The 288,358-nt window shown below is 32.6% G+C and overlaps 11 protein-coding genes across 15 annotated transcripts; 4 read left to right on the top strand and 7 right to left on the bottom strand.

Moving 5' to 3' along the window:
• Positions 1-4,960: 4,960 nt before the first annotated feature.
• On the bottom strand, positions 4,961-18,879 carry LOC137926766 (agrin-like). The gene is made up of 15 exons (XM_068770464.1): positions 18,648-18,879; positions 17,955-18,191; positions 16,978-17,193; positions 16,548-16,760; positions 16,070-16,282; positions 15,258-15,358; positions 14,520-14,634; positions 13,348-13,581; positions 12,046-12,365; positions 10,187-10,328; positions 7,943-8,203; positions 7,269-7,415; positions 6,905-7,168; positions 5,995-6,571; positions 4,961-5,559 (listed from the first exon to the last, which is right to left on the bottom strand). Exons 1-15 carry the CDS (start codon positions 18,718-18,720, stop codon positions 5,403-5,405), a joined length of 3,270 nt encoding a protein of 1,089 aa, XP_068626565.1. The 5' UTR covers positions 18,721-18,879; the 3' UTR covers positions 4,961-5,402.
• Positions 18,880-21,010: 2,131 nt separating this feature from the next.
• Chd1 (chromodomain-helicase-DNA-binding protein 1) lies at positions 21,011-32,279 on the bottom strand. Of its 4 annotated transcripts, none has more exons than XM_068770941.1 (24): positions 31,870-32,279; positions 30,853-30,941; positions 30,425-30,787; positions 30,133-30,312; positions 29,849-30,030; positions 29,173-29,502; positions 28,852-29,102; positions 28,640-28,753; positions 27,872-28,036; positions 27,496-27,776; positions 26,969-27,326; positions 26,514-26,888; positions 26,013-26,264; positions 25,620-25,787; positions 25,417-25,537; positions 25,123-25,292; positions 24,635-24,806; positions 24,384-24,546; positions 23,924-24,296; positions 23,619-23,837; positions 23,021-23,329; positions 22,727-22,950; positions 22,234-22,593; positions 21,011-21,964 (listed from the first exon to the last, which is right to left on the bottom strand). In XM_068770941.1, exons 1-24 carry the CDS (start codon positions 31,876-31,878, stop codon positions 21,757-21,759), a joined length of 5,436 nt encoding a protein of 1,811 aa, XP_068627042.1. In that variant the 5' UTR covers positions 31,879-32,279; the 3' UTR covers positions 21,011-21,756. The 4 variants fall into 4 exon arrangements, with proteins under 4 accessions (XP_068627042.1, XP_068627043.1, XP_068627044.1 ...); XM_068770942.1 differs by having other exon boundaries at positions 21,011-21,961; XM_068770943.1 differs by having other exon boundaries at positions 22,234-22,530.
• Positions 32,280-33,915: 1,636 nt separating this feature from the next.
• On the bottom strand, positions 33,916-40,577 carry LOC137927000 (major facilitator superfamily domain-containing protein 12-like). The gene is made up of 10 exons (XM_068770769.1): positions 40,398-40,577; positions 39,662-39,831; positions 38,441-38,524; positions 37,729-37,951; positions 37,052-37,163; positions 36,761-36,981; positions 36,215-36,401; positions 35,995-36,106; positions 34,620-34,770; positions 33,916-34,051 (listed from the first exon to the last, which is right to left on the bottom strand). The coding sequence occupies exons 1-10, from the start codon at positions 40,484-40,486 to the stop codon at positions 33,916-33,918; spliced, it is 1,485 nt and encodes a 494-aa protein (XP_068626870.1). The 5' UTR covers positions 40,487-40,577.
• Positions 40,578-102,911: 62,334 nt separating this feature from the next.
• LOC137926799 (semaphorin-1A-like) lies at positions 102,912-220,379 on the top strand. 2 transcript variants are annotated; one of them, XM_068770501.1, is made up of 11 exons: positions 102,912-103,283; positions 203,286-203,425; positions 206,734-206,830; positions 208,406-208,457; positions 212,205-212,463; positions 215,566-215,759; positions 215,894-216,035; positions 216,112-216,793; positions 217,297-217,619; positions 218,004-218,193; positions 218,808-220,379. In XM_068770501.1, exons 2-11 carry the CDS (start codon positions 203,335-203,337, stop codon positions 219,028-219,030), a joined length of 2,253 nt encoding a protein of 750 aa, XP_068626602.1. In that variant the 5' UTR covers positions 102,912-103,283; positions 203,286-203,334; the 3' UTR covers positions 219,031-220,379. The 2 variants fall into 2 exon arrangements, with proteins under 2 accessions (XP_068626602.1, XP_068626601.1); XM_068770500.1 differs by lacking the exon at positions 102,912-103,283 and adding an exon at positions 191,497-191,806.
• A 2,207-nt stretch (positions 220,380-222,586) lies between these two features.
• Positions 222,587-225,069, bottom strand: LOC137926944 (uncharacterized). The gene is made up of 2 exons (XM_068770691.1): positions 224,701-225,069; positions 222,587-223,956 (listed from the first exon to the last, which is right to left on the bottom strand). Exons 1-2 carry the CDS (start codon positions 224,995-224,997, stop codon positions 223,084-223,086), a joined length of 1,170 nt encoding a protein of 389 aa, XP_068626792.1. The 5' UTR covers positions 224,998-225,069; the 3' UTR covers positions 222,587-223,083.
• A 550-nt stretch (positions 225,070-225,619) lies between these two features.
• On the bottom strand, positions 225,620-227,172 carry LOC137926986 (methyltransferase-like 26). The gene is made up of 2 exons (XM_068770750.1): positions 226,940-227,172; positions 225,620-226,502 (listed from the first exon to the last, which is right to left on the bottom strand). Exons 1-2 carry the CDS (start codon positions 226,984-226,986, stop codon positions 225,863-225,865), a joined length of 687 nt encoding a protein of 228 aa, XP_068626851.1. The 5' UTR covers positions 226,987-227,172; the 3' UTR covers positions 225,620-225,862.
• An 884-nt stretch (positions 227,173-228,056) lies between these two features.
• On the top strand, positions 228,057-230,952 carry holn1 (CD2 antigen cytoplasmic tail-binding protein 2 homolog holn1). The gene is made up of 3 exons (XM_068770478.1): positions 228,057-228,400; positions 229,319-229,628; positions 230,321-230,952. Exons 1-3 carry the CDS (start codon positions 228,215-228,217, stop codon positions 230,809-230,811), a joined length of 987 nt encoding a protein of 328 aa, XP_068626579.1. The 5' UTR covers positions 228,057-228,214; the 3' UTR covers positions 230,812-230,952.
• A 1,360-nt stretch (positions 230,953-232,312) lies between these two features.
• On the bottom strand, positions 232,313-243,326 carry PIG-N (Phosphatidylinositol glycan anchor biosynthesis class N). Its single transcript, XM_068770212.1, has 12 exons — positions 243,051-243,326; positions 242,518-242,973; positions 241,954-242,084; positions 241,676-241,875; positions 241,017-241,518; positions 240,417-240,592; positions 240,158-240,345; positions 239,087-239,289; positions 238,554-238,747; positions 237,922-238,026; positions 236,102-236,293; positions 232,313-233,309 (listed from the first exon to the last, which is right to left on the bottom strand). Exons 1-12 carry the CDS (start codon positions 243,266-243,268, stop codon positions 233,064-233,066), a joined length of 2,811 nt encoding a protein of 936 aa, XP_068626313.1. The 5' UTR covers positions 243,269-243,326; the 3' UTR covers positions 232,313-233,063.
• Positions 243,327-246,500: 3,174 nt separating this feature from the next.
• On the top strand, positions 246,501-257,659 carry LOC137926957 (ras GTPase-activating-like protein IQGAP1). The gene is made up of 14 exons (XM_068770707.1): positions 246,501-246,703; positions 246,991-247,241; positions 247,657-247,734; positions 247,833-247,977; positions 248,697-249,773; positions 249,861-250,693; positions 252,116-252,975; positions 253,496-253,721; positions 254,393-254,557; positions 254,671-254,850; positions 255,020-255,160; positions 255,230-255,380; positions 255,510-255,903; positions 256,770-257,659. Exons 1-14 carry the CDS (start codon positions 246,658-246,660, stop codon positions 257,128-257,130), a joined length of 4,908 nt encoding a protein of 1,635 aa, XP_068626808.1. The 5' UTR covers positions 246,501-246,657; the 3' UTR covers positions 257,131-257,659.
• Positions 257,660-257,756: 97 nt separating this feature from the next.
• Positions 257,757-260,978, top strand: LOC137926848 (metallophosphoesterase 1-like). Its single transcript, XM_068770569.1, has 7 exons — positions 257,757-257,943; positions 258,019-258,205; positions 258,494-258,635; positions 258,849-259,015; positions 259,167-259,249; positions 259,459-259,737; positions 259,806-260,978. Exons 1-7 carry the CDS (start codon positions 257,845-257,847, stop codon positions 259,938-259,940), a joined length of 1,092 nt encoding a protein of 363 aa, XP_068626670.1. The 5' UTR covers positions 257,757-257,844; the 3' UTR covers positions 259,941-260,978.
• nkd (naked cuticle) lies at positions 259,984-274,784 on the bottom strand. Its single transcript, XM_068770568.1, has 5 exons — positions 274,438-274,784; positions 265,416-265,639; positions 263,383-263,493; positions 262,447-262,889; positions 259,984-261,923 (listed from the first exon to the last, which is right to left on the bottom strand). The coding sequence occupies exons 1-5, from the start codon at positions 274,550-274,552 to the stop codon at positions 261,551-261,553; spliced, it is 1,266 nt and encodes a 421-aa protein (XP_068626669.1). The 5' UTR covers positions 274,553-274,784; the 3' UTR covers positions 259,984-261,550.
• Positions 274,785-288,358: the final 13,574 nt, after the last annotated feature.

Genomic DNA, 288,358 nt, shown 5'->3' with positions numbered 1-288,358 from the left:
TTTTTGAATGCCTTTCTGGCTGTCCTGTATCATAATAAACAAACTATTTTACGAGTGGGAAATTGCTCTACAAGAGTCACAACAATTACGAAAATCTCTGGACTATGTTAACGACACTAACAGAAGCGAAATTATAGTTCAGTTTAATTATTTACTGACGGCCCGTATTTTACACGTCGAGGGGATTACGTGCGAAACATAAACGTGGACTACGTTATACAGTTTTAATGTGCGCTGTTTGGCACTCGATCATTTCTGAAATGTTTTCATAAACCACGCATTCCGGGTTACGATCGTACTTTACAAAATTTTGTGTTACGGCTAACGACGAATGTTTACATTAAAAGCTGTCGTCAAAAAATAGAAAGGTAAATTAGAGCGCAACCTCCGAAATAAATTAAAAATACATAACGCATTCCGTGTGTGCATTCGAAACGAGTTCATCCGACCCTTTAAGCCCATCCTCGGGATAATTTCCGCGACGTTTGCAGCGATTACTTTCCCAACTGGTAGCGTCTGCGGCTGCGTGATATATGAGCGCACCTACGGTTACGTTTTCGTATAATCCCCTCCGCTCGCGAATAATAACCCGTGAATAAACATAAAAGGCAGCAGTAGTGCAGCGCACTGTAATTCCGCGCTGGAAACGTCGTAAATAATTGTCGCGGCTTTCGCGCTAATTCCTCGCCAAGAGCGGAATCTATGAGATCGCTTGCATTGCGGTGCTATGAATGATTGCCGACGATACTGCTACTTGTTGCGCGCTATTAATTTAAAGAATGCTATTTATCAACTAAAAGAAATACACGCCATTTTATTATAACATTGTGAATGATAATCTGTCTACCAATACGACGTTTTATGGCAGTAATTATAATGTATGTATACATCACGTATAAATTTTATTAATACACGTGATATACTATTACTCAGAGGCGTCTGCAATTATGTGCCTGCTTGAGTGTATTTAAAAATAAAGAAACTATTTAACGTATCCGGTTTCCAAAAATACGTAATTAAAATTTAGAAATAATTAATTTTTCAATATTAAATTGGACTGCTTGAAAAATGTTAGCTATATTTACAACAACAAGTGTTATAGCGACATCTAAACATGCTATTTGTTTTCGCAATGTGGTTTAAAAGCGCGTATCAGGTAGCTTAACGAAAATTTGTAACGGAAAACATTATGTACGTATAACGAGAGACTGGCATGCGTGATGCCAGAGCGAGAGCAGCCCATGCTGGCGTCAACTGTTTGCCCGAGGATGTCACGGCGGTAATTAAACATTCCTCAGCCCCTCTTGATATTAACCCGTTTGAAAATTCTAACAATGTCGCGTACTAGACGCTCTATGAAACTGTTATGCAGTAAACAACGCATTTATGTTGTAGGGAGCTATTTTAGAGCTGTTATAGTTAGTTCGAGATTAAATTATTACTCGATATTTGAATGATTAGAAATAGGTGCGTATTCAAAGTGAAGATTCGAATGCTGTTGCTTGACTAGCTTATATATTTGTATAAATTCTATATTTTCATTTAAGTATATTACACACATACATATATTTGTATATTCACATATTTATATCTATTATAATATATTTATATACCATTATCTTGAATAATAGTCGTCTTATTATTATCTGATTCTTTTTTATCTATCTTATATTTATTTAGAAAAAATCTAAATACAAAGATTTAGATTTTTTCTCTTATATCATATTAACTTTTTTCACCTACGAAACCATGGCTTCGGCATTAAGTTCGACCTTATTAGTAGTTGATATTACGTGGCAGGTTGCCATTCCTTAAACGTTATACTAATATAAATTGTTTATTTTCGCCCCTTACACTTTAGTTATTCGTACTTAGTAGACATCCAACGCTCTATGAATACTTAAACTGAAAGTTGCGCCTCATTTTTCATCGTGACAGAACTGTCTTATTAATAGAACTTAAAAACTCCTACTTTCGAGCGACGCTTATTCTATCCGCGTTTTTTGGTATCCTTCAACCGACTGCCATTTTTCATCAATATTACCGTCATGCCATAAAAAACAAAAGCATAATAATAAACTTAAATCTCAAGAAAGGTTATTTATCATCGAAACTTCTATAAAGATATTTAACAACCTAATTATAATGATTTAAAAGTGAAAATATTTTTTCCGTAATCTGAAACGACTTACAATGTTTAATTAAAAAATAACACAGTGTCAAAACAAAAATAATTCACATTCATAATTTAATACTAGTTCACTTTCTGTTCAAGTAAGATTTTAAAATATGTATGTTAATGTACGTAAGAGTTATAAGCGTAAACAATACCGAATTCGAAGGAAAAAGAAATAAACAGATCCTTTCGTTTCTTCAAATTTTTTATAATCGATATTTGATTTGGCGCATTGGATTAAAAAGTAAGATATGAGGCAAAGTCCTCTAGGTTCGGTTTTTTAGAGCAGTGGCTTCATCACACAGTGCTTTTTATAGATTGATATGTATATACAGTTGTTAGACCTGATTGCCTTTATAAAATATTATTATTTCCGACGAAAGATTCATATCTTCAATGTTTTCAATTAAGCGTCCGGTACTATTATGTATATTGGCGTTAAGAACATTGTGTCTCATCCTTATTTCACAGCTTAGCCACGCCTATTGACCAATAAAATTATAGTAAATTAGAAAGTTTTATTCACATCGACCAACGAAAACTTTCTCAAAAATATGTCCGATCTTTCTTTAATGTTTTTAACCTTACTTCATTACTTATACCTATATTTCAAAAAGTGCAGATGCGTGTTTCGAGCAAGAGGCGTGGCTAAGTGCTTAGTGACAACGATGACTTCCTATATTCTTAACGCGTATATACTCCACTACACGCAAGAAAAAGAGTCAATTTAGAAACTACCATAGTACCTTTTTCTTCGGCCAGTGCAAGCACAATTATATGCTTCATATAGAGTTCCGCAGCTTCTGGTATGAATTCACTAATACAATGTACCATTTTCTCTTAACGTATTAAGTAAAAGGAAAGGAACTATGCTTGTTTCATCTTATTGCATAAAAAAGGAACTTCCTCGGAAGTAAAACGCATTTGCAACTCGTTCGACAAGATTAACGTAATAATGTAAAATTCTAATTCTCATAAATTATTTATAGTGATAATGTTCAAGTAATTCTTTCTTATTATGATGACCTACGGCAGTGCAACGTGGCCTCTCACTTCGGGCCTCATTGGCAAGCTCACTTTTGCTTGACAAGCCATGGAGAGGATTATGCTCCAGCTTTCGCTACGAAATCGAATCGGGAATGAGGAGATCAGTAGTTAATGAAAATAACCTACATAACTCAACGGATCACCATGAGCAATACACGTCAACCTTCAAGGTGGACAGATGACTTTGCAAAGGTCGTATGTAATAATAAATATACTTTGTAGACATTAGATCCAAAAATACCAACCGAGTTCGCATTCTTAATCATCGTTATTCAATTTCGTTCACAATTCACGGTAGGACTAATAACATTCCGAGGTAACATGAGAAGTGAATAGAGGCTTTTAGCTATATTAGTATGACGCAGGCGGTTGAGCAAGCAATTGTCATGATGAAATTAATGTTTCCTCTCTAAAAGATTATTAACTCTATACTTATATTACTTCGTATTACATTACTTTTACTCGTAACATGATTAAAAATCTTTAAACTTTAATAAATAAATGACACACTTCTTAAAAATTTTAAGTAATGTTGTTTTATTCTTATGAAATTGTTTAAAATTTCTGGAACCATTGACTTTGTGGTGTACCATATATATACCATATATTAATAGCAAATAAGTATGAGTATACCCTTTAAAGCTTTTACACTACACATCAAACTATAACTGATTATATAACAATAGCTCATGTCTACTCCTTCAAGCATATTTAATAGTTAAGAAAGCAATTGGCGATAACAAATTTCAAACTTTCCTTAACAGTTATTCCCTATTTTCATTAACATAATATATTATAATTCAGTTTAAAACCGACAAACACCAAGATTCGTGCTGAAATACCAACTTTAATAGACAGTAGGTAAAGAGAAAGGCACTAATTCATATTAAATTTCCAGCTAGTCTTATTGTGGATAAATAATTAATAAATATAAAGTAGAATTGAATGTGAAATAGATTATCGCCTTTAAAGCACATTAAAAAGTAAATTTAATATGTCGTGTTAACAACATGAAATTAAATCGTTTTACTGCAGCAGTAAAAGTCTACATTGCGATCGTAATAACATTTCTCATCATTGCACAATATCAATGTGGTTTATTGGGATCGTACTGGTAATATTGACATTTACGGGATTCCAACTATAAATCCAATGCTCAAATTTATGACCTTCAATTTATACTATCAAAATTTTCACCTACCGGTATCATAAAAATAAACCGTCAACATATTTAGATTAAAAAAAATATTATGAATTCGTATTTGATACTTGTTACGAAAACTAAAAAATAGTCATTATTAAACCAAGTATCAATTTCTCTTAGTCCTTTATTTATATGGTACTTGAAAAACTTTTTTACGACCTGCTTTCGCCGTTCGCCTAACAGAATAATTTCGTGGCTTTTATAAAGTAGACAGCGATAAGAAGGATTATAAAGGGAAGAGGGAAGAGAAATGTAGATAAGAATATAATAGAGCGGCCATGAAAACTGACAAGAACGAGTAGAAATTTATCTTGTCCATCATTACATTGCTCAAGGTAATGAAAAAGGGCATTACAAATGAAACAGGGGATTTTACTTCGCTATCGTATATTATGCTTAAAAGCTCACAAAGAATTGTTGACATTAGACATACTTGAACACGAAAAACCTTTAACGTAAATGTCAAAGATTTTATTTGATTACAGGAAGATATGTAATTTTCAATCGTTTCTTTTAATTTACTATAGGTTCATCTAAAATATAACTTCAATTGGAATACACTATAGTTTGCGTATTAAAAATATTTTAACGGCCATATACAATCGAAGTATAGATAGAATACAATTGTTATTCAAATATGATCATAAAATTTTTAGTTTTTTGTAATATCAACTTTTCCAGTAAACATCAAAATTATCAAATTACTTATATAATTTTAAGATTAGAGAACATAAAAGAAAACTTCGTAAAGAATCAAATATTATACAAACTGTACGCAATAATTTGACCATTAATATTAAGATAAAATCTCGTTGAAGGTACTTTGAAAGTCTTGTAGAGTATATAATTTAACAAATTTAGTAATTAATTACTTCGTAACAGGGTTTTACTACTAACAACACATTTTTGTAATTGATTCTCATTTTAATTACTTAACCAAATTTTTGATTTGATTATATGTTTGGCACACTATTTTTAAGGGCAAACAAGTTGTGCGAGGTTATGTGGAGTGCATGGGCGAACTCCGTGGGTGGTGACGGACATTCCTCGGGCGGGCGGGATAATATCGCGACCGCTGATCCGTAGACGATGCACGCAACCCACGAAACCAGGCATATACATCCCCGACAATCTTAAAAATTAATAACAACCTTTATGGCTAGTTTAATACTAAACTACAACTTTACATTACAAATGCAGAAATATTTCAATAAAATGATAAAACGGGAAATATATTTGAACATCCAGTGGATCAGTAAGACATTTTGTTACTCTCATGCGAAAATTCCGTTAATCAAATTTTACTATTTTAAAATAGATATACACATATTTTTACACTTCATCTCAAGTTTTTAACCAAAATTGCATTATTTTTGTTTATACTCCAAAAGTGATTAAAACCTCAATTCATGAAAGATTACATAAAGTTAAATAATAACAAGAAATATCACAACACCCAGCTACATTTTTAATTATAAATTATATCTGTAAGCCGAATCGGAATGTAAATAATAGGCAATAGTATGCATTTAGTGGTTAATGCAATAACAATGGACGTTGGACTTACAAAGTTACGTTATCAGGTGTACGGCCAATGAAAATGTACGGATCGATGTCCAACGAGCTCATCGGACCGTGCGTTGAACCTCTCGCTGCAGCCGGCCCCACTTTTAATAGAGCATCTTTTTTGTATCTTCTCGCCGATATTTTAGACCGTCCGTCAAATCTGACCTTCCCCGAACGCAATTCCAGAGGGCCGCTGCCTGCGTCCCACCGTAAAACCGCTTTGTCTTCCATGAAACCGAGCCATAAATAATCTCTCACACCTGAGGCGCTCATTAACGCTCCCTTGCCGCAAACAGCTGAGACCTCGGCCCATATATCGAAACTTTTGGCTGGCAACCTCGTGCGCGCAGTCATATGAGCCCGCCCGTCGAATAATGGGGCGACGTACGCATCTTTTTCTCGTTCGTCGTAATATTCTTCATATAATGGATAATAATCTACAACTTCGTTTGTTACATATTGCTCCTCTTCGAAATTATCGTAAAAAGTCGCAAAGTGATGCTTTGTTGTCTTTTTTAAGCACCTGTCTTCGTAATCATCGTAGTCTGAACCGGGCTTATATGAATGATATATCTTATCTGCGAATGAACCAATACATACAATAAAAAACCGTAAATAGTGAAAACCGTAAGTAGTATATCGCTATAACTACAAATCGTGCAACGGCTACCTTCAACTAGCGTTCCATTACTAACGATATCCAACTGGCGGCAGAACATCGATACATGACAGCTCGGGCTCGGGACTATCAGGCTTACCGCTATCGCTAGTATCTACGGAGGCATCGGTGTGCTGTAATGAGGTCGAACTCGGATATTTCATACGTTCAATGCGATTATTGGCACTGGGTGATGGTGTGTGAGTGATATCTTTACGCGTGGAGTCCGAGCGGCTACCGGCTGAGCGACTACCTCGCCGGACGTGGGGTGTTCCCTCCCCACACGCGCCGAACGCCTGAACCACGATGTCAGACTGTGTCCTACAAGCGTGAGAACGTAGGTGGCACGTGGATAAGTAGCTGCGGCCGTCGCTACCGCAGACTGTCGGTCCGGTCGAAGCCGGGCACTCTGGAGCCCGACACTCGCATGTCCCCAACCCGCTCCTCACCACGCAATACGCTCCGAAGTAACACGTCAATTGTTCACACGTCGTCGCCGGCAGCTGCGTCGATTCCGCTAAAGTATACGAGTCAGAATCAGTATAAAATAATGGACTTTGCCAAATGGGAACGTCTAGCACGGTGAATATAAATCGAATGATTATGTTAATACTCACGATCAAAACAGCCATTAGGGCCCAGAGTGTGTTCGTGGTTAGAGCAAACGGTGCACTTCTGTCCCTGTATACCGGCCTTGCACACGCATCGACCTGTCATCTGTTCGCAGTCTTCGCGGACCGAGCCGAAGGCTGAGCACCCGCATGCTACACATTAAAAATAAAACATTAAAACACTATACTATATACACAATAATCTATAGATGGAATAAACATATTAAATGACAATTAACATGAAACATTGAATAATATTTGGGACAATCCAGTACATATCTTTTTTTTTATTTAACTTTAATAACAGAAAACTAATTATTTTATAACATGTCTTATTATATTTTGTTTATATAAACAAAAATTATAATGAACGGCTTGATCAATTCGGGTACTTTTGTTACATGTTCATTAAGACACGAGGAAGATTAAAAATACAATTATTTAATTACTTTCTTTTTCTCATGCTAATCACGCATTACAATGAAAATTGCTTAAAAATATTTAAGTCTACATTCGAAGAATGTATACGAATACTTTAATTTTTTTTCCGGAATCTGACAGGCCATAACTTTCGTAGAACGAAATCTATCGGGGCGGGTAATTCATATAAAATTTACGAGAATATGCCTCGACCAAAAGTAGCTGTTTATTAAAATTAACTTCTAAAGAATACTACTAACGTATACAGCCTGAATGCCCGTTTCCAATTCTTGGTAATCCCCAATATCCAGGTTCACAGCGATCGCACTTCTGACCACCGACGCCTGGTCGGCACAAACATTGTCCGCTCTCGTCACATTGTTCTGAAACCGAGCCTAGACGATGACAGCCACATTGCGAGGGACAGCCGGCCCCTCCCGGGCCCTTGGCCGCTGTCACGCCGTCGGCACAGCAGCCATGCCACGACTCCTGGCAATCTTTTTTCTCAGGAACCGTTTTATCTGAAATAACGTCGAAAAATTCCACGAAAAGCAACTAACGAAATTTTTTTTTACTTGAATTAAATATTATTGTGATATACTTGGCGTAATTCATAGTTGTATTAGTATTATTTTCATTGATACGAATGCAGCCATTAGATCATTTTGCAAATTTATTAAAACATTTATTACATCTGGATTGGTTCTTACTAAAAATACATAATACTTGAATTAAAATAAACAATATGTTATCCATTTAGGTTTAAACTGTAGTTGAAATTTAGTAGGTGTGAATTTAAATGTTAAGGAAATGAGTTATACTCTTAAATGTGTCAAGTTGAGTGCGGGAATTGTCCAGCAAAATGCAAGGCTGGGAGCGCTGACATGTAATTTATTGTTGCGTAATATATTTGGTGTAGCACTCTTCCATCCAGCATTTTTACAATGAAAATGCATCATGCTATATTTTTACTGTGAACGCCTCGGGGCAAAATCGTGATTACACGTTAAGCTTTTAATGGCCGCTTGTTGCATATTTTAAATGCTTTTTGCAGACAGTAATGTCATCCAATAGAGATAAAATTAATTGAAAGTGAAAATTCTGATTTCACTTTTATCAAATTCTTTCGAAATACAAAGAAAATACGATTCGCATAAATTACATTTATTATTTACTCGCATCCTTTAGTTTCGTGATGTGTTCAAATAATAATTTTTAAAATTAATCCATTATAGATTAGCCAATGACAATAATTATTAACTTGGTGAAATTTTATATATCTCGACAAGCTTGTAAATTCTTTATAAGAACTTCATTCACAATACAATATTCACGCAATCGCTGTTCGAAATTGTACTTAGCACGTTTTCAAATCAGAGTTAGGTAAATTTTCGCTAATATCCTTTACAATCTTCTTCAGTCCTTCGAAAATTATACGAAATCGTTGTTTTTAACTTGCAACCTTTGATTGTGGTTTTGTAGCGCATTCTCCAGATCGCAGGACATGCTATGCTGCTAGGACGTTTTTTCGTGAAGCCTTTTTCAAAATTCTGGACAATCCAGTTAGTACAAAATTTTGGAAAAAGTACACGAACATATTAACGTATAAATATGACTTATCTTTTTTCCTTTCTTTTTTAAAAAGTAGAATCTGAAATCAAGTCTGTGATAATCCATTGTAGAAAACTGCCACCGTCAATCTTGTACAGGTCGTTTCTTCCTCTGATAATATCAATCTAAATATATAATAATCTAAATACAAAATTCGACACAAGGATACAAATAACATAATTCCACTTACCATCCTAAAACATGTTGAAAATAAATATAAAAATATTTAGAATTAATTTTTTTTTTACATCATTCATTATATAAATATTTTACATGTATTATTATTTTTGATCACCATTGATTTAAACTCATTAAAAAGATTACAATAAATGTAACTTGAACATAAAAAGATTAAAGTAAAAGTTCACTATATGTCTACACTTTGGTAATTTAACGCTTCTCAGGATAACTGAGTGGACTGAAAAAAATATAAAAACTTTTACACTACTTTACATTATGTTCAAAAACATTTCTAACCAATAAATAATACAAAAATAGTCGATGTTTATAAATCAACAATTGAATTTAATTATTTTATGCAGTATACGTGAAATTACAATTTTTATTAGAAAAAAAATAGTTTTATCACGTAAGTTATAGTGTAGTAACCGGCATTTGATTAGGCACATTGTAGAGAACAGCGTCTGCTGGAATCAAGATTTACTAGGTTCAAATTTATAGAGCATTGTATTTATCGCGCAGTTCTCCGACAGTTTGATATTTAACCGATATTTAAACAGATTTTGTCAATAAAACTAATATTTTTGACATGCCGAATCAATTGCCGGATATTGTGTATGTGTAAATATATAAGTAGGTACTTACACTAAAATAAGTTAAAAATCATTGTCTTAAGCTACAGTGGGGTTCAAAATTTACTTCATATCTCTTACCTTTTCTACAGCATCTTGCAGCCTTGGCTGTGTGATGACAATAGCTACCCGCGGGGCAATCCTTGCGATGGGGTCCGCCGCCACAATCCATTGTCCTTCCTTCAGAGTCCGTGAGAGGCTCATCGTCGCCGCAAGGACGAAACTGTTGAAGAAACATTGCGGCGTGTGTATGGTTACGCCGATACTTGTCCACGGGCTAAACAGAACTCGGCCTATTGTGCATTACAAAATCCCTCTAGTCTTTTTAATCTTGCTTTATATGTTTTCATAAAATACACCTTAATTTATATATCCTATTTAGTTGACTTTAAATCGCTTACACAATTTTCAATCGAAAAAAAATTGCACACCCACAGTAACGTTTGGATTTTTTAAATGAACTATTTATTTAAGAATATTTCGTCATGTACAAAATACAAAATAGGTTTGTTATACAATGTTATATAATAGTGTTAATTATTAGGAGGTTAAGACGATTATATGGACGTTGATTGACGCCTTTGTAAAGGTCGTCGGAAGTCGCTGGATGCAGGTCGATCCCAGCTGGTCTTATTAAAGAACTATGAGAGAAATCTATGTAAGTCAGCAGAGGTTGTCCGGCGGCTGAAATGATGACACAGTCTTTTCAAATCATCTAGGCAATTGTAATAATTATTGTATTACTATTTCAGATACATAATAAATGGCACAAAATAAAAAATCCATAAAAATAATACAAGGTTGCATATTTCCGGATACGCATTATCGGCATATATGACAGTTTGCGAACAGACACGTAACCGATGTGACATTTTGACGAAATTTTATGATTAATTATTTTATTTCTCTAACATTAATTATTTTTTCTTTCCATTTATCTTCAGTATTTCTCTACTTAAAAATTTAATGTAAGCCTCTTTTACTTCACTTCGCTTTGCTTTTTTGGGCAGTGAAAGTCCAGTTGCTGCTAGTCACCTTCATGATGATTAAACCTTTTACCTTCGAGTAATCAACGATGAACATTAAAACAACTTACAATTTTCTTTTTGATTAAAAAAAAGGTTAAAATTTTTCGACAAGATATGAATGTTTGCGGGAAATTCTAGCTATTAGCCTCGTTATTTGTCACCATGTTAATTAGATCACACGTCTGTTAATAAAATGTTTTGGCGGTCATTTTCTACTCTGATATCTGGACATTGTATAAACTAATGGCAGTTCCGTGGATGTTCCTGTTTTTTTACATTTTGGAGTTACTTAGTGATTATGTATGTGTTAATGCGGTAATGCGGTAATTTTGCAATAAATGAAAATAAAAAATGTGCAATTATTATTTTATAACTACGATTCTTATAATTAATCTTCCGTTTTGGTACAGCTGCGTCGTAGACTTTTTACTGTCAAAACTTAACAATTCAATAATAAAATTACGCAGTAATATAATCACTTTTTTATCGATTGTCTTGATAATAAATGGTTAGTATTTAAAATAAGTTTCATATTTAACACACTGTAAGATTTTAATAAAAACGTTATAATATTTACCCTGTAATGTTTTATAGTACTCGATATTTTTGCTATATTACATCCTAACACGACTTTTTTGATTTCAACTTGGTGTCAAATTTTTTATAGCAATGGCCTGTCTCTTGCCATATATAATATAGACAGGTCATTAATTACATTGAGTATTTTACTTTGTAGTTTGTATGAATAAAAGTGTTTTTTCCTAGCTATTTTTTTCAATTTTTTTCTTCATCGTTCCTTAACGAAAATATGAAGAAATATTAGTTGAATTGGTAGAAACGACCTAGAGTTTTGCGATTAGCTGCACATTTGGCGGATGATATAGATAACTACATTATTTTAAAATGGCAAACCTCCATGCCTCTACAGAGAGCCAATGGTCGGAGTCGTAAGTCCTCTTGCCTGCGGCAGGCTTCCAGCTTCATGTGACAAAGTGTAGGGTATAATCTGAGGTCGGAGGCGCAGACGGGCGTGGAAGAAACCGCAGCGGCCGCAGCGCAGTCAAAAAGGCAAGCGCATCGCGGTTGCCCACCACCGTCCACCGTGCATGTGGCTTCAAAGGCGCACTGCACACGCGCGCACATTGCCGTGGTCGCCGCCTCACTCGAGTTCTCAATATCGTCACCGCTTCGAATCTCATTACCCAAGTCACTATGACTTGTTCTATTCGTATCTGTAATACTTGTACATTTGAACATTTATACTGTCGTAATAAAACATATAACAAACGGCAGAATGAAAACTGGGCTCGTTTGGAACCATAATAACTACACATTTTAATTTTAATTATACCATTATAATTAAGGCTCTTCTGGTATTATTTTTATGACTTGCAAAAGTAATCACTACAAATAATAATCATCATCATCATTTCAGCCGGGCTCCATTTTTCGACACACGATATTTCCAATAGGACCTCAAGCTATATCCATTTTGGGCACTTTGTGACTTGTTCACTGCTACTTCAACTTGCCCATTCAGTGGGCTTTATCAATTACTTTCATTTACGGATCCCTTCATACCAGATTCGATCATCTAGATAAATCCCGAGCATTACTCATGAATCCCGGTTATGACTCGTTACGCGACCGTGAGCTTGCCAATGAGGGCCGTAGTTATTAATTTATGGCTTATATAAAGCCTCGAAGTTAATTGAAAAAGTTATAAAAACACCTAAGCCCGTGCACGTCAATATTAATTAAACCACATTAGTCGGTGACAAAAAAATAGCTAAAGTAGCCGTCGAGATAAAAATTCATCTTTAAATGATCACTGTGAATCAATTTTTCTAATTCGGAACAATTTGATTGGTTATGAGGCGTGATAAGCAGACAATGATGATCACTGCGTTCGGACTTTTATTGCTGCCCAAGTGGCGGATGGAACTCTAGCATCGCTTCTATCTCGTATGATCAGGAGGTAACGATTTAGCTTCATTTCTATCGCGGCCTGTAATTTACCTGGTATGATGGTATTGTAGGTGACGGCGTATATAATCATTTAGTGTGTGTTAAGCGCAGAGTCAAAGTAATGAATCGATGCTCATTTTAGGAACTGAGCGATGCAGGTATTTATAAAGAACGTAGCACGATGCGCCGACGTCGCCCTATGCATGAAACTGTTCTGTACGACCTGTAGTTTGTATGATGAAGTACCTGCGGTATTGTTGTCTTGTTCGTTACATTCGCCATGGTGCGAGAGACGAGGAGAGGTGTCGCCTCGTGCACGAGCTTCGCACGCGGCGTTATGCAATGCGCATTCGTGTGCATACGTGCGCCCGTTGTCGGCACACACAGGCGCACGAAGCATGCCGGCGCATGGCCGGCTACATGCGCACGCGCCTCGAGCGCAGTACGTACTGCTTGGACATTTGACTTCCGCACACGACTCTGTTAAACAAACAATAGTAATATAGAGGCCACGGATTGGCAAGCCCGATGTAAGACTAACGACAAGGTGGACGTACGACCTAATTTAGGTCATCGGAAGACGCTGGATGCAAGCTATTTCCCACCACTGCCCAGCAGTAGACGCCCTATCGCTAGAATTATAATAAATATGATGAATATACTGTTTACCGGATTGCATTTACAACTTTACCAGGTGTGAGTTAGCATAGAACTAAAATCACTGAACCAAAATTCTTCACAGTAAATATACTCAAGTGTTCTCTTCGGAGATCCTCAGGCACCGAGGGCTCCGGAGATCCAACGAAAAAGGGGCGCAATCTAGAGCTGTCACTCAAGCTGGACGCAGGCTGTTAGACTCTTTAAGCAGATGAAAATAAGAAACGTACATATTTAAAAAATGTATTAACAACAATTTACACAAATTCCAATTTAATACATCATTATAGAAGGATAGAGCACAAATAGATGTATAAATGTGACACAAGGTCAATATTGCTTAACAACGCTAAAAGTCTTTTTATGAAATGTAACTTGGAATTCGACAGGACATATATAATATGAAGTAATGTTAAGTAGAGTGTTATTAAGTAAGTGTTGTTAAGTAGTGTTTAAGTAGTGTCATAAGTAATATTGCGTACTACATAAATTTCTCAAAGAATTTTTTTTATAAATATAAATACGTCATTTTTCTTATATTCATAACAACCAGAGTCAAGACTCCCGGGGCTAGTCTAGCCTAAGCTAGATCTTAAACTTAGTAACAGTAAGGAGGTCGTACCTAAGCAACTTCAGTACTCACATCAACCCGATGAAACTATAAATGCCGTTGAGTAAACGGTTATTGCTAATGACAATTTTTTTACAGTGCAAATTTTTGTCCCTGTTTTCACAGTTTAATAAAGAACTTTTATACTTACCACAAGATCCCATGTGTTTTACATGAATGTGCCTTTTCTCCCGACAAGCGACATCACGTAGAGCGCATACGCTGCTGTAAGTTTGGTTGTCGCTGCCACAAACCTCCTCTGTTTCCTTTAAATGTGAAATATCTTATTACTTGAATTTCTTTATTATAATTCTCTGATGTTAAATGAAGAAACCTTTATTAATTCATAATCATCGTCATTTATGCCACAGGACGTCACCTGCTGGATATAGGCCGCCATCATGGTTTTTCAAAAGGCTGGTTGGAAACGGCCTTCATCCATGGTCTTCCGACTATTTTAATAAGACCTGTCCGTCTGTTCATCTTTTGGGTGGATGTCCTATGCTGCGCTTGCCAGTCCGAGGTCCAACACCTTGAGGCCCCAGCGACCATCTGCTCTGCGTACTAAGTGGTCACCTTATCTTGCCATTTTGTTAGGTCATCTGTTAATTTCGTTCGTTAGATACGTCATTGCGATGGTATGAATAAGAACCTTCTTATTCCTAATTCGACCTCGTAGAAGAAGCCTTCGAAGGCAAAGCATAAATAGCGCTTTAGCTTACGCGTGGTAGCCTTTGCTTGCTTGGGTAGGGGCTCCACATAAGGCATATGTTCTGATAGAAAGCCTCGCCTAAAAAAGACATCGGAAAATGATTGTTGTATATAAGCCGCTTCTAACAGCAGTGGACACCCTGCGGCTGAAATGACGATGGTTAATAAATTCACTTACTGTTCCCTCTTCGCAATGCTTTGGGCAAACACAACTGGCTTCAGATACCCCGTCACTTTCGCAAACGGCGTAATATTCACATTTCTTATTTTCGCAACCGTCTAAAACAATTACAAACTTAGTTAAAATGTAACTGGACATTTACGAAAGATCTACAATGATCTATTTATATTTTATGAAAACAAGATAGGTAAGTGTTATTAAAACTTACCAAACACTTAAATATTTAGAAAATCCATTTTTTCTCATTGTTATTTTTAAGTAAACAACCAACGAAAATTTAAAACAACAATGACTTTATTTTGAAATAAAAAGCACTTTTTGTCTAAATATATATTCAAGGTTGCTTACACTGAATGTGCTATGCAGTCGTGAACTTTAGCGACTTTATACATATGCTTCATGAGTCGATTTCGATTGACGTTAATTTATAGGAAACCATATCATATCATAGTATGTAAAATATATACAAACTTCGCATATAATTAAATCTTTTAAATAGGTTTCCGCATAGTCTCTTATAGACTTTTACTTCTATAATTACGTCTAATTTAGGTTAATTAACTGACATCGATAACAGTTATCATGCAGTTTTAATGAGTCTTCGCTTACTTTTTACTGTTCTGTGAAATGTACGCCACGAAAGAAAACATTATATTTGAATGCTACCACTTAATAAACGAATTTCTAAAGTGCGCAACTTTGATCTTTCAGTCAATCCAATAAATACAAAAAGCTGTATTTCACTGTAAAAATAAAATGCAACATATTCATCGAGAGACATAACTCATTTAAGTTAGGTTTCTACATACTGCAAGGTCCATCGTAAAGAACTTTGACGTCGCGGCGGTGGCGACAGGCCTCCAGCTGCAGCGTACAGCGATTGCCGTAGGAGATACCGTCGGAGCCGCAGACCGGCGCGAACTCGCTGGAGCAGCGAGGGCAGCGGCATACGGCACGACCGCTCGCAGCCACGCATTCGCCGCCATGCGGGCACACGCGCCCCGCGCACACGCCGTTTGAGCCTGCCAGCGTAGGGGATTATAACAAATTCGTTCTACATGCATGTATTATAGCTCCCACTTATCGTGGCAGCGCTACATTTTGCGGATAATTTTAAAAAATTCTTTGTCATTTTCAACATGCCAAAAAAAATTCTTGGCGAGATTTATATCTTGAACAGGTATTTAGAATTTGAATATATAGTCTTGGATTAATTAAGTAAAAGTGACAAATAGTTTGTTACACTTGCAGCATTCAGAAACATATTAGTCTATACAGTAGTCATACCACAAGCTCCAGCGTGTACGAGTTTAATTTCTCGGCCCAGTAGACAGGCAGCACGTCGAAGCTCGCAATCACTGTGGTGTGTCCGCGCATCTGAGCCACACACGGGCCGAAGCACTGGCTCGCACGCCGGTGCGCATGCGCAAACCGCACCTCCTTCCTCCACACGGCACTCTGCTCCGTGACGACACTCCACTTCCGAACACGGGTTCACTCCTAAAATGTAAATAACAAAAGCTAAAACAAATTTTAATATATCTTCTTTCAAGACATTCGTATGTCAATTAATTACGTTAAGCTACAAGAATAAGCTAAGAATGTTAGGAATAGAAACTATGATCTCCGGCAAATTGTATTAGGATTTTTTGCAAAACACACGCTGCGTAAGGAAAAAATAGCCAACTTTAATATAAATTGATAAACATTAATATACCTGAACTGCATTGCCCTTTAAAAATAATTCTCAATTGTTTTCTAGCGCGACACGACTCGCGTTGCATTTGGCACTCGTTAGAGTAAGTTTTCCCGTCGGAAGCGCACACCGGGGAGAACTCCAAAGGACAGGGCTCCGCGCAGCGACACGAAGGTAAACGACGTTCGTCCAGTTGACACACCTCTGGATCCGGACAAGTCACTCCTGCGCAAGGATCTGAAAAATATAACAACAATTTCTTTTTCACATGATCGCGATATGTATTACAACTAAAATAGTTTTTACGGGAAAAAATTCGCATACCATGATTTAGTTACTAATAGTTTCATCAACATTCCGGTGACTTTGTTAAGGTCTTCGGAACTTAATAGGATTATCGGAAAACACAGAATATAGGCCACTTCCAATCAGCCTAATTGGAAAATTATGGCTGACACCTTTATCCAGTAATGGTTAAAATGATGACTATAATTCGAGGCGTAGATACGTAGACGAGAAAAGAAAGGGAACCTAAACACATCGATGCTTTGCTGGAGAAGAATAATGCAGATATCATGAACGTAGAAAATTTTATTACATTAGTGCTGCACTAATGTATTAATGTTCAAAGTTTGAAACATATTGGCTACGTTATACATAACACATACGAAGCAATAGAAAGATCTGGATAAAAACCTGGTAGAAAGACCTCCAGGGTATGGTGAATGGGTCATCAACGGTCGACCAGCTTTCATATAATTTATTTGCAATTATAAAAATTTTTAAACATAGCTAACATATCGACTAATTAAAATTATTTACTAACATTATAATGCTAAAATCAACTTTTAGCTTTTATTCAAACGAAATACATGCGTAATTGTTATAACCTCGATTATTGAAAGGGATCCTACATGAAGATGCCATCTATTGTTTAAAGTTTCTGTGATAAATGTTATGAATTTAACTAAAAATTAAATCGAATTAGGAACACTTACCACATTTACCATAGTACATGAACGTGATGTTTGTTTTTGTTTCGCAGGCTGCTCGCCGCATCTCACATTCGCCGGGGTAATCCCGAGCATCGCTAGCACACAGAGGCCGCGAGCCTTCGTGGTCGCCGTAACTGGGACAGGTGGTAGGACACTCGCAGTGGTAAGATCGGCCATCAGACGTGGGACGACATAACTCGCCGGGGCCGCACGTCACCCCACGACACGGATCCGGAACGTCTGGCGTTACATTTAAGCAATTGTATACTATAACTTGATATGATGTTACAAACTAAGATCAAATAATATAAATTAATCCTAATAAAAGTTCGTTCAATTTCTTTTAAGTATCTGAAAGATTGTAATTGTATGCAAATTTTAAACTTTGTCACGAAGTAATTCTAGAAATGTTCGTCGAAGACACATTTTTTTTATTATTTCAACATAATTTTAGCCACAAGACATCAGATAATAGAACAGGTTAGAAGAGGCCGGCAGACTAGGCCAAGGTCTTCAGACTATCTTAACAAAATCGTCTGTCCATCATTAATTTATAAAAAGCTATTTTTAATCACATTTGGTACTTTTGGTACAAAAGACACAAAAACCTTCACAAGGACAACGAAATTAGACTTTAGCTTGTTGATTTATTGAAGTAAAAAAAAGATATGAATAAAAATAGACTCGTTTTCTTACCACTGGGGAATAAATAGCAACCAATAGCTGTTGCCACCAATACAAATAGCAACGTTGCTCGAGGGATTAGCATGATCCGGCTAATACCGGCAACACATGATACCGTGAAACCCTCCGTCTAATCACGATCACTGTCCCTGCTCAATATTATAAAACATATTACAACACTAATAAGGAAGTCAACACTTCACGTTACATCTAAAGAACTAAGGTATGTACTCAAAAGGAATTCCACAATTATACAAATAAATCTAGTATTTTCATAAAATTCTCAATAATAATACTTTCTAACAAGATTTTAAATAGGTAAAACAATAAAAATGTTCCTAAAAAGTAACAATGATAGAGTCATTAAATTTCAAAACAAAGACAATCAACACAAAGACCTTACAATATTTATAGTACTAATCAATATCACTTCTGACGCACTTACATTTAATTTAATTAGACACAGTTTTAGTGTAATGAGCAAAGAGAAATTAAAACTACTTACCAGACTTGTTAAGTAAATAAACTAAACATCAGCACTTTTTATCACAGCAATACCATTTATCAAGCAGTTAGGAATGATCAAGTCGTCGTTTTCTCCACCCGCAATGTTCAGCCAAACAAAGAGCTGACCTCTATTAAGAGAAGCTGTGTACCTTTTGCTGAAGTGACATTAGTGTGAACATGCGCACAAGGTATCAAGAACTTAACTTAAAACAAAAAATCCTTCACTTAATGAAGACTAATCTCAAAAAAACCTCCCTCGTTTTCACAATGGAATTAAAATGTACTTGAAAAAATAATCGGTTTTCAGATATAGCAATTCGCTTTAATTTGATAGTATATTTGAAGTTATTCATGTAACTTTCATGAATTTCCTTGTAAACATAGATACTGAATCTCTTAAAACAATTAGCAAATAAAAGAGAACATGAAAATACGGATATTTAATACTTTAAAAATCAATGTCAACAAAATTCGTATTGAAGTACTTTTTTATTTCGTTATAATATTAAGTAACCCTCGCTAATTATAACATGAGTTTGAATACAACAGAGATTCCCAACTGAGAGAGAGAGAGAGAGAAAGAGAGGGTGAGATGTATGACATGGTTTCATCGTTTTTTCATTGCTATGATAATCCACTACATCATAAACGAAGCCTAAACCATTTGATTTAGTCAGTTAAGGACATCAAATCATTAAACGTAATAGAGTGTACACATTATATTCTTTGCGGTAAACAAAGGCCAGAAACTAATCGTTTTATATTCACATTTTAACATATTTAAAACCTAAAGGTGCGTATCTCAAGTTTTCCTTGTCGATAATATATTTTTATTATTTGATCTTTGACTACCGATAATGAATGTTTATTATTTTAAGTGGCTTAGCGTTAATATGAGTATAGCGTTTTCTCATCACATTAACAGATTTTTCTAATTGTAATAACATGACTAGACACGGCGTCCTTTGCTTATTGAAAAGGATTTATTTGCTCACTTGCACAAGGCGTCTTACCAGTTTACCAATGCAAGGTTATTTTCCATCTATGCGGGCAACTCTACGATGTAAAATAACCAAATTATAAAATGTTAGATAAAAGATAAGATAAAATAAGAATAACGTGATAACCAAAAGCTATGATACGAGGCAAAGGAAGCGAGGTGATGAATGAACGGTAGAAAGGAAAAGAAAGATAGAAATTGTAGAATGTAAGTAGAAGAATGCTATCATACTATCATCATGTGAAGTATGACTGAAGAGCATGGAAATAAAAAAGAAAAGAAAGTGAATCATTAAAAGATAAAAACGTCCCTGTCTCATAAATAAGATAGGGGAACAAGAGGCCCCCAATAGCGGAGCCAAAAAGAAAAGAAATTAATCGTAAATCCTGTTTAAGAGTACCGCTGGTAATAGACATTGATAGCATTAAGAGAAAGGTAAGAGGTAAAGGTATAGGATCTATAACAGAAAAGACATTGCCACTGTAGAAACACTTGCCTTCATGAAACAACCACCAGAAAAACATTTATTTACACCAGGATTTTCAAAGATCCTCTGCATGGTTATTTGCTCTTCTATTCTTTGTTACTAATTCATGAAAGGAAGAAAAGGAAAATCTTTCCTGCTAATATTTTAGCTTAGGCGAATAGAATATAGAATTTACTAATTAACTTTTTAAAAACGTATTGGTAATATGTAGAATTTTATTTACATAATTTTTTATGACTAGTATTAAAATCCAGGCTTTGACTAAGACTTATCTGGTACATCGCAGCACTCGCGCGGCTAATTGTTTTTCTAAACATTAAAAAAAATTCATAAAATTTACTAACAATTCAAATCTCAAGGATTGGCAGAAAAAGACTTGAATCAACTTTAATAATGTTTATTTTATCATGGTTCCCACCAAGACACTTCCACTCTTATTACAGTTGTTTGCATGTAATAAAGAATAAGACTTTACATAATGTATAAAAATAGGACTGTGTGAGCCCTATCAGGACTCAGAAATGCACATATTGAGAAATTAACAATACAAAACAAACACTATCCTGTTCACTGCGAAAATGCAATGACAATTTCTATGTGCCCATTTCCATCAAGCTATACACAATGTTCTCTCAATTGCACATGATTTATAAGATATATGCAAGTCTACTAACAATTACTAATTTTGTACATTATTTATGACCTACATATCACTTGCGTTCCTGTCAAATTAAATATCTTACATTAACATTGAGGCAAAAAATAAATACGATTAAAATTACACCAAATTAAAAAAATAATATTTAAAACCGGTAAAACTTGGCAACGGAATCGGAACAAATACAATAATTAATGGTAATTGTCTACATTCTGTACATTAACAATTAAACGACAGACTCGGTAAATAAATAAATTTACTATACAGTCTTACTTAAACAACACAGTCAGATAGGAGTTAAAGTCCATAGTCGTATTCACGCGCTTTGCTTATCACATAGACAAAAACCACAGCACATTATGTCACTTACACTTTACAGTAGTTACGGTTTAACCAGCGTCCACGGAAACAAATCACACTAAATATGTACAATGCAGTTCATAGTATATTTACAAAGAGAAGTCAAGAGCTAGGTGGGAGGTGCGCGTCGATCATAGTCCCTTCTATAGACTTCCCGCTCATAGTCCCGCTCGTCATAAGCGTATTCGGGCTGGGGATAACTTCGCCATTCGTCGGGATAGGGCCGCACGGGGGGGAATCCCATTCCACTGGGCATTGCACTACCCTCGTAATAACCACTGTATGGACCACCCATCGCAGCATATCCACCAAACCTGCTAATAAAAGTGACAAGCAATAAATACTTTTGTACTTGTTATTACAAATTTACTATAAAATAATTACATTTGTAGGTGTAATTAAAAACAGCTATATAAATAATTTTTACTATTGACGCCAACAAGCACTAGGAAAATTACAATGGTCAAATTGTAACTTCATAATTGTTTCAAATTTGTAGCTTAAACATTATTTTTTTTTTAGTAAACATTTCAAGGGACCAAACAGGAGAGGATTGAACAACTAATAACAATCAAGAGGAGCTAACCTTCGCTTGTCGTGCGGTCGAGCGTTGCGATCGCCGCGATACTGTCGCGGACCGGGGTAAGCTGGGGGAGTCCAGGCAGGGTGCAGCTGATGCTCAGGATGCGCATGTGACAATCCATAGGGTGGTCGAACGCGCGCTGGACCTAATCCCCCGCTATCACGACGAGTTCGGGAACGCTCTCGGTCGCGATCTCGATCTCGTTCACGGTCCCGCTCCCGATCCCGGTCTCGGTCCCGCTCACGGTCTCGGTCCCGCTCACGGTCGCGATCTCTCTCGCGCTCCGATCTGCCGCGATCTCTGCACATTAAATCGTCCTCTTTCAGGCTGCTATTTCTACGCTTGCGATCCTTGTTTTTATGTCTGGTATGGGAGATGCAATATGGTAAATGAGTGGAAAAATGTTAGTGAATGTTAGAACCATATGGTAATGATGACGCACATTACATTAATAAAGTGATATGCATAGTGTCAAATGTAATTTTCCTATAATTACCTTTCATGTCGTTTGTTTTCATTAGGCTCTGGATCACATTCGCCATCTTCTAATTTTCTCTTTACTCCAGATGAGTGAGGAGTTTTATCGTTTGTTTTATCAGACGACTTTTCTCTATCGATTTTTATCCTTTTTTCTTTGTTATCATTTGTATTCTCATGCTTTGCTCCTTTTTTAAATGACTTGTTAATATGATTATTGGAGTTAACATTATTCTTACCAGCCTAAAAAACCAACAAACATTATAAAAACGAACGAAATAATGTGTAAAAATTATATGTCATTCATACATACTTTTAAGTTTTCTTTATGTTTTCCATCTTTGTGTTTGGACCCATCTGTTTTCTTCAAACCATATTTATATAACTTATATAACTGTTTTGCATCAAAATTAGTGAATTTTGATACAAAATACCAGAGATTGCTTCTCCACTCCACTTTTTTTTCTGGATCTGGATATTCTTCTAAACATATATCTATTTGGGTTCCTATTTGTGATAGGCAAGACCTTGTTCTTGATACTTGTTCCGTTTCTGTTAGAGTCTGATCAGGATTATCAAGTGCTCGTAAAGCCTTTTTAACTGGTCTCATTTTTTCTTTACACTACAAAATAATCTTTAGTTAATAAACAACGGAATACCCAAATAAAAACAATGAGTACAACAACCTTTACAGACATCTTCATTCTTTGTGTCTTTAAAGCTTGGGTACAGAAAACTGTCAACTTAACACTATTAAATATATACTGAGTCATGAGACAAGGTTGAATGTATATGGCACGCTCGCCAAATATACTATAAATACTAAGCTGTAATGTAATTAAAAGCAAATAAAGTATATTGCATTTTTATAATTAGCTCTTAACATGAATAACAAAAAATTGAAAGCTTACCTCTTCGAAAACCGATGGATCCAGATCTCCTAAAACTTCTAAAGCCCTTGGTTCATTATTAGCTGTAAAATGCATTGGTCCAACAGGTTTTTTGCGACTTTTTACTTTGTCGCCCTTTGTCCGATCTTTGCCTTCTTTCTTTGTGCGTTTTTTATCTTTTTCTTTCCTATCATTTGAAGTTTCATCATGAGTTGAAATTTCTTCTAACTTTGATTTAGTCTGTAAATAAAAACAATTGGATGCATTATATTATATACAATATTATTGTGAATACAAAATATATCATGCAAAATAAAAATATGTACCTTTTCAGATTTGTCATTTTTAACATTTTTGTTGTTCTTCTTGTTCTCATCGCCAGATGTACCATCTTCTTCAACAACATCTTTTGTAAGAGGTTCTTTATTCCCTTTCTTTACTCTCGGTTTTCTTTGCTTCTGTTTTCCATTTTTCTGATCTAATAATTTTTTTATCAATTTAAGTAAATATTCTGCCCTAGACTGCAAATGTTTTGCTTGTGGCTTTTTATCTTCGTTAGTTAAAATTTTGTCTCCAATTTCAAAAGAAGAATCCATTTTAATTGCTTCCCATGAACCCATTCCATATTGGTAAATTCCAGCTAAAAGTTTAGAATCATCACTAACTCCCCACTCCACGTCGAAATTAGCAGGCCGCGTCCTGAAAGTGTTTTAGAACGAACATTAATAATTATTACCATAATACAGCTAAGAGATATTTATGAAAAACAATGTTTAGATAACCTACCTGAAATCCAATTGCCATTTTAGCCTCTCTTCCTTCGTTTCAGGTAAAAATTCATCTAAAGGCGCTAATTCATCTTGGCATGCAGCCATGGTTTTAGCATTAACAGGAACACCTCCAAGCTTAAATGTTTTTCTAGCATTTTTCCGGCCGTTACTTTGTTCATCTACAAATGCACAATTTTAGTATGTGGATATTTTTAAAAACATACATAACTGATATGAGTACTTCAAAACTAATCACTGTAAACATACTAGTGTTTTCGGTAGTATCATTGAGTACAGCTTTACAGCGCTCCTGTAGGATTTCACCAAGCTTTTTAAGTTCCGCTAATGGTTTCTCTTGCAACTCGGCATCACAAGCTATACTATCGAGATGTTTCAATGGAGCAGAAAACTTCTTGTAGCTCTTAACAAACCGCCGTATCTGCACAAAAAAGGTTTCATTTATTAAAAATTTAAATATGCTTAAATAAAATATGCTCCAGTAATTATAATTTTAATATAATTTCCTGTAATATTCACTAAATACTTAAAACAATATTGAACATACATAAACATAACATATTGGACATAATGGTATGTCCAATATGAATGTGAAAATTTTCTTTATAAAGGAAAATATTTATTTTGATGCATAATTTCTGATTTCAAAATAGGAACTGAGTAATTTAAGCCTAAATACTTATATTAAGCCCAGTGGATAAAATAAAGATAAAAATCCTTAATAGCATTTGTTTTACCTCTTGGTCAGTGAATCCTTTAATTTTTTCTCTGTGTGATGCAGGAGGGCGGCCCCTTTTGCGCGGTCGATCATCGTCCGCACTGGCTTCTGCTTCCGAAGCATCGCTTTCCAAATCACCTTCACCATCTGCTCCTTCAGAACCTCTACCACGTCGCTTACGACCATCTCCTTCAATATGAAAACATCAAAAAAATTACTATTGTTTTAAAAAAAAAGGCGTTGATAATATCACTGGTTTGCTATAATCCTTCTCTAATATGATTACAAACACTACAAATCAATTTATACTTACTATTGTCAGCATTATTTGCTTGCATATTTTTTCTTCTTGGAGGTAAATATAAGTCTTCCATTTCTTTGTTCTTTTCTTGTTCAGCAATATTCTTTCGAACATTTTCTGGAATAATATCATCCTGAAGAAAAAAGGGATCATACAACAATTGAAATATGCTTAAATAACATACATAAAAGTATAATAGCAGTTAAAATATTTACCCAATCTTTACTCTCTTCCTCCGCATTTTCCTTTTTCACTTCCATCACAGCTTTTTCTTCATCAAAAGCAAAGCTAGCTACTTTAAATGCAGAAAGCAATTCATCTCCAGCCATAGTCGGACCTTCGTCACGAGTTTCAGCACGTTGTAAGATTTCATCAATATCACACTGTAATAATTAATTTTAATCAATGTTATTTTCCGTTGTCTCAAACATAGCAACAAAAGAGGGATGACAACAAATAAAAAAAAACTTAAGTAGCAAGTATCTCACTATACCAAAGCACTAGCATTAAAAGATTAATAATTATCATAAAGTTAGTGGAAACTACAAATAATGAGACTCTAAATAACATTTGGTGCAGGGTAAATAAAATAAGTATTATGTACTTACAACAGGATCTTCATCATTTTCATCATCATCTTTAAATAACTCTTCTGCACCAAATTTCAATATAGCATTCAAATCTTCTTTATTAAATGGGTTATTTGCTGTTGTTCCAGATGCATCACGTTTGTTAAGTACTGTCCTTCCAGTGGTATCCATCCTCTGAATTACAAGATGGTCCAGAACCATTTTCCGTTTAGCCCTTTCGACTATGTCTTCTTCTACAGATTGAGCGGTTACCAAACGATAGATATTCACCTATATAAGCAAATTAACATATTAATTCCCGTAGTAAGTAGTATCAGAAATGTAACAACATTCAATGAAAATTAATATTTGAACAAAACATATTTTTGTAGATCTATTTTATAGTATGGATAAAGATGGACTTTTAAGGGGTGTATAGATATTTTTTTTAATTACATGACCTTTATTAGAAGGCAAGTTTATGTAATGTTGCAAACTTGAAATTTAAAAACCCTGCTATTTAGGTGTATTAAAATTTACCTGATTTTTCTGTCCAATTCGATGAGCTCGCGCTTGGGCTTGCAAGTCATTTTGTGGATTCCAATCAGAATCAAAAATAATGACTGTGTCAGCAGTGGCTAAATTTATACCTAGACCCCCAGCTCTTGTTGACAACAAAAAACAAAAATCTTGGGAACCTTCTGCATTAAAGTGATCAAGTGCTTGTTTTCTTATTTCACCTTTTATACTGCCATCAAGACGTTGGAATGGAAAATGTCTACGTTGTAAGTACTCTGCTAAAATGTCTAACATTCTGACCATTTGAGAGAAAATCAGCACTCTATGGCCAGTCTCTTTTAGCCTACATAACAGTTTGTCCAATAATAGTAGCTTCCCAGACCCTCTTAACAATTTCTGCAAGAAAAATCAGAATGTAAAATCAGATGTCTATAACAGAAAAGTATCAAAAAGGAGAAAAATTATATCCAAAATACCTCTACTGCATCTGTGGTTGCAAGTGACGCTCGTGATTCAAAATCTTCAGGTTTAGTCAAAAGAGCATGATTACAACACTTCTTTAATTCTATCACAATATTAATGAAGGTATTAATGGATCCTTTCACGCCTTTGCGCAAAGCACTGTAATTCTTGGTGAGAATCCATTTATAATATTGTTTCTGAATTGAAGTCATTTCTACCCTTAATATTTGTTCAACTTTTGCTGGTAAAGACTTCTCTACATCTTTTTTTTGTCGCCTTAATATAAATGGTTCCAATTGCTTGTGCAACTTTTCATAACCCTTTGTAGCAGCATCCTCATGATCTTTCTCAAATTCTTCCCACGATTCAAACCTGAAATCAACAATAATATTTTAGTATGAAATAACTCAAAACTTGGTTCTCAACAATACATTGTCTATTTTTAAAGAAATTTGTTTTAATGTTTTTAAATGTCAACTTTCAGTTTAGCCAATTAAAAAATAAGCTGAATAGTATTAAAATCTCTATATTTTTAACTTACTTGTAAGGCATAATAAAATGTAAAAGTGCCCATAATTCTTTCAATGAATTTTGTAGAGGCGTACCAGTAACCAATAGCCTGTGATTGGTCTCAAATTCTTTTAAAGCTTTATACAATAAGGAATCATCATTTTTCAATCTATGTGCTTCATCTACTAGCAAACAAGCCCAACTGAATGATCTAAGAAACTGCCTATCTTTGAGTAAAATTTCATAGGTAGTTAAAATTGCATTGAACTTTAGTCTTTTCGAACTTGCGAAACTCCATTCAAACTGTCTGATCTGTAAAATTAATGAATTATTTTATTGAAGGCCTATTTCTTTAAATCAATTTATTATAACGCAATATAGAAACAGATCTGAAGATGGACACTTACAATATCCCTGCTAATAACATCACCTATGTATGTGACGACATTAATATCAGGTGCCCATTGTTGGAATTCTCTCTGCCAAGCAGTCATTGTACTCAATGGTACTACACACAGGAATGGTCCATATAGTTGTTGTGTTTTAAATAAGTAATACAAGAAGCATATAGTCTAAAATAAAACAAATTTAGTTTAATTGTCAATAACAAATTGCATAATAACAAATTAAAACAAATTCACTAAGACTAAACATGTGAAGTAATACCTTAAGATTCAAAACAATTACATTCCTGCCCAATTTCTTTCCAAAAATTAGTAACAGATTCTCTACTGTTAACTTAGACACATTACACACTACTTTTTACAGTTGCTTTTCACATGCAATGAAAATTAGCAGAATCCTCAAAACAGCAGAAATAACAGTTCTTTGAAGTTTGCTAACCTTTGATACCCACAAATTGTCATGAGAAATTGAACATATTTCATAAAAGCTATATGAATTGCGCAGTAGTGCAATTTAGAATTGGCAAGTGAACATAACAAAATTCCTTAAAAATAGATATTCTTTTAACTTTCCCTGATATTTATTGTTGATAATACATCTATTGTATGTAATATTTATTTTTGATACAACATATATTTCAATTTTCTTCTTCTTTCTCTTCTATCTTCTATCTTCTTTTTACATGTTCTATAAGCTACTTAATAGTATAATACTCAACAAGCAACAATTAATAAGCATTTAATTTAAAGGAGCATTTTAATTATATTTACCTGTATAGTTTTACCTAACCCCATCTCATCAGCTAGTATAACAGAATTATCTTTACACCAGGAATGTATTAACCAATTCAATCCATCCATTTGATAATCTCGCAGTATATAAGTCTGAAACATAAAATACATGTACATTCCTTACTTTTCAATTACTAAAATTTGATGGCCATGTAATACAAATTGAATTATATAATAAAATTAATACATACCTGATCCTTACCCATATACTCAGGTTGTTCTTTGATCTGATGAAATTTTGGTCTCCTACGTAAAACAGGACAATGCCTAGAAGGTGTAGTCTTAGCAGCTTCTCTATGTTTAAAATGTTCTACTTCTACAGGCCACCGTTTTTCTATTAAAGCTGAATCTTCCCAGGTGGCATCTGCATATGGGAGTGATTCCCACTTGCAAAAATATTCACGTGCACTACCACCACCTTCTAATTCTCGTGTTTGCTCTGCTGTAATTTAATTTTAATTAATTAATATTTGTTTCGATCCAAATTAAAATTCAAAATATGTAATGCTTACCAATTATTCTCTCTACATTATTATAAGTCTTAATTAATTCTTGTTGTAATTCACTTTGACATTCAAAGTAATCAATATCTTCTGGTCCAGCTCGTTGTCTCCACCATGACAACTCTGCTTCCTTTTTTATATAATTTTCAAGTTTCTTAAGCCCCTTAACTTTTTGTTCATTGAGTGATTTTTCAGATTCCCAGGTATTGTGGATATGAGACCACCCCTTCCATTTAATTAGGTACTGGGGTTCAGTTGACTCTTCATCTTCAGGATTACACTCTTCATTGGGATCCCCATGTTCTTCAATATAATAAACTGTTGTCACATTCCCAGTGACTGCATAATGAGAAGAAGACATTAGCTAAAATTTAACAATCCATTTGCACCAAAATGGAAGTAATTATATTTAAATCAACTTGAATACAAACAGATAATCATTCAAGAAATATTTACATATACTAATGATGTTAGTTAAATAATGTTTTTAATTCACTAATACAGATTAACAATAACCTCGGTCAAGACTTGATGACTTTATTTTGATAAATTAAAAAGAAAAGAGAAAGCTGTGGATATTCTATTAAATTTCTCAAAAGCTTTATCAATCAATCGAAAAATTTATATAATTAAACATAAAATTAAAAATTGGAATTTTTTTTTTAATTTTAGATTGTTAATATACCTCCTTTTTTCCCACGTCTTTGTCCAAGAACTCTTTCAATGGTTTCACTGTGATCTTCTGGTTCAGGCTCTGCTTCACCCTCACCCTCCCCACCCTCAACTTCTAAAAGATCAGAAGAGTCTGTTTGTTCATCACTAGCCTCCTTATAACTAACCGCAGCCCCTGTTCTCCTTACTGTTGTTCTAATAAATAAAATATTTAATCAGATACAATATAATGTAATAACAAAAATTATGTAAATTACATAAGGATATGAAAACTTCATTCAAACCTCAATGCATTACCTCCTAGTCTCTTCATCAGAAGCTTCTGAACTTTCATCTTCTTCACTAGTAAATCTTCTTCTCCGTGTTGGCTTTTTTTTTCGTAGAGGTACACTTCTTTGGCCTGGTCGTTTAGAGGGTGGTGGCGGTGATCCTTTCATATCACTATCACTGTCTGATGAATCTGAATTCCATGAGTCACTAAAGAAAAAATAGGAAAATACATCTATCACTAAAACATCAAGAATTTAGTTGAAGATTCAACATCATGTACAAATCATTTCAAATAAATATTAAGAAAAAAATCTGTTACCTTTTCTTTCTACTTTTTCGATTATGACTCCTTCCTTTTTCACTTGAATCACTATCAGCCACTTTCAGTCTATCAGGTTCTTTTCTTGATCTTCCAGATCTTCTAATGCCATAAATATCAGGATTGTCTTCCCAGAGGTCTGATTTAACTTTTCCATGATTGCCCCTAGATTTACGCTTTATGATATCTTCACTTGATGAATCTTTGTCAGTGTGATGATCAGATTTGGAAGAATTTGGATTGCTATGTTTTGGTGATGACTTGGAATCATCACTATGATGTGATTGATCTGCATTAGAAGATTTTTCAGAACCAGATCTTCCTCCAGAAGCTGATCCAGACCCAGAACTGGATCCACTATCACTGTTAAAAATAGCTACATTAATTGAAGTTTATAAAGAAGGCACAAATAAAAGATAAAAACTTACCTTTCACTTCCTGAACCAGATGCACTTGAATCACTTCTTTCTCCTTTATCACTCATAGAATCACTCCCCGATTCATTCATGGAACCAGTCTGTAAAATGAAAAAAAAGGGTTTTAACTGATGATTGAAATAAACATACATGCAAGAAACATTTTTCATATAATTGTCATACTAGATACTAATAAATTTGCATTATGCAAAACCCTTTTTAAGTTATATTCTAATTAATTAAATTGACATATCAGTGTAGTATGTTTACAAAATGCAGAATTATTTATACAAAATCAAAGCATGATTGCTGTAAAATAAATATAGAATTTACTCTGTATTATCAATATGTCCTACAACTTCTTGAAATTTTAAAATTAATATATATTTAAATAATACATTATTATTAACAATACATTTAGCATCATTATTAAACACATCATTTATTTCAGAATGCTTTAAAATATATTCCAAAACAATTCAAAGGCCCAAGTAGAATTTATCATACACCAACAATGACAAAAACAATCTTTGTTTGAACAAAAGGGTTCAAAATTGTTAGTAATTTTTTGAAAAAGAATTCACACATTTTTATTCAAAACTATGGAAAGTAATTTGAAATACAGGGTATAATCTTTTACAAATATAAAGCAACAAACCAAAACATAACCTCAAAGACATAAATATCAACAGGCATCCTTTAGAGACCTATTTTCAAAGTTAAAATGCAAAAAAGAGCCCTGTCCCAAAATAAGTTTCACTGGTCATTATGTGAAGATTACGTAACAAAAAATTATCGGAAACGTTTTATTATAGAAAACAAAGACTTTTTAATACATAAAAACACAAAAATATATGGTAAACAATCATAGAAAACGTTTTATTTAGAATTACGTCTCAAAAATTTTGCTAAATTTAGGACCACACCCACCCCTTCTAGAACAATCTACGATTATTAATAAGTAAAAAGCATGAAAATATTAAATAAATACACCAAAACAATACTGAATAAAGCTTTAAAAACACTTACCAAGAGCATTTTGCAGAAAAATCAAAGAATACGCAGCTTTAGAAATATTTGGGGGTTAAAACGAATGAAAACTGAATAATTCATTTGCAAAAACCGATTATAAAACACTAATTATTTAGATTTTAACATATTTTTATGAAAAGACAATAAAATTGAAAAAAATGTTTTGCAGTAAAATCTTGTCAAGCGACGCCATTTTGTCGTCGCGTGAATTCTGGTGACGACGAAAATGAAAATTCAGATTTTTTTCTTAAAAACTTAGGCTTAAACACTGCGAACGGAAACGACAAGCGCTAAAAAATTAAAAATGAAACTTTAGAGGCGTCGGAAATACTCTGCTCTGCACTGGAAACGACGCGAGCACCGCGCACTACCAACGAAACTCGAAAGCTACGGCCATATTGCCACTGTTCGCCTCTCTGACATCGAATGGAAAAAAGACGACCGATGTGGCCAGATATCAAAACTTAAACAAGTGCGCAATATCCGTTTACATAAATACTCAGTTAATAGATAAATTGATTCTACGTCTATTTGTAAAACTTGAAGCTATGATACATTAATTTAATATAGTGTTCATAATTTATCTATTCGCATATTGATTTAAGAAGCAACATTAACTCGTGATACCTTAAACTTGAGTAAAACTGAGCTAATGACTGATTTAGATTTTTCATTTTATATTTATACGTGCAAAATTACGGTTACAAATACATCATTTACGGTTTTTTTTTTGTATAAATATTTAATTATAATAATATAGTAACCTCACATTGCAAAAGATAAAGAAGGATTAAATTAAACAGAGTAAATCATTTAAAAACGTTGTGTGTATTGTAAGAAATTTGTGTAATTACCTCATTCACTAACGAATTTACACAGAAAAATCTTTTGTGGTTACAAAAACACTTTCGCCTGACATAAACAAAATAAATGAACAAATATGTTTGTTATAGAGTATATTTAACAATGCTTAATACTACGTAAATAATTTTAAAATTCATTTTATATGTTTTGATAAGGGCCAATTACTCACTTAAGTATATAAAAATATTTTTAAAAGATTACCCTACTCAAGAAAATACAATGAACAAAATTTAAAATTTTAACTTAATAGTTATTAATTAAGTAAAATGTAAAGTTATGAAAATATTAAATTGATGGTGAATTAAATAAGTACGGATATAAATATCTTGACACAAAGAAATCTGTAATCGTATTAAATTCAATAATGCGATAATTGTTTTTTTTTTTATACAAAAGGCTACCATATAATATCCGTATATTCTCCTTGAATAAAAATGTGTCCGTCTTTCTATTTTTATTTATCTTTTATACTCAATTTATTGTAAGTTATAATTTTTTATTATTATCCATCTAAAATGAATGTCATTACTGGCAATAAAAGAATTCTGTTAAATAGTAAATTAAATTTTTTATTATAGATGCATAATGAAGTTGGACGCAGTCTTTCACCCATCAAAGATACAAATACGGGCAGAATTATTGTCTATGACTCTCTATACTCAATGTTTCGACAGTGAGCCATAGACGGCATTTTGTCTTTAAATTGGTATAGGTAGAAGCTATGGCGTGGAGATATTTTTTACAAAAATCTGCAGCACCGTATGAATATTAAATTTATCTGTAGTAAATAACTACCGTAAATAAATGTACTTTTAGTCCAAGTAAATTAATCCTAAGTTTTATCTGCACATTATTATATTTCAATAACTTGATTTTGTGTATTTTTTTCTTTTGTTATCACCAATGTCGTGTAACCATAGATTCAATATATTATTTTGTGGTTGTCGAAAATTTGTGGCTGTGTAATCATAGAAGGATATTCGTCTGAATAGTTTAATTTGCTATTGTTATGTATGATGGAAGTTAATTTTTGCCATAATATTGTTTAACTTCATTCTTCTCTTCATGATAAGTAATTTTATTTTTTATCGTCAAGAATTGGAAACAATAAAAAACAATATTCTTATTGACTTTTATTGTGTACATTAACAAGAATTATATTAGCAATAATAAATAAAACTATGAAAATACTTTACTTTTTGACACGAATATTGTGACCGACAAAGATAACATTCCAAGGATTGCACTGCCTCCACACGCGTACGTTAGCACTCCTCTATAATATTGGGGGCAGGCAAGAGCGTCATTGCATTTGCTACAATAAAAAAATCCTAGGTTATTACACGTTTAAATCTATAAAATAATTCTTAAGCGTTACAAAATATTGATTCTAAAAACATTTATTTTTAAAATTGTGTTATAAAAGTTTTATATTTACAACACGATTGTTTTACATTACCAGTAGTTACCGTATTTACAAAGTAATTATATTAAATAAAGAATGTTAAACGGCGTGTTTAACAAAATAAAAACAAATATTTTAAATGAAAAACTTAATCAAATGAAACAAAAACATATTATTACGTGATAGACCCTAATCGCCACGCTTGGCAGGCGGATTATTGATCGCAGTATTGTATTATGGTATATTGAGGACGCTGCTGCCGATCCTTTGGGAACTTCTTTGTGAACAGTGTCAATCCTATGTAACTAACGCAAAAAGTGTGAAAATTACATAAGATTGTGTCCCGAGAATCGAATCCGCGACCTACGATCGCAAGTCTCGATCCTCTACTGCTAAACTATCACTGCTCGTAAGAAAATCGCCAGTAAGTGATCAATTACTCAGAATTAGCTAACAAGGTAATGACGTTAACACTTACTAATTTTCTATAGCAACGACTGCGATTCCGGTAACCAATTTGTCAGCGAATGTAACAATGGAGTATACAGAAGCGCCTTGGTGTGAATGAGGTCCAATGAGATCTGCCGTAACGCATAGACTCGATACAAGCGTAATTGAACTCCCTGCACCTTTGGGAATAAAAACCAATATTTCATAACATCAATAAAACCTCAAACTTTTTTCTGGTTCTACCTCATCGTCATAACGCCTAAATTTCATCTTTAAAAGTTAACAAATCCTTCGCGCGTCTGAGTGTCTTCTTACTCTGACTTAAATCTTCTTTCTTCTCTTAAGTTATAAACCTAAAATTTGGAACTAGGAACAAGGAACTTGGTTTGTTGGCTCATTTAAATGGTCAATATTAAATTAATATAACATTTAAAATATAAATTTCAGTTAAAAAGAGCAATTGTTGACCTGGTCTTCTGAGCAGATCAGCATTCCGAGACAATGGTAGCTTACTTCATATAATTTTAAAATAATCGTGTGTGTACATGCCTACTGGAATATTTTGAATTTAGATCATCATTTCAGCTTTTGGACATCGGCCTTCCTTAAAGTTTTCCATTAGGAATAGGTAAGGATTAGGTCAGGGTATTTACGTCCTAAATGTATTTATGAGGATATCATTTAATTTAAAATAATGTGTTTATATGTATTTATAACACCTTGCGCAGCGACGGATAAAGGAACGGGCAAGCCGGGTGACCGTCGGAGCACCAATTATTTAGGGGCGCTGATCGGGGGCGGCTTAACCTATAGTGCAGGGTGTGCAATGCACACGGGCGAGTTCTATGGGCAGCGAAACAGAAATTCGATACATTTCGCTTCTATTTCGCTGTCCATAAAACATAAAACACAGGACGAAACATGAACTAGCGCGGTTCGCCGCTTAGTAAAACAATGAGTGTTATTCTGCCATCATAAGAAGAAAAGCCGTAACTAATACTATACTGTAAGCTATACCTCCTTATAAAATGGTTTATTGAAATATGAAAAAACTTTCTTGTTACGACGGCAAAGTTAATAGTTATAGCCGGAGGGGGGGGGGGGTCAGGCCCAGAGGGCGCCAGGGTTGCATTTGTTTGCAATTTTTTTTGCACACGGGCGCTACACGAGCTGTAGCCGTACCTGGCGCTGATGTAATTTTTTTCATAAGACATTGATTTTTTAGCTAGCAATAAATTAGTTTTTGTTCAATAATATCGAAATAGTTCATAACGCTAATTATTTTAAAGATAGACTGCTAAAATACTCAAGAGAGTGTTAGTATTAAAAGAACGTTATTTACTTTTTTTTTAAATTGTGAAATGGTAATTAAATATGATTCTATGTTACAGTCAAATATTTACCTATCAATGCAGCAACTAAATATATTTGCACAACGCTCGCCTGGGGATTTATCGCCAATGCTATCCAGAGACAGCTGATCAAGCTGAGTAAGCTGCCTATGAAATACGCCACCTTTAAAAAGTTTTTTTTTTTTTATAAAATTTTCATTGTATTTTAAATGACAGCTAATATAGTATACAAAAGTAATATATAGTATGTAAAAGTTAGTTTCTTACGTACTTTATTTCCAAAGTTGTTAATTTTGCTTTTGAGCAAAAAGGAAAAAAGGAGAGAAGATATGTAAAGAACAAGAGGAACACTTGCTACCAATTCCGATCCTTCATTAGGATTCACAGATAAACGCTCTTCTAGAAACAGCGGAACGTACACCAGACTCAAAGCCCAGTACAGTCTTGAAAAGACGTATCTGAAAATAATCACATAATTATAAATAATTAAAGAAAATTAAAAAACAATTCCGACTATTTTGTGATTTACTCTAATCTCACAACACGTAACATTTATTTCGTCATATTTATATAAGTTGATTTGTTTTAGTGACGATTAAACTTTAGTTTTTGTTACAAAATTTCATAAATCTTATTTTTATTTAAACATGTTATTTTATGATAATTTAGTCTTACTTATAATTTATGTACATATATACAAAGACGTACAATAGTCTTTTATGTATATAAAATATTAGAAATATGTGTTCCACTAAGATACCAGATGCTTCATTACATTTGCACATATATTTTTAACTTAATATTCTAGAATACTTACAGAAGACTGGTTTGATATAGCAGTGGCATTTGTAAAAAGTGGAAGATTTGTGATGCACCTGGCAAATGGGTTGACTCTCCATCTTCAATATTTTGATTTTTACCGTTGCTTGAAATTTCGGGTATAATATCTCTTTTAGTTATTGTTGATCGATTTTTGAAAAATACATGAAACGCTGTGAAAGTTGTTATTCCAATGCACGTAATAATAATTGACACATCCTGAAAGATAATATTTTATTACACTTTTATTTCTGTCAACGTATCTTATAAGTTTGTTATTACTTGTTACCCTAAATTTATAATCGTCCGTAGGTCCTATAAATTTACTATAATTTGTTGCCCTCAGAACGATCCACGTTATAAAATAAACTGTCAAGCTGGATAAAACGGATGCCATATACCTGAAAACATGATAAAAAAAGTTATCGTATCATTTATGTCATTCCATGATATCTAATACCGCATACGGCATTCGTATATATTTATACGTAAAAATTCATAAGAGAATTGCTTCTGTCATTTAGCTTTTAATCTGTTAATTATCCGGATGTACAGGTTGTCCGTTAAATTTGATTTTTGTTACCTTCATGGACTTTTTTTTGTGTAAGTATCTTAAGGGTAAAGTCTACGAAACAAACTCAAGGCTCGTCTCAGCGCTTAAAAAAATATCTTTCGAAAGATTAGTGCTATCTCACTCATACTTCTGCAGTGATTTGCACGAAATAACGATGCTGGATACCAAGAATGCGCCCGACTTGATAGTCAGCATTTAGACATCATTTTTAAGTAATAAAATATGTGCTATTATTTTTTAATCTGTTATTGAAATATATGTTACTTTTAAAACTTTTTTTATTTGAATTTAAAATCCGAATTTTGCCACCGGGCACCTTCAATCATTCACGTATATGTAAAAATAAGTTTAAAACTATTAGCTTATTCAAGTAAATGTTTACTTCAACTTACCTAATAGACGTCAACTCTGAACGAACTTGTAAGGAATCCGAAATCGATGGTATAATAGCTAAATGAGAAATTTGAACTATCGCCCATCCTACTTGAAAGACAACTATAAGAGATGCATAGTAAAGAGGCATCCACCAAGAGAGGTAACTAAGGTTTTCACTCATGTTGCAGCCCCAACATCTTACAAACAGCAACGGAAATGTACTAGCAACTAATATACACCCTGAAATGTGTTTTTTTTTAACATTATTTACAATAAATAATATGCAGAGTATAAATTAAATAGTCATAGTACTTAGTAAGTCATCTTTTTAATGTGTTTTAGATCTTTTTAATGAGTTAATGCTTAAAATTGTTTTAGTTAGTAAACTGTAATAGTTTTGTATTTTATTAGACCTATGATGAAGATCTTGAGATATTACTTCTTCGTCTTTTCCTCAGGAGATCCGGAGTAACAACACATATTCGAAAGTAATGTACACAGCCCAGCGGATTGGCAAGTTGAAATGGCAGTTGGCATGCCACAAAGTGCGCAGAACTATTGGCCGCTTGCGCCTTAAGATTCTAAAGTGGAGATCGTTGACGTCTACTACCAAGGTTGACAGACAACTTGTTGGGATCGGCGGGAAACGCATCAGTTTCTATTTGAAATTTTGAAAATAGATAAGAATTAAGTAATTAAAATTTATTACGAGTTTAATTTTATACTTACCTATTAAATGCCATATCTTTTTGGTGCTGTACTTATCAGCTAATATACCTACAATAGGAGTTGCGAGTGCATCAATAACTTGACCTGAAAATAAGCAAATAATTAGTGTTGTCTTATGTAAATACCGTTAAGACATTTACGGTTAAGTTTAATTTGCTAGGTGCTATCTAGGCAGGTAGAATAGCGTTGAATACCTGTAAATATAGTAAAAAGTTAGCAATATAGTATTCCTGTTTAATGAGCCATAGTTGATATAATTATTGTACTATCTCAAATTTCAAAGAGACAAATGGAAGGTGTGGTGTTATGCAAAATTTTCATTTAAATATCATTGAATTAATTAGTGTTATGCATACGGTGAAACCCGCATGTGTGGTTTTAATTATTATACCAATACACATTAACCGATTTAAAACTTTTTATGATAGCTTGATATTTTTAAAATGAAAACTTCTAACGTCTTTATGAGTGTTTTAAAAATATCTGCAAGTGTTTTCTGGATTATCGTTAAACTATGGTCATGGTTACCATGGCGCTATTCTTACAATAAAGCAGCGTAGTATGTGTAGTATGTAAGTAAATCTTAAGTAAAATTTTAAATTTTTTTTATTTTTGTCCTGCTGGATTATTATTTTATTTAACAACCTAATAACACTATATAATTATTAAAAGCAATAAGAACTACTACTTTGAACTACTTATTTGTCTATTAATCTCTAAAATATGTCGGAATAGATACAGATGTATTATGAGTACATAGTGTCTGAAATTTGAACGCAGCACTAACTTCTTATTTTCAAAAACTGTTGTATTTTGATAAAGGATTTATTGACCAATTTATTGACTCATTATGATATACCTGGAATCATAAGACTTAATAGCGCGAAATTAGGTAGAAATATTTCTTTTGCCAAGTAGAAATCAACCAAGAACGGATTTTACGATACTCTACCCATTAGACGAATTATTTATTAAAATTGGGAGCGTTCATTAAAAAAATCATTTTCAGGCTGTAAACTCTTCCAGGTACAAAACTTGATCAGAATACATTCATAATAAATGATTAGGCAGCTACCTATATTTTTTATTTCTCTCTATACTTTACGTAAAGCGAAGCGGGCAGGAAACATCTAGTATTAGACAAATATACGTAAAAAGTAGTAATTTAAGATATAACAGAATATAATACAAAAGTTAAAATGTCCTTACAACTTAGCTTACCTAGTAGGAGCATAGCGCCGGCAACGCCAGCCTTCATTTCCAGCACTGCTTGAAAGTACAACATCATGTAGGAAAACCACATGGCTGCACATAGGTCATTGTACACATGACCCAAGCCGTACAATAATTTTTGATTGATTTGCCACCAACGACGCCGCTTAAATGGTATACTGTTGATAAAATAATTTGGTCAATATACTAAAAATTCTACAGTAAAGTATACCCTATTTGAAAGTGACAACTATCAATTTCATTCTTGTATATTTTAACATTACTATAACAGAACGTGAATATATTACTTTTAGGAATGTTGTATTAAATCTATAAAACTTTTCTTGGTGTAAGGAACAGTCTGACAATTATATCATCATGATCCTCGACGTCCTTGGTTTGTCAATTGTCCCTCTACTCTATTTACTCTTAAGTATTTTCCTTTCACCATTAAGTTAACAATCGAGCCTATGTAATTTATAATTTTTTTTAATAGCGTCGTCTTGCTTTATTTGCCTTTTTAAAACATAATTTAGTATTAATAGAGGCAGCTAAAAGTGAAGACAATAATGCAACGATTTCGTTATAAGCGTCAAGAGGAAACATTAATTTCCTTTAACAAGAATAGTAATCTACTATTTAAGTCCTAATTTATCGCTTGCTATGAATTGGATAAACTGCGCGTCACAAACCCTACCAATTCTGAATGAATAAGGGACAAATACGTATTAAATAATTCAAATACCTTAATTCAATTTCGCCGTCGTTAAAAACTAGATTATCTGTTTGCGTGGTTATTTCGTTTACTGTGGTAGCTCCATATTTGGTGATCATGTTTAAAGTTAGAAATTTACAATGCTTATAATTAATAAAATATTAACACTGAAATTTAGATTTTCTTCTATTTCACTTGCCGACACTAATATTGTCCAACCGTCGGAGCACGACTAGCGGGGAAGCAATACCAAGTACATGTGACTTAGTGAGTATAATGTTAGCCTAATTTCAGTGGCAGCGAAGGCAGAGGAAAAACGATTGTTACTCGTATAAGACACTGGCTAGATGTAATTCTATCCATAATCGCCTAAGACAATCCTCTGAACCCGTGAAACTTACACATAGTAGTTCAAACATTACTTTGATATTTTCATATTTTAATGTCATAGAAATTTTCTTAAAATTAAAAACAAACAAAATAACTAATTTTGTGCTTACATTATCGCACTTTAATAATATTATTTTTATTAAACATACTTTTAAAAAGTTTTTTTACTTCAGTAACTTGAGGAAAAAGTAAAGTTAGGACTACATCATTAAAAACAGACTTTACTATGGTTTAGGATTATTTGTCCAAAATGTAAACCTAATTTAAGATAGTTTTATTGGAGCGTAAACTGGGGTCACAGTAATTTAATACTTACGGAAGCCACTTCTTAGTTTACTCACCACTAGAAATGGTTTGAATTCTAAATACGTGTGATGAATGAAGTATTCAAAGAATGTTAAAACATTGTTATTACAAAATATAACATGACGCATTCTAACTTAACGATGATTATAGGATTTAATTAATCTTTTCACATTTGTTAATTCAAAACAGATGTTATTTAAATTTTGTGTAAAACGCCATCTATTGACATACCAAGAAAGCTCTTAAACGTATAAGATGAATGTCAATTGCATGTACTAATCAATAGATGGCAGCACACATCGTTTAACTGTTAAATAATTGGTCCAGATAATAGATGGCTCTGTTTTTAATTTTAAAAGCAAACACACAACATGTACTTATATTTTGGTAATACTTTATGAAATGGGCATCGTTACTTAAATGGAATTTCTCAGCGTATATAAGATGGTGTGACCAAGAATTCTACATACAAAGTTTTTTGACTTCACGTTTAAACTGTGTACCTAAAAATGTAACTTAATAAAAATATAAAAGAAATATCACACCCTGCGGCTCCTATTAATAAGAGATACATGAATAACCTACCTATTTTTTATTAGTCTAACCTTAAATATAATCGCCTATCGCTTATCTATAAGTTCGCTAATCTAATTTGATTTCAATCAATTTCTACAAAAATTGAAAAATAGCAGTGTTTTATCATAATATGATAGTAGCTAGGAAGCGGGCCGAGATTCGGTTCTCGGGTGCACGAGAGTCGGAAAGTTTGGAGTCCTCTTTTCGGGAGTTTTGCGCCTTTTGCCTCTTTGCAATATAGCCTAGCCTGCACATGTAACGTATTGGAGAAGCCTTCGAGCTTAGTTAATTTAAAGAAATCAGTGCTAAGCGCCATCATATTTTTGCCACAACACAATATTATAAAATTTAACTAAATAAACAGCTATAGTGGTGTTACCGATGATAAATTTGTTTTACAAAGGGCTGTCTAAGTGACGATCATGAAATATGTAATATTCTAATAAATATTCTAGCTATCCCGTAAGTATTGTCTGAATTTATTAAAAAGTGATCGCTTTGTTTATTACATAAAACAAAAGAAGAAACTTTGTTATCGATAAAAACTGGTAGATGGCAGCGATCGACTTAAATTTGCAACGCTTAAACTGCCAAGCGAAGTTCCATGTGAACTGTCAAATGCGGGGTTTCAACAACCATTATGGCTGCGCATTTTCTAAAACTTTTGAAGATTCTGCTTGGTTTTCAATAATTAATTTGTTTATTTAAGTATTCTTTAACAAGTTAATTTATAGTATACTGTTTTAATTAGTTTGCTATTAGAACCTTCTACAAAGCATTACAAACCATGTCAAAAAAATTAAATCAATAACGTTGTTCTCGATTTATGGTGTGGCTAAGAAAAAAAGGAGTTCATTTTTATAAATAATTAAAAATATATGCAATATGCGAACAAAATAAAAGTTAAGTTTTTTTTGGTTCGAAAACATTTGTATTGTCCATGGCACACTTCATACATAGAATTTTTTATCTGTTTGTAAAGAAGACAAGAAATATTACATAAAATAAGATAAAGGTAATGACAGCAAACATCGCTTATTAAGGAAAAGGCAGAAATGGAATCGTGGACATAGGAATGATAAACTGGAAAGTCGTTTAATTAACGTCAGTTTACATTATAATTAACTTCAAGATAACAACGCATCTGAATGTATTAAATACTTAGGTCGATCTTAGAAACAGTAATAATCTTTTATAAACTATATCCATGCACACATGATCTTGTAGTCATTAATTGACCATGTACTGCGTTATTGAAGACATTTTAAATATAGAAACCAATAATTTTATTTTTTGATACATGTCAGCGAAACGTAAAATGCACGTGAGGGGTATTTGTGAATGATCATTCATCATCAAAAAAAGTTTAATTCGAATGTAAAAAATCACGTTGAATTTTAGACATATTGCGAGCTAGCATGTTGTCAACGGCAGCCTACGTTGGATAGATAAATGGAATAAAAATAGGGTGATCACAGGCGGTCGTAACAAAGCGCCCCACACCGAAATATGCCGGTGATTTATATGCACTGGCGTTCCCGAGACAGCGACGATGCAGGCCGCGGTCCTCTGCAGCGTTAATTAAATTCGTCATTAATTAATATAGCGGCACTAATAGCAATTAATGTTAATCAGGAGACATTTAATTGTATATTTTGATATAATTACGAGTACTAAGGATCAACTGTTGAATTATTGCGGAAAATTTCTAATGCAATTATACTATTATATTATACTGATCAGCCTCAATTTTTGTAACTGAATCATGATCCAAACACCTGCTAAAATATATATTTTTTTAAATTATAGTGTTTGCTTCATCATATTCTCCTTTAATGTAGGTTTCTTGTTTTTTTTTTGTAAGTTTCATCTTTTTGTAATTGTTTTGAATGCATAATTGTGTGTGTAAAATAAATGTTATCTCATTTTATTATGGCCCTGTTAACCCCATCACTTAAAGTATAGTCCTGACCACTAGACGATTAGGGCCAGTTAAGCAGTGGTAGCCCAGCGACGGAGGACTGAGACCTCCAACAAACGATCGTTCTTTTCCTGAAATATAATTTTGTGTAATCCACACTTTGTGCATTAAAAATATAGGATTGCCACTGATCACAAACACCTAAACTTTGGAAAACCTGCGAACGTCAACGCGTCAACTTAGCGATTATGGTTTATACCTCCATAGATATCTATGGGGGTGACGTATATCTTGCAGTGGGCTCAAAATTTGGGTAATCACAATTGACATAATCTTATGTCGTCTATAGTTGTGAACATATATTTAACATCACTTTCATGGGATAAGTAATTAAATTAATTAAAGATATTTCGTACATAAATTATTGTAATAACTTTATTTATCGAACTTTCTGTTTGTAGCGACGGAAACGCAATCGGTCGGAAAACAGAAGTATGTAAACAACAATGTTTCCGATTTAGACGCTATTTCTGTTTCTAAATTTAATTGATACCGGAATTTGGGAAGTAACCGCTGTTTTGATATTATGTAATGAAGGGCACATCACTATTGGGAGTTGTATCATTGTTACTTAGTCTTTGTATTTTTATCATCGTCGTTTCAGTCGTAAGACGTTCCCTACAGAATAATACAAATGAAGAAGCATGCATTTGTAGATATAACACAATTTAATTACAAAAGTTAGATATGATACTTGTTTATCCGAAAATTCAGGTCAATTTAGATCGAGATCCTCGCGAGGTAAAGTACGTACGGTTTGCAATATTCAGCAGGCTAAATGAAGCCTTGTCTATCACGTGTCCAATTTTTGGCGAAACTAGGTAATGTAATATTAACTAACATTTCAATTACATGAATTCATTGCAATTGCACATGCAATAACTTAAGAGATTAACTTTCAACAATTCAAAATATTAAATGCATTAACATTACTTGGTTCGCCATGATTGAGTTTTGGAAGTTATACATGAAGCGATTAGTCTGTCAGTCGCAAGAATAAAGAAAACAGCGAAAAAAAATGATCCATCAATTTTGTGAAAGAAGGCTCGAAAATGAAAATTCAACAGATACCCTATTTTATTCTGGAACTAGTTACTGACTGGACACTTATGATGGATACGCATGAGAAACAATATAGAATTATAAATACAATCAAATATTTACTTTATATAAGTTACACATTAAAATGGTTATAAATATTTCATATAATAGGCTGTGTATATATAGTGGTTACTTCATAAGTTTGTGAACTTAATTAAAATTAGACCTTCGTGAAAAATTACATAGTGTAATAGAATACGTTATATCACGTGTGATTCATAAATAACAAAATTAAACAGGTATATTCTTTTACTGTTCCTTTAATACATATATTTATAAGGATGATGCACTTAAAAATGTAAATAGTTCTGGTACATTTGCAGTGTCCATGTTTATTTTATTGTCGCTTCAGTTATTTACAATTAATCGTTATTTAAATATCAACCCTTGGTATTTATTCTAATAATAAATTGCATGCTAGTGAAATGTTACATTACGAAAATTAAACTAATTTCGAGTTCTATATATTTTTGTGGTTTTGCTATGTTTCCCCGAAATCATGTATTAAACATTTTTTACAGGCTGACTACAAGGGTTTCACTTCACTTCACCGTGGGTGACCAGGCTATGGTTAACAAGCCTCCACAAGGCAAGGCGAAATCCTGTTCGATGGAGTATAAGAGAGTAGGTATAAGGAAATCAAGTTCAACCACGATTCGTTAAGACACAAATATTATTCCGTCGCATTTGCATATTGTCTTTCGTTATAGGGAATTAAGCGGGTATGTCGTAAATAGGATTAAGATCAGTGAACTGGCAAATTACAATTAAGTTTCAGTACGTAGCAAACAAGTTTACTACAATTTTTGAAGGATAATATAGTTACCTCTTATTCATTTTATATCTTACTAAATTTTTAAATTCATAAATCTTTATATGTAATCAAGTACTTTCTAACCTAGCAGGAATATACCCTATAAATAGAAATAATTTCTACTACGTGATATTATCTATCATACTGCTGGTAATGGCCGTGAATCTTATTATTTCTAACAAGATCAATTTTTATTCAACATTGGACAGTTTAAATTTCATTTTGATTTTAATCAGAGTCTACCACTTGTTCGGATAATTAATGCCTCAGATCTGACGAGAACATCATTGTTCTAAATACATATATATACTTTGTTATTTATTCCACCTTGAACACATCATTGCCAAGGTGTGCTATCATGTATAAGTCATTTACAGTGTTATAACTCTTGGCTCACAGATGTATTTTGATATTTTTTAAAATCGAGCAGTAGGTCCTTTTTGCACATTATCTAATGTAAAAGTTTTAATAACCCGATGAAGTTTAGCCTTAAGTATAAAAAACTGATTTTGCTTCTGATATTTACATTGTGTTTGTCACACTTAGAAAAGTCGGGATAGTTTTTGTGGAAATACAATACATTTTCATTATACACTTTCAAACATACTTCCCGCACAAGAAAATTGGTAACTATATTGTCGTCAAAAGTGTCATTTAATCTTCTCTGGAAGTTCTTAAAAACATGCCTCTACTTTACATATTTCTTAAAGTTGTAATGAACGACTATTCGAATTAAATTTAAGTTATCTACAAGTTAAAAGTTTTGTAAGTTAAAGTTTCCCTATTAAACTATAGAAAGACGATTCAGCCAACAAGTTACGAAAGTCGGACCTTGGCGAGATTGACGCGTGTTACTACTTTAATGCGTAGCCATCTGCCATCAATGACGTTTCGGCACACGCATCTCGAATTTTAATTAAAGTAATTCTAAATTATTAAAGACTCTCTAGAAATGGATAAATAGTTACTTCCGTCTGCTTTAATATTATTAGATAATAAAACTATACAAATAGATTATAGTCATATTTGATATAAAAAAGCGTAAAAAAATATTTAAAACATGAATAGCTAAATATTACTAAGTTCAAAACTCGAGAAAGCTCGATTAATCCGCTCAATATTTTTTTCATGTTATCGCTAAGGTACGATAAAGTTTTTCACATAGAGAAAAAATTGTAAAAACAAATGTTAATTAATTATTTCCAATATTAACGGTAGAGTAAGTTGAAATATCTGTCCTGCCATCAAACGTTTGATATTAATCAAAACTATACAAAAGGCCTTAATTAGTCAAAAAAATCGTGTACTGTAAGGCACTATAATGAAAATATAATCTCATTAATGTTATAGAAGAGAGAACGAATATGGAAAAATACATTTACGTTATAATCGCTCTTTGTTTAAATTATTGAATAAAGTGACTTAAATACGGGTTATTTAAATTTTTGGCAGCTAAATATTTATCGCAGCAACTCCTTAAATAATAAATTAGAGTGTGTATAACAAAAGAAATCTTGTTTAAAGTGTGTGTTTTAAATTGTTGAAATGTATGCGACCTACATGAACCATTGGGTGTTCTATTAAATATTTTATCATAAAGTGTTCATACTTGGTTAAATAATGCGTACATAACAAATGGGAACACAATTAATGTATTGCTATTGTATAAACATTTGTTTATTTAGATACAACCCATCAATAAAGGCAGTAACAAAAGCAAGATATGTCTCAAAGCCTTGAGTTGAGGCATAATTCATTCAGAAACAAGTTTCGCAATATGAATGTCTTGGCTCTTGAGAAGTTTGTTTGGGTCGGTCGGAAATGTTTTGAGTCCCTACAAGATTTACTTATGCCAGCCTACGAAAATTAAACTCGAAACTGAATTTTAGCACTTAATTATTAATACCATATTAAACATCCAAATGCTTTGATTCAATTGAATTCGGCGTTTCATCTAATGTAATTAATATGAATATAAATATATCACAGTCAAAGCAACTAATAAATATTTAAATTGATATTGATGGTGAAATTTAATATTCATTAAAATACAATAACGCTATTGGAATTGTATTTATCCACAATAGCAACCGACATCATGCCATCGGATAAATTTGATTCAATTTGTCGTACGGATTTAATTACGTAATTTATTGAAAATATATGTATTAATTACTAACATAAAATTTAAATAGCTTAGCGTTATAATATTATTAATAAATGAAGAGTAAAAGTAACACGAAACTTAACGTGGAGAATTAGATCTCGTCTATCAATCTATCTCGACTTTCAATTGGATCCTTTCCGTTGACACTACGAGATTTAGCATAATTGTACTGATTAACAATTTAATTTATATATAACTATCGCTTGTTGAAGCAATTCAACAGCAAACAATAAATGTTTTATAAATGTCAAACTCTACACCGTTTAAAAGAAATTACTATTCGCGACGAGGGAGTAACATTGTGCCTCGGTCTTAATTTAAAAGTCTTATATTATAGTAATTATACTTGAACAATGCGCCATTTGTTTTGATACGTTATTTGCATAGAAATTGAATCGGTATTGTAATTGGACGCCTTATATACGAGTGCTATGTGGGTCTAAGATTTGCGCAGCACACACACGTTTGTTATTACATTTGCAAAATCTAAAATTAATCTCTAATTTGTACAGAGAATTGTAGCAATTCAAAGACGACGACAATAATGAATTAGGTTTATGATGATCGCCATTACGTCGTTGATAGATGTCCACTGCAGAGTAAAGGCCTTCACCGATGATCGCCACGATGACCAGTTCAGCGCTGCTCACATCCTGCAACTTTCCACGTCCTTGACTTCGTCATCGGTGCACCTAACGGAGGGTCCACTAGCGCCGAGTCTACTAGTTCGTGGTCGCCACTCGTGAACATTTCAATTCATTTCAATAGTATATTTTTTTATTATTTTATATTTCATTTGTATTTCAACGGTAATGCGATTATTTTTTGGTGACAATTGATATATTTAACAAGGTAAACTGCCGGACGTTGAAATATTTAAAACGTTTTTCAATTAATTCATAACGTACGCATCAAAAATGATACATAAATACATTTTAACCCATTAATCTAGATATTGATTGAACCTATTGCATTAAAAAGCTTATGAGAAACGCGTTAGCGGTTTACGTATTTTTTTCGTATTATTACTTTTACAAGAAAATAGGCCAACAACACATGATTTTTATTCAGAAAGCGATCAACAATATCCCGCGCCGCATCCGTCGACATCTCGCCAAGTTTCATCTTTATGATATTGACGTTACACACGTTGTTAACAAGGTTTTAGTGAAACTAGTTTCGGAAAGAAATGACGTACGAAATATATACGATATTGTTTCGATGTTGGATCGTAATATTTTTTATGAATTATTTGTTAATTTTTCTTTTTGAACGGTTAAATTTTAAATCAACCTGGTATTGGTTCTAAAAATTTATTTGTATTTTGACAGCAACATGTGTCCTTTATTATTTGTTAAAATATTTTAATGAGAAAATACGATTTTCAAAGTTGTAAAATTGAATAGATTTTACACAGTAATATAATATTAATTTTTACTTTATAAAACCTGTTACCCGCGACGGTCCAAAGTTATGTCTGTCGCAGTACAATAAAAAAATTAACAAATACGACCTATTGCAGAATGAACACCATGTTGTTATTTAATGTCGTAATATTAAACAAACTTCATCTTTAAAAATAATTTTCATTTTTCATATACTGGTTAGACTTTAGTAATAATGTGATTAACAAAAGAATTCACGCTTTTTTGTTTTTATTGACGACAAATGTTTCACAGATATTTAAATCTGTCAAACATTTGTCGCCATTTTATTTCTTTCATTTACTCGGTCTTGTACATAAAAACAAGAGTATTGTTTTTAATAATTTCCTAGCAATTTTTCATTCCAATTCTTTCTAAAAGAGTTTTTCTCGAGCCTTATCGAAAATGTAAAAATAAATTAGCTGACTTGGTTTAGCCATTTTCGAATTTTGCGCATAGTAATACATTCGGCGTTTCATTTTTATTTCTATAGACGTAGCACCTTTTTAGAAATAAATCGAAGAAAACTTCACCATAAAGCATAAATATCGACACATTTATCTTAAGCCTTGGCAAACGGCATGTAATTTAACTTGGCCTACGCGTTAGTACATCAATGAAATATGTGAAGCTTAGAATATCGTTTTCCTGAAGTATACAAAAAAGCCAGTACCCGGTCTACGCCGCAAGTCAGTAATGCCTACTAAGGTACATGTTTTACTATTAATTATGGCCGTTTTAGGGCAGTGGCCGTGATGTAGCAGGTGCATTAGACTGCATTCCACAGCGATAGAAAAATGGATTTTGACCTGCTTTATAACAACGCTACCGACTGCTGAGATTTATTATATTATCTAACAAATGATTGAATAGTGAAAGATAACTTCAGCGAGTTGTAATTTCAATTGTGCTTTTGACAATTTTTTAAATTTGTTTGGATAATTTTTCCCTTGTTTAATTGAGGTTCTTTGCTAAACAATCTTGTTTTACAATGTTTAAGACATGATCTATGATATAACACGATCTAGTACAGCATAATAACCGTCCGGAATATAAGCGTTGATTTGATTTAAGGATGTCACATTACATCTTCATTTTGAGAAGGCTATGCTTGGGATTTACGAGGTCGAACTAGGAGGGAGGAGCTCCGGAGAAAAACCACAGTTACCGAGATAGACCAAAGGATAGGCAAGTTGAATAAGTAGTGGGTTGGCCACATAGCGCGCAGAACACGTGGCCGCTGGGACTTTAAGATTCTGGAGAGAAGACCACGTACCGACACACGCAGCAGAGGATATCCACCCATAGTGTTAACAGACGAACTTGTTAAGGTCGTCAGAAGGTGCTTAATTCAGGCTTCTTCTTACCGGTAAATAATGACGACAGTGATAATTTTTACTTAAAATATTGTGGTAACTGTAGAGTTTTTTTATTTTTATTTAGTTTTTTATTGTAGAACAAAATATGAGAAAGAATAAAATATTTTCTTCTGATTTAGATTATGGAAATTCTAAACTAAGAATTTTCTTATATTTCATGTTAAGCACAAGACTGAATAGTCACTTATAGTAGGTTAGTACGCTTTTCTGTTATACACTTAAACGCTTTTAAAATGTCTTAGCATGTGAGATATTTTCCTTGTTTTATTTAAATTTAGCACACAGTATAAACAAAGCTAGTAGATTGAAGATACGTTCTACTTGTTAGCTAACATAGCCCGGGTAGATACACTGAAGTGGCTGTAGGTAGTTCCTAGCTTAAAGTTCAAGAATGAAGATCATGGACGTGCAAGTGCAGCGTCGGAGGTCCGCCCAGAAGAATAACCTTTTTAAGGTTGTCAGAAGACGCTAGATGTAAGCCGGTACCAGTTGGAGTTTTTGGAGTGGCCTATGTTAAGCAGTTAACGTTCTACAGCTAAAACACTGATGACAACCTGATCATTTGAAGCATTGACTAATAAAAATTCTTAAATTTTGACAAAGGCCTACAGAGCGCTACAAGAGCTAAAGGTAAAATTATACGATCATACAGGAAAAGAAACCGTTAATGACAGATTAGTAGTTCTTGAATATAGGGTCCGTTAAGGTCGCGAGAATATTTAGAACAATAAATCACGAGATAATTCCTAAGCTTTACAATGTAGTCAGCAAATGGCATTAGTCATAAAAACGATGTCATATGACTTGAACAATGCTTGGGAGGCATTAAAACATTAGAAAGGTACATAACTATAAGCATAAATTATTTCCCGTGGGCTGTGTACATTCATTAGCGAAATTATTTGCTAATTTGTACTGAACACGATTGTCGGCATCCAGAAGCGAGTAACGCTGGGCTTAATCTACTTCATTACATGGGCTTTAGTGATAATTAACGCGGCCTGTTACAATTCCACGCAATTTCGAGGTTAAGTCACGTACTTTTATGTAAATGTTTGGCCCTGTGATGTTCATATTAATGTACTTTGTTAATTTCTGCGAAGCGTTTGGACGCTTCAGTTTAATTTTTTTTCGAGCCTTCCTTTCAAGAAATTAGTAATTTCAAGAATATTGTTATTTTAATATTTATAATCGCATAAATTCCAGGTGGTTATTAATATCTTATGATATTGTTTTTAATGTTTATAATAATTATAGTTAAAAACATTAGATACATTGATAAAGTTTTCAACTAATTTATTTATTTCTATGTGGTATCGTAAATATTTAAGTCATCAACAGTATATAAGCTTTTAGGACTTGTTAGTATTGATCTGGTTCAAGAATCTCCCCACGATCTTAACAAGATTGTCAATCTACCTTGTAGGTACATATCTCACGTTGCCCTTGCGGTCCATGGTCATGACTCAAAACAGACCCCATTGGCCTCTAGATCTATCTGTTCTGAGATTTATGTGGCCTAGCTACTGCTACTTTAACTTGCCAATTTTTTAGGCTACGTCGTATTTTCGTCAGTGTAAGGATTTTCTCATTCCTGATTTGAACTCGTAGATAAATCAAGTATAGCCCTCACCATGGTTCGTTGAGCGCTTTGAAGCGATTTTCGTCAACGATCACAAAATACTACATTGAAGTACGCTTGACAACACGTCGGAGCTCTCCCGACTTACCCGACGTAAAGACGTCACGTTTACAATCTATTAGTAATTACGTTTTGAGTACCGTTAATCATACAAGTCCCTAGCAAGTTATTGAAATGAGGTTTTAAAAAGTATTGATTTTTCTTATTGTATGTACGTCGATAATCGGCGTGTCTCGTTACCCGACTGGTCGTTTGAATCCCGAACATACTTCACATCAGAACGCTAACTATAGAGTACACAGTGGTGCGACTACTTTTTCAACCGTAACTAACACTAAACAATGCAAACCCTCTTTATAGTGAACAAATGCCTTCGAACCGTTTTCTTTCTTAAAAGGTCTTTTATTTATTCGTATGCATATTCATCACTAGATCACTATGGCGTTCAATGATTTCATTTAATGATTTTATTGTTTTTTGTCCTAGCATAAATGACTTTCTGCTATTTTTATTACACATTTAATCACAGACCTTACTTATTCAAGACGTTATTTTTCTTTTTACTTTCATTTATACGGAAGAACAACAAATAAAGTAATATGAAAAAAAACAAATAAAAAGAAAATGTTGAGATTTAATATTGATATTATTAATTATAATACAAGGTCGCAAACTAGAAAATAATAGCAAATATTCACAATTAAACGGATGATTTGTGGGCGGTTGTAACACTTAATTTTTTTGAGTAATTTACTACCTGTAGATGATTGGGTGTCATTAATTTAGTGGTTATAGAGCATGATTTATGAATTTGCCATAAAAGGTGACGCGGGTACAATTCTCGGTATGCGTAAAGAAGCGTAAACTACACTACTACTACTACTACCTCTCACAAACGGAGAAGGAAAAAACCTATCCTGTATCCTGCATGTCATTGGACCCAGAGTTCGATATATAAGCGACTTTTACTAATGTACACTGACCGCGTCGCAAATTACAATTTCTTCGAGAAGTCTGTATCCCTACTGAGCGAACATTACCAGACTAAAGTTTATATATATATATATATATATATATATATATATATATATATATATATATATATATATATATATAAAGATATTAAGAGATATTTAAAGGAATATGAAACACTATTTAAATTAACTTAAAAGAAGATTCGTTACGAGCTGCCCAGATTTTGTGACAAAGATTATTGGCCTGTTGCAGCCCGATATAAAAAAAAAATATTATTATAAACAAATAAAATACTTAACAATTCAATGTGTTAATATTAAGCAATGCTTATTTACAAAAATAAGTCTTCTATGAAACCGCAAGAACTTAATAACAATACGATTATATTTCTATTATAATATAATAATTAATGGTTCTCTACAAACTTTGTGACGTTATATATTATCATATTCTTTTTTCGTTTCATTGAATGTAAAATGTTTGACAGCAGGTGTTTTAACAAGGTAAAATTTCAATTATATTGTTTGTATGAGAAAAGAATGTAATGGGTTTCTTAAATTTGTTCTCTCTATAAGACAAGGGTCTTATAGAGAGAACCTCATCTCTTAACGAAATTTGAAAAAAAATAATATGTAATTTGCCGAGCCGTTTTCGAGTGAGTAGTTATATTTATATTTCTACAAACTCAATTATTTAAAATAGGTGGAAAGTAATTATAAATTTGTTAATTAATAGATTTGTTTAATCATTTCCAATTAGTTTAATTTTAAAATTGAGAAGCATTGTAGCAAAGTAAGGAAATGTATTGTTTTCACAATTTTCATCAGTTTTACAATTTCTTTCTCCATACACACTACTTCGTGCTTAAAGAAATTAAAAAAAGACTTAGCGTTTAGATAAATAATTAGGCTACGCTTTTGAATATATCTTGATTGATCGATTGATTAACGCAATTTGATATATAGTAACCATTATTTCTCTTTAATTAGATAATACAATCTGACATCATCGACCATATATCCTTGCATCAGTTTACAAAAGGCACAGCTGCGGTTGGCAGTTTTATTGAGTTTGATATTTAAATCTTCGGTTTCGTATTTCACCAATACAGTCCGGTCTTTCAAGTTTGAAATAATTGTCATATGTTCATGCTAACCTTTGAGTTAATTATCATAGTAAGAATATGATTTGATTTTATTTTATAAATTTTTTTATCACTTTAAAATCTTCTTACTTTTTTTTTCGAAATAGTAATTTTCCGTGGAGTTACACAAATATTATGTTTAAATGGGGAAAACACGGGTAACTAAAAGTGTGTCACTGTATTCTTGCAGGTCTTCTGTTAGCATTATATTTATAAGTTACAATAGCACACTTTATTTTAAATTATACAATGATATAGTGACAATAAAATCAATTAAGTTTTTTTTTCTATTGGAGACTATTTCCTGCAGATAAACAAACTTCTGGTTTGGTTAAGTAACAGTAGTTAAGATTTTAATATATAATATATAAATGAAACTTTATTTTGGCGTTACATGAAGTTTAGATGTCCTGGAGCCTAGTCTGAATGTTTTTTGATGGCATAATCTTTCCATGTTGTAATTAATATTACAATTACTTCAATAATCTGAAATAGCCATACGTTTGTGTAGAACAAATCCGGGTGTAATTATACTAAATTGAGAAGCCCTTTAAATGTGAACAATTGGCACAATACCACCTCCCTCCTGACATTTATCGTTTTGCATAACTTGACATTATGCTTGATTGAAGTACCGCGCCAGCCATCTCCGAAACAGCATGGCTTTTATCGTTTTTATTGTGTTCATACCAGTATCGATTTTATACTTCGTGATATGACCTGTTGTTTATCAAGTTATCGCAATCAGTTTAAAGTGTACGCTTCTATTTATTATTTAATCTATAATGTAACACTTTCGCTATGTTTCCACTGGCTGTTTTAATTACTTGAACTATTATAGATAATAATTACTTTAACTAAGTTACTTACTCTTATTTAAACTTAAAACAAACATCCATTAGATAATGACTTATCACAGATAATCAAATGACACACTCTCGCTTAATTTGCAAATGATATCGTCAGAAGTTCTTTAAATGAAAAAAATAAAAGAAATTACTTTGTTTTGTAATACTTCATGTCCTCAAAAACATGACGTATTTTCCTAGGAAGTTGACATTTATAATAAATATACAATAAGCAAAAACAAATTATGTGTCTAACTCTCTACTTTATCGAGTTAGCACATCTTTCTATTGGCAACGTATGCGCTTTTACAATAGGAACCCATACAATGTTCAGAAATAATAAATAGCGAGATTAAAAAAAATCAAATAACGTTTGTGTGTTACTATACTATATATGACTTTACATAGATACGCACCTTAGAAATAATGTCTTCGACTTGAGGCTGTTACATTTTTTTATTAAACATATAAAGTATTATTATTGTTAAAAGTAAGTAATCGCTGAAGTTCTGTCGCTTAATTTTGAGTCTTAGGCTTTTATCACCCGAACAGATGGTAGACACAATGTGACGTCAAAAAGAGATGTAAACCATTGTAAGTCGAATAAAAAAAATTGGAATTTGAATTTGAAAGAAATTATTTTCAGCAAACATTGTCGCAAAATAAAATGCGAATATAAAATACGTGAAAATTGTAAGCTCTTTGCTCAAGAGAAGAGAATGTATAATAAATTTTTAAATAAAACAAGAAAAGCTTTGTATTTAAGTTACAAGTTTATTTTTTTATCTTAGATACAAAGAACCCTTGTGGAATACGAAATGTCTGTTAAAATCATTTTTTTAATTGAAATTCATTAATACAAAAAAGATTGCTATGTTTTTTTAATGTGAATTAATTATATTTCTTCTAAAATTTACAACATAAATTGTATATACAGGGCTACCTGTATACCTGTATACATCAGAAAACATTTATTTTATTAATAGAAAGTTTAAGCACTGAAATAACTTGACTGCTTTATGTCTTATTTGTATATGTCGCATCATAATTAATGGCATATTTCTGCGGATAAGAACTTTTTGATGTGTCTTGTATTTATTAAATTATTAGGTAAGAAATTCTCTTACGATAAAAAGCAAAATTCTTTTTTTATTAGTCGAACTGAAAGTAATGTAATAACGCATAAAGAAAACATGAAGAATAAAACTGAAATGAAGTAGGTTTTCAAATAAAGATCAGGTGAGGCGATGAATTTAATATAACTGTTATAAAACGTAAACTGTACAAGTACCTGTCCGATACATCAGAGAGCTCTCAGTTTTGTGTGCGTTGGAACTTAACGAGCGGCCGTTTTAAGCCGGGCGGTTGTATGCTTTTTACGATATTCGGGTGAAAGGTCCTCACCGGTTCTAGTATCGGTAAAATAATACGTGTCGACGTAACTCGAGATATCGTTAAGCAATGGCCACGTGTACAGACCTTCTGTTCGACCTTTAGTCTTGTTTTTATTATTATATGAGTGACACACTTTACTCAGTTTTAAGATACACAGTAAACATATAAAATGAGTAAATCATTTGTATTTTAATCAAGAAGAAGAAAATATGCGGACCCTGATTAACAACGGCTCAAATAATTAAGGGGTCCGAAAAGTAATGTCGTTTCTGTCGAAATATTTTACAGAAAAACCGATTGGTTTTTATCGCTCTGGCATTAAAAAATTATATAGTAGATGGCAAATGGTTTTTGATAACGAAGGTGAATATATTGTTTATTAGAAATAAAAGTTTGTTAAGAATGTAGCCGTATGAATTTTACTTAAGAAAGCAACATTACTTTCCGGTTCCCCTAATAGTTGCAGTCTAATAAACGTTACAGGTTGAAAATATTGATTTTTATCTTTTTCACATATTTATTCTATTTATTACAGAAGAGGAGGTTGAATTCATTATTCAAACATTTATTTACGTCTAAAATTTTACACGTACGATGAATTTAAAACGTTTAACTTAACAAATAAATGACATTGTAACGCCAAATTCAATCAATATTAATTGTAATATGTGTATTTTTCTCGAAGCAAAAATAATAAAAGCATTATATTAAAAATAAATAGCAATATTCGTGATATTTCTTGTATTCTATTATATATTAAAAGAGAATGTTAAAACTAACAGTGAAGTGCCCGCTTAGAGGTGGTTGCATAGTAGGTTAACCAAAACTTTGATTTTAACACAGAACTAGGTAAAACTACCTAATAAACATATAACAAAATATGTTTATTAGGTAGTAGTGTACGTTTAAAATTCCATTCACATTTCAAAACCGATACGTTAATGATCCGTGAAAACTATGAATGCATAACGACTCAATCAATACGTTTTGTTTTGGTATGCATTGACATAGAAACCTATTTCGATACCTAAACTACGAACTTCCTATTATTTTGGCTCCACCTAAACGGTATGAATCGCACATGTGATAAATACATAAATAGTACGTGCGTTATGTGTTCTACTTCTTACCGGTTTTTGTATGTACATCACGTTCATATGTATATTTGATACAATGTTGAATTTATTTAGCTCTTGCAGTGTTGTTCGATAAAGTTTCTAGTAAAAATAGTCTTGTCTGCTTGGACTTAAGAATTATATCATAATAATCATATCATTTGATAGACGCCCATTGCAAAGCATAAGCCTTCTCCAAAAATAGACTTTGGTGACACGCGCTGCCCGCATCCAACGACTCCTCGCGACCTTTATTATGGCGTCGATCCACTTAGATGAGATCCTATGAGGAGATACGTAGAAGAACCAAGGCTACCTACGTAGCTCGAAGGATTATCGTAAGAGTAACCGAAGGATATTGCGGCCGAAAGGATCTCCGAAAGCGATCACTAGCCGGTAAACTCGATGCGGGCAGGCCCCCCATTAGATGAGATGACATACATAACCAAAATTTTTACACACACGTTATAAAATAGTAGAGGGAATTATTACAAGGTAGGCTAAATATCATCTATTTCGCAGTTACATATGTTTTATCAGACGAGCCAATATTGTGTAACACATACCCAAAATATTAGTGCATCGGTTTATATTCTAAAAAATGGTTTATGAATTTATAGATTTTTTAATACTGGATTTATCTTACAAAGTTAGGACTACGGGAAAAATTCTTCAACAAAATATTTCATAATTTATACCCAAAAATACTTTTTATATGACAGTTTGTTATTGTTTCAAAAGTACAAAATAAGTTAGGTCTAAGTTACATAGAATTTTCAATAACCATTAATAATAAAGCACTATCTAAAAATGCGTCATATGTTCAAATTGCATTTACATAGTTTATTACAACGTATTCAAACAATTTGATTTATTTCGGTGAAAAGGTAATTACGGAACTAGATATTTTTATTAAATATTCATATCAGAGGAACATAAATCTATGATCTTAGCTTTATTAGTAAAAACGAAAAAAAATCAAATTTAAACAAACAATTGAAAAGTCAATATTCGTGTAACTAGTTTTTTAAGTCGACTTACTTTACTGTGTCAGTCTTAATAGATAACTTATTCGTAAGCCTTATTTCATAATAAATGATGTAAGGTAAAAATATATTACTTTTTTCAATTAATTAAATTTTTCGTTGCACCTTCCTTAAATAAAAGATAACATATAAACTCACTACACATCATCTAACTTTTCTGCAAACGTACACCATCGCTCCAACTAGGGCTTAAAGCTAAGTTTATTTTGCATGCGGAAATAGAAAATCTCACACAAGAATTTTCCCGTAATTCTTGCTTTATAAAACAACGATAAATCCAGGATTAAAAATTCTAGAAGTTAGTAAATCGATTTCTGAAGAATATATACTGATGCTATAATGTTAATGCTAATTTATACTAAATATTGACTCGTACGATGTACCATATATTCAAAATAGAGGATATTTAGACTCACTTGTCATAAATGCCTTTCTTGTTATATTTAAAGTCTCTGTAAAAATTTTTGTCTCGCGCATTATCCCGTTTAATGGGGGCCTATCCACGCCGACCCTACCGGCTCGTGGTCGCCATACGAGATTTTTTCGACCCAAAAGGCGGTTGGTAGCACGAGCGATATCCCCTACTACTGTCACTCTTAGACAAGCAATTCCTTAAGCTATAACACGGTTCTTCTGCGGATCTCCTCAAAGGATTTCATCTCGGTGGATCGACGAGATAGTTAAGGTCGCGAAAAGTCGCTTGATGCGGGGATCTGTCGTCTTTCTACTGATATGGCGATGATAATTAAATGTGTTTATTAAAAATTCAATGTGGTTTTTTTAACTCCTCGTTTTAGGCTAATTTTGTTGTAATTGCATAACAATAGATGTCATTTATTTGATTAAACGGTGTGTGACTGCAATTGACATAGACTAATTGAAGCCACCATGGGCGAATAATTTGCAATAATAACAGCGCCGCGTTTTGGTGGCTAAAATGCTATACACATTCGCGACGCTTCCCTGCGGTCGGCATTTGATTGCGCGACACATCACTACAATTCACTGTATTTGGACAAGCAAGTAAAGTATAGCTATTTACGCAATACGTAAAGGTACAGCTTATTCTGTGAGTTTCATGGAAAATAAAAACCATTTATTTCACAAACTCTTGCAGGTGAATATGACCCCATTGCTCCTGGTAAATATATCTATAGTCTGAAGATATTATTATATAATGTAAATTAAGACGTCGTAACAATCAATTTAATAATAATCTGGCGTTGATTGTAAGAGTGTATTATCTGTGTACTCAGAAAGATTACATTTCCTCTGTGTCCCGGCCGTTAGGGATTTGTCATAAAACTGTCTGGCTAAGCAGTTGACATGTGATTATTGTAATAAACTTTCTTATTAATAATATTAAAATATATATATATTACAAGGAGTACCTACTCTAGTCTATAGTACAGTACTCGTCGATACATAAAAAATTAAATGACTTAAAACATTTCGAATTTTATTGTTTAAGAGTTTGAACATGTAAAGAACAAAAAATATTATTTTTAGTCAAAAAAGCTTTTAATATTAACATCTATTTTCAATCATCTTGTACAAAGTAATCATTCTGAAATAAGTCACATGAATTTATTTTCTTATTAGAATACGACAGATTTCTGGTACTAGACTTTGTAGTACCAGAACTTCTGGTACTACAAAGTCTGCAGAGACAGATAGTAAACAATAAACAATTACAGTAAATTAATTGACAGTAAATAAGCTATACATTCATTCACTCTCCTGAAGCTTTTACTCCTATAAGCAATCTACCTGTGTACATAATATTGTTAATAATCAAATTGTGAATTGTGGCTTGCTATGATCGTCCAACTGAAAGGTGAACAGTAGAGACGCAGAATGCCTAACGAGCGTTGAAAGTGTATTTCAAATGGAGAAGCCAGTTAAAGGTGATTGCGTGCTCAGTTGATATGTTCCGGCAACGGTACAGTAGCTGATTTAAGAGCACAACTGGCATTTTAATGCTAACTTTCAGGGATTTCTATCAATAAATCTACTAATGAAGTTGTAAGTATTTTACTCATGTCTATCGAATTTATTTACGAACGCCTTTTCGAAGCGTTCAAGTGAACTATTGTGTACTACATATTGTGTGATTACTTATTTAGGTCACATATCTATAATTTAGTCCACAAAATATGTTCACTTTTCTAAGATAAAAAATTATCCTTTATAAAACATCGACAAAAATTTCATTGACTGTACTGATGTTGCGGCATTGTTGTACACAATAAGTATTATAAAAAAACACCCATGAACGCCAACTATCAGGCATAGGCCTCCCTCAAAGGTATCTATGGGGGAATAAATCATAATCGCCACGCTTTGTAGTCGCTTTGTTGTCGATCGCAGTATGTTATTATGCTACGGGACGCTGCTGCCCATCTTTTGGAAATTTGTTTGTTAGCAGTGTGTAGTAATCCTATATAATAAATGCGCAAAGTGTGAATTATATAAGAGTATATCCCGGAAATCGAACCCGCGACTTACGATCGCAAATCCCAGTCCTCTAACAATGCGCTACCACTGCTGAAAAATGTTTTTTCTGTGTAGACAATTATTTTTTATACTTCTTACAGTGTTTATATTTTTTATTATTCACATACTGTACATTTGTGTTATTTTCTACAATACCTAATACTTTTTATTTTTATCTATTCTTTGAATAAATAAGGTATGGTACTACTTCTTTATTTTATAACTGCTACATTTTCTTTTTAAAAACTTTTTTTAAAATGTTTTGTTATTTGGTATTTCAATGAATGAAAAATCCTAAATGGAATAAATAAAAGAAATAATTACAACTAGTATTACGTTGTACACAACTAGGAGATAATGAAAGTGTTATTTATCGAATGCAAATAGGCTATCGGACGTCACAGAAGTACGTCAAAGCGTAAATAAATTGGTAGTTAGGTTAAATGCTGCGTTAAGGCAGGATTACCTAGCGCATGAGGCCAGAAGTAAATTCGAATCGACCCTCATTGCAGAGAACCGTCCCGGCGTATAAATACATGTGTGTACGTGCTTTATTTGCACGGCACTTAGCATTAAGCACTTGTACTAAGCGCAATTAAACCCATCTATTATTCATGTCCTCTTTGTCGCTGTAAATTATATCTGCAATACAAAGCTTCACTGATAGGATTGTTATCACAAACAATAACAAATATAGTGTTACACTCATGTTATTTTTTTTAGTATAATATCAAATTATTTTAGGATTAAACGGTATGTATAACGGTATATACATTTTTATGGCTGAGCAAACATTATTTGAAACGTTATAAAATCTGAAAGATTGTTACCACATAATAGATACGTACAATTTAATGACACGGTGCTATGTATTCTTATTTATTCCGTACAGTGTGAATTCATATTCAACTATTAAAATACTGGATGCGGAAAGAAAGAATGTTTAGAATTATTGCGGAAGAATAGAATATCTAATGATAAAGTTTTCGTAGAAGTCAATACTAGAAAAAGTAACGAGTAACGAAAAGTAGCATTTTCCCTAAGGTACCTAAAATCCCTGGATTCTTTCAAGATCAGCAACAAAGAGTAGTTTTATTGTACAAAGTAAGTAAAGTATTATGATGGCTATTAATTGCTTGGTCGTTAATTTATTTGAAAGATGAAAATGTGTGATTTACAAATTGATTTGTACGAGGATATTGTATAAAATTATTATTAATTTTCAACAAACACGAGAATGCATATCCGATAATTTACCATAGGTCACGTACAGAACAATACCAGAAAATAATCCCTCATGCACTGATTATCGCTGCGAACGATTTGATTGTGCTATTACAACATTAACTAACAACGGCGGAATAGCCGTGCGTGAGAGTTTCACCGTAAATTGTACAAATTTAGATGTACGTCCCCGCTTTATCAATGCGAGGGGTCAACGTATTGGACTAGGCAATTAATGTCTGGATATAATGGAGAAGCGTAATAAGGATAAGGGCTGAAATAATCAGCAGTGTTTTCATTGTGTCCAACACAGCGCCCATAATGATTTCGTTTAGATATAGGTTGACTTATGGGAAAGATAAAAATGGTATCATAGTAAAGTGTATCTTGTAATGTATGACTGTTTTGTACTATGCATCGTTTATTTTTTATTTATTTTTAAGACTTTTATAGCTGACATTTCATACATGTGTACATAAATGAATACATTATGCCAATTACGAGGTAAATGTTATTATCAATTCAAATAAAATGACCATAGCACACTTAAAGAAACAAAACTGTGGATAGGACAGAGTGTACGTTATGTGGATGTCGAGTGTGTGCGGAGTATGTTTTTGATTTTATTTTAGTTATATATTGTATAAAGTATACAACAAGTATACGGCATTTGTCGTATATAAGTTAAAGGTTATAAATAAGCAAGTAATTTTTTAGTAACGTTTCATTTACTTCATGTTTTCTATTGTTTTTTGCAGTAGCCGTAGTCGGAGCGTGTTACTCTTGCAGCTGATGGCCATTGAGACCGAAAGATTCTCGAGTGGCGACCATAAGTTGATAGACTTTCCTACTTGATGGACCAACGTAATAGTCAACATTGTGGGCAGCTGCTGGATGCGAGCTGCGCAAGATCAGTCATCGTGGCGATCTCTAGTTAAGGCCTAAGTGTTAGTCTTTCGGCTGATATATAGATGATGAACAGTTTGAAGAGGAACTGTATGGAAAGATTTGAATAAACGAATTTTTTCAGGGTCTCATAAAGACTATTTAATCTAGTGTCACTGATTGTTTATTTTGAAAATAACCGTTAAGATTCATGAATAACTCTCCTGAGTGAATTCGTTGATATTTATAAACATTGCAGTTTCTTTTCAGGCAGCCCTATTCCTATCCGTCGCATGAGTAACGTGGGCATAAATTTACGAGTGCGCTGACGCTAACAGAGCGGATGTCAGGGGGATGAAAAATGTAGTCGCGACACCGGCGGGCGGGCCGCGCCGCGCTACTCATTGCGAGCGCCCCAATCGATACAACGTCATCTGCATGCACGGCCCTTAGCACAAACGTTTTTTTAAATCTCAATTAATATCAGTTATATCCTTACTTATCGCATACTTGAACTCCTATGCGAACTTTAAAAAATAGTAACCATTATCTGTATCATGAATGCAGTTGATTCGGCAAAATTATAATGCTAATAAGTTACTTCTTTATTCAAAGGCCTTAACTTGGTTTAAATAGTTTAGACTCACAAGTTTCACTTGCTACCAGTGGTTTTGGACTACAAAATCCACTAAATTTATCTTGTAATTATGTGACATAAAATTACGTTTCTTCAGCCCAGAACATTTAAAGCCATAACTATGCTCTTCGAACAATACTTTCATAAGGCCCAAAATATTTTTTCGAATTGGTATTGATAACATAACTGAAAATTTATACGATAAAAGCAATGTGTTAATGACTATGATTCTAAATCACAATAATGAATAAGTACAAATTACCATACATGTCTTTTGTTAAACATAATTTTTTATCCTTTTTAAGATGTACAAAACACTCGTGGGATACCTACGTAAAAATCTCTAGTTATCTCATCGAACAAAAAAATATGTATTTATTTTTAAAGCTTCCAGAGTCTTCTTTGTGTAGAATTTATCGGGTCGACTATTAGTCCTAAAAAACAAGTGGTGCAGTAATCTGTGTGTGTAGCAATTCAAAACTTTCATTTTTGGAACCACAGTTTTTCGTTAGTTTGTTTAGTTTTTTCGTGTGCACTTGTGTTGTTTTTAAGTTTATGTGAGTTACATTAGAATGTGATTTTATTATTTTATACGAAAGCTTTTAATGAGTAGACAAGTTCTTCATATAGTACAAATATAATAAAGCATGCCAGCTTTAGTAAGTGCTGTTGTGTAATTTAAAAAATAAATAAAAAAGATAGCTATTACACCTCTAAAATATATTCTTCATTAACCATCCTTTGAAGTAATAGACGTCTAACTATTCCCTAACCCTAACAAATAACCCGAGGCACAATTGTTAAACCTTGATCAAAGCTCTGAATTAGCTCCGGAACACTGTAAATTGCATCTGTTGTTGCATTCTGCCGGCTTGAACTTCCGGTCCCATACTTTATCGTCATAATGTGTTCAGTAAGCGTAGTTCAATGAGAGGGTGTACGTTGGTAATGGTTCTCTCCCATTGAGTGTTCCGTAATCACGCGGCTGCGCCGCAGTCCGCCGGTACAAATGATCAGTCGCCGAATGCCGCCGGTTGTGGGCAATGAATTACCGACCCGTTGCTTGCTTGCAGAATCTAGTCGGCGCGTTGTGTCCATAAGTAACGAGGTTACTTCTCTCCGGAACCGAACAATGTTTCGGAGCCATCGGAGCGCTCATGGCCGACTTATCCTGCAAAATGAACGACATAAATTATCTCGGATGGGTTTTATTGCCTCGAGTAACTGCTAAAGTCTTTCGCGTCTAATTCAATTTGTGTTTGAGAACTTTCTTACGAAGCGTTTAATTTTTTACTCACGTTAACTATACTGCGATCGCAGCAAATCAGAGGGAGGACTCATAAAGTCGGTTGTTGAAGTATGGACGCGAGAGAGCGGTTTTATGGCACATTTTATGATCCTATTCGCACTATCCCTACTATAAACGCCGAATTAGATGAAGTGAAAAACCGCGGATGGCGCAGCGATAACTAAATCGGTTCATTTCATATAAATCATCTTGAATGTAGGTTATTTTGTATTGCATTTCTGGAAAGGTTACTGTTTAAAGTATTTTTTATCCAGTTGAAGCTTATTTCATGTTCGTCATTATTATCAACACGCTAGAGTCGCTCACTGCAAGGTATAGGTACTGGAACTGCCACAATGACCGGCCTTGGCTTGCTTACCCTCATCGACTTCACGCGAAATGGACTATGACGTCGGTCCGTCTGTAGACGCTAGATCACGCTGCGTTTACCGGCTCATGGTTGCCACTCGAGAACTTTTCGGCTCTGATTGCCGTCGAAACCATTGCCACTTCAAACCAGCCGTTTTTCGAACTACGTCGGTGACTTTGGTTCTTCTGCGGATCTCCACATTTCTGTTTCGATCTCGCAATGATGCTCTGAGCATAGTTCTCTCCATTACTCCCAGGTCTTCCACCTTGAGGATTTTTATCAGATGCGTTGTAAACGACTGCATGTTAATTATACAACTTCAACTTATTAATTAAATATTAAAAAAGGTTCTGTTTTATTATTTAACATTTATTACATTAGTGCGGTAATTAAAAAGATTCAAACCTATTAAATTTGACATAGGAAAGTTGCATTTTCATTAAATATCCGTGAAGATAAATAAGTGATGAAAAGTATAAAGAAGACTTTCTTCTTAGTAGAGAACCTTTGCACTTTGATCGAACCCGTAAAGTGTGGAATTTACGGAGCTTTCCACTGCAGATTCTTGAGCCCAACGATAGCGATTCCGGAATACATGTGCTTTAGCTCGAGGGTCGCAGTGAATTATTTGTAGATTCTTTAATAGAGTCTGCACCAGACAGCGCTGGGAAATAGAATAAAAACTTTATTATTGCTTCATGAATGAACATTGCTTTTATGCGATATATTTTTCACATCATACCTTAGTAAAATATATAGATCAAAACTAAATAGTTTTTTTTAATTCTAGTAATGCTAACATTACTAGGTTATCGTATGAAAATATGCATTTCTTGATCGCGTCTTCATCTCCCCTCTTGTTATCCTATCTATTGTCTCGAATGAAGTTAATGCTGTAAGCCCGGGGGCCTTCGCAGGTTCTGAACTATTAACTGACCTCTACCCAGCAAAAGGAATTTTTCTACCAAATTTTAGTGTCTAAGCTTTATGATTCCCTATACATCGTGATTTAGGTGAACGTTTATAAATATAGGATATTAGGATACTCTTTCTTTCTCACTCGTTTCTTCTTTTCTAAAAATAGTATTCGTCATGAAATGGTTTGACGAAATCGATGACTAGCTCTACCCATGCCATGAATCAGCACGGCGACGGGTGGTCATCGAATTGTACGTTTTCATAATGAATTTCTTGGAAAGGTTAGTGCAGTTATTTCCCCTTGTATTTTGCACCGCGATGTTGATGTAAAAGTGATCCGAACGCATTGGTGCCGACGCCAAACACCCAAATTGAGTAACTTTGTGAGTGAATATCGAACTATACCTGTAAGGGGGTTCCATTTCAATATGACCATGACGACTTAAAGGCAAAATATTTAAATGGCGGAAGCTTAGAGCAGCTCTCTGCTACGACCGGTTTACTGCGCATCATTGGACTCCCCTCCTGTAAGGGTGCGGCAATCTCAGTTATTGAGGTTACTTAACAAGATGGGGTTTACCATAGGTTGGCTGAAAATGAAGTTAGTGGAGAGAGACCGAGTAACTCTGCTTAATAGAGAGAATACATTGGACATCATACACCCGTGAACCTAAATTTTCGTATTACCTATTCTAATTGTTTCGAAAATTTCCTGTTGTTTCGAATAAATCAAGAACCGATACTAAATTGTCTTTTCGAATTTTGCGATTGAATTTCTAACTCAGTGATTACGGCTAACTCTCAGGAGTTTGAATAATGTTAAACTTTTCGTAAACATGCCTTTTCTTAAAGAAAGTTAAATATATATTTAAGTTACTGCGAAATTTATAAATGAAAAGTTCCCGGCGTAAAATTTATATTTTGGTTTTAACCTCACTTTTACTTTTAACCTATGAATAATTTTATTTTATTTTAAAAGTGATGAGTAAATTTTATCATATTTTTTTATTTAACTTTCTATGTAAATGAAAATTTTATCTATTATTGTATTCAATCGGCGTGATCGCGTTGTAAAATGTCTAACATGTAAAAAAATTAACATACTAAAATTTAATATTATATTCATTAGTTATATTAAAATATGAGCTATAGGAAGGCTATAGGTAGGAATATTTAATAACGTTGTTTTGTAAGTAGATTTTAAATAAATGTATTTCATCCTTTAACATTCCCAAACGATATCTATTAAAAATAAGAAGAGTTAGTTATATATGTTATTATATTTATGAATAATAAACAATATTTTTTTAAGAAATACCCGAAGTCGAAGATCTTACAGTTTCCCTGCAGCTACGCCACTGAAAGGCTATGGTGATTGACAACAGGACTGTCAAAAACATAACCCGGGTACCGAATTATAAAATAAACTCTTTTTTGGATTTACGAATCATCTTTATGAAGATTTTATTAATATCGCTTTTAACTTGATTTAGTGACGACACTATCAGTATTGACATACATCGCGTTTAACTATTAGTAGAGATAGGCACGCTCTGGTACACTCGCTAATAAACTGTTGAGAACTGCGTAAATTAAATACATATAAGAAACGAAAATTACCTACAATATTTCGAAAATTAATAATATTCCCACTAATAGGCAAGTAAGTACATATTTTTTCACTACTTCGTACAGGCCATTAGACTATTAACATTTTGCTTTCTTGTTCACCTGACGTGGATAATCAGGAACATTGTTGCATACAGAAACAATTATTTAACTATATTTGGTTGCAGAACTAGGTTACACAACCCATTTCGGTTGTTATATCTTTTGTTTTAAAAATTAAACTCTCTTTTAATTCTAAGCAGCATATATATATGATAATTGGATAAAGATATAAAAGTTTTAAATGGGTTAATATATAGCTCTTTAGGTGTCGAATAATATATGGTAAATCCTATCCAAAAATCACCGGTTTCTGAAGAAGATATACTTATATGGAAAAACCTTTCCTAAAATTCAGATCACTACATATTAAAATTAATAATTGTTTACTATCTCTCTCTGCAGACTTTGCTCTGCCAGAAATAATTGGACTCTGAATTGGACTATATTATAATTATATAATAAACATTATATAATTAAATAAATAAATTATATAATTGGACTATAATATAATATATTATATAATTGGACTATAAATAATTGGACTTGGAATCGCAATCCAGCGGAAAAAATAAATTAATGGAGCTTATTTCAGAGTGATCACTATATACAAAATAAATAAATAGGTGTCAAGGTTTACATTTTTTGCTGACAAATGAGCTATTCATTTAATCCTTCGAATTTTAAACTTATAACATAACAAACTGCGGCTTACATTAAATAATTTATTTGTCTTACTGGATTAGTTTACTTGTTACGTACTTAGAATATCTTATTAATCTATTTACACTCCCTAGACATTCCTCTATGAATGTTATAGAGAAATATTTTATACATTCACAGAGAAATGTCAATACAGGATAATGATATGATATAAATGTAGGAGCAGCATAACAAAGGAATTATATTAATACTAGAAGTGGAAAGAAGCAGAGCTTTACTTGATTGTAGGAGATAGAGTTCATGTATAACAAATTGTTACCCGTGAATTTGAAATACAAAATCTTGCTATGCAAAATTTGCTCTCATGGCAGGAGCATGAGAAACTTATTAATATTTATGTTAATATTAAGTTTTTCTAGGTATTACAGACTCTTACGTAATTTATATTGGCAATTGCAGTCACTAGTTCAAATGACTGTTATTCTACTTTCACTTGCTACAGTACATTAAATCTCTATCTACGCTGTGATAAGTGTAACCGCGTGCGGTAACTTTATGTCGTAGTTATGTTAAAAGCCCCACTTTCGGGTGTGTAAGAGTTACATAATAACTCGGTTATTTTATTACTAATTTATCAATGTTATTATCGGATTCAATACAGTGATCACTTGTGTATGCTCATATAAAAGGTAAAAATTAGATTCCTATTGAGATTTCTACAATGACATCCTGTACGTAAAGTTACAATAGTTTCAAACGCTTTCAGATCTGAGAAAAACTAGACAATTTTGAATTATTAGATATGATTTGCATGAAACAGTTAAGGTTTCTTTAAACCTATTACTTTCCATATCGTAAAGCGTAAGCAAAACTGTATTTATACATGAAGAGATTTATAATTAGTTAGATTATTGGACTAATGTGATGTTGCTTCGTACGTATCACAAAGACGCAGTAAAGTAAAGAATTAAGCTAATTGTACTGGATTGGTTGGGATATAATAAACACAATTATACAAGTAATGAAACACCTTTATATTATTGTTTTTTCCTTCTAATCGATAGTTATGTTTAATAACTAGTTGACAACTTAGTTGGTACAAATACAGTTACAACTTTTTGACTAAACAATTTTCTGTTGAATAAATTGAAATGTTCTCGGAAGACATATACGTATAACAGGAATATAAGAATTTCACCTACTTGTGAAAGTAGCATTTCTATACAATTGTTCTCGCGACACGTATTCAGCAGATGTATAAGTTAGATATCGGCTAAGTCGAGAACTTTTCACATTCAAAGACATTTGCCTAAGTCAGACAGTTGTTTGAAATTGATTTTAACCAAGGAAGTAAATTGTACAAAGCAGCATCCTCCTTTATGTATTATAACGATTCAGTTTTTTTACAAGCTAAGTGGTGCTTAATAATAATCTGAACAAAATTCTTTACATCGTGGAATGTGTTCACGGGACATAACTTTGCAGATAATGTCGTAATGGTCGTTGCTATTATTTACGTTAAATAGTATTGTTTAGCATAATAACGTTTGGGTGAGGGTAACGATGGTCGCAATGCGGCGGCACGGTCACTGGCTTATGTCCGCCGCGGCCCGTTACCTCTGAATTTCCGAACTTGACCACGCCAGTGCACTCCTCGCTCGGACCGGGGCGCCCGCTTTAACCTCTTTATTTCACAAGCTTAAACACTAATTGCATTCTAAAATCACACGTAAAACTCTAAAGCATGTGCAAAGCCTAAAATTGAATAGCTGTATTTTTATTCATAGTTATATTTACTATTAATATATATACAAAAGTGTTTGTCTTTTTTAGAACGTTGTATGGTTTTATTAGGCCACATCCTGTAGGTCTTCTGATAAATCTGTGCGGGAGGCCTGTATCCGGCGGAGGACGTCCTATAGCTACAATAATGATGATGATGATGATGTTTTTAAATATTCTAAACTAGGTATGGCCAACCCTCGGCTCGCGAGCCCCATGCGGCTCTTTGAAGGATAGATTGTGGCTATCGATAAATGTACCATAATTACTTTTTTCTATTTTATATTAAAAAAAATTATTGTTTCGTATGTGTTTTAAAATTTACAAATTCAGAAATTATGTAATATTAGTTAAGAGATGTATTTTCTAAAAATATACGTATTAAACTACGGATCACAGACAATAATAAAATTTTTAAAAAAGTCACAGACTATAAAGGAGGTTGGCCACCCCTGTTCCAAACTATCTCGTACAGTGATATTCTTCTTCTGTTTATATACTATATAGCTGACCGTTAATTAATTGCTACGAGAGGTAAGCCTGCCAATCGCACTTTTTTTATGTTATTATAACGTTATCTTTTTCTGTCTGATGTAAACACCGAGTTATTTTATTGTTATCCGAATAATTTACCGTGAATCGTGAGACATTGTTTAGGACTATTGAGATAAAAATTGATTAACATACATAAAGTTGTTTAATCTTATCTACATTTTTAAATATAAATTAGAGTACCATACCTAACTCACTTGACAGATAATTTAAGACTGTTAAAACGTCTTTAATATGTAAAACATTTGTTTAACATTAATTTCGCGAATGTTTCTACCATCTACAATGTTTCATTAATGAAAATATGATAACATATTATGATTGAATTACATTTCGAATTGAGTTAAAAGGAATTCATAAGAATTTCACCGCTTCAAACTTGAAAGAAATATGATGGAATAATCAATGTTTGCACAAACTTTTAAATGATATTGCAGGTATGTCTTGTATATATACAGATAAACAAATTTTGTTACCGACATGTGCTAAATTAGATTTATGCTTTACATATGTGGTTACTATTAACACATAAGTAAGACCCACGTCGGCGTAGTTGGTATGTCAATTAAGTTATTAGGTTATCACGCATTTAGATATGAATATAAATAGATATTATGTTGTAATGTAAAAAAATTACCAGAAATTCTATGTTGAAAACCGATCAATACTCAGTATATCGAATATTATAAATGACATGTAATAAATTAGAAAGACTAAATACTGTACAATAATATTATTCGAATTACTCGTGATTGTTATTATTATCTACAGAGTGATTGATAAGTGTAAAAATTTTGAATAGGTGAATGTATAACTCTTTTGATGACAAATAATATATGCCCTTATCCAAAAATTAATGCTTTCAAAAATAATGAATACGAAACGTAATGACATTACAGTAACTTTTAAAAATGCGGAATATTCCATATTAATATGTAGTAATCTGTAATAAATTTTTGTTTAATATCTGTTTCTGCAGGTTTTGTGCTGCCAGAAGTTATCGACCTGCCCCTTTCTAATATAAAAAAATATATCTTTGTAATATATGTCAGAGTGAGCAATTTATACAGAGTGATTGGAAATAGATCTAAAAGCTTTTTGCTGACAAATTAACACACATTTTCCTTTGAAAGCTTTTATGCATATAACCATTCAACCTGTACAGTTTTTAAATCAACTATTGTGAAGAAAACAAAGCTTATCTCCATCTAGGCTAAGCCGCAATCATGTTTGTAGAACTAGACAATCTATCATCCTTTTTGTTTACCCAAATTAAATTCGGAAAATTTGTAAACATAACAAACCCGATCTTCTTAATCTTTATAGATTATTCCTCGTAAAATTTGTCAGAGTGTGCAATTTACTTCCCAGAATATCGGTACAAAAGAAAATAAAAATGGCTAAAAACCATGCCCGGAAGCCGTAATTTAATACTGAAATCTTACGCCTCTCCATTTTTTTGCTCTTGAAGAAAATATTAGCATCGATCTATTTTTTCACATTTTTTTGTTTTATTTAGCAAAAAATATCTGTACAATATAAAGAGAAGTTTTTTTATTTAGACAGTTATATAAAAACCTCTGCCATTGCATGTCACAGTAGGACATTCAATATTGATAATAAAAAATAAACGTTTAAAGTAAGTATTTTAGCGTCAAACATATTGTAAATCTATGATTGAAATTAAGCAAATAAGTTAAAATGTATTTAATAGTAATAAACCTTGTTGCACATCAAAAAGCCATGGCAAAAAGATAAAATAGAAACATCATATAGGAATGTGATACGAAAAAAGTATTACATAATATATAAAGAATAAAGATGTAATCTAAAATAAACTATAAGTGTAAAATATTTTTCATAATAAAGTACATACAAGATATACAATTATTTAATTTAAATAAAACATAATAATACATTAAAGGCAATCATTGAAATAATACGAAAGTGTCCTAAAGTATAATATAGTACAATCGTAAGATACATATAAAAAATTTTAGAGATCAAAAGAGATTTGACTGTTCTAATCGACACAGGTAACTTTATATGGACGAACCATTACGTACAGTAAATGAATGATGTTTTGGAATTTATAACCCAAGACACTCAAACGATCTTAACTGTTATAACTATATATAACGCTGTCTTAATGTGGTATAGGTCTTAGTGTAATAGGATTTTTTATTTTTATAACAAATTATTCACATACATTTTATAATTCATGTATTTCTTCAGTGTGCTGTAGTAAAATTTTAAAAAATAGTTTTCGTTAAGTTAGTGCCTTTTATATCTATAAAAGTATTAACTAGTCTCAAGTGGTCAATTACACCCTGTACCTTCTCTTGAAGCTGAGTTGTTCCATTGGAATATAGCAATTTAACAAAATAGAAATTCAAGTAATTTAAAATTTATGTCATTGTATATAAGGATAATTATTGTTACTTAACAAAATAAGGTCAAATCTCGCTCTCTCGTGGGAGGAACGCTTCTGAAAGCCTGTCTCGTTGAAAGATGGATCGTTGTTAAATCACTCAACCGGAGACAGTTACAAATATACGAGAGTATCAAAAACATTGCAGTTATTTTTTCTTCATTGTAATTTATTACAAAATACTGTTATTATAATTCTTCAATATATAAAAGAATAAAGTCTATCTTTTATCTGTAGTCAATATTTAAATCGAAATACTTAATACAGACAAATAATATTTATTGAAAATATTTTCAAATGAAATTTTATTACTCATGATGTTAACTCAAAAAACACAATCAAAAGAATGATGACGAATTTTTAAATTAAATTGATATAAATACTACAATACTGTACACAAATTAAAAACAGTAGTTTTGGGTCTCATAACATGTCTATTTCATTTGCTAATAAACCCACTGCTGTAGGAGTATAGTTTTGTGAATACAGTTAGAATATACTATAAACAAATGCCATGTTACATATGACTAGGAGTCTATCAATGTAGAGTCAAACTTGTGAAAATAATTGTACACGTGGGGAAGTGAATAATTTCTAGGAAAACATCTAAGTCAGTAGAGTAAGACGCTATTATAATAAAAGTGTAATAAAAAAGTCAAAGTTATCCTTAGAAACTTTTCCCTACTGTTAATTTTTATCAGTCATGATTATCACGCTCATAGATGATCGTTTCTTATTTTTTAATACTTTATACAAGGCTTGTAAGTCTATAAAGTAGGCATACTCTATTCACTTTCGAAGGGCACCGAGGTTAATGTAAATATTATATATTAATAAAAAGTACCATCTTAGATCATGAGAAGCAAATATGAAGTATCGAGCGAGATTTTATATTTCAAAATATGATAAAACGAAAAATTATTGAACTAATTAGGTATAAATAAGTTAAGTATAGATCATTTTATTATACTTTATTGCGGTTAAAAACAAAACACTGATGTTCCAGGCATCTCATGTAGAGTCAGTTCACGCGAGTTCATTCCGCTTCCCAAAGGGCTTCATCACTAAAACTTTCTATAAGTTTCAGTTTCAACTAAGTTTTATGCGTTACATACGTTCACATTTTATTCATAATCCAATACTTTAATAAGTCTATTTTCCCCGACTAATTCTACATACGTAAAATTACATTTTACTACTATATTATGATATTCTATTTTTCTATTATTAGCTTAAATTAATTAGATAGGATATATCTTGATGTCTATAGTATCTACTAACAGGTAATAGATAAAAAATGCCAACTGTTTTAGCGACGAGACTTGTACCAGTTTTATTTAGATGTTTGAATTTTTTACTGTTCGATTTTTAAAAAAATTGTACACATTTTTTGTGTATATTTGCAGTAAGTGTGTTGTTTCCCAATAAAATAAAAATTATTGTCTTTTAGATTTCTATATAAACTTAAAAATTTTCGGCAATACATACACATTTATGACATCGTTTTAATAACAATGTAATTCATTTATTGCAGATTGTAATAAATTTTTGTTAGTTTTATTTGGTTACATTTAAATTTCGAAGCACTTAAAGCAAAGGCGTCGATATATAGATAACGAATGTACAATGCGTAGTCGTGCAACCATATTGTTATTAATTAATATTCATATAGTTAACGCTTACAATCTATATTCGACGAATTGCATATGAATTCTCTATGGATTTGTGGCAGCTCATGCATTTTATAGTATGTTGTTTGGAAAACTGCTCATTGTTAAGGTATGTCGACATCCATACATAATACGCCTCCGTTGCGGGTGTGCATTTTACATTATGCTTATTGTAGATTGAAATATATAAAGCACCTCCATAAGACTTTTAGCATAACGAATGAACAGGGGTGATATTTAAGAGGAACTACTATCAACATTTTAGTTGTCGATCGGGAAAGTTCTCATAAATGAAATTAATACAAGCAATGGTTAATAGCATAACATGAAATCATTAAACGAGTAGATTTTCATGACAACTACCTGTGCTACGGGATTTTGAATTGGAAAATCAATTAGGTCACGGATAGAGATATGCTCGAGATTTCTCTATGAGGTCGAATTGACAAGTCCAGCGGATGGACCAATTGAAACGGCAGTGGGTAGGGCGCATAGTGCGCAGAAGGCATGGCCGCTGGAGACTTAAGGTTCTGGAGTGGAGACCACGGACTGGTACAGCAGCGTACGTCTATTCACGAGGTTGATAAACGACCCTGTTAAGTTCATCGGAAGAGGCTGGATCCAGGTTTTTTTCAACCGGTCCTTGTGAATAACTGTGGAGGAGAATGTTCAGCAGTATATGTAGTATATAGCAGTATAAGTAGTGAATGATGATGAAATCTATCGAAAAATAACAATCTTTCTGATTTGTAAAGGCTTGATCATCAAGAAAATCTCTTAAGTTTATTTAAGGTAATAAAGAACCTTAATTATTAACAACAGTTGATAACTAATTGCAACATATGCTTGTAAAAATATCTTGTTACTATTGTGGTTTCAGTTGACCCCAATAGGTCCTCGATTAGCGACCAGCGGCGTGAGTAGACCCTCCACTAGCTAGACCAATGAAATATTCAAGGTCTAGAGAAGTCACTGGAAACAAGCATCGCATGAGCCGTCGTTGTGGTTATCTTTCGAGGAAGTATATACCTTGCAGTAGGCGTCTATAACCAAAGAGGATATATAAAAGGAGCCCATTAATGTTTGTACTGTACATATTTCATAAGTTAATGTTGATATTACCTGTCGTTAAACTATCATGTAATTCCTCAGAAACACCCTCAGGTGGTGTATTATTTAATCTCGGTAAAAGATAGGAAACGGTTTGCTAGTCTTACATGGTCACACGCGGGACTTTGTTTATATTTTTTGCTAGTAACTAAGCGCTATGTTTATATTCCTTCAGGTCTACTATAAATAACTTAGTCAAATTAGATGACCGTATTTTGTGAAACAAATATTTGAGAAAAAACATGCGTAATAATATTGAAGCAATGTTTTCTTTAGAGCGCTGTCCAGTCGACCGATTTTAAAAGTAAAACTTTACAATTTCCTAGATACGCTGAAGTACCATTACCTTGCGAGCACTTCGACAAGCTTCTTTAAAGTCGAAACTTTTTGATTCGAATCCAAATGTGAGATTTTATTTTAAGCGTTTGTTTACAATAAAATTTCACATTTAAAATATAAAGATTAGATGTCATTTGTTTCCAAATCCTAAAAATAATTATTTTAAATATTGTTCGTGTTTCCTTACTGTTAGTTGTTACTATTAGTAATGATGCCCTCTGCGCCTTTAGCAACAACAATAATTATTATTTACCGACTCGTATGATTAATTATAAATTCATGTATATTAGTTTATCATAGGAATCGGTCGACGCGGCGTTAGTACTACTACTGCAGAGAAACAGTGAATAATTGTTAAGCAAAAATCCTTTTTAAAATAATATACACTTACATATTGTATTTAGTTAAAATATTTTGATATTATTTTTTAATAATTATTATTATTATCATTGGAGCTTTACTCGGTATTTATTTCGCTGAAGTACCTTTTGATCGTCTTGCCAATTTCTCATAACACATATTCGAAGCGATACGCTTAACCTAATTCTGTAAGCTGTAATTTTAACATTATTGTAACGGTTGATGTAAGCTAGAACGACCGTGGCGCATCTTAGTACAGGTCATAACGTAATAATGTGACCTAGATACGTTGATTTGTTCAAATTGGTCATATTTAGAGCGTAGATTTGTTTGACCCAGTATCACGGCGGAGCATGAAGTGTTTTATACAGCCGATTCGCCCTACGACCCTAGATCGAATGTTTTTTTTTCTGATGCGAAAGCTTGGGGCACCAAAATAGTCTATAGTTTTTTTTTCTATTTCTGTAGTGTAATATCTAATATCCATTTTTTTGACTTAATAACGTTGTAAAATTTTAAATTTAGAACTATCAAATATATAAATACATATACTATTTAATAATTATAAATACTATAAAGGTATCTATGAAGCTTTTAAATGGCAAAACAGGCCCAATAACAATTACTCGTACTTGAAATACAACCTGAAGTACAATTAAGTTGTATTGATTTCGAAATTAATTATCTGAAAATTGTTTCGCAATATTTACTGATGATGGTAAAAATGAACCGACAAACAATTACTCAATAACGCTTTAATGTTTAATGAAGCTTAACTAGAAAGGTGAATAGCACCCAACACTAATTAAATATTAGACAGAGGGTACCTTGATGTAATTAAAATTCAGTATCGATATTCTCAATAAAGCGTGGAACGAAAGTAGCAAGTTAATAATAAATAAAGTATACGAATAAAAACAAACACCCTGTTCTTCTAATCATTGTCTCAGTCGTAACGTGAACAAATTATTTATTTATTCATATTATTATTGACTTGAGATCATTTACGTCATGAAAATAAAGGGCCTGTTTTGATAGAAACTACGATAAAATTGAGTTCCCTGCCTTTGAAATATCAGGGGCCAAAAATTAAACTAGATTCTTATCCACTAAAAATTATATTATTTTTTCATAATTCTTAATTGAGATGCTTACAAAATTAAATTCTATATCGTTTAAATCGAGAAAAAGATTCAATATTATATACGTATGAACAATGTTTTATTACCAACGATTTATCTAGAATTCTTAGTTTTTGTGACATTTGTGTTTCTTTTTTTGCCAACGGTGAATGAAGTTGTGAGTGTTGATTATAAATTCATTTTTTCCAGTTTAATTTTATAAAGTTATATCCACGGTCGGCTGCTCGAGTTCAGGCGAGCGATCGGCGGTTAATTATGCAACCGATAAACAACTTGCAGTCGCGTTAACCGCGCACTCTCATGTTAATTAAGTTCAGTCGTATTTACTTTGATAAGCTTCATTTGCATGCCTTTAGCTTCTAATTTATTTTAGACTTATTATTCGAGTTTACATGTACACGTATGTAACGTACACAAGAAACTATAACACCTCTGGATAAACAAGACACATTACTATGGCAAATTTAGTAGTTTCAATGTAATAAGAGCAGTTATAATAAAACTACATATAAGTGCAACTCCATAATTATAGTCTGTATGGGATTGGGGATATTACTAATTTTTGTCTAGGAGAATAGATAATGACCTGCATGGGCTCTGCCTTGGGTAATGTAAAAAAGCAAGCTAGTCGAAGTCAAGTCACAAAGTGCAGAAACGTGAATGGGGGATGTAGCGTTACATCCACCCATAAGCTGAACAGATGATCTTGTAAAGATCATCGAAAGGCCGCTTATTGCCAATCTTGTTAGAAATCTATCGAAGCGACCATCTAAGACTGAAATAATGAGGATAATATTTTTCTAAACACTCAAAAAAACCTTATGTTTAAATTCTGTTATGACTTTTGTTTAGATTCTCCCGTTGTTCTCAACGGTCGCCAAGTTAGATCGCTATTTTTGAAAATTAATAAATAATTGTAATATAAAGAAATAATTAATGTAATGTGTTAAAATTAATTATTGTTTACTATATGTCACTGCAGACTTAGTACTGTCATAAGTAATTAGTCTATCGCATTTCATTAAATGTACAGAGTGATCACTATATATAGGGTGATACTATTTCCAATATCTGAGTAAACTTTCATCTTGAGATTTCTGTTATCGTATTCCTATTATAATATTTTAATTTGTCATTGGCAAATGTATTAAAATCGTTTTTAATCATAGTTTGTAAATTTTATATATGATATATTGTATCATACTGTTGGGTCAGTAATGTAATTGTGTTTAAGATATTTAATTTGCGTAAACTTATTTTAAATATTATTATCAGCGGTTGTTTGAAGCATGTTACAAACATCAAAAAACAATTATAAGTTTGCTCAGTACGCGCGCGCTAACCATTATTCATAAAAGTTTCATTAATATCCATTACGAATTATTCTACTAAATTAAGTTATAGTAGGATTAGTTTTAGCCCCATAAAGGAAAGCGGGCGAATACAAGTTAGATAAATTAGTAACGGGAAAAGGGGTGGGGTGGCTCTAACTAACTTTGACATTCAATAATCATAAGTCAGTGTTACTGTATTTTTATGTACGTTGTCACGCAATAAGAAATATTCCTGTTAATTATCGTTCTCTCGTCAGATATAACCTAAAATTTTTAATTTTAATTATTAATTCCTGTAACAATACACTTTTATTATGGCTTAATTAAAAATAAACTACACGTATATCTCATCAAAAATCAAGTACATACATTTTGCCATTTTATTATTTAATAAATGTCTTATTTTGTAAATTAGCTTGTTAATAAAGGGCAGCAGTTTGTTTATATGTGTAAAAGTTTTAAGGCTAAATGATCCTCAAAATAAACCTATTTAAAGTTATCACTTAATATGTAAGATAAATTAATTTTCTTCTAAGGAAATGCGATAGGTAATCTATATTTATATAACTTCTGATCAGAGTCTACAGACTCTGATAGTAAATAATAATTAGTTTTAATATGAAGTAATCCGAACTTTGAACGGTTTTTCTTAATACATGATTATTACATTATTTATTATTCCGGATAAGATTGATATTGGGTATACAATTGTATGTATTGTGTCTATTAATTAATTGAAATATAAGCTATACATTCACCGCTTTAAAACTAATCTTTTTGTATATAAAATTTAAAATATTAAAAAAAAGATTGTACAAGGCGTAGATTCAAAATTTAATAATTACAAATATGTTTTTATCAGTTATATCACGGAATACCACATTTAGATATTTATCATAAATTTGAAGTGGACTTCTGAATGAGAAACGCAGGAAATTTATGTTTCGAATGTAAGTAACGGCGTCAGCAAGTATGTCACTGGCGTTCGACCAAAATGGTGACAAGCCGAAGAAACTTTAAATTAGGATTATTCCAAGAGTCAAGTACTACAATTTGGATATTTAAGACCTATGTTAAAAATAAAATTGATCTAAGGCTATTTTAAATTTTGTTATTTGGTAAAACAGCCAATTGAAATTTCGCTTAAACACTTAAAATAATCTTTCTCCCAGATTTTGTTACATTATAATACAAAAAAAAAACCTCTTAAGACATTACTAACTTCGTAACAAAACCACTATCATTAATAATCAAACGTGTCAATTGTTTAATTTTGTAAACGTCAATCAAGTTAAATCTAAGTTAATGTAGTCTTAACTTATGTCATATTTCCAGTGTTTTTGATATAATAACATTTTATTAGTACTAACAATTGTAACTTTTTTTTCATGTATGTATTGTACATATTATAGTTATCTATCTGGCATCTATCTGCTGATATAATGATGATAATGATGACGTATGTTAGTGCTTCATACAATTACTGCAAAGGATAGGTTATATGTGAGCAATTAACATCATAATTCTTGGCAGGGAATAAAGAAAATGGCTATAATTATAATAATAGATATTTAATTACCGATAAGTATTGAAATATCCATTAAATGTAAATATATACGTTTATTTAAATTCCAGTGGATGCGTATCTATTGTGGGCATTTGGCAAAACAATATCGGAAGCTGAGCGCTGGAGGACACGCGTTGTAAACGACATGAAGTTACGAATATCCGATATGTAAACGAAGTGATATTCAAGGAGAAATTTTACTATAAAGATATGTCCTTTTGATAACAACTGCAGGTTTGTTAGAACATACTCCGTAATACAACAATCGACACTGGTTTTAAAATATGTACGAGTATTAAAGATGGCATAAAAGACTTAAATTATGGATGTCCCAATTGTAAACAAACAGTGCAAATAGTGAAATACAATACAGAAATAACTATGAACTTTTAACTTTTTAAAGACCAAACGTAGGTATGCAAGATCATCATACGTCCGAGTCGACACAACGAATTAAAATTACGTATTCTTCTTTTTAGCCGATAGACACCCACTGTAGGGCATAGGCCTACCCCTAAAATCACTGCGATGACCGGTCTTATGGTAGACCCATCCAGCTACTTCTGCGATCTTGACTACGTTGTCGATCAACCTAGTGGCTGTCATCCCCACGCAATAATAATACATATTAATTATCTTTAAATATAAATATGTTCTAATAAGTCATCAACTCCAAATCAATTAAAATTATATCATGTTAACTTAGCATATTACTTTCTATTTACTTTTAATGTAAACCCATTTTAAATTGTTGTTAAAATGGATAAAATTTGTATACCACTACAGTTGGTTCATAGCTTCATGTTGGACAATAAAGGTTAAATGCAATCTGATCGTGGAGCTTTAACAATACGCCGGGGACATGCAATGGTGGCAGTGTTGCAATTTTTTTATTCTCTCGCGATAGTCTCGCTTCGAGTGCTCGTTAAGGGAAATGTTACAGGCAAATTATTTAACGTAATTTCACCGTTAATATTATAGCGATAACTGACGTGAAAATTACACTTAAAACCTAGAGTATACAGAGTGTTTAGTGTTAGTTGTAAAAGCATAAAAGGGTGAATGTATACAGCTGAATTTCTGTTAATTAATGTATAGTACACCGTATCAAACCCATGTTTGGGTTTCAGATATAATGAATAATGCTAATAAGAAAAAGCGTTTTCAAAACACCTCATTAAAATAAATTACTATAAACTAATTCTCCCCGCTGACTTCGTATTGCCAGAAGTTATTAGCCAATAGCATTTCTGTATTTCATAACTAATCACCCTGTGTACAGCTTTAAACTATAAAATATGTAATATTTCATTCATATTCAACAATATTTATCCGAACAACATTTAATAGTGATGTATTCTTAACAGATACTAAATTAGATTCGGTTTTAATTTTAGAAGAGGGTCGTGCTAAGAAGTTTATTATTCCTTTCGTTTATTATTTCCATCATTCCTTTGCGTATTTATAATAGCCAATGATGAAATGAAAAATATAGGTTTAGTTGTGTAAAACAGTATCATAGAAAACTTACATTTCTAGAAGCGACAGAGTACTGAGACTTGGCTTCCCGGGTTACAATCTTACACAATTCACACTTTGTACGTTAATTATAAGGGATAGCCACTGCTCACAAACATGTTTCCAGAAAATGGGGAGCAGCGTCCTCTGCATAGCTTAATACCACTATGGAATCGCCAACCAGCCTATCAAGCAAGGAAATTATAGCATATCCTCTCATAGATATCTTTGGGGAAGGCCTATTATGTCTAGCAGTGAGCGTCTATAGGCTTATCAAAAAACAACCTTTTTTTCACAGTTATTAAAGATTCCCAGCAATCTGTGGTAACTTTTAAAGTTTACATTGGAAAAAGTTTCACCATATTGTTATTTTTTTTAAATAAAGATTTTTATTTACTTAAGATCAGAATCACAGGAAAAATTTTTGCTTGACAAAACACTTTACATTGAGACACAGCTTGCCTAGTATAGTAAATAAAGTCGTAATAACATTTTGGACTGATAGAGAGTGCAGTACTGTCAAAATTTTTAAACATTTTTTTTACCGGCAACGATATTATTGCTGTTTGATGGTTTTCATAAAACAATCATCATGTAGCAATAATTTAACAGTTTTTATAACTTCCAGATAGCCGAGATTGCAGTTATTTTAATTATTAATAAACTTTTCGTTAAATAAATAAGACTTCATATAGAAGCTGAAGCGTCGAACGAATTCTATTTGTACCGTACCAAATATACGCCAGTCGCTAAGTGTTTACATTCAGAAATGAGCGACATTTTAAAAGTGCCTTAAGAATTAATAGCATCCTAATGCTATGAACCTGATATTCTTTAAGAATGATGTGTGTGGGGAACCGGAAGTTTCTTTTTTATTGTCCTTTTTTTTGTAAATATTTATGTTTTTAAAAATGGGGTCACTTTAAATGAATATAAATTCTTAGAGTTATTATTTGTTTTGTATTACTCTATTTCTGTACTTAGAACGCTGGAGACATGGCCACAAGTAACTGAGTCACGCGCTTGTGTTGCCAATCTGATACACGCGACGTAATTGTGTCGCTCTCGCCACAATATACGGTTAGAAAGTTCAATCATCTAGGTTATAATTATTGAGATTTCATGACGCGTTACATTAAATAAATGAGTTGAATATAAGACATCAGAAATATGAAATCATATTAATCGTTGGTATTGTGTATACTACTTACCAAAATGTAATAATTCTTAATATCTTCATGTTAACTAACTCCGAATAACCTGTAACAAATGAATGAATATTTATTCAAAATTAATCATACTAATATTAATAAATAATAAACATGTAATGAAGCAGTTACCTTTTATTAACGATTTGTATTTTACAAAGTATTTCTCGAAACTTTTTTTCACAGAATCTCTCGTGTTTTTATTGGAATGGATCGTTCTCGCGGTAAAGTTTATCGCTTACTGACTCACTTTAGTCCTCTATTTTAGGGGCTTTATTTACTTTCACAATAGCGACGCGGTTTAATAAAGAAATTGCCGTAAATTAATCCCGTGGAAAAATATTGTGAGTTCAAACGAAACGGTAATTTCAATTTTGTTTAAAAGCTCCAAAACAAAGATAAAAAATACTTCTGTTTTTAGAATTCAGGCTTTTAACATTAAATCGTGTACATACGTTTGTTCTTGTAATATTTATTTGTCAATGATTTTATGTTCATCAAGAAAATTGTTTACTTTCTATTAAATTATGATATTTTAAATTTTGTTTGATTTTTGTCTTGTACTTACAAAATGTAGATATATGTACATATAATTATAAAAATAATTTATATGTATATAAATGTAAATATGCAGACTCTTTTAAAAATTACAATCATTAAAACATATTGTCTTATAAGTGTAATGTCCCCAAGAATTTTTATCATTCTTTAATTTTTAAACCTTGGTTTTTTTATTACCCACAAGCAAACATGTTTACGTATCACCGAATAAAATTTTATTGTAAATCTTAAATGTTTGGTGGCGTCGGAACTGCGCTTTTAATAAGAGTGCTGCTCGACGGAGCGTCGTGTGCCGCTATAGAAATACTGGCAATAAGAAACTTAACCCTTTTTCCTTTGGCCGCAGTCGCCGCGCACTCAGCCACTGGACCGGAAAGCATGTTTTTTTTAAAACCGGATTCTCGACCTACCGCTTGGTGCCGTTTATATTGCTCCCTCCTTATGATTCTAGTCCCGACCACTCTCTTCGGAAACTAATTGAAGATAACAAGCCTGCTTTTTCACCCTTTCACTCTTTTATTCTGCAATCATATCCGATGAAGTGAGCAATATTGTTTTCTTTGTAAAAGCGTAAGCCATGCCTTGAACTGAATTATATTATTAATTTTTGTTTAAATATGGGTCTTAGAAAGGGATTTATTTTTGTTTTTCTCTAAAAGGTTATTTAATATTAAATTATAAAAGATATAATTGAATGAATTTAATATAGATTTTTTTTATAATAAACCTGACTTTTAGCTCTGCCAGTGCAAAATAATACTCTATTAAAAATAATACAGATTCTGATTAATTAATAACGGCAAAGTTATGTGGACAATTAATCGATTTAAGATATCTTTGTATCTAAGTCGAAGGCATTATTCGTTATCGAAAACGTATAGTTTTTTACGTATTCATCAAAGCACGAGAATGGTTCTTAAGGAAAGAAAAAAAAATGATGAAAATGTTAAAAATCACACTTTCATTTTCCAAACATATCACAGAAGAAATTAAAATACCTGTTACTAGTGACCAAATACATGGCATCAATTCAAAGTGAAAAAGGCGTGTCACGTGTTAGTACACAAAAAATATGTATATACTATATTCATTACAATGAAAATATAATCACTTTGTTAGTCTTAGGATACAAGAACGTTTTTTCTATAAAGCCTAAAGGTTATTTTGATTTTTTTTTAATTTTTTATTTTACACTGCGATAGGCCATTGTCTTTTGGTATAGTGCTACCGAAACCGTTGTACCGCGCTTTAAGAATGCGCGCGAGGAGACTGGCGGAAGTATCGGCCACTTTGTTCCAATAGTCAGCCGTCAACGCTCGCAGCGGCGGCGCTCATGGTTTATCTCGGCCCTACTTCGGTGCTTTTCTAAGTTACAACTATTTCCGTAGTACAAAGTTAGATTTATTAGATTAGTTTGACAGTAAATAGTTGCAAAACTATATAATTAAACAATAACTCCTGGAAATGATCTAGAAATTACTAAACCAAGCATAAAATAACTTGTGTGTCTTAAATAAACGTGTTTAAGGCACGTCAAAAGATTAATCCTTTTCCAATCATATTAATACTTATTCTACGATTTCTTATTCCTAAAATAAATGAGCTTTTTCATGTTAAGTTATTTTTTTTTAATTAGTGCCAAAACAAAACGATGTTACTATAATTTACATGTATGATTTTAGTTTAGTTTAGTTAGTCAATTTTCACAAATATAAGTATTTGCTGTTCTTTTTATCACAGACAAACCGAAGTATTTTAACAAAGTAAATGGCCTATAAGTTAGTTACTTAATATCCTGAATATCCGATAGGTTGTATAATGAGTTTCTTTACGTGCACTTTGATTCGTCACAATTAAACGATGCACGACCCGGAGATGTCCCGGTTTACTCCTTCATGTTTAAATTACTTTTTATATCTTAAATATATGTATATATAAATATATATTTGTGTAAATTCAGACTGCACTTTAAGCTAATTATTAAATTTTAATTAACATAAGTCATAAATTATGCCTGATTTTTGGTTGTACTTACGTTACTTATAATTTTTTTTGGTGCTCTTTGTGAATTATTGAATTATTTATATGCGTTATTTAAATTTTACTGGCTGATCGGGAATAGATGTGAAAGCTTTAAATGGGTTGAATATATAGTATTAAACATATGCTGTCAATTAATTGGTGGTACACTATATCCAAACATCGATGGTTATGGAAATAATAAATACAGTAACTGTAACGAAGTAAGGAAAACCATTTTAACATTCAGATTACTATGTTAAGATTATTTATTGTTTATTGTTGGTCTTTGCAGATTTTGTACTTACAAAGTGAGTTACGGAAAGTTTTTGGTCTGTCGAATTTCAACAAATAAAATATATTGATGTTATTTATTTCAGGGTTTTATTTCATCATTCATTGTTTCAGAGACTTTAAATTAAATGGCATATTATTGTATTTTATAGTCATCACAAAGTGATAAAAAAACTTTAAAGCTTCTCGCTGTCGAATAAGCTATATGTGTATCTATTTACGGCTTTTACACCTATTATTAATAACCCTATTTATTTAAGACGTGTAAACATTATTATTACATAATATTTAAGTGTATACATCATTTTATGCAAGCATAAATTGTTAGTACACTAATTATTACTAATTTCACCTTAATAAAATGACTTTCTGTTCTGCTCTTTTGCCAATTTTATAACAAATATTAATACATAAATAGAATAGTAAAATGGTACAGATGTCTTTGTCGCCATTTTTATGCCAACCTCGTTTTCTGTGACCGTGTATTGTTTTGCATCAAAACAAAATCTCAGGCCAAGTTTTGTGAAAATGGTTTTACGGTCGATGTGAGTGCATTGTCCATGTGAACTTTTACATGCAAATTGGAATTTCAAAAAACGGGCACTTTCATTATTTGTACGACGAAATTTGTTAAGCGTGTAGAGTAATTGAATGGGTGAAATCATGTTTCATCAATAGAAAATTATTATTTCACTAGCTAAGAAATTCTTTACTGGTTTTTTACAAGACGGTTTAGGGTGGGTAAACCCTCACTAGGTGGACGGATTTACGGCATCTTAAGGTCGCGGGAAGTCGTTCGATGAAGGTAGCGCGATCGTCGTGTGATCTTTGGGGGACGCCTGCGCCTTGCAGTAGGCGTCTATCGGCAAAAAAGAAGATTTTTTAAGCCGTTACTCTATATTTTTTTTTGTAATACAATTTCTTTTTAAACATAAAACCGTTTTATTAATTATTATCTTTTGTTAGTTCCCTAATGCTATGTTTAGTCAAATCACAGTCCTTATATGTAGTATGTTTGCTTATAGTATGGTATGGTGAATAAATATTAAAATGATATTAATCTATCATTTACAATTTTAATACGTTTTAATACTATTGGTGGCACACTGTTATAACAAAGGCTGACTTTATCCGATCAATGTACCTTGTTCGTGAATAGTATCAGAAATATGACTCATTATTTAGAGGGCGCGCTACCACTATTCAAATTTACGTAGTCGATTTTCAGGACGGGAAAATGACTAACGAATTGCAAATTTTATACACAATTTGTAACGAGGTCTCTAACTTCGGGCCTCATTGGCAAGCACACAGTCGCTAAACGACCCAATGAGAGGGCTATTCATTGCTTTTCCCTACGTGATCGAACCAGAAGATCCATAGACAATTGAAAATTACCAATATAACCCAGCGTATAGGCAAATTGAATTGGCAGTAAGTAGGCCAAATAGCGCACACAGTAGATGATCGCGGCTGAAAATCTGAAGTGTAGACCAAAGACCTGTGCTGCATAAGACGTCCATCCACAACGTGAACCGATGAACTATGCTATTAAGGCATTGAAAGACGCAGGATTCAAAATGTTTCCATCCGATGTTATCGGAACTCTATGTCGTCCTATGGCTAAAATAATGATCACATATAATTTGTAAAACACCTGTTTTCTTGAAAAGTTACTTGTTGATAAACCGGTAATAGATTTTAATGCCAACTTTATGAAGAAATCCTCAGAAACAATAGTACCGTATGTGTAAGGTAAATTATAGACTGCCTTAAAGTAGTTTTGTATGGGTTTTAATGAAATGGAGCTATAGAAACAAATCTAAATTGAGAAGCGCCTAAAATAGAATAATTAATAAATAAAAATGACACAGTTGGCTGTGACTACATTAAGTATCTCTTCAGGTTAATTAATTTTACATAAACATGTAAGCTTTAGCGTTCGGACGTTGACCTGTTATTTTCGCATGTATATCGTGACGAAAACTATACAGTTTTGAAAACAAACTCAGCTCAGGTCATCTACCTTTTTGTCTTAGATCGCGACAAATGACCGCAACATTTTTGTCACGGCATTGACTTTATTGCTTAGAGAAGTGTAGAATAATTGATAAAAAAATCTCAAGATTGATTTTAAAGGTTGATCGATTTTTAATCTATGAAACTACGAATCGATTATTCAGATTAAACAAACTATAATGGTGCAATCCATTTTATACTGCACAATTGTGCTTATTTGTAACTCATATAAAGAATAAAATAGAGCATACATTTTATTCAAGCGTTTAGCACTATTTAATGTACATGTAAATATATAGATAGACAAATACAGTTATAATAACTTAAAAAGATACAATGGGTGGTCTTATCACTCAAGGCAATTTCTTATAGACAATTATAGCACAGAAACACATGAAGGACGAGTAGCGGGTACCGATGTGTACAACGTACGAAATCGCTTAGAATATTATAAATGTACAAGGTATTGGTTATAGGGGCAAAATCTTCAGAGAGGTGCCCCATTAAAGATTTTATACCTACTTCCAATCACTCTGTGATTGGAAGTAGGTATAAATGTGATTATTCTAAAACCCTTTTCGTAGTACAAAGTCTGCATGGAAAAAATGTAAAAACAAATTAATTTTAATATACAAAGTTCGATAACAGTTTTTCTTACAGTGTTATCATTTCCTTATTTATTATTATAAAACTAATGATTTTGTTATGTTCCACACAGTAATTAACAGCAATTAAGCTATACATTAATCCCTTCAAAGCTTTTATACCTAATACCAATCAGTCTGTATAATGTACTTAAAACGCTATTACATACTTATATTTATTTACACATACACTTCATATATTTATTTAAATATATAAAAAATGAAAACATTAAAATACATAATTATGTTAATTTTTATTTTACTTATTTATAATATTACTATTTTGGTATCAGTGTTAATAAAGGTCTTCTTTTTTATTGTGATCATGATAATATTTTACATTACATATACAAATTATACAAGACTGATTATAAAATACATTGGTTATTATTACTGTAGTCTGTCTTTAAAATAGTAGTATCGTGATAGCACTGTACTTTCATAGAAGTTGGATTAGGGCATCGATAGTTTTTTTTTTTTAATAATAAATTAATCATTTATAAATTACCTTAAATTTAAATCAAAGATAGATTTAAAAAAAAAACATTGTTCATGATATAACTATGATTGTATTTTTTTATTGGTGTGATTTAAATTTTCCTTTAAAGATTTTTAAATACTTTCGTATACATAAGAAGAGGACAAATTAATTTCAAAGTAAAGAAATAGTAGACAAAAGTGTACATTTACGTTAATTTGGAAAGGACACGCGAAAGGTAGGCGAGCGTTGCTCATGCCTTTTACTTACAATGAAATTTTTATTTGTTGAACATTTTCTAATCATTTTCGACGAAAAACTGAAATGCGTGGAAATACTGACACGATGTTAGAATGCTTTACGTGTTAGCAGTTCTTGTAATTTAGACATTGTAGTTGTTTTCCTGAATATTGTATGATTCAGACTATAATAATTTTATAAAAGGTAGAGTTTGTTATTTAATTTTGAAGATATTTTTTTCTTAATAGGACAAAGATAGACATAAAATTAATTTATTCAACATTGGAACTTTTAACAGGACTGTTATTGATGGACAACTTTTTAAACTTTTTTTATTTTTGATACTACTCTGCTTCGCAAAGAGTTATAGTTGTAGAAAAGAAGTAGGAAGAAACTCCATAACAACATAACTTCTAAAAAAGTTTAACAATTACACAATCACGCTTTATACAAAAGGATTTATGCACATACACTTTTCCTCAGATATAGCCTAAATGAAAACAAAATAATCGAGCGGCGTCTTTGCCAAGAATTCCTATCGTTTATATATTAGTTTATTAAATTATATGCTTTTCCCGTTAAGTTATAATCTCCTTATATATTTTCTTCGTTACATTTTTTAGAAATTAATTAGAGATTTTTAGCATAAACAACATAACAACAGCATAATAATTAATTTTATTTATAAATAAGTTAAAAATATTACGTTCTTTCTTTATAGACACATTGTAGTATCAAAAATAAGTCATTCAAAAAACCAAGGAAAATAATAAAATATTATATTTATTAAACTTAAACAATTCGTTAAATTATTGGAAATCTTTTAAGCGATTAACTTTTTACTCTTGTCCGTTACTTAATCCGTTGCACCACAGAGGCGATATTGCGATAGGCATTAATATTCAAACACATTTTTATTCAAAAATAAAAAGAATAGCTCCATTAAAATAATTTTAATCGTCGTGTTTTCCCTGAGCTAGTACAATACACAATCACATCTTAAGGTCAATTCCCATTGAAAGACGGTAGAAAGTTTGAGCAAACAACCGGGCTCTATATTATATTTGTGAATTCTAGCAATTACAAACAAAGCACAAACTAAAATTGCTGATGTATTGTTATAAATATTTAATCGTTAATTTACAAGACTCTGTTAACAAGTATTGTGTATGGTATGGATGCTTTTTATGCGCTATTATTGAAAACTAATAACCACTTACTACTAAAAACCATGAAGGAATATAACCAACGTAGCTCAATAAATTGCCAAGTTGAAGTAGCAGTGGGCAGTCCGCAAAGTGTGCAGAACACATGGTCCACTGAACTGCAAGCGCAGCGTAAGGCATTCATCCTCGAGATGAACTGACAGCCTAGTAAAGATCATCTAAATATGGTGGAAATAATAAAAATGATGATAAATGGCTATATGCGGCGAATATTTCTAAAGGCTACATATGTATTTCATTATTGAAATCATAAGTTTTATAAAAATGCTATAATTATGTGTTTTTTTTTAAAAAGCGATTGCGACCTCTGCGCAGTCTCTCCTTTTTTTATATTTCGATGTTATTAAGAGTTGCCTTATTACTGGTTTAATTGCTGCGATTACCTGTCAGCTGTGATTTCCTGCCAGACGCCAACCGACCAAGGTCTTTACAACGAAGGTATGCAGCCGCTCACCCTAATGTTCGACATATTCTGGGTCACAAGATTAATTTTCAATGCTTGGAATTATTTGTCGGACATTATTGTAAATTCCCTTATATTTATGTTTGGTATGCGATTTGGTATTTAATTCTTATCGTTTATTTGTTATTAAAATATTCTATTAAGAGAGAATAATCAACCGTTTATGCTTATTACATTACTACATAAAAAAATAAATAACATTATATAAAATCTTTACGAAATATTTGTTTATTAAAAGCGCTGCAGTGCATCTTTTTCATAAATAAAAATATGAATCGCTAAATTAGCCAAACGTTAAGGGCCGAAACCTCAATCGATTCGGATTTTTTTTCTCTGTTTAATTATAAACAAAAAAGTTTTTATGTAGACAAAAATATAGAAAATTGCCAATGCCAAAAACCCATTATTTTCATACGCCTTACAAACCACTGAGCACATTACACACTTCTGCGTAGCTGTCAAATATTTGACGTCAGTCAAACAAAAAAGGCCTGTTAGATGTCACTACAAACAAAAAACATCGTACTGTAAAGTATTACAGTGAAATTATAGTCACATTATTACTATTATTTACATACATACATTATTACTAAAGGCTTGCAATATCTGAAGCAAAGAATTAAGTTGTGCAAATAATCGTTGTTTACTATTACGAGATTGAATCATAAATGTTAAGCTCTTCAAAATATGTTTTATTTGTTAATCTTTTCATCAAGTCAAGTCTTTCGGAACAAATAGTTATTAATAATTAAAGATAAATGTATCTTACAAACCATGTTTAACATAGAATCGGACGAGTTATCGATACCATTTAAAATTTTTAAATTAACCAAAATAAAGGGATACAGTTTGAAACTATTTTCTCTTTTTAACTTTATTTTAGTTTTATCATAACTATTTCGTTTTGACGAATCTAAACCGTTATTTTTATACTTTCATTCTCTAACAACGTGTCGTTAGAATCAATATTCGAGATAAGTGAACGGAGGGACTGCAAAGTACGCCTCAATTTACAAGGGAACAGCTAATATATACGTTTCTAATGATGAAATAAAAACAATTTCAGATAACATTAAATTTATCAACATTTCAAAACATCTCAGAACTGTTTTTTAATGAATATTGATGAGTTAAAAATAACTATAAAATTTTATTCATTATAATAACATTTAGTAATCTAAAACATCTCAAATTTTCAAATTTAATTTAATCATAAGTGAAAAAAGGTTTAATGAAATATGTTTTTATAGACGCTTCTATATTGCACCAATGCGCCTGAACCTTTGTACAGACCAAGGTTAGAGAAGAAATAAGATAGGCGCTGCCAACGCAACCGACCGTTGCGTATCGCCACGTCTCCTCTAGCTGACCGCTCGTTGAGTGAATTAATTTGTAATATTTTAAGCTGATGAAAAATCAAAGTCGGCTTATAAACATTACTTCCATAACTGAGGAGAGCTTCTAGATAAAAATTTAAATATGCTATGCTCGAGTAACTCTTTAATGTTTAGCTTTACTGAATGAACGTTTATGCAGATTTAAAGCGGGGGACTATGAATGGGCGACCCAGATTTGCGTATACAATCATCTGTCGCTGCGTGGGGCTTCACGGGCCGCTCGGCACCTGCTGGGGCGCTGCGCACCCCTGTTTCGCGAAGCTACTAACTGCCGCTAACGTAGACTCCTCTATTCCTATGTAAATTTCGCCGACGGCGCATCCGGCGTCAGATAATGTGGACGCAATTTGCATAGCATGTTGCCCTTTGTGGCCGCTAAACAACAATATTTTATCGGCCATGCACGCTATGTATCGTAGCACTGCACAAAGTATTCAATAATTGACAATCGGCAACGGTCGTCTATGCGCGGTAAGGAAGCTATATCAAATGCATCAACTTACAGCATGTATAGATTCTGATTAGACAGGCGTGAAATGAATTATTTAGTTCACGCACAAATGGGGATATATCCTCTAACCCAACATAAATCACATTACTATTCGATACGCTTCTCTGTTTCGCAAAGTAATTAAGACAGTGTTTACAATATCACCTATTAAAACTAAGTAACGTGTTTCTCAAGTAAACTATGTTAGGATAGAAGTGTACGGTTGGATAGTTAAAGTAGGAGTAGTGTCGTGACTGTCATATGTAAATAATTATAAAAATAAGGATGATTCTATCATTAAGCGTCCGCAAATGCGTAAGCGACGTGTTTGAGGTCGCAACTCTCTCTTCAGAACGACAAGTACTTGCCACTAATGACAGCGGTACCGCAAACCAGATCATGTGCCTCACAACAGAGACCAGCAATTATGAGTTTTTGTACGTACGTCGACGTCCGATGGCCTGGCAGCGTGTGCCGACTGATTGCTATTTCTGCGTAACGATCGGTTAGTAGATGCCGTGCAAACGGTCATGAATGTCAAACGTACTATGCACAACTTCCTCAATGTTTACCAACGCTTTCCCGGGAAAAAAATGTCATATAACGTACCGAGTCCTTTCATTAGAAAAAATAATACGTTAAAGAGCAAAAATGTTATTTTTATACTTCATACTGAAAGCACGAGAACAAACATAAAAAGACGAATTTGTCTAGTATTATTCGGAATCCGAGACGGTAATTAACATTGGAGCCTCGGTAAATCATAAAGCAATTTTATGAAAGACTAATCTTTCAAATAGATCTCTCCATGGTTTCTTAATCGATTTTTGCTGTTTAAGTTGTAGTTTGAATTCAGTTCAAAAATATGTACAATGTTTATTTCTTCTATTGACATATTTAAAATATATTTCGGATAAAAAATCGTCCAAACGAAGAGACTTGTCATATACAAACACTCGAGAAGAGTCTGAATAAAATCTACAATTAATAAAAATTAAATGGAACTGAGATATTAGCCAATTAATGCTGAAATTGAGATGATAAATAACGTTACCTGACGTAGATTTATATAACTACAGCGGAGCTATTAGCTCACGATTTGTTTCTCCCTAATTAATTGAGTACTTGAATACAGAAGTAGGCGAAATTACAAAAAAAAAAACATTAACGTTTGCGAGTACAAAATCGTTTCATTAACCGTTTTTTATATTTTATTTGTGTCAAGTTTCGTTAAATATCTGATCATTAAAAATATTATTTCGTTGAGTCGATGCAAGCTTATGGTGCCGATATTTTACACTTGGCAAAATTATTATTACATTATTACTTTCATATTTTCTGTTTTTTTTTTATTCTTTACGAACTCAAATAAGTTATGTATGGTAAAAATAATTAAAAAAAAATAAAATACAACAATATATGATGAAAATACGAGTGCCAAAGAACCGTATTTAAACTATCGTTATAGTGATTATCAAACAAGACGAGTTAAGTGGATCGCTATTGTATACAGTTAGAAATGATAAACTTGTATGAAGAACTCCGTCGCTGCATGTAGATATCGATAATTTATATTCATATGTCGCACCGTAGAGAGTTTGTAAGGAATACCTTTATATATTACAACTATTACTCTTATTTATTATTTCGTACACGTAATACGTAATCATTTATTTGTTCTTGATAACGGGTGCTATCGGTTTCCGATCCATAACATCTATTACAGCCAATGCCATTTACTAAGGCTTAAGATCATAAAATTATAATTTATTTGTTTACGAATAATATTTCGATCATTAATCTGTCATACAATCCTGAGCCAAGAGTCATATAGGAGGATCCCCAGTCATTAAAATAGATGCCGCGTCACCTATATCGTAAAATATGCGATGCTTGTGTATTCAGGATCCCGTTAACACTACCGTAAGCAAAGGACGTTAGGTATGGGCAACGTATATGTAATAGCGTGTTTAGCTTACCCTTATAAAATCGTGTTTGTGGTTATAAATATACCTTAAAAGGGCAAGAGACTAGTAGAAAATAATTGAAGTATGAAATCTATATAACATTATTAATATTTTTATCATTACGTAATAGTAAAGTTATGAAATAGTTTAATGTAAATAATCGCTTTTTAAATAAGAAGTGCCACTATAACCATTCACCCTGTATATAAAAAAGTTAAAGCAATATTTACTCAATCACCAATTATATAGGCAAAGGAGGAACAACAAATATCATCTGACCCATTTGTCCTCGTCATCAGGACGCGCTGCATACCGGTTATAACCCAGACAACGAGAGGATAAACATCATAAAGCCGGGTACTGTGTTCTTGGTTTCGGGAACAGTAAAGGAGAGCGCCTAACACAATTTGCAGCAGACAACAACTTCACGATAATAAATACAGTCTTCAAACACCACCATAAAAGTCTGTATACCTCGACTTCCCAAAACGGATAAAATCGCATCCAGATCGACTTTACACTGATCAGGAAGAGATGTAGGAGCTCGGTAACCAAAGCACACCCGCTACCAGGAGCCAACACCACGTCGACCGCCGACCACCAGCTAGGTACCAGGTACCGTCAAGTGGGGAAAACTGATTTGTGAGAACAAGATGGGTGTATAATATCACCTGGTACAACTTATCAGACGTTTGTACAATGGTAGTACAGCTCCAGTTCGGTGTACTCGTACCGAATGTGAACGCTTCAAAACCCAAGCCCGTAGTTAGAGTGGGCGGTATAATAATATCTCACCTACTGGTGAACATCTACACGCAGTATATTATGCGGATAATCTTCGAATGCGATGAATATTTTTGGAATATTAAGCCTCCTTTTTATATCTCGAAATGTCCTTAAATGTTAAACTTTTAAAACTAGAATTATACGTTTATTTTTATATCTAATTTAATACAAAGTACCATTTTAACCTATCGATTATTAATGCCGTTTGCCTCTTTGATTTATTTTTGTAAAGATTCGGCGAATCCGTACTATAGGACTGATAGTCCTTTCCCTCATAAAGCTCAAACGGTTTCGGATTATAGCAAATAAACAAAATTGAAATGGTACAACGCTTCATGTGGGTGTGATATAAAATATAAGGTTAATATAAAAAGCATTATCACACTTTACTTTTACTGATTCTACTAAAATATAACATTATAAATAGCACGTTAGTTACGATTTGCTGATTTTACCATCAAACTATTTTATTCGGACTACGTATGTTAAAAAATATTCTTCACAACTTATATTCAGATTTTTTAATTATCTGTCTGTATATAAATTCAAGAAAAATAAAAAGCAGTAATCTCACATTTTTTCATTTTTCATTTAAGACATTTTTTCGTGTGTTTTGTACAAAGATGTTTAGCAATGACCATATACCAAACATATTTAAACAAACTGTGAATCCGATGTTGATCTCAGATGTCTGGAATATCTTTTCAAGTTGCAAAACTGGCCCGAATAATGGCGACCTTGTTTACATCGACCGGCAGGAGCGGCCATTGATAACGCTTCGCGTATTTATAGAATGAAATTTAAATACAGATGCTTAAATAAGTATTTACGATAAAACCACCGAAGGCTATTGTCGTTAACTCAAGCGCATGGCGTTTACTATCTATTTTCAAATATAAAAAAGGACTTATTAAAAAATTATCTAAAAAATAAATATTAAGCGACCTAAATAAACTTTATTAATAATTTTCATTTCTTTTGCCTTTCAAAATTGACCGAAATTGTCTTCGTTTATCCGGGTTATAAGAGATTTCAATTTTTTAGCCGCATATAGAAGCATTACAATAAATAAGTTCGAAATTATTTATCTATATTTTATATTTCGATCTATTTTGTTGTATATCGATGTTAATAAATTGATATTTATACCGCAACCAGCTTCTTTGAAATGAAGCAGCAATCTATCTTTATTTTCTTTCCAATAAAGTAAAGATAAATCTAATCCGACACGTTTAGGATTATTGGCAGCTAAAGTGAATGCAGAGGAGTTTCGCGAACCACGGTAACTCTTTTTTGATATTTTATCTTTGCTTTTAATATTTAACTTTTGATAACGAGAAGTGATCTTTGACGTTGATATTTATGTTTTGATACTTTTTTCGTATTGTTTATTGGATTAAGGGCGCAAAATAGAACTTTTTCTTCAAAATCAGACTTTAAAATTATTGTAATATGTTACACCACATTAAAACGCGGACTAACAAGTACCCTATGAAACTTAAGAAGATTATCTTCGTTTTTGCAGTGTCGTGATCGTCTGACACAAAATTGTTTTAAGATCCTACGATATCTAAAAATAAATACATATGATAAGTCTAGAAATTTAAATAATTACTATTGTTATTAATCGCCTTCTCATTTATTGCAGTTAACAGATTTTTATAACATAATGCTATTATACGAGTATTATAAAACATATTTAAAATATAAAAAATCCATAAATCATAAAGAGATCGGTTATGATTTTATATCACAAAATGAAAATGACCGTTTTACATACTTATATATGATTCATCAATAGACCCACGATGCACGTTCCAAAGACATAGCTCATCACCACTAGGCTATCACTGCTTAAATTGCCTAATATTTGCGCGAGAATTAATTACTTTCTGTAATATATATCATACAGTATTAATTTATAATAGTACAAATTAGCTACGTGTAGACACATCGTACAAACGTTCAATGAGACTCAGCTAACTTATCGTGGATTATGTCAATGATAGAAACATGGGCACTTGTATTATCGTATGACACATTCTCAATGGAATGGTAAACTGATCGATTCAATGATTCAACAATTAATTGTGTTGAGCCACTTTTGAAATGTAACTATTTATGTCATACATGGTGTTTAGTTATAGGGTAATAACTTTAAAGGGTTGAATCTCTCAAATAATGTATAGTACACCCTATACAAAAATAAATAAATACGTACATATTTTTGAACAATGTCTTTTTATTGTATATGTACATAAACAGATAAACATTTCAATTGCGTTATTTATTACTTCTGAAACCATGTATTTATATATATTTGTATAAGGCGTACCATACATTATTAGAAAGAAATACATTACTCCCTTTAAAGCTAACCACAGATATCCAACCAACCTATATAACTATTCCAGTTTATAAAAGAGGAATCCGCTACTGCAATTACACTAAAGTTGTGCAACAATAAATTACAACAAGTCATGCTATTTCCGGTAACGTTACTCAAAAGAAATTATTCAGTTTCTTCTGGATAGACAATACATACTTATTTACCCTACAAAAATACCAATGGAATTGAACTATTATAATGCTACCAGACCAAACAGAAAGTCAGTCGGACTCGCCGTGAACTTCTGGCTATGGGCGGACGGACCGTCGCCGCCCGCCCAGTGTCGACCGAGCCGCCCTACAGGTCACCCGCGTTCAACTGCCCTAGAATGGTCTCACATCGTGTCGACTATCGTCTTTACTTTATAAAACTAAGAATCCCGGTATAATAAAGTCTTTCAATCTGTGCAAAAAGTTACCTCGACATCCACTACGTAAATTCTTAAAAACGTTCGTCGCGTAAATATTCTTCTAAAGTTATTTTTAAAAGAAATATTAATGTTTTAGCATCGTTGCTATAGGAGGTTGTCCTAGTTGTATAAACTGTATGACGTACTGCATTTTAACTAAACATTGTGATTAATTTGTTTATAAAACCATAACACCACTTCAGCAACACACTGACGAAGATACGTTCAGGTATGTTGAATATTTTGATGAAATTTGATGTTTACTTTATTTGTTATTGTAGTTCCTATTTTTCCATTCCTAAAAGTATGTTAACAGAAACGAATTTAAAAAAAATCGCACCTTTTCCTTTTAAGAACTTCAATACCATAAATAGACAATTTTATAACAATAACCCAATGCAAAGTAAATAAAATAACAAAAAAAACATATTTATTACAGGATACAAGCGTCATAAGAAACCCTAGATATATGAAACATCCGTCCCACCAGTTGTCGGTTGGCTCCACTTAGCGTACTGAATTAAATTATTAGAAGCTCGCGTTAAAATTGTTTCTGTTAACGATATTTTTAATCTGTATTTCTCATTTTATTTTTTCTCGTTTTATTATTTGTTTAACAGACAGCTTGTCTTGCACGTCGGAGCTTTCTCTAATGTAATCCATTAACATTAGGGAGCGAATCGTTCTTCTTGCAAATTAATCAACTGAAAATTTGGAACATCATTATTACTGCTATTATTTAATACACAAATTATTTTGCACTCGAAAATGTTCTTAATTTTTCTTATTTGATTGAATGCTCTTATCGTTTTAATTTACAAATGAAATATTTCAAATTACAAATGAAATGTTCCAACTATATTACTTTCATAAAAGTGATATTGATGATGGTGAAAAGCTGAGGAACACATACCTCAGCTTTTCATCCTTTAACATATCCTGTCTTGTTACAAAAGGATCCCAATAAAGATTAAGAAAATTCCTATAGGTAGATTTATAAAACGTCAACGAAAAATTTTGTGGTAAAGGTTACACTGCAAATGAATTCCTAAAATAGCAGACTTTGGAAATGATGTGTTTGCCTCCAGGCTATTTTAATGTTTATAAAAAATGTAATTTTATATTGTTTTTAAAAATATGTAGCTCCATTTAATTTAGTTCGCTTGTTCTTCTCCGGTCTGAAACATTTATCATTAGAACAGGTTATTGATCTACACGTCAATAAATGTAATCAATTTATCTTAAGTTGAAAAATAAATTCTAAATTGAATTTAAATATAAATTTTTTCGCAATTGCAATTTCAAGCATTGACGTTTTTTACTGTTTCAACCGTATGATTTTAATAATAGAGTTCTAGTTTTAATGATAATTAGCTCGAAAGACTGCAGTGCTTGATGACTTAGTTCAGGACAAGAGGCCTCTAAGCAGAGCAGCGGTTGTTTATTTTCCCACGCCTCTTGAGCCCCAGCCAGTCGAAACGTCGCACTGCCCAAGGGCGACGTCCACTAATTTGTGTATACTTATCATTCCGATTTATTTCATTCGGCTAAAAAAGCTATTAGCAACTAACGATGTTGCTATATCGCTAGATAATGACAGTTAATTAAAGGTAATTCTTTAAATTTATTTCAGTGTTATGCAACTTTAGGTAATCAACAGCAATTGAAAAAAAGCTTAAATTCGCTATGTTCATATATTTTCATGTGTATAATTTTAATAATAAATAGAAACAGTAGTTCTTCTTGTTAGTCGTTTACATATGATTGGTCACAACCCTCCTTGGTTGTGACCAATCATATCGGTCTGCGCTACCAGTTTTCTTCAGATATTCCTGTGTTGTACACTTTTGTAACTCCATAGCAATCCTACGAGTGAGATGCTCGTCTTCTTGCCCTATTACTTTGAGAAACAGTAGTAAAAAGTATTAAGACTTATAAATGCAACAAGTATAAAAAGTTTCAATTTATATTTAATTAAAAAAGATTGCTATTTGACACAGTGCATTGTTATACGTATAAAATAATAATGTTCTTTTCAAACAATACAATCTTCTTTTCTTCCCAGTCCGCGTTTGTATGTGTGACCTAGAAAAATAAATATTTACATCTTAATTATTATGTAATTTCACTTGCGCTTGCGTGACAATGCTTAGTTTTAGAAACGGTGATACCTATTATAGCAAGAGACTCTCTACTACTGCACAACAATGGAATTCTGCCACGGGCCTAATTCTTTTTACGCACCAGTTCATATTACTACAGTGAAGATTCTGCCTTTCTTATTTTCACACTTTATGTAACAAGAAGATTTAGCACCCGGCATTTGATTTGTCACATCGGGTATAGTAAGACTTACAACTGGGTTCGATTTCGTAGAGCATTGTCTTTATCACACTTTGCTTCGACAGTTTTGTATGTAAAGGTATTTAAAATAATTAAATCTAATTATGTTTATTCATATTAATGTTTTCCACTTACATAATTTTTTTCATACGATCTTTATCACAAAGCCTATAAACCTTTATATGTAGATAACCACTTAAATTTGTTGTTTTGTCATGGGTGCCACATGATTCTACTTTAAATTAACTTTTAGATCTTATAACCTAATTTTTATAGTAATTTGACGACATTGACAATAAATCTCTAAACAATTTCATCTAATCCTAACAAATTTATTTTGATTAGAGGCGACAATCATATATTTCGATTTAGCAATATAGCCTGTTTTTTTGGTATTTGTAAAATACCATATTGTAATTCCGAAGGCATTTAAGATGGCATTCTAAATTAAGTGAGCTAAAAGTGGCTGACCTAAGAATTCGAATAGTACTGTTGAAATGTTTCATCAGAATAGTATGCTGTCCAACACTTAAATCATCTCAACACTTAAAAGACTCTTTACAGAGTAAATGGACACATGAGTCCCCGACAAGAAACTTTGGTTTATAGACTCGCAACACGCTTAGCATATCTATTGTGTGTCCGCGTGAGCCAAACTTCATCTACGTCTATCTAGTCTCTTATAAAACAGTACGAAAGGTAACAATTAATATTATAAACTACTTTAATATACCTGCGTCCAAAACAATAAAAGTTTTATAAAACTGTAAACATGAATTTAGAAATTAATAAATACTTACGTAGTAAACGTAAGAAGATAGGAAAGAAAACGCCGTACTTTCGGCCACTTATAGGAGATACTTTCGTTTATTATATATTAGATAGAAGTCTTAAAGACTAAATCTGAAACACGTATTCATATGTGCTAATTTAAACAGGTGATATATCATGCTTAATTACTTAAATTGCGTGTACATACAAGGCATTATATACGTTAAGGGGCACCAGTGGATATTCTAATAGCTCCACCGGCCGTGTCCATTTCCGTCCAGTAACAATTTCCTTCCATCATCGCGAGGCCCTTACGAGAAACTTGTCTGTACTACCTACGATTATCTATGCATAGCTTTTTGTTTGTATCGACCTAAAAGCTACAATAATAAACCGGTTTTAAGACGCCACCAGACGAGAAAGACAGACCTTTCTGTTTCTTTTTGGTTCAGTGATCTTATCTATAGTCTCGTCCGGTCACTCGGGTAAGAGAGAGAAAGAAATACAAAGGAAGCTCTATTGGCTTTTATTGTAGGGCCGACGAGTCAAACATGGCCGATGCGCCCGCGCCGGTTGTCTCTCGTCTACAACTTCGTGACGTTTTTGCCCTATGACGTGGAACCATTGATATTTTAAGACTAGTTCATCTGCGATGTAACATGGTGTTGAATACTCTTGAATAAATATCGTAGTCATGCTTTTGTACTTAGTAAGTACAATGTTACGAAATGTAATCGTTTGGTACAAAGTCCGTTCGATTTAAATTAACGTGCTAATTAACTTCAGCTTCATAACACGTTTGCGAAGTAGTAAAATGAAAACTGTGTACTCTTTGTTCGAATTGGTTGAGCCAAAGCTGAAAGTGGGTGACTCGGTACTCAGTGGAGGATTGACGTAACCGACACGTCAAGTCGGCGAGCGTTTGCACGACCCTAACGTAGCATTGAATGTGAAGGTAAGGCCCAATTAACTTAATTTTATAATAGCTCAAAGCTCTCAACAAAACACATTTAATTAATCACCTCTTATTTGCAAACAGGGGTCATACCAGCTTCATGAATAAAAGGTTTGGACGTATTATTCGAGTCTTCAAAATACGATAAATAGAATGAACCTCAGAAGATAATGTTAATTTGGTATATGTAAATCACTAAAAATTCTAGTACAACTCCACTAAACTTTAAGAGTTACTGTAAATTGTTTTAAACCTTCCTATGAAGAAGATTTAATGAACAAAATTGAAATGCAGTAAATTTGTCGACAGTAGAAACAGCTATCGTCCGTTCGTTGACTTGTCTCTCGACTATAAAAATCTATTTTATGTTTACACTTCGCTAGCAATATTACAGCTTCATTTTACTACAAAGCTATTTCTTGGCACCATTCAAGACAGACTGAAACTTCATTAGCTTACAAAAAAACTAGCTAACTTAATTACATACTTTAAATGTTAGAATAATGACGTGTTGTTTGATCGGTTTTTATTATTATCTTGTCCTTTTTAATTTATTTAATGAAGACGTTTAAAATATAAGGATTTTTTTCAATCTGTTGTTGTGTTTCCGTATTTCTATTATGAAATAGTGTACCGGTGCTGAAGTTACGTGATTAGACAAGTAGAAAGGAGAAGATTCCATGTGACCCGCTCTATGACCTGTGAACCACCCATTAAGCAATAAAATGTGGCATCATAGCGCTGTGAGTCAAAATGTCACGTGCTAAAATATTGTCCTAAATTGATTATCTGTACATCCCGTTAAAATGTCAATTGCAGATGAGCATACATTATTTTGTAATACATTATCTTACATACATTTTGCGTTTTAGAATAGTAAATATATCTTTATGGAATTTCACTAAACATGTATACGTTGTATACGTGTTTTACCCGCTTAAAATATGAGTAAATATATTGTACACCCTATCTCAAAGTCAATGGTTTCAGAAATAATAAATAATGAATGTAGTAAGAAAAAGCGTTTTGAAAATAACTGCATATTAAAATCGCTTTTTGTTTATTGTTGTTAGTTTTTGCAGATTTTGTACTACTAGAAGTTATTTATCTGTCGCAACTCAATGGAAAAAATATATTAATGTAACATGTTTCAGAGTTTTATTCCATCAATCACTATTTCAAAGACTATACAGGTTGATTAGAAATAGCTTTAAAAACTTTTAAAGCTTTTACACCTATCGCCCAATAATTTTTATCAACATATGTACATTATTGTTACAGTCAGGAATGTTGATAAATTTACGTTATTTAATTAACGTAATGCGTTTTATTTGGAGTTTATTAATATTGTGGTGAAGTTGATAACTGCACGCGGCCATGGGTTAACGTAACATTAATTGCTACAACAGCTTTTACGTTTAATGTTAGGTAAATGAGTGTAATAAATGACATTTACCGTACCGCGCCAAATTGTTTTGTCTCTGCTTTGTGTAACGCGCGTTGTAAATTAAATTCCTTTCATTTGTCAAACCCATTGGTCTTGTGTTAATTTGGCAATTTCCGCATAACGCGTGCATTTTATTTTTAATAAATGGCATTCCGCCGCGGTTTCGCAAAACAAATATGTCTAAAATTTACAGGTTGGCATATTTTGCAAACAACAATTTGCACTTGTTTTCGTTTTTCTGCAAATCGAATCGTATGTTTACTTTTGGGACATTTTAATTTTTTTAAGCGTTATTTTTAACTATTTGCTATTTTTACGTGTACTGTTTTTTATGTAATAATTTCAATTTCCTATTTCTTGTAAAACTGTTTGAGCACCTTGGTTAATAAAATACTGGATGAATGTGTATTATTATTGTATAATTGTTCCGATTTCGTAAAAAAAAGCATCTCATACGCATTAAATGTTCGGAATCTCTTACTGTTTTATGTCAACTCTTTTACCCCATGAAGCAGCTATCGAAACGAAATAAAAGTTTGGCGACCTCCCTTCTCCCTCCCAACTCTGTAATGTAACCGCCCAGGCCGAGGTTCCCGATGGAGCCTTTGAGCTGAGTTAAACATACGACGTTTAGTCTAAGAGCCTTCCGTGCTCTGCCTCCTGAAGCCCGCGAAATCTGTAAATACCAATATAGTAACAGTGTACCTCCAGACGAACAAAACCTCTTTATAATACAATCTCATTCTTAGAAATTACTAAACTGTAATTCTAATTTACCGATATTAACCATTTCTTTAAATCACAAAATTCTCTACTCTTATTCTATTATTGTATAGAAACTATTAATAACTTTCCCAAGAATTTCGGCACAGTCTGCCACGCTGTTAATTCGAATTTTGTGGATCGGCAAATACGTCACGGCGAGTCACGAAAAGGGCTGCGCTCTATGCTTCCTGCGTGATAAAATTTAAAACGAGAACGTCCGCAATAAAACGGGAATTACCGACATTACACAAAGGATCAGGCTGAAGTGAAAATAGGCCAGAAGCGTACTTTGTACAACCGATAAACGTCAGGAGAAAGGTTCTGTAGTAACAACGTTTTACTGCAAAATATATATTCTACTTCAATCGTATTTCAAAGGACATACGATTTCATGAACTTTTATAATGCTGTACATTTTACACCAACATAAGCAATTAATGATGACCATGACAAAAAATTTCTGATGACAAAGGTCTTTGACCAGCGTGTATTGCCAGTGATGACCTACGGATCAGAGACCTCGTCCCATACCATTATGAGAAGGTTCAAGGTCACCCAGAAGGCAATACTCGGAGTTTCGCTGCAAGATCAAATCAGAAATGGGGAAATCTAAAAGAACCAAGGTCCGCAACGTAGCTCGAAGAATTGCTTCAGAATTAAGTTCACGGGAAGCTGCTGAATGCGGGTAGCGCAACAGAGGTCATCTTTCCGCTTTTTGAGAGAGGTCCATGTCTTGCAGTGGGAATCTATCCGCTGACATTATGATGGTGAAAACCTTGAATTATACATAAGTAAAATCATGCTATTTCAATTTTTATAAATTATCTGAACAAAATAACATTTTTAGCAAAAAACAAAAACAATAGCAGTATAACGAACGCGTACCAAAGTGATTAAGAGTATTAAGATGTTACACAAGTGTTACAAGTAATAAATAATGAAATTGTTCATAATTCTACGCCCGCATGATGCATTTGCGAGCTACCGGTGAAGCGTTTGCCGGAGTTCATTCCGAGCATCACTACACAAGTCTCTTATCGCATTATGTCACCCCATGCGACGGCGCACCCGGTTACTGTGCTACATCTAAGCAATAGTTTCATTAAATATTGACAACCCTATTTTAATTATTTAACAGCTTTATATTTGCCCCTTCGTTATAACACTATTGTATATTTAACAATGGAAGTTTTACGAAATAACAATGTCACCTATTCGAGCAGATACAAAAAAAATGGCTTCCTCAAACATTATACCTGTTGTTCAACAAATTGGATATAATTTATTGAACCAATATCTTGTGTGAATATTTCAGTTTACGTTTCGAACAAAGAGAATAATCCGGTTTTTAAGAAAAGGGTAATTACTTAATTATCAGAAATTTCGCAAATTTTAAAATCGATTTTTTATTTAGTATAAAAAAATTATACTTCTTGCACATCGTCATCATCATCATTTAGGGATTCGTCGTTTAGGACGACCACTACTGGGCATAAGACTTAACTCTAGATTTCTAATAGTGCTAGTTGAAAGTGACCTGCATGCAGTATCTTCCTACGAACTTAACAGGGTCACTTGTCATCCACTTTGTAAGTGGACGTCCAATACTTTCTGGTACGTACGGCTCCACTCCAGAATTAACGGCCATCTGTTCTGCACGCTATATGGCAAGCCCACTTCAACTCGTCAATTCGCTGAGCTATGTCAGTTACTTTCGGCACACAAACCTCCCGAATATTATGCCACAAGTACTAAATAAGCTTTACATTATAATTTATGAAGCCTTACATTGTTAGCAACTTAAATAACTTAACACAAATAAGCTTTAAACGTCTTTTAGTAAGCAGGAACGAGCTTTATAAGGCGCAGTGTCACCCGAGAATCGGGATTTGTAAATAATCCACTTTGTCCCATGAAATTTACTAAGAAGACTACGAAGATTCCGGATCACAAAGTTTCATGAGATATAATTAAGTCAGTTAATTGCAACAATTCGGATTGTTGTAACATAAACTTAACGTGAAAACTTACTTTGCGCCAGATTATTTCATAAGTATGAGTTTGACTTAAATCATTTAATTTTCATTAATAAACAGTTCAAAAGCAATCGAAAATCACTTCCTTATAGTATTGAAAATATATTTCGCTATAACAGTTAATGTCAAAAGTAACAAAATATAAAATTGAATTTGTTTCAAAGGACCATTTTTATAAAAAAAACGTCGAAGTGCTTTTGGAAGACATTTTTAGAGATATAATAGAAATTATAATCTTTTGTATGTCTTGGCTACAAATTTAAGATTTTTCGAATCGATGTTTTCAAAAACTCTTAAAGTATTTATAAACAGCAAAAGTTTTTTTTTTTTTAATTTATTAAAATACGAGGAGACCATCAACTAGGTGGGCCAACGACATGATCAAGGTCGCGGGAAGCACACAAGACAGGGCATTGTGGCGATCTTTTGGAGGAGCTTAAACCTTACAACGTCGTCTATCAGCTTACATTAATAAATATTTACGCTTATAAAGGAGATATAAAAAATTACAATAGCTCTATCTGTAACGTTTAGTATTAACAGCTATCTATCTATGTATTTTTAATTTCTCAACTATTCTGGTTTCGGTCATCTCTATGGGCAGTTTTAATTAAAAAAAATAATGCATTTTGATACATTGCACCGTAACGCACCGACGTATCTGTTTCGGAAAAAGTAATTCAAATTGTACTCTATGGCTTTTCTTCATACAGGATTATTGGTAATATATGCACATCCTATTCAAAATTCATTGGTTTCAGAAATAATAAATGATGCAATGATAATACAATAAGCAAAAGCAAATCCAAAATTCTGATTACTACATTTTAAAATTATTACTGTTCACTATCTGTCCATGAAGACTTAGTAGTGCCAGATAATAATAGTCTGTCGTATTACAATAGAAAAGAAAATTATTCAAAATGGTCACTTTATGCAGTGTTTGGTTTAAAAGCTTTTAATAGTTTTCTGACAAATGAGCTATACATTCACACTTTTAATTAATCAATCTCTACATAAAAAAAGATTGGCACATGCATGCATGGTTAAGACCAACATTGGAGTGTAGACCCTTTATTATCTTAAAATAATTTATCTTACCTCATTTTAAAAGACCATACTGGTTACCTCACAAATAAATTCATACCATTACCAACTACTTATATAGGAACGGATTAGAAAATAAACAGCGAGTTGCTCGGGCTTCACCTTAAAAGTTCCTTGCTGTCGTCAAACGTTCTACGATAATTAGAACCTACGCAACCATCTTCCATGTTGTTTATATAAACATTGGCTCGACGCTTGCTCTCAAACCAAATATGAAATTTATAGTATGATAACTATAATTTTTAAATATGTAAATGTAGAAATATCGCATCGTTTCCAAAAGAAAATTGATATTTCAGTGTCGTAATTAGTTAAACTTCGGCTAATAAAGGCTTCAGAAAAGTATTCCAAGTAATTTTAAACACAACATTTTATTTAGTTATTGTTATCTGTGATAATTGTACGCCTATAAACTTTCAACATTTAAGACACGCATCTTTTTTATGTATTTCTAATGATCAGCACTTTAGTAACGTATAATTTTAGAAATAATTATAACCTTCTTAATACTCAACGGTGCTCAGGGTGGCTATTATACATGACGGCATTACCGCATTTTTAAATCGAGTAATTGTTGTAAATTGATTATTGTCGAGTTGACACAAGTTTAAACACCTGATTGTTAAGAAGTTATTATTGAATATCGACGATTGTTATATTGTAAGTTGCTTGTTAGTGGATATAAATAACGATGCACCGACGGCACAAAGGGAGCGAATTGTTTCGTTGATCAATGAAGACATAGTTACGCTGTAGGTTAATATAATTTCAATAAAACACAGATTCTGATTCCGAAACTGTGTTGTATTGGAAGTATGATGTTATCACCGAAATAATATCAGTTATGTCTGCTAAACTAATACCGCTTTTCTTTAAAACGCTACACTATTGCGAACAGTAATTAAAAATATAACAGTAGCAATCTTAAGTATACTCTATGTTCCAATGGAGCCAAAATGAAATCTAGATAAAAATTGATAAAAAACAAAAGATAAAATCACTTGAATTCATTTACATAACAGAATTTCAATTTTTTTATTACACCATTGTTCATGAATAGATATTTCATGTAAATCAATAAAATTAATGGCATTTTACATAAAAAGAACATTAAAGAACGCTAGATTTCTCTAAAGTTTTATTAATATCTTTTGTTCGTGACTGTGGTCTCAAGTGAATTAATAAAATATATCAAGTTACAAACGTGTAGTTTTAATACACATTTTGAAATAAGAGATATGAAAAAAAAAAACTTAAAAATAGACGATGTTAGTTGACAAATATCTTTTAAGCCACAAGACATTGGTTACTTCGTAAGTGTTAAAACATTTGAATGCTGGAAAAATAGACAAAATTTATAACTTTTTTCCGATTAATTATGGGTTGATTATTCGTTTCATTCAATGTTTAGTGTTTAATGAACAACAATCGACATCGGATGAATGTAAAGACATGCTAACTGGGAACATAATAATTGGTTCCCATATCCTTGACTCATTATCGAAAATGGCGTGGCGGCAAATTGACTGACAAACTGTCTGCGAAAGCGTGGGTCTTTTCCGCTGTTCATTCGAATACAGTTTTTTTACATAATTGGAATTCATTACTGAAAATGCAAATTTTTCATATTTACACAGTTTCAGAATCTTAGTTTTTTTTTTTTTTGGTTTTTGACTTACTGTCTTGTTCAGTTATAATTATATCATAATTAAAAAAATATATTACTGATTATAATATCCGACAGCTATCTAGTGCCTAAGTTATATCTCTAAATCTATAAAGACTTTTAACTATTTGATAAAAGCGAGTAAATGTAAAAATCATTAAAATCCGTGTTAATAACTGGAGCCATTACATTTTGTTTTTGTTCCGTGAATCCGCTCGTGCAGGTGATGACCGAAAAAGGGTATTTTGTGCTGGTTTGTCGCTGAACACGCAACACGCAACGGATTTTGTCAGAATTACGACATGCACATGGGGTCTCGCGTTTATCTTTCTCTGTTTCATATTTATATTGGATATGTTCACGCGTATGAAACATACATCATTTACAACTAATCGCTTATAATACTATTGGTAAATAAAAGTAACACAATATAAATATAGTACGAAATAGAAGGTTTATTTATATAAATCATTTATCAATAATATTAATCATTTACTCAAAAAAGTTATTAACATAAGTGACGTAAAAACAGGCAAAAACATAATGGACTGTTAAATGATTACACGGCAATTATGGTTTGTTTTGTGAAAGTTAGCATTTATATAATTAAAAAAAAGGAATCGAAGACATTAAAATATAAATCGTATTATTGAGATAAATATATTTTTAATTCTTGTTATCAAATTTAGTGTTTTAAAAGTTTTGCTATAAATATAGCAAAATTTTTCTCTCAAATTATAATTGTATCGTCATACTTATTAGGCTAGTTCTGATTCATGACTCGCATTAGATAATTAGGAGACATATTTGATTGCGGATAGTTCGTGCAGTTACACCCCCATCAATATAAAATTTGCTTACACGAGTCTACTATTCGTCGATTCAACATTACCTATTATATTTAATATAATATACAGGCTTGAGTCCAGGTTGCCCAAGTCAGTAGTAATCAAGTTAATATTCAGTAGTAACCCAGACTTGATCTAGTCTTTATCCAGCAATCCCTAACGTCATTACTTTTCAAAAAATAAATCTATATAGTCATTGAAAATATTTCCTAAGTTACCAACAAATGTACAAAATCATTATCTATTTAAAGGCGTTTAGTATCAATATGTTTAATATTCAGTAAAATAGTTAATTTCTAAATTTCTTGACTGCTATTGTAAACGAATTATTCATGTAATGGCTTTATAACCATAGTTTATTCGTTCACGTTGTGAGGTAACAACATCAATAGTTCTTTTGGCAGGTACCCACCCACACGAGCGTGTAGGCCAACAAAGCATTCCATTTAACAGAGCTCAATGCCACTACTAATGATTTCAGAGGCCATACGACAGTCACGACCAAAATACAATTGGATATAGAGTGGGCTTAAAAGTACTCCAAATTATAAGTTAATTGTAAACACTAATTAAATATATTGTATTTACGCGCTCACAATGAACTTAGCTCTCTAAATCCAAACAGATTTAAAATAAACTTATGTGTTCAATAACAAAATGTGGGTGTTATTGTTAAGTTTTAATTTACTTGAATATAAAAGGGTACTGCTATACTATTAAACAAAATTAAGATTCTCGTAAAGTTCGTTTTAATTATAAATATACACGAATTTACATTGTAAACGGTAACATATGCGCAATTAAATATTATTAAGCTATTCATTGTAAATATTTTTATTGCCGTATAATTAGTTTTATTGCGGTATTTATTCAATGTGAACAACAATGTTTAAAAGATTCTCGCACAAGCATGCGTTCAAATGTAACACAACATATACATAACGTATCAAATGCATACAAGTCTTTAACTTATTACTCGATAATGGCTTGTATTTCTTGCATTACGCCATTATCAAAAAGAAAGCTTAGATACTTTGCGAGGAATAGTACCAAAAAATCCATGTTTTAAATCGAATAGGCAAAAAAGATTACTTTGTTTTTAAAGTAACTTTAGTATAACTTATGCTATTTCTACATCAAAACCATTTGGCAGTAGATCAAAGCATTAGCCTATATATTATTATTACAAAAGTATAACAATTTAATATATTTCCTATTTATTATATTTTTAGATAATTGTACCAAAACCAAAGTATAAAAGAGTCGTGTAATAGGTGATACAAATGCATTTTTTTTATTGTTACGTAAAGTAACAGAGGTTTCTTATAAAAACCAAATTAACCTATTCCGTAAACGTGTCACTACATTGCAATTTTATGAATGACGGATTAGCAATTCAAATACCATACACCTTCCCGCGCGACTAGAATAGCAACCTGCACAAAATCGTGTGTAGACTCCTAGCCCGCCTGTAATGGAATACATCAATAGTCCGCACCATAATTGCAATTTTATGTCTAATTTAAATTTGAACGAATTTAATATTAAGTACGTATATTTGAAATGTTTAAGAATACTACACACGTGCGCAGTAACTGGATACGTAGATAAGTAGGTGCCGCCATTATGTAAGCGACGTGAATGAGAATCTACTCTGCTCCATATTAATGTTAGCACCACACCTTAAATACTACAGGTTCGGAGACCCACTAAACAAGCGGCCACGCTGTTTTTAATTCTTTTTTATACGTGCCTACGTTTACTTAAAAACGAACTTCCAAAGTTGTGCTAATGGCGCAGTTATGGAATTTAATTACACCTTTCGAGTCCTTTCACCTTTCAAGTCCTTTCATCTTGAGAGAACATTAATTACATAAACGTAATGCGATCAATAATTAAGTAAAGTTTCTTAACGTATAACAACGTTATAGCATAATCTTTAATTTGCTTAGGTAAATCATATTATTAAAAATTAAGCTTTTTAAAAATAAACCAATCAATTAGCAATGTCTATTGATAATATTATAATAGTTAAAAATTTTAAATAATTCTACCAATTTGACGCAGCTACAAAAAAGAAACTGTTCATCAGTGCCACCTGCTGAGTGTTTTGTTACGTGTCATCCAAAACAGGTTGTCCTTTCGACCGACCGCCTTTTCAAGTATGATACGAGATGAGAATTGATCAAGTAAGAAACTAGCTGCCTATATAATTGTTGTACATAAAACAAAATACATTTTAGTGACTCAAAAACATAATTTGCAACATTTTACTTTCGTATTACATTTTATATTCTGTGCTAGAAGTACAAATCGTTGTTGGTCGATAACATTATATAAACAATACGAAAGGCGTCGCGTGACTTAGGTTCAGAAAATAGTACTAAAGCGCTATTTTACTTGATTTATCGTTGCCATTATAGAAATGACCCGTAAATTTTTAATTTTGTTAAAAAATTGCTTTAATCATAATTAAAGCATTTGCAAAGAACTCAATTATTTCAGACACTTTTAGCGTAAGCAAAATTTAGGTAAGTATCTCGTGAGTTAACTGCGGAAGTCTAGAGGTAGTGCGGTGCGAGCTGTGGAACGGGATGTCGTTTGTAGGAACTAGTCTCATCCAATTAAGAGCAAGCCCGCTGAATTGCTTGTAACTTTTTGTCGTTTTTGGAATTGTCTTCTCGCAATTTTCTTTTTGCAATTGCAACATCGGCATTGCCGAAACTCTTCTTTAGAGCATTGTTTATTTTGCTTTTCCAATATTGAATACAATGAAATTGAATCGCAGCTGGGTTCTTGTATTTTAAGTGTACGTGTTTTATTTTTAGCACTATTACTAGTATCATCATTTATGCTAAACTTATTTAACATCAACATAACTTAATGCTGCTTTAGCTAATGATGAAGATGTAACTAATGCCTAGATTCTCTCATTATATTTTCATCGGTAGCCAACTTAGATCAGCTTGGCTATACTGACTTACCTCGAGACATTAAGACCGCTCCAGTTAGTCACTGTTATAGCATAACTATTACGTTAAATGTTTTGTTTTCGGATAAGCAAGTGATTTGCACCCTTTATAAACTATATATTGTAGTCAGTCAGTAGAATTGCCGCTTCAGTGTGACCCGATTTAGTCTGTTACAATTTTCTAGTGAAATTTTCGTCTTTTCTAGAACACGGGGTATTCATCCTTCGCCTTCGCGTTAGACGCGACTGTAGTCAGTCCCAAGCAGGACCAGGTGGAGGTAGAATTCTGTGGCTCGCTGAGATTCCGTTTGTTTGGTGTGCCGTCATTAACACAGCAGCTGGATCCTTGATATCGTCTGAGTAATTCTTTGAACCAGAAAGCAGAGCGTAAGACGTCCAATCAATGTCGACAGATGATCTAGTTAAGGTCGCCTTAAGACGTTAGATGAAGACAGCTTAACCGTTTTTATTAGAAATATTTAGATGTACGTCCCAAAACTGAAAGGATGTTGATAGAGTCTACATATTATCTGTTAAATACTGCTAGTCTCGACTAAATGATACAAATAACATACTGTGAGTATCTTATTAATGAAGACCACGTTGAAGATACCGATTCAACCAAATTGGCTTCAAAACAAAGAACAAGAAATTACCATTAGAAAAGCAATACCGACTGTATTATACAAAACAATGTTAAATTCTTAATTTTTAGTTAATAATACATTTTCCATAATCACCATCGACCTATCAAAAGTATCAAAGGCTCAAACGCTTCGTGTTACGTAGTATTCACCGACAACGCTTACTGGAATATGCAAATGAAGTAGAATTGGAGGTAGAAGTGGCGGCACTCGCTATACCATTGTCGCTTTGCGATTGTGTGAGTGTATATTCTTATGTGTGTATGCTTTTGGCTACCGGCGCTCGTCGGCCGAATAATAAAATTGTGTTTGATATTAATCTCTTGTAACTTGTTTTTGCAAACAGTTTTTACATTTCAACATAGAAACGTTTATCCTATATTTATTTCTTATTTTATATCATGTAAATAACATTTAGGGTTGACCTTTTTTATAACATAATAATTTTCCACATAAGGTCGCTTCTTATTCTATTTCTGAATAAATGTTATAAAAATAGTTTTTATAAAAGTAAATATTATGTGAAAGTGTTGCTTTTATATTCAATATATGTGTAATGTAGTGTTAAAAATTTGTCCGTGGATAAGTCGTGTTGTCGTGCCAAATCGGTTCATTAAAACAACGGAGTTAGGGAGACGCGGCTAGTGGTCCCTCACTGCTTTTACACTCTATGTATACTTTACTCAGTAACATATTAATAATAGACTAAATAATGTGCCTACGAAAATAACTGAAACGATTAAAATATACCGAACAAACGTTTTTTTAGAAACATTCGATTAGTAACTATTAAATCCAGGAATATTTGTTTCAACTACAAGATGCTAATTTACAATAACGTAAATGCGAATCACATATCAAGAATATTCTATAAAAAAAAAGTTTTCTGGTTCATAGAAACCTGTAGTTAGTTTGTGTTGTTTAGGTAGTTTGTCTAGATAAAATCATTAGTTTCGCCCTGGCTTATCCGCCAGGAAATACGAGCCGTTATAAGTTTGTGTTACGGAAGTACAGATCGAGGATAACAAAAATCTTTCTTTAAAACCCAATCACAGAATAAAAATATAAATAAAGCGATAAATTTTCAAAATGATTTTAACAAGATATATTCGTATAATAACATAGTTTTAGGCATTACGATATGAATATTTTTTCGAAAACTATTTATTTATTTACTTTTTATTGTAAATCAACACTTGATATTTAAAAAATCAGGTGAAATAGGCAAAATATGGCGTACATTGAGCAGTCTCATCGCAAACAGCGATTTCTTCCAGACAAATGTTATATATGTTCAGTTTGTTGCAGTTTTGCGTTTTCTAACTCTGACTAGAAGATTTAGAATAACTCTCTATTTTTGTCGGCTACATTCCTGTACAGAAACGGACCCCTTTATGTAAGTATTAGACAGTCTCTTCACTGTATTGAAAATCAATTTTATCTGTTATAATATATTAGTAATAATTCCAATAAATTTATTATTTATTTTTAAGTAACATAAAAATGAAGGCGCATAATAATCCATTTAGGGAAATAATTAATGTCGTCCGGTGCATAGTTTTATAAGGTGTATTGTCAATTCCAAGCAAGGTACAAGACAAGACCACGTAAGCCGTACGGAGCTATTGTTCTTCGACGCATTACTACCTAGAACATTAAATTAAATCCTCGTCCGTACGGTGTAGGGGTGAATGCTGCTTATTTAGATGCGACGGTGCGACGCCCGCCGTCAGAGGGCCGACCACGTGGGCTGAATGCCAATGTACAATTATATTTAGCGTCCATTGCGTTTGCTGTGGATGAATAGGATCTGTGTCAAATAACACGATTGTTTTTTAAATTACGACGACGCGCACCGAACGTAAAGTCATCGTGAATTGTACACACGAATGTATAATTCCTACCCCTACCTTTTGATGTATTATGGTGTAAACTTTTTATATTATTAATTAATAGCAATCCTTAAAGACTAAAACACTTTTCAATAATTATTTTCATTTCAATAAACTTGTAATATAAACATTACGGTATAAATCGATCCAGAAGTCTTAATTTCAATAAATAAAATAGGTTAACGACACCGCAGTGTGACAATAACATTGCATACTTGCACGCTCTAGTACATCCTGCACGCCAATCCTACTTATAATTATTTACGATAGATGTCGCCGTAATATTTTTCACACTTAAAAAATATGATTTAAAACCTAAATAGACATAATAAACAGTGATAAATGTCTCTTGTTAAAAATTATGTTTCCGAGAATGAAGTTGATAAAAAATTCTGTTAAGGCTAGATAAATAAAAATAATTTATGTTGGGAATCATACAGACGCGAAGATTTAATGTTGAAAGAGTAAGGAATTTTGTCAACAGAGTCACTGACATGCTTGAACAAATAAGAACATAAGGGCTTATATGTCTACATATTTTGCAGAATGTTAGTTGGTACAGCATTTATCTGTCCGGGCCTATCGTAAAGCTCAGGCGTTTTGGCATAGCAACATTGTCGTGGTACGGACGTAGTGGCATTAGTTACTCTGCTTGGCAGGTGGCCATTTGTAACGATCAAGACGGACTAACCGCTGAAGAACGGAACGATGGGCGCCAATACCCGACAAAACTACATTGTTTATTATTCGTTACAAGTAACTACTCTTTGTTAATGAGAAATTGTTTTAACAGTATTCAGTGTTGCTCACCACGATAATCAATTAGTTTTTACTTTACTATGTAATATCTTTTCGTTACCGTTCGTTTATTAAATTTTCGTTCCAAAATTTTTTACCTAACATTTTAAGTACAACGAACATATAAGATTGTAACTACCAGTTTCTAAATAATTCTTATCCACAAAAAAAACATCATGTGCTCATAATATTTATTTCATAATACGATAACAGTTTATTCGGTTATAATGCGACAGACACGCGGGACGTTAACCTTCTGGTATTTGATATGCTATGCGCATAAGGTTTTCATACTGAGCTGGATTCTAAAATATAAAAATCCGCAACAATGCCGATTTTAACCTTATACAGTCGTGCGTCTTACACCACAAAAAATTCTTCAAAAGGAAATAAAGCCAGTGGAATTATTATTTACAGTAAATATATAAGCAAATCACTCATTCCTGACAAATTGGTCCTACTTATGCGCAGATTTCGTGAAAAACATTACGTAGCTATAATTTCGGAGTTTTACTTATCTAACTATTGCCTACGTTGGTTTCAATTGCTTGTACCTGAATTTTTATATTTGCTTAATCTTTAGTGTCATTTCACACTGCACACTGTTATTTTGACCTAATTTAGACAGGCTGCGCTTAGTGTATCGTGTTTGTTAAAAAGTGTTTTTCTTATTAAGAATCTCTATATATTCTTGTTTGTTGTTGTAATAAGAACAATGAAAATAATGAAAAACCGTTAGATTACCAAAAGGATTTGGTTTTTTTTGGATCGTTTTACAAAAAATTAAGATTAGGTGCTTAAGGGCTGATTTAGTTTTGAAATATTGGAGTATTTTCCGTACTAGAACAACGAAGAAAGTGCCGGATGTGAATAGTTTATTCAAAAGCTGCCTGAGCTTTGGATCTACGCCCGCGCCACACATCTCCGAGCGTATCTAGATAACTACAAACAATCCTACAAATACGCGGCTTTAGCGTGGTCCATGCGTGGAACGCAGCCAAGTAATAAAACTTTATGTTTACTCAACCAGTCGGCGGCAAGTTAGTTTATGCAGTTGTGTGAACACAAGTCTATATACCTAAATAAAATGTTCTAAGACCGGTTGCAGCACGCAATAATGTCGCAATCACCAATAAATTAAGAACAAATAGAACTCCTTCACACGTTTACAGTCTTAACGAGTGAAAGACTAAAAAGAATTTTATGTAAAAAGTTTTTATATTGATTAGGTGCAATCGAACGTAGGCGTGTCGTGGACTGTTATTATAAAAGTTAATGACGTTATTGTTCAATAGGGAGCGTTGGGCAAGGTGTCATCTGTACCACATTGTCTGTCGACCAAGTGTTTTAAGACCGTTCGCCTTTGTTATGAAAACTTTCGCAAGTACCGTAATTATTGTTTCAAAGATTGCTTTCGGTTGGCTACTTTCCGTATTTCTTGTTTTATCAAAGATTATTGAAAATATTTCAAACGTTATAAAAGGTTTGTGTTTATAGAATTCAAATTTTTAGTATAATTAAACGTTTTATGGAAATCGAAGTCCCGAATATACGAGTTTCTGTGTATTACTTTAATAATTACAGACAATGTCATTCGTAATAACGTAGTTTTGAAACGAGTAAGTGTTCAACAAATAAGTAAGAAAATAATGAATGTGGATTCTAAAATAACCTTTAATGCTCTACCTATAATAGACTATCAGATAACAAAAGTAATATCATTATCATGATATTTACTTTTGTTATCTGATCGTCTTATAAACTTAAGAAAAAACTTTTATTAATTTGATTTTGAGTTTTAATGATATTAGTACAAATCTTATACTTCCTTAATTAACTGATAAAAATAAACAGATTTTTCTTAAACATTAGTAATATTGTATACTGTATTGTTTTTGAAGACGTTAATGCTGTTAGCCCTAAGGCTTTTACAGCTTCATCGGTACTGAGTTCACGGAGCGCAAGGGTCCGTGAACTAGATTATTATATACAACTATATGTTACTACTATACGATTAACATTTTTACTTGATACCCGTTTTTCACGTCATAAAGTTAATAAAAATTAAAAAAACACTTATGAAACTACACGAAAACGTCGAATTATAATGCGGTAGATATAATAAATTAAAAATCTATTTATACATTCTCCAAGGCTAGTTGACTGTAAAAGAAAAATACATATCCATTGTTCATTCAACAAGAATTAACTGTTCTCCAAAATTATGATACACTGGCAACGTCAAAGTATAATATTTATAAAAAAAGAAACATCAACGTCCGAGTCCAATTTGCTAGTATCCATTAAAATTACAAGCGTGCGTGTACATGAATCACAAGTCACAAGGTTGTATTTAATTACTCTCTTCGTAGCGTAATCTCATTTAACGATTTCAGAGAGTACCGCCCGACTTAGATCATTATTAATCAACGTGAACACTTGACGATGCATTACTATTATTTTATTATTCACTTTGTACCTATTTTGCCCTCTCTGTCGAAACACTAAATATTAAAGTATTTTCCACGACCTCTACGAGATTTCAATACGAAAAATAAAGAGAATATGTAGAATATATTAAACTACGGAACTTTAATTACATATTTTTGATAAAGTAGAAATAACTCCTCCTAATGACGAATTTAACCTATAGCTTTATACTATTTTTTTCTTGTTATTAAGCAAGCAGTAGGTTTGAAATTATATATAGAATTATAGAAAGATCTGTCTGTTTAACAACCGACTGAATTAAGGAAAACTTTCACAAAAAATTGAGAAGTGTCAGATTTAAACATTGTCAAATTACAAAACAGGTTTTGAGATAGCCTTTCTGATACTTGTCAACAAAGTTCCTTTTTGAAGTGGTAATGAATTTAAAGTTGCTGTAGTGTGAAGTTTTAGATAAACTAGACGTGCTTGAGGTGTTGTTTAGCTAACTGATTAGGTGACGCTTGTGTAGGTGGTCCGAGTCTAGTTTATTTAACAGTCTAATATTACAAATTTTTGTGTACCTGTATATTTATGTTTTAAAATAAATATTTTTTTATTTATGAATTTTAAGAAGCCTTCGCACAAAAATGTTCACTCTGACGAAAAAGAAAGGTAAAGGGGCGTCGATTACGCTAAGAGCGGCAATAGATGACACAGTGGGACGTGGGGCGATCCAATGAAAAATCACCGATCACCGTTCAGTGCCGATTATATATCGAAAATTATATATTTAAGAAACTTTTGTATATCTGAATCTGAAATAACAAAACATTTATTTGTATTTTATTTTAGATATTTATTATTTTTTAAAATTATGTTGTTATTAGCAAAGAAATTTGTTCCTACGGACTAGATTTTGTTACATAACATTTCCAGAAAGGCCGTCAGAAAGTGTAACGTGGTGCGACTACGAGAAGAGGAAAGGTTTAGCGTATTTTAACAGCTTCTAATCTTAGTTTTATAACACAGTTAACTGTCGGATCCATATTATTATTTCTATTCACGTCCGTTGTCCGTAGGTGTAATTGTGCCGCATAATGACGTAATCTATACAATACAAGTAACTTATAATTTTAAATCAATTGGTTGCGGCGTAATCTTTAACCAGTCAGTGCTTGCGGATCTATGCGTTCCAAATAAATCGTAACGGTTACTCAATCTCTTTTGTAAATACAACTTCGTCGCTGATTTGTCGTTGCGTCTATTGTACTGCTAAGCTCCATGTTCAATTTATAACTGCTCCTTACAAGTTTCTCTTATAGTTAGAATTAGATAAATCCTAAAGCGAGTGTCATACACCTTACATTGACCTTAGTTTTGGACCTTAAATAACTGTATATGTTTAAATATTTCAAATTAATTGTATATGTGCATAATGTGCGCACAAGCACACACGCACAAATATCTATAATGTGCGCTAACTTCATGGAGTATGTATTGTGCATGATTTTGATTAAATTTGTTAATTTTCAAATGATCATAATTTTTAACTTCGATTTTAGTTCTTTAGCCGTATTAAATTCATAATTTTGTTTACCCTCCTAGCATAACCTAGCTCCCTTATGTAATTATTTTTAAAATTTGACTTAATATTTTGGTTATATCTTGTTTTGTTTACCCAATAAAAGAGGTTAATCATTATTATTTTTGGAAAAGGTATGTTTTAAAATAACTTACCGTTTATTTATGTGATAAAATTTTACACGTTCCGACATATTATTTTGACGTGTTATTTTTTTAATACGATAAAGTCACGCTTTTATATGATGATACGTACAAGGCCCTGCTCATTACAACGATTCTCTTAGTGTTGACTATCTTCTTTTTCATCATAATTATTACACTAATTAAAATCAATTTCATTAAATTGTGTGCGCATAATTTTGATTAATACTGTGTACTCCTTTGAATATGTTGTCCATCAGAATCTATATAGATTATAGTAAGATTCTGATGCTCTTACTACGTACGCTTACATAGGTGTTGTTATATATCTACTCATATGTAATCATTAATATAATGTGTAATTTGATAAATATAATTTGTAACCTGAAGAGGAACTTTAAAATCAGTTGACAATGTGTAATAGTTTAATTTTTTTTAATTGCGTTGTTCTACTTTAATTTTTAAAACAAGTTTAAGATTTACGTTAAGCATCGAAACTCTTATACCTATGAGATTATGGCGAGCAATAAAGATAAGACTCCATCGAAATGTGTCGCTCTCACACATATTCATGACAAGGGGTTCGAAGTGTTTCTTATCTGGTGATTTTGTTAACACGAGGTGAAAGCTATACGAGATTATTTACGGTTATTTTCTTTTATGGTAATAATTATTTTGTTATGTTCACGATAATTATTTTGATTTATTGTTTTTACATAGACGAACAAATATTAGTTTATAACCCTGCGGATTGGCAGATTGGATAACAAACAGGTGGTTGCTGGGGACTGGGGGATTTGGAATGAAGACTGTGGACTGGCTAGGCCAACGTAGGATGCTCACAGATATAATGAACAGACGACCCTACTAATATCTGAAGACGTTGGATGCTAATTAGAAATCTCTAGGGGAAAGCCATATATGGTAGGAGGCATCGTATGGCTAAAATCATTATAACAACAATGTGATCCTATGAGTTTAGTTAGTTATTTGACACGAATGAAAATAACTTGTAGAAGATTTGTTTAAACAAATATCATTTTCTAAGTTAAGCGAGTCTTTAGACCAAATAGTCTACAATTATAGATATTTTTTTGAAAAATGTTCTTTTAATTATAAATATTTATCCGTGAAACATTTAATGTATAAATTTTACCCATCCGGATTTAGTATTAGAACAAATTAAAAATAACAACTAAATCTAGCTGTAAATAACATGGCGTCTAATTTTAATTAATTTTACCGACAAAAACAGTAAGCAACTTACATTACATAACGTACAACTTAATCCCTTTAGACTTATGAGAAACGTTAGATGTAGCAATCAATGCGTGGAATGTGAACTGATCTGATGCAACAGTACACCTGTAAAGCCGCGCAGTCTTATAACGACAATTAGTTTCGTATGACATTTCCTGTACTTCGTAGGAATTTTTGTGATAACTGCTTCAAACAATTATAAGATAAAACGAAAAATTGCGTAGATAGACAAATGAAAGCCGAACTCAATTTCGCAACTGTAAAAAATGGATATACTTGACACTGATAATTATTTCGAAATATCTTCATCAGAATTGTAACTATATTTTTTGTAACATTTTTATAACAATAAATTTAATAGGAAGGTATACTCAATTCAAATATAATTAATACAGATTATAGAAGTAAAAATATACATGGTCATTACTTTTTCTTTAGTCACATACGAAAGTGATGATTTCAGTTCGCTGATGCACACCTAAATTGAAATTAAGAATTATCATAACTTGTATATGCTAAGGTAAAAATTATTAATATATAATAATTTAATTATTATAAACAAATATAACTCACATTTAAAAGTAAGGTCAATGTTAAAAAAAATCAATTAAATAAGAAGTTTATTTTATGTCACCGCTTATCACACACGTCACATTTGTCATGAAGAAAATAGAAAGTATGTAAAACAGTAACCTTTCTTTAAAATTCATTTGAAAATATATTTTAATCCAAATAAATATCTTAAGGCAATGCAAACCAATACGGATCCAATTTTACGTTGCATTAAATTTTTCAGACTTAATCTGAGAAGTAAATCTTACGGGATTTATCAACATAGATTTAGTGCTCAGATTAACTGCATTTCTTCAGAACTGTATATATTTTACTTGAAGTACACTCGGATCTGTAGTTGACATAATTGATAGCGGTATCGAGTCCAACGGAAACGAATCCCCGTTGAGACAAATATTTGTGTCAGGAACCGCGAGCACCGGCGAAGTAAATAAGGAAAATGTACTTTGTAATAATTTTTATTCAACAACGAGGTATATAAGAAATTAATGATTTTAAATAAGCATATAGTTATTATGTTCGATGAAAATTTTTGTTCAATTATTTAGTCTAACGTTACAAATAATAAAAAATAATATAAAATCGCCAGATTTGTTGCTAAAGACAAAACTTGAGACGTTTTTATCAATTGGGCTAACTTTTTTTATCTTGTAAAGGCACAACAAATGTTTTAAGTAGGAAAAAAATTTAAAGTTGTAAAAACTAAATTTTCAAATTTTCTCATAGAAAACTCGGACGTGTTAGGAAATATAAACAGAAACCATTACAATAACAATAAAATCACATTATCGCTAAAGTTTTACAACATACGAAATAAAGTCCTTTTTTTAGGAACTGTTGTTTTTTCTTATATTACGGGGCCACTTTTGGCGTTGCGTATATACCTCTACCATTGCGGCATAACAATAAGACAAGCCATGCAAACTGCACGCCGTCATCGTCACCATTCGATAACCAACCGGTCTCGTCGGAAACGAGGCCGGATCGTAAATCACAAGGGGCGCCAACCCCCGATCATACGAGATAGATGAGTAGCTAGTTTCAAGTCGCTTTTTCTTCCAGCGCTAACGTTCTCTGAAGTACTACTAATCATATTAGCCAGGCAATAGCAATCAAGAAAGCCGAGGTTTGATTCTCTCGGTCGCCTTGTATCGAAATACCAAGCGGGTATTTTTGACGCAAACCGTGGCCTCGAAGTTGAGGTCCTTGGGCCTAGTCACTTTTTGGAGCGTCCACAGATGAGATCTAGGAGCTCAGCGGCTTCTCAATCCTCTAAAATAGTAATAAATAGCGGCCCAAGTCGAGACTCTCCCCGGGTTTTAGTTTTGGGGCTCTTTGTGCCTTTAAAAAAACATTGTGATGCGAACTATGTAATTTCCTGCATTATATAGTAATAATTTAATTATAAAGCTCCTTTATTTTTCTTTGACTACTTAAACTCAATCATTATTCACTATTCATTTTTTTATAAATCAATGTTTTTTACTATATACAGTACAGTAATTTTGTTCTAGCTCATTGATGGTCACTGTAAGGCGTAGCCCTCCCCAAAGATATATGGAGGGATATACCATAATCACCACACTTGGCAGGCAGGTTGGTAATCACAATGTGGTAAACTTGTTTGTAAGCAGCGGCAAACCTCAGTAAAACTTCAGTGCTCTACTGCTGGGCTATCATTGCTCATATAGGGTACAGTAATTGTTTTTACATACAATTTATCAGTAAAACATTAAATCAATAAAGTGAGCACTATGACATGCATTTTGTTTATAATTTTCTTAAGGGCGATTGCGACAGGCCTTATAATTTTTGACAATACGAAGTCGATTCAGGCGGCTAGCTTGTAAACAAAAGCTGTTTTCCACGCAGGCAACGTAATATCCAAATAAAAAAAAAAGAATACTTTCTTCCTAATGCTATTTCGGCCGTTCCGTGCCGTACTTTATGTTGATAATACAACTTAGAATGTAAGGCTGGCCTTACTGTAAATATAAGATGAGCGATACGCGCTTACGACCGGCCAACGTAAACAAAGCAACGGCAAGAACAACGCAATAGTGCTATGTGCATTATATATTCGTGCTTCAGCGGTTATAGTTTTCTTAGAAATGAATAGTCCAAGCGTTTAATATTTGTTTACACTCGGGTTTCGATTACAAATGAGACCGGTGATATAAGAGTAGTCATTTTATTTTTAAAACACGCTTACTTGTAGTTGATACATTAACTTTCAGCAAATTTTATAAAATCACTGATGATTCATTGTTGATCGAAACGCTCATTCCTACTTGTTTTCGTAGTGAGAATAGTGCATTTATTGTTCATTAGAAATCTGGACGAAAATTACTTTGTCAAATACGTTTTGTATTTTACATTCATCATTAATATCATTTCAGCCGAAGGACATCCACTACTGGATTTCAAAAAAGAATGTCTGAAAGCAGCCCGCATCTAGTTCTGACAACTTTAACAATCATTTGTCCGCTTTGTAGGTGGACGTCCTATGTTACGCTATGAGGTCTACCCACTGTCATGTTTACGTTACTAATGAATATAAAATTTTTGAAAAAGTGGGGTGATTTTTTGTAGATTCTACCGTCCGTTTGCATCAATAAATCTTGGCAAATATGAATTCAATTTGTATCAGTGAGTTAGGTATTATAAGAAACGTTTTGAATGCTTACGAGACGAGTCTAGGCTGGCAGACAATGATTCACCGCAAACTTAACTAGTGACTGTAACTGTATAAGAGGCGCTAATAAAAACAACGAACTCTGAAATTCAAGGTCTGTTTATTTGAACAAGATCTAATTTTTTCTCATAGAGCATTAACAGATAATCTTAAGAGTTCAATTATTCCTTTCTTTGAGAAAGAGTCAAGGTAAATACCTTAGGTTAGACAGATAAGGAAAAGTAGTTTTCAATTACTTAATTAAAACTAAGTTAATACAAATACCTAACCAAACACAAGAAAATTTGTTCACTGCAAAGGTGTCAAAACATAGGTAACCAAATTCTCAAAGTATATCAACTAGCTTCGCAAGTCGCGGTTTAATTTCGATAGGAGACTATTTATTTGAATTATCTTATATTGTCACATAAACGTTTTTTAACCAGTAAAAAAATAGCCTAGAATCAGACACAAAAGATTTATTACATCCGAAAATACACACAAAGTCTACAAGGTGGATTATGTCCTGTATTTTTCAGAGGAGGAGTTTTTTCTGGCTGGACTTACTCTGTTGCTTTATTGGCATTTACAAATTCAGACAGACCTCGGAAGGCGCTTAGTCAAAACCACTTTTCAGTATTTTAGCTCTACGGTTCCTTCGGGAACCTTTAAAACCTTAGTTTAAAGAGGAGAACTCTTAGTTACTAATTAATTGTCAATAGTGACATAACAAGTCAAAAATAATAAAGGCCCATCAACAAAAAATATAATAAATAAATTTTAAATAACTTAATAATTATTTTAACAAAGCAGATATAAAATCCTTTGTATATAGTTGGCAAATTAAATTTAAACTTTCACAAAAGCCGGCTATAGGCACAAGTAAAACTTTATGTTTAAATTCGTTTGTAGATCTGTGTTTGAAATATTATTAATTAAAAAAATAATAAATTTTGTTAATTCTATTTAAAAGTTGATTTGGATATTAAAAGAAATTAATACTAAAATGGTTATTATAAAAAAACTATCATATTTAGTTTCTGATATTATATTATAGATACTTAAATTAAAATGGATCGCATAATATATTGTTAAATCTAAAATGCGATGATGGCTCGTAAATATCGACTATTTCGATACTAATTTTGTTAAAACACGAGATTATATAGAAAAAATGAATGGAAAAGGTAAGAATGAATGTTGTAAAAACGACAAATTTCTGTTCCCATACAAATAAAACAGTAAAATTTAAATAATTAACCCTTAGCTATGAAACGTTTGACGAACATTAAATACAAAATCTGTGCGTTAGCAAGTAATCAAACAAAAAGTTTCGTGTACCGTTAATATATTGCAATAAAAATAATATCACATTATTGCTAAAGTCTGACAGTACACGAAATAAAAATCTTATTTACGAAAGTAGTAGTTTTTCATTACTAAGATTAAAAATTATTTATAAAATTATCATTCTAAAAATCGTCTTGTTCGTATATTTATTTCTACTACACTGCGTCATGCCGATAATTTATGACAATTAAAGTCTATCAACTCAGCTGGTTACTAATAATAATGAATGTTTTAAGTTCTCTATAATATAGCGTGTAGTATCGAGTTTCGCGGACTTCCTCTGCGCGCATCTGAGTTGCATCTACATATAAAAATTAACCGCATGGGAGGAAGGCAGCTGCGGTGCAGTGTCGTAAATCAGCGCCTGCGCATCGCTCTTGGCCAATGAGAGTGCGCCCGATGCACGCTGCTTCATTTGCACCTGCTCCAAGGGAAGCACTAATAAAACAAACTTGTATCGTTGGATATGCAATTTAAATCTTTTGTGAAAGACGTCAAACTTAGAGTGGACTATGTTGCATTAATTTAAATCGTAAGTATTATAATGCGATTCAGTTAGTTTTAAAAAGTTACAACAATATTTATTTAAGTATTTAAGTTTTTAAATCTGAAAATGTTAATATTATTTAACTTCAAACGATATAATTTATAAGTTTATAGCTGTTTCTTTTCCGTTTTGCGTGGCCGTTACTGCCTTTTGTAAGTATTAACTTTACAAAATCTATTTTTAGTAATTTTTGAAACGCCCTTGAAAATTTTGGCCTAGTATTAGGAAGAGAGCTATTTATAATATATAAAGTATGCATGTTTTTTTTAAACACCTTCTCATCCCTCTGTCGGTGGAATTTCGTAAAATTGTTCGTTAAATCTTTCTTGGCTGATCTCTACCGGTAAAATGAATTTTCTTCCCAAATTTCACGTTTCTGAGTCTTTTAATTCCAGAGATATTGGGATGTGTTTATTCTTTGTTCTTTATTCTTTTTAAATGTTATTTCATAAATATAGTATTATCTTTGAAAACATCTGGCAGTTGCAAGAAAAAGTTATATAATATTATATTTCTCGAACTTGATAATGATACTCGCAGGAAGGAGGGTGCATGGTATTATGTGCACGGTCCCCAACGCCACTACCCTAAGCTCACGCGAACGATTAAAATTCAAAGCCTGTAGAAATGTAATTACTTCAGCGTCTGGTCAGAGTTCTGTCGACTTTTTATTGCAGTAATTACACTTAACGCCTCTTTTACATTTCCACTGAGCATTGAGTTCACAGATGTCTCTGGCAATCTACAAGAAGACAATTTAAAGCTCCATAGTGACTTGCAACGCACAACACAAATTGCTTAGACTATCGAATAATTAACCTTTTGTGATTCCGTTTGATTATAGTTTTCTAGTTTATACGATAAAAACTAGAGCTTCAAATTCCGTGCTTGCCGATCCGGAATGCAGAAACTTAATAAGTAAACGTACAAATTTGTGTAATGAATTCCCTTGCGTTTCTAATCCATAGTAATATTTAAATAAGGAATCTAATGTAAGTAAATATGTTCAACATTAAGAAAGAGGTAAAACTTCGAAGTCCGAGTTTGAACTCGTATGTTCGTCTTCGGAAAACTACGAAAAATATTCTCGTCCCATATACCTCAATGCCAAATATGACTACAACAGATATGTGTTACCGGTGATGCCATGCGGCTTTGAAATGTGATTTCTCATTCTGGACCTCATTAGCGAGTTCACAGACGCCTAACGAGCCATGGATGAGGTTATTATTTAAAATTTTCTGTGATGTTGAATTAAGAGTGAGATGATACGTAGATCAACAAAAATAACTGACATAGCAGTGGGCAAGTCACTAAACACGCAGAACTGATGACTGCTGGGGTCTCGATGTTTTGCAGTGGAGACCACGAATCGGCAAATGTAGCGCATGACTTGATCTTAGGCCCAATTTAAAGTCATTGAATAACGCTGGACATAGGTCGCCTCCTAATCCCAATACATTTGAAAATTAAAAAAGAGTATTTTTATTCAGAATATACGGGGTGTACTTTATTCAGTTACCTTGATTTTGAATATCATATTAGGATATGATAATTCCCCTAGTGCATTCAATAAAATAATTTACAATAATCACTGTCGATTAAGTTCGTGGTTAACACATACCGATTGAATTTTATTTCAAGAGGTTGTTTATTGGAAATGGTTTTAATATTATTAAGAAGACGGTAATGAAAATGAAAGGCCTTATGCCTTTGAGTAGGATATAAGCTGATTGATAGAAAAACAAGAACTCCGCTTAAACGCTATGAAATATAGATGGGTTAATTTGACGCTGTACCCAGGTGTTCTAACCAGACAATAAGCAGTAAAAAGAAATGGTCTTTACGAAGTAAATTTTCGAATGGATCTTAGATCGTAATAAGATCCTTTACACAGAGCTTTAAGTTCAATAACCTTTTTCCGTAACGAATTTTCGATTTAGACGCTAGAAACTACCTTTCTAGCTCATCGTTTCAGTCCATAAGTGCCCACTGCAAGGCGTAGTTCTCCCCCAAAAACATTTATGGGGCGATGTACCTTAATCGCCACGCTTGGCAGGCAGAGTTGGGATCGCAGTTTGGTATTAGAATACGCAGAGGAAACTGTTGCCCATCCTTGGGAAATTAGAATAATTGATTAGAAAGCAATGACAATCCGTTATAATTAATGTACAAAGTATGGATTATGTATGATTGTATCGCGGGGATCGAACCCACGAGACCAACGATCGCAGGTATCAATACTCGCCTAGGTATAAATCATATTTCAATAACACCTATAAATATTTTACATCCGATATATTAAAGAGTATCATTCGGATATTGTAAGCCGCGTATAAAGCCATATGGAATACACTTTATAAAATGCTGCACTCAACTTTATCACGTTATAACAAAGAACGTTCTTGTTGAAAACACTAACACACATACATGTTTTTATTGGTTCAATAACATTGAAAGCTCTGAAAATGACGTCCATTCTGAATGAAAGTTCACCACTAACATCAAAGTTAAATTAAATTCTTAGAGAGCCTGTATATTTTTAGTGATAGTTCTTATTATATATTTTCATTACATCATATTATAACTTAGTTTCAATTTTGTTTTTAATTACATATTGTATTCACTTCCAGAAAGTCATACAACTGGCTTTTTTTCTTTATAATACAGTGTTTATAGTTTGTGTTCCCTACTAGTTTAGTAAATCAAATAAAAAAAATCTAAAAAGCATTATCTTTAATCATACGTTTACACACACGAGCCTACATATGTTTCACACTACTATTATAGTATATTGAACTGAATATAGTATGTGTTTTTCGATAAAGTTGGACCTTAATACGATTGTAGAAGCTTTTCACGCAGAAATGGAGCAATCACTTTTCTATAAACTTCCTGAAAATGTCGGTGCAGATTTGAGGAGGGTGTAGCGTTCATTCCTGAGTGACGCTATCGTAGTTAACGACCCGGGGTAATTGGGCATGCGGGCTTCAACTGCCACTGCTATCAAGATCACCAAAATTGGAATCCTAATACTTTCCTTTTTTACACCGCACAAGCAGAAAGAAACTTTATTGAATATTTTTGACAAAAGAAAAAAATATTTCTTAAAGAAGAAAAACATAGTTTAATGTTAAATTATGTTTAACTGTTTACACTCATTGCCCAGTATATAACGTAAGTAGGCGATATACATTTACATAAGCGCAACAATTTCTCTCAGGCTAATTCCACATACACAGAAGAGAAATTAAAAATTAACAATTGAACAACACAATTCATAACAATAATAAATTAAATAGAAAAAAGAGTAAACAAACAATAAAAAAGAATAGCATCGAAAATTTATTTAATCTTTATCTAATTTCTTTAATAATATTATAAATTATAACATACAACTTACAAATATATGTTTTAACAGAAATCAATAATTAATTCTTACTAAGGTATTACAAGTAAAAATTAATTGATATTTTTTGTTCAAACCTACGTCTCTTTTATAACACTTTTTTATCTTTAATTAGAATTAATATTCAGAGTTAGGCTCGCTGGCATTACGGGGCGTTTATATATTTTTACGTTATAACATTAATGGATTAAGCCTCGAATGATAAATTCACAAGCGGTAAAAGGGAATGTGGTTGGAGATATTTTCTCTCCTGTATGTTAGATAGCAGGCAGAGTACGTGAATAATATTTCACTGTACTCACCATCCATACTTTCATTACGCTGAAAGATTATACATTAAAAAATTAATTTTCTCTCTATTCGATATTGTAATACGAACACAACAGAATATTTTGAACCAATTCAGCTTTTTTTCTTTTACTTCAAAAAATGGTCAAAATTAGTAAGTTATTAAGAAATTTTATTAATAACCCGCAAAAAATATCTTCATAACTTAATGCAAATGCCGTTTTAGCTTTTTTTCAATTAGTTATCTTATTTCATTATACCTAATGATTTCTTTGTTTTGTACATAAATGATTACCTAGCGCAAAAGTTATAAGCTACAGCGAATACACGGTTAGGCTTAAGAAAAACAATCATGTCCGAAAATAATATTGCTGAAGATAAATCGTTATGAGATTGAACGCAGACATGTTTATAATAAAAGTAAAGTCCGTTTACATTAAGAATTCTTATATTATCACTGTCCGCGTACGCGGCCTATCCACGTATCTAATCAAATCGTTGCTAAATAAAAGTTCACAGGAACCAGTTTAAGACATGCTTTCTAAAGCAACGACTGTAAAGGTCAATTCAAGATTCAAGCATTCATAAAGTCAATGGACTTCTGTTATCAACATGCCTGCATTCAATTTCATAACCGTTTCCTTTTATTTTCAACAACTAACATAAACGATGACTTTTTGAAAATATTTAAAAAAAAACTACTTATAATGTTTAAATAGTTAACGATTCAAAAATGCGTGCAGCTTGAAGATATTTTGAATTTGAAAGACAAACAATCTCGAAGCACGAATCATGCGAACGGACAATTGAGCGGAATGGTAACACGATATTTCGCCCGAAGCTTTTGAGATGGGACACGGAAAGTTGTTCGATGGTGCGGTGGCGTGACCAGAGACACGGGGACGGTGACGGCGTACCAGCGGTGTCTGGTACCGGGCGAGTCGCCGTCACGCGATCTTACACTGACACGGCTCACCGCTACAACTCCTCCTATACCAATTGTTTCAGTTTTTTACAACTCATATGATATTGTGATTAATATTTTGATACCACAAACGCAACCTTTTGTTACTTATAAAGTGACTGGTTAAAAGATTTAAAGGGGTGAAATTATAGCTCGTATAAAACCTTGAAGCTTTTACACCTATTGCCGATCACTGAAGTGACCACTCCGAAATATTTTACTTCAATTTATTTTTCTATAGAAATGTAACAGATCAATAACTGCCAAAAGTACAAAGTCTGCAGGCATAGATATTAAACAATTAATAATTTAAATATGCAGTTTTAAAAACATTTTTACGTACTATACTATTATTATGTTATTTCTTATTTCCGAAGTCGTCCATTTTTCGAGCTATAACTTCACGCTTTTAAAGTTTTTACATTTATCACCTTATATATTAAACTGAAATAAAAATTGGTAATGGAATGAAGAAAGCTATGCTGGATATGCGGAGGAGGTCCGTAGGTAAATGAAAGTAACTGACAAAGGCCCGCAGATTGTCAAATTGAAGTGGTAGCGGGAACGCCACAAAATAGCCGCATAGATGGCGACTGTGGCCTCATGGTTTTGGAACGGAAACGTTCGTCCACAATATAGACAAAAGAACTTAACCAAGTCTCAAGACGGTGAATGCAGGCCGCTTCAAACCGATCCCCTGCGGAATCTATGTAGAAGGCCTAGGTCCAACAGAAAACATCCTACAGCGGAAATCATAATAGGGGACAAACAAAAGTTAACACAAAACTCTACGTTTATAAAATATGAACAATAGTTGTATGAATGAATTTAATAATATTAATCATTCCCCTGTCACTTTATGTTTGGCGTCGATATTATCCAATGTAATTTATGTTTTTTGGTCGTTGACAAATATTAATTGACCGCACGCACACCTTTTAGCAGTTACATCGTGTTTCAGGCTGAAAGCTTCTACACATAAACCTCTTGCAGTGGCTAAGCTTGAGAGTGGAGCCTCGGTTCAGTTACTACTCAGAGGCAATACATTATTTATTTCCTAAACGCTTAAATAGATACTCAATGAGTGAGATGAAAATCCGGCCTACGGCGTACCTCGGCTTAATTTGTTGCTATTATCGGAATGTGTCGATGTAATGTCTAAATAAATATTTACCGAACGTAAGCAGTATTAATACTGACATATTTGCTGATACTGTACATCGTTTCCATTGCAATTCTCAAAATTATTTGCCTGATTGAATTATGTCCTAATCCACAGTATCTCACTGAAACTAATTTATATATATTATCGCGATATCCTTCTGCCACATATTTGTATTGACAATTTTTACCTAATTTTACTAGTGTTACTACTACCACTAGTGGTACTGTTGCTGATGACTTGGATGATATAGAGTTGCTCTTCCTTATTGTCTACTACTTGCCCGTGTGGGAAACGACCGACTGATCAGCGGTTAGCGGTTGACGACTGAAACTTGCGGTCGATGGTTGCGTGTTCGATTCCCGGAATACAATATTATATAATTCACACTTTGTGCATTAATTATATAGGATTGCCACTACTCACATGCCGGCCCATCGTTTGGCTTACAGTATACCGCTCATAAATATCTTTGGGAAAGGCCTATGCCTTGCATTGGGCGTCTAATAGTTGAAACGAAGAACCGGTTTTTTATTAGTTTATACTGTTTGTTTTTTTTGTTTACTTATTATTAACTGTGCAAGTTGTCCTCAATTAATACGTAAAATTCAATTGTAAAAATTATAAAGGGATCTAATTTTATAAAATAAAATAGATGATTCCAAAATAAAATACTTTATTGTTAGTAAAATCGTTAATGTTGGTCTTTCTTTTTTTAGAAAACTGGATATTATTTTAACCAGTTTTCATAAGATAAAAAAAATATTAATGGAATTATTGTTGTCTTTTATTAAAGCAATTATTTAAAGCTAAAGCACTTAAATTATGACTTAACTACAGGTTATAGAGCAAGTATCTAATACATAAGAGATATTACTGAAGCTAACTAAATCACAGGCGTTTGCATTATGCAAAGCCTGTTAAGAGAATGACAGAAGCTAAGAGGTTTAATCAAGAACATGTATGCATGTTACTTGCAAAACAATCTCGAGCGATGGAAAGGTTTTTCTAACCATGACAATAATCGCATACTATTTGCATAACATCAATTTATCGTTTGCCGTCTCCTATTTATTACTCATTAGAAAAGTTCATTACAATATTTCAAATGTTTGTTTATTATATAAGCGATACAAACGACGCCGACCCTTAAAGTTTCTTGTAATTACTAAATAGCGACGGAAGGTCTTATCTCATATTTAATAACACGAGCTGTGATAGTTAAGCAATAAAGGACTGAGACTTGCGATTGTAGGTCGCGAGTGCGATTCCTGAGATAATTTTTTTAATAATTAACACTGCGTTAATAATATAGAATTACCACTATTCACACACAAATTTTCACAAAATGGGGAGCAGCGTCTACTACGTACCATAATACCACAAGGCGATCGCCATCCCGCCTTCCTAGCTTGGTAATTATGGTATATTCCTCCATATATATCTTTAGAGAAGGCCTTGCAGTGGGCATCTATGGGGTGGAACGAGGACGACGATAACATTTTATAATACTTCAGAATAAGCAATGCCACAAGTGATAAAAATACAAACAAAATATATACCGCATGGGCTGTAAATCACGTTCCCGCACCACTGCATGCGAGGCTATCTTTTTTTAATACCTATGCATTGCATAAGAAATACACTGTCAGGGGAATAACTGGTCTTATCTATAATAGTTTAGTGTTGTATTCTATGCAATTTAAATTATTCACTTTGGGAAAAATAATAAAAACATCGCAATGTACCTGGCTGGAAAGAAGTTATTCAAAATTACGAACAAAAACTGAATCGTCGTAATACACATATTTATGTGGACGCCAATTTTAATCGAAAACCATGTCTGTGTGGAATATCCCACGTCAGTAAGAAGCAATGTTCAATTAGCGCTCTTGGCACGTATCTCTCTATGATTAATGTTAATTACACCTCTGTTTCCAGTACGTAAAAACCGGTATCATTTTTGGTATGTATGAGATACCAGGTAGCTATAATTTTTATAAATTAATGAAATTTATTTCCCTGACGAAGTTTATCCAGTATTAAGTTTTTATCAAATGTTTACGTTGTTTATGTTACTAAATACAACTCCTTTTAATCACTTTTATCATTAGTAAGTAAACACGATATAAATGATAAATCCTTAAAGTTTAGATAAAAATATCAGAGTAATAATTGAGTTAAAAAGAACTTGAACATAGCATACGCCCACGATTACGCTCTGTTACGAGTCATCACAAATTATTAGCTAGAACTAATTGTGAATTAGAAGTTATTGGATGAATAAGCGAGAATATTTTATTTTTACTTAACGTGTTATATCCTGTTCTTAATGTTCGACATTTATCAGTGATATTTTTTTAAAATCAAGTTATAAAAATTAACCTTAATTATAATTTATAATTTTTATACTTCACTTTCTGTTTAAATATTTATTGTACTATAAGTAGATTACCACAGTGTCTCTTCATTATGGCAAAATGAACTGCATTATATCTCGACTATATTTATTTAAGACGTTATTAAATTTTATATGTTAATAAATTTTATCCCAAAAAGTAACTTGCACCCCTGGTATAGGAAAATCTTTTTTAAATAAGTAGTGAAATTTTTTATAATTTAATTGGTATAATATAGTACCCACTTCATTTTATTTATATTTATAGCGTATATTTTATGCTGTGGATATAATGTAGTTTTAATAAAGAAATTATAATAGATTAAAAAATAGAACATGCTAAAAAATTATCTTTAGATCGCGATCCACTAGAAGGCAAGACAAAACTTCCCATAATGAAAAAACTTTCTGTTTGCAATTACGAGAAGCTATAGAAGTCTTATATTTCACTTCCTAACATGTCTGAGTGATACTTGCTACTTCTTTTATAAACAACTTCTGGTTAGACCTCTTAAATTAGTTTTCCGCAGCCTGGTCACATATTTTGACACACAATTTTATAACATTTCCACTTACCAATAACGGAATTTGATTTCTATGGAAATAAAAACAATAAATTTAACATTTTATCGGCAAGAGCTTAATCATGTTTCGAAACGGAAAAGAGTTATAGGTGTCGAATGGAAGATTTAGTGACTTATGTAACGACCATTAGTTCTATACTTATTTTAAATTAATTATAATTTAAAATAAGTTTGAAAAAAAAGGATACGATTACTATTTAAAAAAACACCAAGCCTTTGCGCATCTGACAATTTACTTTGCAATCTTTTATCTCTTTTGCAATCTATGTCATTTATCAATTTGAAGAAAATACTTATACAGAATGATTGATTATAGGTGTAAAAGTTTTAAAGGAGTGAAAGAATAGCTCTTTTACTATTACTTAAAGTTTGGTATACCTATTCAATAATTAATGGTCACTGAAATAAAAAATAACATAATGAAAAAATAATAATAAAAAGTGATTTCAAAATTGGAATTATAACATATTAAATTTAATTTTTGTTTTTTATCTGTACCTGGACACTTTATACCGCTAGTAGTTTTTGCTCTGTCACGTCCATATTAAAAAAAACTAGCATGTTATTTAGAAAACTTTAATGTATCATACTTCAGAGTGATCACTTTATTCAAGGTAATGGAATATAGGTGTATAGGCCTAAAGCTATTTACTAAGAAGTGAGCTATACATTCACTCTATTAAAGCTTTTTCAACTTTAACCAGTTGCCCTGTATATTCATATTTTCGTAAAGAGGGCTTTCGATATAAAAGTGCCTACGAAACTTCTATAAATCCGTAAAGGAAATAAAAAATTAGAAATTGAACACGGGTGCCGACGCACGTTTACCACGACCTGAAATCTATGGTCTCTTATTTTTTTATCGACGCCAGATGTCTAATACAGAGATGCGGAGTACAAGTTTAACTGGTTCATATTTATTAATATAAAAGCCATGAGAACGTCTAAATGAAGCACACTAATATTAAGCAAATTAATAGTCGATATTTCCAGTTTTTTATTCATTACATATGTAATTTTTTTAGGGAATATCAATTAGCTTACTGTATTAAATCATATAACTTGTAACGGTCACTTTATTATTTTAATTTGTTAATTAAATGTCTTCTTTTATTTTAAAACCAATCTCTTTCACTTTAAGTCTCTTAGGTAAATTGAAGGCGAATTGTTTGTTTATAAGTAAAAATTTAATAATAAAATAATTTCCGAATAATTTTTTAAAAACTTTGATTAATAAAAACTTTAAAGTTTGTAGAAACGAGTATATAACCTTTAAACAAATGGATAACTAAGATAATCAATAGACAGAGTAAACGATCTACTTTAACGCTGTATGACTATGAAAAAGACAAATAAATCAGTATTTTCCATTCATTTTAATAGTCACATATTATATCATTATCCAATTAAATATATGATCGTCATCATAACATAAGACATAAAGTAATCTGCAAAACCTCTGGCCCCAACAGCTGCCAGTTGCACGAGCAAAGTGCCCTGTCTACTGCCACTTTAAACCAGCAATCTTTAGCACCTACCACATAACAATCAATAATCAGGTTGAATTATCTACTTTAACTGGCCCAAATAAATTATACAAAAATAAACCCCGCCGGTATGCAACAGTGGTAAATGAATAATTGCAGGGTGGGCGGCGAAACAGGCACCTGTTCGTCCACGGCCCGCGGGGAACTTACGTGGCCCGTTGTCTCCCACGCAGTGAGAGACTAAACAGAAATTAATCAGAGAAAAATACAACTACGATCTAAAATAAACGTTCATTTATAAACTGTTGTTTAATAGTTTTTTTTCTTATGTAAAATTAAATATTATGGTAATTTAAACATACATATATAACTTTATATTATGACCGTATAAAGTGGTATATGTGGATGCAGTTAGTTCAAAATTTGCTAGTATCAAATTTTTAAATAGTTCTGCCAATTTATATCTTCTTCTTTAATTGCCATTTTCGTAGGAAGGTCGGCGATCATTAGGGTAATCTTAATTTTTGATGTCGCGGATGGAAAGACCGAACGGGTACTTGAGTCTCCGTTTATATTACTAAGCTTAAATATCTACCTTACGAGCCTAGACTAATATTAAATACTGAATTTTAGGTTTTATTTTAATCATTTAGTCATGGTTATACCAGCATACTGTATATTACTAAACTGTTATTGTTATGGAGGAGTAAAATTTGCTGACAGAAGTACTATTATACTTATGAAATGGCTTTACACTTAAAATATTATTATTTATTATATAAGATGTTTTTGTTCTAAATCTTAGATCGATTGCAATTAATTTTCTATAAAATAAAAGAAGATAAGAATAAAGTACCACATATCAGAGGATGTGATGCTATCGAAAAACATATATATAGTTTAAATGTTCTATCGGTCTATAATTTAGTACGTGTCTTTTAAAAAATGTTTACTATATTTTTATTACTATCTTCGCCAAACAGAGCTAATTTAGTAAAAGTTTACATACATGTTACATCTTGTTCTTATGCCGATGTTTCTATTGCATATATGTGTACTTGTGTATTACGGTGTCTTTGCAATGACTCCTGTTTACTCTGTGATGTGGTGTGTTACTTAAAAAAAAAATAGATAAATTTATGTTACTTGCCGAACTGATAAAAATGAGTCACATGAAAAGCACGTCTTAAAATTTCTTTACAATTGCTGACGCCTATTTTACTAATCATCTGGCCTTTACATGTTTAGAAAACTGCGATAAAATGGGGGTGTTAAGAAGAAAGCTTATAATCTTCTTTATATGTCATTGACAATGCAAGTAACATTAAATAATTTGCGCATAGCAAGTTCTTAATCAATTTAAATCGTTATTAAAATGACCTTTCACAACAATTTTTTTATAGTATTAATATCAAATCAAAGTCCTTCACAATATGTCATAACGAGTCTAAACTTATTTTATCTACCTCGCCCAAAGATAACTTGCTGGTTATAAGGAAAGTAGACTGTAAAAGACCACGAGTATCAGATCTACCCGTTGGTCTGAACAAGTTAATAATTGGACCTTTGTTACTATTACCCCAAGGGAAGCAGAGAATAGAATAGAATGGCATGAAAAGAACTTGTCATAGATTCAAAGCATTTCAAAATGGATACAACTTTCAGAAATGAGGAACGACTAAGAAGAGGAAAAAAGACATTTTTTCAAAGGAACCTTAATTGAATTTCAAACGTAATAAGTTATGATAATATGTAAATATCTGTTATTGTTTCATACTTAGTTTCGTCAGCGTACGGATGTTGTAAAATGCAAACGATCCACTGACAATGGTGTAGTCGGTGCTTATTGATGTTGATTGATGTATGCTAAATTGCATTATAATTAGGCGAAGCATTGCCATTGCCACTTGCAATGCAGAGATTTGTGACTTCCCAATGCTGACATCATCTGTACGTATCATATTATCTTTAGATACAACAAAAAAAAATTTAGCAAATGTGAGCAATAAATAATATCATGCTGATAAAAGTAAATTCAACAATTTTTTCAAAAAATAGATTATTTTATTTTTGTATTACAATACTTCTCTACGTATTCTTTTTTTTATCGCTAACGACAGCTTTCTAATGTGATGGTTGAACATTACATAAACATTACTAATTTCAATAAATGAATACTAAATATGCTATGGGATCATGCGTTATGCAATACAGATGAATAATATATATATATATATATATTATAAGAATATATATATATATATATATACGACTCAACCTAGCACGTAATCATGTCTAATAATGAATGTACAACTGTAACCTATGTTGTTAAATAAACCTTGTAAATGTTTAAGTTTTTTCCTAACAATAAAAAACTATAACATAATCAATAAAAAATATCAATTAACATTATCAATTTTAATGGAAATTTGAATGTAAAATCAAAAACATGAGCCTCGTCAAATGTCGAAATTAACATTTGCATTGTTACCTGTTCTCCGAACCAGATCAGTTCGATCATCATTTAAATGGTCTCTGTGGTTCAACACGATCACGAACGACGTGAAATAATCTTCTTTGCCATACGAAATCATTTAAATGTGTCTGATTATAAAATCTATACGGATTTTACCATTTTTATTACAAATTTGGACAAACTTGAAAATTTTGTTGTATTTGAAATTCAGCGCAAGTATAAATTACAGAATAAATAAATTAAATTAATAATAAATATGAAACTTACTTTATAAAAATAACAAAGAAAATATAATTTTCAAAAAAAATAAAAATAATTTGCAAATCAGAACACGAAACGTTTTTCAATGCCCGTATTGCTCACTATCTGATCCGTGTAGGATTTTGGGGAATATATCTTTTATTCATATTAAATAACATTTACGCTTCAAAAAATAGACTTCGATAAAAAGCTGTATCGAATGGATATGTTTAATTGCGTAACACTGTAAATCCAAAACCAGATTCAGATTTGTTCAGTAGTAGAGAGATTGTTGAGATTGACTGTTCGAGACTTGTTTACCACGCTTAGTTGTTTAAAAAATACCTGAGTAATAAATTTTAGTGCAGATAGATAAGTATATTTTAAATAAAAGAAAACCAAAAACTACTATGTACATCTGGAATCATAAACGAATGACACACCCACACACACTCAACATACACATTCTATACTGTCGTAAATTTTTGATTTGAATTGGTAATGTGTTCTTCATAATACATGTAGCTTGTCAGTCAATTTACACAATGTAGAATTTGACCTTTTAGACCACAAGGCAAGAGATTCCGCTTTACAGGCAGCGCATGATAAATACATAGTTCAGTCACATAAGCTACGTAGGTTAACATTAGCTCAACAGGGTGGTAGATATGGTGGTGGAAAAACAATTTACACAATGTAGAATTTATCAGTTAATGTCTATATTTTGTTGTGTATATATCTGTCAGTTGTGAAAGACCACAGAATAAATAAATAAATAAATAAATTATAATTTGTGTAAAATATATGCAAAAAATATTTTAACTATTATTACCATTTTTACAATCAAAGTAAATTACGTTTAATCCCATGACCATAAATATTAATTAAAGACATGAATATACTGTTAGAATGAAGAGGCCACTCACAGCTCTATTAGCATTTTAATTTCATTGACACTGACACGATTTGGCTGAACAGGTTTTGAGCATCTATTCTTTAATTATTGCCTGGTCAGGTGGAAATTTTCGATAGTAATAACAATATTATATTCACAATCAACGTAAACGGTTCTCAATATAATTCTGACAAATCATGCTATACAAGTGTTGTTACATTAATAATAAAATGTACATAGACACAGGACGATGGGTTATAGGTGTGAAAGCTACATTTTCAATAAACACTATATATATAAACTTCTAGCAGCACAAAGTTGGTAGGGACAAGTAGTAAACAGCATTCAATTTGAATAAGTACTCGTAGTAATCCAAATTTTGAAAACTTTAATCTTATTATTTTAAAATAACGTTATTTATTATTTTTGTAACCATTGATTTTTTGATAGGGTGTACCATACATTAAATGGCAGTAAATACGAGTAAATTATATATCCAATAACCTCATGTTTCTTAGAGTAATTTTAAAAAGGATGGACAACAGTATGGACACACACAAAACTCAGTATCAACTCGTTATACGAATGCGATTATGGCATTTTCTTTAATTAATCTAAATACAGCTAATAAATCCATAAACATTCGTCGAGACCACATGGTGTGCAATGCAAAATTCTTTCATAAATATAATGAAAGGCTTAAAGAGAACAGTCTGCAAAAATGTTCGAAGAAAAATTATTTTGTTTTTGTATTTATTCCCTTTCTATTACGCTACAAAGTTAGAATACGTAATAAGACTCGACCCGTTTAAAGGACGTAGCCTTTGTTGTCTATACACGTATTTCTTATTCTATGCAAGCTTTTTCAGTAGCGTGGAGTGGAAGATTAATCGAAACGATACTCTGATATTAAATGATTTACGATTAATGTAAATGCTCGTCCGAACCCAAAACAGGTTATGAAATATTTACAACAAATATGTATTTGTTGTAAATATTTCATTACCTGTTTTACTTTTATACAAATGCTTGTAACAGTAAGGTTTACAATAATAAAAATTACAATAATTTTTCAAAGACAAAAAACTTTGTTATCAAAATTTAGTTAAAAAATCTCTTAACTAAAAGGTTGTCAGCGAGTTTTACGTAAAAGTAGCCTATAGCAAGCTTGCGTGAGCATCCGTTTCCTTTTTCATTTTTACGATGAAAAGTTTTATTTACATTATAGATATTTATATATAAATTGATATTTTTTCAAAATAAAACAAAGAGATCTTTAAAATAGTCTCAAAATTGGAATACTTTTTGTTTTATATTTTATATCACTTCAGTCTATTACACAAAGTGACAAAGCTAGGACTCTTTTAACATATTTTTAAAACTCTGCTAAAAATGTACATGAGTTTCATTGATTCTTTTCCCACTCGGAACAGCGAATAGAAGATAGCGATCTATCTTAATTTCCTGCCGCTATTACATGAAATAAGAATGCGTTATAATATCGTAATAAGTTAAAAAGTAATTATTTTTAAGTTCAAAGTTCTTCTTTTTCTAAAATTTAATGTCATAGTATCATCATCATCATTTTAGCCGTAGAACTCACACAGGTGGACATAGGCCTGCCTCATATATTATATGTCCGATTTGATGCGGCCTTATAGCCCCAGTGGCCCTCTGTTCAGCGCGCTTTGTGGCTTGCCCAATGCCTTTTCTATTGTCAATCTACTGAGGTATACCAGGCACTTAAATTACACTTAGTTTTAATAACTATTCACCCTAACGCCGACGTGAAGTAATAAAAAGACTTGGGACATAGACGTTTAATTTTCATTTTAATAGGTCACTGTTGCCTTATTGGCTGTTACTGATTACACTAGTTCGAGCTGAAGGCGCATAACTTTGTTTTAAGTAACTAAGCTTCAGCGTTTGCTTGGGCGCCTCAGCTCGGACCGTTACATAGCATTACGGATTCACAAAGCTTAATCCATGATTTCTTCTTTACATAGTCGACTAAGGAACACTTTTCTTCCTTTTAATTGAGAACTCTTATTGTAATATGTCTCATGGATATATACTTATTTGCTATTAATAACTTATCAAAGATAACAGTTACAATACTCGTATACTTCACAATTTTGAAACTTACGTACACATCTGTAACTAAGCTTTATTAATCTCACGGAAGTTTAGACTTACTCGTATATAGCTTTATAAATTTCACTCACAGGACTCTAGCAGTACAGTAATTTTTTTCATAATACCGTTGTTTTAGCTCTGAAATGAATGTACTTAATTATAAAATAATTCTTATTCAGTTATATATCTAGAATTGAAATGCTACTATAACATACTTGTTCGTTCCCTCCGTCGTGTCAGGTTAATTCGTTTGATTCGTTCAGGTTCTAACAAAACTTGTGTTTAATTAATAAAACAAAACAGTCTCTTCTTTCCTTTATACAAAATGCACAAGTACGCTGTTACCATGACAAGGGTCGTGTGCAGGGCGCATCTGCCTGAGGCACCTGCAAGGATCCATCGCCAACGAAACTGTACTCTCCTACCTTTTACTTACAAATAAATTTCTTTGACGTTTCACTATATAGAAAGAAACCAGGTCAAAAATAATACTTATTTTAACTTGTCCGAATAATCTTCAAAAAGGTCAAAAATCTTAATACGAAGTTATAGGCATAGTCAATTATAGCTCCGGACAATTCAAAATATTTGTGTATTCATTCGCTTACTTTTAATAATATTTAATTGCATTAAACAAGTTTTCGTAATATTACGTTGTAATTTAGAAGTTATTATCTAAAATACGAATATAGGTAAAGAGTATTAATTACACAACTTTGATTATTCATTCAAAAATCAATTATTACGACATCGGTATTAAAGAATTTAAAAAAAAACTTGATAAATAGTTAATTACATTATTTACATATTTATTCCCATAATAAAATTGTGATCATCTGTGGTAATCAGTTGCGAAAGCGATGAGATAAATTCCAGAAAAACTCTACTTGGTATATAGTATCTAGTACTATATATTACTATATATCAGCTAAATATATAGTTACGGGGGTGCCCAACGCGCCCTGATCTGGAAGAATCGTCAACAGGGGTGTCAAACTCAAGGCCAGAGATTAACATTGTTTCTGTCCAGTCAATATATTTTTACTAATAAACTTCCGAAATAGAAAGATAGTATCAGAAAAGAGATGTCAAGTATCAGGACGTTAACAGTAATAAAAATTTATATCTATTTAATACAATGTACTGGACAAAACTTTTGCGTAATAGCGGCCCACTTTAAGTAATGTTTTTGGCCCAAGTTAGCATCTGAATTTGACACCCCTGGTCTACAACAAAGCAATCGGCGTTTTTCTCTTTTTGTTCACTTTTACAAATATGTTTAATACGGTAGTTAGAGCAAATAATTCCCAAGTTTTGTTATCAATTAAAACGCTCTTTACAATGAAATATTTTTATTACTTTTGGTGTAATAACCTTTTTAAATCCATTGAATGATAATTCAGTTATTAAAATTATAAAATCCTACAACATACATACATACAGAATTTTTTTTAATAATTTTACGCTTCTGAGATTTACCCAATATAGAGAGATTTATATACACAGGTTTATAAATCGCTTACAATGAAGATCCACCCCATAAATATTTGGTGACCGAGATCGCGGAGTGCTAGGAGTATTACCCGAGCTTTTGTAACACTTCGATTGGAGAGCTTTCTCTCCCTCTCTCTGATTGGTCTTTTTATCGCAGTGGACGTTATGCTCACATTGCATTCATTGTTATCTACATTTAAATAAATTAAACTCTTAAAGGATTTCACAAAAATACGCAGCCACAACGTTAAATTGCAATACTACCAACTTCGTGATTTTAGCGTATAGAAGCCTACTGCATAAGCATCCCCTAGAGATATCTGTGGGTGTATATACTATAATCGCCACGCTTTTGCAGACGGATTGGCGATCGCAGTTTAGTATTATGGTACTTAAAACTTGTATGCAAGCAGTGGAAATCTTGTATAATTAAAGAACAAAGTGTGAATTATATAAGATTGTATCCTGGGAAACGAACCCACAATCTACGATCACAAGTCTCACTCCTCTACCGCTAGGCTTTGTTACTGATAACTACCAACTTATTGCTATATAAAAATACATAATATTTTTATGAATATGTGTTTGCATAACTACATTTTACACTTAAATATTTCAGAACAGTATTAAATCTTGTGTACTGGTTTTTTTTAATCCTGCCTTGAGTCTCTTTAAATTATTAAATTAAATCACTTTTCGAAATATTTTAACTCTAGGTTTTCTTCATCGTAATAAAACGTCGAAGCTAAGCCGTAATAAAAATGCTAATGCCATGGTCTGCCTACTTATAACTTTGATAGAGGTAGGTAACGGTGTATGGAAGCAATTAGTCGGCGTGTTTAGGGGCGGTACGCATGCGGCGGGTCCCCGGCGACTACCGGAGTGACCGTTACTCGCCTTTGCTCCGTAATTAACCGCAACTTCATCATTGTGCCGTACAGCTGATCTAGAACGTACACTGCGCGTAATTAAAACGTTTTGCCGTCTATGATATTTATGACATCTGATTGCATTTCTACTTTTCTACAACGCTGTGTGTAAGCAGGAATAATCATTAATTTTAGAACAAATTCAGTGAGTTCATAGAAAATCGTTAGGAAATAGTATTTACTTAAAAGATATACTAGTAAAAGGTTAGTATTTTACACAGAGGTACAAAAAGGGAAATCATGCGGTCCTAATATCTTAAAGGTATTTATTTTCCATATAACGTATGCTTACAGGTCTTACAAGTAAACACAAAACGTAAGTAAATACAACAATAATTTAATGAAACAAATTAGAATAAAAACTGACTATCACGCTTCCCAATCCCTAATAGTCAGATTTTAACAAGCACTTATTTATAAAAGATTTAATTTGTTATTATTTAGAGCGAACAAAAAACACAATCCTTCTTTTAGAGAAAGAGCTAAAATCGACCATGAGGACCCTTTACGTATAGGTCATCCACCAAACAAACATCTTTTATCGATTTTTTTATGTGAGGTTTGTTACCACAACCTTCGATAATTAGTCACCGTTGTCATCAATTAAGCTATGGCCTCTTTTTTTTCAAATGTAGAAGGCACAAGTCGTCAAGTTCACACGGAAAATTGCATGTCGGAGGACGTTATACCACGTCTTGCTCTGTGGTGGCGTTTAATCTAATTCTGCTCGCGTTTTAATATTAACAGATGGAGAGTAACACTACCTTAAGACGTTGCGGCACTAGCTGCAACCGCTAGCAACCGCTGTTAAAACTACGGTGGTGTTTGTTCCAATAGTTTTAACCGATGGTATCAAAGAAAACCCTGGGGTTTTAGCCGGTAAGAACCCGACATAACTCGCTGTCCCTGCAACCGAAGAGTATCCCCTGAAGTATTTCCACACTAGACAATAAAGAATTAACATCTCAATATATTTTCGTTCCTGTACCCTTTAATGAAACTCTCCATTTATTAAAACTTCCAGTGCTTGATAAGTTATTAGCTCATGTAAGAGACATACGTAATACATAAACATTAATATTTAAATAAGTAAACCACTTCACTTTTTTTTAAACAAAATCAACATAATTTTCAATTTCTCCTATGTACCCTCTAGACCCACCCCTATACGTACCACAAGTTGGGAATCGTTGCACTTGGCCACCACAGCTCTCTTTGTTGTTAGTTTGCTCCAAAACAGTTATCATGTTATTTTTTAATAAAAATTTAAAATATTACTATACCGTGGGTAATATTAATATATTAATATTACCCACGGTTCAAGAATGTCAAAAGGGCAACAAAAATAATTATATTTACAAGTACGGCATATACCAGAACGGTACACACATTAAGATAAATCGAATTAATTGATTAAAATTTAAATTTATTAAACTTTAATCATGACGTCGCTACAACAAACCTAGAAATGAAAAACAATCTTCTGAGCAGAAATCTAGCACAATTACTCCTAAGCTAAAACTTTTCACTATTGTTCCAGGAACAATTTGAATCCCTTGCATAATTGGTCTATTGAACTCATTCCTGGAAAAGTAGGATGCACACCATATTCGCAGCATCAACCTACGAGTAGAAACAAAAAATATATATTCTTTGTCTTCTATTACATACAGATATCAGTGCTGTCATTAGGTTGGCCTCTTTTTACGTAAAATCAAAACAATAATTACTTCTGACTTTTCTGTAATCTAAAATACATGCATTACACACAAATAGTTTAGGCATTACTTGAAAATATTTTGTACATATGCACAAAATAGTACTAGCTCCGGTGAAGATTCCACAAGTATACTATTTTCAGTGGAACTGGAAAAATTTTGCTTTTGTCGTAGGTTATTGAATATCACCGCATCAGAATTTCTGATAACTCATGACGGGGTATGTAAACAGGAGCGGAGGTAAAAAAGAAGTTTTCTTTTAAAAAAATACAATTTAACAAAAACTTTGCTGTTAAAACGCTTAAAGCTTGTAAAATCCATTATTTACATAGAAAACCTTGCTAAACAAACTTCATAAATAATCTCTGTTAACTTTTGAAACATTTAATTAATAAGAAAAATCGTCTCTGTGAAATACACTTTGTTTGTTTATTTATTTTTTTTAACATAGCGACAGGCCAAAAATATTTAATAGTACGAATTTTGTACAGGTAAATTTTTATTACTCAAAATAACAGATAAAATATTACTTCATAAACAGAGAAACGACGATTCCCGTTTCAAGTAAGTATATATTACTGCACTATTTTTTATAGTTCAATTTTTACATTCTTAATTCTTTTTTATTTTATTATTCTTCGGTTAATGTCTCTAAATATAAAACAACTTTATAATTAAAAAATATCAATGTATGCAAATCCTCATGTGTCAACTTGTAAAATAAAATTAATTTAAAATCGTTACAAGGCAACGATAATGTCAGATGTAAGTTGCAACCTTAACAATGATATTTCTGTGGACAAAGACTAAACTTTATGTATCAAGAGCGTGAAATCCAACAGCACGACTCCGCCACCCACACTCGACGCCGGTTCAAACTTACGTTGTTGGTTCAGCACTGTGAATCAGTAATCAATGTAAATATATACCGGTGCGTCGTAGACCCTTCAGCGACTGTTGTCAACAAATATTCCTTTACCGTTACGTTTTATGTTAGTTTGTTATTGAAATAAACACTCAAGTGAGAGAACATGTGTCGACAAATATAGGTGAATTGTATTTCTCGGAGTGAACTTTCTTTATGAAACACTATAACCATAAAACTGGATAGACCAACCCTTTAACTTAAAAATAAAACATATTTCTATAGTAGAATTTTATAATATTACATAAAAGTTGATGCTTATTTGTATAAAAACTTTGAAAGAGTGAATGTATACAGCCCATTTGTTGTCAAATAATATATGATACATCTTTTTAAAAATTAATAGTTTTAGGAGCAATAAATAACAGAAAGAAAAAGCGATTTCAAAATTCGAATAACTAAATATTATTAAGCTATCACTTTATACGGGTAATTGTTAATATGGGTAAAATGATAGAAATGTGGTGTAAATATTTTAAAGCTTTTGCACCTAAAACCAATCACTCTGTATGTCAGTAAAATCGTGTAAAATTGACATTTCGATAAAAACAAAAAAATATTTATCTAATACATAGTTTGTATTAGAAAGTATTCCACTCAATGTTACTAAGTCATTTTGAAAGATGCATTAAGCATGTAAATTTATCATTCCAAATTCATAAAATAAGTTTTAAATGTTTAAAAGTTAAGAAGCGTGAGTGATGTTACAAATAATATCAACAAAAACTCAAAGCTTTCGACTTGTCCCTCGTGCGTATCTTTTTATGTGTGGCCCGAGAGCATATCCATTAAAGAGATCGTAATGACGGCAACACATTAAGGAGAGATCACGCTATTTTACATGCGGGCTATGACTTCACTACGAACATAATGTACAATCACACTCTTCTATGTAGTTATTCTTAATTAGAACTCAACGTATATGGAACGCAGTAGTGTACAAGAATTGGCAATATCAAATAAATTAAAATGATTGTCTCAGGCTTTAATTGAATCCTTACTTAGTTCAGCAGAGAAATTGCTTATGAAATTTCAATTATTTCGGGGACTTCGCCCGTTTGTTTTAAAGGTCGTACATAAATATTAGCTGGCGTAAATTATGCTCGACTTATGTTAGTATTCACTTGCTTTTAATTTTAATTAAATATATACTATGACAGCCATTTTATATCACTATATGTTTTTTTATTATTTATTAAACATGCCATTCAAAAACTATAGAAATATTCACACACATATTACAAATACTACTGCAGATTCATCAAAGCCATATCTTTGTAACATAGGGCCAAAGAGAGCCTTTTATTTCTACTTATTTTAAAAAAGTCAAGCTACAATGTTTGCTTTCTTGTTAGCCGAAGGAAAATGTTGAGACAATGGCCTGCATCACTTATGCAGAAAAGAGACAGACGAAAGTGGTACAAACTGCTCAATCAATTGCAGTGCATATTGTTGTGTCTAGAAAAGGGGCAACGAACCAAGTGAAAGTTTCTTAGACGGTCTATGTACTCGTACTTTGTATTCAGTCCTGTTATACCGCATCCCAAGGAATCATTCCTCAAGTTCAGTTATTTTTGGTAAAAAAATAGGATTTATTCGGTGTAACTTCTCTATGAATAAACGAAAATTACACAGGAATAGATTTTCGAATCGAAAACTATTTTACTCCAATTAATAGCTTACATAATATAAATAAATAAAATACAATAGTCCCTGAGATAAATATTTAGAGATAATAATGATCCCCTTTTTTCATTGGCCACGTCATAATATGCGGACGAATTTACCGCTTTCTTTCATCTTTTTTATGCTTCTTAATAGTTTTTATAATGTTCTCATTGAATAATTACAATTTTCAGTGCGGGTTGTGTTTTAAAATATTGATAAATAAAGCAAGTGTCTTTGAGTGTTTATGACATTAATCTTCTAATTCCATGTTTATCCCATTGCCTATATTACGTTGCCTGTTTTCGTGTTGAAAAAGTACCAATATTATTTATTTACAGATCAGAAATTGAACCAATAACCATTTTGTGTAGCAGAAATCACTAAAATAAACACTTAATATTAAATTTAGTTTTGATTATTCATAGCTTATACAGTACGTCTGTCTGGTCAGCTAGTATTTTATGCAGGATCATTGACTATAACTATGAAAGGCTTGAAAGGTTGGATAGCCTATCTGACAGTAAAAAGCTTTAAAACTTACACATATTTCCAATCGCCGCTGTATAAAGGAACCACTTGGAAATATCTTAGATTCATTTATTTTTTCTATTGGAATACGAAAGGCCAATAACTTCTGGCAATGCAAAGTCTGCAGGGATAGATAGCAAACACTAATGTATTTTAATATGTAATCTCAATTTTAAAAAGGCTTTTAATTACAATATTATTGGGTTATTTATTATTTTTATCATTATTGATTTTTGGATAGGATGTACCATATATTACTTGATGCTTAATGGACTATTACAAAACACTTTTTGAAGGTTTTAACCTATAACCAGTCACCCTGTGTACGTATGTATTAATTAATTTTAACAAATATATTATAATAATAGAACTATAACCTCTTTTTCTAATAATGCAACATCGTTTCGTCATTAAAAAAATGAAAGTGTTGAGACAGTTAATAGGTACCACTTGACAACTGTTTTTGTAGAGGAACAGTTAAATTATCCCACATAGGCGCGCGGCGGGGCGGTGTGGTGGCCAAGCGTGCGTCTGTTCCGATTATATTTGCGGCGTCTGAGCTATAAAAAGATTGAGTGCGTCTAACATGGCGTCTACGCCGAACGGCTATGGCAAACGATTCGTTTATACTTCATGAAACTCTAAAAAATATTCGAAAATAGCAACACTAATGGATTTTTAAAACCACACTTCCACGCGTTTATCTGTTACAAGAAAAACGTTGATATTCAAATATCGATAAGTGTGTAATAGAAATTTCTAAAGCCGTGTCCTGCCTTACACCATACCTATGTGTACTATGTGAAATTTCATTTCATTAACTACAGCGCCCTCAGGCACACGGGCACCTTGGTGATTTTTTAGCTAATTTGAGTTCCACGACAGCTACTATTCGCATGATATATCTAATAACGATATGATTTTATTTATCGCCCTTCATAATCCATCTGTATGTTTTATTGTTAATAATTTTTAGGAATATAACACAAGATTAGTTTTCAATATTTATACTTCAATTACTAGCTATTTACACGTATTGTATATTATACGTCATAACATAGTTCGTTTTAATGCTGCATAACATTTTAGAATTTATTAAATCTTTACACCTTCTTTTTTATTTTAATTGACAGCTAAAACTTTGTTTTCTGTTTCAATTGTAAGCGAAAACCATTTCTTTAACTATTTTTTCGCTATTTTAACGATTACTAACATAAGAATGCCTTTTATTCAAAATGGTGAAGCTGACTGTTTTATGCTAAGCAACACATTTAACGGCTCATTTTTATTAATAAAAGATAGATTCGATTTTTAAACTCATTGAATAAATATACAAAGTAATCATAAATACGTTTTATGAATTTACGAAAGTTATTCAATTTGAAATGAAAGCATCGAATATTCGTTGGGAATATATTTGTTGCTTCGGAGTCGATTCTATTTCCAGAAACGGTTACCTATACGAGGGCCCCGTTGAACAGAAGCATTAAAACGTTAGCGTAACTATCAAACAACTTGCTTTTGTTTTCTTTATGCGTTAGGCTCCGTTATTTTTGTAAGACCGATGTAGCAATATATATTATTAAATAAATGAACAGTGTTGAACTTTGCGGTTAAAAAGATGCATCACCGTACGCAACAAAATAATTAAGAAAAAATATTTCAAATAATTTTACCATTACAAATAATAACAACGACAATAGATATAATTTTTTTTCACAGATAACACTGTTTGCCAGTAGGAATCTGAAGAAATGAGCGTTATCGCTGAAAACGCTTAGTTTAAACTTCTATATGGTAACTAAGCTAGAGGTCTCCCTCAGAAAATGCTCGGGGATCAATGTGAATGGTCATTATTTATGTCACTGCGTTGGAAGGTTCGTTCGTTCCGACAAGGCGCAGGGGCCCCCCAGGGTAGATTTTGGGTTGAGCTTTGAATTGGACTCGGACGTCGTTTACCATTGTCATTCGAGCGTATGCTAGAAAGTACATTGACACTTTCGGTTGCTATCATCGGATTATAAGAAGAATTTCAGAAGTGGCGTAAAAAAGCAAAATTTTTTTGTCAACAATGGGAATATTATAAATAAGTAATAAATTTAATTGACTTACAACAACTTGATTTAGATGCTATTCTCAAAAACGTTTGTTTTTTATTTACTTGTACCTTGGTGTGGTTAATCAGCGACGTTGTTATATCGTCCTTTCAGCCTGCAAGTACTGCAAGGCTTCCCCCAAAGATATATGGTAGGTATGCCATAATCGCCACGCTTAGCAGGCGTATTTGCGAATGGTATTATGGTACGCAGGGAATGCTGATGCCCATCCTCTGAAAACTTGTTTGTGAGCAGTAGCAATCCTAAATAATTAATGCACAAAGTGACTGTTCTAGTTTTCTTCTTTTGATGTACACAAATGGTCACTGTAAATAATCCTGTATCGATATTAGTCTGACTGAATGAATACTTAAATTTACTTAAATAATATACATGCGTTTTATTGTTCTGCGTGCAAATTGTTAAATGAATGTTTTTACATAAAAGATAAGTTAAGAAAAGGATACACACGATGAAATGTGGGGAAAGCATTTTTAAAAATAATACTTATAGAAAGAGACCAACGGACACAATTGAATTCTCAACTAGGCTGACGTGTAACAAAGACTCAAAATGCAAACATCATTCACTAGCGAGTTCTAAGCAGCGGGCGCTGAGTGCCTTGAGTTCACCACGAATGGATGTAGGTGTTAAGCGAAAGCAATCAATAATGCTATACCGATAAAACAGGCTGCCCTGCGTCGACAGAAATAGCGACAACAATGTACATACTCTGCATTGCGCTAATAAAACATAAGCGTAGAACAAAACCCATTACAATACATTAAAAATCAATTAAAACTGTACGTATTAAATATTCTATACAATAAACATATATATTATTTATGTAATTAGAGTTTATAATACATAAACAGGACATATCACATGTATAAGACACAAAAATTGAAGTTCAAATTGCGGTCTTACGACAAAACTCAATTTCTTACAGACAAGCATTGGATGAACTTAGTTAATATGCAAAATATAAAGTAAGCGGTCATCTAATATATTGAATTTTTTTTAAAAAAGGGAACAATCTTTTTCGCTTATATTTCGACAAACAGCATCATCGTCATCATTTCAGCCGAAGGGCATTCACTGCTAGACAGGCTCCTCCCCCACCATTTACAGTTAAGTAATAAAAAAATAGATATAAGTAAATTTTGTCTTCTTTAAATAATATTCAAGCAATTGTGAACAGGTAATGGAGATTGATTTGTACATATAATTTGTCATTGTATTCTAATTATGTGATACATACAAAATTTAAATTTAAACCACCGAGTCATTGCGCGCTCCACAAAGTTAAAACGAATAGGGTGGAGCAGGACAGTGCGTGTCCCAGCGAGCGGGCGCCGTCTGGTCGCCTCTCGATGACTCACGGGGCTCTCCACTCCGTCCTATGCTCCCCTTCCACGGCACTATTTTACCCCATAATTAATGCCCCTCATTCTAAACTAACCTTCCGTATGTTTAAAGCAAAGCATTTCAAATAACAAAAATGAAAGTTCCATATTTAAAGTTATACGTTCTGCTCTTACTCAGAAATTACAAAGATGACCAATTAACTCTAATCTGTATATATAAAAATGATTCTCCTAATGTGCTGCTAGTAGTAATTAAGCATTTTCCACCGATTTTCTTTAAATCGGCAGGATAAAGCTGATCGTAACAAATTAAAACCAATGGATTGGCAAGTTGAAGTGGCAATGGGCCTTATAGCGCATAGAACAGATTGCTGCTAGGGCCTTAAGGTTCTAAAGGAGAGACAAAAGACTGGCTTAACGCAACACAAGCACACTTTTGTATGACTACATGTCATACAAAAAATGACATGGAGTCATACAAAAAATATCGTGTACCATAAATTACAACGAAAATATAACATTTTGTTGATGTCCCGGAAATAGAAAAAAGTATTTTATATCTATCTAAGTATTTTATAATTATATTTTAACAATTATCTTTGATTATTGTTAAAACACATGAATAATATATTAACCACACTAAAATATGTGTAATTGAGACAGGCCATTAACTTTTGACAGTACGTATTCTGAAGGGGCAGCTGGTTCAAAAGACTAAACCAAATTTTAATAATTTTCAATAACACTCTAGGAATTATTACATTTAACAACACGTGCAGTGAACGAATAGTCGAAGGAATGAAGCTTTGTATATTATCAGTGCAAGCAAAGGGTTTTTGTATAAGGATAGTAAAATCTTATTTGTTATTCACCGCAACACTATGAATATGAAACAGCATACTGTCACGGAGAGGCGTGTGGCGTGCTCCGTACGCATTCATTTCACTCAGGCGGATTTTACTCCACACATGTATCTAACGATTCATTTCTTTAATTCAAAGCAAAAATGACATTTTATTCTAACATTCTGTGATGCATTTTTATTATCTACGTCCATAATTGATTGTTTCTAACCTAAATAATACTCAGACAATATGTTAATTGAATCATTTACGTCCATAGTAAAAAATATTTTCTAACTATAATAAGTCTTTTCAGTAACAATTTTCCAATTTTGTGAAACGTGAATAAGGCATCATATTGTTTATCGCAAGTGGGTTTCGAAAGTTACGAAAAACAATTTTCCTTACCGTGATATTTCCTTAGAGATGCAAAGCAATTTTCTGCTAGAGATAACCTCTCTAAGCGGGGCTTCTAATGTATATTTTTAGAAAATATTGATATTGAACCATGTATGAAATAAAAATTTACCGAACACTTCTTATAAACGTTAACTACTGTTAACAGGAATATAGTACTCGTACACTAACAAAAATGGAACATGCGTGAAAACATGTGTTGCGATTCGCAATAAGAGCGAATTGAAAATAAATTTTATACTAACACAGGAAGTCTGGCTTAATAAAAATCCAATCGAAACGTTTAAAGTTTAGGTAAGGTTGTCTACAAACCCATTTATTTAGGAGCAGTAAATTTCTGCGAAAAGTTAAATCAGGCTTAAAGAGAGCAAAACAGATAAAAGTGTCCCTGTGAAATAGTTATAGTGAGATATGGACAGACAGTAAACATGTTACTGCTGTAATAAAGAAACATGAAACTGCTGTAACAATGAGCATTTCGCTATCTGTTGTGTCCAGCATAGCGAACGGCCTGCAATGTTTGTAGCTATTTAAACTATTTGCTGCCGACTTGTATATCAGCTCCGTTTAGTGTTTCTCGGTTACCGTTTTAAATATTCTATGCACTAATAAGGGTTTAATTTCTGGGAGTAATTAGTTTGCTATTTTTTTAACACAACGTGGCTTCAACTATTCTATCGTTCTATTACATTTTTTATTCTTTCTCTGTGTACATTTTTAGCTTTTTATATAAAAAATTCTGCATTGTATCAATTCATTCCTTTTTTTTTTACATTTGCAATTCAACATCATTACAGCCATATGACAAGGCTGGACATGGGCCTTTCCCATGGATTTCCAATCAGCAGACGAATAATTTTGACATAATCTGGCTCAATATCTGTAACTTAAAATCCAGTATGTTTAAATGTACAATATGCTGCTAGTTTTCAATTTTTCGACAAATACTCAAATAGAAATCTACTCTCTTGTCATAATTAGTATAAAAATACATTAATAATATAAATTAAGATTTATGTACTAATTGGCATATAACCAATATTAGACTTGTGTAATAAATGTTTACTTCCATTTCTCACGACCAAAAACACAAGAATATTCTAATAAAAAATTGTCATGATTCTTTATTGTTAGAATTCAGCACAGTCATACCGTAGAGCATTATGTTCATTTTGACGTTAGCTGCGAGAACTAGATTCCAGCGACTTCGTAAGCCACTTTTTCTTTAAAGTACTTTTAAACTACTTTGAGTGCCGTGACAGAGATTTGCATGTCGATATGGAGTTGCGATAAAAATCGCAGAACGTAGTTAAGGCACTTGTCTGCTTCTGTAAAAATCGCTGCTTGCCATACCTTAATGTTCACATTTGTTTACTTTTTCATTCTATTAAAAAAAATTCAAACGCAACCTTTACTTAAAATGATATATATACAAAATGATTGGTTATAGATGAAAAAGTTTGAAAGGGGTGAATGTATAACTTGTCTGTCTTCTATCTTCTATTAAAGTACAAAAATAACTTCGGACAGGTCAAAGTCTGCAGGTACATATAGTAAGTAATGCATAATTATAAAATGTAGTAATCCTTATTTTGAAAATGCTTTTTCTTACTACAAGTATATTGTCATTATGTTATTTATTATTTGTGAAGCCTTCGGTTTGGGAGCAAAAGAGCTATACTTTTACACCTGTTAAACTTTTAAAACCTATCACCCTGTATGCTTTACATTTTATTTATTTATGCGAGCAGACTTACAGACAAACACAACTTTAAATTACATAACCACTTAAATAAACAAGTTACTTATGAATAATCTTCGCATTTATGTAACAATATAATGAAAACTTTCTCTCTCGTAATTGCTAACTAAACTCTCGTCTTGCCGCCGATGGTTTGATAAAGAATAAATCTAAATCTAAATTAAGTTTAATTTTGTTAATATTAGTGGTAGTTTTATAGTTGGTGGAAGTAAAAGGTGTAAACATTTTAAAACAAATAATATTTTTAAAATACATATTTGTATCGAGTCACACAAAACGACTGTTAGTCTCCATTGGATTCTGTCTTGACAGTTTAAACTTAGAAACATTAAAAATTATTGTAAATAGATAAAAAAGACAAAAGTTTTTTTATATATCTATCTTCTTCTGAAGCAGCTTAAACAATTTGTAAATGGAGTCTAGTCTTAAGTATTCCGTACCACTCCGAGAATAAAGAGCTCCTCGCTCAACTTGATATATAACGAGTTTAATATCCAGACGGTATTTTAAATGTTGTCCTAAACCTGCCATCTCGACTAACGTCTAAGTATTTAATTAGAATTACTAGCATGAAATGGCGAGATAGCATTTCACAGAGGTCGAGAAACGTTACCTGAATAACCGCAGGGCTCAAGTCGAAAGCGAGATTGGGCGAATTAAGGTATTATGCCCGCATCGGTACATTGATGGCGTTTGTAGGTATTTCCCAGGAGTAAACTAAATCACGCATTGCATGGTTCAATCTGATAATGTACAGTTTACCGAAACAGTTGTTTCGTACGGAACATAATGCTACCACAAAATCCGTTTTTTTATTTACTGTTACAAATATTTCACACAATGTCTTCTAAATGTTGATATAAACATGACTGTCTAAATTTTAATGCGTTAATAAGTGATTTATGAAAGTACAGAAGCTTGATACCATGTTCATTGACAATAATATTCATAAATATGACTAATTGACTAACAATCTGAATAAAGACTGTCTTTATCTTTTAGCCGATTTTACTCTGAGTTTGAACAAATTTTAAACAAATTAGGAAGAAAAATTCAATGAGTAAAATAAAAAATGTTTCACGGTCTATACGATTTTCGTTGATTTATATAAGTCTCGATGTAGTAAAATTTCAAATGTTTAACTGCATAGATGCTGGCAGTCACAAAATATAGATTCCTGTATTACTGATGTTAGCTAAATCACTCACATTTATGTTATCTAAAAAAAGTTTTTGAATTTCAACATACAAACATACGAAAATACGTGCCATAATTATTTATTTTGTTTGAATTCTACTATGTTACTAATTATATAAGATTGTAACTGCTCACAAACAAGTTTTTGGAGGATAAGCAGACAACAGCGTCCTTTACGTACCTTAATACCACACTGCGATCGCAAACCCGCCTGCCAAGCTTGGTTATTATGGTATGTCCTCCAAAGTTCCGTGGGGAAGGCGTATGCTTTACAGTGGGCGTTTATGAGCTGAAAGGACGGCTGAAATAACTACCTTACTTATCTTAAAAAGTTGTAACACAATATTACAACAAAAAGAGTAAAAATATAAAATAAAGTCGATATATTAATCACATTACAAATAAATCTTCAAAGTTCTCTTCCTTTAATACTTTAATAGCATTTACAGTACTCAGCAAGTATTTTCCGTTAATCCGTGGTGGTCAACGAACCATAATTCTATCCTGACATGTAAATGAATACAGCTAAAAACATTTATTAAAATTAAAGTTAGGCTGGCGTGCAACTAGGAAGATTAATGATCGGTCGAATACGGAATTATGTAAAGCGCAAATGGAGTAGGGTGCGACGGGCCGCATCTTGGCGTCATTCCAAAATCACTCGTCCTTCCCTCGGTCCGATATTGTTATTAAACCATGGTGGATACATATTAAATAACATACGGTAGCAACATCATTAAGAAGTCGCCTACAATTAATCAGACGCCTTTAAAGCCTAATTTGTGATTCTGTATTATCATTTCAAAATTCTCTATGTTATCTGTTAGATGTTAACGATGTTAGCCTTGTTGACTCGGTCACAGCGCTCGAGTAAATATTAGAATCTCTTCAACTACTAGTTATGCTCGTTCTCGTACGACACTTGGATGTTATGTGGCGCGTCTGTGTGACTCAGGTTCACTGACTGTTTCTTCGTCACTCTGAGTGTTATCAGGAGGACCAGTTTCCGTTTCGTAGCCCTTGCCGTCGTTTTGTGTTGCTTCTGTAGCTTTCGATGGAGAAGTTTTCTTCTTTCTTGAGTTTCTTCTTTCTGGCGGCTCTTTTGTCATGGGCCTGTATTTAAAATTGACGTCACTTTATTCTTAACCTTTAGTTTGTTATATTAAGATAGGGCCAAGACACACAGCTCACAGAACAGATTTGAGTTCTTAAGGTTATATATAGAACGGAGACATCGGACTGGCAAGCTTAGGACATCCGCCCACAAGGTAGACCAGAGACCTGATTAAGATCGTCAGATGACAATTTAGAAAAAAGTTTTCCTATTTTTTGCTTTCGTTTATAGTCAACAACTATATTGAACGCAACGTACTTTTTTTTAAAGATGGTGAAGCACAAACGTGCAATCCACAATACACTTGTCGTGAGACAAGTTGGTTAGAGTTCACGAGCTTCAAGTTGTATTGTTCCCGGGAGAACGTAGTAAATAGGAAACAAGCAAAAACAATAAAAATAGTTCCAAGCATCCGTCGGCTAGGGACAAATTCCGACCAAATTACGTGAGGAAATTAGACATTCCGGGACATTGCTGCTGGAATAATTGAGAGCCCCCGCAGCTCGTTTGTAAATGGAGAGTATGCCTCAATACCATCCCGCATCGAACGATATGCTGCCATTCAACCTACAATTGTCATACGCATTGGTAAATAAATCGCAAGTTTATACATTTTTAAATCAATAGTTTCGAACGTTTTTATTGTACGTTATTAACTAATAGTCACCACTATTTCGTATAATCGTCCGCTTTCCTTTTTGAAAATGTAAATGCATTCCTCAAATATCTAAAGATATAAATAGAAAAACAGTTTAAAATTTAAAAACGCTGTGTATTGACTAAGTATCAGTAGTGAACAAAATTAATACATAATTACATGGACTTAACTAATGCTTTATAAAGCACAAATAAACGAATGTTGAACTCGTTAAAACGAAGGTATTTAAAATTATCTGCGAAAATAAAGGATTATTAAATTATAATTTCCTCCGGTATCATTTCATAAGAATTAACTGCATAATAATTTCCAGGCAACCGACTATACTGTTATCTAGTCCGGTATTCCATACTCGTAGTATTTCTGCTTGTTCGGGCTTCCCATTGAAATTATTTTATCTTAAGGATAAATCAGTGTCATATATTATTAGTAAAATCAAACATTGTATAATGCAAGTTTTTGACACTCATAAAAAAATCAATCATTTGGGGTAATTTAAAACTAAATTGATCTTTAACTCTTTTTTAAATCTTATACTAATTAAAACTAAACCAATTATATATTAAATCCTTTAAACGTTGAAATAAATTTATAAAAGAAAATGAATTGTTCAAAATTATATAATTTAATAATTTGATTTATTTTATTTCGAAATTATAATAATTCATTAAAACAAAAGCTAAAAATGTGTAATTATTCATAATAAAAGTAATTGGTATTAATAGTTCTGCCAATTATTTTCGACGAAACGACATATATAACAAGTAAAAAGTTATATATTAAAGTACGTCTCCATTCATGTCGTTTTCGCACTGAACTCTCATCTCAAAGCAATATTTCATGATTTTTCCGTTTTCGGCGAAGCGAGACCGCCACGCATGATCACCCATTATGAAAGCTATCTCATAGTCCCCAGCTCTCGCTCGCCGCATCAATAACAATCCACAAAGATCCTCCACAGTCCGCAAAAGCCGCTGCGATTTGTTCACTTTAGCTAGAGCTTTAAGAATAGCATACTTGAGACACGTTCAAAATATACAGTACTGTATTCGAGTAATAAGAGATTTTAAATATATTTTTTTATATTAGTAATTATTTAATCAACTGCCAGCGTATATCCCTCGAGCAATATATATTCGAATTGATGGGTAGTTCTCATTTAAACAGGTATCTTTATAGTTATATCTAATTACGCGGAAGACTACTAGTTACGTGCGCTGGGGTCGCTATACGCTTCAAATCTACAAATTTATAAACAAATTTAACAAAAACTCATCTATCAGTGACGAGACAAACTAACCCATCAACTATTAAATATAATTTACTAAAATGTTAAAAAATGTTATTTTACAGGTAATTCCTTGATCATAAAGGCAGAAATCTACTACTAAAGGAGCACATATGTATTGCATGATGGTCCCTCATCAGAATGGTAAGAGTATTTAATAATTTTTTACAGAAAAATTATTAAAATCTACTATTAAGAAAAATTTCTTAATATCTACCAAACGTTTAACCTCAATACGGAATATTTCCCATAATACTATGCATAATATATATTTTCAAGCGTTATCATTATTATTAATAATGAAGTATTATCATCATGTCATTAATATGTCTTAAATAGTTGACGATATTGATCGTTTTTTATAACCCAGTTTAAATCCAGATAAAATTTTAAATTAATAGTAATATCTTAACTTACTTATATCTGTTTCATTTCATAATTAACACCTCGTACAGACCAGCCTATCTAATTTTTCCCATGAATGCTTTCGATCCTGCGCACCTGGCAATATTATTACGAGTGGCATGAGCAGCCTGCCAATAAATAGGGTGCGGTGGGGTTCATTCCGTACGCTCTTATAACGAGAGGGCTGTGCGATGTGATAACTCGTGCATTTTCATTAGTCGTCATTGCAGATGGACACACTTCAATGTGAAAAGCAAGCCACCGCGAATGGACGATCAAAAATATTCAACGTAAGATTCAACGTTCCGAACGCTACAACAGTACAAAATTAAATGGCGCTCTAAAACACATTTGAAATCTCATAATGTTTTATGAACGCACAAAGAAAAACTTCCAGCCGTCACCATTTTAAGCCAGCGCATAATGTAATTAGTTCATTACTTAGTCTCCAGGCTCCTCGCTGTACGTCTCTTTCCGCAGATTTATGTCAGATCTCCCTCAACGTTTTACGTAGCTGTGAAAGCAAAATTACGTTTTGTTTTCCTTTCTTGAATAAGTGAAATAATTTACTGAGTAAAATGCTCGAAAAATAATCAAATCACGCAAAATGTTTCATTCGCAAAACAGGAATTACATCATTCCCAGTTTTCTTTTAGTAAGCGTTCTCTTTTTATTATCTTGAACCGAATTATGCGGTTGAAATCAGTGAACCTTGAGTCGTATTCCAATGTTATTACAAATCGAAGAAAAAGTTATTGTAAAAAGTGATTTACAACTTGTGCCGTTTTTGACCTGATGTTTGTTTTTTAAACTAAAATTAAAAACTTAACTTTTTGCGACCGATATCCGTGTAATTGTGCTTACGGAGTAGTTGACATTGAATAGACTTATACTTTTCTCTTTTTACTAAAATTATGTCATCAATAGCTAAGCCAATAGACTTGACCTCCAAGGTCTTCCATTTATGGTACAGGGTGCTCCCTGTTCGGTTTTTGATGTATCCAAAGAGTTTCAGATAACATGTACAAGTAAACGCATTATCACCTCGGTATCTATCACTAATGAATGAATAAGTCTGAGAAAACGATATTGTTTACATTTGCTGTATAAATAGACTAAGACTGCAGTTATATACACTTTGCTGGTCATGTCACGGGTAGTCGCCTCTGGTGAGTGGCATCGGTTCATCGTCAGCCGTCACTTGACATTGACGATGAGCGTGCAGCGAGAGTGCTACTCAGAAACCGAACTCATCGTTGACATCCAATTAGCCCCATGCCCCTGTACCGCGTCATTCCGCGCCTCGGGTCCTTCTAACACCCACTTAGACCCAATAATCTTTATTTGATCAAATACATACGTACAAATTTAATCGATTAATAAATTTTCAATAAAATTAGTAAAGCAATACATGTGCTAGCTTTACAAAAAATTGCTTTATGCGTTTCGAATAGGACATCAAATTTTTATGCAAGTATCGATAAATAGTAAACGACATACAGCGTGATTGATAACAGGTGTAAAAAGTTTAAAGAAGTGATTGTATAGTTCATTTGTCAGCCAATATCTTTAAATATTTTATACCTATTTCCAAGTACCCTTTATATAGTGATCACTCTTAAATATATTGCATTGATTTATGTTTTCTATTGGAATGCAACAAGCCTGTTAGTACAAAATCTGCAAGGACTAGTGACTTAACATTAAATAATAGTATATATAGTAATGTGAATTGCTTACTTTATTACCGTTTAATATGCTTCTTGTGTCTGTTTGGGTTACGTTACCTTTCATTAATTAACAGCAAATAATCTTTAAAATTACCCCTTTAAAGCCTTTACATCTATTACTAAACGTTTTGTACCATTTAGATTGTTCAATAATATCCTCTAGCTCTATGTCCGGAGATGTCTAGTAAAGACCTATGTTTTAAAAAAATAAATTCAGTAAGTTAAAATTACAATCCATGGATCAGTGAGCAATCTACTTTTGGTTGTCAAGGTTATTTGCTATTCTGGGAATCAGTTACTGTTCATGAGTCAGTAAGCTTTGCACTGTGAATCACGAACACTACTCCATTTTAATGGTTTTCTTTTAATCTCAATTAGTCCAGTTGTTTGTTTATTTAACCAATTTAAAAGTCGCTAAAATGCTGCCTATTTCAGAAAACCAGACATAGGCATCATACATTAGCCAATAAAACAAAATCATAAGATTTTTAAAAAGTTTTTGCGTAATGTAAATGCAAACAGATTACAAACCGGATATTTTAATTACATTAATTAGCAATTCACTCGAGTCTCAACTGTCTTTCACTTTCTTTTTACATACGATGAAATAAACGCTCAAATAAGCATAACGAATATTTCTTACAATAAATCTTCAAAATCATATCATTAATAGTCAACTAGTCGTTGAGTCCTCTTTGAAAGATTTGGCCTCGCGGATAACATGCAATGTATTTAAATTACTGTTATGTAAAAGGCTGACATGATGCAAGCGAAGTGACTGGTAGCGTCTTCACTAAGAGTCTGGGTGTAGAAACGCGCGTCAAAATGCCGTTCATGTCCGTGCCGAGCCTACGCGGGGATAAGCTGCCTGAGATTAACTAAGCGACAAGAAAGCCTTGTACATTCGCAAATAAGCAACAAGCTTTAACGCTTTGTTTTATCTAAACTGGTTCCACCGAGGTTGTTTTGACAGGCTAAACCTAATCGAATAAAATTAAGACCTTGGACGCTGAGACCTTAGTATGACTACGACGTTAAGTAAATTGTATATTCAAAACAATTAAACGTTCGTTAAGATATATACACGAAATACTAAATGTACACTTGCTCGAATGTAACAAAAAATATATATAAATATTTTTAAATGAAAACCTACCTTACCTACCTAACCTACTCGAAAAAAATTATTAAAAATTTCTTACTGTTAGTCTATTTGCGTGCACATCGGGCGATAGGCATTAGGCCGATTACGATGCGGTTTGTGCGTTCGAAAGTTTGTAACTCGATTTTAAAATTAAATTACTTTCATAACGAAATTTCGGATTTGGATTAAAAATCATCTTCTAAGTCGTATTTTAATTCACTTCGCCAGCTAGTAGGTATTGATCCTTGTGGTCTTTTAACGTGTACTTTCCCAACAACCAGTAGTTTATCGAAATTATTTGGTTGTATCGACTGGTTGACTCGTCGGTAACATCTTATGGAGAACCCAGTTGAAACCAGGTTCTTGTGTTAACAAATCTTAAATCACGAAAAATTAAACAAATGACTGAAGCATTTCGATATTTTTCTGCTTCCAAAATCTCTTGGTACTAACAATGATATGGTGTTTTTAGAGCAAGATAAATTAAGAAGTATCTCAAATGAAATTTTATGAATACGAAGTCGCTATATACTTTATGCTAATATATAGAAAACAGGTGAACTGAAATGTTTTATATATGAGTAGGTAATGACCAAAGTAATAAATTGATTTATTGCGGTCAATAAGAAACATTGTAAATAAAAGTAAATAGAGTGACCAAAGCGAAATTAAACGGATCCATTAGGGTTTAGTGCACGATTAATGGCCGAGAAAAATAATAGTTCACTGAGTGATCGCGACGTTACAGATATCACATGAAAAAGAATCTGTACGGTGAGTAATGGTTCGGCCGGCGGGTGCGGACTGCGGGCCCGGCGTGGCGCTAGTGAGCTCGGGTTCGCATGATTCGGGTGCGGGTGCGCTAACAAATAGTGATGGTCCCGCGGGTGCGACCGAACGCGTTGTTGCCCGCTCGACCGATCATTAATTTAACGGATCATTTTTTCCATCGAATTTCGATATTATTTAGCGAACAAATTGTGAAAAAAGATCTTTATCACAGAAAAAATAATAATCATAATAAAATAAGAAGAGAACTTACTGAATGTATAATATTTAGCAATATTCTTAAGATGGAGGTAGTAAGTTTTAACCCTCTGTCTATTGTAATCATGTGTAAATATTTCATTTACATTGTTCATCAGTTTTTACAAGCTTATTATGATCAAAAAATTTTTTTCTTGTTAAATTGTTCAAATACTAACGCAACATTTAAGTAAAAATTGTTACTGACTAACATTCGATGAACACATTGAGACTGATAAAGAATTACTATAAATAAAAATGTTTCCCTTCAAATGCCTTCAATAATTAAAGCCCAGTAATGAAATATTTTAACGACTTAGTTTAATTTAAAAACCCAGGAATAAAGGAAATACGTTTATTAGTTCTAGTGTTAAAATAAAAAGAGAAGGAAAGATATTTTATGGTATTTTTCATTTTATATAAACAACATTAACACAAGCATATGTGAAAAGGTTACAATAAATATGAAAATTAGTGCATAGATTAATAACGGGTCTGAACAACATTTTTATTTAAATTATGATAAGTCCAACAAAGTACTTTCCTATTTTGATTTATAAGCTATCTAACAAAAAAGAGAACATGAAAAAATAATTGAAGCAAAGGCTATAGAAAATTAGTAAAAAGAACATAACATAGCCAGTTTATTAGAAATGAATGTAAAAATTACTTTTCGCATACTTTTAGCACAATACGATAAAATAAACATATGCACCGTTCTTCGGTAGTTCTGTATTTTATTTTTCCTGTACTGGTAACATACATTGTTGTATGTTTCGAGCCGTTCGTTTATATCAAACCATCTTTTATTCTACAGTCACTAAATAGAAAATCTAATACCATTGCTCACGTTAAGTTATAAAATGAAAAATATTATAAGGACTATTTTTGTGTCTGTAACATTAGAAATACACAGTCAGATTAAGGAAATCAATCTGCACGAGATAGTCATCATCGTGCTAATTACGTAGAAATAACATTTTGAATTGAACACTAAAAAGATTAACACGACAGTGGTAACATCAAAACAAAAATATTTTACTACGTTATATATACATCATGATTATCAAAAACTTCCATTGATCAATCAACCTACCAACTTGTATTTGGCACAGTTATGTCTCTGTAAGCAGTCAATCCTGCAGTTCCAATACTGATAGAAACAAATCAACCTAATAATACGTGCAAAAAATAACAAAAAGTTGACACTGAACCAAATAGCACAGCGGAATATTAAAAAAGCACGAATGAATCTCGCGAAAGAATATATAACATACGATTTGATTTTTTGTTAAATCAAAATCATATGCTAATAATAAAACACGTTTGTTTTTACAAAAATTGTTATTGACATTTTAATCAACGCAAAGTCATGATGGAATAAGGTTTTTTTAAACAACTCGTATATTTATATTTGACTCGGCTTAGTAAAACGGCTCGGCTTAAACAAATGTCACATAAATAAACGCGCTAAGCGACCGACGGTTCTTTGAAAAACATCCACTTATGAATAACAAGCACTCGGACCATAAACACGGGTATATACGTACATACTACAGATAAGTTAAGGCTAACATAAAATAAGTGATCCGTTATAATATATTCTGTACACATTTTTGACGCATGTGTCGCATATAGCTCGCACTCTTAGCGACTAGCATAATTGAACCAACTTATGATAATTTGTTAAAGCAATATGCTAAATAATAAATCACACACTCATGAAAAAATTTCGAGGCTTGACCTCGTTTTATATTTTCCATTAATTAATAGAATTATATGAAGGTGATTTCAAAATTAGGTTTAATACTTTTTCAGTTTAAAAACACCACTTCATCGTCAACATGGAAACATGGAAATTATATATATTAAAATTCGTTTCTTCCTTATCTATGATAAGAATAGTATTTTTAATTACGGCTAATATATTGTTTTTGTTTAATTTTAAACAAAATAAAACGTGAAATGCTTATTCTCTAATGGTTTAAACAATATGACTAATGAAGTATTCAAAAGAAAATGTTAACGCCCTCTTCCATGCAGGCTTCCTTAAAGCAAAAACTTGGTTTTAATTTCGCAGTCTCCGCATTTAACATCTACATTTTACGTACATTTTTCCTTCTAGTAGTATACCCACAACGAGTAATCTCTCTTTTTTGTTGGGCTTGATTGATGACTTTTCTTGCAACGTGACGCTCTTGGACGTTTATCTTCAGATCCACATAAAAGACAATTATACATTATTGTATAGAAAAAAATATCAATCTAATTTAAATCACTAGACTTTTTGTATATTGGACAATGCCTAACATATATTCTTAACTTCGAGAAGCCTTTTACACTTAAAGCATACGATTTCCTTTTTTGTTAAATCAGGTAAGTTTGAAAAATGAATTACTTTACTAAAACCTACCTGAGAAGAAATAGTAAAAGGGTCGTGAGCGCCGTGACCTCACGCATCTACACAAAATTGTGAATCCATTGTACGTTTACGTGCGTGAAACTACAATACGTGTCGGCTAATATAAGCCAATACCTGGAGGATCGACGTTAAGTAAAATGTACAATCGTTTACAAAAGGATCCGAGCTTTAAGGAATAAATAGAAAACGTATTTTGCGTTCCAACGCATTCAGATTATCGCTCAATATGCGGTTGACAGCAATGAGGTGCGGACGACCGAGGGCAATTAGCCTGATTACTCACAAAGTGGCTTCTAGTTTTTAAAAGGCCTGTTAGATCGGCTTTCAATTTATAGCACATGTTTGCGTTTCATATCGTTATCATTGTTTTATCAGAACACATAGAAAGCATTACTGAATGTAACTAAAAACATTCAACATCTGATACGCATAACGAAAGTTATATAGAAGATGATTAGCCAATCACATATAACCATAGGTCTGAAAGCTTTAAAGGGTTGTATGTATAGCTAATTTACTGTCAATTATTCTATTTTACACCCTATCCAAAACTGAATGGCTTCAGAACTAAAAAAATCCGTAATGATAACGCAGTAAAAATTCGTTTACAAATTTCGGAATTCTACGCATTAAAACCAATTATTGTTTACTATTTGTCTTTGCAGACTTTGTACTGCAATAAGTTATTAACCCAAAAAATAGAAAAAATACATTAATGTTACATATTTTAGTGTAATTACTTAATTAAAAGATGTTGGAAACAGGGGTAAAAGCTTAAAAGATTTTTGCTGACAAATGAGCTACTCCTTCGTATTTAAAATCCTTAACCGTTCTACGACTTCATAGGTGCAATAAAACGAAAAGACCCTACCGCAGTTCAGTAATTTTTTATAAATAAATGTATCCGTTTACAATTGATACTTCATTATTTATAGCTCACTTTAAAACAGCATAGATTTGGACTATAAAAGAAAAATATCTGCGATGTAGAGTACACTAACATTGGGTTTTCACATACATATTTAGGCGCTCCGTAAAGGCGCGTGTTTGTGACAGAAGTGTCTGCTAGCGTTGGTAATTTCTGGCTTGTATTTCAGCGCCGAGGGGAGATCATTAGAATAACGACTTCCATTTATTTTTCTTTTCGTTTTAAGAACGGAGTAATCCTTTTGGCAAAAATAATACACTTATGTTAAAAGAAAACGAACGTTTATAATATTACCCTAATATTTTACGTAAAATAGGTAAAGATATATATATATTAATAGCTTAACATTTATTTTTCAAAATTAAATTAGATATTATTGGGACATCACTCTGAAAGAATCGATGAACGGCGAATACGAGGCTGCAGCGTCAAGCTGTGGTCCAGACAGGTCGGAAACACCGTCAATACGTAAACAATACGAGGGTGAATCAAAAAATTCTTGGAATCAATTTTAAAAAATGCAAAGATTTCAATAATAATATTTTATTTTTCTACATATTCTCCCTCTAATGCAATACATTTAGAATAACGCGTTTCTAACTTCCTTATTCCTTGTGAAAATAATTATTTTCTTGACTCTCGAAAAAGTCCTCTACGGCAGCTATAACCGCGTCATTATCGTGAAATTTTGTTCCACGAATTTCCTCTTTTAATTTTGGAAATAAGTGAAAATCACTTGGGGCTAAGTCCGGAGAATATGGTGGGTGGTCAAGGAGATTGAAGCCTATATATATAGGGTCCAGTAATCGTCTGGCCTTTTGGCATGTAATCAATAAAAAGGATTCCTTCACTATCCCAGAACACAGAGGCCATAACTTTGCCAGCGGTAGGAGCAACTCGAAATTTCTTAATGGATGGAGAGGATGGTCGTTTCCAAGACATGCTTTGTCTTTTAGTTTCAGGGTCAAAATGGTGGACCCACGTTTCATCCATGGTGACAAGACGACGGCAAAAATTATCCGAATCACGCTGGAACATTTCGAGATTACGCTTGGAAATTTCCAAACGTCGCTTTTTGTTTTCGTCGGTTAACATTCGTGGCACCCATCTTGCAGACACTTTTTTGAACCCCAGTGAATCAATTAAAATGGATTGAACGCTACCAAAAGATATCTTTAGGATCTCAGCTATATGTTTTATAGTCATTCTTCTGTCTTCCAAAACCAGATTCTCAACCTTTTTGACATTTTCTTCTGTAACGGAGGTTGAAGGCCGCCCAGAACGCGGGTCATCTTTACAGCTTGATCTACCTCTTTTAAATTCAGCCACCCAGTACGCAACCGTAGAATAGGGTACAGCATCACCCCCTAATGTCTGCTGAATGTCCAAAAAAATTTCCTTCGTAGACATTTTTTTCAAACTGAGATATTTTATCACCGCATGTAACTCACTTTTATCCATAATTTTAACTTTTTAGCAACTCGTTGCACAAAAAAATTTATTACATGCGAACGAACGGACAAAAACAAGTGACAGTCTGCATAAATATAGTGTGATAGACACTCTTTAATTTGAATATCGAACTTGATCTAAGAACTTTTTGATTCACCCTGGTACACATCGAAGACCGACCAAATGGTATAAGAAAAATTGAGGAATACGAAGCAACGAAGGCAAGAGGAACAACCGGTAATTTTTTATTATGCTAAACTATTGTCAAGAACATTGATTGAGCGCCGTTTCTTAAAATAACCAGATAGTAGGGAAAAACAGAAATGTATTGTATCTTTTTTACATAAAGTAATTAATTACATCAACGAAAAAACTCAATATCGTCGTAAATTAAATAATTTTTAATAGCTACGTTTTACTTTTTTCAACCAAATTCGTGGAGTTATTTTTTCTATAACCACGGTAATTCTGTGTAACTAACTAAAATCGTCCCAATTATCGAAACAGTTACAAAAAAGAACTATCAACTTTAATGACCGTTATGAATTAGTCGTTAAAATTTTACAATCATTCGCGACTATTTGTTTCTATCCAACCAACCGTAATTTTGTTCAACCAATTGCACGAGTAATTGTTCTCTACTATTTTGTAAATCGAATTGGCTCAGTGACTGGTCGCACCGTCCATTTCCTTTATTTTTTAATGCGCAACGTTTTCTTAATCTTTTATATAGCAAATAAAGAAACTTTTTTACGACGTTCAAATAGGTCTGTAGTCTGATATCTGTTAAAAAATCAATACTGATTATAAAAAGAATAGTCTAAACGAAGACATAACATAACTAGTACGCTACATTATAAAAGCCTAAACCAAAAACAATGTAATCCCATGTTAAATTAATACTGACGTCACTCAATTTATAACAAATACATTACATTTAAACATGAAATTCCGCAAATTGAGATTTTTTGTACATCCAAACAAAATGTTTAGAATTATTGGACAAAACATTAATCTACAAGGACAACATTCTTGCACGTAACTATTTAACCTATTAATGAAAAAAGGGAGTGTGTCATAATGCATACCGACCACGAGTTAACAAAAGTATAACCGCTGTGGAATTTTTTTCAAACCTTTAACATAACTAAAAAAATTTAGGTAGCCACTAGTTTAAGAACTTAATTATAACATTGAAATTCTTGAGAAATAATTATATTTTTAACGTTCTCCTCGTCAGCATCCTTATTTTAAAATAAATGCCATTACACGAAATGGTAAAATTTATTAACCTATTAATATAATAACTGCGTTTAACCGCGTTTTGAGGATAGAAAAAGTTATTGCTATTAAATTTTGTAAGACGACGCATACGAGGCTGTTATGGCTCTCGGGACGAGGGGAGACGCCGGAACTCGTTTGATGCATAAGTGATCAAATGGACTCCACTCGGTGCCCGGGTCGATGTTCCGTTGCGTAACAAACCGTTACCTATTTAAATTGGGTTCGAATAAATTCAATATTCTGCCTTGGGGTTCTCGCCGTAGGACAATAAAATCTTCGACACCAATCTAAGTACAAAAAGTGGCAGATTGTGAGCTGGTACGTGATTTTAGACTACTCCGTGGTGTTATGTCATCCTCATAACACATACATCCATGTAGACAGACGGACGTGTACTTTATTTTTAAAGCAAAACAATTTTTGTACAAAATTAATCGTTACAATTTTACACTAACCTACTATTTTTCTTCAAAGCAGTCAATTCTTCTATAGATAAAATTTCAATACCTTGACAGGAAACTTTAAATAATAAGCAAGTTTTTTTTTATTTTTATCGAATTTTATTAGCTTCTTATACAAAACATACCAAAGTAAATAAGTGCAATTTGCATATACAAAGAAATGGTGGCAACACAAATAGTAAAAAATTAAGGTAGTTCAAGAATCAAAGCACTACATTAATATGCTGAAGTTGTTTCTAAGTAATGCCAACTTATATTACAGAAAATAAGTTAACTAAAAGTAATTATTAGTTGAAATACTTTAAAACTTTATGAGTGTTTCGTACGCGTAGTTTAATAGCAAACGTTGTACCTCTGTTATCATATATAAACTTGACCAATTTTGTATTTAATAATGAATTGAGGTATAAACTTTTTCTTTGCTGAAATTTGGAATAATAGAAAACAATCATGTAGTGTACTTTAGTCAAATGCTAATATTGGATTACCCATCATATTTTCTTTCGGAGTTAAAACGTAGTATACTCACTCTAATACGGATTAAGATTAAATGATAAACTTATAACTTGAAATATTTTCCAATTGCATATATAAGCAACTTTAATTTAAGGATAAAAAGTTTACGTAATGTCTATCATTATTATTTATAGCTTTTATCAGGTTATAATAATTGTAATTATTTCGCAAAAGTTTATGATTAATATGTTATAAAGAGAAAATAATAATAATTTTATAACTGTCAAATACAATAATAGATAAATCATATTTAATACAGGTTTATCCGCTTGCAGTTATGTGTATTTAAATTTGTAATCCCATAAAAAGAATTATTGTATGTGTTCTCGGCACATGTGAATCTGAAGAGCTAGCTGTAATGGGATTGAAGTTATTAGTTAAGAGTTTGATAGAAGCACCGCCGCCGTCGTTGAATATTCAATATTAATGTAGCGTGAAATAATTTGAAACATTTTCCAGGGGCTATCAATCTGGGCCGTTAATGAGATTCGGCCGGGTCGGCGTGATTGCGTCGACCAATTTGTGCCTCATTGCACCTTGCTAATAAAATACTGAAAGCTTGTCACTACTCGGAAATATACACTTTTTACCTACACAAAATTAACGTTTTAACCCGAACGATAGGAAGCGTTTTTAACGAATAATTTATGTTAAACTACAACATTTATTTTCGAGGACTGTATGCTTAAATCGATTATATTATAAGACATAAGGATAAAAATGAAAATTATGAAGAAAAAAGATCGACCAATTTGGCTAATTTATTTTTATTGTTTTATTTTCGAAGGCTTGATGGCATTTTTTCGAACTGTCAACTTTATGAATAGAACTCTCATAAGAAAAAATATGAAAACAACACTTTTGCTACACAAACCACAGAGTAAATTAAATAACGGTCCGGTATATGTCAAATATTTGACGTCTATCAAAACAAAGATGTGTTAGCATTAAGTTTTGCAGTAAACGTAACATAAAACGTATTTTTATAAGTGATAGTTATTTATTCTTAAGACGATAAAAAATAAAAGAATCAATATTCTATCATATTAATAAATTTGGTTTTGTTTATTTATTCTTTCTATTAAACCGCGTCAGGTCAATAACTTGTAACGGTATGAAGTTTGACGTCGCTAATTTTCTAGTAAAACGTCACGACAATTATACAACATTTGTGCGCTTTTTAAGTTATGATTTCATTTTTTGGAATATTCTTTAATTCTAAATACATTGTAAGATGGTTCATTTTTACCATCGTAAATTATTATAAAATAGACAATTCAACTGACACGTATGTAACTCAACGTAATGCTACTGGTGTTTATTATTCTAAACTAGTGAAGTAGCAAAGTACATAGTGAAATCTTATGACAAAAGTATCGTAAACTGTTTGCCAAAATTTTATTCACGATATTGATTTCACTAAGGTTGAATAATTCACAATTACGCCGCCAAAAAGCTTTTACTGCGCCGGTGCGGATTCGTAAATTCTCTTGTCTGATAAATCCACTCCTCACAAAAAACAAAATTAACATACATTTTAGTTTTTATTACTGTCATATCTATAAAAAAAACGTCGCCCAATACAATCACAGTCTTATTTAATAAAATATAAAACTTTTTTGTATTTTCGCCTAATTACGATTACGTAAAAAGATCATACCATGAACAAACTGTGCACGATTGTCTTTTTTTAATTGCAAGGCAAACAATACATGTTTTAATAAAAAAAAGAATGAAGTTTTTTTTCTGTCTTGTCAAGACATACATTTGTACTTCAATTTACAATTGTTACACGCATTTTTAAATTCTTATTGACTTCAAAATAAGTCTACCATCTATTCGGATAATAAATACTTCGGGCATTGCGGCCCTAGAAGAACAGGCGTTTAAAATCAGCAGGACTATATGTATTTTTAAAGGAATATATAATTATATATTAACAGTAAAATAGTGTGGAGACTAAGCATTCTCTAAACGTGCTTTCCATGAAGCCATTTATAGTATAGTAATCTGTAGCACACAAACGTTACTAATTTTTTTTTTTAAATCTAGCTATTGAAATTTTCTGTACATTATCTAGGATCTTCTTGTAAAAGCCAATAGAAAGGGTCATAAGCTCGATGAAAGCGGATCTAAGACATACAAATTACATTTTTTCTTTTTGTATATACTTGTGATATAAGTCCAGGGAAAACAGGTAAAGATTTTGTGGATAAACAATTAATTTTCATTAACGTGTTTATTATTTTAATTTTTGAATTAAATAGTTTTGCTTAATATAAATATCATAAGGCTGATAACACATTATACGAAATGCAAAGAAATAATAAAATTTCGATTTTAAAAAACATAAGAATCGCTAAAAGTCGACAATAATAAAAAAATGACTCGTCCAGTTTACTGTTATCGTAGTTACTCTGTTTTAACAGTTCATCAACGTTCAGTGACATCGACTTTGCAGTTTATACTTAACGTAACCGTGATGGATAGTCTCTATTCAAAATCACTCAAGGCACAAAAATGCCGACGCCCTTGTAAGCTAAGCTTGCCGCCTTCTGAGTCGCGAAATTGAAAGTGTGCTGTGTCACTACAAATTGCGGGGTGTGACGCAAGCCGTGGCGACCCGAGGGCAAACAGCCCGCACTTTCACCCGACTCCGTCCGTCATATTAAACTAAGCAACTTTCATAATACACGAAAAAGGTTTCTTCTATTCATAAATAATCATTCCAATTTTTCCATTAAAATATGAATATCATAATCAATATTAAACAAATCATTAATGTTCACTATTAAAAATAACGACTTAGTGGGCAACAACACATGAATTATTCATGAACACGATATTTTTCTTTCGGGCACAAAACATTGTTTATAAGTTATAATCTATTCAAAATACAAAAAGCAGAAATATCCGAAAACGTAAATTAAAATTTTATCACTCTTTGTTATAACCTTGAAAAATGTCGTGCTATGCTATTACAATAAAAGCTAAGTATATTTGAAAATGTGTTTAAAAAAATAAACACATATGACCAATTGTTGCCAGCCGTTTATTGTCAATGAATCATTTGCAAACAATGGGATGTAGCGGAAATGTAATATATTGTTCTTACAGTCATACTTTCACCGTTATAATGTTGCTATCGTTTATTTGCTATCACAAGTTTAAAATATATGCGTGTTTCATGTATTTACGTCTAGATTGTGTGTAGAAGATTGTGGTCATTCTGAAGAAATTAATCATATGCAATTCATCTAACATTTACGTTGAAAGATGTGGTAAGAAAACCGGTCTTATTGAATCGTATCTACAGAAGAGACCTATGTTCGACAGTGGATGAACAACGGCTTACATGGAGATAATGACGATGATTTTGGCAACTGGCAGAGAGACGTTCTGAAAATTTTTAAAAAAATGTGCTAGTTAAGAAATCGTGTACTTCTTGACGTATGTAAGAAAATATGTAAATTAATAATTTTATACCGTCTCTATCAAATTAAAGACATGTAGCTTCTGAATAAATACACTAATAAGAAACTGCAAAAGATAAACATGCCTATTAAACACTGTATTTTTTAATATTAAACACTGCACTATAATATAAAGGTATATTCGTCGATGAATTGATATGTAAACCTGATTATTTGTGATACGATGATAAACTGTTGAGCGGTAGAACTATAACGTTAAAAACTAATTGGTTATCATGTGTATATGTATACCTCAAACTTTGATCATTTTTAATAAATTGGTATCAAAGGATAATAAAAGTGACATTAATATTGTATAAATTACATATCATTCAAATATAAGAGACCTTTACACTTACTCATCACGATATATTTGGAACCACTAAGCTTTGAGGCTTGAAATTGAGAAAAATGTTTTTTTATCTTATTACAAGTCAACTAAGAATGATTTACTTGAAATTTTATCCCTAAAGAGTTGAGGGAATGTTTATTAAAATACAGAACTGTTACAGTTTGTTACAGCTGTAAAACTTGATCAGAATATTTTTTGCAGATTAAAAAATACTTACAATCAACTAAATTACACCAACAACTAGTAAAACTATAAATAAAATAACGCTTGATTTAAGGTATTTTTTATTTATACATTTAGTGTACTTTACTTGTAACTGTGGATAGCTGTTAGTTTGCAGGAATAATTGAACAAGGTGAACATTAAGATATACAGTTGAACCGATTAATAGTTGAAGTTATTCTGACAATGACCAATTTAAGACAGAAGTTAGTTAGAGCGTAGGCAAGGCGAGCTGTTCACAGGCGGTGTTTGCGTGGCGTGGCAGACATAAGTTTCAATCTGCGTTTCCTGCACCACTGACGTCTCAATTGCTGCTCTTTTGTAATCAACAATTTGTGCCGGCACTCGGAGAAAAGCTTCCGTCGTCGCGCTCATTCAATAACAACGAGATCGAATTCCAGGCTATTTTAGCCGCTGCGTCACGGTTACCAAATCGCACGATACAACTATCTGACCATGAACGTTTTTTTACAGAAATTTGGCAAAAAGTGTTACGTTAAAAGTTTAACATGATTTACAATGTTTTATTTACAAAAAAGTAAGACACGTTTCGAGAACTCAGTTTACGTAAGGTCAATCTCAAATTATATCTTACACCTCGCACCGTAACAGCAAGAAATTGGTACCTTTTTCTTTATTCAGTAAGGTAATAGTGAAAATACGATCTCGTATTGTGTAATCACATACGTATAGTGCATTACTTTAGTATCACTCTGTGCTATTACTATTTCATGTTTACCAATCTATAGTTCGACGAGGATGATAACGATGGTGTTAAATTTTTATACATTAATTATTTTATCTATTTGTTTACAATTTATACCCCATAAAAGTACACAGAGTAGGCACAATTTATGCAGCGGTGGTACAGAGTACATATTAAAAAAAAATACCACAGACTATAGTTATTAGTTTAGATAAAACATATACACATACACGTATTACAAATATTTAAAAACAATGACGATATGAAACAAATTCAGGAGTATTTCAAGTTTATTGCGGACAAATCAGCTATGTATTGAAAGTTATACATCTATATTCAATCACCCTGTTTATGGCTACTTATAGATGAAATTTGTAATACACTAATAGTTATAAATCCATGTTTATATCGTACGGTTCGATTTTAGGGGCCGAGGGAGTGACTACTTTTTCCTTTTTTGTAAAAAGTGGTAATGATTGTGCGCGTATGTCCTAAGATTTAAAATATTAAATAATTAGATGTGTTATTAATATAATCTGTTATAAAATAGGGCATTAAACTATTTTAATATATTTCAATATTACTTGCAACTAAATAGTGGAAGTGAAAGTCCTACTACATGCGAGTAAGTGACGAACAATACCGCTGTTCAAACTGTAATTAGTGTTTGGCAACGAGTCAAAATTGAAACTACATTCATAACGAGCCCATTTAATAACAGCCTTCTTTCTATTGTTTTTTCAAAGTATAATTATACAATGATGCCATGGATGATAGGCGAAGATATTTTTGTACATTAAAAGAGCATTAATATTTACGTTACACTTTACAGGACTTGATATAAGTGTCTGTTACAATGGCATACTAAATAATTATAATCAAGAAAGTGAAATGGAATATTTCCGTAATTTATTATTGTTTTTCATTCGTTGAGCTGATTGTTTTCAAATAAAAGTCAATCACTTTTGAACTCAATTACATATTTTAACTGACAATTATAAATGTCACGGTTATCGAGAACAAAGTCGGGTGATAGATCACGCTACACTGATAGATTGGTCACATGTACGCACTACACGCACTGTGATCGAACAAAAAAATATAACACGTTCTTCCCTTTATAGACAAACGTAAAAGTAAATCGAAAAATCATTTATTTAACCAAAATGAGAAAAATAAAGTATCACAAGCAAATCGGTATTGAAAATCAAATTATGGTCCAATTCCGATTGCGTCCATTTTAAAATAAGGTCAACGAAATCAATACGGAAACTCATTTTCAAAAATATCTCATTTAAAAAGTTTAAACACGCGAAAAGTTATAACGTCATATTACGAACCAATTTAATTTTAATTGTACCTAAATTAACTTGTATTAGTAACTTTTTTTAGGGATTAACGCTGGTTTCCCGTCGACATAGTTTCACAGAGTACGTGATAGCAAAGTTTAAAAAGCACTTCGCCAAACGACCAAGCTAGAAAGCTCCGTCTTCATTTTCTGCTCTGACAAACAACGTTACATGCTCCAGTCAAAGAGGACTGCCCACTATTTCTGGCGCTTAGACGAATACTCCGTTGTATAGACTAGAGAGGTACTCAGCAAGGGCTGTCATACGAAACAGTTGAAGGGTTGAACCACGACTCGCTAAAAACGAATGCTTTATTCATAACTAGCTATCCCCTGCCCGCTTCGCAAACATGAAGACTGCCCAAAGGGGACTGGGCAAAAGGAATATTCCTACCAAAATTTCATGCCTCTAAGCATTCTGGTTCCAGAGATATCGCCTTGAGTCAGTACATATAAGGAAATCTCTATAGATAAATCACTAGAGATTCAGATGTCTATGTAATTATGTGGTGAAAATTATATAGTGAAGAATTAAAAATTACACCGAATTAAAACTAAAACTTTTAAAAATAATTTACAATGAATGATCTACTTTAAAAAAGCGGACTTGATGTTTAATAAAGGGAATCCCTTTTAGAGTTCCAATGGCAATGACCCCGTAGTAACAGTGTTGGAGGATTTATAGGAATGCTTAGAACCGGTCCATACTTCCGATGGCGGACGCCTTCGCATCGGTGGTCGCTATATGCGTCATTTATAAACCTCACAAACATCCGTTGGCCAACATAGTTTTATACACAAAATGTTTTATTTCGTTATTGTGTTGCTATATGTATTTCAACACACAAGCTATCAATTAATTTTCAATGAATAAATTATTTTAGGCGTATAGACGGTATAAAATCGTGTGTTATTTTTGAATTGCTTTAACATGCTCTGCAAGCGATACTAAATGTTCAATAGCGGATGGTGTCGATTGTGGATTATTTCGGTCGCGGGAAGTATACACCGGACGGTCGAACAGCGAGCCGCCTGGCGCTGCTGCGCTCGTAAGGAAACGTAATATGGCCGACAGTGTTTATTTTCAACTTTCCGCGAATAGGTGCAATTATTGTTTACTTTAACAAATTGAACTTATTTCTAACAGTTTACATTACACATAGTTAATGTAAACTGTATCTAAAGTTTTCACACAACCTCCACATGTTCTCGATTCAATATCACGAATAAAATTATTTGGATTGTTAAAAATTTGTTATAATTTAAAATAAGAACATAAAGTTTAATATTTATCAGATATTACAAAACGTTGCAACTACTTTTTTAGTTTATTTATTATACCAAATGTAATTCGTATCTTTAAGAAACAAGTAATTAGAAAGATTTCACTATACCAACGTTTTGTTTATTTAAAATTTCGACGCCATTTATCACTCATTGTAATTTCAAATTCGATCTGCTCTTAAATAAATTACACAATAATCTAGGTTGCATTTATCAAATATCGTAAAATAAAACATTTATTTTCATAAAAATGTTATCAGTGATTTTATATTTCTATATTCCTCGCTTGTTTTATTTAAAGAATATTTTAAAATTCACAAACTGCAGTAATAATTAGAATTGATAAAAATTACTTTCAATTGGTATAAATCGATTTGACATTAACAATAGGACTACCCATTAATACGGGTGTCAACACGGAGCTCACAAGGAAACTGTGATAGGTAATCAAATAATTTAAGCTAAACTGCATCTGTCCTAGCCTCTGCGATGGTATGATCGAGGCGGATATCATGCGTCAGCAGTGTTACTTAAACTTATTATCTTTATCACTCATCCGTTGACAACTTATATATTTTTAAACTTTGTTATGTGGTCACTATTAAAACTTATGTTCTGAGAGAGGTAATATTATAATCATATCCTTTCGTTATAATATAATTCATATTTACATTATTAGATAGTTTCACCACCATTTTTGCCCGCTTTCAAATAATTTCGAATCATTACAAAATGTATGCCAGTCGTGAACTGAACTTGCTATAACAACCCGAATTTCTCCTTAATTAAAATTAAACTAAATTTCAGTATATAAAAACAACATTAACTTTTTTATATATTTCTGTTAATCAAAATACGCACACCCTTGGTATCAATGCATGTCTGCCAGTGCAGTAGTAATTTTGCTATGCCCTTCTTTGCAATGCTTCTAACTTCTTTAAATTAGCAATAAGAGAGATATCGAACTTTTTCTTGGTGACTTACAAACATGATAATAATTTATAATTAATAAAAAGTATCCATTTTTCATCGCTAGTGAAAATGCAGTTCAAAATCTCTTTAATTCTCTTATTCAGAATTAGTCTCAATGTCAAAACACAGTATACATTAACACGTTCGTCGCGCGGACGTTCATCCATTTCCTACAGCACCTACTTATCAAGTATTTTTGACTTGTCAATTTGACGCAAATAAATCGATGTTCTGTTTGAACCTAACATTGAAAGCTGCCGTTAACTAAGCGGAAGATTGAAGTTGTCAGCTTCCAAATAACCTTTAGGTCATCGTTGTTGACTTTAATTGGTAGGCGAGGTCGAGATTCGTTTTTCGAATCAAAATTTCCAACTTAGAAATATTCAAACCAATAATATGCTAGGTGTTCTTTGTAATGTTCACTCCATACACGTTGTTAATGTTGCGCGCCGTCTGTACCGCATTGGTACCGCGACGGAATTCATGTTCTATAATTACGGATGAAAAAAATTCAAATACAGAATGAAACATTAAATAACAACCAAATGCCTAAATTTAAAAAAAAGATTCCTTATGTACAAAAGAATATTTATTAAATTTAGAATTGAGCAATTTCAAATAGTTATAGTTCTATTATTTTTAACAGATAAAAATAACAATTCGACATTTTCATTTTTTTTTGTTTCGAACATGTAATGATGATATATAATTTTTTTTTCAAAGACGAAATAACTCTTGTAACCAAATATATATTTGTACAAAAATAATCATATTGATGATCGAATTCGAAAATCGAAAAGTGATCATTACATTGTAGCTGTAGACTGACAAGGCGTATTTCCGCCGACATTAATAAGTTCATACGTAACAACAAATATAGAACATTACCTAAACGGTACATTTTTCCTTAACATACAGAGCTTTCAATAACCACATAGATATGTATAAACAAAATTATTTTTTTTCTTTTCGCTTTACCGGCTCTAGTCTCACGTACGTACACTTTAACATGAAAGAGATTAGCCATTCTATTTAAAACTAATATTCATGGATTATTTAGAATCTTTCCAGAACGTTTACTTCACGGATGTTAGCAACGAGCTAAACGGGGAAAGTAAACAATATTCCTGGTGAGCGAAGTGGCCGACCGTTTGCGTACTAGCTAACGCATTCAGAATTTACACTAGTTTATTTGGTTAATCCCTAACAAGAAAGATGTTTTGGTTTAAAGTGAAAAAAATATTAAATACTAATCTGTCAGTCTGTGACTATTCAAAACTAACAGTTAATCTATTCAAACTAAAGAAAGAATAACTTTCATTATTTATTTTGTTTAATGGCAAGTCTTATTTTTAGCTACAAAATGTGCTATAGACAAACAATGAGAACTACTGATAAAAACATAAAAATAAACTTTATTTGCATACAATCAACGTGGTTACGCTTTTTTAAACGGGTGATTTCAAATATAAAGTAAAAATAATTTTAAAGGTTACTTTCACTGACAGTCAAAAAGACTCCGACATGTGTAGTATTGATACATGCGTTACTATTTTTAAATAGTATGTACTTGCACCTATACTCTCTAGGTCTTGGCAAGTTCAACGAGCCATGGAGAGGGCTATGCTTTAGATTTTTCTGCGAGGTCGAATCAGAAATTAGGAGATTCGTAGAAGAACGAAAGTAATCGACATAGCCCAGCGAACTAGCAAGCTAAAGTGGCGGTGGACAGCTTTTATACCGTGCAAAACAGATGGCCGTTGGAGCTCTAAGATTCTGAAGTAGAAACCAGAACCAAACACAGAGTCCTGGCATTAATCGGTGTAACATAACTTCTGCGCATACGCATTTATCAGCGGGCTGGCGGCCGCGCACTTTGTTGCACGACTACCACTGCATGTGCGGAAGTGGCTAAATATTGGTCCTTTTCTTACTTAGGATGGACTTCTGCTAGGAAACGCCTTACTTACTTACCGCATTAGTGGTACACGCAATGTACATATCTAGTCATATATAATCCAATGTACAATCCTTGTGTTTTTTCCATTTAAATTAAAATTACAAAAGAAACGCCCCGCTTTGATACATAATTCATCAAAGCGTGCGATCTATATATAAATTCAAAGTTAGCAATTCTGTCGATCCCGTAACTTTTTCGTGATTGATCCATCTATATATCGAAAATTACTTCAACATTTATATTCTAGTTTTTGCTTATTTATAGGTAGGTAGAAAATAGTTCCAAAATTTTTATTTGTTTGTTGTTATATATTTTCCAGAATTGATATGCTAAAAATTTTTTACATTTTTCAACAAATAAACAAATATTGTGTTACATTATTATTTTTCCCTAAATTTGTGAGAAGTATTTCTTACGCTTTTGACGGGTATAATCATCATAATACAGATAAATACATTAACATGCCGGCAAGTGAATTCGAAATCTTCCACAATTTGGAGACGGTGTGTTATCATTTATCACAATAATATTTCATCTCGTCTAAGTTGCCTCAGTGTTGTGTGGAATAACCTTACATATCAGTGTAAACAGGTCTTACCAATTTGTCACAAGTTTAAGACATTGTAAGACTTAATTTAACTTTTATATTTGCGAGTTTAGTTTAGTATTTGTGAGTTTAGTAGTTATATAAACGCCACTGCAGCGTACATCGATAATAATGTGAGAATCTTTGGGTTGGCCATCCATTGTTAACGTGTGAATAATTTTTGCAAGATAAAGCTATAATCTTTTGCTTATGTTTTAGCAACAATCTAACTCCGACATGTGTAGTATCACAAAAAATCCCTATATGTGTACGCAATATGTGTACGTGAGAAATTGCATTTTGTATCTCCAAAGCCACTTTTGTTCTTTTTTTAAAAATAATCCCACGACCGCGCGACTTATTTAACGTTGTTTTCTCACACTCAATACCTGAGATCGATTGTAATCGTACAGTTCCTCGGAGGAAACGGAAGTCGAATGAATGATTACAATTGTCTTTGGTTAGAGGTTATTCCTTTACTCATAAAATTGAAACTGAATCTCAAAATATTCTGATACAACCGATTGCATAATTGCATTCGTTTGAATTTTATAATATTTTTATAATATATTAGGAATTTTAGAAGACAAAATAAAAAAATTACAATAAACGAAATATTTTATTTTAATTTTATCTTTCAGTTCTCCATTAATTTTAAGCGTTATTTATCTTATAATATTTAATGCCATATCTGAAATTCGCACAATTTTAATAACAATATTTCGTTTTTAGTATTAAAAATTTAACAACGGATTCTTTTATTAAGTCAAAGAGGCGACAAGGATCCGGTCAGGAGAGGTCAATGCGATTTAATTGTCATGATAAGAGGCCGCGTTTCGCGTGGGAGATAATCAACGGTGCATGACGTCGTGTAAAGATAATTCCAACGTCTTGTGCACGTCCTGACTACACCGCACCCCTTGCTACCTCAGCAATGAACTTTTTAAAGAATAATATAAACGAACCGAATAAAGAATACTCTAATTTTAAATTGTAAAAATAATAATTTTAAATCTCAATCGTGTATTATAACATTTCCAGGCCAAATACGAGAAATGTTATCGAAATTCAGGAATGTTTAAAAAATAGCTAGTGGTAATTTAAAAAAACTGTGTGGACATATCGTAGTTGTAAAATCCCCCGACAATGGTAGAGTACTTTTATAAAGACAAAAAAGCCTGGAACAAATGAGCTGTGAATGAAGATACAACAACAATAGTCAACATTCGTTGTTACGTAATTCTGCACCGCTAAAAAGCAGCCACTATTTTTTTTAACATCCCTTGCAGTGTTCTCGTTTTGCGATGTCGCGCACGCTGTCTTCGTACTAAAATATTACGCTTTGTCAGCATAAAGTGTAGCGAAAGATTTTCGGGTACTATTTAACGAAAGGATGAATTCTGTGCATGGAGATACGGGTGCAAAGTGCTTGTGGAAATTTGTCGCGTTATTTCCGAGTGAGTATGATTGTAATGGCTTATTGCTCGGTGTTGAGCGGCAATGGACACGGGTCACCGCGGCTCAATGAGCCACTTCCTGCGCGCTCGCCGAACAAGGACGTAGCAGCTGACTTCGGCGTGTACCTTGCTATTTTCCACTATTATCTCCTGCTCCATAAAGATCAACCCACTACCATTTAGCTCGCTCGTCTTCTATGCTATTTCAACCGACGCATATGATTATATTCCATATTAAACTCACTCAATTGAGGACACAAGATGATGTAACTAAGAACATTTTGTCTTTATGTATTAGCTTATAATGTTTTATACACATGATAGGATTCATGTTATAATTTAGCATTTTTAATATAATTTTTTCACACCCAAAAATCATACAATTCATTACACGGCATGCATCTAAGATATCAGTGAATATATCCGTTAATCTTATGCAAGAACTTTCAATTTAATTTTACTAATACATCAACGGGCATTTCATATTTAATTAGTGAATTATAAATGTGATTAGTATATAATGATAATTAAATAAGTTATCTATATTTTAAATGAACAGGACCCTGGCATAACAATTTTGTAATTTTCATTCATCATAGGTCTCAATATAATCCAAGATCCATAAATTTCGTCATAGCACTTACCCTCATAAAATTTCATTTATGAAACCATGAAGTGCATTCGTTTATCTCGGCAACTTGCACTACATTAATATGGTCCATTACCACACGGAATACGTTCCGGTGTTTATTGAAATCGTAACAGGAATTAATTGCGTGTATAATTGATTGTTACGGTCGGGAGCAAGCGTATGAAGGGATATGGGACGTAGTTGTCGAGAGAGACCCCAGTATAACCTAGGACAGGATGAAAACCAATTACCTACTCTAACCCTTAAATATTTAGCCATAACATACTAAAATTGAACAATTACAGGTAAATGTAAACACTGTTTACTTTTGTGAATTCAATTTGCGACAGTTGTGTGAAACATACTCATGCTTAAACAGCACAAGACGAATAAACTACATAAATGTATTTCATGTGATATATGAATGATGATATTTCAAGGGACGATCTGGTACATATCACCACCGATTTTTTTACATAGACGCGAAGTGACCGGGATCTCTGAAAACAGGTACAATGTACAAATTAGTAATGTGCAGTAAATGGTATCATTACAGGGAGACCTTCTGTAGAAGCCCTGGCCTAGACCGTTACGTAGTACTTTAATTACTAGATTAGGAGGCCGACAAGCTCTCATATCGCTCGAGCGGACGTTCCATGGAGTCACCAGGCACAAAGTTCCCTGTGAGAGGGTCTCGGCTTCGGCTGTCACTCGCTACCCGTTTAGTATTCCAACTCAAGAACACCCAGGAATGTTGAACTACTACTTGGTCGAGTACTATTCACTACCACTTCGGTAAGTGTTAGCGCTGCGAGATGAAATGGCGGAAGAAGTTCGGAGATTTCTATTCCAACAGTCAGAGCAACTGCGTGTTGCCTGCGTGATTTCGTAAAGGAAAAATTTGATGGCAATAATATCGAACTAATGAAAATAATTATTTTTAACATTGTCTTTGCTGATTGATAATTTATTAATACACATAGTTGCGACATACAGCTCTACTCGCTAACTTATGAAAAACGGGTTAACAAGTTTCCGACACAAATTAGGACCCAAGAGTTTAACGAAATTTCTTTTTTAGCGAGCTAGCTTGCTAACCCTAGAGAGGAGCGGCTGACCTCGTACCAATTACACGCCCATTAGCGTGGCAAGCACAATACATTGTTCAGATGTCCAACGCGAGGATGCCGTGCTCCATTTCCTTTTAAATCATCACTGTCAACAAGTTAAACTTTATGTACGATACCAGTACAGTACATCATAAATAAGTGTCCTGTAATTGACTTAAATACTGCCATTTCGAGCGATAAATATTGGCTGTTTAATAATATAGTAATGCTCAGTCTTTCTGGGGGAACACCTATGAACACCACTAGGAAATTATTTCCCCACAAATGTGGTGATGTGTATTGATTTTTTATTTTTTTATAGGTCGGTCGCCGAAATATACACTACATACGTTTCGTCACTCATAAGAAACGTCTTGAAATTTCTTTTGATAAGTCCGCAAAATTTAGAATTTTTTCCTTAGATAAACTTCCCTTAAATTCTTCTCTTCCTTTCTCTTCTTTCCTCTCTAAAATTTTGATTAATCTAATCATTTTCATTATTGCACATGACTCCAAAATCTATGTCTTATCAAAAGTGTCAAACTATTTAAACGATACTGATAATTTGACGGAAATATAAAATTCACTATCAGAAAACCCTTTGAGCGTAACGTTTTAATAACTAATGACTTCGTTTCTGAATTTAAATGACTGCTCGCGTTTTACTCTCATCTTATTACAGAGATAAGGTATTAATTGGACCTTTGTAAGAATGTAATGAAAAATGGCGGGCTTTGCCTTATCTGTGCAGTGTGCGAAGAAGGCGAAGCTCTCGGAGTGAAACGTCGCTCGGTGTCGTTAGCAAAGCTTCATCTAGCCGATATCTCACTCTACCCTCACTTACCGACCGAAGATAACAATTTTCAACTTATCAAAGTGATACTGTACTTTATAATATTCAAAGAATTTAGGGATTATTCAAAAACCCGTGTTAATTTTTTTTATAATAAATTTACCGATGACGCGTGATAAGTCTAAAATTAATTACATAAAAATTAAATATCTTATTATGTTTTGGCATGGACTATAAACAGAAATTATAAAAGCAATTTTTGAAACCATTAAATAAGAACATGCTTAAAAATATTTACAAATCAATCTCAGTACTTCAATGTTATGAATGGCTGATACTTTTTTACACGAATAAATAATTTAAATTTTTCTATGGCAAAACGCCAAATACCCGCACCTTTCTCGCCCCAGTTCTGTACAAGAGTAGAAGATAGCGCCGTCGTCTTACGTTGAAATATATTGTCTCTCAGACTTGTAGCGCTACGTACCGCGCCGCCTCTGATATGCAAATGGGCTCCGGCGAGATCGTAAACCGTTCCATATCAGATAACGTAATTCGGAGCAAGAATACACCAACTTCATGTAATTTCGGTGATACATCTCGCCTAAAAGTTATAACCTTTTATAAAATATGTATACAACAAATTTGGAAAAAAAGGTTCTCACTTTTATTTACAATTTTTTCATATACCAATAACATTATTTGTTATATTACTTTTCTTAACGCTTATGGTTTACTACAGTGATACTACACAGATAGTCTAGCGAGCCACCATTCGGGCTAAGCCAAGATTATGAAATCTACTACGCGGTTATTTATACATAAAATTAAAATTACTGACTTAATGTTCAGTTTAACGATACGGCAAAAAGTCTATAATTTGATTAAAGTTTGTATTAGATATGAAAACCACACTTTCCAGTTAGGCAACAGGATGATGTCTCACTTCCATGTGCGTTGTAAGAAACGTTTCCGATGAACGTTTTGGGTGTCCTAATGGCTTAAATGGTTTAGTGAGAGATGGCTCATGTTAGAAGTGACTAGACTCAAAGGCTCCCACGAGAATACCACAGCCTGGACTGTCACCCGTTGATTATACACGTTTAGCATTCCGACTCATGGACCGTACCTCGACTTGGTAGATTGCTGTTACCTACCCAAAAAATGACCAACCAGTGAGACGCGTGGCCTATGTGAAAATATACTATATGTATAATATTATATACATAACTAAGCGTCATAATTTTTTTCACATAGCACGCTATATGTAATCAAAGTTGGCCGTGATTGAATAGAAAACAAAATAAGAGTTCCTCGTGTGATTCTTTACGGTAAATTTCTATACAACTTAACGTAGACAGATGCGATAAACAAATGTTGGCGTTAACCCACGGGACGGACGGCGTGCCAGCTACCTGCTCCGCCTATCAAACATCTTGGGCCTCTTTTTGCTTATCTTTTGTAATATATTATTCACAAGAAAGAGGAAAGAAACGTCACCAAAAATACTTTGTTTCTTGTTAAATTGTGGCTACACTTACAGTTGAATCTTTCTTATAAACTCGTATTACGACTAAACGGTGTCTATAAAGTGTTATTGCTACATAAACTATTATTTTAAGAGTTAAGAATATTAACTTATCGAAGTACTAAAATACGTACAAGTTCGTCAAAATATCTTAATATACCAGCCAGTCCATATTATACACTTCACTTCTGTGTGATATTCCTTGTCTGCCAGTCCTTTGATAAGGATTTTACTTAAGCTCGAATACTTCGGTCTTTGTAGTCTAGGTATAAATGTAATAAATGCATTTACAAGAAATATATAATCTTAATTAACGTTATTATATTTAATCGATATTATACGGCATCAAATCTAATGACCGATATAAAATAATTACAAAAATATGGTAAAGGATAACCTCTTTAGTATTTAAAAATTACTCTAAACTTTAAAATTGTTCATTTAATTAGACTAGCCATATCACACAATTTAGTTATGGCACTATTATAAATAATATGGCGCTAATAGAGAGATTAATTATGGTCAAATTTTTGTGACGACAGAATAAGACCAATCTTTATGTAACTCTGAATAATTAATCTTAATTATTATTATTGTGAATCTAATTATTGGGCATCTATCGACTGACATGAATAAAATAAAAATATAAAAGTATTATATTTCCTGTTTTCACGATATAACTTGAGAACATACTTAACGATTTCATTCTTCCTTTTTTATAAGTTTCCTATTATTTTGTTTTTATGGCAAAATGCACTTTCCAAAGCGGTTTGCATTTGCCATGTCATTAAAAAAACCGGAAGGGCTTTTGTTAAATATTTGTGGCATCGATCTTGAAAATTCATATTTTTCACATGGCCGGTGTCACTTGTTCCCGTTCTGGAAGAGCACTAATATTATATATGCACTAAAAATATAACTAACAATGTTGGTTATCAAAAAACGTGCAATAAACAATTGGTTTTTTAAATACCTATTTCGGTATTTTATTGGTATTTTATTGGTTGTACATAGCTAAGACAGGTCAGTTGTCTGTCCGATCAGCCAGTACTTATATGATACGGTAATAAAAGTTAAACACACAATTTCTACAAACTATATGTTTACTTCTCATGTGTATTACTGAATATAAAGAAAACATAACTTTTCGCTGTTATATAATTGTTTGGTACTAAGAGCTTAAAAGACTATCAATGAATACAAGTTTTTAAATATGGATGGCATGGTAAAAAAAAGTTTTTCGTGATATTGCAATTTATTGTTGCTTCGCTCTTTTATTACTTCTTCATTACTTTTCGTAATTAAAATTTAACGTATGTATGTAAATAAAAGCTCCAAATACAAATACATAAAAGTGTAGATTTTCTTATTGAAAATATCGTTTGTCTTAGTTTCTTCATACATAAAATCTATCTCTAGCTCTGTTATTACCCTTCCCAATCGACAAAGTACATTTCTATTTTATGGCCCCTCATTTAAAAGCGTCAACACAAAACAAAAAACGACGTAAAACTGGCAACGCTTATAACGTGAGGTGAGCGTGGCAACGACGCGCGCGCATGTTATGAAAGAGATAGAAAAGCTAGTCGAGCAAGTTTGTAGGGCGCCCCGCACCTCGCAGCTGCCCCGCTCGCTAGTGCCGCCGCCGACGTCGGCTGTGTTGCATGTGTATTGACTTGTGGTGTTGACCGCGCGGCTTTTAGTACGGCGTCCACTGTAAACATTGCACCGCATAAAACAAACTGTTACGTTACACTCTCCTACTTCTCAGAAACCGGTTACTTGGGAGATTTCTGTGTGACACGTTTTTGTTATGTGATTCTTGTGTGAACGTGTAAAATTCTTCATAACTACATCAAAAGTTTCTGTGTAATTATTATATAAATAGTGCTTTGAAAGTACGTGAATTAAAAGTGGAAGTTTTTTTGATTGGATTACTTTTTTAAAAAATCAACTTCGGTGAGTCTAATTTGGATTCTAAAATTATTGAACATAGTAGTGAAGCGTGAGCTCGCTTCTACAAAAAGTTGTATCGTGTAGGGGCGCGATGGAGTGTGCGGGTATTGTTGACACACCCACGCTTACCATCCGTTCTAATATTCTGGGATATTTACCCATGCCTCACTAACAAATTTTTCATTGCATCCCAACAAAATTTTATCCAATTAATACAAATAAATTTCTAATATTAACCCAAAGAAGTTTTTATAGAATATAGGTATAATTACCTTTTTAATTTTAAGAAGTTTAATTTATTGTAATAATATTACAAAAAGATGAATTTATAGCAATAGTAAAAAGACAATATCATGAAGTTTACTGTCCTGAAATGAAAACGGAAATTGTGGTTGCATTAGGAACACGGCAAGTAATTTGGTCGTGTCGCTCTTCGAGTTATCCAGCCAATACTGGTACCAAACACCCATTCAATTTAAATCTTAATTATTTTACTAAAATATTTTTTATTAATTCGGAAGTTATTGTTTTATTACAAATTGAAGCAGGATTAAACAAAGCTCAAGTTGTTTGAATTTAGAACTAGATGTATTATAAGTAATCATATTTAAATATATCAAACAGTTGAAATTGATAAATATTATTATATTAGAGTTATAAAGAATTAATAGTTTTGAACTTGAGACCAACATTAACAAATATTAAAATTTAGGTCCCATATGCGTACCTCGCATATCACATCGACGACTTGTGGCAACGACATCTAGTGGCAGTCATAAGTAACAAATCGTATATTTATTTATGGTCCTAGTTTACTAGTTAGTAGTTTAGTAGTTAACTAGTTTTTTAAACTACACAGATAATTAATTTGTAATCATTTACTGATAAGTTCAAATAACTATAAAAGTGAAAACAAAGTTGAAAAAATAACGTGTTCGTTACACTTTCCAAATATGTTCATACGCGTTGAAAATCATGGGTATAGTGCTTGGTTCCGGCATTTGGTTAGTCACATCGGGTTGAATATTATAAGACACGGCAAAAAACGACGACTGAGTTCAATTTTATACAGTGTTGTCTTAAAAACCCAGTTCTTCTCCTTCTTTATAAATATACAGAGTATTAAAAATTGTCCTAATTAAAAAATTATATTTCCGATATGGAAGATTTAATGCCAGATACTATAGTATATTTGACTTCTGCTAATAAATCTAATTAAATACTCTTTTAATAATTTAAACAACTTTTAGTTCATTCTTTTTAATAAAAAAAATAATATAATAATGCCGTATTAACGCCCACATTCAACTACTTTATGGTCAAAAATAATTGACTAATTACTACTTAAATAAATAAACAATTCGAATAATTTTTTGAGGTTTCTACCTGCACGCCAAATAGTGTATTTTTGTCACATCCGCACAAGCAGGCATGTAAACGTATATTCAATGGAATCAGAAATGCAATAATTAAATCTCAGACTTTTTCCTCTTAAATATATATATATTTTCCATATAACTCCACTTTTATTTTTGATTTGAAAATATTTTCTATGTTTAGCAAAAACTTTTACTCAATGTAAAAATATGAATCCGAACATCATATCTATGACAATAAAGTACGTTTTAATTTCAAGTAAACACATCCATTCTTGAAAGCTATTGAGTCTTCTTAAAATATCTTCAATGAACAATAAACGTAATTAAATAATGATATGTGCCTGCGAATGGATCTGTTTGACCATGTTATTGTTTATAAATAGTCTAAACAACATCGCGAGTTAGTAAACGAGGATCCGTTGAATGAATGACATTATCAACATCCTACGTAATTACGCATGCGTCACTATAACATAGTATATAGTTAATGGAAATGCCAGATGGACCAGAACGACAAATTACGAAACTGTACTTTTGCTTAACTAATTATTAATTACGTTATGCATTTTAAAAGTATCAGTTATTTTAATATTTATATAGGTTAGTAACAAAGTCACGTGATCTGGCCTCAAAACCAAACTAAATAATACAATAAAAAACAAAACGAATAATCCTATCGAAATGCCTAATTAAGTAATAATAAATATTACGATTTATTTTAAAGTTCTTTTACAAATTCATATTCTTAATATCTTTGTTGGAGTAGCCATTATACCTACTTTTAAATAGCAATTGATTATTTAAGTGGGTGAAATTTTTTTAACATAAATGGACCGGATAGCAAATCAACATTTACTATTTTTAAATGAAATTTATTAATTCTTAATGTATGTCAACCTTACACATAAGTAAACTAAAAAACTTTCAAAATAAAAATTTAAAATTGAAATCTCCGTACCCAAATTAAAGATAATGTCGGTGAATGTTTTGTAATTATCAATTTTAAAATAAAAGTATTCGACATTTGATTTGATGTTTTATAAGCACAATCGGTTTTAACTAGTCTATATACACATTAATGTACATATAGCATGCTGCGACAGTTTTGTAACTTGAACCAAAATTTAGAAAAGAAATATAACGAAAGATAAGTTGTTACACTTTTCTTATAATAAGACTGTCGTAATAATGAATTAATAACGAAATTTTTGCATTTATAGGATTTTTTCCACATAGACAACTGAAGTAAAATTTTTATGGTTCTTTCTACTTTCTACGAGGTATCTAAACAGAATCTTCATTTAACATAATTCTTGTAGATTAAAATCGTGGTTCACTGGAGCGTGCAATAAGATGCGAAGAAGTTTGCAAATCTTTAAAAGAAACCGAATTTATGTAATATCTTTGATCTTTAAGATTACTGCCATATATTTAATGTTGAAGAGTATTGTAATACTCGGATTGGAATGATCTGCATTCATTGAAAAGAAAATTAAAACGTTATTCCTGTCAAAATATCCAAATATAAAAACATAGCATTAGAGTGAAATATAAAACGTGTTGGCTTTTCGGAACTCTAACCTGGATTCATGTATATTACACATTACAACGATATCTTGTTGGTTATTTGATAAGGCTTATAAATTATTGTAGATTTTATGTTATCACTAGCATTGGCTTTGTCATATTAATGCTGAAGGCATGAGAATTATGTGAACCTAAAGATATATTTTTCGAGTTTTTGGGGGTAAGTCTTTTATTTGTAGGGGAGGCCGAGGCTTCGAATTCTGCCTCCAAAAAAAGAAGTACATACAGTCATCGTATCAAGGAAAATTAATCAACTAGCGAGACATACATTTGTATATCTGTGTGTTCGGAAGACGAAGAATACAACAAGAAGACACTTAGGTTTCAGTATATATTAATGGTATTATATATATTGAAACCTAAGTGCCACCTACTTAAAAACCTAACCAATATGGTGTATTAATATTTAAAATCTGATTAAATTTCGCATCTTGTCAATTCCATGTATCGTAAATGAAGCAAAAATTTAATTTTTGCAATATAAATAATATTAACCTTTTGTAAACATCGGTTTTAAAATACCTACATAGGAACACTTCTATAAAGACTACAAAACCGAACCCAATCGTCTGATAATACTGATTATTATAGATTATTACAATGATGTTATATAATAAAGCTATTTTGACTTGGATTGTTTGTCATAAATCCTACTCATTACTGTGTATAGTTGTTTTGTCATGTTTTCGGTTTTAGTACCCGGCGTATAAATGTTTCCTTAAAGATAAGTAGAAAATTAACAGTTTCATTGTGCAAAATCAATTAACATATATATATACATACTTATATGTATGACATAGCCTAACGAACTGCTAGTTGAGGTGGCAGTAGGCAGACTGCTGGGAACTTAAGTTTTTGGAATAGAGACCACGAACCAAGCGCTGCGTAAAATGTTCAACCAAAAGGTTGACAAACAATCTTGTAAAAGTCAGCTAAATGCCACTTCTAACTAGTTCTATTAAATATCTATGAGGAAAACAATGTCAAGCAGTCAATGGACGTAGACAAAATTATGATGATGATATAAACTTTTATTTGAAAACGCAACAAATTCTTTGACTTTGATATTCAGTGTAGAATTAAACACAACCGCCAACGTGTCAGTGAGCACGTACACGACGCGTGAGTAATAAATACATGATATTTACTATTTGGCAGTCTAGATGAGAATGATCGAAATAATCGTGTAAGCCTTATAATGATGTATTAAAGTATAATATTATTATAACTAACTTATTTATAGTTAACGATTCCATAATCGGAAAAGGTTTAAAGTTGATTTTAAAAGATGGTAGAGTAATAAATAACTAAACTATTGCTTTTTTCTCGTCGCCACTAAAAAAGATAAAGACATTGTTACTAAACAAGACAATTATTTAACTAAACAATATCTTTGAAAGGAGTTTAAACTACCATCCAACATGAAATAGGAAATTTATTTTGAGAGTTTCTATAGTACGAGTATATACTTTCGATCATCATTAGGTTTTTATATAACGTAAAAATAAATGAGTATTTCATCTATTTTCACGTCACAATGTGTCACATCATTTCACGGAGAATTTATCTAAAAAAATAAAACGATTCGAGTGGTACACATCAATTCGTTTTTTATACATTTCCACCACGTAAGTAGTTATCCTCTTACATTTTGGACATTTATGTGTCTAACATTTCACGCGTGACACCGCCCGAAGCGAGCTATAAATTATACCATGATATAGAAAATGCGACAAACTCTCTTTATCGTCTATTTCGTATGCTAACCACTTTCTTCTTTAGATAAATTTCGACATTCAAATTTGCCAAAAGTTATCTAAGCTTGGTAACAATACATTTTCAAAAAGATTTATTGTAGAATTTCATTTGTGATGTACATACATACATACAGATTAAATTATAATAAGTAAATATTTGTATTTATGTAACATTAAAAAAATCCCAAAAATAAGATAATATCATCCCTATTAGTTATATTGTATAAATGTTTAAATTAAATGAAAATATCGCAGATCGTGCAGTGGTAGCCTAGTAGTGAGAGACTGAGACTTAAGATCGTTGGTTGGCTTGATTCCCGAGATAAAATTTTATGTAATTCACACTTTGTGCATTAATTATGCAAGATTGTCACTGCTCACAAATACTTTCCAAAGAATGGGCAGCAGCGTCCTCTGCTACCATAATACCACACTGCGAACTTGACGATTACGCTATATCCTCCATAGACATCTTTGAGAGAAACCTAGGCCTCGTAGTGGGCGTCTATGGGCAGAAATGACGTCCTATTGACTAGCTATATAGTTACAAACTTATATTTTAGGACTCGTAAGACCGCGCTTTCACATAAATCACAAGAGCAATCTGTGTAGCGTTTCGTCTGTTAAGTGCGATATGGGCATTAATTCCAACGAACGGAATTGTTAATAAAATTCTTATTAAAATTTTTACTTCTTAATAGTTATTATGATAACAAGATATAGTCGATTTTATTAATATGCATAATATAAAATGTATAATTTCAGAGAAACCCAAACTAATGAATGAACTTTGAACAACATATTATTGAAAACGCTTTTGTTGAGCATTTTGGGAATAAAACGAATAACTATACCTGTTTCTACTAGTAAGACGACAACGTATACTTGTCTGCAAAATAGTTTCTTTCGTAAATTTATCTTATAAGTAAGTCATTAAAGTCAAAGCAATGTATATTATTATCCTACCTCTGATTATGACTTAGTATCTAATTTATATGCTCCGTTTTAATCTTTGCAAACATCCTTATCTTAACAAAATCTTCATTCAGTAAGAGTTTTAGACTTGATATTTTGTACGAGCATAATCGGAACCTTTTATCCGTGTTGTAAATCTCTTTGTAAAAACTAATTAACCTGAGGCGCTAGTATTGCATGGGGCACCTTAGTTTGACCTTTTCACCTTAACGTAAACAATTTTAAACATCCTTTTTGTAAGTAGTAGTATCCTTAAACACCTATCTAACGCTGAGCACAAAGTAATTTGTCGTACAAACGAGTATGTAGTCCACCCAAAATCAAAGGTACTAAAGCATTAGGTCCGTTTTACTACTCCAACCATTATTAAAGTTTAATGGTAGGTTTATCCGGCAAAACGTCAAAACGACTTTAATTTCTCAATTAAATTACCAATAAGTCGCCTACAAATTTACAATAGAACCGTTTGGAAGCGACCTCCAACCAACGTCCTCCAACGATATTAATACTTTGTTCGCCACCAGGAATGAATCTCCAGAACCTTGAAGTCCCGGCGACCGTCTGTTCTGAGTGCGATGTAATCTACCCGCTGCCACTTCAACTTTTGAATCCGCTATGACGGTTACTTTCATTTGTCTACAGACTAGTTCCGTTTCATTTGAAATTTAATCTCGAAAGAAAAATTCCGAGGATAGTCCTCGCCATGGCTCGTTGAGCGACTGTGAGGTTTTTTTCTATTGATCTCTGCTATCAGGAGCCACTCGTACTATCTTTGGGAAAGACAGAGTCGTTTATTTTCTTTATGGATGTGTTCACGCTCTTTTTAATATTTTTCCCTTCTTTCTACTTCTTTCATACCACAATTTTCTGTCTTTCTCTTCCGTTTTATTCGCCATATATCTACTCAGAACCCACGACATTCTAGACGACTGCGAGATTGCCAGGGAGTCTCGAAATAGGAGACCATGTATAACCTAGTAATAATCAAAAATTCCTATCAATTTTTAACAACCCTCTGGATATATCTAGACAAAAATATCGAAAAGTCTGGCACTACCGGGTTCCAATGTGTACGTAAGGGACAGGTGTTGTTAATTCCGTCTATTTCATACCAATACAATCAGGTTTTGCATTTTTTATTTCGATAATGCAGCTTTTTAACGTGATTGCTTTCGAATTGAGAGTACAGTAAAACACCACCTAAACGAAACAAAGAAAGGTCTACATTGAAATCCGCTCACTCGCGACATGCGGTATAATTTTTTGTTACTTAATTTTTACTAAAGTATTACAATATCTGTTATATTAAAAATATATACAGATATTTTCTATAAATCAACGTCAAAAATCGTAGAAAATAATTAAAATATTTGTCAAGTTTCTTTTTGATCTTTGTTATTTATTAAAGTAAATGAAACTGTATGTATCTCTCTATTACCATTACTACAAATTCTTACTATTACATTTTTTTCACATCCATGTATCTGTTGCGATGTCAGGTTTTTGAAAAAAAATAGCGCTTTTAGTCATGTACTCATAATTACTACATCCAATTCCTTAGATTTTTGAAATTACCTGAAATATTTTTTGACCTTATTTCGCCTTGATATTAGACATAAAGTATAATAAAACATTTTTGTAAAACAAACTTCTGGATTAAATATTTATGTAATTTGATCGCTTAACTTGAACAGAAGCAGTATAAATAAAATACAGAGGTGTAGAAGGTATTGTTCAAAAGACGTTATTCCCAGTCTTCTGCGATGTAGTCTTAACGTATATATATTACAACCATAAAACTTTGTGGTCGAGGGAAAAGAACCGCAGCTTCCCGAGTGTCGTGGGATAACATGAAGGCTAGAAACACCACGACTGCTCTCGCTGCCTGCGGCTCAAATGTCAACCGCACCTATGTAATTACACGCCAGCATGCTGCGTTCATCCGCAAAAAATAAATGAAGCGACCTACTTCGTAATTTAATATTATTGCAATGCATCCAGTTTAAACGTAAGGTAAAAACAATATTTGCGATAAATTAAATTGGGTTATATTTATACCATTACAAAATGTTTAATCTTCTTCATCATTCAACTGTGGGACGTCCACTACGAGTATGTCCAGTAGTGGACGTCCCACACACGTCTTCTTCCAATCAGATCTAAGATCTCAGATTTCGAAAGAGAGCGATAGGTAGAGGCCTAATCCATCGTTTTCTGACGATCTTATAAAGGTACGTCCTGCACTGCCCTTGCCGGTCCATGGTCTCCATCCCAGTATCTTAAGGTCCCAGCGGCCATCTGTTATACGTGCAAAGTGGCCTGCCCACTGCCACTACAACCGACTAGCTATGTTAGTTACTTTCGTTCATTTAGAGATGTCATGAAGAAATCCCGATCTTTTCCTCACCATGGGTGATTGAACGACTGTACTTGCCAAATAAAAAAACACGTTTCTGTGCCTAAGTCATCACTGGTAACACGCATTGATTGTAGACCTTCATCTTTAAGCATTAAGGAATATTGGACAAGAAGTTAATTGATTTTGCCAAACACAGTCGAACAGAGCTGGATTCGACGATTGACCTGTTGCTCAGAGTTGGGATTGTTTGCACAATTAGATAAAAGTTTAATAATTTGTCATTGCTTTTAACAGTATAAAATTTAATTAGATATTTTAATTCTTGAAAAATACTCGCAAAATGAGTCATCATCAAATAGTGAATTATTTCAATATTAATACTTATAATTATCATTAAAAAGGTGAAACATTTTTACATGACTGTCTTAAAAGTATTATTTAGACCTAGAGGAAATATCATATGAGTTGACTGGTTCGGCTTGAAAGATATAACAGTAACAGTAGTGACTGCCGAACTGTTGATATAAAATATGCAATTCCACGTCTTCTCATGTTTTCATAACTCTCGTTTCGTATTCTCTGTAAGCAAGGGGGATCGCATATTGTCTATACCAGGGGTCGCCAACTTGCGGTTCGCAAACCACACGCGGCTCTCTGTAGGAATATTTGGAACATAAGTACGCGAGTTTTCTACTAATTTTTGTGCTGTCACCAAATTTTATAAGAATTATATGAAAGGTGTTTAATATTTAATACTTAAGTTAAATGTACATGCTTTGTATCCTTTTATACATATTATTAATATTTACACGTTTGCAATAAATATTATTGCTATAAAAATATATTTTAAACACCTTTTTAAAAACACCTTTAATTGCTGCTCACGAAAGATTATAAAGTTTAAAAAATGGCTCGGACTATTAAAAAATTGGACCACCCCTCGTCGGTAATTGGTATATAGCAACATTCGAATTTATAATTTTACTTATGTCTTATGTTAGTTAAGCAATTAAGTAAATTAAACAAATAACATAGTCGTTGGTAAGTTTACCCTATTTACTCGTTACTATGTAGTTATTAAGCACGTCAATCAAAAGGCGTCGACATAGACCTATTACATTCGAAAGCCGCGTGCTACGGCATTATTTTAAAAAAGTATTAATTTAAAAAGAGAGTTAACCGCAAGGTTATTTTGCCCGCCGTTCGATAACCGCTCATTTGTTTAAGCCAGTAATTGCGTCGGTAGATCCAGCTCCGATAAATTGCAGGTTCGCGCGCGTAATATATTGCCGTACAGGAATTAACGCTAACAGGTTATATAGCATACAGACACTGCGACACTGGAGTGCTGTAACAAAGCTCCGACGACGCAAAATATAGTGGCAGCGAACGTACCATCCCCATCCACATTATGCATATCCTTTGTGCGACGTCAGCCTACAATGGCTAGCTCGCCTACTGTTAGATGAACATTTTCAACGCCACATTAGCTAATAATACCACACGGACACAGTTTGTTTTTGGATCAACAGTGATTTTTCTTACTTTAATTTTTACAATATTTTTTAATTTTTAGTCAATACTACTTTGGGGGTTTCATCTTTATTTAAAAAATAATTTATGATGTTTATAAAAAAATGAATCACCTCTTATATTATTAACTTAATGTTTCTATTAAAATTTTATTTAATGATAATATGGGAACAAACGAAAAATGTGTTATATTTATGTAACACGATATTATTTGTTTCATTGCGAATAAAGCCTTTTCTGGTGTTGATTCATATAAAATATTTTACATTTAGGGACAGGTGTTTTAATTTACTTAATAGTTTGTATGAGTAAAACTATTGGTTTTACTATTATTTAACCTTCCCCGAGTCTTACGAAAATGTATAACCAATAATAACAACCAACACAATTTTTATACATACATATATATATATACTATAACTTAAATAATCATAGTAATATACTTAGTACTAATATGACCAGAAATTTTATTTTTATTCACGAATTGTCAAAATAATTGAGACAACATGTAAAATATTAAAAAAGTAACATGTCAGATATCAATTTGACACCAGCCAATTTATAATCAAATCATTACTATATATGAACTCCAAAGATCTGCTCCCACGATAGAATAGTATCCAAATAAAAAAAAAACAAGAATGAGATATGCAACCCGTCTTGCAGCGACGCACGAAGATGGAAACTTCGTACACGCACGCATTTTTTGCGACTTGTGTATGACGCAAATTATCAAACTGCACTAGTCTTTTTAATTAGGTTCTGCCACATGACGCCATAGTTTTTAAAAATAAGCGACTATTTAAAAAAAGAATGTCTCATAAAGTTCTATTTAAAATATTTATTGTAGATGAATTTATAAGAATGTCAATTATAACAATGAGCTTATTAATGATTTTTATTGTACACATAACTTCAAAAATTAACACAATATTAAAATAACAACAGAAACGGCGGTCACTAAAGACTGTTTCTTACAATCGTAGTATGGAAACAAAAGAAAGACGAGTAGCGGGTAGTCGATGTGTAGATTGTATGAGATAAGAATATGGTAAATATATTATATATTTTAAAAGGCAAATACGTATCGCAATTGATTTTGTTCATATATAAAGTATAGTGTACCGACGACGTAGTTCAGTCACGGGATGTCACTAGATGCAGTAGGCGTCTATCAGTTGATATAATGATGACTTGTTGACTTTGGTCAAATTGTTCATTGAAAAATTTACAACAACAAATCCAAATTATCATATATATTTAGTGTTTAATATTTACTACAGTCATTATTGTTTTAAGAAAAAGGCTAGAATCTATGATTACATTTGGTAGCATTAAGTATGGTATTTATTGTACAACTTGAAAAAAAAACTTTTTTTCAATTAATTAATCTTATTAAATAAGTTCACAAATTAATTATGCCCGTTATTTATTAGTTATAATTTACGAATACGTATGCTTTCTTTTCCGGTTCAAATGACGCAGTAAGTAGTGCAGAAATAACGGAGAAAATGTAGGTGTTAAATGCATTCTCAGACACATCGCAATTTGCTCGGGGATTAAGCCAGCAACATCTGGCTTTCAGAGAATTATATTACATAACTTACGAATGCATTAAACATTTTATATCTGTGTACGCTTGACTGTCAAAATATTTACAACATTATTTATTTTACACCGGGTAAAAATCGTCATTATATAGCATGTGATCGCTATTAAATTATACGGGCGGTAATTTTTCCAAATACTTAATAAAACTATTACTGAATATTAGCATTATTATGTTAAAATAACATTATATGTATCCATTGATTGACTACAATGAAACCTCGACACCATTAATCAATACAGATAATGTTAAACGGCTTTAAATCACCTATCTATTGTTACAGGACACAGCAGAAGATGGCGTGTGTAGAGAGGATTAGGAACTAATCCAAAATGGCCGTTGCACGAGCGGTCCTGGTCCTTTTAGCATCGACAGTGCAAGCATGGATGCCTGATGCGAATGCGCGAATCCACGTTAAATATGGTAAGGGATCTTTTTACTTAGTAACGAATGCAACTAAAAAATAACTGTCACTTCAAAAATGGAAGACATTCTTAACACAAATTTTGACGTCATATTATATGTCTTTACTTAGATATAAGGTATTGCAACAATTCCGAAAAGTAATTTAATTATTAAATTACACATAAACTGACTGAAAACATCGAAAAATAATATTTAGTAAAGAAAAGCCTGTATCGTTAATAAGTGGTAAAATGTATATACTTAGATATAATTAATCTGCTATTATTACATTCGTAATTCAATCTATAAATCTATAAGATATTTAAATAGAAACAAAATAAAAATAAATTTTCAAAATCATACTTTATAGCGTACCGTTATATGCCCCATGGTTAAACGTGCTCATATAAAATATAATATTTTTCTCTGGCTTGTGTAAAATACAGTTGTTTTACTCGTACGTGCAGTGAACAGAATTTATGAAGAGTAAACATCTCTTAAGGCATGCACTACCGCAGGTGCAACAAGATGCCGGCCGATGTAATTCATATTAAACTCGTGAGAATTTCTGCAACAATCGTTATTAAATCGTAAATTATCAACAGTTTTTTTTTTATTAAAACGTTTTTTTTCTTTCACGTACGTACAATTATACATAATTTTACTCTGAGTTTTGAAACCCTTTGACGGAACCCATGACAAGCTCTTTCCATACTAACCTCAGCTGTACTTTCCTCAGAACACTAGTAATGGAGAGGCCATTTATTGATATGTCTTGATCAGACTAGCGTGTAGATGATCGCCTACGTAGTCTTTTACCTTCTTTTTTTCCCTACAACCAATAGTATATCGAAGTTATTTACGGTTCTGCGAACCTGGTCTTAACTTTAAGCTGATTGGCGGTGGATTTATTAATTCGTCTCGCTGTCCATCTGTAATTTTTTTGTTCTCTAACACCACATTTCAAAAATCTTCATTCTTTTTCGTAACATATAAACACACTGAAAATAAAATGTTATAATATTTCTCGGCCAATATTAAAAAGTGTTCTCGGTTCAAAAAATATGTGTTCAATGTTAAATCATAACAATAAAGTACATAATGAAGACTGCATTTTGACTGTTAACTTAAAGTTAAAAACGTTAATGAGGCAACTTAAATTAATTATACTTACGAATAATTATACTTAATTGATTGCTTATTAATTTTCTTGCAAAAATATTCTTAATTACAATTATTTCACAATACGCATTATATTCATTACTGTAATGATAATAAGTACAGTAATTAGTCACAAATGGATGTGCGTAATTGTAGAATCCCTAATCAAATTCGGCTTGTTACGGCTTAGGCAATACGTGTGACGCTAAGCCGTGCTGGCTAATTTTGTATGCGTAACGCCAAGTCCAATTACTACAAATCCCTAAGAAAACAATAGCATAAGTAATTTTTAAATATAAACTGAGAAAGCCACATGTTTGCAAACCACGGGAATAGACAGTATTTGTTTGCTTGATATTGAAGTATTATGAAAAACACTTGTAGAGAAAAAAATCTAAAATATATGACAAGTGAGACGGGGACAACCTTGTACAAATTTAATAACTAATTATGAAACCGCTGTACCGCTCTTTAGGTATGCGCCCGGCGGTAGGGAAATCGAGTGGTAATAACTATTGCTCTGTTTTGCGCCTCCGCCGTCAACGGTCGCAGCGGCGACCGTCATGCTCACTTTTCTACGGCCCACGCCTCGCCGTGCTTGACTACAGAGCGGTACAGCGGTTTCGGTAGCACTATAGTAATTTATGAAGTTGTCTCCATAATTTTCGAGCCTAAAATTAACATCAGACTATAAGCATCGAAACATGTCTACTTATAAAAGTAAATATCTTAAAGTATACATTAGAAAGTCGATCTAAACACAGAATATTTTTCACCATTGGATCTAAACTGCCAAATAACTGCTGTTCATTACTGCAAAATACATAACTTGTAATTGAAATATTGAAGATGCGTCTTCAATAATTCACCATAACTAAGTCAACATTACCTGTATGACTGTAAAATGGTTCTACAACATTTTTAATATAAAAATAAGAAAAAGAAGACAAGACGCTTGAAACTATTTGACTGTGGATGGCAGAGATAAATGACAAAACATCGAATTTCGCTCGATACAGAACCTCTCATTCTATTTAACATTAATCAAAGTGAATAATGAAAATAGTATTTGCAACGTGTACATAATGGAAGAAATCGTTTGTTTATTATATTTACATATCGTTTTTTCTTTGCGTAAGGTAAAAACGACGACGTTGAATATTTTGTAGTTTGAAGGTCATGACAACGCAAACATTATTATCGTCAACTTATATCATTGCGACGGGGTTAGAACGCCTCGCTCACCTTTTATGCTATTTAACAAAAAACATTTCTTATGTATTTTTCTCGAAGCACCAGGGTCAAAATTTGTTTTCTCTTAGACCACCTCCAAAATTTAGCTGGTTCCGGTGAACAGTACAGCTACAATTATATACCTTTCCACGTTTAAACAAGCGTTGCGTACGAAGGCTCTTTGTAAATTTCAAAGCATTGTACTGAAAACCTTAGTTTATGTATTGTGAACCCATCCCACGCCAACGTTAGACCCCGTTTATCTCCTATGGACCCCTAGCAGTCCACCTGAATCACGTTGAGATCTTATGATTTGAAAGTTCTTCCAAAAAAGGGAACGTTTTATTTTTTATTGACACCTACTGTATATTTTTAATCAAACATATAATAATGTTTTAACAATAATAATCATATAATACTTATATTTAATCATAATAAACATTTTTGAACAATTCCAATCATATATTGTTTAATAGAGACGTAGCCTTCCTTAGTAATTCGCATTAGCCTAGCGTAAACAGCTTTTTCCTTTTAAAATAAAAGCAAAACAAATACCATATTTGGACAGTAACAATGACGTAGGTGAACTATTCTAATCCTTTACTATATGCAATATAAACGATGCGAAGCGAAACGTTTAGTTGGAAAACGAGGAATGTTTACAACAAAGGATGGATACCCGTTGTGTGTTCGGTGATGGAATGAGAACTATGGACAATTACGAGCAATTGTGTGCAACATTTTATATTACGTTTTTTTCTACACAACACAACAAAAGTGGTGATAAAACATCAGCAATAATACTGTAACTTAAATTTAAAAAAAATCCCGGTTACTCTATTTGGCGATCCCTATCCACATCTTTACGCAAATGTTTCAGAACAACGTTTTTTCCATGTTTACTTTTTTTAAAACATTTTATATTGTTTCAGGTGAAGAAACTTCTGAACAATTCGTAGGTAACTCTACAGCGCCGGACCATTTTCGTATTTTAGATAAAGATGACTTCTCCATCATCGTTGGTGGCAGGTTAGTGAAGATTAAACATCATTTTATATTTATTTTATAACTTTTAAAAATAGACATGAAAATACAAAATGAAAATAATAATTCATAGTTTTTAAGAGCATATCATTACGAACGTATAAAAAATATTACCACGATAAAACTCTTCAAAGAAAATGAACAATTAGCTGTTATCAAAATCGGTCACAGAAGTACTTCTATTATCACGAGGTTCATTGCGCACTTTTTATACAACATGTTGTTATTATGTAAATGTATCTATCTACATATATATTTATATTATACGTATCTTAATACTACCACGAGGTCCATATCTCTTTCGATACCACAATAACCGAAGCAATACCCACAGTTCGACGCTTTCCACAAAGGGTCACGATCCACAATAGAGACAGATGCAATGAGAATATAGTCCAATAGGAGTATGTCTTTAGGAATAGTATTGTTAAATTTGTACTTCAATCTAATAAGGAATTTTCGCTACTACATTCTAATTCTAATTTTAAAACATTAATAAATATTGCTTATAAGTAGATCGTCTGTCATTACGCCATGCCATTTACGCCTCCGACTCGAATCAACACACTACAACACTCCTATACAATACAACGAATTTTCGATTCTCTCAGTCCTTCCGCTTCGATAAATAATGGACGACACGTAGCTGTTTGTTCGAAAATTTCCAAACGAGTAACGCTTTCTCGTGGCAATACAGACTTCATAATAGCAAAGTTCACTAGGTTTTTTTAAATACAATGACATACTCAATGCTTAATTTGCAGTCATCGTCTTGAAACAAGAGGTCGCGTCTCAGTATCTCTAGTTACGACGACTTCTAATATGAACATAGTTAAGCGTCACAGATTTTAGGTGGCGGTTATTGTAATATATCATTAACTAAAAAAGCTACCTACAGTTTTTAATGAATACTTTTACTAAAAAAATTCCAAAATTTTTAGTATTCCGTATATTTATTTTACAATTGAAATGTAATTAATGGGTATATATAACATGTATTTTGTAAAAACTGTTCGTAATATGTTTTAACCTTTTTTCGCTGCCTCTGATCAGACAGTCTTTCCTTTCCATGCCATGCCATACCTTTTCCTCTCATGTGGTCATTGGTCGTAAACATAACAAAGTGTCCGGCTCAGTGCCACTTCTCTTTAAAGCATATGTAAATGCATCGATTATTTTAGTTTTTTGTTTAATTAATTTTGCGTATTTTATTACCTTAAGTATGCAGTAACAACGTTTATTATAATATATTGAACCAACGCTAATGGACTTTAAATTTCGTTTTATATTTAGTTAGGTGCACGAAACGTTTTGTAAATATAGCTAAATGTTTATATTCAGACATTTCATACCCGTGACTATATATACATAATCTCTTGTCAATATGAAAGAGTTATTTATGTCATTAATATATGTTTGTCCTTACGGGTACCTTGTATACAGTATTGTAACTATAAACAAAAGTAACCATTGTAGAATATATATTACACTCCTTAGTACCACAATGTTTAAATATAATAATATATTTGTTGGATAATATTAATTATTAATTTGTTTCAGAAACGCTGTCTATAACTTAAGTCTCTACGATTTGTCAGAAAATGTGGAACAGGTAATTTTTTTTTACTTATATGATATACATTTATCTTGAACTTAAAAAACCTCGTTCTACTGGTTAACTTCCTGTATTTTTATGCAATTATAAACAGTTTATGTGTTAAGACCGCGCTCTTATTTCCACTCCGAAACAGTTCCTTATTAGTAGGTATCAACGACAAGTAGTCTTATCTCGTATTTATTTATAAATTGAAATGATATGATAAAGGTGTGGTTAATAGACGGTAGCCGTGCTAAAATATGTGGAACAGATATTCTTATCGTTGCAAACAAAGAAATATCTTAACCTATATTAAAACAATACATGTTTACCCGTTTGTTTACCTGTCATTAACTTTACAGTATTTTTTTATTTATAGGAAATACAATGTAATTGTGTATTATATGCAAGCGAGGCCCTGTGATGAATGAACATAGGAACGTGATTCATTTAAGTACACTACCTACATGCATGATTATGTTCGTTCGCATCATGCTTTAATATATACGCGGAATTCACTGCAACCGTGATTGAGTATTTGCAAGTCAAGAAGGATTTAATGTTCGACGAAACGAATCAAATATTCGATTTGATATTCAATAAAACAGAATATTGCACAGGCACATACAGAATGATTGTTTATAGATGTTAAAGCTTTACAAGTGAGAATATTTGGCTCATTTGTCAGCGCCAAGGTTCAAAACTTATACACCTATTTATAAACAATCTGTATAAACTCTGAAATATGTTTCATCAATTTATTTTTTTCTATTATAATGCAACAGCCTAATAACTTTGTAGTTGACAGGACAAATAGGAAACAATAATTAATTTTATCATGTAGTAATCACAATTCAAAAATTCTTTTCTTATTATAATATCATTACGTTATTTATTATTTCTGAAACCAATGATTTCTTTTATTTTATTTTAGATTATACATTTACACTTAAATATCTTTTATAACTATAACCAATCACCTTGTATTATATTTGAACCTTCGAATAGGTATACAGGTTGTTTCATCATCGTCGAGCAGAAACCTAGTAATAGGGTAGTGGTTTAGTAAAAAAAGCAAGTTACGTTTTTTTCGGACGGTTAAAGTTGGATATAGTAATGGTTTTGAATACATGGCAGGACAAAATAATACGTTTTTATTCAAAACCAGGCCAAAAGAGTATGAATCTTTATGTCATTTACAGAAGGATTAATCACGATAATGTGAAAGTAAAAAGAAGTACAAAAATAAAAATGAGTAGCGTAATCACGGTAATAGAATATTACATGATTCAAAAAATGTTTACTATTTTAAATAGTAATAACTTTTAAAAATAAAATTTATTTATAGGACAACATGTATGTCGAGGAAAATGCTTTCGTCCTCTTATTGAAATTCTTTAAAAAAGATAGTTATATATAAACAAAGTAAGCTCGTGCAATCGTAGGCCGTTGAGACCGAAAGCTTCTCTTGGAGCTACCACGGGCCCCCATAAGGTACCATCGACAAAGTCAGGTTCGATGAAAGTCGCTGGACGCGGCAAGCGCGAGACCGCCCATTGCGGCAATCTTTGGAAGAGGACTATGCCTAGATATGACCGTCCATAGACTGACATAAATTAACTAATGAATCCGTAGGTACAACAACAACACATTACTGATGATATTATTATATTGATTTAGAATTTCCTAATGATGACGTATTTGTGGCAATAAATATAATTTTAATTTATTTAAAAAAATTACGACATAATGATGTTATTCGTAAAAACTGCTTGTTGAGAAACATTCAAATTATAAAAGTTTAGCCGCGAAAATTTGTTTGTTATATTAGCATTTCCACAAGTCAAAAAGTTATCCTAAACCTTGTTACAACGAGTCTTGTCTTAAATTGCCTTCCGCGTTATATATTCATATACTGCGATATCTCCGTCGTGCAATGCCACAGTTTGATAGAATTGCTAAAGTTACATTACACACTTTTGATGAACGCGCACGCGATGTAGTTCACCTACTTTTTGTTCACGGCGCAATAAAAGTTTGTTCAAATTAAAATTGTATATAAATTACTGTTGCACCAATTATATTACCCCACTTTGACCTTACGTTAAGAGTAAACAAAATTTATTACACGCAATATCATTTACATGAGACACTTTAAAGCGGCATGTGCTATATAACAGTAACTATATAAGTACACATCGAAGTCATAAACGAAAGGGTTCCGCGTAGCGCTTTACCCAATGGGGAAAGTGGAATTTTTAACCTTTCAGAATAAAAAAAGCGGGACTCATATAAGGGTAGGGTCCCAAGTAGTTGTTTCCCCTTCACCCACCGCAAAAGCCATCTCAATGTTTAGATTACCATTACAGATTGGATTCATAAAGACTTAAAAGGATAAAAAAATGTAACTGAAAATGTGATACAGATATGTTTTCTCAATGACAGTACTTTCATTGCGAACTCATATAAAATATATTTAATTGTCAAAACCATATGAACGGTTCACACAAAATTAATGGCATTACAAAATGCGCATAAAATAATCAAATACACAGCGGTCAGGAGTTGGGCTTGGCTCGGAGCCATGTGCCACCAGATATTGGTAAATTTTCACTTCTGTCAAAACCATATTTAGTCTATATTTCGTTAGGTCGCGTTCTGTAGGAAACTTCGGCAATTTGTAAGTCAATTATTCACTCTGAACAAATCCTTGCATTTGAAAAACTACTTTTACACAGTATACATCGATTATTCAGAAATGTTACATAAACGAGACATAATGTTATGTAAAATCTTAATTACTAAAAACTGCTGTAAGTGATATCTACAATTTAGCAAAATAATATCTTTTCTATTGATTCGCACATGACTTACCTATTTTAATCTCCCTCTACAAAAAATGCTTAAAATATGAACAGTAAACATTTAAATTTTAGAAAGAAATAGTTATGACAATATTACATTTAGTTTATGAATAATTAATCATCCTCAAAATAGATCTCTCTATGTAAATCTCCACCATAAAAGATTAATAACAAATGTGTTTAAATCATAAAAATTCTAACATACATTCGAATATTTATCCTGCTAAAAAATGTAAATTATCTTATTATTATAACAAAATAAAGCTTAGTTATTCATGATAAATAATTATCATAACTTCAAACTTCCTGTTGTTGGTTTCAAGTGAACTGTAAAGGCGATTTGTGAAAGTCAATGTATGGTCAATTCTTGTTTAATGAAACCAGTATTTTCAATAACGCGTTCAATTAATATGACATTCGTTTACCACGATCGTTGCTTGAGTAAAGTGACTGTTGCCTTAACGCTTTTGAACAATTCATTTTGTTCTTATATATTAAAAGATAACTTTAAAAATATTGCGTATAATTTTTGTTATGTTTTTATTTTTATTATAGCTTCACATTATTGATTTTTAAGTTTTTATTGTAGAAATTTATGTAAAAAATATTTTTCTAATTTTCTATACATACCAGTACTAGGTGTTAATCCTATATTACTGGGTACCACGCACATCCACCAAGACAATATAAGACTAACCAATGATGTCGAAAAAGGATTTTTTATTATCTATATTGATTGTAAATCACAAGTTTACAAGCGTGTTTTGTGTTTATTCATATTTAATCAGTAATTTAGTGACGTCATGATTACGATAACACCAGTTAGATTTTTATTAAAAAAATGTTAATGTCCTACATAGATTTTTTCAAAAAAAATTTTTTTTTTTTGCTTGAGCAGCGCCTAGAATGGCAGTCGACGGACGCACACAGAGAACTGTGCCAATTGAAGGGCAAGTCGGCGGACGAATGCCAGAATTACCCGCGCGTGGCCGCGCGCTCGCATGGCCGACTGCTCGTATGCGGCACCAATGCATTCAAACCGCTGTGCCGCCGGTACGACACCACCAGACACCCGCCCAACTACCGCATCGAGGAGTTCGACGGCTCTGGCCGATGCCCATACGACCCTCAACATAACTCCACTGCTATATACACAGGCAAGTTGATTTGTTTGACTTTTAAGCAAAAACGGTTCAAATTAATACACCACTCACATTTTTACGTACTGGCTACCCCAAACTCAATGCTGTCAAAAATTATACAGATTTGAAAAATAAATAAAAACACGAATTTGTTATATTTATTATTTTAGTGATATAACAATAAACGAAGATTACTTATAAAAATCTATTTTCTTATTTAAAATGAAACTAAATTATTCGACAGTACAGTGAAGGTCACGTGAAATTACTGGATGCGGGCAGCTCAATACCGGACATTGTGGCAATCTTAAAGTCTATGCTTGCTGTAGGCATCTATTAGCTGACATGATGAATATAAATTTTCATACACTGTAATACTAGATATAATGTATTAGTATTAATATATCTCATTTAACTACATCCTAAAACAACTTTTTGATTTTGATTTACGTCGAATTGTCTACATCTACTTATATGGTAGATAAAATCAAACAACCGCCGAAGTTTTCAACTTTGGTTTAGTACAACTGTTTTATCTTAAAAATAATTCTCTCTGTAAGAATCTTCCTCGACCATTAACCAAAATTTTAAAATAATTATTTCATATATTTTCTTTTCGTACCGAACTGTGACTGCTGCCCAAATGGCATTCCGTACAGTAAACCTAGACTAAGATCTCTTGTAAAGAACCGAAGCTCAAGAGCTCCTGGGGGCAGCTTCGGTTCGGGTCCCTGCAGACTACTATTTTACCGGATGGGGAGGCCTCTGAGCTTATATCGCTTCGGTGAATGCTCCATGGAGTAACTAGGATCAAGGGTCCCCACGAAGGAACCCTCGGCTAGAGTTGTCACGCGTCAATAATACCCGCTGAGCATTCCGATACAAGAGCGCCCAAGAGGGCCAAACCTCGGATTGCCCGGTTACTATTGCGCTGGAAGAAGTAGCGAAAGAAACGAAAAAAAAGAACATTTAGATATTATTAAAAACATATGACGTTTTGTTAAGTTAAAATAATCATTTGCAATTATTAAAAATATATAATTGTTAATGTCCATAGTTTTAATATAAAATATGAGCGATATACTTTAATAATTAGAGTTATCTTTGTTTATAGTTTCTTGATCTATTGAGGAATCAAAATAAATTTTAATATGTTTAACCTAGATTATTACTGTTGAAACATGCGGGCTAGCAGATACATAAACCGGTGGCCAATAGCATTTAAAATTGGGTTCGCCAATTTCATATCGAACAATGCTAAGAATTTATTACATGAACACACGTGTCGACTAGGGCCGGGTGAACAACGTCGAAGACCACCGCGTTGGTACTAAACCGTTTATATAACATTATGATCATAGCTTTTCTGATTGTAAAAGACAAATTTGTTGCTGTGTAACTCCAGGTTTTATTTTTTAAAAGCTTCTCTACTGCCAAAGCAAATACAGCTTTTAATTACAAAGAAAATTGTGCTCGCTTTTTTTACAACCTTTTCCCATCTTTGTGTGTACTTTTTGAGGCTATCCAAGAATCAACCATTTTTTGATGTCTTCAACTGAGCGGAACTCTTGATCAATCCTTAACATATTTATCATAATTACACTTTAAAATTTAAATTAACTAATTCGTTATTACTCGCAAAATTTTGTCTAATTAAATCCTAAAAAGTTTACAGAAAATTTTCTTCTGTAGTTTTATACGGTACGTCATTTTAAATAACACAAAATTAGATAGTATTAAAAACAAAGCACTGTAAAAAATCATTAAGTAAAAAATAACGAGAAAACCATAAACCAAGTGCTAAACGCACCGCTACACAAATCGACTACACCGTTATAATGTTATTCCGCATTATTTTCATCAAATATGAGTAAAAATATCTAAAACATAAAATTGAATTTAGGACACGTATCGACATGTATTTTAAGGGGTAATGTTTTAACAAGTCGCGATATATAAACATTTTAAGCAAAAGCGGCTTACAAACAGTCTAACGGTTTAGATTGAAAGGTGAGGATGAGTACGATGCCCTTGAAAAGGCACGGCGCGACTTAAGTCACTGGGTCGCCGGTCTTTTTTACCCTCTCACAAAACATCTGCCATAAATAACTATTTACGACATAACTTCACCATTATACTTTTTTGTTTTATGTGAATGAAATACCATCGTATAACTGTCCTCGCGGGAAAAAGGATAGGTCTTGTCGAACCAGCACCGATCAAAACCAACACGAGTTCCCTCTATCTTTGCTCTATGGCAGGACCCGTAACAACGGGTTTCCCAGCTGCCTCGTCAGGAAAAAAATCTCCTTTTTTCCTTTCAAGGAAAAGCTCGCCGAAACCTAGATCTCTCCCTCTCTCTCGGCCTCTATACCTAACACACACAACAGCCTCTGCCTAGTACGTCACACAATGGCCAGTGGGCAAAGAAACCAAATACTCACAAGTAAGGGCCGATCCTACCTTTTGCAGTGGATCTAGTCTTTGGTCAATACAGAAGTCACTAATGCGACTCAACTCTCTTTGAAATGGGCCGATCAAGTTCACTTAAAGCGGGCCAGTCAAGTAGGTTCCCCTTTGCTTCATTGAGGATGACTAAGTTACGTCTATTGAACTCCCCGCCGTAACATTAAATAGGTCGGAAAGGGGCCAAAAACGTAACAATATACTCATTAAAATGTCAATAACCTAAAAAATATATATACTTGTCATGTTATAATAATAGTATGTACAATACTTATCGTGAGATAATAAATTCGACTATATTTTGAGGACGGAATTAGCATGTTATACCCGTGCTGTTGACTATTAACAAGTTTCAATAAGAAAAAAAAATCAATTAACAAAAAACAAAATTTACTTTATAATTTCCTACAGTCTATGTAGTACGATACAGTTGATGACAAGTAACGAAATTAAGGATTATTCCTGACATGATCCCTGATGTGGCTTGCCTGTTGCCAAACTCTAAAATGTCCTATCTCACATGTCTAGTATAATTACATATGGATTTAAACTAGGAGCATTATTATAAAGTATACACACGTCTGCCGTACCAAAATCTACACAGGAAATATACATCCAAAGTAGCTCAAGTTACACGAAATTATTCTCCAGATGGCCATTTATACACTGCAACCGCTGCTGACTTCTCGGGCACGGACCCGCTGATCTATCGCGAGCCAGTGAGGACCGAGCGGTCCGACCTGCGTCTGCTGAACGACCCATCCTTCGTTGGAGCCGTCGCTTCCACGAGCCACGTCTACTTTTTCTATCGAGAAACCGCGGTCGAATATATGAACTGTGGAAAGGTCAGTGCACTAATATCTCTCATGCCTACTATTCTAAAAAACGCGATATGATAGTGTCGCTACACAGCTGTGCGATGCTCACTTGTTTTCCCATAACTCATTAGCAATATGTAACTTCTGAATATTTATTTCAGGCTGTGTATTCGAGAGTGGCAAGAGTTTGCCTCAACGATAAAGGTGGACCTCACACATTTAGCGACCGATGGACTTCCTTTTTAAAAACAAGACTAAATTGTTCCGTACCTGGAGAATATCCCTTTTATTTTGACGAAATTCGTAAGTTAAACATTAATTGCGTTATTTATAATCCTTAAAGCATAATATAATATTAACCAATTGGAAATCATTACAGAGGCTACTACGGAACTCATCAACGGCGTATACGGTAGCGGAAGCAGTAGAAACGATATTATTTATGCCGTTTTCACAACACCACAGAATGCGATAGGTGGCTCGGCGGTCTGCGCGTTTGCTATGAGAGATATTTTGGACGCCTTCGACGGGCCCTTCAAAGGCCAAGAGGGCATGAACTCGAACTGGTTGCCTTTAGAGAAAGAAAAAGTACCACAACCAAGACCGGGATCCTGCGTGGAAGACAGTAGAACTCTTTCGGACTCTGGTGTAAACTTTATAAAGACGCATCCGCTAATGGATAAAGCAGTGCCGGCGTTCTTGGCGCGCCCGATTCTTATAAGAGTTAGCTTGCAGTACAGATTTTCAGCCATTGCGATCCATCCCCAGGTGCAAGCTATGAACGGTAACAAGTACGACGTCATGTACATAGGTACTGATGATGGACGGGTTATTAAGGCTGTGAATGTGGCCGCCAACGACGGCTCCTTCGACGCCAGCGTAGACGAATACAGCAGAAATCCAGTTAGGACTGCAGTTATATCCGAAGTCCAAGTTTTACCGTCCGGCATACCGATAAAACAGATGCACGTCGCGCTCACCACGGAGAAACTGATTGTCGCTTCAGGCGATATTATTAAGGGTGTATCGCTTTCGCATTGCACCAACGTTCTATCGTGCAGGTAAATGTTCCCTCGAAGCATTTGCATGTTTATCTTATAGTTTCGTGTTTGTAGTTGATACGCTCGTTTATATTGGAGCCATGAAGAAATATATTATCCGTTTTATTATTTTACTTAAAAGAAAAATATACTTGTTAGTTTTATCTACTTTGTTCGAAGTGCGCCTTTGTTTGTTACTATATATACTATTCATTGTATATCGACACGAAGACGTATCTTATCGACAAAGTAAAGATTAATTTATTAGATAACACAAATAACTCTATTACTCATCAAAAGTTGAGTAGTAAATTGTATTCTTTCTCAATTTTATAATATGCAATCATGACTCAACTCAATTTGAAATGCGATTAATGATACATAAAATAAAAATAAGTGACTTATTTCAGTGTAACAAGGCTCACAGGTGGCCTAGCTGCTTATCCTACGTGGATATACCCGATTTTTCACATAACGTTTAATGTGTTAAACAATATTTGATTTTATATCTGTTTTGTCTACAGAGAATGCGTTGCATTACAAGACCCACACTGCGCCTGGGATTCGAAACAACAGCAGTGCTCGTGGGTTGGAAACAGACAGTTCCCTAACCCGGAGAGGTTCCTCCAGAACGTGGAGTATGGCAAGACTGAAGTGTGCAACAAACTACCCGCGCTGTTACCCAGCGACAGGCATAGCAATCGAAACCCGGCCACCAAGAAACCCGCCCAGAGCGAACCGAATTTACGCCAGCAGGACGATATACAGAACGAAATCCTCATCGAAGTTGTTGAAACAAATGTTTTATCCGAAGACAAAACACCCAGCAACCATAAGCATGAAACAGGTAATTTTAGTTTACAAAAACAGCTTCTCAATATTGAACGATTATAAGCCACCACATTACATAAAGTTGTTACATATTTTGTTTTAGCAGACAAAAAACTTAACTTTTATTTTGATTCAATATACACATATGGTAAGATTTACCGTAAACTCGTCACAAAGCCACCAGACAGCTCCCATATTATACAGGTGATTGGGAATAGGTGTAAATATTTGAAAGTATTTGTTGACATATAAGCTATATTGATGAACATTCAGTTTTTGAAGCTTTTACATCTATAACCAACCAAGCTGTAGATTGGTAGACCATAAAATTAACTTGTATATATGTTCCAAACCATAATAACATAGTAGACAATTCATGATATTGTAATGTTTTGTGTAGATTTACTGACGGTCGAGGCTGCAGATGGGAATATCTACAGTGCGCAGGCGTTACTGACGGCGGTGGTGGCCTCGTGTCTCGTCACGCTGATGCTCGGCTTCGTGATTGGATATTTATTCTCGAGACGATTTCGACACCCGTTTTTTGCCGATACATCGCCCTTCAATGAACAACACAATCATTTAAACAGGTAACATTCATTCAAAAAGCCTACAGACATTTAAACGGCAGATGATCTTGCCACCGCTCACTTATATAGATCATCATTTCAGTCGTAGAACGACCAGTACTGAACATAGGCCGCCCTATATTTTCATAAAAACTTATTGAATGGGGTCTGCATCCAGGGTCTTACGACGGCCTTAACTAGATCGACTATTGACCATGTGAGTGTTGCGTGCTGCGTTTACCGTGCTCTGCTCTGCTACTGTCTCTGCTCCGAAACCTTTAGTTCCCGGGGACCTTGTACGAGTGAAGCACACGTGCTATCCTCCTACAACTTGGACTTGATACTGAAACTTACTTAAAAATCTCAGCGGCCATCTGTTTTGTCCACTTGGTGGTCAGCACCCTGCCACATCAACTTGCTAATCTGTTATAGTGTTTAATATTTTTGTTCCTGTACGGAAAAAAAAAATATTTTTTGAAAACAATCATCAAGATCAACAATAAATCTATTTACCTACATACCGCACCCTGATATGAAATTTATTTACTACTTATTTATTCCACCGTTATGCAATATTTTAGTTGTAACATCGACAATCTTAATATAACAATAATCTCACAGCAAAAAAATTTCAGATTGAGTCCTTTGGAGACTCCACTCAATGTAAACTCCGGGTACATGCCGCCTCGGTCAAAAAATGTCAACATGGTGGCTAACGTCGGACCGTTAGTCAAGCAAGACAATTTGCACCTCGAGCTGGGCAAGGATCGCGCCCTGGACCTGAGAAATTCCACTGAGTCATTGGATAAAGACCTGAAGTGTGGAACGCTACAGAAGGTTAAAAAAACTTACATTTGAAACGTACGACAGACGATATATGGTTCAATTACGAAGTGATATTGACAATGAATGTGTGTGACGTGCCAAGTGTCCCCAGCGACACGGCTGGGACGGATTGTAAGAATTGTGACGAATTTTAACAAATGTAAATATTGTGTTCTTGTATTGTATCGGACTTGTACAGTTTGTGTACGTAGTGACCACTCTTTTTTTTCTTTCAAGCAGTGAAATATTGCATTTAGATTTTAGATTTTAATAATAGGAATGATTTCTTTCAGTATTTTTATCAGTTTCAGATCATAAAACTATTTATTTGTTGCTTGATTTTAATAAGTAGTTTTATAATCTGTGAACATAAATAACGTGAATATTTAATGCTGTTTGCTAATGATGGATTTCAGTTCTTTTTATAAAACAAACATGATGAACTACTTGCAGATTCCCTCATGATTCCATCATTTCAGTGTTGAATATTCACATTTTACATTCCATGTTATTATAATAAATACTTAGAATAATAAAAGTGCAGCTCTTTGTAAATATAAATATGTATATAAAGTGAAGAAGCTAGGACATCGTGGTTGACATAGTCCCACTAGACGAAACTATATAAAACTCTGTGTTGACAGTTTTTCATGTATCATGCATATAAAATATTGCGAAGCAGTACTAGCTCAAACAGCTGTGGCGTGTAACATTTAATGAATTATTTTACATTATTTTTCATTTTTATTATGGATTATGGTTATTAAATATAATGCTGTGCTAAGTGCATAGGTGCCTTGTAGGTTGCCAATTTAGTGCCTAATGTATTTTAGGATACATCACAAAAGAGTTTTAATAGATATTTAGTATCCTGTTGTATGTAATTTCTGTTTTTATTGACTCGAAAGTAACTACGAGGTTGGTTGGATCTGCTTTGTAAATAGACATACCCACAAAGTGTAAGACTGTAAGAATATTTTTTCAAATATTATTTTGACGTATATATAATGACTCCCAAATTTCACCCATCTAAAAAGTTCGTCGATATACTATGAGTACTTCGATGTCTCTTATATTTATTAATAAAATTATTTTTGAATTACCCAGAATGGGATTTCAAACACTAGGCTGAAAAAACCACCAGAGATTAAAAAATTAGAAGAATTCCCACCGTTTAACAAAGTTTTCTATAGTAAGTTGGAAATTGATTGTTTTATTTGTTCTACAATACGGTAGAATTTTTATAGTTTAATTGTGAATTTTAAAAACCTTTTCCCAAACATATTTTAAAAATATTTACGTTGTATAACAGAAAATAATAAAAAATATGTATGAGAAACAATACACAACACATTCAATTATCAATCGGAAAATTATTGTATTTCAAGATTATGTATTATTTATATACTTTTATTGAATAAAACAAATTAAATAACAAAGTTTTTTAATATACTATGAAAATGGACAAATAACTATCCTTATCTTATGCCATGATATCCTTTTCAAATTTCAGTATATTCATATTGACAGTCACTATTATAATTTTTTTATTTTAAAGATCGGCCGACCAGGTGCTTTGTATTATTTTTTTTATGGCCCCCGCTATTGAGAGCCTCTCGTACCCCTGTTTTGTTTGGGACAGGGACTTTATTTACAAATATTTTTTTTTCATGGTTTTATCTTTATTCTACACTCACTTTCATTCTTCTCAATTTCTTTTATTCTTTCCTTTTATCCTTCACAATATCTTGCAATTCTTTTTTCTTTCATTCCGTCTTGCTTTCATCGCCTTCCTTTCCTCATCTTTTTTACTCTTAGGTGGCTAGGTACAATTTTATTTCTAATCTGTATTTCTATCATTATTTTTTACTATTACAGATTTGTTTAGATTAGACTTTTTTCTTTTACATGTGTTTTATATGTGCATTTTGGTTAAAGTTTTCTTATTTGGTTTTATTATTTTTTATTGTATTGCTTACCACCCTGCGATCAAACGATAGAAATGATGGGCGAAGGTTGTCGTCGCCCATCATTACGGCGATGCTTTCCGTGTCTATTTTCATTTTAATCGACGTTTCTACTGGCACTGCGCATCCTCGCATGTGCGGGACAATAGGCCACAAGGTGGGCCACGGTCTGGTCCACGCCCGGTTCACAGTAGCACGAGGGGTCCTCCTTGAACTTGAACCTGTGAAGGTACTCAGAGAACCCCCCGTGCCCCGGGCCAGAGCTGGGCCAAGACCGCGTCCACCCCGACTTTGCGGAGCACGCGATAGGACTGCGTGGCATTCGGGAAAAATATCCTTTACCGAAGCCGTCTCTCCTTCCACATACCTCCTATTTCATTCGTCGAGCGTTTCTAGTCTAAGCTGCCGCTTGACGAATGAGATGAGGTATTCCTCATATACAGGTTTGCATTTACTCTTCAGAGCCGTCCTTGGCCAACTGGTCCGCCCTCTCATTACCCTCCGCCCCTGCGTGCGCTTACACCCAAAAGATACTTACATCCTTACCTTTCTCACGAGCTTTCTTAACATTTTCTTTCACTCTTAACGCTAGGGGATGGAGGGTGTCAGGTCTCGCGACAGTCTGGACGGCGGATCGCGAGTCGCTTAGTATGGCGCATTTCTGCGTTGACCCGCTGGCCGCGTACCCTGTTCCTTCCGCTAAAGCCAGCAGCTCTGCCTGGTGCACGGTACAGAAGCCGCCCAACTTGAGTTTTTTACTATACTTCTGTGCGGCGCCCTGCATGACACAATGCCGCGCCTACTTGTCCTCTATGCGGCTGCCGTCGGTATAAATTACCTGATCGGCAGCCGCGGTGGCAAGCTGAGCAGCCTCCTCACCTGCCTCCAGGCAGGAGAACTCCACACCGATTTGCTCAGACGATTGTGGTAGCTTCAAGAAGCTTGCCGGCAACTCCAGTTCCCGGTCCCTCACCACGTGCCGAGAGAAACCTCGCTTTATTTCAAATAAACGGGCTGCTTCTTGGACCCGCAGGTCAGGTCAGAGGAAGCAGCCCGGCAAGGATGAGAGCCGAGTGCAGGGACGCGGTCCTGTGGGTCCTCGCAATTTTTTGCGCGAAACCCCGCTGGACCGCGGCCAACTGCCTGCAAACCAGCAGCTTCCTAGCCGCCGGCGCCCATACACTCGCCGCATACAGAATTATCGGCTCCAGTACCGAGATACATCGTTCTGATCACCACTCTCTCTCTTTGTATTGTCTCTCGCTTTGTATTGTTGTGGTTTCAAAAAGTTAACAGTTCATATAAATATTGTATGAGTAATATTCTAACAATAATGATAGAATATTACCATCAGGTGAATGCTCAGTACCCTATAAATGTCACATAAAATATTGGGGTACCCTCCTGTATAATAAAAAGATAACATATTTGTCTTATCAAGTTATATTAAGCAAAAACTGAATAGTGAGATCATTATTTCTATTTAACAATAAAATAACAGTATTTGATTCTTAACAAAAATGAACTGTACATATATTTTATCACATTATGCCATGTATCATAATTACTCAGGAAGACTACTCTTCTTTATATATTATGTGCAGAAACTATACACTGATATATGTATACTGATACTGATATATAGTAACAAAGATTACAAAAAGTATAATTATACAAGTTATGATTTGATGGTAATAAACAAAAGCTATCATTTTATGTTAAACATTAAGTCAACTCCTAGAAGATAGAAAATATATTTTCTATACGCCTTGAACATGTTCAAGATTGCTACTACATATGTGTAGTAGTGTTATGATTAAAACAATACAATTACTTCTACATAATTAACAATTGAGTAATTATGACACTTTAGACATGCACATTAGATAAAAGGAAAAGTGAACCTTATAAATATAGGAATTTAAATTATTATATTACAATATTATTCCGTACTGCTTTCAATCTAGGCAGTAGTGTGTGTATATGAACATTATTGTTACAATACAAGGAATATAATTTTTTCTATACAGATATGATTTGATTGTTCTATAGTCACACTTCATATCAAAAAGTACTTTAAAAACATTTCAATTGTAATGAAAAAGAAACAAATTATGATTTAACTGTTGTCAATAAAATTTATGTAGTTACATAGAAACTGGCGCTTTTCTGTAGCAGTTTTGACAATCTCTTTATCAATAGTAATACTGTCATCACTTATTACAGTCTCGTCTTTAATTTCTGAACAGCCTTCATGGAGTATTATGAAATTGTGCAGGATGCACGCTGCATAAATTATGGCATCAACAGATTCTTCTTTGCTAACATCTAAATGATTTAACTTCTTAAAACGATCCCTCAGCATTTCAAACGCACGGCCAATGTAACTGCGAGCTTTCCAATGCACTTCATTAAACTTCATTTCTTCACTGGTTAACAACTCTTCACTTGTGAATGGTGTTATAAGATTTTTTCTTAATCTGTAGTTAGAATCACCAAGTATATGATTTTCAAAATCTATAAAATTTTTAAGTTCTTGTGCAAGTTGACTTTGTCTAAAAACTCTGCTTTTCCGGGTATCACCTAAGTTGCCAACATGTATATCAATAAATATAAGTGATTCATCACAAACAGCTTGCAAAAGCACCAGTTCTGGATCTCGTTTTCTATTTCTTTTTGAACCTACTTTGAGCCTGCAAGCATCAACAACACCCACACAGTTTGGAAACTTATACCTACTGTTTATCTTCACTCTGGTTACATGTTGCTCTTCTAAAGTTGGCCAATTAATAAAATTATATCTTTGCTCAAAAAGAATTGATGTTATTTCATAGAATATGTAACTTACAGATGACTTATGTAATCCAAATAATGCACCAACTTCACTAAATGAGTAATCACCTGTTAATATCCATAAAAATATATGCACTTTTTTATCTACAGGAACAACAGTACAGCCTGGTTTAAGATTCTTTATGAAACTTATCAATGCCTAAAACAAAAAATATTGATTACACATATATAAATTACAAAAGTTACCTACACCCAACTCTTTTTTTACATGATAGGTGGTAGAAAATCATGTAAAAATATATGTGACAAATGGTAAATTTAGTAATAAACTTAGTTTTAATTTAGTAATAATAAATTTGTGGAACCCAGAACTTTAAAATAACATGTAAGACAAAAAAAAACTAAATAATCTCCTCAAACACCATGCAAAAGAACTGATAATTAAATAGATATAAAACAAGACTATTTACAAAATAAAAAACCATTACAAATGAAAACTAAATTAATGTACAGTCAACATTCCACCCCTAAATACAAAAAATGTAATTAATTTAAATGGAAATTCCGATTAAAAAATTTTGTAACTGATCATCGCCACTTTATATACATGTGTGAGTATTTATTGTCGACTGGAGCAAAAATATTATCATTGGTAATCAATATACAGATATCTAGCACAAATGTTAGGTTTAAAAATTTCGTTTCCCCTAATTATATTTTGTTGCTGTATAGATAAGTTTTTATAAGCACTGTCAAAACTACAATAGAAAAAATTGTAGAGAATTGTGTTGTACAAATAAATCGTGAAAGAAGTCTTTTTATGTAATTTTTTTTAAAGGTGCACCGTGGTTATTTCGAAATCATTTAAAAACAGAATTAGGTGCAATTACAATTATAGATCTAAAAACACAACGACAAAACAAGAAGTATTAAATTGTCGTACCTGGACAGTACTCTTCTTCATACTAAGTTTTTCGATATAGTCCTCATCAGTGAAATTAACGACAATATTTTCGTAGTAGTCTTTCATGAGAGACATTTCTGCACGCATGTTTTTGCGCTTTAGTTTTGTATCTAGCAGTATTTGACGCATTTGATCTTTAATTAACATTTCATCAAAAACACTAATGTTTTCATTATTCTCGTTAATTACATTGGCTACTGCTACCACAACCTTATTGACGGTTGAAACACTGTCGTCTAAAAAAAAGTCCATCACAAAATCTTTATCGAAATTCATTTGGAATACCTATTTCTGGAGGTTAAATAAACAAAAATTATTCTATATTAAAATAAATATTCAAAATTCTGTTTTTGATTTGACATCAAAATATAAACATGGAAATTGAGATGGGCATAGACAATATTTATCACAAATAAAAGTAAACGTCTGTCAAACATACGGCCACAAAAAAACGTACTATTCAATAAAAATGGAATTTAGAAATTCATCTTTATATCAGTAACATGAAATTAATTAATATTTTTGAAGTTAATTTCAATTAATATGCATTTGTAATGCAGTTATAAATTTTTATATTTATTTAAGTCATTATAATTTTCACTATGGACTCATTTGTGTCTCCCAGATCTAAAAATTTTATTTCAATACCCTTGATGCCATTCGACGTTTGGTAAAATCTTAATTGAATATGTGTACACACACACACACACACACACTTATATATATATATATATATATATATATATATATATTTGATTTATTTGTAGTTCATAATTTAACAGCCAAATAATATTCAATTAGAACAAACTAGTTTTATTCTTAGTAATAAATCAATACAGAAAGTGGATCTTCAAACTTCAAACAAGAATTGGCTAACTTAAATCAAAACACAATAAAAACATAAAAAATAATATTCAAGTAAATGACAAAGCTGAACAGTACAGGTCTAAAACATCAAAAATCACAGATATACAATAATTAACATTACATTTATAAGTTAATACTTGGGTATATTCTTGTTACTAAAATACTAAAATGCATCTATTTGAGCTCACAGTATTTCACCATATATCAAAGCTTAAGTGGATGTTTATAGTTTTGCAATACAACTCCATATATTGGCATTAAATAATCTTGTGATTTAGTTCTTTTTCCAAACCAATGTTTTATTATTTGAAGGCATTTCTATTGTATCTATAAGAGAAAGATTATTTTCTTCTCCTAATAATATTAAATCATTAATGTCTCGAAGACCCCATAATGGATTCCTTTGCTTTAAGGAAATATCAAAATCAATATTACTTTGTGGTGTTATTATACCATCCTTACTGTAAGCACCATATGTAATCATGAGAGCCTCTGGCTTCAAGTATCTTCCGGCATTCTGGAACAACCCTTTAGTACAATCATATGGACTTATATGCATCATATTTGCGTTATACATATAGTCCACACTATTTTCTTCAAATCCATATGAAGACATATTATTTCTAATATCAAGTAATATAGGTTGTAGTATGTTATTAGTTTTACAGTTTGTTGCATAAATAGATATACTTCCAAATAAATTTTCATCAACTTCCGTTGGTTGGAATTGCACACCAGGAAAATGGGGAGCAAAATGTGCTAAATGTTGACCAGACCCTGCTCCTATCTCAACAAAAATTGGACTCTCTTCATTAAGAGTATCAGTATCACTAATAATAAAACGTTTTAGAACCTGAAGAATAGGTTCTTTATTTCTTGATGCAGCTGGATATATTAACTTTTCTCCTTTGTAGCTGTAACAATCAAAAACACTTATTTTTTATGTTTTGCAAAAATTAGTTGTTAGTTAGTAAGTTAAATTATTATGATACAAAATATTAGCAAGTATAAAAACAAATTGTTCAATTACAAAACTACAAAACTAGTGCCAATAAATTTATTTATATTTCATTAAATAAATCTAATCCTATAGGTTATAATAATTTAAATCTTCTCATATAATAAAGTTGTGCAACAATTAGATGAAAGTGAGTTTAACTAACATTTAATCATTATATCAAGCACCTTTTGTACGTTGTCAGTATATCTTCTTACTGGTAACAAAGCTCTACAAAATCAGGTCACAAAGGAACGTATCCATAATTTTTTTTAAAAAAAATTAGGTATGTTGCGAAAATTACTAGAACGAATTTATTTATCTTTTTTTTGTTCATAATATCTAGTACCTTACCTTTCATTTTCATAGGAAGAGCCAAAATTATTGGTTGATTTCGACATAGGCCTACCTAGAAAAATTCTACAGCAGATTCTTTGAAAACTCTTAAGGTTAATAATTTTGAATGATTTTATATAATATAGGGTGACAAGAAAATTCGTTCTCAAAATTTTTAATATGTATTTTCTTAATAGTATTGTTGCCGATTAATTAATAATTATAGGTGTTTTAAGTTTACAACAGAACTGACAACTCTCATCCATCTGAATAATTTTTCATGTGACAAGCTTGCTACGATCTGTAATAGTGTTGGCAATAAAACAGACCAATTCGATAGTTCGAAAAACATATCGAAGTTATTGAAACTTTCATCTTATGAAAATATTAATTGAATACTTAGGTCAGGAATATTATTAAAGGTAAATCGAAATGATACCAATTTTTTTAAACTAAATTGTGTGTAAAAGATAACTTTCGAAGTCTAACACGAATCATTTAAGGTTTGTTATGTAGTACAAATAACAGAATAATTCAACTCAAACAAAAATTTTTATAAGAATAAAGTGTGCGGTAATTGAGATATAGCCAAAAATTGGGCAGTTGACATTGTTAAATATTGTGCAAATCTTATTTTGTAAAATAAGAATGTAAAACGGATTTAATTATTGATGAGATGCCAACCTTGAGATTATTCAGACTATCAAATAGAAAAAAAAAAACAAATGGTTTACATTTACTGTATATGAATTTTATTTTTATTTACAATTTGTTTGTATTTTCATACAAGTATTTTAATATAGGCTTTTCTACTTCATTGGTGACACATTTGAATGATTAGCTGTAAAAGTGACTCATAAAAAAAACGGTTACTAAATCAATTTAGATTAATCATAATCTAATAGAATAATGCAAAATATTATTAGTTAATATTTTTTTACAATATACATTAAATTTCATTAGTTACATATAAAATATATGTCATGAAATGTTACTGTTAACGTGCTGTACAGTGGTATCTTTTGACAGAAAAAGACGAAGAATTATTTTTCTCTATGGTCGTGAATCTCGTTTAAAAATCTGTATTAAGATGCAAACAAAATATTCTTAAACTTATGTCATTTTATAATTTTTATACTGTAGTAGATATAGTCTGTATAACAATCATTGTACTGTAACAAATTTACTCACGAACGTATTACACTGGGTTCAATTTGATGCTTATTTCGCAAATAAAGTTATTTTATAAAATTTAAGATTATCAATACTTAACTACTAAACCGCTAACTGAAAATGGCAAAGAGGTCGGCTTCGACAGCTTTTGAGAAGGAGGAATCGAGTCAATCGTTAAAGGAAGGAAAAAAACACTCTTTAGACTCTGATGAAGAAGACAGTGGTGCCGAAGAAGAAAAAAACAATGTTCTCAATGCTGACGATATTGAAGGTGAAGAAGAAGGAATTGCGGGAATGGAAGGTGAAGTGAGTACGTTTTTCTTTTCATTTTTAATAAGTTTTTCATAATTCTTATTATTTTTGAGATAGATCATAATTTAATCTATAGTCTATTTAATTTTTTTATTTAATACATATGTAACATAACATGTACACGTACATAAATGTCTTCATTACGTTTTTATCATCAACAACAATATAACTTCTTTGATTGCAATAGGGTTAGGCATCCATGGATGTGTGATACTTAATGAAATAATTCTTCAACTCCTGTGGGAGTTTAATCAGTCATCCCCAATACTCAAAGTAGCCTTGTAAACATTTTAAAAGGGAAATAAATATTTTATTAAGTCTTATTTTACACACTGTAAAGACAAGCTTTTTTTCTAAAATGCCTTTATACTAAAATAAGAAAAGGATTCTATTATAAAAATAAAATTACGACAATTAAATTGGCGACAATAAAATAGTTCATCATTGTAAAGGGCATCCTCAGAGGTTAGTGATAAGTTCTAATTTTGAAATTATTCTTAATCATTAGCATTAAAGATATTTATGTAATGTTTATAGTCTCTGTCTCATTTGTTCTCTGTCTTACCTGATGTCAAGCGATGATGAGGTCGATGTTAAGCAATGATGAGGTCTACAATGAAATATGCTTGCCTAGAAAAAAAAATATTTACTCTTGTCTTGAAGACTTAAGTTATAGTTGGCTAGAAATAATGAGGCCTGTAGGTTGTTCTGCTTCAAGACTGTTCACACTATAAAAGTAACAGTGAAAAAGTGTATGGAAGTTGTGACTCCTTCCTTATTGTTATATCCTTTCAGGTTAATTCTTGTGTGTCTACAATTGGATATAGTTAATTAAGTAATTTCTCACACCATTAAACTATAGACTAATTTTTAACTTGTGCAACATGATACTTAATAGACAAAAAATTTTAGATAACTATAACCCCATTTAATATGAAAGAAGAACTTGAGGAAGGACACTTTGATACACAAGGACATTATCATTGGAAAAAAGAAAAGGAAGTTCGTGATGGATGGCTTGATAATATTGATTGGGTGAAGGTTAAAGGTAGACCTGAAGATAAATACAAAGTCCATAAAGATGATAATGAAGATCTAAATGAAGATTCGGAAAGTGAAAATGGGGATATAGAAGCAAATGTTAATATCATTGATAATTATAAGGAGATCTTAAACCATATGAAACCAAAGGAAACTATAGCTAAGACTATACAACGTCTTGGTTGGTATTATATATACTTTAACTTTAATTTTATCTCATATGAAATCTATTATTACCTCCTTAAACAAATTGCAGGTCCTCTAGGATGCAAAGTTTTTAATTGCATTGCTTATGTTGTGCAAAGATCTAATCCTGTACAATTATATTTAAAATTAATAAATGGATATAACACTATCTTATTATCTACATAAAATATAACATTATTTTAAATTTCCTAGATATCTTTAATTCTATCCCAAGATTTGAAAACAAAATCTCGTACCTCTGTGGTCAGATCTTAATAAAAGTATTAGAAGTGTTCATGCTTTTGTCACTCATTGTTTTTTTTTTCTAAATTATATTTGCAGCAATGCAGTGATCATTGATTGACTGCCTTTTCTCACAGCCAAATATTTTTTTAATAATAAAATCATCTATTTCTTCATTTTTGACAGTGTAATAAATTGAAATTAAATAAGAGTGTGATAAACCTTGTAACGAAAATATAGTGGGATTAAACAGATGAAGAATGAAGTGAGAAATGAGACTTTTTTATAGACTTAAATATAGAAATAAGACTTGATTTGAAACTTGAAATATTTTTTGATGATTTACGAAAATATTTCTGATTTGTTTGTATAATTTTTAATTTCTGATTAAATAATTTTCCTATGTACCTAGTGGTATAGTATCTTATTTATTTATGATTTCAGGTGCAAATTCCAAAATTTCAAGTGCTGAACGATGGAAACGGAAAAAGGCTGGAATAGTCGATGAAGGAAGCAAAATAGTCACTAGAATAACAGAACTCGCTAATCAGATTTTAACAAAAATAGGCAATATGGATATTTACCAAGAAACTTACGAAAAAATTGGTTCTATAATACTTAAAGATGCAAATAAAAAGAAAGATGCGGAATTAGATATGTATGCAGATGATTTTGATCAAAAAGAAAAACAGTGTATGGACAATAAGACTACTGCTCCTGATGATGATAAAGATAGTGATGAACCAGAAGTGGTCAAATGGGAGTTTAAATGGAATCAAGATGACGATGCGGAAATTTCAGGGCCTCATTCGACAGAACAAATGCAGAAATGGTCATCTGAAGGATATTTCAAAACTGGTGTTTGGGTTCGGAGACATGGCAAAGATACTCAGTTTTATAATTCAAATCGAATGGATTTTGAACTTTATATGTAATTATCATTTTTTTACATCATAAATAAAAAAAAGATGTTGACAGATTAGATAAGGACAAAATTAATATTCACAAGATCTGTGAATTCTTTTGTAAATGAGTAAAATCATAATTAGTTGTATAAATAAGTAAAATTGAATCAAGCCTCATTGTCTTTGAAATTGAAATAACTTTTTAAACAATTTATAGTTCATCCTCTCTTAGTTGGATACAAATATAATAATATTATTTTTTGGTTTCCGGAGGGAAATTTCGATGTTCAAGTTACCTTTCCTCTGGGAGGACAGGGTTATGTAGAATACCTACCCACTGATATCTCTTCAGTAGTCACGCCTCTGAACTATGCGAGGGATTTCGGTATCTATATAAGGAACTCCTAAAATATAATAAACATAACCATTAAACAGCCGCGACTTCGTACTGTAATAACCTATCTAAATTTTGTTCCCATTGTTATTTAAGGACTAACCAAATCTACATTTCATTTATGCGTATTGATTTGCGCTTGCGCCCGGCTAACGGAAAAATGTCCATATTACCATTGCAATCTGCAAATTAAAAAATAAAGTAAATCATAATGCAGAGGGTAGTATAGTTGTCGCGGTAGTTGCCGTGTGTCTGTCGATCTTAGGAGTTAAGTGCCTAATTTTCTTATTGTAAACTTCTCTGTTATACTTGTAAAGTAATCTGTTCAAAATAAAAACATTAAATGTCTTTATATATATATATTTGTTTATCATCTCGGAATTGTTTGTGAACAGTATTAACTATATCGCTTAATATAAATATGGGACATCATATTCGACCTCGAGTATGTAACAATGCCAATTCTTTAAATTGTAAAGCAACCTCTGCCTAAACTAGAAGAAAGGAAACGCGCATATTTTAAATAGGATATAATGATTATAAAATAAAATATTTGCAAAAGGAATCCGTAACAACTGAAACTTCTAAGACCCAAATGCAACATACTAAAAGAACTAAATAAACGCACTTGATAAAATGAGTACGAGAGCAAACTCTTGATGAACTCAAGAGAAGAAGCATTAAAGGGGCCGTCCATAAAATGCGTTCGCCCTGGACGCAGTGTCGCTTAGAATAACAAGTGACAAGAAGGAAAAGTATGTCTAACAAAATATGACGATCGTCGTTTAAGACACTATTTCCGAGTAAAGATATAGTATTGTGTACAAAAATATCAAAATTGTTAGACATCTAAACAATAAAGAAATTATTTATGTTTAGAATATTTTAAATACCGTAATTAAACTATGTTTACCCATTCATTTCATATGAGAGGGGATCAAGCTGGCGTTTTATGAATGGCCCTAGTGAATCAAATACCCCGATTACAACCCTACAGCCAAACATAAAGACAGAAAAAAAGTGACGAATATACATAAACGCGAATGAATAAATATTAGAATAACTAAAGGTCCGAATAAAAGGCTGCCAAATATAATAATTAATATATTGGTCAATGTTAATATAGACTCTTTACATTATCATGGCTCTGTGTCCTTTAAAACTATTTACCAAGGTTAAAACGAAAACTGTACTTTGAATTTAATTGCACGCACTATCACATTAATCGCAATTATCAGTGTCTTAAAACTAACGACTATAAAAAAATACTATTTCTTACACCATTAATAGCTCCCTTACTTTGTGATTATAGTGTTAACGGAAAACAAAAAGATGGAACTTAATAACAAAATAATTGATACCCGGTATTGCCAAGTAAAAAAAAAGGTCCCAAAATACAATCAGTATAATAATGTTAAGTAAATAGTAATAATAATCATTTCAACCATGAGATGTCTTTTGCTAGGCCTCCAGGCTTCCTCTATGATTCCTACAGGACCAGTTGAAAGTGTGTCTTCCGACGACCTTAACAAAGTTGTTTGTCTAATTTGTGGGCAGATGTCCTATGCTGCGCTAGTCAGTCCGTGGTCTTCAGAGACGAGGCTCTAACTGCCACTTCAACTTAGCAATCCCCTGGGTTATGTCAGGTTTTTTCTTTAGTCTACGAATCTCTTCATTCCTGATTGAATCTCGTAAAGAAACCCCGAGCATAGCACTCTATATCACGTTGAACGTCTGTGAGTTCACCAATGAATTAGAGAACATGTTTCTGTATAGTAAGTTATCACCGGTAACACACATTGATAATAACAATAATAAAAATAAGAAAACAATTATTAGAATTTGAGGGGTAAAATTGAGGTAACGATTAACATTTAATAATAAAAATTTACACATATTTTTTTCTGTTTTTAAACATGTTAATAGTAAGGTTATAAATATCTGTTTCGGTCCAAATTTTTGCGATTTGATTAATCAAAACAATGAACAGTGTTATAAGTTGAACGATAACAAATTGTGATATCGATGTGCCTATTTCCAACCAACTGCCGGTGTTTTTAACGTTATAGAGTAACTGTATCCCCATTATGTTGGTATAAATAAGCACAATTATATTTAGATATTCCGCTGGTGCCTGGAACAAAAAAATATCTTTATTTTACCCACATCGTTAGTAGGATCGCCACAGAGTAAAAAATATTACGGTTCGAAATAAATATTGCTTTAATTGTCAGACATTTCTAACGGTTTATTATATGTTTTCTATAACTTTTTTTAATTGGCCCCCGCTATTGGGGACCTCTCCTTCCACCTCTATTTAATTGAGAACAGGGTTTTGTATTTCTTTATAATTTTTTCACTTGAATTTTTATTTTTGTTCTCGTCTTCTATTGTGCCACTTTCCTGAAGAATTTGAGGACACGCTCTCTTTCATCCTTTTCCATTATAATGGAGGTAAGTGTTGCCTCCTCTATCTTTTTGCCTAGCCGACATTCGGTCTCATATCAGAGCCCTTCAAATGCGGAACATTCTGCTACCAGGTGGATCGCGGTCTGGTCCACGCCCGGTTCACAGAAGCACGAGGGGTCCTCCCTGAGCTTAAACCTAAGAAGGTACTCAGAGAACCCTCCGTGCCCGTGAAGAGCTGGATCAAGACTGCATCCACCTCCATGCTACGGAGCGCGCGGTAAGCCGCTTCTATTATTTTATATTACGACGGCGTCCGATTTCTATTATTTTATTCGCGTCTTCCCTTATGTTAAAATGAAAGTAAACATTTTAACAAACACACTCATTGTAAGCATTCTTACTGAGGGCCCGTATAGTCGAGTTCAGTAAAATATTGTGATACAAAATCCTGCATGGAATCGCAAAATCCGAGCAGTATTATCCCATAACAAGTTCTACGAGTCTCCACAAATCTCAGTAAAAAAAAAACTTTTTTTAGAAATTAAGTAAGAACTTTCAATTTATTGTGGTCCGAAGGACAGTTCACCCAAGCTAATCTTATATACTTTCTAATGAAGTTTTTTTTTTTAAGTAAGTCGTTCTTATAACTATCTTAATACTTTAGTTTTTGAGTAACATGCTTACTACATTTACACTTATTATAACAGATGGAAGAAGTTAGTCTCAAAGTTATTTTACTGGTGTCAGTATACATTATTTATCCGGCGAGTATTTTATCATCAACATTTCAGTCATAGCTCACTCCGTGCTAGATATAGGAAGCTCCTGAATCCAGCATCTTCCGACGACTTGAACAAGGCTGTCTGTCCCACATCGTGGGTGGAAAAACTTAACCACATCAAAACCTGAAGATATACAGTCTAAAGCACCTAACGTTGGGCCCACGCCCCACAGGTGGGGAATTTGACTGTTAAAAGGGGCAATTCGAAAATGTACTCGACACAAATATAATCCTTTTGCTAATATATATATATATATATATATATATATATATGTATATATATATATTAAAATATGTATGTAATAAACAGGACATAATATATATATATATACTTAGTCTGGCCATAAATACTGTTACTATTCAAAAAAAGAAAATATTACGTTTGAATTTGGAATCTGTCATTTTTATATGATTGCTTGATGTGTTTTCTTATTTTCGCGCCATTATATTGTTAAATATTTTGTTATATTAAAATGGAGTGGGGTGATAAAGAGAACCGAATCGCTGTGATTGCCTTACATAAAGTAGGTATGGAGAAAAGTGCAATTTTTAAAACCCTCCACCCGCTTGGTATTAGTCAAATGTTTGTTTACCGGGCTATTGATAGGTACAATGATACCTCCTCTGTTTGTGACAGAAAAAGATCTGGCCGTCCACGTACCGTTCGTGTGAAAAAGGTGATTAAAGCAGTTAGGGAAAGAATTCGAAGAAATCCTGTCCGTAAGCAAAAGATTTTATCTCGGGAGATGAAGATAGCTCCTAGAACCATGTCGCGTATATTAAAAGATGACTTAGGACTTGCAGCCTATAAGAGACGTACTGGTCACTTCTTAACTGATAATTTAAAGAAGAATAGGGTGGTAAAATCCAAACAACTACTTAAGCGGTACGCAAAGGGAGGTCACAAAAAAATTTTGTTTACGGATGAGAAAATTTTTACAATTGAGCAGTATTTTAATAAACAAAGTGACCGTATTTATGCTGGAAGCTCTAAAGAAGCTTCGCAATTAGTAAACAGAGTACAACGTGGGCATTATCCCACTTCAGTGATGGTTTGGTGGGGTGTTAGCTATGAAGGGGTGACTGAGCCATATTTTTGTGAAAAAGGTATTAAAACGTCGGCACAAGTTTATCAAAATACCATTCTTGAGACGGTAGTTAAGCCTTTAACTAACACCATGTTCAATAACAAAGAATGGTGCTTTCAACAAGACTCGGCACCGGGTCATAGAGCTCGATCCACCCAATCTTGGTTGAAAACTAACGTTCCGGACTTTATCAGCACTGAAAACTGGCCGTCGTCAAGTCCTGACCTAAATCCATTGGATTATGATTTATGGTCAGTTTTAGAGAGTAAGGCTTGCTCTAAACGCCATGATAATTTGGAGTCCCTAAAACGATCCATTCGGTTGGCAGTGAAGAATTTTCCTCTAGAAAGAGTTCGTGCTGCTATTGATAACTGGCCTCAACGTTTAAAAGACTGTATTGCAGCCAATGGAGACCACTTCGAATAAACATTGTATATTTTTAATAGTTATATATTGATGTATTAAACTAACTCACTATGAAAGGAATAAATGTTACGTATAAAAAAAAATCGTGCTTTTCTTTATAACAATATTTATGGCAAGACTAAGTATATATATATATATATATATAAGTAGAGCGTGATACTGAAAGTATTGGGAAGCACTGGTCTAAAGTATACCTCCATTAATTTAATCAAAATAAATTACCTTAGTTATTTGTTGGACAGCTCGAAAAGTGCAACCGACACACAAAAATGGCGCCAATGTTTTTAACAACACGAGACCGGTAATGATAAATGGTTGAAACGACGTCGTAAAGCATATTACCCATCTAACTTCGAACGAGTTCAACGATGCTATATTACCTGTACCAAAGAAAGCTAAAATAATATACAATACCTGAGCTTGCATTAAGAAAATATATTTTAACATATGTGACATCGGAAAATAGGTTAACCATTATAAGCCAATTACTAATTTTAAATTAATTAATATTTCTTGACATAGAGAAAAGTTGTATTTCCGTTGGCCCTGCCAATCCTTCCCTCCGCTCTCTAACCTTTTTATCTTACGCAAGGAAATACTTTCGCTTAGACGCTCTTGCCGGAGTAATAGCGGGTTATATAATGCTTACACTGGCTAACATACTCATGAAATTTATCCATCATAGCTACATGGCGAGACCCCTGGCAAGATTTCACATTCCTAGCCAGGCAAAGTATGCCATCGCAACCTCTAGGACGCCCACACCGGGAACCTCGGTTTGGGTTTTCATTCGTCGATAATACCCGTTTAACATTCCGGCGTTAAACGTAGAGTGCCGAATCTCGACATGCTCGGTTGCTATTAACTGACTTATAACTTCGAAACACTACTAGCGCCGGGAGGAAAAGAGAAAGAAACTCCAGCAATGGTTTCATCCAAGTATGATCGTATACGATCCCGCCTCGTTTTTGACGAAACCGGTAGTTTTTTTTTTATAATGGCCTCCGTTACGGGGGACCTCTCGTACTCCCTAATTGTTTCATTCCACAATTTTCTACTTTTCTTTTTCATACTTATTTCCGTTCGTTCAACGCCTCACTTTCATCCCCTCTTTCCTGAAATATCACAGACTGAGACCGATTGGTTATCGAAAGACGACGTCTTGTCTTATTGTCATAAGGTAACTGGTGTCCCGGTCTCAGGACAGTCTGGTGTTTGAATGCCGGGTGTGATTATTTGTTTATTTGTTAAGTGGCGGCACCTACTACACCACGCACATAAGCAGGTACCAGTTCGACAGGGTTTTCTTACTAACCTAAATAAGCTCGCTAAGGATTCCCCAGGAACAATTACATTTTTTTCAACAAACTTGGGTCGCATAAGCGGGCGCAAAGGCCCCTGAGAATGGAACAAAATTCTACCATAAATATTCAATAACACTCGAATAACATTTCGAGTCTCCTTAGGCTGAAATTCGGCTCAAACCATACTTTTATCTCCACCGCAAATGTATAATGTTTAAATGATGACTACATTTACGGTATATACAAATAAAATTAACGAAATTGATAATTTACAGTTTTACGTGCCACTCATAAAACAGTCACGTCTTTATTTCATACGACTTAATAATGCGGTATACTTACACAACATTATAACAACATATTATACAAAAATAAATTTAAAACTCACAAGGTCACATTTTTATCATTATGGTTAAAAACTTTAATCAAATATTACATCGCAATAGTCCACATTGAAACGTTACATTCGTTATCTTTCGAAAAAACATCTCTAAATTTTTCAAGATAAAATGCTTAGATTTTACGATACTATTTTATGATACTAATTTATGGGCCATCGAAGCATACAAATCATTATTATTTTAAATGATAAAGAATTTCCATCACTTATTTTTAAATTGCGCAAAAGTTTTTTTTTTTTTTTAATTCCAGTTTTTAAAAATATTACTGTGCTGTATTAGTTGTCATTAAAATTCATATGACTATATTTATAATACAAATTAAATTCGTAAAGGATACACAAAAGAATGCTCGTCGGAAATCATGGCTGCTAAGTCCTCTTTCAGTTATTGGTAAACTCTTTTCCACTCCTTCATTATCATTAGCGAACGAAAAATCGGTTATCTGAAAAATGAGAAAATTTTGTTTTTGTCACCTCTGCTCGCCTTATTACTTCGATTCTTTTTAGCAAACTCTTGATTAAATATTCACATGGAGAAAATTAAAAACGCTACAATTAAATATTGAATCAGCTTTATGTATGCCTCAACGTTGAACATATACATTATAAAAAAAAAGTTATATAATAACCGGGTTCTCACGAGACATAATAAAAAATAACGTCTGGAAAAATTTCTGACCTTGAAAACATTATTTAAGTGTATGAGTAAAAAATAGTTAATTAAGTTTATTGAATATAGCTCGGGCAGCCAACGGCCATTAGGTCCGAACCAGTGGAGGCGTAGGTAGGATAGGCCTCCCAATAGGTGGACAGACAACACAGTCAAGATCCCGGGAAGTCTGTGGATGTAGACAGCGCAAGACCGGTAATAGTGGTCCATGCCTTGCAGAGGGCGCCTATCGACTGACATAGTTATGATGATTGAACCGCGTTGTCTTTTGAAAACTAAATACGTAATAATAGTACAAACCTTCACATGACATAAATTTAGTAGCTGAAATTCGATAAGCATCCAACAAGTCACATTAAATATTAATGCAACTATAAAAAGACCTTCGTGTGACACCGATAGTAACAAATAGAAATTAACTATCGATGTATTGATGCCCATCAGTCGATTAGTTATTTTTCGAGAATATGTTAACGGCAATATCATTATAACAGCTGTGAAAAAAATTCAAATTGACACTTAAAAATTATTAGCTTTTTTTAATCCTAATTAGTTCGAAATGAAATAACAGCTAGCAAGTCTTAGGGGGACCGGAAAGTAATGTCGTTTCTGTCGACATATTTTACGGAAAAACTGATTGATTTTTTACCACTCCGGCATTGAAAATTTGAATACTAGATGACTAAAGTTTGTCGAAAACGAAGGTGAATATATTGTTGATAAGAAATAAAAACTTGTTAAAAATGCAGTCATGTGAATTTAACATAAGAAAGAGACATTACTTTCCGGTCCCCATAATAGAATATATTTCGCGTATATCATAAAAAACATACCTGAGAAAATCCAACACAAAGTTTGAAGAAATGAAGAAAGCGGTAATTCAGATTCAAATCTTTTAGCTTGAATAAATATGATATAGAGAGACAATATGAATATTCCAGCCTGTACAAGTGTCTTAATAGTATCATTTTCGTTATCATTATTAAAGAATGAGAAAATTGTCATTACTAAAATCCAAATAAGGCCAGCAATTACACTGAAACAATATATAGGTTAATTTTAAAAACCCATCCTGATTTACTTAACTGGTTTGACGAACACAAGACTCGTAACCTATATATATCAAGACGTATCAATAAATTACTCAGAAGTATATGTTAATAAGCATACACATATACTATGTCTCCCATCATCATTTCAACTCTATGGCTGTGTAGATTTAGAATCCCGCAGCCGGACCTAGACCTCCTCCATAGATTTTTAATAAGACCAGTTTAAAGCGGCCTCTGAGTTACAAACGCAGGTAAACTCACCTGCGTTTCATGAATACTACAGGGCCATAGTTGAGAAGGTGATCAAAAGAATCAGTACCAAAGAATAAAACAGGTCAGGATGTAACAGGAGGAAACGAAAAGAAAAGTAAAACAAGAATTGTAAACAATAAAGATACATCATATAAAAAAGTAGAAATAATGCAATAAATTTAAAATCTTGCTGTGAAAAAATGTGATAACGATTTTAAAATAAGAAAATAAACAGCATATTAGAAAAGATAAGCTCTGTCTAAAACCAGATACGTTCGATTTGTACGAGTATAAAATGAAAAAAAAAGAGAAAAACAACAGGTCAGTGAAAAGACTTTGCTGATTACTCTACGAGATCTAACTAGAGGTGAGGAGATTCACAGACCAACGAAAGTAACTTATATAGTCCAGCGGATTAGGAAGTTGACAGGCCACATAGCACACAGAACAGATCGTCGCTAGGGCCTTAAAGTTCTAAACTGCGCTCACATGGTCCGCTACCTTGTTTAAGGTCGTCGGAAGACTCTGATGTCAGTCAAGATTTTATAAAATTCTGGCAGAGTTGCGATAAAAAAATGTTATTCTTTCTGTTACACTTACACTAATTCAATGGTGACTTCTTTTCCTACCACTGGAATAAATGAAAACATGCTCAGGGACATGCATCCAAACATCCAGAAGGACAGCAAGGATCTAGGTAACTGAAAAAGTGATGAAGAAAAACATGGCCAAATCCCCATGCTAAGTAATGGAATGCTTAACATCCACCTGTGAGTAAATGACAATCCCTGAAAAATTATAAAAGATAATTGACTCACAATCACGCCAATAAAAGTGTATTACGACAGTATATTATTACCATTGCAAAACTTCCAATAACATAGCAGAGAATTTCAGTAAATATTTGCAAAATACTTCTATTATTTCGGAGCCTTTGGAATGTATGTATCCATAAGTTGAAGGAAAGAAAAGCGTTGGTCCACAGAAAAACTGGCATTAAGAAATATATGTAGTACAGATAGGGCAGGTTTTGTACTGAAACATTTCAAAATTAATAAATATAAGTCTATGTCAATAATCAAGAATTTGCATGTCCAATTTTGACAGCCAAAAATTATTACATTCATCCCAATGGAAGGCATAGATCTTCTTCAAAGATTGCCACAATGAACGGTGTTACGCTGCCCGCATCCAGCGACATTCCGCGACCTTAAACAGGTCTACCAGCTCGCTACATGCCCCGCCCACCGCCACTTCACATGAGCAATTCTGATTCAATATCACAGTGAAGCTTCGGGCATAACACTCTCCATAGCTGTCTAAGTGACCAATATACATTACAGAGTATGTTGTAAATATTAATTTATAACTATAATTATTTTTAATTAGTTTATTTTTATTATCTTTTCACAAACGTAAAATTAATTAGGTTTTATATACCAAACTATAAAATACTAACCGTAAACTAAATATATTATCAAAAGACCCAAGAATGCTGATGTTATTTTTATTAAATAGTTTAATTTATGATTTAAGTTGTACGTCTTTTTTTTCTTGAAATCTGAATATTCAGCATCAGCATAAACTTTCTGTTGCAACAATATTTTTAGCAAACAGGTAATCCAACCCAGAAAAGACAAAGTAGTCGCAAACAAGAGTGGCCATTGATAATAATTATGATAATATGTAAGACCAGATAAACTTAGAGCCATGATTTCCTCACTGAACAAAATAAGATCTTCATATTGGTGTTCCTGCAATAATTTATCTGCAAATATGCTTATTTCTTGGATTTTTTCTGGATTCAATGGCTCATAGGAGTAATAAAACATTTTTAAAGCATTCTCTTCAATATCCAGTCTCTTTTTGTTATATTGAGATAACAACTGCATGCTGTTAATATATATAGCCTTAGCTTTATTTGATATTGTCATATTTAACAAATCAATTGGCAATTTACCCTAGAAAATTATAAAAACAAATTATAAGATACAATCTATTTCTTCTATTAGAATCTCCTAGTATTTTAAACCATCATATTACATGTGCACTATTCTATATACTATTACTGTTTAGTGTTTGACAAAAAATATTAATATTACAGATCATATTACTTACAATAGAATTTACTGGAACTGGAATAGAGAGAATTGTAGACATCAGTGGCGCTAAATCTGCTTGATTTATGTCATATCTCTGTTCCAAATACATTGTTTTTGTTTCAGCATCTATATTTAACCCTCTTACTTGTTGAACACCAGCTCCCCATAATACATATGGCGTCTTAGTTTCATGATCATCACCTGTGCCATGGGAACCTGTGTATTAAATGGGAATAAAGAATTAAAATGTATGAAGTAGATTAACATCAAAATATAATAATGGAAAATATTGACCCCAATCTGTCATTCCATGGTCAGATGTCATTAAAAATGTTGTTTTACCATCATCATTGTAGAAATTTCTTATGACTTTTTCAATGACTTCTATATTTTCATCAACATATTTTAGTGTAGTAAGAAAATTTCTACAAAAAAGAAAATGGTCTAATTATAAAAAAAAATTATTAACACTTATCGGTTTACAAAAAACCTAACAAGAGGTATAGACACATGCTCAAATTATCAAACCTAGGAAATTAAAATGTATAAAAATTTATTTAAAGACTGAATACTCTATGGAATAAAGTATTGTATAACACTTGATAGTAAACCTCAAAATATGTTGTGATAGTTAATACTTTTTAAATAATAGGAAATCACTCACTTTCTGAACATCAAATCCTCACACTAATCTATCACAGTTATCAGATAAATATAATTCCTTTTATACACATCTGCAACTTATTATACAAAGTAAATCATAGAAACACAACAACAATCACACACAACAAAATATCACTTACTTTCTTGAGAAAAAAATTGCCAATTTGTATCAATACAAATTTATTAAATACTTACCCAGTTTTTGGTTTATGAACATGTCCAGCAGTGTCTGTGCCAAGTAAATGTAAAAAAAGCACTATTTTATCACTTTGCAACTTCTTTTTGATTTCAGCAGTTATTTCAGCTTTTTCAAAAAGCAGCTGTACATTTTGAAAAACCCATTGATCTAACATAGTAGTATTTTTATCGGCACTAAAGGATTGGTCATAAGGATCAAATTTATTTACAAATATGTGTCCATCAATAGTTCCTTTTGTAAAAATATCAACAATGTCATAAGTTCCCCAGCACCAAGTATAGGTCGTTCTGTTAAAAACAGAATCAAAATCTACAGGGTTTTCTTTCCATCCTTTGATAACAGCTGACGGATCTTCATAAAAACCTGCTATAATGGCAACATGCCCAGGACGCGATTCTGTAGGAACTCGGGTGCTAGAAATTCCCCATCTTCCATGCGAATTCGCAATAGACCTATCGGTTAAATAAAAATTAGAAAGCATATTTAGTTAAGGAATGGTTTACTAATTTTAGATTGGTAAAATATTTACCTAAGGTAAGGCATAGTTGAATAGTTTAAAAAAGACTCTGCTCGAAGCCCGTCAACCACAAACAAAACAAGTCGATTGGATGGTGGTTCATGGAGAGGATGATGAGGTATAACGTTTTTCACAATAGGTGATTTGAAATAGATATCAAATATTGAAAATAAGAAAGTAATATGTATTATGATGCCAAAGAGAAACATTTTAATAGAAATTATATTCATTAACTTATGTAAATTGTAAATAAAAATGCTTCATTTCGTATAAATTTTAATATTGCAGTAAAATATTTACAGTTTGTGATAATTTAGAAATAATAAACAGTTTCACTTTTCAAATAACATTGAAGCAAACGTCAATAACATCAAATGACATTTTCAGCATGTGTTCCATTTCAACCCTACAAACAGAAACTAATAAAAAATTACATTCAATTTAAATGCAAAACAAAAATATCAATAAAAACCGCGTAAACAATAACAATTTAAAAATGTTAATAATAACAGAAAAATTTGAAATATAAGTAATAAGGAGGATTACCCGAAAATTTTAAAATTTAATTGCTTATTTGGCCTAGTGCGTTGAGGCGGTGTACTAATGAAAGACTTTGCTGTATGGATATTGTTTAGAAAACAGGCAAAAATGCTAATAGAAATAACTATTATACAATTAATGTTTTCTTGTTATCAAGAACAGTAGTAACATAATAGCCAGGCCGAATCTCTCATTTTTGTAGGCAATTCTTCTAAAGGAAACACTCGCTGTGGAGATTGGTTCTCGGTTTCAGGATTATAACAATTGATTCAAGCTTGTTTACCAAATACAACATTGGAGATACCACTCACGAATTAATAACACCATGTTTCGACAAAGTTGCAATCCATGGTGGTATAGCAAATATACTGAGGGTAGTGTGAACAAGCCATGCTACGAAATGAGCCATTATGACTTTATAGCATGGTGTAAAATGGTACGGTTGCGTTTATAACCGATATCTCATATCTCCCTTATCCGTGTGGTCAGAGCACAACTGCCAAGAGAGTTTTAAGGATTACGAATCCGAAACACCTTACATGTCTCTTTAGGGTATAGTTCCCACCGAAACCAAAATATTTTTTTTTACTTTAAGGTTTCTAAGTGAAATCCTTTTCACAAATGAACATATTTACAGATGCGTTAAAACGCAGGCGAATGAAACCATCGCATAAATCTATTAAGGCATAATTTGACTCATAATAATAGCCGTAAAAAATTTGCTAATATTAAATTTATTTACCAGTTCAACCGACAGCAATACATGCTTGGTTGTAACTAAATTCGGATAAATAAATAAAAAATGAACTGTATTCGATACTTACCAAATAGCACCTCTTTTAAGAGGCAAGCTTAGAATACTGTGAAGTTTATTTCCATTTAATAACACGAATAATTTAACCAACGTAAGAATAACAAAGAAGCTTAAAACGTACATTAAAGTTATACACTTATTTAAAGTACTTTCAATGTCAGGCCATTCCGGTCGATAACAACTCAAATAATTCGTTTTCTTGGTCTTTTATAACATTATTAAGTACCGCTTCACAAGATACACTCTCTTCCAGTTTATCTTTTACCGATAGTCCTAAAGTAGTATATAGCCGTCGTATTTGACCAGGAGTTAACCATCCTCTCTGTCCAGGATCAAAACTTTTGACGACCGCTTCAAGATGCCTTAAAAAACGAAAATACATGTATGTGAATAATTCATTTAAATTACATAAAAAGTAATTATAAATGCTAAAATGTCAATAACATGGCAGTTACCGGTTCTATCACAGGTAGGGCTTTCTATACCTAAGAAAAGAAAACCGCCCTACTACTTTTGCTAAAATTTGATTACTAAGGCCATTTGTTTAGAAAGAAATTGTCAAGGTTCTACCATAACAATATCCTAAAATCTCGAGGACGAATACTCCCTATTCATGGATGGCACCGCAATTATTACACAATGTATTGAAACGTTTTAAAAATATAAAAAGCATAAATGTCTCAGTTGTGATATGGTGGAGTCGAAAATGCCTAGATCCACATTATTATTTCTTGAGCTTAGGCATAGGAGGAGAGGTTTTCACATGACTGCTTCATACGGAACGCCATCACGGAATGCTTGTTTTGGTCTAGGCTATATTCGATCGCTACTGGACGCTGTTATCCGTTTTGCGTTACAACTTCTTCGCACTCAGGGCTCGCGGACCCAAAATCCGCGAGATAATAAATTTAGAAAAAAAATAATGTAATTGTCAAAGTTACATGGCTATTAATATACTCGCAGGAATAATCTCATGGAAAGTTCCCATAGTCGCGCGACGTAGTTGTTGCTCAAGCTTCGACATTTGTCGGCAAGACGCTTGTCGGGGGATCCGCCACCAGCAGTAAAAAAATGTGTTTGGGGTAATAATAAAGAATTTTTCCTTAAAAAAATATTAATTTTTGCTTAGATATTAAATTAATGTTATATATTTTAGATATTGTCTACAAAAAATTGTCTCCTACTATCTAGATAAATTTTAAACTAGCAGAATTTAAATTTTCTTACCTATTCTCAAATAAGACAGGAGCTACTCCAATTCCCGCTCGAAACAGCATACAATCGTCAAGCAATTTTTCCAAATATAAAAATGGTTTATCAGATTCCTCCGCCAATAATTTCGATAAAAGAAATCTTATTAACTGAGGAATTCGCCGTTCACGTAAATAATTTTCTGTTTTAGTAACGATACCTAAAATTCTTTTCCTGTGTGCAGAAACAGCAGATTTTTCCGGAGGTAAATGGGGACAAACACATGAACAGACATAAACAATTTCAGGTTTTGTTTCTTCTTCCAATGGTATTTCTTCTTTCTTACCTACCGATGGTATATCCTTTTTATTTTGATCAATTTCCATTTCCTCGAAATCTGTTTCCATTGCTTCTTCATTTTGTTCCAATATAAATTCTTCGCTAATCTCTTCTTCCATTTTATAGATGTGTTAGTTTATTACAAAATATGGTCATTAATTTGTATCATTCACTAAGCATAAAATAAAAATATTACAATGTTTTTTTTAAATTATGTCACTTTTATTTTTTCTAAAAACACATGTGGGCTTTTTTCATTAATGCCAATTTAAAATATATTATTAAGGATCGTAGTAAAATGATGACTTTCGATACTGCATATTCAAAAACAGTACAAATGTAACAAAAATTTGTTCCTTGGACCTATTGAACTAAAGGTGGGGTCTGTCATCTTCTCTTAAGTGAATATTGTAGTATTAGAATGTATCCCATTCTATATTAAAACAATAATAAACCCAGAAAAAATATTGATATAATATGGTAACACCGGTATTTACAATTTCAAATAAATATTGCAGAAATAGATTATTATCTATGTTGTATTTTGTTGTCTATTGTCAACGGAATAATACGTTCAAATTCCTCTCGTTGTTTTTAATTGTAAACCAGTTATAATTGAATATTATTCACAAAACGCGTATTCATGTTACATTTTCATGTTATTAGTGATTTTATTTTATTATCCATCATGACCATTTGTTTTTAAGTTGCTATACTAATACGTCCTATGAAACAATGGATAACGACACCGGTGAAACTCTCATAGGAAAAATAGATGACTGTAAGTTTTAAGATAAATATAACATAAAAGTGGCATTATCGTATATATGTACTTGTTATTTGATATTCACTTTACCCGCTATCTTTCATCATATACGATCTTATGATTTCGCTAGTTAGATTTGGCCTTAGACTCTCTTGACGCTAAGTACTTTATGATCTACTTTTTACTTCTGCCGTTGCCACAATCAAAGTTAGAGACTACTACACTATTCCTAGAGGATAGCAACAAAGCACGGAAGCACAGTCACCGTCTATAAGTATTTAAATTATTCATTATATTATCAGGCACAGATGTACGGAAAACTGGACAGGAAATGGATTCCATAAGAGAAAGGACGGTTGCCTATGAATATCTTTGCCGACTCGAAGAAGCTAAAACGTGGATGGAAGCTTGTCTAAAAGAAAAACTTCCTAATCCTGTTGAGTTTGAGGAGTGTCTTCGAAATGGTGTTTATTTAGCGAAACTGGGACATTTTATATCGCCAGAGTTACTACCTTTGAATAAAATCTATGACGTTGATCAAAGACGTTACAAGGTTAGTGTTTCCCTGTAAATGTTAGGCAATATAAGTCTAAACAAAAAATATTTTTTGCTTGCTCATTGTTTTAAATAGTATTTAATTTATGTACGTAAATAATATTCAATTTTCTTTTGCCTTATCACAGTCATTACTTTAAGGTAACTACATCACATTACTTTCATTAACTAATGAAATGCTTAACATGAATGACTTATTTATTCTTATATTTCTAATTTGTTTGCATCTTCTTACAGATTTAAGTAATGACAGACTGTAATATCAATTTACTTGTTTTTTGACTATTATAATGTTTATGTTAAGCTTATGGTTTGTAGTTCACTATTAGCCTGCATATTTATTACTAGAAATAAAAATGGAAACTATTATTTTTAAAAACAAAATATTTAATCTTATGAACAATTTATTGCAGGTCATTGGTTTACAATTTAAACATACTGACAATATAAACAAATTTCTGCAAGTGCTTAAAAAAACTGAATTGCCTATTGTAAGTGATTGTATTTCTATACTTTACAATTATTCTAGTAATTTGTCCTAAATTGATAAATATTAATTAATTTAATTTTCATCGATATTCTCTTACAGACTTTTCAACCAGAAACAACAGATATTTATGACAAAAAGAACATGCCTCGAGTAATATACTGTATACATGCTCTTAGTTCACATTTATTTAAATTAGGAAAGGCACCACTCATTCATGATGTGTTTGGTAAAGCTGTGTTTACAGGTTTGTTAAATATGTTTTAAACAAATACAGAGTTTAATGTAAAAAACATTAGGGTGGTAGGATGTTGTTTGTGTGATCTTGATTGAATTATATTTATAATGATGATGAAATATATTGAACCATAATGTCTATCAGTGCTAGCATTATTGGGCCCTTATATAGTTGCAAATCATCAAACATCATACCTTATTTATAATTGACACAAAAAATTGTTGTGATACAGAATATCTTATTTAAATACCTAGTATTGCAAGATATATTGTTTATTTTAGTGTCATTACACATTGTTTAATTGCTCTTTTGGCGATGTTGCTAAATCATACAAATTTACTTTTAAATAACTATTACTTATCCTACATAGCTTAGGAAATGTTTAGAAGGTGTGAATACAACTCTTACATTCATAGATAAATATATTTAACCTATGTTATTTATTGAAGAACAGATTGGCTATGTCTGACCAAGTGTGGGTAGTTTGCTTTCTATTCAGGGAAAGGAATATTATGTAGGGTATTAAGAAATTCCACCTTCCAAAGGTGTGTATGTTATAAAATGGGCAGAAGACAGCTAGTTGATAGTAAAATAGTACAAATCTGTTATGCTTTGTATGACATGTTGTTTAGCAGCAGTGCCTAGTAATACACAGTTGTCCACTATTATATGTTTCTAAGAGTTTTCTAAATTATATTAAAGTTATTGTTTCTTTTTTTATGTTTTAGATGAACAGCTAGATTCTGTCTCAAAAGATTTACAAAAGTGTCAACATCCACTTCCAATGTTTCAAAAAATTGGTGGGATTCTATCAAAAAGTGTGGATAAAAGTTATACTACAAATGATGGCCTTATTGAATTAAATAATCTTTTGGACACAGAGAAGTCAATAACAAATGCTATTTTAAATCCAAGCCTGAAATTAAAATATGTACAAAATCAACTTATAGAAGTATATAAAGAAGTATTGAAAAATGCAAAACACGAGAAGGTTCAAGTTGCACACAATCACTCCTTGAATGGGAGTTACATACCAGATGATTTTGATGAATTACTTACTTTAGTCGAAATACAGGGTCACATCACTGCCACAAACTTCAAATTTTTATGGAAAAAACTTTGCTCTGCATGTGAAAATAATGATATCAACTCTTTACATAAAACATTTAATGCAGAATGGGTTAAAATAAGCAATTATGAATACAAAAATCTAGACTTCTACTGTGATGTTGTAAAAGAGATCACTGAGAGCAACAAGGATATTGATGTTGAAAGTGTAACTAATTGGCATAAGATATTCCAAAGTATCATCAATGAGGGAAATAGAAAATCACTGGAACATGAAGACCATAAAACTGCTATCAGAAATGTAAACAAATCTTTAGCTGAAGGTACCCCTAAAGACCTTTATGCTGCTTTAAAAAATCCTAAGTTAGGTTTGAGTTTGAAGATTGACAAATTTTCAATGCCTCTTTTATTTGAAGAAATGAGATTAGAAAAATGTGAATTGGAAAGAAATTTAAATGAAAACGAAATTGCTGCCTCTGTAGTATACTTGTCATCAATTGCAAGCATCTCCCATGCTATTGAGAGAGGTGATGAAGCAGCTGTATGGATGTCTCTCAATTCAAATCAAATAAATATAGAAGGCCTGAGACCTCATTGCAGACGTCGTTATTTCGCTGCACTTGTGAATGCATTGCAGGTTAAGTTGAAAGAGCAGTTTGAATGTTCATTGCTAACACTTGACGACATTCGCGATGCCATTGAGATGGTTAACATGAAGGATGACGACAATGAAGAATGTAAGTATACTTTATCACATAAAAAAAAATATTACATTCTATATTTAAACATACAATGGTTTTTAACCACTTTTTCATTTATTTCAGTGGTTGTTTTGATTGACAGTGTTAACAAAGCTGTGGCACTAGAAGACACTGAAAAACTTATTACAATATTAAAGAATCCAATTTTAAAACTACCTGTAACATTACACAAAGAAGAGTTTCATCTTTATATGCGAACATTAAAAAAGATTTATCATCTAAAAGAATCTCAAAATCTTTGGTATGAAGACATTTTGAATGCAGTAAATGAAGTTCACAATGAATCTTTGAAAGTAAAGGAATTAACTGATGCTTTAGTTCAATTAAATATTGCAATTTACAAAAATAATATCAATGACTTTTGGAATATATTATCATGTCCTGTGCTATGCGTTTCGGAAATTATTGAGGAAGAATGTTCAGAAGCATACTTTCAGATGTTCACTAAAGCACTAAAGAAAAGGAGTCATTACATTTGTCCGTGGATTGTGTGTCACACTGAAGCTGGTAATACAGTATACATAGATATAGAATCATACAACTATAGCTGGACAACTCCAAAGGATTTTGTACCTTACCATAGATATTTAACAAAGAAAGATGTCAATGTGATTATTGAGAAGATAAACAAACATCAGAATACTTCACTTAAGAAAAAGTTAACAGAGAAGTCAATTATAAGATTTCAAGCACACTGTAGAGGATTTCTAATAAGAAAAGAAATACGAAGAATAAAATTCTATAAGGATAATGAAGGATTTATTGTTAAAATTCAAGCATGGTGGCGAAGAATCTTAATTCAAAAGAAATATGGTACTCTTATAAAAATGAAAACTATAGAGGCTAAATTAAAGCAAGAAAAGAAGCGTAATCCCTGGGCTTGGTACAAAGTGCAGGTACCTTTATTTTTATTTAATACACCTATTTTTTAGAATTACAAATTGGATAGGTTATACATAATAATAACCATGAATGACATGACCAGCCATTCATTCAATTTCCACTTCAGCTTCCTGATTGCCACAAAATTTCTGTTCTTTATGTATTTCTGTATTTTACCAATTTTTTTTTCATTCAGTCAGACAGTTTTTACCTGCACCTACATTCTATATATTAAACTATGCAATTAAAATTTTATTTAATTATAACAAGTATTCATTGGGCTCAAAGTTACACTGATTTATATTCCTAAGTACATTGTGGCATTGTAAACAATAAACTATAAAAAATTATTCTGTTAAAAGTATTACGAATGCGTATTTTCAATGTGCGGCACATTTTTGTAAAGAGATCTAAGAATAACTTATCACCAGATCGGATATCTGACATTTGGATGCATATTTACCTGATGTTGCAGCGTTGCTTATCATTGAAAGCACTTTTGTATAGAAAATATAAAGGGATTTTAATTGAACAGTGTAGTTAATTTTTAAAGACAGTTTGGTAGGTAGGATCCCCGATGGCTGCTATTTCGTAAGGAATATTTTGTACCGAATGTAGTATGCAGACTAGCGTAAACTATAAACTTATCATAAAATATAAGGCGTTCGTTAAATTAGTTTGCATAGCAATATAAATCATTTATCCTTGTTACTTAGATGTGCATCCTTTAGATCAGTTAATTTTAGATTTGGTAGAACATTTTTTAGGTTTTTTTAGTTATCAGTGTACTATGTACGGTTATATATATATATATATATATATATATATATATATATATATATACATATATATATATATATATACATATATATATATATATATATATACATATATATATATATACATATATATATATATATATACATATATATATATATATAAGCGATCGTTGTCGGCGTCCTCTGGGTTGCTCCGAAAACCGACTAGGTAACAATTAGCTAATACAAAACGTCAGGTGAAGCATCTGACGTAGATTTTTTTTTAGTTTATTAGCTCGCGGATTTCGGTTCCGCGAGCCCATAGTCCGATGAAGCTGTAAAAGCCAAAACGGCTAACAGCACGCATCAACATTAGAATGTAGCCATAGCCCGTCCTCTGGGTACCACAATACTGCAATCGCCAACTCGCCTGCCAAAATCATGGCGATTATGGTGTATATAGCTATCATTGGGGGATTCCTATGCCTTGCTGTGAGCGTCAATGGGCTAAAATGACAACTACGACCCCATGTATATATAATTCTAAGTATAGCTAAAAAAGTAATTTTAGCTTTAATCATTAGTCGCACGCACGCGCATCCATGTGACACCGGTAAATCGCTTTTATTCTGAGCTGTTGTCAGTATGTAATTCTATAATAACACATTTTCATTCCAGGAGCAAAAAATAATTAAAATTCAAGCTTTATGGCGAGGTCGTCGAGCCCGTCAAGCATTTGTCTCGTTATTCCATTCTGCTAATCCACCATTGAAAGTAGTTAAAAAATTTATACCAGTATTAGACTTTGCCACGGAAGATTATGACAGAGAAATTGAACTACAAACTCTAAAATCAGAAGTTGTTCAATCAATAAGGAAGAATCAAGAGCTCTCTAAACAAATTGATAATATGGACTTGAAAATAGGATTATTGGTACAAAATCGAATAGCCCTACAAGAAGTCGCGGCGCACGGCTTGAAACTGAACAATTTAGTTAAACATAATTCAATGACTAAACTCGTTTTTCAAAATCGCGACGGAAAAGGATCTTTACTTACAGTATCAACTGCTGTCAAAGGATTAAAGTCATTGACTAAAGAGAGCAAGAGATTGCTTGATGGATATCAACACTTATTCTATGAACTACAGACCAACCCAACATACTTATCGAAACTTTTATTTTGTATTCCACAGAACAAAACAAATTTTTTTCTTCAGAATGTTGTTTTGAGTCTTTACAACTTCGGGGCTTACGCGAGAGATGAGTATTTATTATTGAAATTATTCAGATTCACTCTAGAAGAAGAAATAAGCTGTAAAGTTTCTAAACCTTTTGATATAGTATCCTCTACACCGTTGGTGCTTAAGATGGCTGTCAGTTTATCTCGACAATTGTCGGGGCTGAATAGTCTGCAGAGCATCATTGGACCTCTTGTTGAAATGATGTTAAAGGATAAAGACTTGAACATAGAAACGGGTCCAGTCGAAATTTACAAGGCTTGGAGGAATGAAAATGAAATGAAGACCGGACAAATTTCGTAAGTGAAATTAAATTATCAGTGTTGTATCACTTCACCAACATGTTTATTATGTAACTCTTGATAAAATAAGTTGTACTAATTCCGTTTACACTAATGTATATATTATTTGTAAATTTAATAAAATGAATAATTAATATATTTTTTTAAATATATATTTAAATCGGTGAAAAATTCAAAGGACTTCCACGGCTGGACAAAGGCCTGCACCATAAATTTCCAACAGGATCGATTAAAAGCGGTCTGCATCTAGCGTCTTCCAACTCTTCACAGGGTCGGTTTTCAACATGTGGGTGAACGTCCTGCGCAGCAGTTCATCATTTTTACTCCAGAAGCTTAAGCCCCCAGCGGCAATCTGGTCTGCACTCTAAGAAACCTGCTCATACCTTGCCAATCTGGTACATATGTGATACACATGTTTCGATATAGTATAATAGTGATACATGCCTAGAAGCAAGGTATTATAGTATCAATATGTGAAATGATGCAATTTTTGTATTTTTTCATTTACAATTTTCAGAAACCTGCCATACACAGTAACTCAAGAAGAAGCATTAAATTATCCAGAAGTGAAGTCGAGACTTCAAATTGCATTGACGCAGTTGAAAAGCGTTGTCACCATGTTTTTGGATAAAATTATCAGTTCCACTGAGCTGCTGCCATTTTGTATTACTTACATGGCGCGAGTACTGCATCGATCTTTGACATCGAAATTTCCGCATTCTCCAGAGAAAGATATCTTAAAGGTTAGTGACTGTATCATTGTTGTTATAAGATAATAATCTATATATAGGTACAGATCCGACACGTGGTCGCTGATGGTGGGCCTCATAAGATCACCCAGAGAGCAATTGACAGAGCATAGCTCAGAGTTTCACTGCTAGATCGAATCACAAATAAGAAGATTACAAAAACCAAGGTAACCATTATAGCTCGAAGAATTGCTTGTAACACATAACTCTCGCTACTGATGGCCGTTGGAGCTGAAACGTTCCCTAGTGACGACCGTGAGCCGTTAGATGCGGTTTGGGTATACCCCCCACTAGGTGGACAGACAACATGATTAAGGAAGTCCCTGGATACGGGCAGCGCACGACCAGACCACCGTGACGATGTTTGAGGAGGCCTATGCCTTGCAGTGGGTATCCATAGATTGATAAGAAGAAGACTGAAACATTAAATCATCATTTGTATGATTTTTTTGTAAGTTTTAAAATGGAGCAGAAAGAAACAGACATGAAACATATGTATGGGAAACTTCTATTTTTTAAATTTTCTATGATTAAGTTCAATTTATACTTGGCAAAGTGAAAGAAGTTAATTTAAGCTTCAGTTTCTGAAATAAGTCAGTACTTACCATTATATTTTATAAGAATTATTTTAAGTTAAATAACATATTTTTATATATCTATTGTAGGTCATTGGTAACTTAGTGTATTACCAATTTTTAAACGCGGCTATAGTCGCACCGGATGCGTTTCATATTATTAATTTGCCTAATGGCGCTGGACTGACTACCGACCAAAGAAAAAATTTAGCCTCTGTTGCGAAAATTCTTCATTTCTCTGCAGCGAAGAAAGGGGTATGTATTCTAATATATAATAGACAAATCTTTTAAGAGCACCATGTTATTCGAACGATAGATAAATGAAACTTATTTATTTTAAAATTTGTTTGTTTTTTCTTTTTAATTAGTTTGGCGAGGAATCCAATCATCTGCGTTGCCTAAATCCGTTTATTGTGGAATGTCATGAAAAAATGAAGGAACTGTTCAGACGCTGCTGCCGCGGGCCGACGCTCGAGGAATACTTTGCAGTTGACGAATACACGGAGGCCACTCTATTACATCACCCGCATATCTATATAACTGTTCAGGTTCACTTTTTTAACCTTTCCTTTCTATTATATTTATTTACACTTTTTTTGTACACCGTAGACAATAAATAGAGAGTCGCGGAAGATACCTCCTCCTATGTTATATATTGCGATGACCACGACTCGCTATTAGTTAGTGAAGTAGATTAACATGTTCTTTCTATTGCAGGAGATTGTAGACACTCATGCTCTATTAGTAGAATATCAAGACATATTAGCACCAGATCCTAATGATCGTCTTAACGATTTACTAGATGATGTAGGAGAAGTACCAACGGTAGCACAGCTGGCATCAAGAGATGTTGATTCAGTGAGTAACTATTTTAACTTATTCATGAAAACGAAGTAAATGTCATATGTACATTTATTGTCATTTTAGCAAGCAGCGGATAGTGAAGAGAATGCCAGATTAGAAGTGTGTTTAGCACTCGTGAATAAATTTCAAGCTCCTGCAGATGATATGACTGACTTAAATAAATTATTCATAAAGACAAAAGAACTGTGTGTGGCTGTAATCCCGTTCCTCAATGGTTTGTATATATTATCAATTATTTTTAAGCTATCTTAAATAAGAATTTCTTATATAAGTGTTTCAAAATTTCAAAGAATTTTAAAGAATGTGCAATTTTTGTGGAGTCTTATATAAACCATTTTTTTAGGTGAACATCTCCTAGAAGCAGTCTGTATTGGTTCTACTAAGGAGCAACAAGAACTGTATAATGAGAAAGTACAAAAACGTATATACTCTGGCCAAGCTAAACCGGACGAGGCAATGTCTCTACGCGAGCACATAGCAAAGCTGCGACGAAATTTGCAAATGCTTGAAGACGAAGGTTACGTGACCCGAGAAGATGGATACCAGGCCTTGGTTACGTCAATAGCGTTAGATTTATGTAATAAAGGCAAATATAGACAGGCGCAAAGAAGAGCCTTATCGACGTTGACTCGTACCAGACAAAGCCTTATAGAAAAAACTAAATATTATGAAGAGAAATGTAAATCTTACGACCAGTATATAAAATCTTGTTTAGCTAACCTTCACACTGGCAAGAAGTAAGTAATTTATAAATAAATTGTATTACAGTGTATTCTTTGGACAGAATTAGTTTCAAAAAATGAAGCTGTTTGTCTCATCAGTCGATAATGAACAAAGAATTTGCTTACACACTGTTGTTAGCTCAACATTCTGCTCAATTCTCTTTCTCTTAAATGGCGAGGTTTTGGAATGATTTTCTATTTTTCCTGACATTTGGCCTGCGATGGGAAGATGGAAACAACTAAAGAATAAAAGGGTTTAAGTAGAGCGAGGATTTGATCGATGTAGATCATGGTTGCACAGATTTTTTAAGACTAGGGGCCACTCGGGCAAATCATGAACTGATAGCGGGCCGGCCACCAGGAGTATAGGTAATTAAAGACAATAAAGAATTGACAATAATTAGAATTCAATATTTTTCGAATGTACGAGAGTATTATTTTTGCTGTGCGCGGGCCACCAGTATTCGAATGTATAGTATACACCGGACCGCATGCGGCCTACGGACCGCGGTCTGTGCATCCATGATGTAGATGATCGTCAATGCAACAAGGGGGCCTTTTGCGGGGTGTTAGCCCTAAGCCCTATATTCTAATTCTCTCCCTACATCGCGATGGTCTTTGTACCCGCGCGATAAATCTCTGGATCGCTTAGATGTACCGTCAGTGATAACAAAAGAATGTTAATATTCACTTTAAAGTAACCGCTTGTTAACGCATCTTATAAATTATTTGCAATTGTTGACGCCGACAAATCTAACATTTCACTTCAAGTTGCTCATAAAAATGTGAATGAAAAAACGTTTTGGCAACTCTTCTTCAAATAAAGAGTAACGTCAAACTGCCCATATAAATAAATTTCACGTTTTAATATTTTTTCACAGAAGTGTACACGCCTGCCTTAGACGATCCGGCAAGGATAATCAAAAATTGAAATCTAAATTGACAGTGAAATATACAGGTGCTAAATTATTAGAAAGAGGAGTCATACTGGAAATTGATGGTCTTACTAAATCACAATTTAAAAATGTACAATTCGATATTATACCTACTGACAATTACGGTGTATTTACCATTAAGGGTAAATTTATGGGAGTGGAAATGGAATCCATAGACATTGACATACAGGATTTATTACAAAAACAATATGAAGGCTGCGCCGTAATGGATTTGTTTGGTAAAGCAAAGGTCAATGTTAATTTACTAATATTCTTATTAAACAGTAAATTTTATGGTAAATCTTAACAGTTTTGATAATGAAATTAATAAGATGAAATTTGTAACACGATTATACAAAGTGTATTGACCAAATTATCAAATTCATTTCATGATTTGTTGTATGCCAAATATTTATATAATTTTCTGAATTTTTTATATTATGTAAATCGTATTGTTTCCATTATTTAAATTTGTAAATAATTCTTTCTTGTAAAGTACAATTCTTTACCGTGCACAATTGATATGAATTGAAAGTTTTTGTGATTAAGTATGTGATGTTAAATGTAATCCTATTTTTCTAAATAAGTTTTAAGGTTTCGTAATTTTAAGTGTACGGATACATCTAGGAATTTTAAAAACCTTGTAAAATTAGAAAAGACTTCATGACATGTTATTCGAGGATAGTTAGTCTCTAATACTGTTTTTTGACAATACTTAGATTTTACTAATGTGATCATTTATGTTTTACGATTTATGCAATAAATTGACTCTTTTATGATAATATACTTTTAAGATTTACACCAATGTTAACTATTTTACATAAACATGGTTTAAAATAAATGAGGCTAATTTAACGTTTGTTTTATTAATCCTGGCAACATTTAATATTAAAAATTTGACTTGGGAATGTCATTTAGGTTTCTTTACTTTCGTATAAATATCACATATAATTTTTATTTTTCCAACCAATTATTAAATATAGTAGTATAATAAGTTTGTAGCTTTAAAATATTAATAAAAATGCGAAGATCAACCAAAAAGTTTTTAATACTTATTTTAGGTTTACTTTTTACTTATTTTTATTGTGAGTTTCTCATTTATTATATAACTATAGCGCAGGTAAACATTTGTAAGATGTATTTCTCAATTTCCTTTAATATTGGAGTTTTTATATAAATAACTAAATAATTTTAGTGTTACTGGCCGGCTCTAGAAAAAATAGATAAGACACAGTACCTTAAGGCACTTGTATTAGCGGACACACATTTACTCGGACCATTCAGAGGTCATTGGTTGGATAAATGGAGACGGGAGTTTCAAATGCACCAGGCATTTCAAGCGATTATTACTATACATCAACCTGAAGTTGTATTTTTTTTGGGCAAGTACGATTTTCGTATAATTGAGTAATTTTCTTCTCTATTCTATCTATTTAGTATAATTTGTAAACTTGCTTGTAAGTTTAAATAATATAAAATGGTAAACCTATAAAATTTTAATTATACAAATTGAGGCCAAAATTTATTATAAACTCATCACATTCTCGTTATTATAGCATACAATATATTAACTCTTTATACTTGCAACCAGTTTTAAAGAAATAGTATAAAATTATCTGAAAACAAGCTTTGTCCTAGAAATATTAAAAACACTATGTAATTGACTTCAGGTGATCTCTTTGATGAGGGAGAATGGACTAATGAGAAGCAATTTCAAGATTATGTAGACCGTTTCCATAAATTGTTCGCTTTGCCTGAAGATGTAAGAATACATGTTGTTGCTGGTAACCATGATATAGGCTTTCATAATAAGTATGGATATTTTAATGGTAAAACTTTGTTTACACTATTCAAATGAAGTAAATTTTTTCAGTTTAAATAGAGGCATGTAAAACCATAAGGATTGTATTCCTATTTTATGTCACTGAAAAATAATTTATTTTTGCAAGAATGTTCTGTAGTAGATGATATAATCAATACATATATAAATATAAATGGCAAAGAGTAAAAGAAATTCTTTTCTAGCATCAGAAGCAATTCTGCTAAGAGGTTTGTCAATATGCTGCAAGCCTCTTCAGTACAGCATTTAACCATAAAAGACAGTCATTTCATATTAATAAATTCAATGGCCTTGCATGGGGATATGTGTGACCTGTGTGTTGATGCCAGGAAATCTATTGATAATATTTCGGGTAAGTGGTAATAAAGAGTGCATAATTATACTTTTATTATATATAAAGAAAAAAGTTATAATTGTAAGAAAAGTCATGATTCAATGAAATATTTTAATTTCTCAAATCTTCCTCAACATTTCATAGTAAATTTAATGTCAATGTGTTTTAGAGCTACTTAATTGTGCTAAAAACGTAAATGAGTGTAAAAATGAACAAAAAACATTGAATTATACGCCTCCCATTATAATGCAGGTAAGATATTAATAATGTTAGTAATATTATTTCCAAACCATATAAATATTTATGTATATTTTATGTATCACAGATAAATTCAGCAAATTTTAGTGAATATCTTCAAACATAAATACTTTAAGATTTCATTATACTTGCTAATTTATAAAAAAAAAGGTAGTAAATAACCTCAAACTCTAAATTAGCATAAATTAAGGTTTTATTTGCAGCATTTTCCTATGTATCGTTTATCTGATGCGATATGCACAGAACCAGATTCACCCCCATTGCCAGAAAAGTATAAGAGATTTCGCATAAAGATTGATGCACTATCCCAAGAAGCTACAAGATATTTGATTGCCAAGTTAAAGCCTCGTGCAGTGTTTGGTGGCCATACTCATCATGGATGTTTAGTGGAACATTCATATCAAGATGAAAATGTGGAATTTATTGAATACTCAGTGCCGTCGTTTTCTTGGAGAAACAGACCTGACCCAAAATTTATGTTGGTGTGTATTATTCCATATTCTTGAAATATTTTTTATTACATGGGTGTTTAATGGAGGAATTTTTTTAGGTATCTATATCACCTCATGCTTACAGTGTCAACAAATGTAGACTGCCCGAAGAAGGCACAATAGTGCTATCTGCTTTAATAATGATCTTCAGTTTAATCAGTGTCTTATCCTTGATGAGAACAATTGGAAGGTAATAAGTTAAATTTAAACCAAGAATATTCAATGTCATGATTATATTTTATAATAAATACTTTTGACAAGATCGAGCATTTTGTATACTGTACATGTAAATGGAAACAATTGCTCACACTTGGGACACTTGAATTAAGAAAAATGATACACTTACAAAATTTTAGCAATCTTTTACTATACAACTTATCACTTTAATACTTAACAGAAGCTAAAGCTTGTCATATTCAAAGTGCCACAAGTGAAACAATAACATTTAATAATCAAATTACCTAAGAAATTATCACAAACAGGTACTTACAACATAATCACTTAAAATTTAAAGATTTTGAAATAAATTATTAATGAACTAATAAAGTAAATTATAGAGGTAGATAAAAAAAGTTTTAGAGATTCAATTATATCTAACAATAACAAATACTGATGTTGGTAATAATATAACAGTGAAAATAAAAATGTAAAACATTACCACTGCCCATTGCAATCGATGGGATGTAAGAGAATGAGACTCAAACAGTTAAGTACTTGTTAACCTAAAATATACATTGATTGTCAGGTCTGGAGCATGTCAGGAAAGATACCAAAACTTATGAATTAAATATCAGTCCATGAACTCTCAGATGAGTTCTCCTTTTTACATGATAGTTACATTTATGAGCTTTGAAAAATAATGCTATCTCATTTGTATTACATTAAATCCTATTAATAATAATACATGTTAAAGCAAGACTGTAAGAGTCTTTGAGTGCTAGACCTCCATTATTTCAGCATATTCTCTCAGCACACACAAGATCCCTGGCCTGTGAAATTTGATTCATAGTATGTTAAAATAGGTACCAATGGGGTCGCTAGGGGTTGGAATTGTCATAACTGTCTGACTACTAATGAAATATAGTTATATGTAAAGCCTTTTAGGCAAAATTCAGCTTTTAAAATACATAAGTAAATTTGCGATTCATTATGGTGTTGTGTATGTCAGACTTGTCATTATAAAGTGTCAGACAATGGATGATGTGATATATATAAGAAGAAAATAAAAAAAACATGTTTTTATGATTTACTTAATAAGTTGTTGTCATTTGTTACTTCTCATCTGTCAAAGCTACTGTAAGTCAAACAGTCAACTAATGCTTTTACTTGAGTTGGCAATATGCGTTGAACTTTTTGCTTTATGAGAGAATAATTTGGCATTCACTGGCTTTTAGACTATGTAGTGTGTATTAGTTCAGTAATACATAATGCAATCTAAGGCACTTCATAAAATATTCTTTTACAAAATCTGGTTACCCAAAATGTAGGAGATTTATTATTAATGTTCTTTAGAAATAACCAACTAATAATTAAAGATGAATTCATTTCTTTTGTATACATATTAATTCTTAGTCTTATCAAATACATTGTATAGTAAAATACTGATAACAGTAATTAATTATACATATGAGCTTGTGATGTAATTCATTGATAAAGTTAAGGTCATTCACACATTGTAATTACACATTCATTCAGTAATAACTGCTTTACACAGCTTGGTAACCTGATTTTTATTGTCCACATGAGTAAATGTTTAAATGAAATGGAACAAAACCGTGAACGTGGCAATGTCCATAATTAAATTCTATAAGAATATGATTTGCAAGACTCTGGGCTGTGGCTGCGAGTGTGTGTGCGTGTGCGAGGGTATGTCGTGTGAGCGGGAGCGCTTGTGTGCGGTACGGGCGCGTGGCCGCGGTTGCTGCACTTGCTTCTGGTGATAGCCCGTGTTGGCATGGCGAGCAGAGGAGCATATCACAGCGTGAAGATAACGGTCGTACCTGCAAAGGTTAGAATCCCCACCGCTAGCTAAATCCAAGTAACCATTCCCAGAGATCTCAGATTTTTTATGGAATGCATACGACGCCGGCTTTTCGCTCACAGTGTGCGATCTGTTTCGATGTTTTGGATGCTTGTTTGTTATCTCTTCGTCATTGCCAACATGTTCACTGGACTTTCTGTCAAATAAAGAAAAGTAAAATATGAGTAAAAATCTTAACAAAAATTACATTTGAAAAAGGGACTTGATAAACTCGATTAGTCAGGCTTCGCGGTGGCGAGGTAATTCTTCTCGCATCTTTATGATAACAGGCGAAGAGCTACTCTACCCAATGACGTTAGGGTTACCATAGATTCAACAGTGTTGGCCTAGTCAACTATGCGAAAGCGTTTCTGTAGTTTTGTCAAAAGGTGTCAAAGACCGTGAAGCTTTAGTCTGTGTACACCATTTCGTGTCGACAAAAAAAGACAAGATGAAGACACTTATTATAATTATCCACTGGCCACCTTTTCCATCAGCAAAACTTTTTATTCATAACACAACAACTTGTTCGAATTAAAACTTGCGAATATCGATTTGACATCGGTCACCGACAAATACACAGATTATGGCTACCATAATTGTCATGTAAATAGTCTCGCTTCGGTATAAGGAAGATATCCAGCAATGCCGACTTGACGAAGAAGACAAGAAGTACAAACCTCGAAGTTTGAAAGCTCAAATGATTCTTTTCCATATTAGCCTGAATGATTTCGAGTAGCTCTCGTCTCTGCAAGCTGCCTGATCGTTTTTTACTGTGCTTCTGCTCCCGATGCTCTTTGCGCGCATTCCGATGTATTTTCGAGCGAGACGCCGGCTCCCGCTGCGGTCTTCTGTCTCCGGAACACGAAGATTTGGACGACGCGTCGTCATCATATGAGAGCCTCTCGTGTTCGTCGTCCGTGTTGTCACATTCGACAGTAGCAGTTTGCGTTTGTTCCCGCTTCCGCCGTCGTCTACCCTCTTTTCTATTCCTTTCGCTTCTCGTTCTTCCATCTTCGGGCACGACCGTTAATCGCACTTGAATTGTCTTTGATCCATAATGGGGAACAGTTACAGACTTTCCTATTGATTCGTATATAGTTGATACGATTCCAGCTATGTCCTGCGGATAATAAATTCAAGTTTATTTTGCAAAATTTAAATATTTACTTGTTGCATGACTAATCGGGGAATGCATGTGGCAAAAATTTAATAAAAAAATTATGTTAACTATTTTGCATTAAGTGCTTAAAATTATCACAACATTCAACAACCGTAAAAATTACGTGACATAGGTTTTTCTATTTCCTGGGTTAATTTGTTTGCCCTATCAAACGATTTTGGCTTGACGTTGATTTGTGAGACAACCTGTACAATTTATCACTAATTATTTCTAGGTCTAAACTCAAAGACAATATACTATTTCTATTTTTTTATAAATGGTTTCGTAGTCTATTTTTAAATATTGAATCGAGATAATTAAATGCGAACAAATGTTCACAAGAGTTCAATACGTCACTAAAAGTTATTTATGTTAAAAAAAATTAAAGCGTTACTAATGAATAAACGTAGCAAGATCAACATTATTTGTATAATTGTGTTGACTCCATACTCACATCCTTAGTCATGCGGCCGTGGCCGTCGAGGTCATATAGTGTGAAGGAGAACTGAAGTGGCTGTTGTTTAGACGGCTCCGGATGCTTCAGTTCCACGTCGCATGTCAGTTCCTGCAAACAAGATAATTATTTATGTTACTTTGTTAACAATAAATTTATGAACATCATTTTTGGTTTATATTTTTAAATTAGTTAAAGAAAATTATTAACTCAAGATTTATTATTTCGTTGTAATGTTCTGGATTTACAGTAAAATGTAAATAAATACATAAACTTCATTTATTATCATCGTTTCCACCCCATATATTTCTAATAGCACTGCTAAGAAGCGGCCTGGATGTTCCGATTTGAACAAGGTCGTTTGTTCGCTGTTTGAGTCGTGTTATATCTTCACTATAATTTATAAAAAAATTATTGTCAAAGCAAAAACTTATATTAAATTATGTTAATTTTAATGGTTATCTTTAACGTAGAACGAACTATTAGATATAAAGTTTGTGTACTTAATCATAAAGTATGTCTGGAGACGCGACGAATAATTAATAACGTCGGATAACCCAGATAGCCGTCTTCCATAAGAAATCACTCTTAATTTATTTATAAGTACTCATAATCAAAAACATTTATGCGTAGAGCTCGACATGCATATTCATAGTCGAAGAACCGGCACCTTTGTTAGGGGTTTAAAAGAAAACTACTCGGAATTGTGATCGGATAACAAGAGATAACGAAGAATGCTCATTGTTTTCGACGTAAATACAATAGATCCCATTTATAAGTTGCTTTGGTGCAGTTAAAATATTTTTTGAAATAACGGTAACGGATATTAGCAAAATCGTAATTAAGATATATTTACGATAATTACACTGGAAACAGTTTTTTCTATTTTTACTTCTAATTTTTGTTAAGCGAAACGATATAACAATAAGTATTTATATAAAATAATATTTACAAGTTTTGTATTCATAATGCCACTAGCCACTCGCAGTCAAATGAAAAAAAAAATTCATAGATAACTTTATTGATTAATGTCGTAATAATAAACAACAATTAATTACAAAAATCGCTCGCAGTTGGAGAATTATGATCGGACGCTGCGGTAGCCAAGTCGGTAGAGTAAAAAGAATTGCAATCGCAGGTCTCGGGTTTGATTTCCGAGAAACAATTTTATGAAATTAATACTTAGTGCATTAATTATATAGGATAACTACTGCTCACAAACAAATCTAATCTCTCCCATATATATCTTTAGGCCTACGGCTTGCAGAGAGCGTTTATGGGCTGAAACGACGAATTATAGAAATAATTTACCTATTTTGTACACATCATGACTATAGTAATAACAAGATATTTTCATTGACACAAGAACTCGTCCTTTAAAGAAAATATGAAAAGTCGAGTCGCCCTCATATTTTAAGCTTGGCAAAAAATCTAGTAATTTATTTTTATTTATATAAGTTAAACACTATTTTTTACACTACTACATGTCTATCATGTATTGTCATTACATGATTGGTTATTGGATAAGTTTCCAATATTATAAAGCTTTAATATGAGTTATATATACATGAATAGTTATAGATGTAAAAGCTTTAAAGGGATGAATGTGTAGCTCATGTATCATCAAAAAACTTTAATCTTTTACTGAATCACTGTTATAATGTTACATTAATTTACTGTTTCCATTAGAATGCGACTTGATAATTATTTCTGGCAATACAAAGTCCACAAGGACAAATAGTAAACAATAATTATGTTGTTTTAATATATACTGATCCGAACTTACATAGTTAATCGAAATTTTGAAAACGCTTATCATTACCTTATTATTTCTCAAACCATTGATTTATGGATAGGATTTACTGTACATTTATTGGCAGCAAATGAGCAATACATTCACCCCTTTAAAGTTTTTACACCTCTAATAGGTCACCCTGTACATGGTAGGTAACTACATTCGTTAAACATTGTATAAAATTTAAGAAGAAATTACTTAGTAACATAAAACAAAAAGTAGGTTTAATGTTACGTACCTCAAAGCGTAATCTAGGCTGTTTGTCGTCTTGCGAGTGAGTACTCTGAGAGGGAGGAGGTATTGAGGGACGTTCGGGTGAACGAGCGGGTATCAGAGGAGGAGTGCCAGGAATGAGTAACGCACGTGCTTCGCTCGGCAACAGGTCCGGAGGGGCAGAGCATTGCGATGACGCCCTGCCTACCAACTCTTCTGTATCCGTTCGCTCGCTGTCACATGTGCCAACTATAAACAAAACGATACTCATAAATAACAAATTCTGTAAATTTAAATAAAAAATGATTTTACTATACACTACATCTTCTATTTGTAGATTATTGGAAAAGAACACAAATTTAAATTTTAAGATTTTCAAATACAAAATATCTTTATTCAGTTAGTCATTTACACACACTTTTGGGTAGTCGATAATTTTACCATTATAACTAGTTAACTAGTAAGAAATAGCTACAAAACTTCTACAAAATTTATTCAATGATAAAAAATGTCGAAAGAAAAAACAAGAGCGCCGCAACGAACGTTGAATTAGAATTGAAAGAATGGTATATAGTTCCTCCATCTCGCCACGTATACCTTAAGTACAGCACAGCGGTTTTGGTAGCACTATAATACTCGGTTGCTGCTTATAAAACAATTCATGAATATAATACATTTCAAAACTATCCATCTATGTTACAAAAGTTATCCTGTTTCTTAAGAATAAGACATAAATTAATAAAAGAATCAGTGTGGAGATAATAATATACATTATAGAAAAATATGGTGAAATTTAAATCGTGTAAGCAGAAAAACGTCGCCACACTGCGACTTATTTACATTTTTTAATTTTTTTGTTTTCCAAACATCCTATAGACAAATCAATATGTCAGAATGTCTAGTTAACTATTTTTATTAAATCGAAGCAAAGTTACCTAAGTACACTTGTGGTTAAGTGTTAAACATGGTCTATGCAAAGTTTACTTTCCGGACTTTTGAAAGCTTGCTCTTATCTCGAACAGAAATATACTTCCTACCACTTTTTAGTAACAAAATAGGACGTGTTGCAAAAAATCCTACAACAAAATATCAGAAGTATTTATAGAAACACCAAATTTTTTTTCTGCTTTGAAATTGCAAACATAGATTACAAATAACTGTTCCGAGAATTATTACTATACCTATCTACTTAATTTGAATACAATGGTCACAGTAACTTCTAACTACGAAGTTACTGTGACAATTGATAATAAACATTGAGTTACGCAAGTTGAGACTAATGTATCGAAAATTAATTGTAGCAATTAGCTAATATAAATAAAGCGACATATTTTAACTAGTGGGTTATGAAGAACATTTAACATGCTTTTGATTGTCATAATATGGACGTTATACTAATATAATGTATATTTGTCAACAAAAAACTTTTACACCTATTTTATCACCCTTTAAAAAGTGATCACACAGAAAAATGTAACATTAATTTATATATTCTTTTTGACGAGATAACTTTTGGCAATACAAAGTCTGCAAGAACCTACAGTAATTAATAATTCATTTTAATTTGTACTAATCCCTATTTTCGCGTTTTTTCATATTATATTATCATTAGATTATTTAATATTCCTAGACAAACATTCAGTGCAAATGATCTATACATTCACCTCTTTAAAGCCTTTACATCTATAGCCAAAAATACAGGGGTATTTAATATGATTTTTTCATATTATAGTCGTCGCATACTTTTCCTAAATGCCTATATTTGCTGTACAGTTTGTCGGCCACTCTCAAGTTTCTAATATGACCTAACAAATGCTTATAAATGACGCGTGAGATGGTAAATGTAATATAAGTAAAAATGTAACTTAAGATTACGTAACGTTCATCTAGATAAGAGTCACACTGGTGCTAGTTGTTACAAAAATTACCTGTAGCAGCAGTGGTCAACCTTTTTTGAAGATAACGCGCAATAGAAAATTTTTGCAGCCTAGTAGGCCAATTATACTTCTTTTGTGGGTAGGAGAGAGAATAAAAATATTTTGTGTTACAATAATATAATAAAATTATCACAGACGCTGATATCTCATCTTTAATCAATGGGGAGACGTATACATATAAGAGTGACGCCCATGGCTGTACACGTTGGCTCGACCATTGTTTGGTCACTAGTATAGCAAAGAACTATGTTGAAAAGATAAAAGTAAATAATGACGTGTCGTGGTCTGATCACTATCCCCTAGAAATTATTTGTGATCTTAAACCCATATCTCTGCAATACGACACTCCTAAAGGTTGTTACAATAATAAGATAATTTGGGGGCAAAGGGATAGTGAACAGACGAGACTGTTTACGGAGTATTGTAATGAAAAGTTAGGCAAGATTGTACTTCCAACGGAACTCGCGGAGTGTTATAATACAAATTGTCAAAGATCTGACCATAGACTACTCATTGATGAGATGTACTCGGAGATAGCTAGTATAATGCAGAAAGGGGCTATTTTAAGCTACAAGGTGGTTCGGCGAAGTAAAAAAGGTTTTGTTATCGGGTGGAACAAGCATGTGGCGCCACTGCACGCGAGGGCTCGTCTGTGCTTTCAGGCTTGGGTTGAGGCGGGGAAGCCAAGTAGGGGGGTCACTTACGAGGATATGTGTGAGTCCCGTAGGCTTTTTAAAAGTAAGCTGAAATGGTGCCAGGACCACGAGGAACAGATTAAAATGGACAGGTTGGCCGAGGCACATGACACCAAAAATTTCGGAAGGTTCTGGCACCAGACAAATAAATTAAATGTTCGGGCGAGCCTTCCCGTTGAGGTGGGAGGCACGAGTGGATGCCGAAATATAGCTAATATGTTTATGTCTCATCTTAAAGTTGAGTCACCGAGTACATCTCATCAATTCGAGGACGTAGCTCGGGACATCGTGGATGTAAGGGAGGATCGGGTACGCTTCTCAGCAAGCGAGGTTAGTAGTGCTGTAAAGCGTATGAAGCGTGGTAGATCTCCGGGACACGATGGCCTGAGTGTTGAGCATCTACGTTATGCTGGGGTGCACCTATCCGGGGTCCTAGCCATGCTCTACAATATCAGTATTGACCATAGTTACTTGCCGGAAGCAATGATGAAGACAGTGGTGGTACCTTTGGTAAAAAATAGGACGGGTGATGCAGCAGACAGATCCAATTACAGGCCCATATCCCTCGCGACGATAGTAGCTAAGGTTCTGGACAGTTTGCTTGATACGCAATTAAGTAAATCCGCGAAGATCAATGACGCGCAATTTGGTTTTAAACCCGAGTTGTCAACTGAGAGCGCAATACAGTGTCTCAAGCAAACTGTCCGCTACTACACAGACAGAAAAACTCCGGTTTATGCGTGCTTTTTGGATCTGTCCAAAGCATTTGACTTGGTGTCATATAAAATTCTATGGCACAAGCTTAGAACCGAGACCAACTTAAGGCCGGAACTGCTATCACTTCTTCAGTACTGGTATGGCAATCAATTAAATGTAGTGAGGTGGGGAGACGCAATGAGCGACCCGTACAAACTGAATTGTGGAGTAAGGCAGGGAGGGCTGACGTCGCCGAGGCTTTTCAACCTCTACGTCAACCAGCTGATAGAGAGGCTCAGTAGGGCGGGTGTCGGATGCTCGATTGATGGAGTTTTTATAAACAACATCAGCTATGCTGATGACATGGTCCTGCTGAGCCCCTCAGTCAGTGGCCTCCGAAAACTGTTGAAAATATGTGAGGAGTATGCCGGGGTGAATGGACTCAGCTACAACGCGAAAAAGAGCGAGATCCTTGTTTTTAGGGGGAATAATAAACCTTCGAACTTTAAACCTACTTTCATGCTTTGTGGATCCCCCCTGAAACAGGTGGCTGAGTTCAGGTACCTCGGGCACATAGTTGACGAGCACCTCAAGGACGACGGCGACATAGAGAGGGAACGGCGGGCGTTGTCGGTCCGGGGCAATATGTTGGCTCGCAGATTTGCGCGATGTAATAAACAGGTAAAGTTGTCACTGTTTAGAGCATACTGTCAGACTTTTTACACGTGCAGTCTGTGGGCGGACTATAAGCAGCGGACCGTCAGAGCCCTTCGCGTGCAGTACAACAATGTGCTGAGGGCGGTGCTGGGCAAGCCGCGCTACTGTAGTGCATCTGCCATGTTTGCGGAGGCGAGGGTGGACGACTTCTACGCGATCATCCGCAAGCGTGTAGCGTCGATGATGAGACGGGCGGTGGAGAGCACTAACACCCTCCTCAGCACATTGGCGTATAAGTTAGACAGCCCTCTCTGGGCCTGCTGGAATGGTGCACATACACTCGCCAATAAGCGTAGGTGTATTTAGTATGTAAGTTTTCTTTTATACTTAATTTTAATACTAACATAGGCTAAGTTTATCTTATTACTAACCCATGTGCTGTTCTGTATGTTTGTATGTTTGTAAACAACTAACATAGTGTAAGAATATTGTACTAACATAAATATGGACTGAAAATATGGTCTGAATTAAAGATTTATTATTATTATTATTATTATTATTTAATCCTATCTTAATTAAGTATTAAAATTTTTCTTTTGCAAGATTCTACTGAACTTTTCATACGCGTTTAGTGTGCAATTTTTTAACATTTCTTCTTTATGTGAATTAAAAAAATCTAACTACCTCAATATTTTTAAAATGTTGCAATGGATGCATTCCTGATTTGTGGGGGCGCACTTGCGGCATTGAGCTCGGCGTTGGTCACCAATGATTTGTTTGATGAATTCATCTATCATCACCATCATATAATTCATCATATATTCAATTTATGATTTTCGGATATGCATTTATGATATTCGGTTTTTGTAATCTTGCCATTTTTTTCCGGTTACTTTCGCTTATCTAATCGATATTATGTAGGCTTCTAGTGCCGCTTCGATAATTATCATATTTTTACATAAATTATCGGTATTTATTTAGACGTTGTATGTCTTTAAATAACAAAATAAATATCAATATCTTCTTCGACACGTTAATAAAAAATAATAAGACATGCATTGAAAAAGTATAACAAACTTAAACTGGAAATTATTTATAAAGAAATGAAATACATTGAAAAAATTAATCTATACAGAATTATAAGTTACGTCGGCAACTCACAAAGGGTTTTGTAATACTAGCGACTAGCGGACGGGCGCTTGTAAGAAGGCACTGGGCGGTTGCCCAGATGTTTCCTGGAAGGGCCGAGAGCGGATCGGCTCAATACTTAAATGCCTTAGGCCTGCCATCCCACATCTGCCGCTAAGATTTTTTTCATCCAAAATGTACCTACACGACGTACAGATAGGAGCAAAAATGTCTTCTTGGAATTAACGATAACACTATTAGAATGTTTTGTTGTTAAGTTTTACAGTAATATCTTCATGAATTATGCAATACATTTTTGTATATAACGCAAGCATAGAGACCATTTCTTTTTTTTGTTTACTACCAACATTTATACAATATTTATGGCGCGCAGTCATTGATAACAAAAACAGAAAGTGTTAAATGTTAAAACTAGTTACTTAATAAGGTAGTAGAAACGTCGTATTTTAAATACAGACCTGTATAGTAACACGCTATTTTGGATTGTTCATTTAAATACTTATTTAGCCAGAAATATATTCAGAAAAAATAATTACATTGTACATTCTATGTCCTTAACTTAAATTAAAACATGTCACTACGAGCACTGGTCGCGGGTTTGATTCCCAGGGTCAGTCTTATATATAACTTACACTGCGCATTAATTATGGATTGCCATTGCTCACTTACTAATGTCCAGAGAATAGGCAGACGCGTCTTCTGCGTACCATAATATTACACTGCGATCGTCAACTCGACTGTGTGGCCCCGTGATATGTCACCCCGTAGATATATTCGAGGGAGGTCTATGCATTGCAGAGGGTGTAAATGCAAATGCTCTAACAAGTAACCCAATCAGAAAATAATAAGCTTTCTTGAGTTATAATAAACATTGATTGTGCAACTTGATATATAGTTAAGAATTCAGTACTAATAATACTTTATAAGAACTGTAGAAATTTACGTTCGCCTTTTTTCAGTATTTTTTATCATCATTTCATGTCCAGGAAGTCCACTATTGATCATAAGGTTCTCCCAAAGATTTTCAACACACACGAAGTGAAAGCTGCTGTAAGTCGCAAATGGCACGCTATACTGGGGTTGTTGTATTGTTTCAGCCTATAGGCGCCCACTGCAATGCTTTGACCTCCTCTTCCTGCAATGCATGAAGTGTGAACTATGTACCATATAAGACTGTATCCCGGGAATCGAACCCGCGAACCACAATCGCAAATCGCAGTAATTTACCCCTAGACTCGCCAATCCCCATCATTGAGATAGTATTATTTAATACGATGGTAATATGACTCTTGCACTCCTTCAATCTTTTCATCATCATTTCAGCCGTAGGTCGTCATTAGTTTTCGAATAGAACCAGTTAGAAACGGCCTGCATCCAGGATCTCCCAACACTAACAAGGTTATTCTGTCTACGTCTTATACTTCGCTTGTAGGTCCGTGGCCTCTTCTTTAGAACCATAACGTCCTAACGGCCATTAGTTTATCTTGATAGTGGATGCATCAGATACTGTTAGTTTCGTTAATTCGTTTACAGATGTTCTTTATTCAGATTGATTCTTGGAGAGAATCCCGAGCGTAAGCCCCGGAGGCTTGTTGAGCAGACTGTGAGAGCTTCCCAATGGGGCCCGAAGTGTGACACCACTTTCAGTATCGTAATTCATTTGGACAAGTTATTGCAAAACATTTTTTTAAACTCTAAAAATAATAAATTTTAGTATGTTATCACAAATAACTTCTGTGTGATCGAACTTGTTGATTCATTTCAAGCTATATCGGTCAAAGCACTTTCGATATGTCTTTATTATTAACGCACGGCTGCCCACAGCTGGACATAGGCTAGCTAGCTAGCTGGATATTTAATATCTCCTAATGAGAACATTAGGAGATATTAAACATCCCAACCTTCAGATGTTAATATGCAATTGTCGATAATTGGTCAAAAGGCGGTAAGCGCTGTGTTGACTTCAATGGTATCTTTATTTTGCAACAATTATTTTTACGTTTATTCTCAACGATATAAAGACCTACTTTAATCTGTATCTAATTACCAATTTTATTAATTTGGAAAATAAATATTGACTTTCGAATAGTTTTTTACCATCGTAATCATAGATCATACTATTATAATTACGTCCAATTATTATTCCTTTTTGAATCATCATTATCATCATGTCAGTCGTTAGACGGCTACTGCAAGGCTCAGCCCTTTTTTATTTACTTAATTGGAGATAGACAGTAACAAAAGGCAGTAAGAAAGTACAAACTTAGAAGCTTAGAAATATAAAATTAGTTACAGTTGTTACCTTATAACTATCTCACTGAGAACATAAAACACAAAGATCGCCATGATCTCGGAAATATCATATGTAAATGAGTACAAAACGTTACTTTACGTAGTCGACATGCCATTCTAGTTTATAAAACAAAAATCTGTTTCTTCGAAATGAAATAATAAGTTTATTTTCCACAACTTCCAAACGAGCCGTACAAAAATAAAAAATAATACTCCGTATGGTGCACTAAATTATACAACAAAAACACAGCATCTCCGAAAAATTTCTTTGTATCTGCCGCTTACTATAAATTGCAGCCAGCTATATACGCACTACAGCGAGCTTAAAGTAAGGGCGGGGACGTCTTTGATGTGAAATAAAAGGTATCATTGTCTCCGCTTCGACGACGGGCTTTCAACTTTTCTCTTTGAAGTTAATCAAATGAGCGACGCGGCTCGGTTTTGTATCTAAAACTATATTAACAGTCTCCGCTCCACCGATTTGACGTGTGCACAGAAACGCTCTAAAACGAAAAATGTACGTATCGTCTTCTAATTGAAGTGTTCGGCGTATGTATGTTTCGTAACTAAATACAAGGAGATCAAAGCGGGCCGTATCTACTTTGAAGTAATCTGATGGGTAGACGGCGGAAGTTATTCTTTTTATGAGAATTATTTAACTAAGAGTTCAGACACAATAAATTTATGTCGTATTAAAACTTACAACTTCTTAAACTAAGACGTTATTTGCATTATATTTATCTTTCAAGTTTTGATGTGTAAATATTATCTGTATCTGCATAATAAAAACAATAAATACAATTTTCATTGCATAAGATAAAAAAACCTAGCCTATTGACTGCTGACAAACATCCAGTAGTTGCAAAAACGAATAATTTCTGTATCAAATTATTAAATTTGTTACAGAAATTAAAAAAACAATTACAGCACAGAACATTATGTTCAAACAATTTATTACATACCACAGATTATTAACCATATTCAATTTGTTTTTTCAATTTTAATTTTACGAAAAGACGTATAATTTTAGTCACATACCCCCGCAAAATCTTCAAATGCCATTTGGGCAGCAGTGACAGTCATTACCACAGTAGCATAAATGATAGCATGAACGTCTAGGAATGCTAATAATTGAATTGGCACAAGTAAATAAATATTGATCCAATAAAATTTTAAAATAAACATCTTTGTTCTTATTTTTAATTAAAGGCGTATTTAATACATTTTTATTAAACTACAGGAATCGTTAAAATTTTAAAAAGAAAAGATCTAAATAAAATAAATGCAGGGTATTAATTACGACCAAGTTTCTTTTTGCACAAATCTTGTTTCATACTAATTTGCTACTGTATACATTCATTCAAAATAACACCGCGTAAAATTGTAAACATTGGCAAGTTCAAGGCTATTCGTGATACAAATACAAACTTTGTATCCAAATATTACACAAACAAAAAAGAATTTATGTATTGCATGTTTGTATTGCAATTGGTTTATGTTAAATAATAATAAAAAAAAAACAAATATATCATAAAATTGTTAGGGAATGGATAATGCATAAACCTTTAGTATTTGACTAAGTTTAGCTTTGCCTATTTCATTGATTTGTTATTTTACTTACTGCTAAATTTCTTATATCCATTTCTAAACTTGTTGCGCCACCACTTGACGAAGTGGTGCGCCATGGGGGCGTCCGCGGTGGGTGCCGAAGCTCTCAACGTTTCGTAGCACGTCATGCGCTGCGCTCACGCACACATCACGGGTACTTCAAAAGAGCCGCTAGTTTGTTATTGCACTCTTATTAATTGAATAACATGGCCATTGCCAACAATCACAACACCACACAATTTAATTTACAGTCCATATAAAAACGAACTCCGTGACCCAGTTGTCCGCGTAAATGTCGGGTGAAGAACTTAAAAGTACAACCGTCCTGTACGCGTATCATCAAGTAACTGACTGACTGATGGATGGAAGGGAAGGGGCGAGCGCGGGACAGCGCGGGCGGGCCGGCGCGGCGCGGTGCTGCCGACCGCGGACGGTTCTCTCAGAGGTTGGCTGGCCTCGTGACATAGACTAATAATAATAACGTTACCTATTAATAGATGGTGCAGTTCTTTGAAATAAATATTGGGTAAAAACCAAAGTTTATTTAATAAGTACTTTAATATAATTATTAAATAGGATGCAATGATTATTGTTTTCATTATAATTCTGTTTAACAATAACGACGTTAATACTATTTAAATGTCTATATCAGTGTATTTGTTGAGTATATATCCATTGTTTATATCAGTTTTTAGTAACAAATATTGTTTTACTATTGGAAATCGCTGGATGCTGGCAGCTCAAGACCAGTCATCGTGGCGGACCTGGCAAGCATAGGCCTCCTTCAAAAATTGTTCATGACGTCTTACTATATTAGATATTTTATTTTACGATTGATCGTGATTGTTTTAATATAATATTTGAACTTTGCGTCTATCAATATTTCCAACAGCCTCGTAATTGAACTTGGAGTTGTATCGGAATTGAATCATAACATAAATGAGAACTTATACACTTTTTACTTAATTGATTTTAGGTGTCACTATGTCGTGTACTTTGGAAGTACTGTCGAATCATCCCCAGTCGCAAATTACTTTATATGGTAATGATATATATATATATATATATATATATATATATATATATATATATATATATATATATAGTAGGTAGCACTATCTAGAAAGATGGTTTTTCGCTTAATATGAATTGATACAGTCAACAAACAGTGCACATAGATATAAAGCGATTTGTTATAGGTATAAAAGTTTGAAAAGGTTGAATTTGCATCATTTTTGCTGTCAATTAATGTATGGTACACCCTATCCAAAAACCAATGGTTTCTAAATTAACAAACAATGTAAACACAGTATAGTAAGAAAATTGAATCAAAAATTCGGATTTTTGCATTTTAAAAAGAATTATTGTTTACACTCTGCTCCGAGTGATTTTACACTGCCTCAATTTATTGGCCCATCACATTCCAATACAAAATATTAATTTATGTAACATTTTTGAGCGATCAAGTTGTCTAATTGTATCAAGTTGTCTATTATATTTGTGTCAATGGAAATAAGTGTTAAAGCATTAATATTTATTCCTGAAAAAAGCTTTGACAATAACCAATTATCTTTTATATTAAAAAGATAAGTAGGTACATATCGAATTTTTAAAATTACATTTTATGGCACCTCCTCATAAATAGTCAATGACTGATTAAGCGTCTCACCGTAAATGGAGAGTAATTGCCCCAGTTGTAACGTACCCAAGTCGGGGTAGGTAACCGCAGAAGGATGTTATGCATTCAAGAGCCTGCGTCTTAAATTTTGTTTGTTTCAAACTCTTCAAACCGATGCTTTGTGTTCATTGCTTTATAACTGCAAAAATACTGACTAATACAAAAATAAACCGTTGTTGAAATTTTAAGTGTGTTCAAGTTCATATATGATATAAAATCGTTTGTTAACTTAATATATGATATTAAGTTAACAAAGACAAACTTTGGTGAAAGTTTTCTATGACGGTATCTGTGAAAATTTTTTGAAAAATTATGTAACTATGGAATCAAATATAAAAACCTTATTATAAGTTATGTTAAAAAATGTTTTAAGAGAGTAAAACCTTATGTATTTTAAGAGATTTTAAGTTACAATAAATATATTGACAATTGTACTTTGTACAAATATTTGAGAACTATACAAACACCATTAGGGTTTGAATCAATAACTCTTAATTGCATGGCGAAAACGAACGATCCCGGAGTGTTTCGCGCCATAGAGTAACTGTCAGTTTCTTTTCATCTAGTAAGTTTCTTCCTAATTCTACTAAATACAAAATATCATAACACAAAGATATCACAAATTTTATTTACGTGTAGTTAAAGTTACAAACATACTTATGTAAATCGATTAACAATATGACTTTTTAAGCGATCAAATTAATTGGAAATACATTGCCACCTAAGAAGAGTATCAACAAACATATGCTTTCCTGTTTGTATAAGTAACGAGATTTACACTGGGTTAACGAAAGTAGTAAATATGTGTAGGGCAGTAATGAAAGAAGGTGCACGTATAGGTCCGCTATGTGGCCAGCCTCCGTGCGGTCGACGACCCGCACGCGGTGATTACAAAAAAGATTACTGATGGTACCTAACCACAATAGTTACTCAAAAGCTTCACCTCTTGTAGTATAACAACTATAATTCTAGCGATTAAAAGTATTTCCATCCAAAACAGTAATTACAGAAGATCAAGACATGCCTTTTATGGAAAAGATGTTTTCCCAGATAATAATTTCAAAATATTAACAACTCTCAGGTAGCAACTACCTTATTTGTGTTCAAGCGAGAAAACACATTTACTAAATAAACTTAACAAATCTAAAACTTCTTACTTCTAATCATTAGGGCAAACAAAAGCGATATAGATAAAAAGAAAAATGTATAAGAATTAGTATTCTTGTTTCGTTTTATTTATAATCTTTAATTAAATTGTACCATATTTGATGCATTATATCATTATTTTATTTTCCTTTTGTTACGTAACATATTTAAAACACAACCAGAATCTGTAAATTAAAAAAAAAAATTGTTTCACGAAATCTTGGCTCGTGCTTTATACACAAAGAAAACTTCAATATATTAGGAATAAATTAATTTCACTAGTGAATGTCGGTCGAATTTTAATATCAAATACAAGCAAGGAAATATTTTTTAATATTTGCCTTACCGTGCAATACTTGACTTTGACAACTAAGCACATTCAAAGAAGGTACATATGTTTGTACATATAATTTTTTATAACGCAAGGTCAAATTACAATTTGACTTTAATTTAACAACAAGCGTATCAGCCGCCTGATATAAATACGCGTAAGCTAACGAAAATAGTTTTCGTTAACTTACGATTTAAATGTTATCTATTCACAGTGTCTAAACTATGGCCAATGAGCGAACTTTGATTCCCTGTTGCATTTAGAAATATTAATTCATTTATTTTTTCTCTTTTATTATTGATTTGATATTTTTTTAAAATCTTATTTTAAATTAGACCGTGTTGAGCAATTCATTTGTAGTGGTCATTTTGAACAAACAACACTAATATTGTAAAGATTAGAAGGGATTTTGATTTATTTTATTCTAACAAAAATCAAACAGTGAAAGTGTAAGCTTTACTGTCTATACAATATGATAGTCAAAGTATTGCCAGGAACTAGAAACCGTACAATTAAAATAATTGTTTTGGTATCTCGTACAACGTGACTAGTGCGATAATATCGACTTAGGATCTGGTTGATTCGAAGGGAACAGCCAGTGAGAGCGGGTCGGTATAATCATTGTTGCCAAGTGGTAGGTGATTCAATGGACAGTCCACAAAAACGTTCCTCCGTGATTCATCATCCTTACAGGCGTAGGAGTGGACTGGAACTGGACATAGGCCTCCTCCAAAGAAAGGACCAGTTGAAAGCGGCTTGCGTCTAGCGTCTTGCAACAGCTTTAATAAGATCGTCTGTCTACATTGTGGGTGCATGTCCTGCACTGCGCTTGTCGGTCTGTTGTGCCCATTTCAACCTTAAGACTCCAGCGGCAAAGTGGAAATAATTATGTAAATTATTTACTTTCAATATTTTTATGTAATACTGCATATTTAAGAATGTCTTGACGAACGTGTTGTGACCGCACAAATTTATATATAATTATACAATAACTCACTTTGTGCATAAGGTGATTAGTTATAGATGTAAAAGCTTTAAAGGGAAAATGAATGTATAGCTCAAATGTCAGCAATATCGTTACAACTTTAAGACCTTTTCCCAATAATTCATAAGAGTGAAACTTTTGTAATATGTATATTTTTTCCATAGGAATACAAGTCTGTAAATTCCGGTAGTACAATCACTGCAGGGACAGGTAATAAAATATAATTATTTTTTATAGACAGTAATATGAATTTAAAAAAACGCTTTTTTTACTATCATATTATGATTACGTTATTTATTATTTCTGAAATGATTGATTTTTGGACAGGGTGTACCATATATTAATTGGCAGCAAATGACCTAGTTGTACATAGACCTTTTTAAAGTTTTTAACGTATTACCAATCAACTTTTAAATATGAATAGTTCAAAATTAGAATAAAGTTCAATGTAATTTTGAACGTCGATGTCTGTGATATAGTTAGTGTAGTTACCCTAGCGATTACTCCGCGCCCGACGTCAAATTAGAATTTTACTGCCTCTTCGTGTTAGGTTTATTGTCGACGATTTATCTGCGACCGAGATGAGGCCGTATTCCAAAAATGACTTACAACAAACATTGTTTTATGTTGGTTATAAAGAAAATTATCGTGTGGTTACATCACGAACTTTCTTTTTGTTCACTCCTTTAAAAAATTGTGTGCGGATTTTAGTAAAGATTTCGGAGCCTTTTACGAAGCTAACATTATTCGGTGAATATCAAGTGGCCCGTCATTCTTCGTTGTTATCATTTCAGTCATAAGAAGTTCCACTGCTGGATAAAGATTACCCAGAGATTTCCAATAAATTCGGTTAGAAGCTGCCTGTATCCAGTCTTCCGACTACCTTATTAAAGAAATATTCTGATATATTTTTTAATAAAACAACATACTAACCATTAAAGTCATAGTCTGCCCATATCAGATTTTCATATTTTCATTCTTGCAAACTTCAAAAGAAACACACCATCTGCTAATTTAATGAGAATTATTAAAGATCATTTCTATAAGAAACTTATTGTTACTAGTGTAGTATACCTATTATCATTATAGATTTTTTCTAATGTTTTTTTAGAAAACGCGTCTTTAATAATAATTCAAGAACAGTGTTAAAGTGTACATTAAAATCAAAGAAGTTATCATGATAAAATAAAAAAAGAATGCGGGCCCGAGCAACGGGTCAACTTGGGTGGCATTTTCTTAGTAATAGTGGAGGTGGCCGCCAAGAGTCCATAATACATGGAGATATAAACTTCGACATTCCATTTTGAAATAAAACCGCTTTTGTAAATGGAATTGGCCTTCGGGAATCCCTGAACTATTTATTTACAACCTTTTGAAGTATACTTCCAAGTAAATTGTAATAGTAGGTAGAATATGAAAACGTTCGCCAGACTGATGCCGGTACGAAATTGTATCGCGCGTTTATTTTCACAATTCGTGTTGACTTTAATATTATTCGTTGTGATTTAATCGTCCTAATAGAATAAGACATCTATTGATTTTATGAAGACCGTTTATTGGTAAAGAAAAACGATTAAAAAAGTTCGAGTGGGCTGTGCCCACGCAGGCGAAGTGGAGCGGCCACAGCTGGCGAATTGCCAAAAATTTGAACAGCAGAAATAAAACGCTTCTATCAACATTCCAGGTCATTTCGTGCGATTATCTTTTTCGTAATGCGTATTTACGCATCGGTACATATTTATATGTTCGTAGCTTACGTGTAATAACTTTTGTAATTTAAACGAAAGGTATGCCCTTGCAATAAATATTTTATAAATAATTTTCAAGCAGCTAAAATTGTAGTGGCTTCTAATATTTTTAATGAAAATTAAAACAAAATAAATGAAACTCAGAAATATAAACTTGTGTGAGCACAAAAGCTCTTACAGATAAGTTAATATTCTAACGCAGGGCAGTCGTAGTAATTATATTTTTAATCTATAATGCCGTGCGGTATCGCATGGCGGGACATCAAAGCGGCAATAATGTACGATTACCATACCTCCTTGCCCTCGCACCTCGAAGCACGAACACATTTTTTACCACCAGAACCTGTTTCATCATATGTCGGGCGTTCACAATGATTTCGCCTTATTAAACACTACATGGTTATGTTTTGTAGAGTAATTATTTCTCATATTACACAAGGTGACCTAGGTGGTAATAGACGATACGTTACTTTGAAAGTAAATATAAAAATGTTATTACATTTATTAATGTCAATAAATTTGACATGATAATAATAATAATAATATGCGATATATTTGTTCATGTATATAATTTGAAAATAGTTATATCAATCAGTAAAAGCATAAATTTAACATAACTACATTTAAAAATTTCAACGTAAAAACGACTGAATATACTTTTTTGTAAATTCTTAACGATACACTTAAGTAATTGCTGTACCACGTAAAATGTACATTAATTTACGTCCTTTTAATAATTTCTTAAACGTTTTTTAGCTGTCAAATTCAAATTTGATTAGATTCAATATGGTGAGACGCTTTTGAATTTCGATATTCAACTTTTTTCTTGGTGATTTATTAAGAAAATCGATTTTGTAAATATTTTTCCATCGAAATAAATTTAATATAATAGACTGCATATGTATTTTAGTAATAATAATTAGGTATTGTTATAAAATATGAGATTGAATTTAAGTTCTAGTCAAATTATACAATTTAACAAAATTTCTTTTTGCTAACGACGGTTGGAATGGCAAGTTCCGTAGAATAAGTTTTAACAAGCATAAAGCCAGTCGGGGGGTTGGGCCATCGCTTTACACGTTTCCCACAGGGATGCTACGTGTCGGCAACTATCAAAGGGATTTAAATGGTATCAATGGCTTTGTGCTACTGCGGGTCTTTGTCGGCCTTTAGCAGCAATTGCGCCACCAACTACGTCGATCTATTGCCGATATAAAGCGAACATCAAAGCTACTGTACCGTGCCGTGCCGCCTGTGTCACGTGCGGACGCTGTATCCGAACTGGTTTTTTTTTGTATAAGCCGTCTTAGAGCCGCAAAGCCGCAAATTATATTTTAGAAAAATGAATTATAACAAATATTACATGTATATCTTTATAAAATTAATTGGTTATAATAAATAATGGTAATAATTTTTATCTTCCGTTCTAACATATCACTACAAGTATTTTTTTATTCAAAGATAAAGCATACAATATAATGTAAATAGTAACATAACACGCGATATGTATATATTTGATGTAGTATTTATTTTTATCGTATTGCCCATAAAAGCAAAAAGTCACTCGACGAGTATAGATAAGAGACAAAAACTGTTAAAACGTATCCAAAAATAGGGGGGCGTGGGCCCTCGGACTGCGCCGGCGGTGATACTTATCTTGTCTGCTTTGATCTCGCCGCTACTGCGGCGGCAGACGGACTTCGCCGCATTGTCTCGTGTTTAAAGCACGAGATAATGAATAACATTATTTTGTTTATTGTTAGATATCGTATGTGGACTTTCTCATATATTTTTCCGTGTAACGAATACGCATGATTGGTATTTATGTGGCATTTGCATGGAGGTAATTTTTAAAATTGTCTATTTATAAAGAGTTACTAACACAAAATTCACAATTTATTAAACCTTTTAAATTTTTAACACTTAATAGAGTTGTATAAATAAGGAAATTCATTTGTTGAGAATATTATTATATCATACAAACAATTATTTTTTATGATATAATTTAATATATATGTTACAGGTTTCTTAAAGATGCTTTATAATACTTATAATAATTCCATCGCCAAGACTACCGACGGATGCCTGTTGTTGTCTGGCAACCGAAGTAATGAGATAATAGCTATCTCTAGGAAATGAATTGATAAATACTAAGTCATTTTATTTTGAGAAGCTAATAAAATCTGTTTACTTACGCGTTCGTTTTAAGTGTACTAAGAAAAGAATAAAATTAAAAGGAAAATTAATTCTTTGATGTACTCACAATTTTATTGTCACTAAATAGCAGAAAAAAATAAACAAAACGAAGAGAAAATCCCAATAAATTTTCAAGGTATAACAGAACTAGCAGATGACAAATATAACATAAAATAAAAGAATTGTATCTGCGGTTTGCCATGTTATTCCCCGGAGAATGCGTTATGCTTTTTCTTCACTCTACCGACAGGAAACAGGCAGCTGGGAAACTGGTCATAGTTCGATGGGATAAGTTAATTTTGATACAAAAAGGATAGTTTGCCGTTCAAGCTCTACGGTTTTTGTTTTATTATTATTTATAATGTTAGTGTAGTATGTATAGGCAGTGTAAGCAGCATTGACTGCACCGTGCACTGCGGCCGCCGGGCGTCCGATAACATCGGGCGAGTCGGCGCGGTGGCGAACGCTAGCGTGCAGCGTGCCATCAAATTAATTACGCCTATATTTTATCCCTTTGTCGGCTACCGCTCGCAAGAGCTGCCAACACCGGTCCACCGCGGGCTTCGTTTAAGCGAACCGTTTTATATCTGAATGCCGTTTAGCACCGGTCTGTCCGTTCCAAATTGTTAATTCGCGTTGGAGAAACAAAAAAACATTAATATAGACTTTATAACCATTCTTATATAAAAAAGGTTAAATGAGCTGATGGTTTTAGAAAACATTATTTAACTTAGTTGTGATTGGTTGTAGCGAAATTGGAAAGAGCGTTTTAAAAATACGGATTAGAGTTTCAAAAATACAGACCCTGCCAGAAGTTATAGACTTGTAGCATTTACGTGACAAGTTTCAGAGTTATCATTTTGTACAGAGTGATTGGAAATGGGTGTAAAATCTTTGAAATTTTATGCTAACAGGCTATATATATAGCTTGTTAGCTTCGAAGCTTTTTGACCTATAAGTAATCACTCTAATGCCTAAAAGATATTTATATACATGAAATCGTTAAAATTGAAAACAACTTGAAACGTCATCATATTATTATTAATTATTCTATGAATATGTTGATTACCATGTTCACCAACGTTTTTTTATTTAAATATAAACATAACTTTTTTTATAAATTAAGCGTGTTTTTATTAAAATTTTACTTTTTGTTCTTTTTTTTCATCCATTTGCATTTAAGAAATTAAGCCGCATGCCATAAACCAAAGAAATATGGTAAAAACAACCCGTAATATTAACTGCAGGACGTCTTAGGAGTAAAAATAAACTTGGATGACTTGAACCAACGTATTCGATTTCTGCTCTTATGAGAATTTGGAATAAAATCAATTAGAGATTGTTATTGCATTCTATATTTAAAAATTCAAAATTCACTTACTATCTATAAATATATAGGTCGAGAACTGTGCATCACAAAAGTAGTAGTTACTTTGGTTGTCTATGCTAGACCATATTACATCGCAGGATCAAATTACTATAAACATGGGCTTTGATTGTGTTGATGTAGCGTTGAAATTCGAATATTAGGCACAAACTTATGAAAAATAACCTTATAAACACATCGAAAGTATTTCCATTCTGGTGTTTCGTAACTCTTGAAACAATTATGTTTTTAATTTCAGACTTCGGTAACAACGAAAATTCAATGGACTTATAACTGTATAAGTTGTTTTGTGATCGAAATATAATTAGGTATTACTGTATTCAATATTTAGCGTCGAAAGAGGGCGACAAAATGAATCAATTCGTTCTTACCTCACCGATTTCCGTCCGAAGCAGCCGGTGGGGTCGATGGACGGCGGCATTCAGTGTTACTGTCACGGTAGTTGCTCCGATCCCCTAGTCATTCAGTTGCTACATTATTTTATTTTGATACGAAAATAGCGCTCGTAATAAAAACGTAAGGGACGTAAAACATAAAATTGTGTGCGAACCCTTGTTTATTATGTTAAAATCGACATTACTCTTTATAGTTCAAAAGTATAGATTTTTTATTTTCTTGTATTATTATTCTCTTTAATTTATTCGGCACGGATTTAAGGAAAGCTTAAAGTAGGTGAAAGTTTACAGAGAATTTGAGAAGATAAAAAATCATTATTATTTAAAAAGGAAATGACTGCCATGTGTAAGTTTAATTAATAATATTTTTTTAATATTGATTTGATCGCCAAACATGTTACGATGCGATTATGTATAAAGTTATTATGTTTTAATTGAAATTGCCTATGCCGTCGGAAGATAGTAGCATATTGAATTTATTTTTAAAATACCAATCAGAAATTTAAAATAATCTTTAGTAGTAAATGATAAAAGCAATATACAGGGTGGGCCAAGAATTCGTTAACATTTAAGTCGCACACTTTAAGCAACCACAACGAACGTGTTCTTTGCGCCGATGCTACTGGAATTTGCTGGCTACAACCGTAGCACGAGGTTTCAGCAAGATGGAACCGCTCGTCACACATTCAACAATTCTCTTGCGGTGGTTAATAAAATGTTATCGCAAAAGCTAATTTCTAGGTTAGGCGAGATACCACGGCGACGCAGATCTGCCCCAACCAGACTTCTGTTTGTGGAATTATTTAAAGAGTCATGTCTACATACTTAAACCAAATACGCAACGTCAACAAAAAAAAAAAACAAACAAATAGTGAATGAATGAACAAATAGTTAACTAATTCATAGCCCACCCTTTAGAATTCACTAAGAAAAGTAGTAGCTTTTCAATATCTTCCAATCAAAATTTTCCAGTTGGCAAAGTTGGGGCGCACTGTCAATTTGGTGTAACGTGTCTGAAACGTAAAGCTGACCTTGCTGACCGCAGTTACTATGATTTCAAACCGTACAAAAGTACAAAAGAGAAGATTGATAGGTATAAAATTTAAAAGAAAGTGTGTTTAATATTTCTACTGGTGTCTTATTATTTGTAATAAGTATTTTGTTAACAATAAATTTGTCTAGAGATAGTATTATTAATTACATTAACGTAAAAATCATATACGTTTAGGGATATTTACAAAATCTAAAGTAACGTTATTGTTTTAATTTCTTTAAGGCAATGTCATATAAAGTATTAACAAAATGAACACAAAAAATGGAGTAAGCCATGACAACAGTTACAAGTTATGTTTTTATTACGTCAAAATTTATTTCATAAGTCTTGTACGTAATAATTTATGATTTTTATTGCACCTAATAATATTGAGTAATAGAGATTATTTATTGATAAATCAATAATATTTTAAACTTTATGAAAATAAAATTGAGTTTTGATTATTTTTCTTCATTTTATTCTTCCTACGTACTACTAATCTTGTTAGATTCTAGTTTCTATGTTTATCTGTAATATCAATCGTGTCACGAAAAAACTAGCCTCTAAATTGACTATTTTGAGGCGTGCCCGGCGGAGGCGGCGGCAGTCAAAGGCCCGCCGTGATCAAAGGCGCCGACATCGACCGGTCGTGGCTTTGATCTCGCCGCATGAAGTGCAAATTATGTTATAAAGACAGTGAGTGGCGCGCCCGCCAAGCGGTGCTCTGCTAATTAATTCAATCCGCTGCGATGTGCCGCGCCAGCATCCGAAGTTGCGGCCAGGGTTGCTAAGCTTGGTCGATTGCACGGACCGCTCACTATTATCAATTATTTTTATCACGCCTGAATTCTCTTCTATAGATCGGAAGAGAACATAATATATTATTTTCGAATCAATTCGTCAGTTTTATTTATCAGGGAGCAGTTTTGCAGAAATAATTTTTAATTAAAATAAAACTAAAGATTCCCTAGGGGGTATTTTAAAGGTATTAACATGTATTTGCATCAATATATACATGCGTCATTATATGTGTCAAAATTTAAATATATACCAAATGGCGACGGACACGTGATGAATAAAACTAATAAAAGTAAACATGTCGCCCAAATGTCATTTTGAAAAATAACACAATTCCTTCATTAGTTTCAGGTGTCCGCATACATAATAATAAAGTTCCCATAATATTGGTTACACATTTCCTTTTATTATTTTAAATATAAAAAGTATATTATTAAATAAATTTTATCATGGCGGTCAAGAGTTTTTAGTTGATGGAAATGTGTGGAACTTTTCTGGCCGGCTCCACTCAACAGATCAGTATTTCGAGCCCGTGGTAGCTTACTACTTATAATCTTAAAATAACAGATGAATGAAAAATGCGCAGAAATTCCCTCTTTGAATAAAGATATTTGAATATAACATTTTTGGATTATTTTAAACTTAATTATTTAGTACGTTCAATTTTATTTCATTCTAGAATAATAAAGAAATATGTAATTTATTAGGGTAGGTTTCGATTTTAAGTTATATGTTTTATTTTATGATTTGTTGTTAAATGTTTTGGTGGCCAAAAAACTTTATTTAAAAACAACTAAATAAACCTAACCTACGAGTATAATATTATGTCCAACCTATTATAAACAACCTGTAATTCAATACTGAATACTTTAATTCTAATAACGAAATAATTTGTTTTATCATACTTTTAAGTTTCTATCATTGTACTTTCAAATCGTAATCAACATGTTAATAAATTCTCAGTTTATTATTAAGAGTACACACAGTACATTTAATTCTATCGGAACGCCTGCGGGTCAAAATCCTATTGTTCTTGGCATCCCTGTTTTATGGCAGGTAGGTACCGACTGCACACTCGCCCTCTTTAACGACCATTTGTTTTTTTATTCTCTTTGAAAGCTAAACCTTCGGAGTCGGCCGACATAACCTCAAAGTTCTAATCTAAAATTTGTACTAATATATTATATAATATATTTATGGTGGCATATGTTATTTATAATAAGGTGAAAATGATATTTGGCGAATGAATTTTTATTTAAACTCCTCTTATTTTTAACATTTGTGTCTTAACATCGTTACTCGTTTTTGACGTGTATTTTTTCTAGTAAAGAGAAAAAGTGATAAATGTTATAATATGACAACCCTTGCGAAGACATTAAAACAATTTTTAATACTTTTTCTTCACATTAGAGAACTTAAATTATCACGGAATTTTTATAAATAATTTATGGCTCAAAACAGTTGAAACGTGTTATTTAAGCCGAGTGTCTAATAGTTGTCTTTTTGTGTCCTCATTCTGGCGCTGTTTAATGCGGAAGAAGTACACTTCGTAGAATAACCGAGCTAAGATATTTTGTACGAGCAATTTATGGCCATTATACGCCGGTCGTTTGTAAACAATAACCGGTCCAAAGATGTTGGGTTCCTTTGAATGTATTTCGCGCGGACTTGGATCTGTGAGGCGGCCGCCGGGCGCTTGGACGAATCAGACCGTACGTATTGTTACGTTGAATAGTGATGACAATCGCGACACGTTTTTTATTTCCATGGAGCGGGGACGTCTTTAAATTTTTAATTAGAAAAATATAAAATATTACATTAATTTGTGGATTAAAGGCATAAGCTGTTATAATATTTTACAGGATTTGATTTTTTTTGATATTATAAACTTACTATTAGCCTTTATCTACTAATATTTTTAGATATAATTCTTAAGTAGTAAAAATATTATATTTGTGCTTTTCTGACGTCAGCCGACCGCAAACAAAGAAAAACCTTACACGCTATGCATAAATGCAAAGAAAACGTCATTTTAACTTTTATACTATTAAATATCTGATAAAATTAAATAGATTTCATTAATAATTAGAGCATCGACATTTGGGCAAGGTAAAGTTTGGTAAAGTGAACAGATGACCTTCTTAATATAATCTGAAAACGCTGTATGCAAGGCGCTTCCAACTGATTTTATTTGAAATGTCTGAAGAAGCTTATGTCCAGCAATAGACGTCCTAAAA

The sequence above is a fragment of the Battus philenor genome, unplaced genomic scaffold, assembly GCF_028537555.1.
Source record: "Battus philenor isolate CCGP_79_NKW_IND1 unplaced genomic scaffold, ilBatPhil1.0.hap1 SCAF_3, whole genome shotgun sequence".
Lineage (NCBI taxonomy): Eukaryota > Metazoa > Arthropoda > Insecta > Lepidoptera > Papilionidae > Battus > Battus philenor.
The sequence above is the reverse complement of the archived record's forward strand: the minus strand, read 5'-3'. Positions and strand labels throughout refer to the sequence as shown.

Coding starts and splice junctions, on each gene's coding strand:
- LOC137926766 (XM_068770464.1), bottom strand. CDS start 18,720: ATGCTAATCCCTCGAGCAACGTTGCTATTTGTATTGGTGGCAACAGCT. Junction 12,366..13,347: donor ACAAGACAACAATACCGCAG/GTACTTCATCAT, acceptor CAAGTATTACAG/ATACGAATAGAACAAGTCAT. Junction 5,560..5,994: donor ACACCTGATAACGTAACTTT/GTAAGTCCAACG, acceptor TTAATTTTTAAG/ATTGTCGGGGATGTATATGC.
- Chd1 (XM_068770941.1), bottom strand. Junction 29,103..29,172: donor TAATGTAGAGAGAATAATTG/GTAAGCATTACA, acceptor ATTAAATTACAG/CAGAGCAAACACGAGAATTA. Junction 24,297..24,383: donor AAATGGCAATTGGATTTCAG/GTAGGTTATCTA, acceptor AAACACTTTCAG/GACGCGGCCTGCTAATTTCG.
- LOC137927000 (XM_068770769.1), bottom strand. CDS start 40,486: ATGATCACCAAATATGGAGCTACCACAGTAAACGAAATAACCACGCAA. Junction 38,525..39,661: donor CGGCGCTATGCTCCTACTAG/GTAAGCTAAGTT, acceptor GCTTATTTTCAG/GTCAAGTTATTGATGCACTC. Junction 37,164..37,728: donor TCAGAGTTGACGTCTATTAG/GTAAGTTGAAGT, acceptor TCATGTTTTCAG/GTATATGGCATCCGTTTTAT.
- LOC137926799 (XM_068770501.1), top strand. CDS start 203,335: ATGGCCGTTGCACGAGCGGTCCTGGTCCTTTTAGCATCGACAGTGCAA. Junction 217,620..218,003: donor CAACCATAAGCATGAAACAG/GTAATTTTAGTT, acceptor TGTTTTGTGTAG/ATTTACTGACGGTCGAGGCT. Junction 218,194..218,807: donor CAACACAATCATTTAAACAG/GTAACATTCATT, acceptor AAAAAATTTCAG/ATTGAGTCCTTTGGAGACTC.
- LOC137926944 (XM_068770691.1), bottom strand. CDS start 224,997: ATGAATTTCGATAAAGATTTTGTGATGGACTTTTTTTTAGACGACAGT. Junction 223,957..224,700: donor TGAAGAAGAGTACTGTCCAG/GTACGACAATTT, acceptor TTTTTGTTTTAG/GCATTGATAAGTTTCATAAA.
- LOC137926986 (XM_068770750.1), bottom strand. CDS start 226,986: ATGTCGAAATCAACCAATAATTTTGGCTCTTCCTATGAAAATGAAAG. Junction 226,503..226,939: donor TCTTCCTATGAAAATGAAAG/GTAAGGTACTAG, acceptor TGATTGTTACAG/CTACAAAGGAGAAAAGTTAA.
- holn1 (XM_068770478.1), top strand. CDS start 228,215: ATGGCAAAGAGGTCGGCTTCGACAGCTTTTGAGAAGGAGGAATCGAGT. Junction 228,401..229,318: donor TTGCGGGAATGGAAGGTGAA/GTGAGTACGTTT, acceptor AAAAAATTTTAG/ATAACTATAACCCCATTTAA. Junction 229,629..230,320: donor TAAGACTATACAACGTCTTG/GTTGGTATTATA, acceptor TTATGATTTCAG/GTGCAAATTCCAAAATTTCA.
- PIG-N (XM_068770212.1), bottom strand. CDS start 243,268: ATGAATATAATTTCTATTAAAATGTTTCTCTTTGGCATCATAATACAT. Junction 242,974..243,050: donor TCAACTATGCCTTACCTTAG/GTAAATATTTTA, acceptor TTTAACCGATAG/GTCTATTGCGAATTCGCATG. Junction 242,085..242,517: donor GTTCATAAACCAAAAACTGG/GTAAGTATTTAA, acceptor TCTTTTTTGTAG/AAATTTTCTTACTACACTAA.
- LOC137926957 (XM_068770707.1), top strand. CDS start 246,658: ATGGATAACGACACCGGTGAAACTCTCATAGGAAAAATAGATGACT. Junction 249,774..249,860: donor GGATGACGACAATGAAGAAT/GTAAGTATACTT, acceptor CATTTATTTCAG/TGGTTGTTTTGATTGACAGT. Junction 252,976..253,495: donor ATGAAGACCGGACAAATTTC/GTAAGTGAAATT, acceptor TACAATTTTCAG/AAACCTGCCATACACAGTAA.
- LOC137926848 (XM_068770569.1), top strand. CDS start 257,845: ATGCGAAGATCAACCAAAAAGTTTTTAATACTTATTTTAGGTTTACTT. Junction 258,206..258,493: donor TGAAGTTGTATTTTTTTTGG/GCAAGTACGATT, acceptor AATTGACTTCAG/GTGATCTCTTTGATGAGGGA. Junction 259,250..259,458: donor CGCCTCCCATTATAATGCAG/GTAAGATATTAA, acceptor TTTTATTTGCAG/CATTTTCCTATGTATCGTTT.
- nkd (XM_068770568.1), bottom strand. CDS start 274,552: ATGACGTGCTACGAAACGTTGAGAGCTTCGGCACCCACCGCGGACGCC. Junction 265,640..274,437: donor TGGATATAAGAAATTTAGCA/GTAAGTAAAATA, acceptor TTTTGTTTATAG/TTGGCACATGTGACAGCGAG. Junction 262,890..263,382: donor ACGGCCGCATGACTAAGGAT/GTGAGTATGGAG, acceptor TATTATCCGCAG/GACATAGCTGGAATCGTATC.